This window comes from Sander lucioperca, chromosome 4 (genome assembly GCF_008315115.2).
Source record: "Sander lucioperca isolate FBNREF2018 chromosome 4, SLUC_FBN_1.2, whole genome shotgun sequence".
Taxonomy (NCBI): Eukaryota; Metazoa; Chordata; class Actinopteri; order Perciformes; family Percidae; genus Sander; species Sander lucioperca.
Window position 1 is genome coordinate 5,246,966 of NC_050176.1, and position 242,780 is coordinate 5,489,745.

General features: G+C 40.1%; 4 protein-coding genes and 2 long non-coding RNA genes across 24 annotated transcripts; 1 reads left to right on the top strand and 5 right to left on the bottom strand.

The window, feature by feature from the left end:
* Nucleotides 1-4,590: 4,590 nt before the first annotated feature.
* LOC116039680 (potassium voltage-gated channel subfamily KQT member 5-like) lies at nucleotides 4,591-186,079 on the top strand. 17 transcript variants are annotated; one of them, XM_036000728.1, is made up of 17 exons: nucleotides 4,591-5,385; nucleotides 135,545-135,635; nucleotides 137,344-137,400; nucleotides 138,190-138,316; nucleotides 144,470-144,645; nucleotides 150,080-150,205; nucleotides 155,114-155,224; nucleotides 156,393-156,488; nucleotides 158,435-158,523; nucleotides 162,039-162,065; nucleotides 164,731-164,787; nucleotides 167,187-167,410; nucleotides 173,837-173,948; nucleotides 176,351-176,482; nucleotides 178,184-178,291; nucleotides 179,987-180,113; nucleotides 183,208-186,079. In XM_036000728.1, exons 1-17 carry the CDS (start codon nucleotides 5,042-5,044, stop codon nucleotides 184,480-184,482), a joined length of 3,279 nt encoding a protein of 1,092 aa, XP_035856621.1. In that variant the 5' UTR covers nucleotides 4,591-5,041; the 3' UTR covers nucleotides 184,483-186,079. The 17 variants fall into 17 exon arrangements, with proteins under 17 accessions (XP_035856621.1, XP_035856619.1, XP_035856625.1 ...); XM_036000726.1 differs by lacking the exon at nucleotides 158,435-158,523 and adding an exon at nucleotides 158,773-158,867 and having other exon boundaries at nucleotides 4,592-5,385; XM_036000727.1 differs by lacking the exon at nucleotides 158,435-158,523 and adding an exon at nucleotides 158,773-158,867 and having other exon boundaries at nucleotides 4,593-5,385; nucleotides 173,840-173,948; nucleotides 183,208-186,078.
* Nucleotides 39,645-55,327, bottom strand: LOC116039694. The gene is made up of 3 exons (XR_004102486.2): nucleotides 55,088-55,327; nucleotides 47,495-47,498; nucleotides 39,645-39,672 (listed from the first exon to the last, which is right to left on the bottom strand). It is a non-coding gene; the product is annotated as an uncharacterized LOC116039694 (long non-coding RNA).
* Nucleotides 90,151-111,937, bottom strand: LOC118494941. Its single transcript, XR_004897150.1, has 5 exons — nucleotides 111,927-111,937; nucleotides 98,912-98,922; nucleotides 93,433-93,438; nucleotides 90,529-90,731; nucleotides 90,151-90,495 (listed from the first exon to the last, which is right to left on the bottom strand). It is a non-coding gene; the product is annotated as an uncharacterized LOC118494941 (long non-coding RNA).
* A 1,224-nt stretch (nucleotides 186,080-187,303) lies between the features above and the next one.
* On the bottom strand, nucleotides 187,304-209,939 carry LOC116039682 (NACHT, LRR and PYD domains-containing protein 12-like). Of its 2 annotated transcripts, XR_004897148.1 has the most exons (10): nucleotides 209,759-209,939; nucleotides 206,649-208,275; nucleotides 202,589-202,933; nucleotides 201,569-201,736; nucleotides 201,324-201,494; nucleotides 200,940-201,155; nucleotides 199,858-200,031; nucleotides 197,646-197,819; nucleotides 196,936-197,125; nucleotides 187,304-187,314 (listed from the first exon to the last, which is right to left on the bottom strand). XR_004897148.1 is itself a non-coding variant. In XM_031284648.2 (9 exons), exons 2-9 carry the CDS (start codon nucleotides 208,256-208,258, stop codon nucleotides 197,110-197,112), a joined length of 2,874 nt encoding a protein of 957 aa, XP_031140508.1. In that variant the 5' UTR covers nucleotides 208,259-208,275; nucleotides 209,759-209,939; the 3' UTR covers nucleotides 196,695-197,109. The 2 variants fall into 2 exon arrangements, 1 of the variants encoding a protein (XP_031140508.1); XM_031284648.2 differs by lacking the exon at nucleotides 187,304-187,314 and having other exon boundaries at nucleotides 196,695-197,125.
* A 10,631-nt stretch (nucleotides 209,940-220,570) lies between these two features.
* Nucleotides 220,571-225,870, bottom strand: LOC116039689 (CD209 antigen-like protein A). 2 transcript variants are annotated; one of them, XM_031284659.2, is made up of 6 exons: nucleotides 225,450-225,867; nucleotides 223,959-224,042; nucleotides 222,975-223,058; nucleotides 221,949-222,091; nucleotides 221,685-221,785; nucleotides 220,573-220,963 (listed from the first exon to the last, which is right to left on the bottom strand). In XM_031284659.2, the coding sequence occupies exons 1-6, from the start codon at nucleotides 225,559-225,561 to the stop codon at nucleotides 220,816-220,818; spliced, it is 672 nt and encodes a 223-aa protein (XP_031140519.1). In that variant the 5' UTR covers nucleotides 225,562-225,867; the 3' UTR covers nucleotides 220,573-220,815. The 2 variants fall into 2 exon arrangements, with proteins under 2 accessions (XP_031140520.1, XP_031140519.1); XM_031284660.2 differs by lacking the exon at nucleotides 221,685-221,785 and having other exon boundaries at nucleotides 220,571-220,963; nucleotides 225,450-225,870.
* Nucleotides 225,871-234,828: 8,958 nt separating this feature from the next.
* On the bottom strand, nucleotides 234,829-239,645 carry LOC116039688 (CD209 antigen-like protein C). Its single transcript, XM_031284658.2, has 6 exons — nucleotides 239,443-239,645; nucleotides 238,412-238,513; nucleotides 238,092-238,319; nucleotides 236,796-236,938; nucleotides 236,012-236,112; nucleotides 234,829-235,616 (listed from the first exon to the last, which is right to left on the bottom strand). Exons 1-6 carry the CDS (start codon nucleotides 239,576-239,578, stop codon nucleotides 235,472-235,474), a joined length of 855 nt encoding a protein of 284 aa, XP_031140518.1. The 5' UTR covers nucleotides 239,579-239,645; the 3' UTR covers nucleotides 234,829-235,471.
* Between the last annotated feature and the right edge of the window lie 3,135 nt (nucleotides 239,646-242,780).

Consider the following 242,780-nt stretch of genomic DNA (forward strand, 5'->3'; position numbering starts at 1 on the left):
CCCTTAATTTACAAAAAGAATCCCAACTCACGGTCCACTTATGACAGCTGATCGAACTTCCTCCGCTGATTGAAAGAACTAAAAGTAAGTGAACATTAAGTCAAGAATAAACTTTCATGCTTGACTCCAAGACTTTAATATACATTTCCCCCATATTTAGCTGGGCATATTTGGTATCTTTGGAAACGTTGGGATCTCCACCAAAATGTAAAGTCAAGTTCTCTGAGTGAAGAGACTATCTCTCCGCCGTTACATATTCCATAGGTACGGGGATGATCCCCCTGAGGTCAGGTACGTGGATACTTCTTTAAGACACACCCGCTTGCCTGGCCACGCCCTATAAAGCACCTGTGCTGGCGTGGAATCTCTGATAGTTTGATCGGAACTGTCTCCGAGAAGCCCACAGCTGGAGAGATAGTCTCTTCACTCAGAGATCCAAGGTTACAACGTAACCGAGCGTTCTCTGCATTTGGACACTTTGGCTGCACAGCACCACTTGACTACAAGCAGTCTTTTATAAAGTACTTGAAAGCAATACTTGAGTAAAAGTACAAGTATCTTGGGCGCCTGGGTAGCTCACCTGGTATAACGTGCCTATATACAGAGGCTCAGTCCTCGCCGCAGCGGCCGCGGGTTCAGTTCCAACCTGCGGCCCTTTGCTGCATGTCATTCCCCCTCTCTCTCCCCTTTCATGCCTTAAACTGTCCTGTCACATAGAGGCCTAACATACCAAAAATAAATAAATAGGTATCTTACCAGAAAATGACTTTGGTAGAAGTTGAAGTCACCTTTTAGAATATTACTTGAGTAAAAGTCTTAAAGTATCTGATATTTACTATACTTAAGTATCAAAAGTAATTTTATGATATTAAAGTAGTACAGTACCGGAGTATTTGTACTTCGTTACATTACAACACTGACTACAAGTCAGGCTCTCCTCAGGGCTGTATTCCGTCCCCATTGCTGTACATTCTTCATACCAATGACTGTAGAAGCCAGCATGGGGGCAGGCACATCCTGACATTTGCTGATGATACAGTCATTATCAGTCTGCTCCGGTAAGATGAATCTGAGCATTGGGCCAGATGAGTTTGTCTAATAGTGTGATAAGGGCCTTTCTCCAATGAAATGCCACAAAGACCAGAGACACGGTCATTGATTTAAAAGCACTTTTCCTCTTCGGTCCCCCTACAGGTTGGAAGCGGAATTGTCCATTACCGTTATCATTCGAACTACAAATCCACTACCCGATCTGGCAAACTTGCATAGTGCGGTTATAGCCGATAGAGGGCCGCAAAGCGAATGCAGAAGTGCCGTTCACCCTGTTACAAGTTGATGAACCACTGAAATTGAATGAATGAATGAATTTTGGAAACATTATTTTAAGATACAAAAGAATCTTTGGTGTTGCTTTAAGGAAATCATCCTCCATCATTCCTCGAGGCAGAAGGTCCAGGGTTTGACCTGTGACGGTTTCCTGTGCGTCTTCCCCCTCTCTCTTTCATATCTGAGCTGTCCTATCCATTAAAGGCAGAAATGCCCTAAAAAATAATCTTAAAAAAACAAATAAAAATTGTTTCCCATCTGGGACAATAAAGTGACTGAACTGAACTAATTTAATAAAACAGAGCAAAGGGTGCAGTGTTTGAGAATCTGAGAATGCAGAGGAGGAAATGAATAGCCAAAACAGGCAAATACAATGCTAGCAGTTTCTGGTAGAGTACATTAAAGTACTTCTCAGACTTGTATTTGATTAATGTATCTGCTAAACACTTTTTTGTTAGTGTAGGAATAATTCTGACACCATGGATCACCAATATCTTATATGCACCCTCCATCAAACTGTGTTCACTTCAGTGCCCAGAAGGTATCCCTGCCTGTGACCAGGTCGTATCATATACTTCAGGATCAAACGGCAAGAAACAGACAGAAACCACTGAGAGCAAAAGAGAGGATCTGCATCAAAAACCATGTGCACAAAGGCTGTCTGGCGCTGCAGCCACCAGTAGATGGCATAGTTTGTTGGAAGACAGAGGGAGTCGCTCAGCAACTGCTCTGAGATAGATAGATAAGATAGATAGATAGATAGATAGATAGATAGATAGATAGATAGATAGATAGATAGATAGATAGATAGATAGATAGATAGATAGATAGATAGAGTAGGCTATCAAACTATAAGAAAAAGATGTCTTACTTTCTTTGTTGTTCAATATAGGGGCGGTCGCCAAGACTTGAGAGAATCATTTTAGAGTAAAAAATGTTCACAATTTGAAAGTATATGTGTGTGTGTGTGTGTGTGTGTGTGTGTGTGTGTGTAAATTACACCCTAGTGCACATGGCAATATACACGGACAAACACATCAACACATAGCTGCTCCCCCCACGACCCGATACCAGATAAGCGGACGAAGATGGACAGGTATATAGATAGACACATACAAGCACATTTACAACAATGACACCGGATCTATACAAAGTCAACGAGATGGCTTCGTTCAGCAGTGCAATGGCAGAAGGGACTAAAGTTTGTGTGTTTGTCTGCACACTTTCAGCTTCTATTTCATATGAGCATACACACTTCCATGCTCTCTGCTACCCACACACTGAGTAGAGGAGACCGGGGATAGTTGTAAGATTTTTGACATTTCTGTCTGTATCTTGGAGCTCTTTTAAGCCAGTGGGTTCAAAATGTGATACAAACTAATTGCACGTGTCTGCAATTAAATGGTGTAGCTGTTATCTCTACAACCCAAACAGAAAATGCATGGTTTACTCTCAAACACAAGGAGGAAAATGTTACAATTGACCCCATAGTCCGGGGTCAGTTGTACCATGTCCTGGGGTGAAATGTAACATTATGATATACAATGGGGTGAAATGTAACATCATGAAACTAGGATTATGACAAAAAACTTGATATTGAAACTTTTATTCAACATTTAAATGACTTTTTAACAGTATATTTGTGTGTGTATGTGTTGAGAGGCACGCCTCAGTCTGTCTTTCTTTTCCAAGACTGAAAATTAAAAGAAAAAAACATAAATACAACCAACATTTTTCTTGGGGTAGGTTGTAACATGTTGTAACCCAGACTCTTAATTCACAGCGAACAGCTAAAACATTAGCACTAACAACCTGCATGAAAGATATCCATATAGACACACAATAAACATAATTTAAGTTACTTGAGTTTAACTACAAAGCTGGCATTGCTAGCCCCAAAAATAAATGAAGTTAAAAAAAAAATACTTTCCTACCTAAAAATGATTTTTTTCTTTCAAAAATGTGCAGTGTCTGTCGCAGGGTGCTGCTTCTTCACATGTGTAATACGGACTAAATAAAGCATGTTTAGAGTGAATCAGGTGATTCTAAACTTGTTCCTGATTGGAGAAATTGGACGTGTTACAACTGACCCGTGTTACAACTATCTTCCACTATCTGTGGAGTCAAGTTCTTCACACATGTGGTCAGCGCTTTGATGCATCCAGTCAGGTTTATGATGACAAATCTTTACATGAACACTGTGACGAATAACAACAAGTCTGGAACTGAGTGTGTACCTTACTGTGCGTTAGACTGTGAAGGGGAAGTCCATGCGGAGGCAGAACTGGCATCACATTTTTTCAAACTACTTTCACTTTAGGCTGTAATGGCACAAAGGAAGCAGTACTTTTAGTTTGTTCAACTTCTTGACCCCCGGTTCACTTGGAACTGCATCATTTATAATATTATCACAGCGGCAACATAAGACATCAGAAGGCAGGATTAAACCAGAGATATCGTACATGCATACATTATTATACATATTTTATTTTGTCATATATACTATGTATACCTACGTAGGTTGTACATTTTATTCTACACTTGTATATACATGTAGGCCTACATTATTTTCTTTCCTTTAAGTATACTATTTTTTCACTAGGTGTTCTGGCATTTAGATCTTTTGTTATCTTATTTTATTTTATCTTTTTATTATTTCTAGTATATTTCTTGTGTTTTCTGTATGTGTGTATGTCCCTGTAACTTGCTACAGTAACAGAATAATTTCCCAGTTTGGGATTACAGTAATAAAGTCCATCTATCTATCTATCTATCTATCTATCTATCTATCTATCTATCTATCTGTCTGTCTGTCTGTCTGTCTGTCTATGCTGCTTTCAAGGACAGCAGGTGACAGACCAGTCCTGAAAGATTGACCGCAAGCTTTTGTTGTGCAAATAAACATAAGCACGTTTGCTGAAACCACATTTACCGAACACATTACTGCATTTAAAAAAAAAAAAAAGCTTAATTTGGTTTCAGCATAATATTTTCTGCAGATGTGCAGTGAGCCGTCCTCGGTGTGGTTACTTTTCCAGCCGACCAAGTGGAAAACTCACCAGAGTGATGTTACCTGATAGGCTTTTCAAAAACGTGGTGTAATTTGGAACTTTTTCGGGAAATTACATTAAACAAGGGGCGACGGTTGCTCATTTGCATTTCTCCCGCCTTACCTTGCCGCACCGCCACCTAATAAAACAACTCCTGGAGGAAAATGTATTGTTCAGGATCAAATTAAACTGTTTCACTGTGACGAAATAAAGTCGCTCGCGGACACGGCCAGGAGCACAGATGCGCATCTGCCGTGCACGCGCAGCGTGTGTCGAAGCAACAGGCGGTAGCAAAGCGTGCTGGGAAGAAAATTGAATACCAAAAATATCTTCCCCCCCTAGCTCCACCGGACACATACTGTATATATCTTTGTTATTTTGTCACGTTGGACAGCAGCGTGCACGGGACAGGCGCGTGGATACCTTTACGCGTGGCGGCGGTGGCGTAAATGGCTCGCGAAGAGGTTGATGCAAGAGGAAAGAGGGGCGGTCAAAGTGTGACGGTAAACAGTGTGCCTGGCTCTGGCAACGGTTCCGCTCACAGCGCCTGTTAGACTGCGTCTCGCGCGTGTAGTATTTTGTTCGTCCAGGGCACGTTGCTCCCAGCACACGACGCGCATGCTTGAAAAGACTTCGGCGCACTTGATGCCTGCTTTGGTGATGCCATGCCCCGGAACCACAGCGGAGACGAAAGCGGCACCGGGCTCTGGATGAGGACGTCGCCGGGGCACCGTAGCGAAGGCTACGGCTTGAAAGATGTGGAGTCCGGACGGAGGATGATGAACAACGCGGGAGACGGTTTGCTGTCAGCCTCCACCGCAGCAGGTGCTGCCGGAGGCTCCGAGAGCCTGAGAGGGAAGCAGGGAGCCCGGCTAAGCCTGCTGGGGAAGCCGCTCATATACAGCGCGCACAGCGGCCGGAGAAACGTGCGCTACCGGCGCCTCCAAAACTACCTGTACAACGTGCTGGAGAGACCGAGAACCTGGGCGTTCATCTACCACGCGTTTGTGTAAGTTTATTTTTCATCATTTGCATGTAGCTCGAAGCTCTCTGCACACCTGTTGATGCCGTTCCAGAACACGTTTCACACACAAACACTCAAAAAGGACACAAACACACGATGCGATGCTTGGATTTTATTTTATAGGCTACTTGTTTTCAACCCATCACTTTGCCACTCTATTTTTCGTGATGACTGTGCAGGAGTCTTTGTTTAAGGTTAAACATGATAAACTCTGGGAGTTACAGTTGCAGTTTCACTACGAATATGTAGGCTACTAGTAACCATCCAAGACTGGTGGTTTTTCATTGACTTCTGCATTCATGAGGCCCTCAGTGGTGAGGTAGTTTTCACAGCTTCAACTGTTAAAAACAAAAACTCAGGGTCTGTTTGATCCTAAAGGTCAAGAATCAGGAACATCTTTAGCTTTCCTCCTGCTCTTCATCATTCTTGGCTTGCCAACCAGCTGCAGTCGATTTCCCGCGTGTGACTTGTTATTGTGGCATCATGACAATCTCTGAGAGGAAGGAAGTTGAGACACATGCGGACTCTAGAGCACCATCTTTTTTTGGTGTGTGGGTGGGGTGGTGTGTGTGTGTGTGTGTGTGTGTGTGTGTGTGTGTGTGTGTGTGTGTGTGCGTGTGTGTGTGTGTGTGTGTGTGTGTGTGTGTGTGTGTGTGTGTGCGCGTGTGCGCACCAGGAGGAGTGGTCATAAAAAGAGGAGGGGTGGTGATGAGCTGTTTGAGCTTTTGCACTTAAACCAAGCAACTCTGATGACTGATTATTTTGAAAGTATCCTTAGGGCAGCTTGTATATCAAATGGTTCACAGGACAACACGAATAGTTTGTGCCTGATACGTGTCATCTGTTTGTTGATGTTTAGTGAAGACGCTTTTGAAATTGGATTTTCGTTTTGTAAAAATTACTGTAATTACCACTGTTTGAAAACATGATGCTTTTCAGGGGCAGTTTCAGACTATAGGCCCAGTCAGTGGCACAGCCAAATGAATAGTGAAATAGTAAGTGCTAGAAGCTTGGTGATGTAAACACACTACTCCCAGTGCTACCCGGTGAACTACCATAGCCTGCAAGCTAATGACTAAACACACTGCTAAGCACATGCTAGTGCTCTTCTAAGCTTTTTTTGTATTTCCCCGTGCGCTGTTTACTCCCTCTGGCATTCAATTCTTAGGATTGTACATCTTTTTATTTAAAGGTATTTAAAGGGTACCTTCGGTTGTTCAAACTGAACCCTATTTTCCTATGTTTTTGTGTCTAATTGACTGAATTTTTTAAATTGGTCCAGTATTAAGCAAGCAAAACAAGCTGCAATCTAAAGTTAATGGGCAATTGTGCATCTTTAATTTACAGCCACTTAAAGAGCTGTTATGCCACTGACATGCTCAGATTATTATTCTAAGTGTCTGACAACATTATGGAAAGGATCGCTACAGAGGAAGAAACAGCCCTGAAATCACTATTGCCAAACCCACCAGACTCCTTTGAAATAAACAGTAATTTCATCATCGTACCTCATTCAAAGTTGACAGAAACAAAATATTAAACTTTTAAACTATTAAAAGCCGTCTTGGTTCGTCTTTCCACTGTTCCAGCAATCACCACTCTGGTTTGATTGAAATAACGCTTTAATCCACCCATTTAAATGTGGAAATATGCTGGCTCTATACACGCTAAAAGTACTGTTGATTTCAATGGAGTCTGGTGATTTTGGCGATTTCGGAGCTGTTTCATGTTAAACAAAAAAGGATCTTACTCTTTAACAAAAAGGTCTATCTCTGTAGGGATCCTTTCCATAATGTTGTCAGACACTTAGAATAATAATCTCAGTCTGTCAGTAGCAAAAACAGCCCTTTTAGTGGATGGAAACTGACGATGCACATTTGCCCTACAGGATTACATTGCAGCCCGGTTCGCGGCTGCCGGTTACAGCGTTCTCGCTCAATACTGGACCAATTTCAAAGATTTTTGTCCACATTAGTCACTTAGACACCAATGCATGGGAACATAGCAGCCAGGTTGAAAAATACAGAAATTACACATTAAAGCTAATAGCTAAGGGGACACTAAGTGTATTCACTTTATTCAAAAGAAGTATCTGTGCCATTGACTGTCTAACTTTCTTTAAATCATGTCTCTTTAATGGAGCAGTTAACAGACAAGGGTTAGTGTTACATAAAAGTGGATGGCAGAACACAGCTAAGCTACGACAGCATCCTCCGTCAGACTCTCTGGCTCCCTGTTACCTCAAAGGTCAGCACTGTAAAGATAGTTTTTTGGTCAGTGGTGCTAATCTGAGTGTCAAAGTTGAATTCCACACAGAGGAATGGACAGATGTACTTCACCGCTGCTAGTGAATGCACTGATTGCAATGATTTCCAATTGCTTTCACAACAAAATGTTGCACTTTTTAAGTGCTGCACTGTGTGGAATGTGTGACCGGGCCTTAGCTGGGCATCTGGACATCCTAAATTCGATTATTTGCTTCAACTGAATTAGAGGAGCTGGGATTTCTGGCCAATCGGGGTCCAGCATTTGCCCAGGAGGAGTTTGTTTTACATCCAAGATTCCCATCTGACAAACATCCCTTTATCTTAACTGCTGTGCATCATGGGCAACATTTTCTTATCTAGAGTTGTAGTAGCCTACATTTGGAATCACAATTATTGTAAATAAGGCTATCTGTATACAATTGAGTTGCATTTTAAACTGGGCATAATGGATGAAAAGAAATTAATATTATTTATGCATCATGTTTTAATGTTAAACATCCATCTGGAAGGCACAGTGACTCCTTAAGCTTAACTGTATGGCTACCATAGTTACCTAAGCTTATCTTCAATGTGTAAATCATTTTATTCCACCAATAGGCCAATTTATCTTTTGGTATTGAAATTTTGCATTCATATTAATGTGTATTTTCAGACTTATTTTAATTTTTGAAATAATATTTTTTTACACAATTTTGGCCCCCTTGCGCTTACTCTGAGGACCCCTTGTTGAAGTTCTCTGCTTTAAATGAACTTTTTACACAATGTCCAACTGCTGTTAAAGATAATGTATAGTCTCTCCTTTCTATCTGTCGTGTCATAATTCCTAACAGAGGAGGATTACATTTGTTGTGGTGTTAAAGTGTTTCAGACATCAATTCAGCCCCCGTCTTTTATGAGGCCTGTCCACACTTGGTGGTCAAAGAGGTTTTGTAATGATGTCAATGACCACCATGGGGGTCATCCAGTTCAATGATGACTTTCCTTATCCTGTTTTAGTAGGGCCGTAACTTACTGAGAGACACCATTGGATTTCCACTTTGGTCTACACTTTTGCTAAAAGGTTAAGTTAAAAATGCAAATTTACACATCTTATGAAAGTGTTGACTCACACGCACAAGTGTCCTTGGACTTGCACTTTTATCTTCGCATGAGTGCCCATGAACGTTTTCTTTCATCCCTGTGGCATTGAGCTGGAACTGGACTAATGGAGGTTCTAAACTCCTACTCAGGCCTTTGCTCTCTCTCTCTCTCTACTGTGATGAATGCCGCTGTGATGGTCAGTGGCCTTGAAAGTTGCACTGGTCTGTTGATATGACAGTTGTTGCAGCTGAGAGCCTCGCTGTCACGTTTTTTTTAGCTACAGAATAAGATGAGATCCATGTCCAGCTGATTATAAAGCAAGTTGTGGTTCACATTTAGCGCTGTGGAAAACCTCTGAAGCATATGTATCAATGTTTTTTATTAGTTTTTTTTTTACCATCCGTGTCTGTGTGTGCAAAAAAAATCGATTCACATTCGAATCGCGATTCAAGCTCTACCAATTCAAAATCGATTCGTAGAATTCCAAAAATCGATTCATATATATATATATATATATATATATATATATATATATATATATATATATTTTTTTTTTATTGTATGTCTATTGCAATCACATGGGAAAAGTAACTACATTTACATACTGTGAATGGTTTTTTGAATTGAGAATCGTTTTTGAATCGAAAATCGATTTTTGAATCGAATCGTGACATTTTCTGAATCGTGCACCTGCTATTATCCACTCAACATATGTTCCTCTGATCTTAAGTATAAGTCAAAATAATTCATAATTTCAGCTTTTTTAACAAAAAAAAAAATAGTTATAATTTCATATACATAAGGTCTATGAGGGTTTTTTGGACCATGAATTCCAAGAACAGTGTAAAACTAGTTGTAATAAGTTTGTAATAGTGTGTAGTTATAGTGGTATATAGTCTTCTGGTGGCAGTAAAAATAAAAAGGCAGCAAAAATGGCAAACAATTCTTTTAAAAAAGCAACAAAAACATCTAAAAAGGGGTCAAAAAAATTTTCATTTTCAATTTTGACTTGGGAGACAAGTGTATAGTCGACTGGAAGACAACACAACAGTTATACCAGATTTTTGTAAATGTAGTGCTCAATAATTACCAAAGGAAGTGACAAACTGAAATTTACTGAAGTTCATAAAAGTGACCATACCCAACTGGGCCTGTCTTATCCCTTTAGGGCCCAGGTTTGCTTTGTGCCCCCTCCACCTCTTCACATTTGAACCACTCGTGTTCAACCCAGTAACACAGGTGGTTAAAATAAGTTTAAACAGACTACGGGCCCCCAGGGAAGGGTGCTGCCTTGTTTTCCCAACAGACTGCATCCCCCAACCCAATGATAGCAGACACTAGAATATCCCTGAGGCCATTAGCAAATTTGCATCATCTCGGTTAAGGACTGGGTGTTCTTCTCTCCTGCTGTGCTGCTTTATGATGAAAATGATTTTAACATAAAACCAGAGCCAACTGTATCTTAAATTATCTTCTCAGTGTGTGAGCAGGATATTTGCAATCATGAGTGGTAGGCTGACATTTGGTAAGATAAACGTAATGCAGTGCAATTAAAAGCATAGTAGCTCTGTGAATTCTGAAAATAAAACATCATATTCTTTGAAATATTATGTAAGCATGGATTCGTTGTTACACAACCAAGGTTTTAGCACATTGTCTCGTCTGCTGCTCTACTAACTGTTTTTGTACCTCAACATTTACATTAGAACCAAGATGTGTTTGCTTTCCACGGGCCACCTGAAAACCACTAGCTTAGAAATCTAGACGCACCCTAGTGGCAGCAAATTTAATTTGCAGCCAGGGGGGTCTAGGCACTCTCTGTTGACTTGCGAGCTGGAAAAACCAAACCCTGGTCAGGCCAATCACATCGTGTATAGAGTCGGTGGGCGGGTTTATGGCTGCTGGGAACAGCGGTTTTCTGGAAGACTTGGAGTTAAGCTTTTCTTTGAGAAAAGAACAAAGAACGGCACTGAAATCATTCTTAAAAAAGGAAGATGTGTTCGGAGTACGGATACGGCAAAAGTTTAATCTATCAACTAGCTCTGCTAAATTCTTCGTTGCTCTGCCTGGTTGTAGTGCTATCCTATTGCGTGCAGAGGGAATTTGAAAGACAACCGTTTATCCCGCCCCTCGGATTGAGCCCTGTCAATGGTGAATTCCCAGACCCAATATCTTAATCACCAGGGAGCAGGAGAACAAGGATTACAATGAAGGGGTTGTCACATAGTAAAAAAGAAACCTGCATGTTTCTTTGCTGTATAGTTTAGTCTGTAGAATACAAGGAAGAATCAGACCCAAAAAAGGCAGCAAAAAGTAACTTAGCCATCAATCATTTATTGTGAACCTAAATTAATATGCGGGCCGGATCAAAATCTGCGAGGGGCCGGATTTGGCCCGCGGGCCTTGAGTTTGACACATGTGCTTTATGTGGTTAAAATGCACTATGGTCATTTGTTTGTCTTGCGTTTGTCTGTGTGTGTGCACGTGCCATGAGGATCAGTGGGATTGACACTGATATTGTTCTGCCTGAACAGCTGAATGAATTTGGATTAGTCGCACAAGTTCAATTTCACTATCCACTGCTTTTGGGAGGCAATAAAAAAAAAAAAAAAAAAAAAAAAGTCCTTTCCTTATCAGCCTCGTCTGAGCCGACACATTAGGAGCAGGTCAGAGGAGCAAATAGGCTCAGGATCCTGCCCTCGCAGCATCCAGTTATCCTCTGTTTGACATGCCCACACAGCAGATTACATTGGCTTTGATGCTCAAAGTGATATTTCACCTTCAATTTGTTCCGCTCTCTAACACACATGCCTCCAGGTGACATTGTGTGTGTTACATTGTAACACGAAGAACTAACAACTAGAGCTGTAACAATTCCAAAAGTTGCTGTGCAATTAATTGTCTCAGAAATAATTGCAATTGGCAATATAATTGTCTCTTTCTTGTCATATTAAAAAAAAATATTTATTTATTACTTTTTAAAAACAAATTCAAGTTTTGAATGAATCCCAGGATACATCTTTTGGTTCTATCACTGTCATGTGACCCAGATAATGTAATAACACAGGTACACAGCCTATGAAGTAAACCTGGGCCCTTTATTATCATAAAACTTTTCTAACTGTATCCCCCCCTTGTCAGTTTTGTTATGAACGTGTCAAGTGCCAACAACTATCATAGCTTTAGCGCAACAGTCCGCCCAATAATCACTTATATAATTACAATTTGGTAGCCTGACGTCGTCATACTCAGATTCTAGTCAGAATATGAGTCTGATACTGCTCCATTGGGCTGTGATTATGGGGCGTGTTTCAACTGAACCAGGAAAGAAAATACCTCTGCGCTCAATTGGATAGACCTACAATCAATCAGAGCAACGGAGACAGACGTCACAGAAGCTGCAAGTCAAAGGCAGGCTTCGACAGAGCAAAGGCAGAGGCGGCAGTTTCCTTGTCGTGCGGACGGGTGTGGCAGTGTGTATACATACTTGATCGCAGTTCTCTGTTCCTCTTTTAAAATGAATGCGCTGTCGATATCTTCTATAACAGACACGATGGCAGCCATCTTTGTTGTAAACAAATTCAACCCAAGCGCTCTTTGGTGACGTGGTTGATTACTTTACTGTACCGTATAAAGCCCGCCCTGACAATTTGATTGGTCCAAACAGCTCTGGTTCAAGCATAGTTGCTCCACAACGGAATAAGTCCAGACCGAACTTCCCGACCTCAAATGTTGTGGGCGGGGCTAAGTTCGACTGGCATACAGGCTAACAATTTGGCATATCTAAACAAAATCAACAATTACCATCAACAGTCATAACTCTTAGGAACTTACTTAGGAGCTAATGTTAGCAATTAATTGCGGTTAAACAAAGAAACCGCGATTACGTTAAAAAAAAATTGACAATTAGAGAATTATGTTATAATTGTTACAAGCCTACTAACCCCACCAGGGTGGACTTTGTCATGTGTGTTAGCTGTAAACTTATTTATACATTTTCAAAATAAAAGCCAGTGGTGAAGTCACTCGGATACTCTGACAAAAGGCGATGTATTTAAGAAGAAGAACTATTTATTAATCCCATTTGGGATTGAGATACTGCCGCCCCATTTGACACTGTAACTTTAATACTGGGTACTGCTAGCTAGGGCTGCAACTAACTTTTAATTATTTGCTTTGTCGATTAATCTGTCAGTTTTCTTGATTAATCGATTATTGGTTTGGTCTATAAAATGTCAGAAAATGGTGAAAAATGTGGATCAGTGTTTCCCAAAGCCCAAGACGACGTCCTCAAATGTCTCGCTTTGTCCACAACTCAAAGATATTCACTTTACAGAGGAGTGAAGAAAGTAGAAAATATTCACATTTAAGAAGCTGGGGGTCGGTGAGATGACTCATAACAGTTATATATATATATATATATATATATATATATATATATATATATATATATATATATATATATATATAATAGTTGGCGATTCATTTAATAGTTGACTACTAATTGGTTAATCTTTGCAGCTGTACTGCTGGCTAACTAAAGGCAAATATCTGGCTCACATGTGCCCTGTGACTCCTCTGCTGTTGCTTTTTCCTGTATACTGTATGGCTTTAGCATACATGTATATTTTTATCCTTTCCCCGTGTGTGACAGCAGCAGTAGCACTGAGCCAGTCTTTGTGCTGAGTTGAGTTGCGTCTGCGGTCCCAGTCTGCCCTCCTTCCTGCACACACACACACACACACACACACACACGCACACACACACACACACACACACACACACACACACACACACACACACACACACACACACACACAGTGCTGCCATTCATCTCACCTCTGGATTAACAAGCTCTTATCCTTGCAAGTTTGTTCGGGGGGCAGGAAAAGTGTGGGGGGAAAAGGATACAGTGTTCCTCCACCTCAGGTTTCGGAACTGGCACGCCGGCGGGGGGGGTCACATGCACTCGCGTGACGTGAACTCGCTGCTCTCACTTGTTAAATAACTATCAGTCGCTTTATTGTGAGGAATACTTGGATTTATAGGCTGCAGTAAAGGATGCTGGCTCATCCTAAAAGCTGTGTTTGGTTTGCATTGTTGGGTATTTGAAGCCAACAGACACAATAAAATGTTTTAGTAGACATCTGAGCGACTAACCAGACGCTGCTTGGAACCCCAGCACCATTATGTCTTATATTTTATAAGCTGTCGTTTTATAGTCATTGAGATTCTGCTACTTGTAAACCCGGTCTTCAGTATCTCTTTGAGAGGCTTATGTCCTCTGGTGCGGAATAAGTCTCAGTACTGAACTCAGAAAGCCTTCTGTGTAGATGCTGGCGTACATATACGCATAGGCGTAATTTACAGCCCCACCAATAATCAAAACTGGCCAGTGCAATCCCCCCAAATATCTTATCCTAATGATCAATACAAAATATGAACTGTTTAAAAAACATCCAGAAACACGTGTGATGTTTTGAAAATGCAGTTTTAAACAATACAGGAGAATAATTAATTAATACTAATAATATTTACATAAATAAAGACGTTTGCACCATAAATTGATGCAGAAAAGGCACACATTGTTGCAGAAAAATTCACCAGAATGCAGGAAATGAAGTGTTTGATATGCTCCAAAGTTCCTAGGTGGGGGGGCCCCAAGACCCACTGGTTAGAATTTGTTCCCCCAATGATGAAACAAGCTGCCTCGCAAGATAAGTGGAGATCTTAACCCCACCATTGTTGAACCCAAAGTTACGCCCTTGCCTATACATGGCTATTTCTAATTCATCTAGTGCAGAGCATGTGAGCCGAGTGTGAGTGACTGAATCTGGATTTTGGATGCAGGGCAGAGCAGATTTTTTTGAAAAGTTGGCCCTTATCTCCCGCATCATCGCTTGCTTTCCAATTCCCCTCCGGTAGACTACTGCTCACACTAGGGATGGGCGATATGGCCTAAAATCCATATTGCGATATACATTGCAGCCTCTTGCGATAACGATATATATCGCGATATATAAATTATAATAGAACCATTTCATACCAGGTTACATAGACCCATTTTTTTTTTTAAAGAGAAAGAAACATAGTATGTAGTTTTGAGAACATTTATTGTTCAAAACTGTTATTATACAACATAATGTTGCAGATAAATAAAATTCAAGTACACTAGTTGCAGAGACTTTGACAAAGAAAAAGCTTAAAGTATTGGGTGTCTTCTCTTTAGTGCAAACCATTCTAAAAGGCACTACACTTAGTTAGTTTAAGTCATTGGTTCTTAAATGCCACCCAAGATGCAGAGAACAGGAAAAACTGGTGTCTGTTTAGTTAAGGAACCGACACTGTACTGAAAATACTTTCAGTAGGCTATTAGGCAAAGATGCACAGATACTTTAAATAAAAACATATTTCAAACAAAGTTTCTTACCTGCAGCCTAATGTAACGCATTTGAGCACACACACATGCACGCACGTAGGCACGCACGTAGGCACGCACGCACACACGCACGCACGCACGGCCGTATGTTCAGCAGGGAAGTACGATGTCTGCACACACTGGCTGCCAAGATTCCAATCGTCCGTTATATAGTAAATTGTAAGGGTGGAACGGTACACTGAAGTCACGGTTCGGTTCATACCTCGGTTCAGACATCACGGTTTGGTTCGGTTCGGTACAATGGAGGGAAAAGCATAACGTGGCGAATTGTGGCGTTAGCTTCACACGCTAACAGCGGAGCTAGCAGCAAACAGCGAAGCTAACGGCGGAGCTAACAGCTAACGGCGGAGCTAACAGCGGAGCTAACAGCGGAGCAAACAGCGGAGCAAACAGCGAAGCAAATGGGCCTGGAAGCCATTTGTGGTCGAGGCAAGAAGGGATACAGCTACAGTACATCCGTGTTTGGTTGTATATGGAAGGGACTAGTTTGCTTCGTGTGGACTCACTCATTGACATATAGCCTATATAAGGACTCACTGGACCGACTCGACATGTAGGCGGAGCTTGGGAGCTTCAGAGCTAAGGTGGGGCTACAGATAAGGTGTCCCTAAGAAACGTGTATGTAACAGTAGTTCCACATTACATTAATTCATTTGCACGCAAGTTTTATTTATTTTTATACCGTGTATTCTCCGTGTAAATTCATGTACCGAACCGAGATGCCCGTACCGTTTCGGTTCAATACGAATACATGTACCGTTCCACCCCTAGTAAATTGTCAGGCTGGTGAAAGGCTCCATGGTACGGCTCGACCACAGGTCCGTTGTAGCTGCTTAAATCCAAACCAAGTCCAAATAATGGATGTTGCACCGGTCTTTTTCACCAGCTCCTTGTTTCGCTTTCAGCCATGTTTACTCAAGATGACAATGACGCGTTGCAGCCAGGTTGCAGCCGGTTGCAGCTTGTGGCTCTAAACTTCGCGGGTAGATTGCGTCATCAACGTGAATTATCGCGATAGTGCAATATAATTACAATCTCTATCGTCGTATATCCAATTTTGTGTCGTTTATATTGCATATCGTGTCTATCGCCCACCCTAGCTCACACTATGAGTTTGAAGCATGGCCGAGCCCGTCTCTGTGCAGGCAGTATGTGCAGATGCCGTCCGGCGGACTTTTCACTGCCAGAGCTCTGCCGTTCATCTAATAAATACAACGCAGCGTTTTTTTTTGGGTTTTTTTTGGAGCGGAGCAGTGAGCGATTTTGGGTGGAGCGGGGTGAAATCTAGGGATGGGGGGGATCGTTAATTTTGATTGATATTGATACCATTTTCGATACTTTTCTATCATTTGGTAGAAAGACGAGACGACAAATTCTTAATCTTAATAGAACTATTATTGCTTTTATTGCAAAAACTGAGTCTCTGACTGTTTGATTTCTTCTGTCTCTGTCGCTGTTGTTTTAAGGAGCTGATTTAAGCGGCTCACTGAGCGGTGCTCTCCGTAGCCAGTCCGACTATGTTTTGAATGATTTGCGGTGGGGAGGCTAGTCTTTACCTATGGTTTTTACACACACACTGTGCTCGTAAATCATTTTTCCAGATCGCGCACGTATACATTTTTTTTATTATTAATTTAAGATTTTTTTGGGGCATTTTAGGCCTTTATTTGTGACGGGACAGCTTAGACGTGATAAGGGAGAGAGAGGGGGAATGACATGCAGAAAAGTGCCGCAGGTCGGAATCGAACCCACGGCCGTTGGGACTGAGCCTCTGTATATGGGTGTGCGCTCTACCAGGTGAGCTACCCAGGCACCTACGTATCTATTTTTAGACATGACGTTCTATGATCCACTAGTCTCGATAGCAGTATCGATAAGCTCAGACTTTTTTGATTTTCGGGTTTTGAGAAATTTGGAACCGGGTCTTTAATAGAACCGGGTCTCGGGACCCATCGCTAGTTAAATCAAAGTTAAGCGTGGATTGATATTGAGTTGAGCGGTCTGGGTTTCATGTGTTTCATAAATTAGCGCCCCTAGTGGTGGCAGGAAATACGACCCACAGGAGCGTTTTCTGTCCCCATATCTAATGTAATGGTTGCAGTTTTAAACACGTCGTTAACGTTGTATAACAGTTGCAGTTTGGTTATGTTTAGGCACCAAAACTACTACTACTCAGTTTAGAAAAACGTCAGGGTTTGGGTTCAAATCAGACGTTACTTCACTTTGGTTACGCACCGTGAAGTTAACAAAAAACCTCGCCCTTTACTTTTCTTTTCAAATGGGACACAAATCCCGGTCTCCTGGGTGAAAGTCCTCTGTTTGTTTGACCCATCCACCACCCCAACCAACCTCCTTATGCAGAGCTTGGCTCTCCTATACTTTGGCTGTGTCTCAAACTGCCTACTTTCACACTTCAAACACTTAGTTTTAAGTATATAGTGTAGATAACGCAAAAAAGTCAGTGCACTGAAAGTACCCGGATGAGCCCCTAAAAACGGTCAAAAAGTTCAGTGTGGAACGATGGACACTACGCGCACTAAACGGGCGCCATCTTGACTACAAAGCGGAAAAGGGAGGGACCAGGGACGTCGACCGGCAGCTGATTGGACGAACGTGTCACGTGGGTCTGGCTTCTCCCGGATTTCACAACAGCGCATAATGGCGGCTCGTTCGGAATACGATCTTGTATTTTTCAAAAATAGTTCACTGAAACGTGTTTCTGAAAACATTTTAAGCAAGAAATAGGCCATACAGTTGCTGAATCTGTCTGTTTTTTTGATCGACAAAGGTCCGTTTAATAGATTTTTGTCAGATTTTGAGAGGCGGCGAGCCGAGCCGACCGCTCATCACTTCCGGTAAGTGTTTTAACATAAGTGTTCCTTTTGGGACAATACTAACCATCAAAAGTGGGCACTATGGCAGTTAGTTGACATTGCACATTAGCAGTGTACTGATGGAAGTATGCGGAATGAGACACAGCCTTTGTCACCTTACTTACTGCTTTGCTCCCATCATAGTTACTTCGGCCACTAGAGGGCGCCGCCTCTATAGACGTAAACATGAGTCGTAATTGCTGCTTGAACAAACAACCTATGGGAGTGATTTTTTTTCACGGGAACACAGTCTCAAAGGAACACCTTCGTGAGCAAGGAGTGTGATAAGCGCTCAGCTCCCATGCTCTGACTGAGCGTATATGTTCTTAACATAAGACATAAGAGGCTTTATTGTCATTGCAGCACTGTCTGACAGTATTACAACGAAATGACGTTGGTGTTCCCTGAGTATTAAAAAAACACAACAATCACAACAAACAAATAATTTACATTTTTAAAAAGGCAGTAAAAAAAGAGCAAGAGGTGAAATATCCCAGCAGTAGATGATAGAGAGTGCACATAACAAATAACAGATTAGGCATTGCACATTCCTGATAAGTTAGCAGCCTCACTAATGAATAGATACATAGATAGATAAATAAATAAATAACAATAATAACCTGTGTGAGACATGAAGGGAATTTTGCGTCAGCACATAGACATGGCCCTCTGTCACCTTTCGAGAGTGTTACTCAATGGAAAGAGAAGCTTCTTATAAACAGAGAGCGTTTACTTCAATGTCAAAGAGAAGCCGGCTGGTTTGATCCGCGCACTGAAGACATAAAGCAGAGGTGTGATGTCTTTGTACAGATGGTGGTGCTTGACACTGTCAGTGAAAGGGTGAGGAGCAGAAGTTGTCTTGAGATGGTTGTGGCCGTTGCATGCGCTTTTGTGGTGTGAATTGTGTCTGTGAGAGGCCAGACAGGCAGCTGGATGAGAAGAGGTGAATAGTCTGATTCACACGTGGAAGGACAGAATGTGTGTGTTTAGTGTAAATGGTAGCGTATGCATTAAATAGTGCTTATGTGATGCTAGCGCTGTAACATCTCCAAATGTTGCTGTACAATTAATTGTCTCAGAAATAATTGTGATTAACAATATAATTGTCTCTTTCAGTCAAATAAAAAAAATAAAAAAATAATTTGCAAACAAATTAAAGTTGTGAATGAATCCCAGCATACACCTTTTGGTTATGTCATGTGACCCAGATAATGTAATAACACAAAAACATAGCCTATAAAGTAGACCACGCCTCTTTATTATCATAAAACATATTTTCTAACGGTTCCCCCTCCCTTGTCATTTTTGTAGCTATGCATGTGTATAGGGTCAATTGCCAGCAGCTAGCAACTGAAATAATAATAAATATATATATTCCGACCAATAATCACTTATATAATAACAATTTGGCATATCTAAACAAAATCTACAATTACCAGTCATACGGCTTAAGACCTTAGTTAATGTTAACAATTATTGCGGTTAAACAAAAAAACTCGTTATGTAATACAGTAGACATTTAGACAATTATGTAATAATTATTACAGACCTATGTGGTGCTTTATGATGTCATTATGTGTTTGGACATGTCTTAGGGCGCTTTCACACCTATAGTTTGGTAGACTTGGTGTGATTCGGGGGCGAAGTTATAACATTGTTGCATTTTTCATTTGGTTTGGTGTGTGTTCACACTGCACTTTGTCAAGTGCACCAAACACTGTAAACACAGGTCACACGGACGAAACGGTTGCTGTCTAGAGGGAAACTCGCCGACACGTCTAATCTCAGAAATAATGGAGCGACACCAAATTTATTTAAACGTCTTGGGTTTTCTGGTTTTGCTTCAGTGGTTTTTAGGGGTGGGGGGGGCGGAATCGATGCAGCATAGTGTCGCGATATTTTCCGTGGCAATACTGTATCGATGCATAGACGCCAAGTATCAATCTTTTATTATATAAATTGCACATGAGAATTTAACCTTTTGGCACTAGAATAATAACATCAATTGCTTTTTTCAGTCCACTAGATGGAAAATTGAAGTGAGATGAACAAAACATAGACATTTTCTTTTTTTTAAAGACAAAACAGATGTTGACAAAGTTTTGCAATACTATCGTACCGTGACATAAGTATCGTGATGATATCGTATCGTGGGGCCTCTGGTGATTCCCACCCCTAGTGTTTTTAGTATTTTAGAAGAACCCGACGAAACGCTCCAGGGTTCGGTTAAAACGGACCAAACTGCTCAGGTGGGAAAGCAACTGTAAAGAATTGTGGTTTTGCGCATTTTATCCCTTTTAACTGTCTCTTTATGTATATTTTACATTACCGATTTAGAAATTTCCAAAGCACAGCATAACTTTAAAGATTAGGGTTCCTGCTTTTCATTTGGTTACGATAAGAAACTGTTGTCATGTTTGAATGTAGCTGCAGGCATTCACTGCTTGGTTCAAGGATGCTCCCACATCTAGAGTCCAGAGTCAGCTGCCAAACAGCAAGTACTGTAGATACAATAACTTCACTTTGACAAATGGGCAAATACATGTTTCCCACGACACATTACTTATCGCAGGCAAGTACTGATATTACTTGAATTAGGGCTGCACGATATGAGGAAAATATGGGATATGCCATAACTTTGTTGAATATCGCATTAACTATATTACGTGCGATAAATAAACAGATTTCCAACATTATTTTATTGAACAAATTTAACATTGAATTGAACATACAGTAACAGGCACCAATAAGAAGAATGACAGTGACATTTTAAAGTGCAGTTTTCGACTGATACTCTTTCGCAGTAGTATATGTCGCAGCCTTTCGCGATGTGTTCATTACGCAAGTTGATATCGTGATAACGATAAAAGAAGGATTTATTGTGCAGCCCTAGCTTGAATGTGCTGAGTTTTAGTATTGGTCATCTTTGCAGTACTCAACATTATGGTTAGTGAAGTATGTGCAATATCTGGTAGGGCATTGGTGCAATATTTTAGATTTGACAAGGAATGTGATATATATATATATATATATATATATATATATATCTATCTATCTATCTATCTATATATATATATATATATATTCAGGCACCGTTTTAAAAGTATTATATCATGTTGATAAGAGCATTAAAATCACATGCACGTTTTGTATCCGTGTGTACAGTATATGTTAAATCCCTGTGCCTGTTTGAATGGGACCAGAGGACAGTCCCAGCTGATGGGGATGGCCCGCTGTAGGTCTCATGTTCCATTCCTTTTTAGTTTACTCCGAGGGAGTTCCCCTGGCTCTGCTCTCAGAGACAGTCTTTCTGTAAACACAAAGACAAGGCCTTGAAACAGGGCACACCTGTACACATGCTTTGTGGCTAGTGTGCTTCAGCTCAAAAGAAACATTATTTACCCAAACAGCACCTGTTTGTAGAGCTGCAAAGATGAATCGATTTAATTGATTAGTTGTCAACTATTAAATTAATCGGCAACTATTTTGATAATCAGTTTATCTGTTTGAGTAATCTTTCATGAAAAAAGTGAAACTTCTCTGATTCCAGCTCGTTAAATGTGAATGTGTTCTAGTTTGAATTAATCGATACAAAAAACAATAGACTGCAGTGAAAATAATTGTTCGTTGCAGCCCTACCTGTTTGCCTCCTTTGACAGGCTGCCATGCTTAAACACCTCCCACAGCGAGCAGGCAAAGAGTTTATTCACTTCACTATCACTATTCACCAGCAAAACGAGACTCTTTTTCACCGCTTTTACCTTTTTCCTCCAAATCTTGAATGCCCCGATACCTACCAGATCGTTTAGACTTACATTTGTCTCCAACCAGTAGGCATCATGACTGCTTGGCTTCGCACCATCTAACACAGTCATTCCTCCTGGCCGCAGCTGGGAACTGAACCTGCAGTGGTAGGTGAGGGTTTTTTTTTTCCACTTTGCTGCCCTTTGAGTCTCACTACCTGATGAGAAGGTTTCATGGCCGATTGTATCAGCCAGTCATTTCACAGGTTGCAGTCTGTGTGAGCGAGCCACCCTCACTGTGAGAAAAGCACCCTTTTCTCATCTGCTCATACCTTTTCTCTAGAGAGAGAGAGAGAGAGAGAGAGAGAGAGGCTGCTCGAAATAAATATATATATATATATATATTACCATTACCATCCAGTGTTTTTCCTGTCTCAGATTGGGCTTTTGGGGGGCGACTATTAGGGCTGGGACGGTATGGATTTTTTCTTACCGCGGTTGAAAAGAAAGAAATTCCCGCGGTAGAGCGGTATACCGCAACCCCCTTACCAGAGTAGGGTCAGTTAGAGCGAGAATGGCAGGGTGCCTTAAGTGAGTGATGTCAGTGCTCGTGTGGTCACGCAAGGAGAGCGAGCGGTAACGGAGAGTAGCGTATGAGTGCCGCTGTGAGGAAAAGAGAGAGGAAAAATAGATAGCAAAGTTGATGTAAAGTGAGTTAAAAGTGAACAATAAAAAAACAAGCTAGCGCTTCTCAAAACACGGTGGCTTTATCTATTGTCAATACTACCGGTAAAGTGAATGGAGTTACTCTCGAAAAAACATCGGCTTAAACCTTCCAACATGTTGCAGCCTGTCTAGCAGCTGAGCAGACAGAGAGCAGAGAGGACGACTCGGCGGTTCGCTAACTTGTTGCTCTCTCTACCAATATAAGCCGCTATGTTTTAGGCTACCAAACATGCATGCAGGCTGACATTCAACCATGCCGTTTTATCGGGATAAAGCTATAAACAGAAGGAAACTCTGTTAGCTGCTAGGCTAATGTGCAATGGCAAACACTGCAGCTGTAACGTTAATGTGTACCTCAGCTGAGAACGGAGAAATGCCATTTCTCCGATACAAGACATTACACAGGTACTCTCGCATATATAGAGGCATAATAATCAACACAAATGGAATGTTACTATGTGTCATGGAAAATTGCGCTCCCCGAAAGGTCGGATTTGTTCCATCTTTTGATAAGTTTTGTTTAGAAAACCTTGAATCCATGTAAGACACAATGTCATCAGACACAATCCATGTCATTAGAATCAATGAATCCATGTCATTAGACACAACGTGCACACACATGTGCAGGCAAATGTTTTTTTGCGGTGATGACGGTGACGAGCTCAGACCCGCGGTAGGCGTCACGTGACCGCGGTATTGCGGTAATGCGGTAACCGTCCCAGCCCTAGCGACTATGCACGACAGTAAGCAGGATCGGTCCGCGTACAGTAAAGGCAATGAGTCTGTGTTACCTTATTTGACAGAAATCTACTGTATGCATTTTCCTGTTATTCCTGACAGTTTCATAAACTGTGTATTATGCTTGAGTACATAAAACCCCGATTAACAAAAGTGGTTAAACAAATAATATTAAAATTTTAGATAAATCACCAGGAGAGTCCGGTACAGCCCGACCATAGACGATAAAACTGAGATTAGCTCTCATATTGAAGTTTATGTTCTGCTTGTTTTACGGTTGTTTGGCAAAATTCTCCTGGTTTTACAGGCTGCATTACAGTCAAGTGATGTCATTTTCTGAACTTACCAGACTGTTCTATTATTTTCCTTTACCCACTTAATCATGAAATCTACATTATTGAAGATTATCTAAAATCTAATTGTGAAGATATTTACAATTGTCAACCCTACAATATCGTCGCAATATCGAGGTATTTGGTCAAGAATATGGTGATATCTGATTTCTTTCTGCCCAGCCCTACCTCTCCCTCTCTCTGTCCCCTCTTCTTCACCTATTTTTATTGCAGTTTAGGTCGCTCCTCAGTTCCTTCGTCTAAGCTTTCATCACAAATGTGCTGGCAGATGCTTGCCTTGAGGGGAGCGAAACAGAGGGAGGCAGGCCGCCTGACTAATTTGGAGATGTGAGTGTAATAGTTCATGTGATATGGAGTGTTACGCAGGCAGATTGAGGCCTAATAACTGGGTTTATCTGACGACTGCTGAGGTGCTCACGCCCACACACAGCCAGCCAGCCTCCTAAAATGTTTTTATGTAAGCAGCACCAGCAAGCCCTCAAAGCTTAACAGAAATCCCAAAGCGAAAAGGGAAATGTTGAGCGCTTTTCTTGTTGCCATAGCAATTGATGCTGCCACCTTGAGCGAGCTCAAGACTGGGGAAAAGACATCTTGGGTGGGTTTCAATCAAACCAAAATAAATCCGAGCGAGGTGCTCCTGCCTGCACGTACGCTTCTGTCATCCACTGGCGGTGTCGGCCCTACTGGCCACGCCGTCGCTGCTGTGCCACCATGGCCGGCAGTTAGTCATGGCTGATACAAGCCATTCCCTAGCCACTGCTAACACACTATATTTAGGCATGCAGCAACCCATTGAGTGTTCATGGGTCTGTGTCTCTGTCTGTGGGACGCTGTTGGATGCAGGATGTGACTTGTTTTCATTTTTGTTACTTATATAATAACATAACATGCTCCGGGCACTTTTGCTTGCTTGGCACGAGCCCGGTAACGCTGAAGCGTGGTTGGTGACAGGCTAAAGGCCGTCTGACCTCTCTGTCTTACCCACAGGGGCAACACTGCAGCTGGGTAGCTGCCTGATGACCCCAACGCAATATGGACTATAGTGCAATATCCACATCGCAAACCATTCAGAATGAAGTATTGTGGTGCTGCAGAGACGTACCAGCCTACAAATCCTATCTTACAGACTAAATAATTAAAAACGTTGTGTGATACAGATCCTCTTATCCTTATTTTTAATATTTGTAATATTTTTCAATGAAAATGAGAATAATGATACAAACATGATCATTCCCTTCAATATCGTGAATTATATCGCAATATCAGTCAAAATAATCACAATTAGATATTTTCCTCATATCCTTCAGCCCTAGTGTCTATGCACTTTTACTTGTGTCTACTGTATATGCTACTTGTGTTATGTTTTTCTCATGCCATCAACCTGCCAGCTGTCATGATCTGGAATAGTGGTTGTGTCATTTTACTCGTCAATGCTTATGTGTTCTCGTTTTATCATATTTCTCGTTATGTGCTGTATTGTTGTAACTTATCTAATGTTTTAGGCCATCAACCTGCTAGGGACTGCAGATGAAAATTAGCCTGCATGGCTAAATCTGGCACATTTACATGTTGGACTCGTGCTCATGTTTATTAATGTGCGTGGTCCCTTTTTAAATATAGAAATCTAAAAAAGAACAAGTATTCAGAGCCTTTACTTAAGTAAAAGTACTAACACCACACTGTAAAAATACTGTTACAAGTAAAAGTCCTGCATGGAAAATGTTATACTTAAGTAAAAGTATTTGAGTATCATCAGGAAAATGTACTTAAAGTGTTAAAAGTAAAAGTACTCAACGCAGAAAAATCCTCCCATTTTACAAACTGGAAATGATCCAAACTGTTCTGTCACTCAACTCAGTGTTTAATGGTCTAATCATTTCAACTGAACTTATAGGCTGTTATATTGTTGGGTAGTTTAGTTTATAATTAAATACGTATTTTATAAACTGCATGTGTTTTGTGTACAAAAATCTTAATGTGTAAAGTAACTAGTAACTAAAGCTGTCAGATGAATGTAGTGGAGTAAAAAGTAGAATATTTCTCCCTGAAATGTAGCGGAGTAGTAGAAAGTGGCACGAAAAGAAAAGACTCAAGTAAAGTACAAGTACCTCAACATTTGTACTTAAGTACAGTACTTGAGTAAATGTACTTAGTTACATTCCACCACTGACAGGCACGCAGACGGATTCAAGCGAAAACCGACGTAAAGACAGTTGCACCGTGTTCTGGTTTCTGTCTCTCGTGATGCTGTCACTGCTTCCTCTTTCCTGTTGCGTCACAGCAGTTCTTCTAGAAATCTGTAGTTGTTGCACACTAGGAAGTTTAACTGCAAATGGCCGTTAGAGTTGGCTTCTCCTCTGTGTGGCAACACAATTGCCTCTTTGTATGTGTGCTTACTGTTTTTAATACATAAATTGACAAGATTACATTTCATTGGAATTGTATTTTATATGATTTCAAGGAACATATAAATTGATTGATTGATTGATTGATTGATCATGTGGGCTCACAAGTGCATTCTGTAACCCCGAGAGTACAGCTGTAACAATTCCAAATTCTGCTGTACAATTATTTGTCTCACAAATAATTGCGTTTAGCGACATAATTGTCTCTTTTGGTCAAATTTAAAAAAATGTATTTTAGTATTTTATTATTTAAACAAATAAAGTTTTGAATGAATCCCAGGATACATCTTTTGGGTATATCACTGTCATGTGACCCAGATAATGTCACACAACAAGTACACAGCATAGGAAGTAAACCACGCCTCTTTATTATCATAAAACATTGATTTCTTTTCTTAAATAAACATAAAATTGCAAATTACCATCAACAGTCATACCCCTTAAGACCTAAGCTAATGTTAGCAATTAATTGCGGTTAAACAAAGAAACTGATTACTTGTATTGCGATTAGACAATTATTAAATTATTGTTACAGGCCTACCCGAGTTTGCACTACCTGTTATGGCATAAAAAACAACAACTATTTAGGATTGTGCATTGAGAACCGGTTCCTACTTGGAATCGTTATACTGTACAAATTCAATTCCAATTCTAATGGAATCATTTCTGTATTGGAATTGTTTGGAAAATTTAGTTTTGAATCCGATCAGCGGTTCCAAATTGAACATGCGCAAGTTTTGCTTTCCGTAGCGTCCAGGCGCTTGTTGTGTTGCAGCCATGGAGCACAGTAAGCGGCGCTCTGAAGTGTGGCTAAAAAACAGCCCGGTAAAACTGTAAACCACCGTTGAATCAAAATATAATTTTACTCTCATCTGTGAAATAAGCATGTGACTCGTTTCAACTCCACCCCTCAAAGAATTGGAATCGAGAATCGATAAGAACCGGAATCGAAAGGAAGAATCAGAATCAGAATTGTTCAAATCAAAACGATGCCCAACCCTACCACTATTTGCCTCCTATCCCCCCTTCTGCAGATGCACTACAGCTCTGTGGTGTTTATTTCCTTCTCCTCTCTTTCCTCTTGCACCTGTATGTCTTCATATTGAAGTTCAGACATAGTCATTTTAGACAAGTCATTTTTTTTATATCAGCCCTATCCCCCATTAGTGAGCCCGAACACAACCCCCTCTGTTTGAAAAAAATAAAAATAAAAAGCTCAGTGTGGGAACCTCTACGAAGGGCATTCTCATTCAACTCCCAACCTAATGGCCAGCGTGGAGGCCAAACACAATACAGAATTGGTTTGTCAAATCAACAGGTAATAAAGAGTAGTGATAGACTGATTTTCCGGCCTGGCTGATTATTGAGCTGTTTTTGGCAGTTTGCAGATTATCTGAATCAACATTTTATTTGCCTGATAACTGATACAGTTAATGAATTAAAAAGTGTTCTACTTTGGCTCTGCTACAGCTCTGTCTGTCCCTCTGCTTCAGTTTCACTCACCACTGAGTCTGACTTAATGTCCCGCCCACAACACTATCTGACTCTCTTTTACTGTGTGTTATGTTGAAAGTTTCTGTATGTATTAAATAATCGCTTAAAGCATTTAAACAAAGTTTTGTGTTGTAGTTTTTAACATTCTAAAATCTTTCTCTCTTTCATTTTCACTGTATAAGCATATTGGTTCCAAATATCGGTTATCAGTTACAGGTTAGTATCAGGTTGTCAATAACTACTAATAATCGGTATTGGCCTTGACAATATCGGTTGATCCTTAATGCACAGTACTCAGGTCTCAAGCTGCCTTGTCAAAATGACCAAACGTCTCTTGCAGTATAATTATTTAAGTGTTTCCCACAGATTAAAAAGCAATTTGTGGTGGTGGTGGGGGGGGGGCACAGCACAGCACAGCAACACGATCCACACCAGCCCAACGCAAGTAGCGCGTTGGAACTGACTGCCAAGCTAACTTATGCTACAGCTGGCCAAATTGAGAAAAGGAAGTAACTTTGCTAAAAGGCTTAGTAAAGTTAGATTATTTTACCTGTGGTCTCTTGTGTTACCTATGTTTGTATTGAAATAAGAGTCTGCTGTGGCTCGCCGTACGGGTTGACCAGTGGGTTGGCCGCACACCAGGCCGCCGGATGGTGTTGCTAAGAACTTGCAATGTATAACTATTAACTATAATCAGACTGGCCCTTGTGGCCTCGAAACACTACCGGCCCACCGGGAAAAGTCCTGACTCTCCCGATTGTCACTCTGCTACTGATTTCGCCAGCCGTCTTCTCTGCACCAAATAGGTCATGCTTCCACGCTTCCAGGGATGGTCTTGTTTTTATGGAGACAGACGCGGTGTGCACGGAGGGGAGGGTGTGTGTGTGTGTGTGCGTGTGTGTGTGCGTGTGTGTGTGCGCGTGTGTGTGTGCGTGCGTGACGCGTGAGTGACAGAGGGAAAGAAAAAAATAACGTAACGCAATGTGTGGCGGCCGGTGTTGATTCTGACACAAATTAGTCTACTGTATGTGTGGGAAACGCTGTATTTTATTTTCATTTTGTGATATGCCTAAGCCTAGATTCTCATAAGTTGGTGTTTTATGACTGCAAGTCACAAGTGTCAGGGGTCAGCTCTTTTCTGAGTCTGAATTCTGTGAGAGGGAGCCATATTTTCTGCTTGGCTAAAAAACTGTTTCCCATAACTGTGCCCCTGTCCTCCAGGCATACTGAACCAGTGAGAGTCCCCAGAACTATTTTCAAGGCGTATTGTCCCATTGCTCGGCCTGGAAAATGGTCAGCTGGGTTACAGGACTGAGGTTAAAGTGCTGAGGTACAGAGTGGTTTTAACCATTACATTGCTCAGTTAGCACTTTCTTGTAGCTCCCTAGTCAGAACACATTAGTGGTGAGTTTGGCCCTGAGGTCACCTCAGGCAAAGTCCTTATGTCATCTAGATAGAGTGTGTGTGTGTGTGTGTGTGTGTGTGTGTGTGTGTGTGTGTGTGTGTGTGTGTTTGTTTGAGAAGGGGGGTTGGGGGATGGAGGAAGAGATCACACACATGCTGCTGACATGAAGAGGTCTTCATGCCCCTCCACTTTTTTTTTTTTTTTTTTTCAGGCCTCTGGCAGTGTGTGTGTATGTGTGCAACGTGTTTCCTTCAGCAGTGTTATGTCAGCTCCTACAGCTGCAGCAATTCTGCCTGTCGTAATGCTATTGCAAGTACGTTGCAACAAAAAAAAGAACTACTCTGCGCTCTGTACACTTTCCTGCTGCTCCTCCCTAGTGGTATCAATCTAACTCTTGGCCAGAGGGCATTTAAGTGTATTTCTGAAACTGTCAAACTATTCTTTAAATGTACAACACAGTGGAAATGTACACATACTGCTCTGGGGTTTAATAAGGGAAATGAAAATGGCCTTCACCCAGGTTTGCCTCATGACTGAACTTGTTGAAATGCCTCTAATGATTTGCACATTTGTTAAATGCATCATACATCCCCAAGACAGATTATCCCCTGTTTATTGTACCTCATGAGTAAAATGATACTTGTTATTCTCACCTGTTCATCACAGTGTAGCCTCGCTCTGAAACGCTGCTGTGTTTACTCTGGCCTTCTCTCTTCATGAGCTCTGACAGGAGCTACAGACAATGGAGGTTTGATCTCAGACCGCTGTGTGCATTTGTGTACTACAGTAGGGACAGTTGCTGATTTGAAGGCTGTAAAGAAGTGAATGAATATGTGTATGTGACAGAGAGAGTGCAGTAGCAGCCAGTGGTTCTATGGGGGGGGGGACGAAGGGTGGACAGTGTATAATATTAAGCCTCGACCCCCCTCTGGCCCCCCTAACTGTGGCAAATATTTTCATAAATTTTTAAGCCAAAAAAGAAGTTTTTGTTTATATTTAATGGACAACAGTTATTATTTTAAGACTTCCCAAATTTTGGTTATAGTTCTGATCCACTGATTTTGATTGACAGCTAGGCCACTGATTGGCAAATCGGGCACACAATAGTAATTGTGGGTGTGGTATAATTAATAAAGGGAAGTTGGAAAGACGAGTGGAAAGTTTTGGGCGTCCTAGCTTAAGTTGAGACCACACACAGTTTTTTAACCATCTAGTTGTTCCGTTTCATCTTTTTTGATATAATTTAAAGCTTTAGTGCGTAACTTTTTTATATAAATGAACGTCCAATGAACATTCAAGCAAATTGCAAAATGAGTTGCTACAAAGCTAATTAAGACTATTAGCTCCACACATCTCTCTGTATTTCTCAGTATGGCTATGTTCAGAAGATTGTGTCGTCCGGTGACTTTCGCGCACAGAAATTTGAGTGAAGATAATGACCTCTTCTGAAGAGTCCATGTTTTTTTAAACCTCCGTGTCCTTCTTGGCTACAAGTAACTGTGTGGAGGAGGGGTGGCTGTGGTATGCGATCATGGAAGGCTTGTATCATGTGGACTCGACGATTAGAATTCCTCATGGGGGAGATAGAAACTATGCACCATAGCTTTAAGAAACCATCAGTATGATTTATTTTCCCTGATTCACACATGCTACATTAGCCTACAACGTTTTGGCAGGATCATAAAGATTTATTTTCGAATGCATGGTGCTGGATCCACAACAGAGCAACAATGCGTTAAAACCACTCTTCTATTGCTGGGGCAGTGGCTATAATTTGGAAACGGAATAGCCACTACACCCACCTTTATCCCCAAAGATGGGATATTATTCATGTGCAGTGATAAATGAAATGTAGGTTAACACTGAATGAGTATTCTTGTTTATTATTATATGTGTATCGTTAGTCTTTTGTAGAACCAAACCTATAACGGGTTGGTGTTATGTAACTCTTGTGTTTAATGTGTTAATTTGGTACCCCTAAAAATTGCATGTGGCCCCAGCCTGGCCCCTACATTTGAAATGGTCTGGAGCAATGCTAATCTCTCAGAGTGTGTAGCGTGTAGGGCTGGACGATTAATTGAAGACTAGTCTATATCCACGACGTTTCTCTTCCGGGATTGCTCTGTTGCCAACAAATTTTGCCCGATTTCACTCATTTAGGCCGGATGTCCGTTTCCTTGGACTTCCTTTGTGTTGGCATTTTAAACTCCGGTGGATTTCTGAGGACTATGGTTAACTGCTCCTCAGATCTCTGCAGGGTAAATCCAAATTATGCAGAAAAGACGTCTTTATTTCAAGCAATGTGTGCTTTGATTTCAATTGTTCCCAAAGTTTCAGTAAATAACCATAAACAGTTCAGTGTTTTTCCTTCAATTATTTTCACAAATAACAAAGATTAGATAGGCACTCTTTCATTTGAAAAAAATATCCTATCTTTAATAGTTGAGCATAGTTACAGTTCAAACCTTGTCAGTAAACAAAAAAAACCCAAAACAAAATAATTTTTCATTAATCGAGGTAAAATGTTCAATTGATTGTGATTTTGATTTTAGGGTTACATCATCCAGGCCTAGTAGTGTGTTTCTTCTGTGTCATTCTCAATCAGCGTCTCATAGACTGTAAGGAAGGATGGGGCCACAGGGGCCAACATTATATACAGTACAATATCTCCACTGTGCTGTACTTAACTCTAAAATGCCAGGGGGGCGAGGGAGAGGGGGGTTGGATTTTGGGAATCAAGCTGAGCAGGAACACAGAACAGCTGCTTGTTGGAATAACAGAGTTGCTGAAATGATTGCACCACATGGGTCATATTACTGCAGCCCGGGCTTTTAATAGGCTAGCTTGACTGCAGAGACAACAGATTAGTATGGAGTACAGTAGCCTGATCACATATCATAGATGAAAGCGTTTTGAAAGGTGTGTTGACAGAAGAATATATCGCCCTTAGTGTGTTCTTTTGTAAAGGTGCATTGTAAGCTGAGAGGCTTTCGACGAAGCACTTTTCCAGACATGTTTTTTTCCTCTAAGATATTTCCTAGTTTAGAAGTATGTGCTGTACTTTGATGTATATTGATAGTTCATTGATGAAATCCTCTGGGTTTCAGCTCTCTGTTGGAATCTCCATCAGACTGGCTTGTCACAGCGATTGAGTCATGCTCCTGCTCCACTGGAGCTCCGTTGTACATATGGCTACTGAGGTTTTTGGAAAAATATTTGTCAAAGTAATTTATATTTTAGCCTGGCTGCGGCAGTGAGGATTGTGAAGTAGAATTATTGCTCTTGGCAGTTTGCAGGGAGATGGAAAACCACAGGTCGTTATTGGTTTTATAGGGGAATTAAATGTATTTTAATAAGAGATTTTATTCATAACTTATATTTAGATCTAATCCTCAAACTATAAGTGCGTATTTGCTCTCTACAGCTCCCTTTCGGTGGCTCGGCGAGGCTTTATCTGTTTTTTTCTTCTTTGCGGAAAATTTAATTTAAAGACACAGCCAGTTGTTAAGCACACACTCAGCTCTAACCAATTTCCTGTTGTGATTAAGCAGAAGTGTACTATGTAAATACCCCTAAACCACAGGCATTTCCATTTATGAAGTAAATCATAAGTAACTGTTAGAGATCTGCCTGTCTAAATAGAGCATTTTTCTGCACTCTTATTGTACTTCTCTCTATCTTTGCCACCTGTCTACTATTCCATTGTGTTTGGTGTTGCTTCCTGTGTGTGTGTGTGTGTGTGTGTGTGTGTGTGTGTGCGCGTGTGTGTGTGTGTGTTGAATATTCCTCTGATAGTTTGACTGGTGGTGCATTACCACCTGTGACAGCCAAGTGGCAAACAAAATCCCTTTTACTTTTATTTGGTGGACTGCAGATGGGATGCAGAGACTGAGCTAGGACAACCGTGGCCGCGACTTATTTATCTCGTTCCCAGTCATTAATAACGCGTGGCCATGAGTTATTTATCTCTTTCCTGCGCATTAATAACACGTGGCCACGACTTATGTATCTCATTCCCACGCATTAATAACACGTGGCCACGACTTAGTTATCTCTTTCCCCTGCCTTAATAACGCATGGCCATGACTTAACGATTCCTCGAATAACTCGAATAATTCGATTACAAAAAATCCTCGAAGCAAAATTCTTTGCCTCAAAGCTTCGTTAAATCAATGTAATTAAGGTTGTACGGCTCACTGTGTTTCCGCACGGAGGATAATTACTAGCGCACACAACAGGTTGACGCTTCTGTGGACACAAGACGTTTATATACTGTCTATGCACAAGACTGACGGCCCAGATTACAAATGAACGAAGACGAAAATAGCGAGGGTCTAAGAGAAGAGACAGGCGAGAGAAAACTACAGAAAGTTTTGGATCATTTAAAGCTGCAAACATGCTACTACATCATCTCTGTAGAAAACATCCAGTGTAATCATCCATTCCATGGAGCGAACCCGACACAAGGTAATAAACGTCTGCTGCTCTTCTCCACCGCTGTTTTACACAACTAGCCTACAGCATGCTACTCTGCAAATAGCCATGTTTTACCAACAAGCTAAAACGAGAGCTGTCGGTTTGTAGTCTAACTGTTTATTAGTTTGCAACTAATCTTTGGAAACTTAGCTGCTGCCGGAGACAAACCGGCTCCTCCCCCCAGCATGGCCACTTAATATGCACGTGAATGACGTCATCATGCCGGTGATGTCTGCATTCTTTATTCTTTCTCCTCACTGTGTATTAGCCTTCTGAAAATGTGTCCCCCAGAACAGTGTAGTTGAATGGACCTGCTGTAAGCTTTGTACCGTCACATTTACCCTCTGGTTAGTGAACAGCTCTTTTGCATATCCAGTGCAAAGAGCCAGAGGCAAGAAGGGGAAGGGGGTGAAAAATATTAACATTTGGGCCACCAAAAATGTACTTGGAATTTGGCAATAAAAAATGTTGCTTTTTCAAAAAAACCTGTCTTTTGTATATATACAAATGACAGGTTTCCTTTTTTTTAGTACACAGCAATAATAAATATTTACTATTGCTGTTTACTAAGTATCTCTTATCCGATTACTCGATTAATCGATGGGATAATCGGTAGTATAGTCGATTACTAAAATAATTGATAGCTGCAGCCCTAGTTATCTCATTCCCGCTCATTAATAACATGTGGCCACAAGTTATTTATCTCGTTCCCCTGCCTTAATAACGCTAATAATCCAGGGGCACAATAATATATTTTTTTTATCTGTGATCCTTCAGGGGCTCCGTAGATGCCAAGGTTTTCAAAGATACCAAATATGTCAGGCTGAATTTTTGGACACTTGGAATATTTCCACTTGATGGAATTTTACCGCCATAACAAATGAAAGAATCTTGAATATTACACCCAGTGTTAACATCATAATTACGATTAAGATCAGGACCAAAATGTTCCGAGTATAAATCTATTACTGTCAGACTGTGTGGATAGATTATTTTTCTAACTTTAAAGTTACCTATGGGGATGTTAAAGGGTTGAGTTTAGTTTCCTCAAAGGTCTCTCTAGAAAAGCTAGACATGTCTTTTTCAATGTATTGTCCTAACGTTCCTGACATTTAAAGGATCTCTGTGCTGTCATCAGCAAAGACGCTGTGGGGCTTCTCCATGACACCTTTGCACGCAACCATTGGGAATTTTTTAACATCACCCAAAGTAAGGTTGTTAATTTTCAGTCTTTCACTTTTCAGAAATCAGCTTGTTGACCCTTTGTTGTAACTTTTTAACAAACAGTGGTGTGTGTGTGTTCGTCGGGCAACAAATATGGTCAGCATGCCCTTTATGTAACATCATGTGCTGTCAGATGTGAAGTGTCAGAGGTAAAGTCTTTACTGAACCAAAACATAGCATCTTCACACGTCTATTCTGGTTGTAGAATGGCCGTTTGCCCTTTGAAAAACACCCATTGAGCCAAATGAAACCTTCACACAGTGGAAAATAAAAAGAAAGCTCCCTCCCAGCTGGCATGTATTAAAATCCCACATCGTCCTAGTTCTTTCTTTCGAGATCTATTTTTGTTGTTTTTGTTTCTAATTGAGTCAATTTTTTTCCTGGCCTTGTTTTGACGTGGGATTACAGAGGACTTGCAGGGTAAGGTTGTTTTGACCAGTTCTGTTCCTTTTTTAACTTGGCTTAACTTGTTGTTTTGCCTCCTACATTCATGCTTGGAGCCAGTGTCTTGTGTTAGTGTGAATTTAATGTTTTCTTTACAATAGTGAATACACACTGAATGGTTTCTACCCAGCTGTTAAGAATTAATGGTTATCATATCACATTTACAAGTATTTATATACTCTATCCAATTTGGCATAGACATGATATTGATTTTCTGTTGGCACTATGCATGTATGCCTGCATTGACTCATGTTCCAACTTTGGAACCACATAGCTTCCCTCATTACTGGATACTGTTAGGTATACTAATAAAATGCCTGATAAAAGCAAATGTGAAAGTGATTACAGCTTCCAAAAAAACCCCACAGTAGTCAGCCTGGAGATGGTTTACAAATAGTACTTTTATTTTGTTGCTTGCAAGATTAAGGCACACATTTGATAGAGAGATTGTGGCATTATGTTTGTTTGATTATTTACCAGACCATTTTGTTTAACATATAATAAATAATAAATAAAAAAATATATATATATAACTGTTCTTTAAATGATTGTCCAACTAATGTTCCTATTGTTATTTGAAAGCTAATCTAAACGCAGTATTGGTAGTAGTGGCTGTTTTTCTTAATCCTCTATGATGGTAAACTGAAAGTCTCTCAGGGTTTGGACTGTTGGTCTGACGAAACAAACTATTTGAGGTTGTCACTTTGGGCTCTGATGGGTGCTTTTCACTATTTTCTGATATTTGTTAGGCCACAATTTAAATTGATTGAATAAAAAAAAAAATGTTTGTGGCAGCCCTGTGTAGTTGTATATTTGCAGGTTATTTCACTGACAGTCAATTAATGGAATGAAGTGAAATATTTCATTTTTTAAAAGATCTAAGCAGTTTCTAGCCTTAGCAAACAGTAAACCATACCGTCTCGGTCACAATGAATATATTCTTTCAACCTGAGAGACTCTGTAATCCTGTATCTTGGCGTCTGTCTGGCTACTCATGAATAGAAGAATATAATGACTTTTGAACAGATTGCACTGCTTATGCATATATTGTCACTCATGTTCTCTGTCTCGTTCTCTCTCTCTGTGCACCTGGATAAACGTTAATGCATGCCAAGCAGCTTCCACGTCAACTATCTGCTGCTTCATCCTGAAAGGCCCCTGATCCTTGGCCTTATGCTTCGTCTGCTTGGACCACCAACCTGTCTGCCTTCCCTCCAGGGCTTCCGGCCAGCGACCTTTACTTTGTACACTAAACTGAACATGCTTGGGCCATTCAATGCAAGGTTCAGCCTTTCTATCATCAGATCAAGCTCAGAATCCCCACAGAACTGTAGAGAAAGAGCTGAGATCAAACATTTGACCAGTGCATTACATTTTACATTACATGTCATTTAGCTGACGCTTTTATCCAAAGCGACTTACAAATGCTATATATCAGAGGTCGCACACCTCTGGAGCAACTAGGGGTTAAGTGTCTTGCTCAGGGACACATTGCTCAGGGATTGATGTATCGCAGTGGGAATCGAACCCAGATCTCCCACACCAAAGGCATGTGTGATATCCACTGCGCCATCACCACCTCGTGCAGTGCACGATCAAAACAAAACAACGATACAGTGGTTCCCAACCTTTTTTTTTGTCACAGCCATATCAGATAAGTACCCCTTCACCACCCTGTCATGTTCAATTGATTTTACACTGGAAAGAAACGGCACAGACCAGCATGGAAAACATGCTGGTGAAGCTGGTCTACCAGCATGGTATCATTAATTATTCTGGTCAACAGGCTATTAAAGCTGGATTACCATTTAAGTGCATTGCTTTGTACTTACTTATGCAGCCAGTACTAAATGGCCATTGTAGTTGCAGAAGAACAGAAATACAAGATAACTGCAGGAGAAATTAGGTTAGAGATGTCAAAGTGTAGTAAGTAGATGTAGAAAGTAAATTAATTTATTGTAAATACTTTGTCTGAGATACAACACATATAATTATCTCCATACAAATGCATTTACATACATCATTATTCACATAATTCAAATTATTATCCACCTTGCTAACTGACATGTAATATGAGCCTCTATCTTTTCTGGCCTTTCTGGCAATATGGCTTGTCACAGTCAGCAGCAGTACAACACATTATATTATATAACAGTACATATAAGTTTCCTAAAATTATCTGCTGTGAAAAAGTTGCATAAGTTGCAGTAACATTTATTTTGGGAAACAGTTTATCATTGTCAGTTACAACATCAGTAGCAGCTCTTAAGGCCCCTTTACACTGAGTGCATTTAGCTAACTATTTATTCATGACTTTTAGCTAACTCTTTCAACTGTTTAATTCACGAGTTTTAGCTACTGTAACTATTTCAACTGTTTTTTCATGATCATGGTAACTAACTCTTTCAACTGTTTATTCATGACTTTTAGCTAACTATTTCAACTGGTTATTCATGACTTTTAGCTAACTATTTCAACTGGTTATTCATTATTTCAACTGTTTTTATATCACTTTTAGCTAACTCTTAACTGTTAATTCATGACTTTTAGCTAAATATTTTAACTGTTTATTCATGACTTTTAGCTAACAACTGTTAGTTAATTGACCTGCTGACTTCTCTGCTAGCTTGCTAACTTCATGCACTCTCAGACTCAACACGTAGTGTTCAGGTGTAACAGTAGACTCAATATATATTGATACATTTTTTAATCAAATTGTAATTTAAATAGTTTTAATTATTTCTTTCTTTTTGCTTTGTTTTTCACCCCTGGTTGGGAATCACTGCACTAATGGATCTAGTCAGGTCAGGCAGTTAGACTCCGTTTTCTATCCATGACTGGGCTATCGGCAGAACAACTTTCACTCCAGTGAACAGCTGCTGTTTGCCCCTTTTAATCACAGGCAGCTGAACACCCACCAGACCACTAATGAATAAAATTGCATCATATCATGCCCTCCCCCACTGTAACTTAATGATGCTCTGTGCTCTATCACACACTTACTGTATCCTTTTTAACTGGGCCCACCCACTGTTCTTACAGGCGTTTACAAGGATTGAAGCACCGTATCTTTGTGGGCAAGTGTCTAGAAGACTTGTCTGTCATGGGCGATTCGAGCTGTAAAACTACCACAGAGAGCTGTTAAATGCACTGTTTTACACACTGTTTTCCTCTTACATGTATTACATGCCTCCAGACTTGCTTTCTCTACAGTTAACTAATTTGCTGTTGTAAACTTTTACATTGTTATTGTGTCTGCTGTTTCTTCAGAACTCAGAGGTTTGGTTAGAAAATGGGAGAGAAAACGTGTCTGAGTGTTTGTATTGTAATGCTGGTTCCTTCGTTAGAGCACACATGTGAAGCAGGACTCAATACAATGGAACCCATCAGAGAGAAAATGCTTTGTCTATCATGGTGCTGTAAACAATGTAAAGTTACATGCATATTGGTTTATCTCTAATTAAGCTGGGACACAGAGGACTAGTTACAAACAGCCCTCATATGTGATCACGCAGGCAGCAGTTTTTCAGATTTTCTCTTGGAGAAGGCACGTTCTCAATTTGAGAGCAACATTGACAGGAAATACTAGCTAAGGAACAATCATAATGACTATAAAGTGAGAAATGTGAGAAATTTAATGAAGCAGATCTTCAGTCTTTAACACTACAGAACAACAGTCCTGGTGTGGTCATTAATAATAGGGGGTAAATAAAAATGTTTTCACTCTGTTGTTAGAACACACTACACACAGGCCTGAAATACACACACATGCTCAGGTCCTATACATGCACAAATGGAAAGATGTCAGAGACTGCTGGAAAGGCGCCCCGAGCAGTTGGGCGTTCGGTGCCTTGCTCAAGAGCACCTTGGCAGTGCCCAGGAGGTGAACTGGCACCTCTCCAGCTACCAGTCCACACTCCGTACTTTAGTCCGTACGGCAACTTGACAAGCGACCCTCCAGTTCCCAACCCAACTCCCCACGGACTGAGCCATTGCCAACCCCCAAATTTTTATTTAATATTTTTAATATATGAAAAATATTAAAGGCAGGAATCCGTGAGGAGCTCGGAGTAGAGCTGCTGCTCCTTCGCGTCGAAAGGAGCCAGTTGAGGTGGTTCGGGCATGTGGTAAGGATGCCCCCTGGGCGCCTCCCTAGGGAGGTGTTCCAGGCACGTCCAGCTGGGAGGAGGCCTTGGGGAAGACCCAGGACTAGGTGGAGGGATTATATCTCCAACCTGGCCTGGGAACGCCTCGGGATCCCCCAGTCGGAGCTGGTTAATGTGGCTCGGGAAAGGGAAGTTTGGGGTCCCCTGCTGGAGCTGCTCCCCCCGCGACCCGTTACCGGATAAGCGGAAGAAGATGGATGGATGGAATATATGAAAAATAAATATTAATTTTACATACCAGTCACAAATCACACAAACTAGAATGCAGAAATATCAAAAAGGTCAAATCTCAACACCTGACTATGGCTCTGCACTCTAAACATACTTAAAAGCCCTATGGTAACATATGAATATGTTTATTTAACTCATAAATAAAACCTCAACCCCTCAATTTATTCATAGACAAACTGAAACCTATAGTACACTGTACATTTACTGCCTCTTGACAACTTTATTGCTATTTCCCTCTCTGCTCCCATCACCAACACCTGCTACAGTACCATCTGCTCTGAGCGCATCCACGTCTCTCTCTCTCTCTCTCTCTCTCTCTCTCTCTCTCTCTCTCTCTCTCTCTCTCTCTCTCTCTCTCTCTCTCTCTCTCTCTCTCTCTCTCTCAATTTCAATTTCAATTTCAATTTCAATTTCATGTTGCTTTACTGGCATGACAAAAAATACATCTGTGTTGCCAAAGCATAAAAACAAACAAACAATAACAAGGAGGAAATACATCAGATATAATAATACAAGTAAACAGGATAATTATGATATAAATACAGATACTAAACAAATTATATGCATGTCCCTCAAAGGGTACGTTGAAACAATAATATATATATTAGGGATGTCAAAATAACGCGTTCATTTCGATTAATTAATCTGAGAAAAAATAACGCGTTAAAAAAAATAACGCAGATTAATCCATTCCATATTGGCGTTTGACCCGGAGCTAGTTCTAGCCACCATTTGACTGTAAAATGAAGGAGGGAGACGCCTGGATCATTAATTGGAACATTTACTTGTAAAAATCTGATGCCACTGATATGTCTGCGCTTCTCTCTGATGCTCTGAAACAGACATTACAGGTAACACAAACACCGCTGCACATGACGCTAGTTAACACTATACTCGACAGCAGCTAATGTTAGCCTACCGCTAGCTAGTAGCTGGATTAAACACGGTTAAAATGCTGACAGCTAACGCTAAACGGTGTAAAGTTTGACTGTGTTTTACTGTAGAGGATTCAACACCAGGATGTAACAATCATTGACATATGGTAACAATCTGCAGCTAATGTCGGAAAAACAACACAGACGGTGCGTTCAATGAAACTGGTAAACTACAGCCTCGTGGTGCATTTTAAGTTATTGTAAATGTCCTTTTCCCATCTGTTGGTTGTTTTTGTCGTTCAACAGCAATTTACTAGTGAAATAAGTTATTGTTATTGTTATAATATTATATATATTATTATTAAATCACTTAATTTTGACCATTTGGCCTTAGCAATAAACAAGCCGGTCTTTAATGTCACCGACTGTTGTTTAGTACCCTTTTTTTTTTTCTTTTCTTTTTTTACTTTCTTAAAAAGTATCGGTTCAGGCACCGTTAATTATGTATGCGATTAATTTCGATTAATTAATCACAGAGTATGTAATTAATTAGATTATAATATATATTTTATTTATTTATTTTAATCGATTGACAGCCCTAATATATATATATATAAAAATCTAATAAATAAAAGAATAGAGAAATAAAAATGATAATATATATAATTCTCTATTTCTTTTGCCTTGTATTGTGGCAGGAGAAGACATATTTAGCTGCTAGCCATGCCGTGCTTTTATCTTCCCCTAATAAAAAAGGAAGCTTTTTGTCCTCAGTGTAGGTAGTGAAGCCTCGTATATGTTTTTCAAGTTTTTGGAAATATTTGGTTCTTAAGTCTTCATATTTGGGACATGTACATAGGAAATGTAATTCTGTTTTGATATCCTGGTGGCAGTGTGTACAGACTTGTTCCTCTCTTGGTCTCCACACTTTTAAATGTCGACCTCTTTCAATTTTCTCATTTTTTTAACTCATGGTCACTGACTCTGTATTTTGTTAAAATTCATATTTCTTTTGGATTTTTTTGTTTTGAGATATTCGGCCAATTGGATATCTCTGTTCAGGGATTGATAACAGAGGAGTTTGTGTTGTATTTTATTTTCATTTTGCCATTGTTCTGTATACTCGTCTTTTAATTTAGTTTCAGATCTTTTGATTGAAGACTGAGGATTGTGTCTGTGGCGGCTCTGAGGCTCAGTGTACCTGTCTCTCTCTCTCTCTCTCTCTCTCTCGATGTTGGTATCATGAAATGTGAGACCTGGGGCTGCAGATTGTTCCAACATCGCTGCTAGTTCATTGATGTAAATGTTATACAGTGTTGGCCTCAGACTACATCCCTGTCACACTCCACGCCCTGTTTGACGAATTCTGTTCTTTTGGAGCCAATTTTTACTGCACATTTATTTTCCATGTACAGTGATTTAATAGTGTCATAGACTTTACCCCCTATACCGCTTTCAATAAGTTTATAAAAAAGCCCATCATGCCAAGTCAAATGCTTTTTTAAAGTCTATAAAACATGCAAATATTTTCCCATTTTTAATTCTGGTGTACTTTTTAATAAGGGTGTGCAGAGTGTAAATGTGGTCTGACGTACGATATTTCAGTAAAAGCCAATTTGATTTTTACTTAAGACATTGTGCTTGGTAAGGAAGGACAGTATTCTGGCATTAATAATACTGCAGAAAACCTTCCCTGGACTACTGTTCACACAAATGCCTCTGTAATTGTTAGGGTCCAATCTGTCGCCATTTTTGAAAATAGGGGTGATGAGTCCATGGTTCCAGATCTCAGGGAAATAACCAGACTCCAAAACAAGGTTGAACAGCTTGTGGAGGGTTGCCTGCAGTGTAGGGCTACTGTGCTTTAGCATCTCAGGGCAGATGCTGTACACTCCACAAGTCTTTCCAGCCTTTAGAGCCTGCAGTTGGCTCTGTATTTGTATTAGTGTTATTTCTGTATCTAGGGGGTTTTGATAGTTTTTCACTTTTTCTTCTAACTGGTGAAGATTTTCAACTACTGAGTGTTGTTGGGGGGTGATTGCACTATAATCAATATTGTTATACAAAAATTAAAGTGATTTTTTTTCTAGATCAAAACATTTTGTATTGTTAATTTATCTTTAGTTTGTCTTGGACTGAATTTATTCCACAAATTCCAGAAGAAGTTTTGGTCAATGACTTCTTCTATTTTGTTAAGTTCTTCAGATCTGTAAAGCTCTTTTTTCTTATTGATTAGTATTTTGTAGTATTTTAGTGCCTGATGGTATTGGACCCGTATTTGACTCATGGGGTTCTCTGTATTTTGGGTAGATGGTTAGTCTTAGTTGTTTTCTAGCATAAACACATTCATTATCATACCATTTTTCTTTTGAAGGTTTGTGTTTTGTTATTTTGTGATTATAGTTAATTATTTTGAGATTTGATTTTGTAGCTAATTCATCAAATATATTGTTTAAATGCTGTGTAGCCATTTACAACCCCCCTATCCCCCTGTAAATAATCAAAATTGGCCAGTGCAACGCCCCCACGAAACCTATTATAATTTCCTTTAAATAAATAAACACATTTGCACCATAACTTAATGCAGAAAAGGCATAAATTGTTGCAGAACATTTCACCAAATTGCAGGAAAAGAAGTGTTTGACATGTTCAGAATTTCAATTTTGCTCAAAAGTGGAGATCTCAACCCCCCAATGTTAAACCCAAAGTTACGCCCTTGCTTCATCTACATTTTCCTGATGATACTTACATATTTTTACTTAAGTAACATTTTCTATGCAGGACTTTTACTTGTAACAGAGTATTTTGTACCAGTGTGGTATTAGTACTTTTACTTAAGTAAAGGATCTGAATACTTAAGTCCAAACCACGATTTTTTATTTTTTTTTTATCTTAATAAGTCGTTTTGGTGCATAAACTTAACTGTCTTTGCCCCACGACTAGGGTTGGGTATCGTTTGGGTTTTTTCTGATACCGGTGCTAAAACTATACTTTTAAAGCGGTGCCGGTGCCTAAACGGTGCCTGAACGGTGCCTGAACGGTGCCTGAACCGATACTTAAAAAAAATAGGGTAATAGGGATTAGGGTATTTTACAATAACTTTGAATGCATCACGAGGCTTACTAGTTTCAAGTGAGTCTGTGTTGTTTTTCCGACAACGGCAGCTGCACACTGCTTAATGTCCTGCTGTTGGAATCCTTTACAGTGAAATACAGTCACACTTTACACTGTTTAGCTGTCAGCATTTTAACCGTGTTTAATCCAGCTGCTAGCTAACGGTAGGCTAACGTTACCTGCTGTCAAGTGAAGTGTTAACTAGCGTCAGGTGCAGCGATGCTCCTGTTGCCTCTAATGTCTGTTTCAGAGCATCAGAGAGCAGTGCAGAAGGCATTTATGAGGCACCGAAATCTGCATTGCAATTCGGTCCGGTAGATACCCGTCGCACCGGGTATCGGTACCCAACCCTACCCACGACGCTCACTTTTTGTCGGCTAAACTCAACTAGCAACGGCCTCTGAAACAACGGTCCCCTCACGGTGCTCTGTAGCTAGCTTCCAGTGACCTTTTGTAGGCAAAATGTAACAGTAAAGGCCGCTAAACTTAACTGTCATCACCTACTTTGAATGTAAAGATAGGAACTTGTGTAATGTTGTAAATCTTTTCATTTTATTAGGTAAGTTCCATATTCACAAAGCTAAATTGTCTAAATCGATGCAATGTTTTAAATTATCCTTAATTGGAATTGATATGCTGTACTTTGAGTCTTTTTAAATTGACAACTAAGAATGGCATTTCAATAACTAATATCTACTCAGAACTATTTAATTAAGAACACTTGCTATCACCCGTTTTAGTGAAGTTTGTAAGTCTGTCACCTTTTCATTGATTTATTTTTTGTTTAAATTATTATTTATTTGATTTTTATATATCATATGTATTTGTATATGTACAATGTATGTTTACAAACTGAGATGACTGACTGTTTGTAAATTGAATTCTAAAAAAAAATTATAATCATAGGATATCATAGATAGATGACTTTATTACAGTAATCCCCAGCGGGGAAATTAAGATGTCATTGCAGCCAGGTACCTTTTAAAAATGGTCACAATACAATACTATTAATACAGTACAATACAATATGATAGAGTCACAATACAATACAATACAACACAAATGCACTTTTAGAGGGATACAAATACAAATAGAGTGGGAATAGATAAGGTGCAGAGAGTACATAATATCATATGAATTGTTGTGCATAAGTTTTCGTAAGATACCATGCGAAACCGTTCATGAGAATGCGTTGCATTGCATGAAAATGCGTCCACATACTGAACCAGGATCATACATGTATTGGAGCATTATTGCCCTGAGTAAACCTCACAGGAAGAACTTCCTCTCTAGCTCCATACGAATCCTGCCATGGATTGTTCGTGTTGTCAGACATTTCCCGCTTACTATAGAACTAACCCTTATCTTTACCTTCTGCAATATAAAGACGGACAGTCGGACACAATAGACCTCTTTGTCGCAATGCAGACAGGAATGCTGACATTTTCTCAGTTCGCTGTGTAATACGAAAACGCTGGAAGTAGAAAAAAACAAGAGGCAAGCAAAAAGTGTACATGTTCTTATCATATCCTTAGTATAGAATGAAGGAGTGGATCATTATGAGAGAGTGATTTATGGGATTTGAATGTGAAAGGCAGCTGCCTGTGTTGGCACTTGGCAGGCCACTTAGCCTTCATCTCTTCTCCCACACATTCACTGTCACGCTTTAAATCTGACCCCATCAGCTGTTTCACACCCTGTACTGCATTAACACACACACACACACACACACACACACACACACACACACACACACACACACACAAAAATATATCAATACATGAACACAAATACTTACCCAATGACCTCTCAAGCCTACACCCACCAGGCACACAAACACTTACAGCCCACACATCATCCAATCCATATGCACATCCATCTATCCATTCATCCATCTGTTCACACACACTACACAACCTATATGCATCCACTCTGCGTGTGCGTGTGTTTGTGTGTGTGTGTGTGTGTGTGTGTGTGTGTGTGTGTCACCCGGTCAGCTCTCATATGACTGACAGTGGCGTTCTACATATTGGGCCTTTGAACTAATTTTATAAATATCCATATGACGGATGATGACCTGGGAGTCCAGGTACCTAACTAACTCATCCCCCATAATCCCCCTGTCCTTGAAGATTGAGAGGTGTGGGATTTCAGCAGCGATAAACAAGGTTGAATTCATGTTTTCACTTGCTTTTTAGAGCTTTTTACAGCCTGACGAATCTGAAGTGTGACAGAGGAGCATAAAAACAAACAGCGTTCTCTTCACCTTTCTGTTGATTTAGAAACAGAAATGTTCAGTAAACAATTGAAATTGGGCATGTTATTCCAGGTCCTAAATTGGAAGGTGCGAAACCATTCTGTGCATCAACATTTTATAATGTTTTTATTGATTTCACAGGAAAGGTTACAATAAACATGAAGGGCTTACTTTTTTACATTTTCACCCCAACCCCAGGTCCCACATAGAGTTTGCAAGTATAACAGTGGGAATTATTTGTACAATCACATACTATGTCTGTACACATAATTGCAATAAGATGGTTTATCAGTGTTTTAAACCCCCAACGTCTCCTTCCAGGCAGCGCTGCCTGGAAGGCACTAGGATTTGGCAATGGTTATGGTTATGCTTATGGTTATGGTTATGGTTATGGTTAGGGTTAGGTGCCTTGAAGTCAACGGTCGCAGCGCTGCCTGGAAGGAGACGTTGGGGGCTTAAAACACCATCGAGCAATAAGATGAATATGTAGGCCACATGTACGCACATATGTAACGGGTACACATACAGAAGAAACAATAAATAAAATATAAGTAAATTAATAAAAATTAAACGGGGAGAAAAAACTAAAACAAAAAACAAGGAAAATGAAACTAGGAATCCCATTCTTGTCGTTTAAGCGCAGCGGCAGTGGTACACCAACAAGGAGTGCAAATTGGTGGCACTACAGATCATATATCATTTGAAATTATTTAAACCTTGTGTTGTCCTCAGGTCAAATTTGACCCGTTTTTCAAAGTTTCTATATAAAAAAATAAGGGTTTCTTTCAACTAAATTGCCCAAAAATAACATGGCTAGTTCCATACACGAAACAGCCTGTAATGCATCAACATACGTTCCTCTGATCTTTTTAGCTATTATAATTCATAATTTCTGGGTTTTTTAACAAAAAAATGAGGCAATAATATGGTAATTTAATAATTTAATATGAATTAGGTTTATTGACCATGAATTCCAAAAAGAAGTGTAACACTAGTGGTGAAGTTGGCCAAGAAGATGTAACACAGAATTGGGTGATAATTTATACTTTATAAAACTGGCAAAACAGACCGGGTCAATTTTGACATTGGCTGATGGGAGGACAACACAATGGTTAAAAGATTAGGTGTTAAGGTAAAGGCAGATGCAACATTTTGACTGATTTCATTAGGTTTCCTTATGAAAATAATGCACTAGGGAGCTTCTTGAAATGATTTGGGACTTGAACTGGAGGCTGCTGGACAGGATGGCAAACCGAAGCATCCCTTCTGTCATTGTGCTATTTTAATACCTCGGCTGCCTAGTTTCTAGTTATGCCTCCTCTATGTAATCCTCCGGTGGTGGGATAATATACTGTATTTCTCTCCTTTTTGATGCGCGGAGCACATATTTACATTTTTTTTTTACGACGTAATCATTTCATAAGCAGGCTGAATATAACAAACCACAGCTCTCAATAGTGAATACACAAAAGCTGAATTTGTCAGAGAAGTCTTTGTGTTGCAGACTTATGGTGCATCTCGCAGGCTTCATGCAGAGAGAGAGAGAGAAAGAAAGAAAGAGAAATGCAAAGAGATAGAGAGACACATATACAACCTTAATTAGAAGCCTAATTACATAGGGGAATGGGATGCTAGGGGAGAAAAGAGGAAGGGATGGAGGAGGTGAAGAGGAGGTGGTGGTGGTGGTGGGGGGGGATTCATGCTTCAGAATCTCACACACACACACACACACACACACACACACACACACACACACACACACACACACACACACACACACACACACACCTCGTCATGTGCACCATGTGACCTGCCAGGGGACCAAAACACAGCAGCTGCACAGGCTTTTCAACGCTTGAGTCAACCCCTCAAGAACGGTGAAGGCCGTCTCAAAAATCTTATTTCTGTCCCGAGGAGCGAGCATCGAGGAGGGATCATTGAGGAGCTATAGGCGAGGATACGCGAGAGCAGCCTTCCCGGAAGCCGTGCAGTTGTAGGAGTTTCTAACTTCACCTAAACAGCCGGCGTATTCATGTGACGCTTCAGAGGAAAGGACGTCTCATCACTCTAAAACACAATTTGCTCGTTGCCTCTCTCCTCCCGTGCCTCCTCGGTGGGAGGGACTAAGACGCGAGGAAGGAAGGCAAGTGGAGGACTTGAGGAGGCAATTTAAGGGTTATGAGATGCAGCCTGTGTTCTTTCTGCCATGGATTCTGTACCTGTTAGGCAAACAATCCTATCACGTTAGTGCTGCGCAATCAATCAAGTTTTTTTTTAACCGTGATTACGATTTCCGCTCCTAGTGATCACATAAACAATGTGATTGAGAGAAACGATCATTTTGCACGTTACATTTTGCAAGTAAACTCTTATTTTGTCTTGTGATCTGATGGGGATTTCAAAAAGTTCAAACGGGAAAAGTACTGAGGGAAATGTCACAGTCCAAGGTATTTTCACTTTTTTTTATTTTTTTATTTCAATAAATAAACATCTTTCCAAAAGTCAATGAGTAACCATGTTAAATAATCGAGAATTCAATATTGAGCAAAAATAATAAAGTAATTAGGATTTTTTCCATAGTTGAGCAGCGCTAACGATTGTTCTGTGGTTCGTATCTATCATCTACTTTCTTGACCTGTGTGTTGATTCTGGAAGCAGTGGCAAGATCTCGGGGAGAACAAAGCGACACGAAGCAGAGTTCAGTTCACAGTGTTCTAAAGGTTTAATGAGACACACAAGGATACATACATTTTCTAACAATCGCGCCATTCACTTGGATGACGTGAGAGTAGATGGGTAAGAAAGAGGTTGTGTAAATATCTAGCGTTAGCAAAAGAAAATAGTAATACATTATATAAATATATCTTTTCATCCATCCACACGACGTTCACTACACGTTCAAATGAGGCCACGCCCTTTTAGGAGACAGGAAGTGTGTACCGTTTCATACCATTGGCGCTGCTTGAAATCCTCTTTAGTGTAGAGGATCTTTGATTAAAGCTGTCACTGCTGCAGGTTTCCAGCCCCCCCATATCCATCCCTTCCCTCTCTCTTACTCTCCTCTTAATTGCACAGTCAAGCTATTTTCCCAAAGCAGTCATCTCTTAATTATTAACATTAGGTTAATGGAAGCCTCGGGTCTCGAGCCTCAAAAGGCTGACATATCATCATCGTTCCCCTATCTGTCAGCGGTAGCTCCGAACATGTCGCAGCTGTGAACATGCTGACGTGTCTGCAGCTGAAACATTGCTGAGGACACTACAGTAGGGCTGATATAACTGCCCCATACAGTACCTGAGGGGGGAGATTAGATGGAGGGATTGCAATTCGTAACTGCTTCCAGCATATGCTAGCTGCCAATGCGGTCAATAAGTAAGATGACCTTCTTCATAGGTCTGTAACAGTTATTACATAATTGTCTAATCTTTTACATAATCACAGTTTCTTTGTTTAACCGCAATGAATTGCTAACATTAACTAACTATTAACTTAAGGCTTTTGACTGGTAATTGTTGATTTTGTTTTAGATATGCCAAATTGTAATTATAGAAGTTATTATTCGTCAGACTATATATTTTTATTATTTCAATTGTTAGTTGTTGGCACTTGACCCTAAACACGTTCATAGCAACAAAAATGACGAGGGGGGGATACAGTTAGAAAAGATGTTTTATGATAATACAAAGGTGTTGTTTACTTCATAGGCTGTGTACCTGTGTTATTACATTATCTGGGTCACATGACAGTGATATAAACAAAAGATGTATCCTGGAATTCATTTACAACTTTAATTTGTTTTAAAAAGTAATAAATAAATATATATTTTTTTTTTTTTGACTGAAAGAGACTTTATAATGAAATGACTCCAAACAAAAGTTGCAGTGATTGTGAATACAACAACTTGAACAGCAATAAATGGACAGCTTAAGAAATGATTACAAAAATATGAGTGCAATTCCCAAATTCAAATTCCAAACTAAAAACCTTGAATTTATATCAAACTGTCAATCAGTTTGTAATTTGGGTGCAACACAGTTCGTAGCACATTGAGTGAAATTATAGCCGGTGCTATACTCAATCTTTATCCAATTTTGAGCCAATAACATGTGATTATTTGTGTGTTTTGTGTCTCATTTGTTTAGTTTTTTTTTACCGGAATATGATAAAGATGCACTTAAGGTATTTAATACACTGAAACACACATACACTGACAAATAACAAACCCACACACGCGCCTATAGAAACCGCTGCCTCTCTCCTCTGGCTTACAACATGCCAAGGAATGCCAAGTTACCTCTGTATAGAAGCACAACAATGGAGGATTATTTTGTTTTCCGGAAATGTGTTTCCATTTGTGTCTAACGAGGTGTTGAATGATCGCCCCCTCCCTGTCTTTGTGTGCCGCTGCGACTGACAGCCAGAGCTATACGGCTGCTTGGCTGAAAGCTTCAGTCTCTGTTGCAGCGCACACACGAGGCTCTAAAATAGGAAGTGCATTTAGCAGTAGAAGTAGAAGTACTATTTTTTCCCCAACACTTTTGAACACTGTTATCCCTTGGCTAGAACTGCTCAGGCAGACTTACTGGTGAATCAGGATTACATTGCATTATTTCTTTGCACCTGTAGGAGACATGTTAAGCTTTTAACATTTCAAACACTTGAGCCTTATTTGCATGGGACCAGTATTACCAGGGGACTCATGTGATTTAGAAATTACCACGTCGGTGATTTAGAAATATGGTTGGTAATTTACGGGAGAATTTGTACTTGACAAATTATAGACGTGGCAGATTTGCAAAGGATTTAAACCCTATTCGCACAGAATTAGTATCATCTGGGGGCATCATGTATTTAGAAATAACCCCCCCCCCCCACACACACACACACACACACACATTTAAGTTTTGTGTGGCACATTCGCACGGGATAAGTGAAGCCCGCTTTTAGGGCGTTTTCACACCTACCTCATTTGGTCCGGACTTTCGGACTTTTCATTTTGATCCGAACCAAAATTACAGGTGTGAAACCACCCCCGGACCACGGTCCGGATCAAAAGACCAAATTTTGGTCCGATAAAAAGAGTTGGTCTCGGTCTGGACCAAACTGAACCATGGTCCGGTTCGTTTATAGTGTGAAAGCATTTTTTGGATGGTTCGGACTTTCGGACCAAATTCAAGAAGCTCCGGCAGGCTCTCCTTGTGTTACAAGACCGGGGAAGCTCCTTTAAGGAATAGCTCGGTGCTTAGTGTGTAGGCTACATGAGAGAGTGTGTGACGGTGAATGTGCTCAGAGCAGACAGCTGTCTTCTATCAGAGCAGAGAATACATCAGCAGTTTATTTGTTAAGTGGTAGTAAATGTACAGTGTAGGTTTCTGTTTGTCTCTGAGTAAATGCTCCAGAAAGAAAGTTCCCGTGTCTTGCTTCTCAACATCATAACAAAACAAAAAGAGCCGCGGCAGTAGGGGAGAGCAGCAGTCAGTTGAAAAAACTCCGACACAGAGAGAGGATACGAGAGGACGGGGAAGTCCGTCTACAAACCAATCAATTATAAGTATCTGGAGACGCAGCTCACATATGTGATGACGGCAGAACGTAGTTTTGTCACGTATAGATCTTTAGTGCGCTTGCATAACTGCAGTGTGAAACCAAAACTTACCAGATCAAATGTATACATTGTAACAAAAACCTGAATGAACCTTGGTCCGGACCTTGGTTCGATCTTTCAGATGTGAAAACACCCTTACTCAAATTTACTGACTTATCTGTACCACAAGAGTTGGGTACCCGGAGGTGCGAGGAGGACGGCCAGAGTGAGGCCACCACACCGCACCGCACTTGGGTCAGGGTTCCGTATCTTTTTGGGCCAGGACCGGTCGAGGTTACCAGAGGCGCGGCGGCGGCACCCACACAGCATCACCGTCAGCCCTCGGACGAAGCCGCTGGCAGCGAGTGGACTCGGGGACGGAGGTTCCGGTCGGGCAGTGGTCCAGACTACGTTGGCCATGAAAGGCGGGCGTCGGCAGCACCCCGCGATGCCATATGCATCATCACAAGAGGGATAAAAAGGCGCACAGGAAACATAAACCTTGAAAACATGTTGATTCGCACTGGACTAATATTATCACAGGACCTCGTGTTCAGTGAAATATGGGTCATTTGCGGGGGAATTTTTACTTTATAAATTACAGACATGGCCGATTCACACGGGATTAAGATCACAGACAACCTCCGTAATTATTACAAATTACTAGAGGGCCCCAGGTAATAGAAGTCCCATGCGAATAGGTTTACACTGCAAAATGATTCATTATTATTAAGTCATTAAGTCTCACTCAGTCTACACTGCTGTTTGCTTAAAAGTGCTCTTTAATTTTTTTGCAGTGAATTTCATGCACTGGTGCATTTCAGATCTGTCATGGGGGATTAGACTGTGTTGAGCATTATCGTCCTCAGTAAATCTGGGAAAATGATTCCCACAGAGGAACTCAAACCAGTCAGCCACTAAGAGCCAGCCAGGACAGTTTAACTGTCTTCATAATCTTCATTATCGTTTGGTTCAGTCTGTTTGTTAGTTAGCAGGATAGTTATGGGCCAAGGAAGAACTCATAAGGTTTTGGTAAAGATAGTGCCACTGCTATTTATAAATCTATTTACTTTTGGCTCATAAAGATTCATTAAGAGAACTGCATATCATGTTCCGAGATGGTGCCAATTTATTCTAATAAAAGTTGCTCTCCCAGTGCATACACATACTCCAAAAAAGTTTATCTCTTCCTGGTTGTCTTCCATGTGCTGCTCACTGCTTACGCAGATTAAGTCCCACTGGCTTGCAACATTCCCTTTATACTTAGATAGCTTTTCTACGCTCCGTAAAAGTTATATAAGTAATATAAAATCATTATGGTTTAAAAATTCACAGCACAAAGAGTAATTGGCACACGGAGGATTAAAAAAACATGATGGACCCTTCAGAAAAGGTAATTATCTTCACTCAAGTTTCTGTGCGCGAAAGTCGCCGAACGACACAATCTTCTGAACATAGCCATACTGAGAAATACAGAGTTGTGTGGAGCTGATAGTCTTAATTAGCTTTGTAGCAACTCATTTGGCAATGGCTTGAATGGAACGGACGTTCATTAATATCAAAAAGTTACGCACTAAAGCTTTAAACATCTACAAATATTTCGTATTATCAAAATAACAAATTGCTTTGTGCTTTCCCCTGGCTGAGATCGATGCCATGCTCATTGTTGTTACTGCCTTACCGGTAAAGTGTTCTCAGGACAAATGACTGTGCCGATAGACGGGATTAGTGTTTGATATTACATCTAAACACCAGGGATAAAAGCAGCGACGCCTCTAGTTTCCTGCAGTATGATGTCACTGTCTGCCATGAATGGGCTGTCACCCTTCGGAAATACGATGTCATCCCAAACAACCACACATAAATGCATGTAAGGACACAGGTGGCAGAGCTAGTTTAGAGCCCCGGTTCCACGTTTACGTAATTCAAGTCTGGGTGGCTGTACATATTGATACCTGGACCTCACTGCAGGACATATGGAAATTATAAATGCTTGAAATGTGCTTTGGAGGCATTAAAGTCTCAGAACGACAGCTGTGATACACTGGGAAGCAACCGATTTTGACCAATAGCAAAAACGGACATGGAGGCATGAACGACATGCAACTAACAGCGCAAATAATTCAGCCCTCATGCTGCGATTTTTCTTTTCATCCTCATCACAAGTGTTCTCATCTCTCTCCGCTCCTTCCACCGCTCAGTAATTAGTAGTGTTCAGGAGGATGAGGGAGCAAAATGGAAGGTGTCGGTGAACGTGTGGCCGAGAGCAAAATAAATGCATTGTGTGTAGGCTACCACTCAGCAACATCTGGATTAGCTTCTAAATACAATTATTAACCTGATGAGCATAATATGAGCACTTTAAGTGCAGCCTCTGCACCCTTTCATCCTGCTTGATTAGACCAGAGAGAAGCACCATTGAATGCTCAAGGATAGATGCTGCTATCTGTCACACAACATCTGAAGTGCTAAAAAGACTATTTTACTCCTCCTGGTGTGCTGTTAGACCCCAGGTTGGATGGGTTTTCTGCCTTTCTATCCTGGCTTTACTAATAGCCTAACTGCTAAGCATACAACAGCTTAGACCGCATAACAGAAGAAAATTCACTGAACGTTCAAGTATCAAGCCGTAGCCAAAGAGGTGATTAGCTTAGCCTAGCAAAAAGAGTGGAGCAGGGAGAAACAGCTGTCCAACATTCAAATGTATGACCCATACACAAACAGAAATGTAAAAACAACAATTTGTGGTTTTAGGGGGAGTTATGTACTATTTCTTGGCATATTTCTTTTACTTAGCTTGGCTAGGCTAACTGTTTTCCCCTGCTTCACGTTATTATGCTGCAGTATTGCAAGCTAGGCTAACCACGTCCCAACCTCAGCTTCTTACTTAAAGGGATATTTCACCGCTGGAAAGCTGAATATATCTTTAAATTGGGTCACTTATGTTGTATAAATGTGAAAAAAAATTAAATTGGTGCCTTCTAGGCCGAGAAACGCCAGGAAATGTGTTTTTGGCTCATGTGGATGAAAGACACCAAATCCCAGAATGCACTTGCTTCGCTACTCTGAGTCCACTCCCAAGCCACGCCTACCGTTTACAGACAGACAGTAGGGATGGGCGATACCACACTTTTAGGATTCGATACGATACTGATACTTTTTCTTGCATTTTCATCGATACCGATACCGTTAATTTCTTATTGGCAATTTTTGTCAGTAAAAATATTATTACATTTAAGACAAATCACAAGACAAATACAGACCATTTATACAAAATGTATTATGGTCAATACATAATAAAATTAAAATTAAAATAAATAACATAAATATGAATGAAATAAATTAAATATGAACAAAAACATACATTTTCAGGCCCTTGGCTATGTCGCTGTCGGCTGTGTCGCACGTTGACGCTCATTCGCTCGTCTCCTGTCATGTGACATGGGCCAGCTCAATACGCCGCCAGGTACAGGGGTGTCCCGGCACATACTAATTTAAGGAAGTAATCTAAATCAGCTGAAGGTGATGCATACACCCCCAATTATTATTTTTTTAGTTTATATCGATATTTTTTTGAGGAAATCAATGCCAAATGAGTAGCGTGAGTATATCGATCTATCGATACCACAGGATCGATACGCCCATCCCTAACAGACAGACAGTGAGAGGGTCAACTCAATTCAACTGTTTTATTGTCATTTCAACCATATACACGAAACAACGTTTCACCGTGGCTCAAGTGGTTACACAATTCAAATATATAAAAACATTATATAAAAACGACATACGAAACACATTATATGCTCCATAAAGTTGAGCTAACACATACTAGCGTTAGCGCTTGGTAGGCTGTAAACAGAGTATAAACACAGCCGTAAATTTGCGTGGAATGTAGAATGGTCTCATCTAACAGTCACAAACTCCACCAGCGGTTAGCAGTTAGTTGGATACAAGCACCCCATTTCTGCAACAGTCCGTGTTAAAAAAGCCTGCCTCCACTAGCTAGTCTTACCCGGTGACAGAGCAGCACTGTTGTTCAGCCATGTTTCCACAACAACAAAAACACAGCAGTCTCTGAACTCGCGTTGGGAGTTTCGTTGAAGTTGGATGTAGTCCAGTTTGTTGTCCAAAGAGACACTTGCAAGCAGGATTGATGGGACAGGTGGCCGGCTAGCGTTAGCTTTCCACCTAGCTCGTACTCCTGCGTATGAGCTAGGAGTATGAGCTAGGGACATCCTCCGCGTTTCACCGCTGAGGATACCCCCTTACCGGTTAGCGGCATCGAGCAACACCGCAGGCTGATGTGCTGGTCTCCGTGTATTCCGGCTAGCGGCACCGCAGGTTGAGGTGCTGGTCTCCGTAGCAGGTGAAGCCTGGCACAGGTGGCTGGCTAGTGTTAGCTTTCCACCTAGCTCCAACTCCCACCCTCGTCACGCTTTCCGCACACCGCTGAGGATGTCCCCTTACTGGCTAGCAATGTATCCTGGTGGTACATGTGTGCGGTAGTTTGAATGCACATAATTGTTGTTCTAAAATTTCCTTCGGGATGAATAAATCTGTTTCTGCTGAGAAGCTAAGCGATGATTCAAAATGGCTGACACTCGTTTTTACCTCTGCAAACTCCGGAAAAAGCCGACAGTCCAACCCCCTATGGGCTATGCAGAAGTACTGGCTGTAGTCCATTGCCTCTGGAAAAATTTCTACCGATGACGTAAAACGACGATTTTTGCGTCATCGGTAGAAATTTTTCCAGACCCACAATACAGAGATCTCACCTCTCAGGGGGACATGAGGGAGGGAAGCACGGTCATTCAAAAATACTACCGTGTTTCTGCTGATACAAAGCTTAAAGCTAAATCGGTGAAGTATCCCTTTAATGCACAGATATTAGAGTGGATCCATTTTCTCATCTTAATCTCGTAAAGAAGGCAAATAACCATATTTGCCAAAATGTTGAGTGAAGTGAACTACTGCTTATGTCAGGTATTGTGGGCACATGCTGCCAATGTGCTTGTCAGACAAATTCAGTAAATAAGTAGGCTATATTGTACGATAGTGGTATAGGCTACTATAATATTATGTAGATAAGATTTATTAGCTTTTTTCAATAAATGTTATGTACAGTATATATTTGTATATGTATTAGTTGTACAGTACATATCAATGGAAAAGTAAAACTACTGCTCTGTAACAATAATGCAAACTTTTGTGATGGCAGTGAAGCAGAAATCTTCATGTAGTGTTAATTATACATTATGTAGGGTACTCATTGTCAGGCTTTTTGGTTATTAGCAGGTTTACAATTTTTGTGCCTATACTAAGGCAATAAAATAAAAACACGGAGGCCATGTAGTCTCAACCAAGTTAGTGATTGTATTGGAATACACTGTTAAAGTAACCCTCCCAATTGTGTGCTCATTGTGTGCAATAATAAGGTGGTCAGTATATATATAAGGTTAATAAAGAAAGCTGTGTGTGTGTGTGTGTGTGTGTGTGTGTGTGTGTGTGTGTGTGTGTGTGTTTGTGTGGGGGTGGGTGTGTGGAGCATGCCTGTGGAGATGTCCTTATAAAGTGTCCTCACTGGTACACTGCTGCCTTGTGGGGCCAAACTAATTGGAGCATAGTTCAGCAAATGGAAAGAAAGAGCAGAGAAGCAGAGGGAGGAAACGAGAGATGGAGCTGAGCAGGACAAATAGATGATATGACAGCAGTGGAAAATGAAGGAGCAAAGTGTGTATCACAATACACTGTATATGGCCTCAAGACAGAGAAAAAAGAAGCATGAGTAAGAGAGAGGGTGTGTGTTTGATAGAGTGTACAGAAGTATAAATACAAATGAAAGTAGTGTCTTCACACCAACCAGGGAGCTTTTTAACCCAATTTGAGTTCTTAGAGTAGAAGAGTGAGCATCATAGATAAATAAACCAATCATAATCATCTTGGGCGGCGCTAAGCTCTGGACGGAGCAACGATGCCGCTGCAAAATAGTCTCGGGAAGGAACTTGTTTTGGTGGAACATGTGTACGTTCAAAGGTTGAATTTCCAGCGGCAACTGAGCAATCGTCGCTATAGACTACTCTTCAGGTTTCAACAACCCTGCACTTCATCATGTGCACGTCTTGAAAGCACACAGTTTAGATACTCTCAGCAAGATTTACTCAAGTCAATCAATCTGCAAAGTGCGAGCACCAACAAAGACTCTATGCTTGTTTAACAGACCCCTTTGACTGTTTCCAACATTCATCCCACATGGATAAACCTTGGTAACCCTGGCTGCTGGGCTTCTGTTTACACTATCGCTACACTAGTGCTGTAAATCCACATTTAGTCACGCTGCTTGTAGAGGCTGAGCTCTGGTCCTTCTGGACACATTTGAGGATTAAATCATTAGTTGTAATAATGAGCAATGATGGTGAAAGGGATTCAGGTTAGGGTGCAGTTTGTGTTGACTGGTTTAAGGAAAGCTCTGTTCATTCCTAAAGTAGCATTCAGTCAAAATCACTCCCTATTTATTATATAGTGCACTATATTTCCTGTCCTGCATTTTAATGTAAATTTGTGTGTAAATGTATCCACTATGTAATGCTCTCAAATATTCCACAATGGAACAAAAAAGTAGTGCCCATGGCATTTACACCACTTTCTGATAACAATCCCACAATGCAATGCGGCCCATACAATTACCATTGTACATATTAGGGCTGGGTTAAAATAATCAATTTCCAATTAAAATGTTTTTTTTTCTTTGAGTGATCTGATAGCCATTTATAAAATCCTGAAATCATTTTTTTATTATGTAAATTATGTTAGTATAATGTTAGTCCTGTTAATTTAAAAAAGACATGCTTCTTGCCTATGTAATTGACAGCATACGTTCTTTTTTTTAAGAAATTCTCTTTTTCTTTTCTTTTCGTTTTTGCATTTTAGGCCTTTATGTGATAGCACAGCTTAGACATGAAAGGGGAGAGAGAGGGGGAATGACATGCAGAAAAGGGCCGCAGGTTGGAATCAAACCTGCGGCTGCTGCGTCGAGGACTTAAACATTAAGTACACTAGCCGTTCCCAACCTGGCGCGCGCAAATGTGACGTCATGGGAGCGTACAACCGTAAGTATTTATACTCGCGCATGGTGGTCGCGACACTAGTTGCAGTCTTCTCCTGAACAGAGGTGGCACTAATGAGCAAAGGCTACAGACTTTGCTATTTCTACTAGAAGAAGAAGAAAAAGGTAAACAACGGCTGAACTGGCAGCAGCATTGACGTCAATGCTTCGATTCGATTCGATGGCCTACTTCATCGGATCAAGCCTTTCATTCACCATAAAAGAAGTCATCTTCACCCAGTAAGTTCACAAGAGAGACTTGCAGTCACTGTGAGAGTCCTGGCATCAGGTTGCCCAGGAGCTCGTTCATGCTTCCTGTTTCCACTTTGTCGCGCGCCGTTGAAAAAAATAGAGTGGGTCGCGCACTCTAAATCCTGGCGCGCCAGCGAGATCAACGTCATTTTGACGTCACACTTGCGGGCGCAAGCTCGGCTGCGGCTACTGTAAAACGGCTTTTAGCCTCTGTATATGGGGCACACACTCTAACAGGTGAGCTACCCAGGCGCCCCGCAGCATAAGTCCTCTTAGAATCTCTTTTATATCCAAGCAAAATTGGTATCTGAAATTTCCCGAATCAATTTGATATTGAATCAGAAATGCAAGCCAGCCCTAGTACATATCTATACCTGTCAGTGATGAGGCAAAAGGGTGATGATTAATAGGTGTCTGAAAACTCAATTTGCTGCTCACTATTGAGTGTTTGTTATAGCGGGAGTTGTGGCTGAATGAGTGAGGATAGTTACATGTGTTCTGATAGAAAATTCTACACTGAGTATTTCTTTATGTGAAAGTGGTTCGGGACCATTTGAGGAGTCATGTGGTAGTCTGCAGCTGCCTGGATGTGATGGTAACACCTCGAGAGTGTAATTCACAGTTAATAAAAAGGCTTGTTTAGAGTTGGCTTAATTGAGTAATTATTTTTCCATTGTTGACTTCTGTTGCTGACGACTTGTTATTATCTACACAGCCTGTAGTGGATCTATTAGATGGTGAGGCTGGAAACACTTTGCACGCACACAGCAGCGTCCTATGACGCATGCCATTTGACGTCAGGCTGATTTATGGTCCTGCGGAAGCTCCCCGCAGAGCTTTCGCCGTTGCCCAAGTAAGTGGCCTGAAGTTTTTATTTGTGCGTTGGTGTGTGTGTCGATCTCTTTGAGACAGGGGTGTCAAACTCAGTTTCACTAAGGGCCACACTGGGAATTAAGAATCACATTAAGGGCCAGACATGTTTAGTTTATAGACATGCTTTATTTAATCGAAAAAGTCAAACATCTTTTTTTAAGATTATTTTTTGTGGCTTTTCCCTTTATTTTTTAAAGTGGCTAGACATGAAAGGGGGAGAGAGATGGGGGATGACACGCAGCAAAGGGCAGCAGGTCGGATTCGAACCCCGCGCCGCTGCAGGACTCAGCCAACATGGGGCGAACGCTCTTACTGGGTGAGCTAGAGGTCACCCCAAAAGTCAAACATCTTTTACTGTATTATCGCATGTCTCATATAGTCTTCTCACTTACAGCTTGGTCGACATAAAGCCCTCAAAAAGTAACCTAGCCATCAAAGAAGAATGCGACAAAACAGGTCGAAAAAAGTGGCAAAAACATAGGAAAAAGTGGCAAAAACGTTGAAAAAAGCACCAAAATCGCCAGCAAAAGTGACAAAAACGTCACAAAAAAGCGACAAAACACTGAAAAAGCGACAAAACTTAAGTGGGCCAAAATTCATTATGAACCTAACTTGATATGCAGGCCGGATCAAAATCTGTGAGGGGACCTGTGTCAAACACGTGTCAAACTCAAGGCCCGCAGACACGTGTGCTTTAAGAGAATAGCAGTGTGCGTGTGGTAGAGCGAGTGAGAGAGTGACGGTGATTAGCTTCAGAGCGAGTAGCGACTCTAGAGTCATAATGAGAGAAACAAAGTGTCTCCCCTGTGCTTTCTGACCACGGTTGGAAATCTGTAGCAGGAAAAGTTAACCCTCTCCTTGATTTCATGTTGTTAAATTGGCCTAGGCATCTCTGTAAGTCCAACTTTCCTTTGTACGTTTGAAAAAAAATAAGCTCTGCACCCTAACCCAGTAAGACCAAACGCTCACCTGTCTGTCCAAACCTTTGAAATATGATTACACTTGGTCGTGCACCACCCACTGTACTACAGAAAGGGCCTTGTGTTCAGAGCAGCTGCGCTTTGTCAGTGATATCTCAATGTTGTTTGGGAAAGAATCTAATTAAAATAAGTAAAAGAACATTTTCTTTCCAGGGTTTTCTTTGATGTGAGGAACACAGGCCAGCGATAATGGTGCTTACAGTGTGTGTGTGTGTGTGTGTGTGTGTGTGTGTGTGTGTGTGTGTGTGTGTGTGTTCTTGCTCAACTACATTTGTGGGGTCCAAAAACCGGGAATACAGTATACTTGTGGGGTCCGACCAGCTTTGTGGGGCCAAAATGCTGGACCCCACAAGTTTAAAGGGCTGTTTGAGAATTAGGTTATGGTAAGTGTGAGGGTTAAGGTTAGGCATTTAGTTGCGATGGTTAAGGTTAGGGTAAGGGGCAATGCATTATGTCAATGACGGGTCCCCACAAAGATAGTAAAACACACTGTGTGTGTGTGTGTGTGTGTGTGTTTAAGAGCAGCCAGGAGAAAATCTGAAAGTGGAGGCAGCTCAGTGAACACTACTACTTTCTACTGCATATCAAGATCAGGTTTTTGTAAGAAATAGTTGAGCAGAAATACCATTAAGAAATGTTTGACTTAAACCTGGAGCTTCATTAAAATACACAAATTGAAAGTCGTGCTGCCGTTTTGTGGAAAATACCTTCGTCTCTCGAGGATTTTTACATGGATGTTCGCTCACAGTTGACATGTGTACGTAATTCACATTTGGATAAAATTACACAATGCTTTTAACCAATTATGTGAAAACTTCAAGAAATATCACATTTTCTGGTCATACAAATGTTTATGTAAAAATAAATAGAACAAGAAAACCAAGTTTTGTTTTTTAAGAATTTTAATGTTAGAAAATCTGTGTAGTTTGGTCTATATTGATTAGGGATGTAAGAAAAAAATCGATACACCTGAGTATCGCGATATTTTATTTTGCAATACTGTATTGATTTTCGAAAACGCAATATCGATTTTTTTGTTTACGTGCAAAAATATTCATGTAAAACAGTGGTTCATGTTTATGTTGTGTTTAAACCCCCTACCGCTAGATGGCTATGCTGAGACACACCACTAGTGTCCTTGCCTTACAGTGCCTAGCAGTGCCTGACTTTTTGCTAGTAGTCGAGTCATTTTAAGCCAAAATGGGGGTAAACCTAGGCCAAATTGCAACAGAAGCAAACTCAACTGATTTTGTATCCTCAATATGTCCTGAGTAAGGAAAAAAAGCCCCGAAGAATCCCATTAGGGGAACGTTTCGAAAAAGCCCCAAATATAGTCTATTCATACGCCTATTCATTATTTTTCTCATGTGAATAGGGTAAACATTTTAACCTTTAGATATCACCATGAAAATGACTGAGTTGATTACTTACATCAAGACAAACAAAAAATGTATTACAAGTTTTTTTTAAATTGTTTGTTAACATGGGCAAACGGTGCACAATCTAATTACATATGTACTAATTTGCATATACCACAACAGATCTAAACATTGGGTATAGCCAGGTGAAAATGTCTTGTTGAATCTTGTTGACATATAACAGTAAAAGACTTAATGTTCAGGTCTGAATGGAACCCATTTAGGCTACCCATGAGCATTAATACATAGAGGGAGGAAGAAGTACTTTAAACCAGTTTTTATAATTTATTATTGCAGAGATGGGGTTTGGGGCTGGGTCTGTGGGACTGTTTCTGGGGGATGAGTCTGAGGGAAGAACAGGAGACAAGGGTGAGGAGAATGCAGAAGACAAAAGTGGCCTACCTTTTTTCATAAAATGACTGGACTATAGAAGCTAACAGTAGGTATGGCTGAACTTTGGCCTACTTTAGCATATTAAAATTTGCTCAGTAAGTACATGTTAACCACAATCCCAAACTGGCAGGTTGATTTTCTGTGTACTTAATTGTTTACCTAAAGTAAACTTCTTTGACTTTTATGCACATCATGTCTTTTTTTAAATATTAGTTTTTCTAAAATTATACTTTAATAAAAATCAATATATTGCCTTATGCACAGTATCGAAATATATTGCAATATATTGAATTGTGACCCATGTATCGTGATACGTATCGTATCGCCAGATTCTTGCCAATACACAGCCCTAATATTGATAAATATGCTGTGGTGCCTTATAAATGGTCACCTGCTGGTGGTATTTCTGGCACCAAAAATGCATTTTTGGTTGTCCCACTTTCCAAACCATGGAATTGAATGCTATCACATACAAACATATAGTCTGCTGAGGCCAGAATTACACTGACTACGTTTACATGCACATCATTCCGACTAAGCTGTTTACATGGCTAATAAAAATGAACATTCCACTAATATTCCCGTTTACATTCAGCTGTGCTAAATAGGATATTTTCAAAGTTTTCCAACGGGGGCCGACCGTGCAAACACAGCCTCCCTCTTTCATTCCTTTAACAAACCTTCTTGAAAAGGTCTGCGTTGCGATGTTTGTGCATATCCAAAATACATTTCATAATGTTTAAAAGTAAGTGTGTTTATCCTTCCGACCAGATATGTGCTCTTTTCATTTGGCCATGCATCTCTACCGCAGCCCTGCAAACTGTTGGCTGGTTGGTTTGTGTCTAGTCTCGCATTGCCAGACCTTCCTCCACAGCGCTGTGAAAGAAGGTCTGGCTATAGTCCACACAGCATTCTGTGATGGGAGAAAAACGTGCTCTGGTTTATTGGCCTTTCTTTAAACCATTCACAATCGTCTTGGACGGCGCTAAGCACCGGACGGAGCCACGGTGCCTCTGCAAAATAGCCTCGGGAAGGAACTTGTTTTGGTGGAACATCTGTACGTTCAAAAGTTGTTTTAGTCGTGCAACAGAATAGACCGTAATCCGCAAACAGGCAAGAGGACGTAAACTGCCGCAAACTATTGCAAACCGCAGTAAAACCCCAAATAAGACGCATATTCCGAATGCGATGTATACATGTCCAAAGAATGCCTCTAAAACCTGAATATTACCGGCATTTCCCACATGTCTTAATCGGAAAATGCTGAATTTTCAAAATATGCCTTTTATATTTCTATTTACATGACCTGTATCGAATTGATGATCGAAAATTGTCAAACTGTGTCTGCCTCCTACACGTTGCCCTGCTCTGCTTTTGATTTATGTCTCTGTGGGTGTTGGTGGATGACGTCATCACTCTGCAGCCAGTACTGAACATAACAGCAGCATTGTGCCAGGTTGGCTCTTGTTCCTTCATGCTACATGCACAGTAGCAATGTTCAGTATAATTCACTATCTCCAGGGCATCGCTTCATCTCAGCAAATTAGCTTTCCCATTGGCTGCGATGCCTCTGTACGCATCTTCTCTGCGAGCTGCCTCAGAGCCTACTCTTCCTTCTTCTTCTGCAGCTCTCAGGAGTGAGCTTTGCCTCAGCTGAACCGCCGCTGGCGCAGCTCACAGAGAGCGCTTCAACCCTGTACTGTACACTTACTGCATTCCTTTGTCTTCGAATACACTGATTTGAGCTCTCCTTCAGGTTCACCTTCACTTTTGTCTTCTACTCCCACTGTAACTTAACTGGAGCTGCAGAAGAAAATAAGCAATATGCGATAACGTTGTTGAATATCACAATGAATGCGAGAAACAGATATTAAAGTGTACTCAGGCCCGGATTATCCATAAGGGCACTTGGGCCAGTGCCCAGGGGCACCAACCATTCACAACCAGTGGGGGGGCACCACATGACACAAGCTTTAACAATATTTTCTGTAAATTGTTATATTATTCACTTGAAATTGTTGAAAGACCATACATTACTTGTTTATGAACACTAATTTCACAATAATAAAATATCAATAGTAATAGTAAATCAATACTACATGACCACTATCACTCCCCCTCCCCAATCTGTCAGAGTTGAGTTGGTCCACAGGTACGCGCAAATGTATCATTTGGGGAATTGTGGGGGGGGGAGGGTAAAATATTAACTGTTATAAACAATGATAAGTGGTTGGCTTTCTTGATTCAATGTAATTGGCAAGCAAAGAAAAACATTTTTCACACAAGCCCCCCCACCTCTGGGTGAGACTTGGTTGCGCCCAACCCTTGTTCCGTGTTCTTCGAGCACACAGCACGACCGGTGCGCTTCTTGAGTTTATTCAGTATGCAGAGAAGTGTAAAAGACCGGTCCGCAGTCTGCGGTTCATTTCCTAGAACTCGTATTTCTTTAAGAGGACTTTGTGCAATAAATCCATATTCTTAGATCTAATATTGATAGTCTTTTGTCCATATCTTATTCATTTTAGGTCATTTTATTGTCGTTAGCTGTGATGCTAAAGCAGTTTTAGCTTTCCCATGATGCTTTTGAAAGTTTTTGAGCAATCAGAGGAGTTGCTTTCAGGGCCCGTGAAATAAAGTCGGAAAAATACATATTGACCGACCCATAATGCTGCAATATATATAGTATTGATTTTGGCTTTTTGAATTGATAGACATTTTGAATTGAGACATTTAAATATAGTGCTCACTGCTCATATGCCTACATGTATGTAGTTGGATAAGTTAGTAAATTACATTTGAGAAATCCCCTTGATTATGTCTGATATTTTTGGCAGGGGGAAATCAAGTGTTGGTTTCTCTTTGCATAATGAAAATGCTTTTTTTTTGTTTGTTTTTTTGGCTTGTCTGCTGGGATGATATACTGATGTGAATTTATTTTGACATTTTGAATTGAGTGCTGTGCTTTTTGAATTCGACATTTAGCATGTAGCTCATTGAATCCATACTCACTTTCAATATCTCAGCCTGGCCTCACGATTCGATTATGATGATCCTGTCAACTATTCAAATCGATTCCATATCCCGATGCATCACGATGCGTCACCTCCTCAGTATTATTATATTCCTTCATATTTAACTACACTTTTAACATCTAGTAGATCTGAACACAATCTAAGATCAATAGATACATACTGTATGATGTTCCACAAACTAAAAGTTTTCAGTTACAGTGCTCTATCTTCATGGAATGAGTTGCAAAATCAGCTAAAATTGCAGGTTTTTATTTCACATACTGAATTCAAGAGGTTACCTACATCAAATATACCAACATGTTTGCGCTTGTTTTTAAAATGTGATTTTCTGTTTTTCATTTCTTAGTTCTTATTGCTGTCCATCCCTGTTTGTTGTATGTTAAAGTGTATTTTTTTTTCTTCTTGGCCAGGGCTCACTTGTAAAAGAGATTTTAATCTCAATGTGATTTTTTTTCCCCTGGTAAAATAAAGGTTAAATAAAATAAAATATATTGCTATGGTTTTCATCAACAAATTCAAGCAGTCAGATATACAATATATGAACTCCTATTTTTATTGTTTCTGCTCTTAAAAAAGACACTTCCTGTAATGGAGTCTGAACACAGCAGGCAAAAGGCAAAAACAACAAAAGCAGCAACCAGAAAATCAACAAGCATAGACTATGATCGATTATGGTCTGTCATTGCATCGATGCAGAATCGTCCAGGTCCGCATCATGATGCATCGATGCAATGATTCTTTTCAACACTCCTACCTCAAACACCCCTAACACATCTTCACAACCGGTCAGTACTCCGGAAATCCACTATACCCACTTCACCAATCCTTTCAGTTACTGCCATCAGGTCGACGCTACAGAGTCCCATTTGCCAGGAAAAACATATATAAAAAATCCTCCCTCGCCACTGCCATCACCACCATGAACAGCCATACATAGACAACACCAAACGGCTCCATTCAGGCTTCTTCTTGCACTGTTTTTGCATTTTGCACGTTTGCACGGTGTTTTTACACTGTTTCTATACATATCTTTATGTTCTTATATGTATTTTATGTCATTTGAGCCTGCCCTGTCTGAGACAAATTTCTGTCACTCGTGACAGACAATAAAGTTCTTCTTGTCTTATCTTATCTTGTCTTTCTTTACCTCCATATCTCTTTTCTTCTTCGTCTTCTATCTCTGTGGCTGACTTGCACTCAGTCTTGCTCCTCAGTCACAGTGTAGGCGTACTGTACAGCTGATAATAAATGCATCAGACCCTTTTTCTTTGGCCGGAGTGCAGTGAGTCACCAAAGGGCTGCGAGCGAGATACATATGTGTGTGAGAGCTCTGTGTGAAGTGATGTCTGCAGGGGTGCGAGGGCCGAGAAGAGACCTCTAAGTGACTGGCATGTACAGACTTTGATGCAAATGTACACTCTCTAATTAACCAAACAGAGCAGCCACCCATTATATGTAATAAATCATAAATGTTCCAGGGTGCACCGGTGCAGGAAGCGACTGTTGTTGCCTTTTTTTAATGGCATCTCATTCTGAAACACAGCATATCTGGATGCTGGTGAGTCACAAACACATCACCACTCACATCTCTGTGTGTGCTGCTCTCTGTGCATGTGAATGTCATGGTTGCAATGTGTGAAGTTTCCAGATGAGAAAAACCCACATTTGTCATGATAGTTTCAGCCTCGAGCCTCTTGAAGCCACATGTACACATTCTGCAATAGATCTGTGGCTAAACATGTGTGTGTTAAGTCAGGTACATGCAAATTAATCTGGTTGCTGGTCACCGTGTGGCTTGACAGCTGATGTAGCAAGGTTCACGAAATGTGACGGACATACAATGAACTTTTGGCATTATTTAAACTAGAGATCGACGGATACTGGTTTTTTAAGACCGATACCGATTATTACTAGTTAATGATAATCGATATTTGGAACCGATATGCAATTAACTGTGAAAATTAAAAATAAATCTGTAAGTCAAAATTAAGATTTTAGAATGTTACAAACCTTAACACAAAACTTTGTTTAAATGCTTTAAGCAATTATTTAATAAATTAGAAATTTTCAACATAATACCCAGTAAAAGATAGTCAGACAGTGTTGTGGGCGGGACATTAAGTCAGACTCAGTGGTGAGTGAAACTGAAGCAGAGGGACAGACAGAGCTGTACCGGAGCCAAAGTAGAACACTTTTTAATTCATTAACTTTATCAGTTATCAGGCAAATAAAAACGCCAATACAGATAATCTGCAAACTGCCAAAAAAACGGCCGATAATCGGTCTATCCCTAACTTAAACTATCCTACTACTATAGTCATTTGACTAATATCTAATCATATTTGGCTTTAATGAAATGAACCAACGCAGTCTAATGAACGGGTTGGTATCATATCGTACAAAAACTTATGCACACCCATTTGTAAGATATCCTACAAAATTAGGCGACCGCCGGCTGTGCGCCTGACGACCGGTCACATGACAGTAGGGCTGTCCTCGACTAAAGAAATTCTTAGTCGACCAACACTTATATGATTTTGTCGATTAATCGATTAGTTGATGTAATCGACAGAGCTGTGCTCTTTGAGAGGTGGTTAAGACTAGAAAAGCACAATATAAATGTAGTTAATTAACCATCTGTAAAACTGAGTTTCTCCACAATTAATCCTGCAAAAGCACCACTTTAAATCTTGTGCTTACCAGAAATGTGCTCATAAGTTTCTTGGAAATGCATGAATAAGCATGAATAAGCATAAAAAATGACTCATCAACTAAAGAAATCTTAGTCGACTAAGACCAAAACGACCGATTAGTCGACTAATCGACTAAGAGGTGGCAGTTTAGTGGTCCTTACAGTTAAATTTTGCCGAGAAAAGGTTACTGGAAGCTAGCTACAGAGCACTGTCGGTAGTTTCAGCGGACGTTACAGTTAAGTTAGTCGACAAAAAGTGAGCACCATGCGGCGACGACAGTTAAGACTTAAATTAAGATTAGAAAAAAAAGATCGTGGTTTGGATTAAAACACTCCCAGGACACGAACACACTATTTCCTGGGTGAAAGTCTTGTGTTTGCCCCAGGACGCAAACCTCATCTTCCCCGCTTTGTGTTTTATGATCCAGTCATCCACCCCGCCCTGAGCATTCTTATAAAGCAGCAGTCAAGCGATGTACCAAGGGGGATGCGTGTGATTTCCCCCATTCTGGTCTACATATCCCTGCCTCTGCTGAATTATTTTTATCCCCGGTGGGGACAAAATGTATCTCCCCCCCCCTCAAAGTGATTAATGATACTTCACCAACAGACCATAGGCTATTATATACCTATAATAGAAGTATTTTAAAAGTAAAGCGCTGTAACGTGAACAGTCTGTAGTGCCATATAACCATATAATCCGAGCAGCAGTTGCTGGTTGTATTTAGCCGCTACAGAGCTCTGGGACGCCGGCTACCAGCGGCAGTTGTTTAGCCACAAATAGGTGACTGTGAGCCGGCTACAGGCACCGCCAGATGATGCTCCTTTCAGGGGCCATGGTAGTGGAATTTAGCCAGAAAAAGTGAACGTCATGCGGCGATGACAGTTAAGTGTAGGCACCAAAACGACTGGTTAAGTTTAGGAAAAAGATTGTGGTTTGGATAAAAACACTCACGAGCGTTTCCTGGGTGAAAGTATTTCGTTTTTGCCGCGAAATGAACTCCGCTCTCCCGCTTGAAAGCGCTGTGTTTTATGTTGACGCCACATTGCGCTATTTCATTCTGATATTATTTTCCATTGGATATTGAAGTTCATAAATAAGTGTTTTGGCATCCCTGACTGAGTGGCACTATATCCATGGTATTGAAAGGGGGATATAATTCATGCATGTTTTGTTTTGTTGTACATGATCAAAAAACATCCCCCCCCCCCCTGCTTTTTTCACAAATCGCATCCTGGATATGTGTATGACGGGTTCATGACAACAACCTGAATGAACACACCACTTGTTGCCCTGTCACTGTCTTAGCTTTGATTCTCCAAAACATGGCAGCTCCTGATTTCTCCTGATCTATCCACTGGACAGGGTTTTATGAATTAACAGGGGGGTGCAATGTGGCAGGCTGTAATTCCCACAGAAGTATACAGGAATAGGCTTAATTTTCTACATTTAATATAAACAATTTTTTTTTTTAAGTAGTTATCTTCTGAATTACCAGAAAACATGCTGTATCGTGATATATATCGTTATCGAGATGATTTTGGCCATATTATCGAGATGATTTTGGCCATATTGCCGAGCCATAGTACTCTTTAAAAAACATTCTAAACAGTGAATGCATTTCCCTTGATTTTTAAACCACAGATCTGTTAGATCTCACATTTCCCACATCAGGAAAACATGAAAAATCCAACACGATCATATCTTAGTAATATCACTGTCATACTCCTTTCTGATGCCAGTGCTGCTCCCTCACAAAGATAACTCATTTGTTACTTTAGAGAACCAGAACACACATTTAAAAAGGCTTTAAAAAGGCCCAGATACTTTTGCTCTATTCAACTTCCCCTTTGCTTTTTTGTCCTCAAGTTTTTTTTTTCTTCATAAAGTTCAGACTTCAGCAGTTGTGTAAAGCTCTGTCATGCCGAGCAGAATTCAGAAAGTCTTACTCAGCAGACATATTGGATTTTGCCAAAGGCTTAAAATGTCAACAGGCTGACTTTTTTTTTTTTTTCTCTAAGCGGGCAGGGTCGGGATCACACTTTAATTTCAGCAAGTCACTCAGTCTAGTGCATAACATGGTTTCAACCAGGCTTTAGGGAGAATCCCACATGCTTCTGTAGTTTTCCAATAATCTCCCCAACACAAATTGAACATCTCATTTGAATATTCATGACTGGGGAAATGGAGAGGCCTTTAGTCTCACCAGCATCTTGGTGCAATATATCAAGTTAAATACTCCGGAGAAGCGCCTCGTTGCAAGAACATTATTTGTTTTCTGCTGGTTTATATCCGACAGAGTTTTAGAGCTTAGGTTCCGAGGCATTGTAAACATTTAGATTAATTTCAGATGGAGCAGGAAGCAAACTGAGTTGTGAATTCATATTTTTACTTTCTCTTTCATAAGGATTTAAAATGCCGTATCCCATTGGCCACCAACATTCACTTACAGATATATGCTGAGAACCACAACACACACAAATGCACACATTCTTTAGAAGACGAGATGTCTTGGGTTGATCCATTGTTGCTCTTCCAGCATCACTTTGTGAGAACAGGACGTGGAAACATCCAGCAGACTCTGTGTGTTGTGAGCTTAAAACAATTATAAGATTTGCTTTAAAATTAGGAGATTATAAACGATTCACTATCTGCCAGCCTGTTTTGGTGGAACGTGTACGTTCAAAGGTTGTTTTAGTCGTGCAACAGAAAACTCAGATTGGACAGATAGTTTAGCTAGCTGTCTGGATTTACCCTGCAGAGATCTGAGGAGCAGTTAACCATAGTCCTCAGAAATCCATTGGAGTTTAAAATTACAACACAAAGAAAGCCCAAGGTAACGGATATCCGGCTTAAATGAGGGACATCCGAGGTGTCACTGTGAGATGGTCGTTGCAGTTAGGTTTAGCTGACAAAAGGTGACTGTCCTGTGGTGATGGCAGTTAAGTTTAGGCACCAAAACGACTAGTTAAGATTAGAAAAAAGTTAAATTTAGGCACCAAAAAGACTAGTTAAATTTAAAAAAAAAAAAAACAGTCCCCTTAAGTACAACTGCCTGGACATGAACACCCATTTTCCTGGATGAAAGTAATTGTGTTTTCCCCTTAACTTCTTAAGGTTCATGAACTCTGTTTCCCTGCTTGAAAGCCCTGTGTTTTAGGTCTTATACAGCGGCATACAGTGATAAATACTTGGAATACATACAATTACTTTTCGTAGCTATATGTACAAATGGACACAAGACATTGTTACTTTTTACAGCAGCGGCTATCATTATCAGCCGTGACATGCTCACGCCGATGTTACACGAGACATTTATGAAGTCTTTCTGCAGACTGCAGACAACACATGCAGTAGTTCCATCAATACTAGTTTCGACAGTTTAATAAAAACAACCTCTTTATCTGCACAGTGAAGTGCACCAGATCACAGCACGTCCTTTCAAAAGATGGGCTATTTGAGTGACGAAATGAATGTCACACGTGGAATCCAATATGTGGAAAGAGTCGCGCACCTCATGCAACTCCTGTTCACCGCTGATAACAAATACAGTCAGACAGTGTGGCACAGGGGGGGAAAAAGAAAGCCTTGCATCTGTTAATATGAAGAATATGTAATGGGTTTGACCTTTAGGAGTTGAAATCAGCAGCCTTAAGAAACCACTCCACCACCAATACTGAGAGAGTTTATTAACAATATAAGGGTGGAGCGATTGCACAGAGACAGCGTTACTTATTTCTCAGGGGCATAATTAAGGAGTATTTTTGAATAATTGCCCCTTATCAAAGAGGTGTCTGCAGTTGTATTGCAGTGAAAAGCAACCAGAAGACTGGGAACAAACAGGCGCCAGAGGAAATTAGTTCAGCCTCTCCACTGGATGTTTTCCCAACATGAGCAGGTAGCTGGCTGTCTTGACTCAATTCGCAGGTTTGGTCCATTTTCCGGAAGCAATGGGCCGAGTCCAAGCTATTACAGTTTTTTTTCGATTGCTAAACGACAGTGGGCACAACTGAAGGCACAGGTGCAAAACTCTAACTACAGCCTGCACTACCAACAGTCACCTGAGCTAAACAGTTCACATCACCTGCAAAACTCATTCCAAGCAACACAACTCTTAACACACGTCTCAAAACAGGATCAGTGCAGCCAAACACTATGAAAAATCCTCACTGAGATAACACACACTGTCACGCAGAACACACCGAGAGGAAAAACACTAGCATCAAACACCAATACAGACATTACAAACTTTTCATCTTTACAGTCTGAGTGACGTCACACTACTCAATATTTTTTTAAAGAAAAGATATAGATTTTATAATATACTAATTTTACGTAAGGTAAACAAGAAGGAATGAAAATCAGCAATTTGCTTCAATATAGTATTTTGTCTCTAGTAATTTATGGAATTACTGGGAAAAAACTAAAGGTACATAACAGTAACAAAGAATAGTGTGACTAATACTGCCTCTCTCCAGCATCATGCGGCAAGTTTTCCTGATCACATTGGATGTTTGCATCATCTCTAAATACAAATGAATGTGGCGTTTCCATTGCTTTCACCTCCATTACTTTCTGAAAAACCAGTAAGAACGCAGTTTTACTATCGTAAAGATATAGTGTTTTTCACTTCTTTTTTTTTTATAGCTGTGTATAACCTCAGACATCTTACCTGGACATGTTGCTATCTTTGCTCTTTTACCTGTTTCTCTCAAACGGTACAGTGTATAATTGTTTCATTCTTATTTGGTGTTTGTATACAAAAAAAAAGGCTTTCTGAGCTTTCTCTGTATAAATACCGTATATGTTCACTAACTAGTCTAAAACAAGGCAAGGCAAGGCAGCTTTATTTGTATAGCACATTTCAGCAACAGGGCAATTCAAAGTGCTTTACATAAAACATTAAAGAGCAGTTAGAAAACGATTAAAAAAACCAAAACAAATTAAAACAACAAGTGCAGGTAAAAATGATTTAAAAAAAAAAAAAAAAAAAAAAACTTCTCCGAACACAGGTCCTTTTGGCTCCGGTTGCTTGGTGTTTTCGTTACCCATTACAAGATTGCTACTTTTCACTATGATGTAGCCGTCGCTACAAAGCTTAATTTAAGTTAAGTTCACAGATGTTGTCTTTCTTATCGACCTAGTTCACAGACTAAGTCTGACCAGTTCACAGACGTGGTCCTTGTATGGATAATCTATTGTCACACCCGTGTTTTTTGAGAGGTAATAATCTATGTCACACCTGCGTTGGAGAAATTCTCAGAAATATGTCCGTTATCTGTTCAAAAATACCACTAGATAAAGACAAGAATAAAATTGACAGTGCAGTATAAGAAATTAAAGAACTGAGAGATAAAATACACGAATAAAAGTTACAGTGCAGTATAAGCAGTTATACAGTGTCATCAATGCAACTTCAGTATAACAAATGAACAGTTATTTAAAGAAAGAAAGGCAGCATCAAAAAGACACCTGCTTAGGCTTTCAGCTAAAATTGCAATCAGCAGTGTTTGATAGGCACCAGACTGAAGTGTGTCAGCATTTGAAGTTGAAGTGCTGTAAATCCACAGTGTTGTGCAGGTTGTGGTTAAAGTCATGGGATAAGTGTGTAGAGTTTTGAAAACTGTTTCAAGCAATGGAAACAGAACTAGAGTTTGGTCCACATGAACTGCTGCTGTGCAGACTGTAGTTAGAGAATGACAACCTCAGCCAGTCAGTCAGTAGGGCATAGTGAACACAGTGGTGCCTGCCTGTAACAGAGGAAGTCTAATGTTAACCCATACGGTGACAGCTTTCACCTCGCCGTTATATATGCTGTCTGCGTGGAGTTTTGAAAAGTGTAAACACACTTGCAACCGCTTTACCGGCATTGCCGTGACTCACTGTGACTTTAACAAAGTCAACGTTGTTTCGCTCCGTCGGCACCACAGCTCTGTGTGTGTGTGTGTGTGTGTGTGTGTGTGTGTGTGTGTGTGTGTGTGTGTGTGTGTGGCGGCAGTCGGAGCTCCACTCTCTGTCAAGATGCAGAGATGTCAGATATGCTCGCGCTTATGCGCTCTCGGGTACCGAAATTCGGCACCGTGTGATTTCAAGTGAATCCGTCCTCGGTAGTACCGACGTGCCGATAGTTAAGGCGGCAGGCGTGTGTTGCTAAGGCGGCCGCCTAAGCTGCAAAGTGCTGCGGGAAACCCTGCTTGAACTAATCATTTTTACAGCTCATTAAGATTTTGCTAATAATGTAATTTATGGAAGAAAAAAAAGGCAAATGTTTCAACATGAAAAATAGCACTCCTCCACAGTTTCAAACTCTGCAACGCATTCCCATGAACAGGTTCGTACAGTATGATATTGTACGAAAACGTATGCACAACAATTCGTAGTATATCTTACAAAATTACAGTGACGTCTACTAACCCCCCACTGGATGTTTTCCCAACATGAGCAGGTAGCTGGCTGTCTGACTCAATTCACAGGTTTGGTCAATTTTCCAGAAGCAATGGGCTGAGTCCAAGGTATTAAATATGGTGCCTGCTTTTACTCGAAACTGGTAAACAGTTGTGTTTAGCTAAAGTGTGTTCAGCTGTATTTTTCATAGTGTATTTTTCATAGTAATTTTTCTCTCTCGCTCTCTCTCTTCCCCCTCTTCTCTCTTTCTCTGTTATGCTGTGAGGCCCAGTAGTCACAGCCAGCTGTTCCACTTCAGAGACAATTAAAACAAGCTGTTCTCTGCTACTGCTGCTGCTGTTATTATTTCAGTACCATATCTGTTTTAACTCCAAGCACCCAACCAAAACAGCCCAGTGATCCACAGTCTGGACTAGCTAATCAATTTCAATTTCAATTTCAATTTTATTTATAGTATCAAATCATAACAAGAGTTATCTCGAGACACTTTACAGATAGAGTAGGTCTAGACCACACTCTATAATTTATAAAGCCCCAACAATTCAAGTCAATCACTGATATCAATTCTCCTCTTAAGACTACATTAACCCAGCTGCACTTTTAACCTGACTCAAACTAATCCCATTCTTCCTTTGTAGTTCTTCATCTCCATCTGCTTTGTTTTCTTTTTTTTATTCCCCCAGATTATTTCTGCTCAGTCATAGCAATTTTTTGTCCTTTGCTTTTTCGAAAAGGCAGCTTTGGCGCAGCCCAGGTGGTCCGACACCATGCAACCCCAGAGGGTCACTGACAGTGTGACACAAGCAAACACTGAATCATGAGCTTAAGTGTAACACTAAAGACAAACTGCAAAATTGGAAATGGGGCTTTGCTGTCAAAGCATTATTCTCTTAAATCATGATAGATTTACCTTAAGGTCACTGTGACTATTAATAGTCAGGGTTATTAATAGACTCATATTTGTATATTTGATGAAAGGGTAACTTTGGTATTTTTCAACCTGGATCCTATTTTCCCATGTTTTTGTGTCAACGTGACTGATGGGATTTTTTTTTTTTTTAATTGGTCCAGTATTAAGCAAGAAAAAAGCTGCAATGTAAGGCAATTGCGCACCTTAATTTCCATCCACTAAAAGTGCTGTTTTTGCCACTGACACTGGTTTGGTTGTTATTCTAAGTGTCTGACGACATTATGGAAAGGATCCCTACAGAGATAGACCTTTTTGTTAAAGAGTAAGATCCTTTTTGTTTAACACGAAACTCAAAATCGCCATCGCCAAACCCACCAAACTCATTCAAAATCAACAGAAACAAAATAAAAGCCGTCTTGGTTCAACTTTCCACTGTTCCAACAATCACTGTTCTTAAAAAAGTCTATCTCTGAAGGGATCCTTTCCACAAACAGCAACAACTATAGGATTCGCGGCTGCCGGTACAGCATTCTCAATCAATACTGGACCAATTTCAATGTTTTTTTATTCACATTAGTCACGAATGCATGGGTAAATAGGGTCCAGGTTGAAAAATACCAAAATAACCCTTTCAGATTGGTCATTGTCCAATTGCAAGTTCTGTATCATAACAGACAAATTATGCCTACCATACACTAGAAGACTTTAAACAGACTTTGAAAAGACTAAAGTCTGACACCATCTCACATCTAAAGACTATCATCTCAATCTAACGTTAAAGACTGTCATAATATGTCAAGACTGGGGATCTTGCAGGCCCACACATTGCATGACTACAACTAGATTAGTTTTGATAGATTAGATTTTCTATACTGCCGTACATGCAGATGAATGGTGGCACTACACGAAGGTCCACGTTTATCCGCCGGTAAAACTCCCGTTGAATTATATGATTCAGAAGGGTTAAAAATTGGCAAATTTTCCTCTTTAGCGGAGCCATACTAACCATTAACAACACTAGCTCTAGCCATTTGCTTTCCTTCTGTTTGGTGCTGGAGGGAGCGCGCCCATTGGTTGTTGACAATGTTCACATGATTTAACTTCACTACCAAGACTTTAAACTCGTTTGTTTTTGTCGGAACATCAAGACGGTAAAGAGACTGAGTTTTAGGACCACCTTACACCAAACGATTGAGACGACGGGAGTGCGCCCCAACTCTAGCAAGACTAGGGTTGGGTATCGCTTGGGTTTTTTACGATACCGGTGCTAAAACCGATACTTTTGAAAAGATTAAAAAAAAAATTTATATATTTAAAAAAGAAAAAAGGAGCACAAAAACACAGTCGCCGACATTTAAGAACGGCTTGTTTATTGCTAAGGCCATATGGTCAAAATTTAATTATTTATTAATAATGTAATAACAATAATTTATAACAATAACTTATTTCACCAGTAAATTACTGGTAAACGACAAAAACAACCACTAGATGGAAAAAGGGTATTTTACAATAACTTTGAATGCACCACGAGGCTGGCGAGGCGAGTTTCAAGTGAACACGCCGTCTGTGTTGTTTTTCCGACAACGGCAGCTGCAGACTACGTCTCTGTGTTGGAATTCTCTACAGTGAAATACAGTCACACCGCGTTAGCTGCATTTTAACCGTTCTCTTAATACATCCATGGTTTAATACATCCGTTACCTGCTACCAAGTGTATTATGCTAACTAGCGTCACATGCAGCGATGTTTTCGGTTCCCTCTAACGTCCATTTCGGAGCATCAGAGGGCAGCGCTGGCATTTCAGTGGCACCGAAATGAGGCACCGAAACCCGCGTTACTATTCGGTTCGGTAGATACCGGTTGTTAAGGCACCAGTGCCGTATTAGCACCGGATGTCGGTACCCAACCCTAAGCAAGACGCCATGATTTCATTCCCATATTGGAAATTAGTCTGCGACAGTGGAATCGCTTGAAAAGTCGTTTGGTGTCAGGTCGGCATTAGTGACCATTGCGGTGAAGTGCAGTATTGTAGTATTTCACATCGGCTAACAGTGCGGTACACGGAGTATAACCTGGTAAACTGTCAGCTCTAATCTCACCTGGAAGCCACAGTGTCGTCCTGCTCTCATCACTGGGATCTTTCTCACTTATGCATGTATTTCTTCTTCTCACTGTATGTTCTCTCCAATATCTACTAAGAGCCTTTTGACAGAGTGGGGAAATGGATATGAAAATAGTATGTCAAGTTGATGGAGAATGTGGAGGAGAAGTGAAACATAAATGGCAGGGAGTTCAGCGGGGGAGGAGAGAGGGCTGGAAACGTACCTTCAATCAGATATCAAAATTCACCCTGGTGTTTGAAAATGTAAAAGTTTTCATATCAGTCCTTTAACCAAATCTGAATCACAGAGTGATCTTTTCAGTTACAAACCCCCACATGTGTCCAGAGGACTGTTGACCTTGTCCGTGTTGATCCTCCTTTAACGCCTCTCTGCTGGTTGTAAATTTGTAATGCTCTGTGGTTTGATTTTGGGTGCTTTTGTTGTTTTCCACTATAAAAATTAAAAACAGCAGCAGATTTTTTTCTTTTGCGTGTCTCTCTCTGTCTCTCATTTTCTGCTCAGCCAGAGTTTTGGGCTAATGGAAATGCTGTGGAACCAAAAAAAGTCACATTAAACTGCATCTGATGCCAAATATAATGCGCAGATGCTATTGTAAAACGTGTTGCTGCTGCTCTGTGTGGTGTGATCCAGAATAATGTCACTACTGTAATACAGAAAAAAATACAGAAAAATACCTTTAAAAACTGGCCTTGACACTTTTGAATGGATTCTTGGTTATATAAATCCAATATAATGCGTGGTTAACTATTCACAAAAAAAAATTCAGCTTTTTCTATCTGGATGTCAGAGTTCTGTTTGTGGTGGTAATGAGGCCATAATGAGCTGAATTTGGTATTTGGGTGGTGTTTCCAGATGCTTTGGAGTTTTGGGAGTTTTGAGTACTAGGTGTGGAAACATGTGTGTTCTGACCTGGCATCTGTCTCCCTCCTTACCAAAATCCAAAACATAACTATTCATGGAGACAGCCACGCTGGCTCCTGGTGGATGGCAACTTTTACTCACTTTTTTCCATCACAAGTCAGACATTTGTGTGTTGTTTGCTCCACTTGGCTGTCATTTTAGGTTGTCTCTTTAAATAACTCAACCAAACACCTTTCATTGAAGGAATGTACGACAGACTCAGAGCCTGAGGTTCCACAATGAATTGCTTTTCTGGCATTTACTGTATTTGCTATGTTTTCATCCACTCGGGAAAAACCTAAAGTCTGATCTGAGGAGGCAAGCTGCTGCGTGCGCGCGCACACACACACACACACACACACACACACACACACACACACACACACACACACACACGTCTTGATGTGAATGTCACCTTGTGTGTTTGTGTGTGTCTGCAATTCAAACGAATATAAGATCTCCACTGTCAGTGTGTTCTTGGAGCGCACACACACACACACACACACACACACACACACACACACACACACACACACACACACACACAGGTCTTGGAGTGAATGGCACCTTGTGTGTTTGTGTGTGTGTGTGTGTGTGTCTGCATGTCGAACAAATATCCCTTACTGTGTTCTTGGAGCACTCACACAGATACACAGCATATAGATAAGAAAAGTGACATTCAGCGTCCATGCAGTATAGTCGTGCTGCCAGACCAAAGCTCCAGGAAGAATGCAGTTTTTTCAGTCGACTCAACAGTATGAAACATCAACCTATAACTCTTCAGTGGCTTTCAAAAACACTTACAGTAAGACATGGGCGGGTTAGATGGGCTTAGTAGTTGTTGCAGTTAGGGTTGGATTCCAATGCTAATGATTTTTTTTCTGAGGCTAAAAAATCAGATAGCTAACAAATGTGTTAGCCTCAGAACAAAAACACAAATGGTTATCCCTCCTAGGGTTGGGTACCAAACTCAATCTGTTGCCAGAAGTAGAAATGGCATTTTAGAAATGTTCATAATAAATAACAAAATGTTCTAAGTAGATATAATAGGGTTGGACTGGTTTTACATCTGAAAATTAATTATTTGTTATTAAAAAGAGTAAAGTACAAAAAAAAAGGTCCCGAATTCACGGTTCAAATGTGAATGGCACATAACCCTAATAATCCCTCCTTACTCCTCCCCTCATTAGCAAAAAGCCACGTACGAAACATTCAGGTAGCAGGTTTCTCATATTTAGCTAGATTTGTTATATCAGCTTTAGCTAATTAACCTGTCGAAAGGCCAAAATGAGCTTAGCTTTTGCCTGATTCATGTGCTCTATGCATTGCGGCTTTTCCCGGTGCTTAGCACCGCCCATGACGATTGTGATTGGCTTAAAGAAATGCCAATAAACCAGAGCATGTTTTTCTCCCATCCCGGAATGCTGTGTGGACTAACCAGACCCTCCTCCGCAGCGCCGTGGGGGAAGGTCTGGCAATGCGAGATTACAGAACAAATTACTTTCTAAAATGACTCTACAATCAGGTGAGTTCAACAAGACCAGGAGTGGTGAGTCTTCTATAGGGAAATGATCTTGCTGATTTCGTCACACCAATTTCAGTAGAATCTTCCGCTTTAACTTTAATAGGCATCAATAATTTACGGTTATCGAAGCCTCTGGATAGAATGTTATGCTGGAGTCAGATGATTTGAAAATGACACTGAACCTCAACCTTAGTTGCGGATAGATTGTGTAAAACCTTTTAGCAATTACACATTTTCAGAGAAGGAATGCAAAACAGAAATAATCCTGAAATAGAGGAGACAGAGACGCAGTCTGCATCTCAGGAAATCACAGGAAAATGCACAGCGATATTCCATATGGATTTCATGTGTCAGACTGTTTCAAATAACCTGTGTGTGTGTGTGTGTGTGTGTGTGTGTGTGTGTGTGTGTGTGTGTGTTCGATCCTGACTCTGTGGTGGAGGGGAAATGAGGGCTTTGCTTTCCTACGTTGACCATAGTGAGAAACTGTCAGCCAGCCAAACAGACAGAGAGACAAACAGCTAGACTGGATGAAAGACAGGCAGGAAGAGAAATTGAGTGGACGGCCAGGGAAGACAGTGAGAATCTGTAGTAAGATAGACAGACAGGCAGGCAGGCAGACAGGCAGACATACAGACAGACAGACAGGCCGGCAGACGACCAAGTGGAAACACGCCGGTGGTCTCAGCCAGTGCCGCCAAATGACCATGTAACTCAGACGGAAAATAAGGAGGGGGAGGAAAAAGAGAAACATTGCCACAGTCGTTCACAAACTCTTGCACCCCCTCGCTCTCTCTTGGCCTCTGTCTCAGTTACCTCTCCTTTACCTTCTCCTCTGCTTTTTCAGCTTTTTGTTTCATATTCCCTCCACTCGTGATCTGAGCTACTTTTGTCTCACTTCCCTCTTGTCTCTCCTTATGACCTGCATGGTCTTAACCGCCACCCTTCCACCACTCTCTCACATTTACTGCACTTTATCCTCTCAGTCCTTCTCTCTCTTTCTCTCTCTCTCTCTCTCTCTCTCTCTCTCTCTCTCTCTCTCTCTTTAGTCTGAGTCTTTTCCTCTCTTCCCCCTCCCACCTGTCTGGACCAGGCAGACAGAGTCAGCTTCGCAGCCAGTGAGGCGTGATTGTGCGATAATGAGGCCCGGCGAACAGGAGAGGGAGAGCTGAGCTGGCTACGGCCACAGTCCATATATTCTTATAACCAATGGCACACAGGGCTGGGATGAAGCCTTGCCACCCTGCCAGGTTATTATTGGCCTCTGTAATGCCTTCTCATTAGCAGTAATATTAGTGTAGCTAATAGAATGATGATGGACCTCAGACACGGTTCCTATTTTGCTGTTGTGAATACAGCTGACGTCTCCAGTTCGGTTGTTGCTTGGTTGGCTGATATGTTCTTATACGACCAAATCATTGGTCTGAGGTAGGGCTGAACGATTTAAGGAAAAAATGTAATTGTGATTTTTCTGTCAGATATTGTGACTACAATTCAAATAAGTTCAATATTTGCTGTGTAACATGTCATGTAACATTATAACATGAGATACCATCAAAACGGCTCTATACAGTATCTTAATGCAAGGAACATAGATATGAATTTTCAGCAATAAGTGATATGGAACATTATTCCAGCATTCATCTTAATAAATAGAGTTAAACCAAAGGTTACACCAAACATTCAACTAAATATTGCACATTCGATTTTTCACGGCCTTCACGAATAGTTCATTGAATTCTTTCAAATCGCGATTTTGATTTGAAAACAATTGTTCAGCCCTAGTGGGAGCATTGCTGGTGTTACTTTCATAAGGCCGCCTGTCCACCAAAGCAACCCGTTCTTACTCCCAACCCCATCAAATACTGACAATTGGTCAGTGGCCACCAGCGCTAGATACTGACGCAAAAGGCACCCTTTAGCGTCTGTATGGACGATTTTTCCCCCCCATCAACCAATCCATTGGTCGGAGAGTATGAAGAATTTTAGCCGACCAAGATTTTCTTAGGTTGAATACAGCCCTAGTTGTGACACTGTAAGCACTTACCTAATTACCTGTACAACACTGCACCCGGCATTGCTCACCGACTGACTGAGTCAAGATGACGATAATGAAATACAACCAATAGTGTTGCAGATGCACTTGCGAGCCGTGCAAATATCAAATAAAGACATCAGAGCTGACTGACACAAAATAACCCTTCCCAACTGTAATTTTAAGCCGAGGCAAAGCTATTATTAGTGTTTTATTGGCCGTGGTGTGTGCATGAATTTCGTAGCAGTTTGGACTTTGCGGCTGAATATGTCAAGTGCTGATTTTTGAATTGCCGTGCTGCACCCAGCCTTCCTTCCACTGTGCCCGGCATGACTGCACACTTGTTTAGGTGGTAAATTGAATAATGTGTGTGTGCCTGTGTGCACGTGTCTGTGTGTGTTTAGTCAGTTGGGTAGCTGTTAAAAACTAGATGTGGCCTCACACACACACACACACACACATATGCGGACACACACACACACACACACACACACACACACACACACACACACACACACACACACACACACACACACACACAAATTTCCCGCCAAATGGAGTGGTTTGGATGACCTGCAAATCACGCCATAACTTCTCCCTTGTGGAAAAAGAGTGCTGCTCTTGCTGGCAGACACTAGCGTACTCTCTCTTTCTCTCACACTCATGCCGGGACGGAAATTCTTCAACTTCCAGTCTGCCCTGCACACTTTGTGCTTGCAGCTCAGGCCTGCTCCCTTTTACTGCCCCTGGAAACACAGTGAGCCTCCTCAGTGGCCCCAGTCGTCTGGCCAAAGCATCCTCTCTTCCTACACAGTAGCCGTTCTGTGACATTTCACTTCCAAATTTTTTCTTTTTTTTCCCCAACTGGAGGTTATCACTCCAACTTCAACTCCTGTGTATTGCAAATCATATTGTTTGTTTAGTCTTTTATCTAAAAAAAAAGGGGCGAGCAGGAGCATGATGAGGTTACTTAGGAACAGACAGACATGCAGAGCCAAAAAGCCAGACGATATGCAATGATGTGCAGAAAGACAGGCTAAGAGGAAGACACCCAGACAGAAACTCAGAGGTCCAGGAACACACCCTTGGGGGACACCTGGCAGGAAGCGGGTGGGTCCGGGCTGCTATTAGGTTGTAGTCTAATGACTCCTCAGTGTGGAACCTGTTTGGCCACTCCTGGTAACTGGGGCCCCACAGGGAAATTGGCCTCATTTCCTTGGCTCCTTCCTCTACCCCTCCTCTTCCATCATAGACACCAGGGTGTGATGCTGTGATGCTATTTACAGTCCTGCCTTAAGCCGGAAACAGGGCAGTGGCCAGATTGATTTGCAACTAAATGGACTTAAAATGAATAATGAGGACATTACTGTCCGTGTCATTTGTTTAAAAATTAGAACTGGCTAATGCTATCTCATCTAACTATACACCATGTGGGACCTTTTAATCCTGCAGTGTACACAGCATTAGGGCTGGGCGACATGGAACAAAATCAGATATCACAATATTTTTGACCAAATACCTCTATGACGATATTGTGACGATATTTTACGGTGCTTTAACAAAATATTTTCTAAATTAGATTAGAGAAGTGGTTAAAGGCAAATAATAGAACAGCTAGAACAGTCTGGTAAGTTAAAAAAAATGACATCCCTTTACTGTAATGCAGCCTTTAAAACCAGGCAAAGACAACACTTACCAAATAACGATATTACGATATCCAAAGTCTAAGACGCTATCTAGTCTCATATCATGATATCGATATAATATCCATATATTGCCCAGCCTTACCTAGCATCATGTCAGGGGCTCATCATTATGTGCATGTAGTTAAACCAGCATGGGGAAAATTGCATTATTAATCTATCATCATCTACAAACTACCTAGATTTAATTAGTTTGAAAATCCAACTCCTTTTTAATTTTCTTTTCTAAGCAAAGATACTGGCTACACACACTGGTGCCACTGGCTGCACAGATGGTGTCAAATTGGAGAAATCTCCTTACAGTATGTTCCCAAAAACTCTGCATGCTGGAACATTCTGCTTGCCAGAACAGATAGAAAAGAGACGAGCCATCAGCCCTGTGGGATGACTTAGTGCTCCTCAGTGTTTGAAGCTGTTGAAAATGGACAGACATGGCAGATGGATATCTGCCCCCTGAGTCCCCATGTAGTGTTTCCTCCCTGCTCATGACTCACCAACCATTTACCGGTCTGGCTTGGATTAGACACAAAGTATAACAGTTTCTTTTTTTCGTGTCGCTGTTTTAAGGATGCAACTAACAGTTTTTTTTCTTGATTAATCGATTAGTTATTTGATCTATAAAGTGTCAGAAAAATGTGGATCAGTCCTCAAATATCTTGTTTTGTCCACAATTCAAAGATATTCAGTTTACTGTCACAGAGGAGAGAAGAAACTAGAAAATATTCACATTTAAGAAGCTGGAATCGGAGTATTTAAAAAAAAAAAAAAAAAAAACGTCTTCATAAAAAATGACAAACCGATTAATCAATTATCAAATAGTTGCCGATTAATTTAATAATGGACAACTAATCGATTAATCTTTGCAGCTCTACGCTGTTTATTCGGCTTTCAGTAAATAAACAGCATTTTTCTCTAAACGTGTTTACATAGGCTATTGACTGAACGAGTCGTTGCCAACAAAGCATGGCCGATAGTGATGGATTGGATCAACAAGATGATCTTATGCATATTTGAATTTATACTTCATATTTATTGAAAGGAGCATTTTATTTTCACATGGGTCCTGTTGATTACATGAGTTGAGATGCTTTGCCATGTAAAGATACTGCAGTATATCTGACATGGCTTTACACAGTCTATCAATAACTCATTGACAAGACATTGAATTGATTGATCTGAAGGCTTCTGAGGATCAAGTCAGGTTGTGTTGGGTCATGAATGTTTTAGGGTGGTGCTTCAAAATGTGCTCCATCTGAATTTAGTTGTGCACCTTAAAAGTATTTGTCATTGTAATTGTAAAGAAATAGGATTTGCATGACCCTGCTTTTATACCAAGAGCAAGGTTTTCTTTTCAATGATGATTGCAGCAGTAGTTTTCTAAACTGCAGCGTAAACCATGTAGTGCACACTGCCCTTGTGTTCCAACAGGTATGGTGCTACGGTATGGTAACTATATTACCCACCAAATATGCTGACCTGCTCTGTGTCCAATGGCATTCTGGCATCGACAGGAGGCAAAGGATAGGATGGTGCTGATTTCACTGTAGAGCAGAATGGGGGAGAATAACTGGCGCTATGTAGCTCTACTCTTTGATCCTCCTGGGCTTAGGTTAAACATCTGAAGCATTGTGATTGTTTTATTTCAGATGTGTAGAAATTTGATTAGCTGCTTTGTTGAATGGGTTGGTCATAATGCTTTTCATCCTATGCTCTCCCTTGATCAAACTACATCGATTTACGCCTTTGGCGTGAAAGACAGTTAGTGAAACATCAATTGAAGACGCATGCCAGAGCTTTTCATCAGGACATAAGGACATCAGGACATCTTTCAGTAGAATAAAACAAGGAAGTAAGTTCTGAGTCTCTGCTTTTTTGATCATACAATACTGAAACACAGTAGAACAAATGGAGCAACAGAGCAATAATGAAGCTAAATAACTAAAGCTTTGATTTCAGTTCATCATTAAACGTTTAGATTTAAAAGTTTAGGTAGAAAAAAAAGTTAAATAAGTTAATTTCCCTTCTACCGCCTAACGCCATTTTAATTTAGCATCTGATTTTTCCAAGGCGTTTTTTGAGAGTGGAGTGTAGAATGAATCAACATCCCTTTAAGGGTGTCCTTGATGCAATCCCTAGTTTTGATCAGTAACCATCATTCCCTGTAGATGCTCCTTCTCTCTGCTTCTTCTTTCTCTCTCTGGTGATAAGAGCTCAAGGCCTTGGTTCACATGCTTTGACTTTCCTCTCCTTAACAGCTTTAAAGACAGTCCATGTATACCTTCGGAGACTTAATTAAACAGAAAGGCCGGCCGGGTGAACTAACATATGACCTGATACATATTCAGCAGAGATACCAGGCTATTGTGCCTCAGGCAATTCCATGCGTTGCATCAGTAGCTGAGAAAGATTTACAGATATTGACCCATCTTGAAACCTTCAGTAGAACCAGAGGGAACATAATGAATGCAGTACAGATTTTACTATTTTAGTTTACTGTCTCAGTCTTATATGTTTCACGTTACAGACCAAGCAATGGGCTTCTTTTCTTTATCTTATCTAATGTTGTCGAGGAGCTAAATGCAAATGTACCATGTTCTCTGAATCAGCTGGGGGACTTTCTACTGTAGTCAAGACATTGACCATGAATATACTGCAATATCTAGAGTAGCAGCTAACGCCTCCAGTGTTTGGGTGCCTGAACATACTGTTAATTTCCATATTTGTACAAGAATATGCAGTCCAATCCCTACTCACAGATATGCACAATATTATTGTGAAGGATATGATGAACGAGTGTCTCAGAACCTGCGTGACATTATATATGTCTATATTGCATTTTTTCAGGTTGTACATCACACAGCGTTACAAAGGAAGATATGAGCTCTTTTGCCTTCAACTGTGCAGCACCGATTGTTTGACAATGCATCTTCTGTTATGTAATTACAATGTCATTATTATGTGATTTTCTGCGGGAGACTCACATTGGACTCATGAAGAGATTATAAGAACATGTTGCCTTCCATTAGTACAAAGGTGGGGGTATTTGACTGTTTGAAGGCACTCATCCAGCAGTATAAAATTCCTATTGTATAGTATGCAGTCCCTCCAGGATTTCGCAGCCTTTTTTTGAGATTGTTGCAGCCCAAAATACCAGATTTTGCGGGAGCTTTTGTAAAAAATTGCGATAAAAGTTGCGATGTCTTTTGTTTGTAAGTTGCAAAAAAAATTGCGTTTTTTTTTTTTTTTTTTTTTTGTATAGTTTTTTAAAAAATAAAAAGGAAACTTGTTTCGGGGAGAATAAAACTACTCTGGGCTGAGTTTTCTTACCAAAAAGGCTCAGGATGCTGCAAATGTTGGTATAATATGAAAATGGCTGGTGGATTTAAGACAAAAAAGAATAATTTATTGAATGAATCAAATTTGAACATATGTGTCAGTGGCTTGTTGATCTTTACATTGTTAGTTAATTTCCTAACCTGGCCTGGGACACACATTCATATGGTTTGATAAAGTACTTATTGGACTTTAATTTATCGTTGCACTTACAATAACGAGCGAAGCTGTCCTCAATTTAGGTCATCCTGTACGTCTCATCTCCGGTTTTTCCTGCATCCACCGTATGTGATTGTGTGTGTGCACGTCAGTGGCGGGGGGGAACTGTATGAGCAGCAGCCCCGCCCGTTGCAGAGAGCCGACAGGATTGAAACAGCAGCTGCTGACTTTAGAGTGAACAAAACGTTACAGCGTACATTGATGTTAAAATGTATACAGGCAGGGAGGTCTGAAATGTTTTGTGCGGTCTTTCGCTGTACGTTTTGTTGGTAAATGTGAGATGTTCGAGTCTCGTCTTCATATCAGAAACCAGCTCTCTCTCACTCCCGCTTGGTCAGTGGCACTAAAAGTCACATTATACTGACGTAAAGCCTGGCACATGGGACTGCTGGGATTGGTTGAAGTCGCAGGAAACTCCAGTTATTGGTCAAATTTGCGGAAAAGTTGCGGTGATTGGTCAAAATTGCAAGTCGCACCAAAGTCACGGTGATTGGTTGAGTTCGCATGAATTGGCGCGATTGCGACATCGCGAAATCCTCGAAGGACTGAGTATGGTAGGTTGCCAACGGCCTGATTTCGCATTATTCCGCAAAAATTATGAACGTCAAAGGTTTGGTGATACACTGGAAGAAATCTGAGCAGTGTGTATTGTGACTGTTAGTTTCATTCAACATTTGAACTAGTGTTCAAACAGGGGAAAATAAATATTTTATCTGTATTAATCTGTAAGAATTCATAGATTTACAGTGCAATGAGCTTTTCCTTGTACTCTAGTGTTGGATGTTTCTAAAATCACTGATCTGTGCAGGGCCCTGTTGCCTTCAGCTACACGGCTATTTTGGTTATCTTTGCAAAATATAACGCAAAATGAAAAACTAGCGAGCTGTGCTAAACGGATAATCATGACACCAAAACATCTGAGAAGTAAGGTAAGAAAGCAATTTGGATTCAACACCATAGAGGTGAAAATTGTGGATAAAGGTAGGCTGTTAGCTGACTTTGTACAGTGTACCTGCCTTAGCGTTGCGTTAGCTTGTCAGGTTAGCTTGTCACTGAAGTGAGGCAGCAGTGGTGGCGCAAAATTGCGAAATAACACAACCACGTCAATTCTATGACATAGTTTAGGATTAGGCCATGTTGCCTGTAATTAATTTTAAAAAAATTACATAGTTCTAAGCCGGTTAAACTGTATATTTTGAAAAAGTATCTAAAGAAGAGAGAGCTACTCTGTGTCCGACTGCTTTGGCAACAGTCACAGATCAAGTAAAACCTACTCTATAGACTGTGCTTCCCATTAGAATCTCCCAGAAAGATGCTCTGTGCAAAAACTCCAATTCTAATTGTAATTCAAACTTTACTGTCCCATTAGGGACATTTGGTTTGGAGACACTTCAAAATAAAAGTGTACAATAAAGCACACAATAAAAAGACAAGCAAAACCAGTTAACAGAGTAAAAGCACTTAAGAAAAAAGGAGAAAATAAATTGCCACAACCTAACCCATGCAGGCAAACAGCATTTAAATGAGTTGATAAAAGAGGCATGGAGTAAAACAGTGAAAAGCTCAGTATGGTGCAATGAAAGTTCCATGTTGGTGAAACGTACAAACCATTTTTTGGTCTGAGATGCTTATCATTCACTCGCAGAGATGTGGACTTGAGACTTGGTGACTTGGACTCGAGTCAACTCCAGTCACTGTTTTGATGACTTGAGACTTGACAAAAAAATAAATGACTTCAGACTTGACTTGGGGCATAATGATTTGGATGACTTGTGTGTATTCATAAGTTTGAATGTTAGCTGTTAAATATAAATTAATATCATTTACTGTTGTCACGTTTCTGTCTAACTTTCAAGTATGTTAAGCAGCGGCAGCAGCACAAACTGTGAATCGTTAATGGACGACTCAAAAATCTCCCCGGTATGTGATTGTCATGATTGGATGACTTGCTGTCAGTCAAACTCCTCGCTATGGCAACACAAAGACCCCTGATGAAGCGGAATGACTGCGTCTGTGCCACGAGTCATCACTTTTGGATTTAAAATTTCACGCAAGGAAAATGCAAGACCTACTCATCAAAAAAGTGACTTGATTTGACTAAAGGACTTTAGACTTACTTGGGAATTGAGCAAAGATGACTCCAGTGTTGGTGCTGAGACGAAGAATTCTATTGTGTGTTAAGAATGAGGATCGGCTGTTTCGTAACTCTTAAAGGGATATTTCACCAATGGAAAGATGAATATGTATTTAAATTGGGTCATTTATGTAGCAGAAATGTGATTTTTTTTTAGAAATTGGTGCCTTCTAGACCGAGAAAAGCCAGAAAATGTGTTTTTGGCTCATGTGGATGAAAGACAACAACTCCCAGAATGCACTTGCTTCGCTTCCCTACAAGGCCACTCCCAAGCCAGGCCTACCGGTCACAGAGTGCAGTCAAGTCAAGTGGGTTTTATTGTCATTTCAACCATATACACTCACTGTATATAGTAAAACGAAACGTTTCACCAAGGCTCAAGTTGTGTTACACATTTAAAATATATAAAAACAACATTTTATAAAAACATTATACAAAAACGACATACGAGACAGGCTACATTTAGTGCACACACTATATATAAAGTGCAATTACTACTTAAAGTAGAGCATTTAAGACAGACAAGGGACAGGACAGACAACAAGACAACAAAAGACAGGGCATAGGTAGACTTGTAACAGAGCACTGATTGTTGTAAGTTAGGTTCACCGTGAGGTGAAGGTAGAATATAAGAACTTTCTTGAAATTTGTATAATAATAATTTGTGTACAATAAATAGTCCATAGGGATCTGTGCTTTGGAGCTCACTGATAGCTCCGTAAAGTTCAGCTAACGCATTGGTAGCATTAGCGCTTGGTGGGATGTAAACACAGAGTATAAACACAGCCGTGGAATGTAGAATGGTCGCCATTTAACAGTCACAAACTCCACCAGCGGTGAGCAGTAGTTGGATACAAGCACCACATTTCAGCACCAGTCCGTGTTAGCAAATACAGCCCATCTCCACGAGTCTTACCCGACAGAGCAGCATCTGTATCTGCTCGGAAGGCTAGCAGGCCTGGTAGCTGGATATCGGAGTCCGGTACACTGTTGTTCAGCCATGTTTCCACAAAAACAAAAACACAGCAGTCTCTGAACTCACGTTGGGAGTTTTGTGGAAGTTGGATGTAGTCCAGTCTGTTGTCTAATTAGCGGACACTTTGGGACAGGTGGCCGGCTATGGATGGGACAGGTGGCCGGCTAGCGTTAGCTTTCCACCTAGCTCAAACTCCTGTCCTTGTTCCGCGTTTCCGCTTTCTCGCACATCGCTTTCAATGTCCCCTTCCCCGGCTAGCGGAATCGAGCGACACCGCAGGCTGAGGTGCTGGTTCCGTAGCAGGCAAAAGCTCACGTAGTGTGTAGAGTATTCCGTCTGTAATAAAGTTTCCTGCATATTCTCTGATCTGTACCAATGTATCCCGGTGGTACACATGTGCAGTAGATTGAATGCACATAATTGGAAGGTTGCTGCAGTAGAGAGCGAGCCTGTTAGCTTAGCTTCAAGATGGCTGACACTGTTTGGACATTCTGGGAGTGAGGTCCCACCCCCTATGGGTGGGTTGAAAACATGCGGACCTAGCTGCTACTACTGGCTGTAGTCCATAGCCTCTGGACAACAATGCCTCCGTCATCAGAGGGTTTTTTCCAGGCACACGATACAGAGAAGTCTTGGCTCCGGGGAACATGAGGGAGGGAAGCACGGTCATTCAAAAATACTACCGGGTTTCTACTGATACAAAGCTTAATGCTAATCGGTGAAGTATCCCTTTAATTAACTCTAACAAACATGGCGTGTTGCTATATGGGTGTGTGTGTGTGTGTGTGTGTGTGTGTGTGTGTGTGTGTGTGTGTCTGTGTGTGTGTGCGTGTGTGTGTGTGTGTGTTTGTGTGTGTGTGTGTGTGTGTGTGTGTGTGTGTGTGCGTGCGTGTGTGTGTGTGTGTGTGAGGACGGACTAGTACTTATGTGTTTCCATTTTGTCATGTACACTCACGCTCTGCTGCTGTTCTGCTGTTAGGTTTATCCTGGGCATCAGGAATCAGTGAGGAGTGCTAATCGGCTAGTCTAAACATTGGGGCTGTGATTAGCCGTCCACTAGCCCCACGCTAGCCACAGCTCCACATCTGTGCCATGATAGGATTTGCAGGATAGGCCAGAGCCAGCGGGCGCTCATAACTGGCTCCATTCGATGAGATTTAATGAGCTTTGCTCTCATAGACAGGGGGATTATTGGGTTATAAAGGCCAGTGGACCTAGTGGACCCAGCGGACTTGTATCACCGCAGCATTGTTTCGGTGGCTAATATGCTAATCCCAATTAACAGCAGTGTGCAGCAGGGGACGTCACATACCACAAGTCCACATGAGTCACACAGGAGAGAGCGTGTTGAAATATGAAAGGACGAGGACAGCAACCTTTCCGCAGGCTCTGCTGGTCCTGTAGTCTCACTTTTCCTAAATTACAAACACTTTGCTTAACAACACTCACAACACATTCACAGACACACAAAAAATACATATTGGCTTTTTTTGTGTTTTACAAAAAGACAAGACAGACAATAAGTCACATCACAGTCTCACCACACATATTTCTGCATAAATAATCTTCTTATGTAGAGGGAAACTGTTTATACTGTGGCAACCAGTATAGGAAAGTAAATAAATATGTAGGGGCAACTTTTGCCTACAGTGTCTAAAAAGTCGGGGCATTTACAAAATTTGGGGGGCACAAAATAGTAATTATCGCATAAAGTTGCTTTTTAATGTGAAATAAGCCCAGATAAAGATGCATAGAGTAATCACCACCTTAATGAGTAAATACAAAGCATATTCTTGCTATTATCAGTGCATTTATATCTAACGGTGCCTCTTGTGTGAGTGGGTGTGTTACAGACAGAAATGGAAATTAAATCAATTAAAAATAAAATGATGCCTTAATGTACAGTAGGATTGATATTGGCCTTAATTGGTTGCTATTCACAAAATTTTGGGGGCAATGTTCTGCCTCTTAATCATGTTTTTAGGGGCATTCTGAGATTTCTTGGGGCATTGTTGGCCTTTGACACCTCAACACTGGCGGCAACTACATTTATTTAATCCATACGCCCCTCCTTGAAGGAGGAAAATCCTACATAAGCACCTTTTTTTAAATATTTACTTTAAAAAGTTGGTTTCACAGTGTTCTCTCTGTCCGACCACAAACTCTGGCTGAACTGGGACATTCCAAAAAACGTTTGAAACCCTGCTTCAGATTTGTGAACCATATTCCTTGTTTGCTAAAATAGAAACAAGCCTACACACAAATTGGACACCAAGCTCAGTTTGTATTTTTGGCTTAGGCGGTAGCAAGGCTCAAAGAAGACACATGATTTGATCAGGATTTGGTTGGACTGGAGGCCAATACAGTAGAGACTCACAGGATGTTTTATTTTTCTTTCTTTTTAATATGCAGCTGAGGACATAATGATAATAGTATAATAGCATTAAAACCTTATTTTACTTACAGCCATTACAAAACACTTACATTTATAAATGCCCATTTTAAATTAAATTAAATGAATTAAATTACATTTAGGGCATAATATCAAAGCATTCAGAATCAATTGAGTACATTTTCATTTCATTTGAATGTTTCCTGTGGAGCACTTTGGATAAACTGGCTCTAGAATAAAAACTAATTTGATTTCTTTTGTTCAGAAATGGACAGCTTACTTAGCTTAAGTGTGCTCCATCATGGACAGCATGATTTATAGCTTCACTTAATAATCTTAAATTTTTATTTTTTTGTGATCCCCAGTGGGGATGTTTGTTTGTTAGAAATCACTACACACAGGTGTGAAATACACACACACATGCTCAGGACCTATTCATGCACAAAGGGAGAGATGTCAGAGTGAGTGGGCTGCCAGTGCTGGACCAGCGCCCTGAGCGATTGGGGGGGGAGGGGGGGGGGTGGGGGTGGTACGGTGCCTTGCCTTGCTCAGTATTAGCTCTAACTGCTTCAGTTTTGAGCACAGTGTGATGTGTGTTTATACCTACGACTAATTCATGTGCTGGCCTGTATGTGTGAATATCTGTGTGTTCTTTTGTGTCACACATGTGGGCATGCTATTGATTTTTATACTTTAATTTCTTTGCATCTCCATTTGCATGTCATTTTCCCTCCTGCGACTCAATGCTTCCTGCCTTTGGGCAACTGTATCAGTAATGTGCCAAAAAGAAATGAGTTAGGGGATGGGGAGGGACTTTATAAACCAAAGCTATCACATCAAGTGATGAATAAACTAATGAACAAGGTGATATATAAGCTATTATCTGGAGGTAATGACCGGCTACACTTGAGGATTGGCTCTGCATTCCAGGCACAATCAGCCGTGAAAAAGGAACACAATGGACGCATACACACAATGGGATCTGAATTAGAGATGGTCCAATACCATGTTTTGCTTCACGATAGCAATTCCGATACCTGAACTCATTTATCGGCCGATACCGAGTACCGATCCGATACCAGTGTGTCATATATTTTATTATGTTTTTACAGCTGTATACTACTATCCAGGGGTGTAGCCGTAATTTCCGAAGTGAGGGGGGCAGATTGTTCAGGAGAAGAATTTTTGTTGAAAGATCCTCTCCTATTTGTCTCTGCAAATCACAGATTCCAAGTAGCTTACATTTCATTTATGATTGATAGAAACACAGTACTTCCGTACTGTTTTACTGCCACATCTTGCCCAATGGGAGACCTGCTGACATTTTAACTTGCCACATGGACGCAGTGTTGCTAGATTTAGCAACTTTTCAGACCCCCTTAGCAACTATTTTTTCACAAAAGCGACTAGCGACAAATCTGGCCACTTTCTGTAGAAAAGACGCCAGTATTGTCCGGCGAGCACGCGGGGTATTTCTCTCTTGTGGCCGCCAAAACAGTCACCTCTTTCTTCTGTTCTGTGAATAAGGAGCATTTGCTTTGGGCATATAGTGCTTTCCATTTGTACTCGGAACTCGGATTTTCCGAGGTCAAAGTCAGAAACACACCCCCCTGACCTCGGATTTCCGAGCTCGGAACTCGGGCAACCACAGAGTACCTCAAGCTCAAAATCCAACATGGCTGGTCCGTGCATCAACAGTTGTGAAAGCTGTAGTAACATACACTTATAAGCACTTTTGTCTTATTTGTGTCTCACTAAATCAGTCGTACACACAGCGCTGTCCATATTCTATCTGTGGACATGTTGTTACGCTGTTTGTATGCACAAAAAACAGCGTAATGCGTTGTTACAAACTGGCATTGCTACCCATGGCTAACCTGGCTAGAGCTAATGAAAACAATAAACGTCTGACTTGTAAATGGAACGCATTCAACTTGGGTGTGACGTCATTCCCAGCTTCGGCTTCCGAGTTCCAAGGTAAATGGAACGCACTATCAGTGTGATGTCTGCGCTGACGAGAAAGTTCATCAGCTTTTCAGTGTTAGTCCAATTGATCCGGTTTGTACGGGATCAGAAGAAAAGGGATTGCTTCTGTCCACTTATTGAAATGACAGCTTTCTCTTTTACATGCACTTCAAAGTTGATCCACTTATCTTTACAGTGCACAGCTACTGATGCAGCAGGGGTGGCATGTTAGCGGGAGGGCCCTTAAAAAACAGAAAGAAAAACCACCTCAAAGGATTGCAGATTAGAAAAAGGGGAAGAGAATTGAATTGCTTTATTCAATCCAGCTCACCAATTTTGTACAATAAATAAGAAAAACCAAATAAGCCGCAATGTGGTGCACACGCTGTACATCATAGAGACTGAGTGTTTAAGAACTAAAACAAAACCAAAGGGTATTCTGGGGACAGATTAAAGAGGCATTTTTTTGAAATTATAGTTCTGTTTCTTTTTTTTTTTTTTTTTTTTTGAAAAGTGAGGGGATGCAGAAATTTCCATCAATACATGGCTCTTGGTAATATGCAGAGTAATGAAGACCTTTCCATGTCGTAAAAAGCCTCTCATTTCAAACCACTTCACTTGGAAGGCACACTCAGCAAATCCCCTTCTTTATGTCTTTTTGATGTCAAGAGGAAAAACAAAAGGAGGCTGTGGAGAATGGTAGCAGGAGAAAACATATGGCTAAACCCTCATTCTGCCAATCACAGCAACATGAAGAAAAAAAAAAACACAGACACCAGGCTGCAGCCTGATTTATTTCCCCTCCTTTATCCCAATTCCAGGAATTTTATGAATGGAAAATGTCAGGGGATAGGTTTTTTTTTCCCCCAAAGCCACTATATGGTCTGTCTCATGAGCTTACCATGCTGTTTTCTGGTGAGTTCACGCTGTCTGGAACGGCGATGTGGAGCGCCAACCCCCCCCCCACAAACACACACACACACACATCCACTCTACATCACGCCGTTTGACTTTTTAGCTTGACAACCTTGTCCGTAACCAGCGAGTTCAAAAATCTCCGAAATCGAGACAGCAACAATGAGAAATGTGTGGGTTGGTGGGCTGTGTTTAAAGACAACAATATTTTAAATGAATGATACAAGGCAGCGATGCCTGGAAAATCCATGAGTGAAGTAATAGCTAATGAAAGAAGTGGAATAGATCTTTTTTTCATCTGGTGGTCTGAACAAGCCCTCTGGCTGATTCTTCTTTAAAACATCTGCTGGTTGGAGTGTTAAAGGTTCAGCTTAAGGTTCTTCATTTAATCCTCCTGTTATCCTCGGGTCAAATCAGACCCTGTTTTCAAAGCTTCTACATCAGAAATCTTTGATTTCTTTCAAGCAAATTTCCCAAAGATAACACGGACATTTTCATACAACACTCTTCGCAAGTAAAATGAATGATCAGTTCACTACTTTCATAGAATTTTGATGTTTAATTACATTTTTAATAGTATTTGAAAAAACAATGAAATGGTTTCAAAACAGTATCCTGACTAAACATTGACAGCCTGTGATTAATCTTAACTATTTGTCGAAATAATTCATTATTTCAGCTTTTTTTAAACACAAAAATGAGGCATCATTTCACATACATGACGTTTATTGACCAATGGACAACAAGTTGCATGGACGACGGGAACACAACACTAAGGTTAGGATAACGTTCGACTGCAGAGCTTTTTTTTCCCAAAGTGCCTTTTGTTCTGACTAAAAAAGTCAGAACAGTACACATAGAGGAGTCTTTCCCTGATGAATGACAGCAAGAATTGTCTTACAGTAGAAAGCACTTTGGCCAATCAGGCTGATCTGCTGTCATGCCAACTCTTTATTTCTAGACACTTTGTCAGGAATAAAAACGCTGGTACAGTACCTCTGCAACCGTGTGCTATTAGGAAACGGCCAGCTTCTGTTTCATACAGTCATTATGACGGACCTTTGTTAAAGATTTAAAGCCCCTACTCTGAAAAACCCCTTTGGCACAGAGGCCCTTTTCAAAAAGACACTTTTGTGTCACTTTGCAGAATAAAATAGTTTAATGTTTGCTAGCATTTCAGCTGTGGCTGAATTATTAAACATGTTTGCTCTCAAAGGGCACAATCTGTCACCCCTGTCTGACCTGTTTCGATTCGTCGTAATGTCCCTTTTTATCCTCTGCTCTACTCAGTGCTGAGATTTTCTACAGTTTCTACAGTTGGCATAAAACGCTCCCACTCCCTCTGATAACGACTGTATATATCTTTTTTCACAAGCTCTTTTCTTGTTTTTCTGCGGGGTTAATGTAATGCAATGTAAATCTAAAATATTTATAGTTCAACAAACACAAAAGTTAATATTAATTAATTATATTAATTATATAATTAAATACACTTTGTCTTACTTTTATTTGGTAGATTATCATGTTCTAAGTTTTGGAAACAGTTACAGTTCCCATAATGCTTTGGGGGATGTCAAAAGAAAGTATAACGTTGTATGCAGTGGGCTACTTTGAGCCCTTTTTTTCTAATCTATATCTGTTTAGATTTTGGCAAATTAGCACCATTAAAAGTATGCCGAATTACCTTTTAGTGGTTCCTGTTTTCAGTGGAGCCATGGCTGTACAGACAACTGTCACTGGATTACTTTAATACTGAAGATAAACATAAAAACGTGATGAGTCCTGGATTTTTTTTTCTTATGATTTCTAAGCGGATTAATCGGCTTTTATTTGTGATGGACAGAGTCAAACAGGCAGGATAGTGATAGCCTCGGAAAGTGTAAGTCCCACTGAATATAAAGATATGTGTAACATGTCTGGAATTTATCGGGCAAGGCGACTTTGGCCTTTAGTGTTGTCGATTTCTTGAGGGCACAAAGTCCAAATGCAAGGGCAGCAAGGCCATCAAATAAAACAATCATTTTAAGTGCATGCATGCAATTAATTTAATTTAAGAGTAACGTTATGTTTGTTAACATTAATGTTACAAACATTTGGCTATAATAGATTTATAATAGGATTTGGTCTCCTGGTTGGCCGGTACTAGATTTTTGTTGGACTGTCAATATTAAATACCTCGGTTTTCAAGCAGTTCATACCAGGCTCGAAATTGAACGCATTACTGGTTATGTGCGCAGCGTTTCACTTGATATTGCCCAATAAGAATTTAGAATCTCAAGAAAAGACACTTGTGTCTACAAATTGTATTGACAGGATAAAAGGCAGAGAAGAAAATGGCAAAATCAGCTGGGGCCGTGTGGGCGGGGCATCAAGGCCACTGCGGCCATAGGGCAGATGATTTTTTAAAGCATGGCGGCCAGGGCCGTCATGGCCCCCATGAAATTCCTGCCCTGTTGTTGTCAGATTTGACTGAGTTAGACTCCAAGAGAAAAACCTTTCAAAAATGAATAATTTGGAGGCCACCCTGCATTGACTCTGATGACCCCCTGTTGAAGATCCCTGCGCTAAGGGTTTTTTAAGTGCCTTACCTCCTGTGTGTGTGGATAAGCGGGACAAACTACAATTAACTGCTACTCTGCTAGCGCTGCAGAGCTGCAGACAGCGCCAAGGGATTAGCAAAACTCCTGGAAATGAGCCAGAGAAAACTGAGACAGAAAGTGGCGGAGAAAAGGCCGAAAAAAGACAGAGACAGAGTGATGCTGAGAAAAGCAGAGGGCGGACTGAAAACGGCAGATAGAGGAGGACTGATGAAGCGGAGACAAAAAGAGGAGAGGAGACATCCTGCTGTCAGCGAGCAGTGTAATCAGGACCAGATGTCTTTCTGCGCTCTCTTGACTAGAGACGAGTTTTCACAGCGATTCATTTCCACAGCCCGAGATTGTTGAGGCGATTTCACCCTCACTTGTCTTCGTCGTTTGTTTCGGGTCATTTTAATGTCTCATGTTGAGTTTGTGTGGATGCAAGTCAGAGTTCTGTGTGTCTAATGCACATGTGCCAAACTCAAGGCCCGCGGGCCAAAGCTGGCCCCTTGCAGATTTAGATCTGTATCAATTTAGGTTCACAATATATTTTGGCCCGCCTTGTTGTGCATCCAACCAAAAACAGGGGAAAGTGTTAAACTGCAATTACCTGACAATCAAAGCAGAATATGGCAGATTTGACGACTTTGAGACTCAGAAATTCCCACAGAAGCAGGGAGTTTTCATATTCAGGCTGTGAAACAGGTTGTTGTTAAAAAAAAAAATTTGAATTTGATTAATTCTGTGATGGCTAAGGAACTTTTTTGCTGACTTTTGTAGGGCTTTATGTCGACAAAAATGTCCGAAAAAGGGACGAAAACTTTTGAGAAAGACACAAAAAAGTCGGAAAAAACCAACAAAAATGGCAAAAAAAAGCTTCAGAGAGAGAGAAAGAGAGACTCAGAGCAGATAGCTGTCAGCAAGCCTGTACGGAGATATGAATAACCTGATTTCTCTGTGTGCCATGTAATCATCGTATCCCGAATAGGATCAAAACGGGATAAGCCTCATAACCGCAATATTCATGTCCACAGGGCTTTAAATTGACACCCGCCAAATGCTGGTTGTAATTAACTTTGGCGGGTAACATTGTAAAGTCATTAGCCGAAATGGCCGGTAATGAAAGCAGCAAACAACAATGCGTCGGCCGGCTGAAGATATGTTTTCAGGCTGGTCTGTTTTCCGCCACGCAATTTGGGCGGTTTTGTGCGTGTTTGACTTGGAAAACATAATCTTTATCTGGCTCGTCGTTCTAATCCTACATTTCCAATGAACAGTGTGTGGTGACGTCTCGTACAACCATTGGCTACGTGCCTAGCATGCAGTAACGATAAAATGAAGCAGTAAAGTTATTTGAATGTGTTGAAATTAGTACAAATTTGGCTAGAGGAAGATCTGATTGGCTGGTAACTTTAAAAATGTACTTAGCCATGTTGGCTGGTGATTTAAAAAAGGTTAATTTAAAGCCCTGCATGTCCATGTTAACACACATGATTCAAACAACATGCTCAATACATTGTGTTGTACACAGACATTTCAAAATAATACATTTTAAAGCTGTAATTGCAATAGCGCAATACCGCGAAACCGTGATATTTTTACTGAAGGTTATCATACCGTCAGAATCTCATACCAGCCCATGCCTTGTCGGATGACACCGATATATCATATATAGATATAGCAAATCACTGAGAGCATAATGGATTAGGCAATGGTTATGGTTCTGGTTAGGGTTAAGGTTAGGGTTAGGTGCCTTGAAGTCAACGGTCGCAGCGCTGCCTGGATGGAGACGTTGGGGGCTTAAAACATCATTGAGCAATAATGGACGTCATAGAGAACATTGCATCATAAATCACACAGCTGAGTCCACACTTCTGCGCAGAAGACACGAGCTGTCGAGCGCTGTATCATTTCCTCCTTGTCAACAATCTCAACAGGAGAGGAGCGATCACACTCTCACACATCCAAACTGCCTGGTCAGGGAATTACCATGATGCCTTTGTCTGCAGTCTCTCGTACACTGCAGCATGCCGTTTGTCCATTTTTTTTTAATGATGCCATCGCATCAGTTCTCAAACAAGGAGATTTGACAGCAGCAAGTGAAGGCTACAGCCATTGTATAGCCACTGTGTGGGGTGTTAGGTTAGCGGGACTCTACCCCGATGATCACGTGTGGGCTTTTTTTTTATCCCCATAATCTGCCTCTTCTGTTGTCAGCTCTCAAACTATTTCTGACCTGAAAGTAATGCATAACCCATTTTTGGAAGGAAATCTTTGTATATCTGAGTCTAAATGCGAGTGTCTCTTTGGATTGGAAATCACTCTAGCTCCATACTCAACGCACAGTTCATCTCAGTAGTCTTTTTCAATATGTTTGTGCATTTAGATAACAAAGAGGACAGAATATCTTCAAAGCAACACCGCTGGTCCCAGACATGCTTCTATTAGTGTTAAACAGGAAAGTTAACTCGGAAAGTGCCCGAATCTATCCGTCTGATACAGTAGTTGAGAGTAATGCTGGCAACCTCTCACTCTCCAGCCTCCAGTGTGTTTTCAGCCCGGTAATTTGATAATGAGATTGTGAGGCAATGGCTTCCAGATGTGAACTCTCTTACACTTACGTACTGTAGTGTGTAGTAGCTGAGCTGCCACAGGCCCGAGCCAAGCAGCCACTGGTTGGATACAGGTGCTTTATCACCTGCTGCAGGATGAAAGCAGAGAGCATACTGTCAAAATCAGAAAAATACCGTGCAATGTTCGTCAAGTGGCATAGATATAATTAGCTCTTCCGAAACAGACTCAAGGTAACAGGTAAACTGGGATAGAAATAAAAAGTGATTTTGAACATGTAATAATCTTGACCTCGCAGCAAGCTAGATATGTTTGTGTTGGCACTCTGGTGATGTGAAAATATCCAACCTTGACATGTGTAGTGGGCTGGCTGTATGGATGTGAACACCAATCACACAAACATATCATTTTTCCATGCAATGTGAAATGACATAAGGTTTGTCGCACGCACACACACACACACACACACACACACACACACACACACACACACACACACACACACACATGATAGCGGAGTTACCTTTCTAATAGATGCATTAGGCGTGACAGAAGGGAGCCGATCTCTTCTGGCCGGAGACCTTTCACATCAGTCGGAGCACCATTTGTTCTGTCAGCTCCATTATCATTGATGCCGGCTTTGCACGAACACACAACTTTATTGTTCTGCGTTTGCTCATAGCAATTGTTGCTTATTGTTTTATTCACTGACAGATCCATTTTATTAATACCTGAAACCTCTGAAAGTGAAACTGAAGACAAGAAAGTGCCTCTATGCAGCTTTTGTGGCACCTGTTTGCATAACTGGCCACCTAGACGTGGGGAAGAAAAGGCGTATTATTCGCATTGTTCTTCTGCAAATATGTCTCTGAGTGAGCATTGTTGTCAAATGTCTGCTTTGAGGGCTGTTTGGCTTTGAAACTGGGAGACTGGCTGAATGGCTGTCTGAGTCCTAATATAAGGTCAATGATGCAGGAGATGGGAACGAGAGTGTCATTGTCACCGGGACAAAAGAAACAACTGTAGGCCATTCTGTATCACCGCTTGTCATTATCAAATGTACAGTAGCATTACCAAGCATTCAGCTGAGCAGCATTGGTCATGACGCAGTTTCTTCACTGGCTGCCATTGTTGGTTTCCTCTTTGTTGCTGCTCGAAATGTCTCTCTGCCGGGCTGCCATCTCCAAAACACAGCCTGCAAAATAGTCATCAAGACTCTGTGTCCTCTTTGTACTTTTTAGCCTTCTTTGATCCTGATTGATTCAATCAAAAACTACTCTGAGGACATTTTGTTCGCAAAAATGAGAGAAAAGAAAACATATAAGACAATCTTCAACTTATTTAGGACAGAGAAACAACAAGAACAAACTGTAAAGATGCTTCCTAGGGATGTTAATGATTAACATTTTTAAAAACGTTAACCGACAATAAGAATGTTCAAAAAGTAATTAAAAAAAAAAATTGGCTATACAATATATTTTTTAACTGCTAGGTATCTAGTTGTGCTTTAAGCTGCTCTTTTTTTCTGCTGAGTTGGTGGCTCTCTGCTGGACGGGGCTAACAGCGGAGAGCTATGTGACACGTGCCACTATATCGATTAGAACTTAAGGCTTAATTCGGCCGTCCTTAACACAGAGTATGGCAGGCGGACACACAGTTGATAACCTCTCAGGTGGATGCTGTGGAGACAGGCTCGCACAGTTGCAGACTTGTGTCGGTCGCATGGTTCCAGGAAAGTGAAAGTGACAATGCATGCAACATCGTGGCTGCACGACCGGTACAAGTCAGCAGCTGTCTGCAGACGCTGAGCGCCGAAAGGATGTCAGAGCTTCCTTAGTCTTGCATTGGAGGAGGAGGGTCTGGCTAGTCCACACAGCATTCCGGGATGAGAGAAAAACATGCTCTGGTTTATTGGCATTTCTTTAAACCAATCACAATCGTCATAGGGGTTGCTAAGCGCCGGACGGAGCAATGGTGCCTCTGCAAAATAGCCTCAGGAAGGAACTTATTTTGGTGGAACGTGTAGGTTCAAAAGTTGTTTTAGTCGTGCAACTGAAGACTCAGATTGGACAGATAGTCTAGCTAGCTGTCTGGATTTACCCTGCAGAGATCTGAGGAGCAGTTAACCATAGTCCTCAGAAATCCACCAGAGTTTAGAATGCCAAGAAAAAGAAAGAGGAAGGTAACGGACATCTGGCCGAAAATGAGGGACAACTGGCTATTAGTCCAAAAAAAAAATTAGTCCCAAAAACTAAATCAAATTTAGCATCTCTAATGGTTCTTTACTCACACGTTCTTGGGAAATTAATTTTCTATGAAATCCTGTTCTTTACATGTGCCGATTAGATTATCACCTTAGGTTGTAAACCATCATCCTTTCAAAATGATTACCTATCCTATCAAGTGGCATCAAAATGGCAGCATCAGCTTTCTGGTTGTTGCTTTCTGTGAAATTGTGTTCATGTAAGCCAGTTAATCTGGACTGATGTATCCCTCCCATCACCGTCATTTACAGTCAACACTGATGTGGTTGCAAGGAGCAGTTTACTTAACATTTGTCATGTCTATTGAAGGAATATTACATTTTATGCTTTTATTACAGTTGATAGCAGTAGAAATGAAGGGGAGGAAAATGCCACCAAGATTAGTCTTAACCCTGCATCCTGAAATATGACCATTTAAGAGTTGTCATTTCTTTAAGTCCACTTACAACAACTTGTACATCTTTCAGGGGACAGATGTACATCTGCATCTGTATCTGGCTTTGGCACAGAAAAATGATGCCACAATTCTATATTACAGTTTTCAACCCAGTTGATCACTTATGGGAGACAAACGTCTCTGCCAAATGAAAATGAAGTGTTAAATGTAAATGTAATATATTTTGGAGCGTCTTGTTAGACAGCGTTCTTCACACCATCATCATCGAAACACTGAATGACAGAACATCTTCAGAAAGAATGATGTTCATGCTTCCAGTAGAGTTTAGATAATGATAGTTGAAAAAAACGTGGCCTTTCTCAATAATGGTAAATCTGTGCAGAGCTTGTGAAGATCCTCTAAAGCCAGCAGTGTCTTCTCTGTCACTGAAGGGCTCGCTGCCCTTTTCGAACTAAGCTGTAGACTAGATTTCCTGTACTGTATAAGGACAGGTACAACAGAACAAGCAAAATCCTGGCAGCCACTAATGAAAACCATAAATCTCAAACTTCAAACTTCTCTGACTTAAATCTCTTTGTTTCTATGCTTAATCAGTGCCAGAAATGGGCCGGTACTCACTGGCACTGAGTACCAGCTCTTCAAAATTTTTGTCCACGTGAGTACCGTTACTTCTTATTGCATACCTCCACTTCCTGTGGTGAGGTACGCAGCACGCACCCTTAAACACCTGCGTGACTGTGTCTCACATAGCAGCTTAACGCTGAAAAAACAGCGCTGAAAATGTCCTTGTAAACACGGATGATTGTATTGGATAAACATATTATTGTAACCCTGGTCTCTGGAGGCTACCTGTGTCGGGCGGCGACACTCAGGCTAGGCAATATATTGATATTATATCGACATTGATATTTGAGGCTAGATATCGTCTTACTTTTTGGATATCGTAATATTCGGGATATAAGTGATGTCGTTTCCTGGTTTTAAAGGCTGCATAGTCTCGCATTGCCAGACCTTCCTCCACAGCGCTGCGGAATAAGGTCTGGCTAGTCCACACAGCATTCTGGGATGGGAGAAAACCGTGCTCTGGTTTATTGGCATTTCTTAAACCAATCACAATCGTCTTGGGCGGTGCTAAGCGCCCGATAGAGCAACGGTGCCGCTGCAAAATAGCCTCGGGAAGGAACTTGTTTTGGTGGAACATGTGTACGTTCAAAGGTTAGTTAGGTTTAGCTAGCTAGCTGTCTGGATTTACCCTGCAGAGATCTAAGCAGCAGTTAACCATAGTCCTAACCATAGTTCATAGTGGATAACCAAATCCACCGGAGTTTAGAATGCCAACACAAAGGAAGCAGAAAGTAACGGACATCCGGCGGAATTTCCAGCGGCACCGGATGAATCCCGGAAGTGGTATAGACTAAAGGCTGCATAACAGTAAAACAATGTAATTTTCTGAATTTACCAGACTTACTAGCTCTTATATTATTTGCCTTGACCCACTTAGTCATTGTGTCCGCATTATTGTTGATTATTTATCAAAAACTCTCATTGGGTTAATATTTTGTGAAAGCACTAATAGTCAACCCTACAATATCGCAACAATATCGACATCAGTGTATTTGGTAAAAAATATTGTGATATTTGATTTTCTCCACATCGCCCAGCCCTAGGTGGCATGCACAGGAGCACAGCAGGGGGTCAGTGCGCACAACACTCAAAGGTGTTTTAAGCCCCGTTAACTGACAATAACAATGTTGACCAATTAATACAATTAGGGCTGCACAATTTACCGCTTTTGTATCGTCATCGCGATATCAACTGGCGCAATAAACACATTGCGAAAGGTTGCGAGAGATACTCAGAGATTATCTGTGTTAGTTGAAAAAAAATATCAGTAGAAAGCTACAGTTTAAAATGTTACTGCCATTCTTTGTTAGTGGTTAGTGTTAGGTTCAATTTGTTCAATAAAATAATGTTGGTTAATGATTTCCTTTCATTTGTTTTAAATTCAACAAAAAATGCAGCAGAAAGGCAGAACTGAGTACACTTTAATATCTACCGTATTTAATATCTATCTTATTTACCGTTATTGAGATATTCAACCAAGGTTTTGCATTTTTCATTAGTTTTTATTTTTATTTTGTTTTGACTTTTTGTTTTCAAATTCAGTTTAGTTTTAATTAGTTCTTAAAGCGGGTTTGCTAGTTTAGTTTTTATTTTTTGAAAATGCTTAGTTTTAGTTTAGTCTTTTTTTGTAATATGGGTTATTTGTCGGGGGATTCAAAAAGGTCAGAAAAAGTATTGTGTAATAATAACTCAACAAAAACATCATACAATTTTAGAAATATGTAGGCTATTCACAATGTATTCAACAATAACACCAGTACATAAAATGTAGCCTACATATGGTCATGAATATGTAAACAGTCTACACAAGACGCCGCATTAAGTGCAAAAGTGACGTGTTCCAGGAAAAATAGCCAACAGACTAAAGAAGACAGACATGAACAGATGTTTTGAACTTTGGTTTGAGTAAAGTGGCGAACTTTTAGAAGTCAATCGAGTCACACAGTTTGTAGACATTCCAGTATCAATCCACATATTAACCCACACTTCCTCCCGCTTTTGGTGTTCCTGCGTATTTACTAACCAGCAGCTATCGAGTCGCTGGTGAAAGCCCTCCTACAGTGTTCTCTGTCCTGCTGTTGTCTCTGTCATGCTGCCTGGCCCTGTATCCATACATCCATGCCGGTAACGTTACCGGGGTTAGCTTCTGTTTCGGGGGAAGGGGGCTTTGCTTTCTCCTTTACCTTGTTAAGGTAAGCTAGGTTAGCCTCCTAGCTTGTGTGCGCTTCTCAAATTTACTTTCATATTCGTGGGATTTTTTTCCCTGTAATAAATTGTCCACATATTTTACCACCTTCCACTGCAAGGCACTTGCTTTTATCTGACACAGTCATAATCAAATAGGTGCCGCTTTCTTCCGACTTTCGGTACCGCTATGATGCCAGGCGAGGGGCATGGACTATGTTGTGTTCAATTTGACGTGGAATGTCGGGATTTCTGGGTTCCCTGTCGGAAACTATACATGTCTACGGGAAATGTCATCGTCGGAAAGATATAACGTTATTTGCTCTATGAAAGACATCGACAAAGACGAAAACTAAGGACATTTACTCGAAAATTTTATTTTATTTTAGTTAGTTTTGCAAACAGACATTACAGCCTCGTTTTTATTTTTATTTCAGTTAACGGCAATATTTTTTCCCACCTAGTTTTCGTTATTTCGTTCGTTTTCGTTAACGATTATAACCTTGTATTCAACAGCCTTATCGCATATTTTTCCTCAAATCCTGGAGCCCTAAATACTATCAGTTAAACAGTTAAAAACAATATTATTAAAAAATCAAATAAAAAAGTAATTAAAAAATGTGTTTTGCATTGTAAAAGAAAAAAAGGCTATACAATGAATCTTTTAACTAGAAGCTTGAGTTGGTGGCTCTCTGCTGGACGCCGCTCACAGCGGAGAGCTATGTAACACGTGCCACTATATGGATGAGGACTGGTTGGTTAAATCAGCCGTTGTAGACACAGAGACAGAGACAGAGTATGGCAGTCAGACACACAGCAGACAACCTCTCAGGTGGATGCGGTGGAGACGAGCTCGGACATACGCTCCCCGGACAGGAGACTAATTATGTCTGTGTCTTAAGAGGTTGCATGCAGCAGCGGAAGTATTCAGATCCTTTACTTAAAAGTAGTAATACTACTCTGTTAAAAATACTCTGCTACAAGTAAAAGTCCTGCATTGAAAATGTTACTTAAATGTCTCATGGCATGAAAATTTCACTTTATGAGGTTTTTTAACATTAGTATGCGTTCCTCCTATCCTGCCTATGGTCCCCCAGTGGCTAGAAATGGTGATAGGTGTAAACCGAGCCCTGGGTATCCTGCTCTGCCTTTGAGAAAATGAAAGCTCAGATGGGCCGATCTGGAATCTTCCCCTTATGACATCATATGGGGAAAGGTTACCTCCCCTTTCTCTGCTTTGCCCGCTGCCCGAAGAATTTGGCCCGCCCATGAGGAAATAGAGCTGCAACCGTGGCCGCAAGCTGGTCAAGGCCACACCCCCACCCTCCACCTTGCCCCCCCCCTCTCCTCCTCAATAGCATTTAAAGCTACAGACACAGAAATGGCACATCCTAAGGAAAGCTCATTGTGGGACTGGCTCTAGTGGCTGTAATTCTGCACCAAGGCTGAATTTCGGGAAAGAGACTTCAGATACAGTATTAGGGGACCACTAAGGCCTATATAAAAGCATCCAAAAAGCAGCATGTCATAGGACCTTTAAGTAAAAGTATGTAGGTATCATCAGGAAAATGCACTTAAAGTATTAAAAGTAAAAGTACTCAATGCCGATAAATCCTCACATTTTAGAAACTGGAAATTAAAAAAGGGTTAAAAGTATCAACAAAAGCTTCAAAAGCGTCAGATATGCGTTAAAGGCGTCAAAAACAAATTCTGTGTTTAATGAGCTAATTAATTCAGCTGGACTTGTGGGCCTTTATATTGTTGGGTAGTTTAATTTATAATAAAACAACAGATTTAAACTACATGTGTTTTGTGTGCAAAAATCGTAATTCTCTCTGAAATGTAGCGGAGTAGAAGTAGAAAGTGGCAAAAAAAAGAAAAAGACTCATGTAAAGTACCTCAACATTTGTACTTAAGTACCGTACTTGAGTAAATATACGTAGTTACATTCCACCACTGGTTGCATGTTTTCATACAAAAATGAGCTTTACACACAACCTTATCACAGCTGATTATTCCGTCACTGTAGTGTTAGAGTCCACATTTGATGTAGTCTAGATTTGGATGGTCATTTACATTTAAAAGGGTTGTGAATCTAGTTCTTAAAGTAAATTCTAGCACAACACAGTCAACTTTAATCCAATAAAAAAAAAAAAAACAGTGAGTGCCACAGTGAGCAAAAACATTAATGTCACGCCCTGAATGTAGCCTGTGTAATGAAATGGATGCAAATGCATTAGAAGTGATATATTACGTATAAATATATCCAGGACACATGCGATTATCATGTTATGCAACTGTGCTTACAGTAGTGTCATTGCTTGAACATCCTTTGTGAATGTGAATGTAAATGTGAACGTGATATGGTTTGAGTCAAAATTCTCTGATTCCAGCTTCTCAAATGTGAATATTTCTCTAGTTTCTTCTCTCCTCTGTGACAGTAAACTGAATATCTTTGAGTTGTGGACAAAACAAGAGGAGGACGCCCTCTTGGGCTTTGGGAAACACTGGTCCACATTTTTCACCATTTTCTGACATTTTAGAGACCAAACAACTAATCCAATCAAAATAATCAACAGATTAATCTGCCAAAAAATTATCGTTAGCTGCAGCCCTTGTTTGTTTCACACCTGCATTTGTCTTTCCCCACTGTGCTTTTGTGGCTCCTGGTTTCTGCTGCAGTCTTATTTTCAGTATTTATGGACATTTTATGAACACATCAGTTTTACAAGAGAATTTGCAATGCTAGCCACAGCAGCTGCCAAAGCTGCTAACATCCACACCACTCATTATTCATTCTTAATTCAGATTTTTGCCATTTAAAAATAAATCAGCTGAGACCTAACGTCTGCCAAAATGTGTTTGAAAAACGGTTTATTTGGTTGCATCAGCTGTACTCAAATCATACATGAGTACTGTGTGTGTGTGTGTGTGTGTGTGTGTGTCTGTGTGTGTGTGTGTGTGTGTGTGTGTGTGTGTGTGTGTGTGTGTGTGTGTGTGTACATGCATCATGTGTGTGTACGTGTGCGTGCGTGCGTGCGTGCATGTGTGTGTACATCTCTGTGTGTGTGTGTGTGTGTGTGTGTGTGTGTGTGTGTGTGTGTGAGGGAGAAACGCTTTGCTTGGCTTTCGGGGCTCAATAAATTCCCACTGACGTGAAACATCCAGCCAGAGCTCGCCCGATTGTGATGCGATTAGTTAATTGGGTGAAGATGTGGAAAGTGAATTATGTGTGTATCTCATGCTACGCCACTAATGGACGGAAAATACCTCCATCTCCGACCTCATCCTCCCCACACCCTTTAACCAGAAAAACTTCTCATAATTTCCAACTTGTGCCTTCTAAAGTTGAATAGATTTAGCATCTCAGATTTATATCATTTTTCCATTTGGCTTCCTCTGGCTGTCTCTCATCATGACCATGGCTTGAGCCCGGTTGTAATTTACTGTGAGGTTGTTATCGTTACTGTAACAAAAACAGCCAACCGGCTCCTGTATTTATGTATTTTATCTTCCTGACCCTGTGAATGCCCCTTGTCTGAAAAAAAAAAAAAAAAAAAATGCGCCTGGTTATTTAAAACCGATCCTACACCCGAACCATTCTTGCCGTGTAACCATTTTTCCTGTCACTGTTTCCTTTGTCAATATTGCAATGCCTTTAAATGTTGCTTATTGTTGACACTGTTTATTAGTTTCCTTTTATATGTACAAACATCAACATTGAACTGCACCCCCCATCCCACCCCGTTTTCCAGCGCTTTTCAAACTCCGGACCAAGGTCCGCATCCGGACAAAACTGCAAATAAATCCTGACCCAGTACATACTTTGTGTTATAAAAAATGTCTATTGATCATTTAATTGTTAGTGATGTTGAATATACGCAAAAACAAATCAACAAAAATGTTGAAAAAGGCAAAAAAAAACAAAAAAAAAAAAAAACGACAAAAACGTTGAAAACAAAAAAGTTGATAAAAATGTTGGAAAAGATTTTTAAAAAATGGTACAAAACACTAGTACCCAAATTGGTCCAAAAGTTGAGCAGGAAAACAGAGAACTCAACTTGAACGTATGTTGCTTAAAAGTTAAAAGTGAGTTGATTTAATGTTATTTTGTTATTGCCAATCATTTCGGACCTCTGACCTGGAATAAAAATCAGATGCAGACCTTTGAGTGATATGTTTGAGAACGCCTGCCGTAGACACTTCACAATATCACAGTAATACAATAATGTGAAAGTAACAAAACAAGAACACATGACATAGCACACAAAAAAAGAACGGTACCAAAATCAATACACATAGTACATGAACAATAACAACTCAAATAAATAATAGTGAAAATTGAATGAATGTTGTTAGGTAGTACTCCCAATGCAATTCATGTCTCTAGGGTGATTATATATTAAATCTTGGCCTTATGTTAAAGGGGAACTATGCAGCTTCGGAGTCATTGGAATGGTTATATGAATTTTTTTGGGTTGAATGGTGGTCGTCTCGCTTCCCCCTAGTGCCTGTGAGTGGAAAAACCACCCTTTCAACTTTTGGCCAGCCAGGAAGTATCGCGTGATATCAAGCAAAGGGCCGCAGGTCAGAACTGAACCACGGCCACTGCAGCGAGGACTGAGCCTCTGTACATGGGGCACACACTCTACCAGGTGAGCTAACCAGGCACCCCTCAGTTCTGCATTTCTGCTGCTTTTAGTATTCTGCTAAAATACAACAAAGAGATTATTGAATTTAAAACAAATGAAAGGGCATCATTACCAAATTTCTTTTATTGAACAAATTGAAAACTGAATTAAATACAAAAGGCACCACTAGAAAAAGAATTCTATTAACACAAAAAATCTCTGAGTGTCTTTTCGCGATATGTCGCAGCCTTTCGCGAAATGTATGTTGCGGCAGTTGGTATCACAATGACGATTAAAAAATTTATTAGCGAAGAAAATACGAATTAGCAGAGCCAATAGTCTTCTTTTAGCAATGGCTGCCCTCCGCCTTTATATGGCAGACTTTCCTACTCCGAAAAACGCTCCCAGATGTCATTTGCTCAAGCAGCAATTATTTACGTCTCTAATGGCGGCCCCCTCTAGTGGTCGTAGTAATTATGAATTTTCATGTAGGTGTGTTGGTTGGGTTTTGGAAACACAGGACTTTCACCCGGGAGAGCAGAGTTCGAGTCCCGTTTGAAAATGAACTTAAAGGCTGAGTTTTTTGTTTTTTGTTTTTTAACAAAGTGTCACTTGTCACGTGCGTAACCTTCAGGAAGTGAAGTAACGTCTGATTTGAACCCAAACCGCGACATTTTAGGCCTTTATTTGACAGGACAGCTTAAGACAGGAAAGGAGAGAGGGAGAGAGAGAGAGAGAGAGAGAGAGAGAGAGAGAGAGAGAGCCGCAGGTCGGAATTGAACTCGCGGCCGCTGCAGAAAGGACTGAGCAGAAAATGTCTCCCGAGCTGCGTCGGGCGCCTCTCCTCCCAGCGAGCTGCCTGCGACACAGTTTAAGGCCCCACTGATGCGTATCGTCACCATGACAACGGACAACATTCGCCATTTTGTTGTGCACCGATCAAATGACCACGGCAAAGAGTTCAATGGCCTTTCTATCCATTTGATTTCTATGCTGTCACCACTTCACTGCAGCCTCACTTCTCTTTGTCTTCTCTTTGCCTATTCATCCTCGTCAGACTGCTGTTTGTCGCACTTGCTTTTGTTCGACCGCATTCATCTTCACGAACCGAGAGCAACGGCACGGACCAGGCACTGGGGCTCATCTCGCCCATATTGCAACTTAATAATGTAAATCCCCAGCCTGATGATATAGCTTTCTGTTGAATATGCTTTAGAAAGCCGCTGTGTAAGTGTCTTTCTTCTTTTGCAGTAAATTGTAATGAAAGAGCCTACGCATAACGTTTACAAGGACGCACACACAATGTAATGAAATAATGATAGAACTACAGTACGGTCTATAGGAAAATTACTCCAAGTCCCTTGTTGGGAGGTTTGTTCAGTAATTGTGTTTTATCATCTCTGCATGCAGCTAAATATAATAAGAAAAGGAAATAAATGTTCGCAGTGAGGTGAGTGGAAATGTGCTGATTTGTACTTTCCAACCATCCGCCTAACAAACACTGCATGTCGGTGTGATACAAGTGTTTGGATGACTCAGTTTTTGTGTGTGTGTGTCTGTGTGTGTGTGTGTGTGTGTGTGTGTGTGTGTGTGTATGCTTCTTGTTTGTTGAAGTAGTGTGAATTGTCATTTGAGGAAACAAAAGGTAGCTGATGGTGCTGTTGTTGACAGAAAGACAAATGTGAGGCGACAGATGAAGCTGTGTGGTTTTGTCTTCTGTCAGCTGCAGTGGAGGTTGTGTGTTTTGCAGCCGCAGCGCTTTTTCTACTGATTCTTTCTTGTGTATTGACACCAGAGACGCTCACAAGTCCCTGAGTTAGAGTCCACATATTTTGCATTCAGCGCTTTTTGTGTTTGGGCCTTGTTCTATGAAGTTTTTAAAGCCAAAGTAGTCTATATCGACGATGTTTCACTTCCGGGATTGCTCCGTTGCGCTGGAAATTCCACCAGATGTCCCTTCTTTTTTGGCCAGATGTCTGTTACCTTCTACTAACTTTGTGTTGGCATTCTAAACTCCGGTGGATTTCTGAGGACTATGGTTAACTGCTCCTCAGATCTCTGGAGGGTAAATCCAGACAGCTAGCTAGACTATCTGTCCAATCTGAGTTTTCTGTTGCACGATTAAAACAACTTTTGAACGTACACGTTCCACCAAAACAAGTTCCTTCCTGAGACTATTTTGCAGCGGCACTGTTGCTCCGTGCGGAGCTTAGCACCGCCCAAGACAATTGTGATTGGTTTAAAGAAATGCTAATAAACCAGAGCACGTTTTACTCCCATCCAGGAATGCTGTGTGGACTAGTCAGACCCTCCTCCGCAGCGCCGTGGAGGAAGGTCTGGCAATGCGAGACTTAAGCCAAAGCTTCTGATGAATGGCACAGCAGCTGCAGGTGCGGTTGACATGTTTGTTGTCCTCTCTAGCAGCAGATACATTACGTATTAGGGGAGACCGGGGTTGGTTTAATACTCTTGTGTTAATTGCTTATCATTAAAACATCTTTCAATAGTCATTCCTACAATAAATGAAAGCTTTAGTATCGGAAAAGCCTCCGATACTGCCTAAAATGCTGGTATTGGTATTGGCTAGTGCACCGATCCGATACCATGTAATTTAGCCTTGAAGAAAATCTGCTTTAAAGTAATTTATTCATGTTATTTTTTTAGGAGTGAGTATGGTGCGTCTCATGCAGACGCTAAAGGGTGCTTTGTGCATCGGTATCTGACACTGAGAGCCACTGACCAAGCGTCAGTATGTTGGCGAGTTGGGAGTGAGCATGGGTTGCAACAACTGTTGAATGGATTGCCATGAAAGGCCAACATTCCATTGTTTATTTCAATCATTCTTCAAATCGGTACATTCCAGCTACTGTACCTTGACTTTTGTCTGCACAATGTGTTTGGTGTCTGTGTGCTACGGGCGTCAAGTGACAGGTGCTTAATGACATGACACTACAGTACGTGAAGCCATAAACACACCGCATGCTGAAGCGCTGCGAAGCGCTGCGAAGCGGAGCTGTTTTCATTTGGCACCCATGTTATTCAATCTGTCCGGCCACACCGGCTGCGATCAGGTGCAGAGCGGCCATGCCGGCCCTCGCGCTGCAGCGATCATTTGGGCGTCTCCTCTATTTCGTCCGCGAGCTAATGTGTCAAGCCAAGCAGGTAATCACATACAGGAAGACCCACAGTACAGCTGGATACTTTACAAAATAAACCAAATTTCAAAATAAAACACCCAGGTTTATGGTCATTTTGTCGGTCTTGACTTCTCAGCTGTGTCAAATATGATCTACTTAGTTTTGATAAAACACTCAAATGTGTCTTTGTTACATAAAATCATATACAGTGCTACTGTTCCCCCTCTGAAAAAGTGTGTAACACTCTGCTCCGAAATAACAGTGCGAACTACTCGAAGCGTTACAACGGGGGAGTGTAGCATCCCACAACGTAAAACCCAATTTGGGAGTTCCTCCTTCTCATGTGTGGCCATGAGGCAGTGGAATGCCCTTCCCACGGAACATATTTTATGTAAAAATTCTCACACCTTCTCATGCCTAACAAAGAGTTGGTTGTTGAGTAAACAAGTTTGCACACACCTATAAGATACTGTATTTATGTGTGTGTGTGTGTGTGTGTGTGTGTGTGTGTGTGTGTGTGTGTGAGTATGAGTGTGTGTGTGTGTGTGTGTGTGTGTGTGTGTGTGTGTGTGTGTGTCCTTGTATGAATGAGTGTCTAGAATTGCATGTACTCCAATGTGCCTAAGCTGCTGCTGAATTGTTTGAGTGTGTGTGCTGGGAGGGGGGAGAGAGAGAGTGAGTGGGTTGATGGCACCCCTGTTTTTTGCTAAACTGCCTGTTTTTAATTACTATGGACACCATGTCATTTATAATCCTGTGAAATTTATATTTAAAATTGTTAATTGTTTTTTTTAATTTGTCATACCTGCCCAGGAACTACAGGTGGAAATTAGCAATTGTTGCTATAACCTGGCCCAAGACATATTCTCTTGTTTTAACAAGTTTAATGTTTATTTGTGCATTGTCCATGTTTCAAATAAATCAATTTACAATTTCCAAAAACAGCGAGACACTTTTGGAATCCTTTTACTTCCTTTTACTTTTTTTTTCTTCCCAAAACAGAGGTTTTACATATTCTTGTATCTTTACTTACAGGAATCTTTTTTGGACACAGATGCTCCACCAAACACTTTGCCCAACCGCTATTTCAGTATAAAAAGTAAAAGTGCTGAGATTGTAAATACTACAAATGTGAATGGAGCAGACTCTCGGTTTTGCTTCTTGTTTCAAGTCTACACGCTCGCTGGGGTCTGCAGAGCAGACAGACCGGGCTGGTAGCAGTTTTTTCACACCAACTGGATCAGGGATCATACAGCTGCTTCTGTGAGACTGTCGGAAAAATCGGATGTGACAATTTCACACGATCTCGGATGAGATTATGACTGGGTGAGGTGGTTGATGCTGGAGCGATGGTTTTATTCTCACTCACTTGGAGGAAAAAAACAAACACTGAATCCAGATTATGAGAATGCTTTTAAGTCATGTGGTAAAAGTAACAAAAAAAGCTATTTTCGGACATAGCAATTCATCCATGGCTGGAAAAATGTAAGAGGAAAACTTCTTTTATACATACACATGACAGGCAGATACTGTAGGATATAAGCTGATTGATGATCGTTCATGTTATAAAAGAATCTCGGTGCTTTATGGCAGCAGCCATTAGAGATGCTGACACTCAGTCATTTCCGTTGTTATATCAGATATCTGCTGAGAATCATTAAGGCCTCATCACATAGTCCTCCTTGTTGTCCTCTGTATATTTCTTTATGATATCTTATCAGTGTTGGAGTTATGGCTCCTCTGTAAAGTCTAGGACTGTAGTGCTCCCCTGCAGGCCATTTGTCATGTCATTCATCACAGCACTATCACATTTCCGATGATTGTACTCCCAGTCTACCACTAAAGAACTGAATGGAATTTAAGTGGTAGTTTTTCCCCAGTACAGGTTTAAACAGCTAATGTGTGTGTGTGTGTGTGTGTGTGTGTGTGTGTGTGTGTGTGTGTGTGTGTGTGTGTGTGTGTGTGGCCGGATGTCCCTCACCCTCCGCTTTCTTTGTGTTGGCATTCTACCAAGCAATTCGGAAAACATCCTCCGAGCTAGAACCGACAATCAAATTATACTTATCTTTTTTTTTGATTAAAATTCTCATCACACACTCGACAGCGATTTTAATTCCAGAGCTCGCCTCCCTACGCCTCCCTACGCCTCCCTACGTTCCACCAAAACAAGTTCCTGCCCGAGTCTATTTTGCAGAGGCACCGTACCTGCGTCCGGTGGGTATTTTTTTTTTTTTAGTGCCTGCCCTTTTTCCAACAGTTTCCAATGACGGTTTCTCAGATGGTTCTGTGTAACAAACCATCTGGCTACAGTATAGAAGGTAAGGTTGAAGAAAGATTACGGTAGTAAATCTGTTTTATCGGATTTTGAAATTGAAAAGCCACTGAATTTCTAGCACTGAATATTTATGCATTGAAAATATGTATCGGAATTTTTTGCCTTTATTTTTCAATGTACACAAAAATCGACGTTAAAAAAATTAAAAATTTCAGAATCAAAAATTCAACGTTAAAAATGTCAACTAATATTTTTTGAACTTGCTCAAATTCAATAGGCCAAATTCAGCTGCAAAATAAAAATTCAGTGTTAACATCCGGGAACCAAAGGAAAAGCAATCGATTCTAGATTCTAGATCAGAATGGTGGCTTTCCATTGAAACTTTTTACAATTTCTGTCTGCCCTACGTAAAGGGCACACTATTTCCTGGATTGGCACTGGATGGATTGCATTTATATAGAGTTTTTTTTCATCCAAAGCGCTTTACACTTTGCCTTATTCACCCATTTACACACTGCTGACATCAAGCTACCTGCAAGCTGCTGGCCTCATGAAAAATTTGGATTAAGTTTCTTGCTCAAAGACACTTTGACGTGTGAACAGGGGGAGCCGAGCATTACATCAAACATCCACAACACATGCTATTAATCCACACGACAGGAAAAACTCAATTATTTAAATCTGCATGCATGATTTGTTGGAAAAGCTGTAAACACAAAACTGACATATTCTCACTTTATTAAGCAGATATTGTGAAGCAGACAGGGAGCAATATTCACATTTGTTTAGAGTCCCCCTGAGGGAAATTGACAACTTATGGTCCGCTTATGTGCACATATATTGTGCACAGTCAATCTATGAACATAATTTTTTTCAGGACAAACTGGGCTATTAGAATAGTTGTGCTGCGGAGCCCCTAAAGGGACATGGGAATTTTTTTTCCTTTTTCTGGTGCGCACGAGAAATCCATTTGGGTAGCAGTCAGAATGGCTGCCGAGGAGGAGGTATTCTTCTTCCTGAAAACGCAACGAAATGTACCTGATAGTGTCATCAACAAACTTTAAGATGATAAGGCAACTGTTAGCTGATGTCATGCTGTGAATGTGAAATACTAACTTTAGCCACATAATGCTAGCAGTACTTTGTTAGCATCATTTAGCTAGCCTTAGATTGGTTTCTTTGTGAGCACGAGATAGTTTTGCCTGCGCACCAGAAAGTATCTTGTGCGCATGAGAAACTTTCTGATGAAAAAATAAATCCTGTCCCCTTAGGATCTCTGTAGTATTCAATGTCAATGTAAAAAAAAAAAAAAAAAAACGGTCCCAGCACAGTTAAGGAGATTGTTTTAAGTTCACTGATGTAGTGCTTTAGAGAGAGATTCTTTGTGACAGACAAAACTAATTACATTCAAAAGCCATCAGTTACCGCCTGAAGAAAATAAGCAAAAACAGAGAAGATTTAAAAGTCAAAGATTGCCTGTTGATTGAAAAGCTGTCGTCCCAGCGTGTATCTGTGTTGGATTAATAATCCAGCTCTGGCACAGCAGTGCAGCCCATTTTAATGTTCTCAGCCATCAGCGTTACCCTTCGTTATCTCCCCCATTTAGCCTGCATGGAGATGGATGCTAGCCGTCAGCCCATCGACTGGCCCACTCGCGCACTCTTGATGAATGGGTCCTGGCTATTTTGAGGTCACAGGGGTTTGCCTGAACGGATATCACAGTGAAGACATTTGCTGCATATAGCACATGGCTCCGCTGGTCTCCTCCAAACTCAAATGAAAGTAATGTGTATGAGCAGAGAGGGGTTTGATGTAGTTTAAAAGCTCTAATGTTTGAAGCACAGGTTCAATTTGCAACAAGTCCTCCAAACCAGAGATCTTCAACAGGGGGTCCGCGACCCCTAAGGGGTCCTCAGAGTTACTGCATGGGAGGCCGCCTGATTATTGTTTGATCTTTTTTTTTTTTTTTTTTTTTTAAAAATTAAAACGTGTCTGTAAATTAACATGAATCTAACACATTATTAGCAAAGCCTTTTTTGCTAAAAAAACAAAACATTTAATGTACACAATATTGATGATAGGCTTACTATAGGTAAGATATTTAAAACTTGATGTATAAATAATATGTGAATATCAATTTTTATCCATCCGGCCCAGTTTAATATGCAATATTAAATATACAATGTATATAGTTGGGGGTCCCTGCTCAGGTCTCTCCTTTAGCTAAGGGGTCCTTGGCCTAAAAAACTTTAAAGACCCCTGCTCCAAACCACAATACGAGTTGTTTGTTCCCTATAATACGACCCACAGGAGCAGTTCATAAAATAGCGCCCTTAGCGGTGGCGGAAGTGCGTTACTTCACTTCTGGTTACGCATGTGACGCTGAACGTGACGTTCTTAAAGTTTTAAAGGAAACTCGCCACGGTCACAGTTTGGTTATGTTTGGGCACCAAAACGACCAACCAAAAAGGTTGTGGTTTGGGTTAAAATCAGACGTTACTTCACTACCTGAAGGCTATGCAAGTGACGCTGAACGTGATGTTCGCTAAGTTAAAAAAAAATCGCAGTTTACTTATATTTTCAGACCCGACTCGAACCCAGCTCTCCCCTGTGAAAGTCCTGTGTTTGTTTCCTTATGTGGAAATTTGGCGCTCTTGTACTTTGTTACCTCGTTTCCTGTCTTGCTCCCGTCATAATTACTACGACCACTAGAGCGCACCGCCACTAGGACCGTAAATATAGATCTTAATTGCTGCTTGTGCAAACGACGTCTGGGAGCGTTTTTCGGGGGAGGACGGTCTCTCAATGTGTCTTGACGTTGGCTTTTTTTTTTTAGTGCCTAGCAGTTCTGTTGAAACTCTTTTCTGCCTTTGACATTCTTTTGTCCGGCTGCAGCCGTCCTGAATGAATCGAAGCCTCTAACTTGGATTTTTTTCTCCCCGTGCTGATTCATCTTCCACACGTACAGTAGGCGTATTTATCTATGAATCTGACCTTTGAGTAGGTGGCTGTGCACACCACAGGGGAGCGTGGGCCTGCTGGTTCCAGTGGCTGTTGGCCAGAACACCATCTGGACAGGTGATGCTTTTATGCAAGACATAAAGGTATTAGTTTTCCAAACTGGGTAGGGGTTAGTCCAGGACTCCGCTTCAGCTTCAGACTAATGTATTTGTCATAGTTCTTTGTGTACTTACATAGACTATATATTTTTATTATTTCAATTGTTAGTTGTTGGTACTTGACCCTATACATGTTCATAGCAACACAAATGTCAAGGGGGGGGGGTACAGTAAGAAAAGATGTTTTATGATAATAAAGAGGCGTGTTTTTAACCAAAAGATGTACCCTGGGATTTTAGTTTGTTTGAAAAAGTAATGCATTAATAAATCTTTTTTTAAATTTGACTGAGACACAATATATTGTTCATCGCAATTATTTCTGAGACAATTGATTGTACAGTAACAATTTGGAATTGATACAGCTCTGTTTTCCACCAGCCACTTGCAGTCCAACAGCAAAAGACAACAATCATACTGACGTACGCAGGAATACATAAACCAGATATATATAACCAAATAAAAAACATTTAAAAACAGAGCTTCCCTCCTCTTCCATGTTACGGAAGAGCTCTTATTACGGCGTGACAATGAGAGCTCTGTGTGTCCCTGCCACTCCCCGACCTCGCTGAGTCCATGTCTGGGTGCCTCATTATCCCCTCACCTGGCACCATTTATACTTGTTTGTCTAGAAGGAGAGTGGAGGTAGAAGTGGGGCGGAGCCCGAAGGTCCAAGTATTGACCCGTCACTGGCTGAGAAAGTAGGCTATTTTCTCTGCTGTTGATCGATGGAGAGAGTCGTTGAAAAGTGGCACGCCACCAGACTAAGCACATCACAGCCACGCAGATGAGTACGTACGAGGAAGTCACTGTGAACACTTTCAACTGTGGAGTATAGGATCAATAGGCTTGCAGATGGCACATATCGATCCCTTTGGATAATATCCTTTCCAATAGCAGGGATAATGGGAGCAGTGTTTGAGAAATAGTCAAATTAAAGTAGTGAGGATGAATCGTCATGTCAGTCTGGTCCTAAAGGGCTCTTTTTGCTTGGTGGCACATCAGTCTTAATTGGCAGGGGGGGTTTCTTGATTGTGATTTTTCTGAAGCTGGGTAATAAAAGAAAGAAAGAATGTAACAGTAAGCACATATTCATACATAGTGAGACACTGACTACTTTTACATGCACATATTCCGTTTTTTGCCCTTATTACGATAACGACAACATTCCGACTAAGCTGTTGACATGGCTAATGAAAATTAACATTCCACTTATATTCCCGTTTACATGCACCCGTGCTAACTAGGACTTTTTCCACCGGTGGCGGACTTGTTGCACCGTGCAAACACAGCCTCCCTCTTTCATTCCTTCAACCAGCTTCTTGAAAACGTCAGCATTGCGATGTTTGTGCATATCCAAAAACCTGTTGATATCCAAGTCTGTGTTTCACCTTCTGACCAGATATTTTGGCTTTTCTTTTGGGCGTGCATCTCTACCGCAGCCCTGCAAACTGTTGGCTGGTTGGTGTGTGTACAACAACCATAGCAACGCACAGAGCTGACCGTAAGCTGTAAACAGGCAAGAGGCCGTAAACTGTTGCAAACTGTCACAAATTGCGGTAAAACTGATTGAAACCCTGATTGAGATGTATATTCTGAATGCGCTGTATACATGTCCAGAAAATGCTTCTAAAAGCTGAATAATACTGGAATATCCCACGTCTTAATCGGAAAATGCTGAATTTGGAAAAATGCCTTATTTGGAATATCGAAATATGGTGTTTACATGGACCATATTGAATACAGAATGTTGTCATATTCAGTATAATAGTAGAACATTAGTGTGCATGTGAACATACTCAATGAGACAATGTGATAACAGCACTGACACTGGCTTGGTCCCACACAAAAACCACTGTGGCTCTCTACATGAGCGCTTTCACAAGATAATTACATCGTTTTTAGCATGTTGCCAAACACTAGGGCTGGGTATCGCTCAAACATTTTCGGTACCGATACCAATACCGTGACTTTGATATCGGTTCCTAAACGATACTTTTTTCAATACCAATTTTATAAAACAAAAATAAATTACAACATTACACATTACGGCACAAATCTTTTTATTTATTATTCAGCTCCTACTACGTGAGCCCCGTCTCTGTGGTAACGTAGAGTTTTTCCTGTGTGTCTCTATGACGGGCAACGTTAGACAGCCAATCACAAACATTATTAGATCTTGGTAGAAGCATGCTGCATGCTTATTGGCTCACTGACTCTGATGAGATTTACTTGGGTGTTGAGTGACGAGGCATTCTGTGATACTCAATACTTTAGAGGCAATTTGGTCAGTGCCTAAAAAGTATTGAATTCAGTACCCAGCCCTACCAAACACTGTTCCAAGATGCTGCCCAACAAGTCACCTAACATCTCTGTTTCAGGCCAGCACATGACTGTACATGAAACACTCACTGTGATTTGGAATGGCCAAGGTACCAGATGGGAATCTGTGTGGTAGGAGGCGGTCTGTGACTGTGAAATGTGTTCTGTCTGCCCCAGATGTGAAGTGTGTCTGTGCAAAAACAGGTGGCTCTTTTAAAGTGGGTGTAAACAACCCCACATCAGTCACGTGTTGAAGGCAAATGTTCAAACCGTCACAGCCAACATTACGATATAGTGATCCAACAATCAGTCAAATTAATTCAATTTTCTCTGTTTTATTTTTTATTTTTGAAGATGTCAGCTTAGGCTCTGGGAACTTGTATTAGGCCTTTTCTTTACATTTTCTTTTTTTTTTTTTTTTTTTTTTTTACAAACGCTAATTTCCTTAAACGCACAATGGTATATAGAGTGAAAACATGGAATTCATACTGTTATTGACTATATTAAACCATGTTTAAAAAGCAAATAAAAACACCTTGGAACATTAGATTTTATTTATTTTGAGTTTTTTCTGGCTACTATGTTAAGAGAGTCATCAGTGTAAGCTTAGATTCATAGAAGTTTTATTATTATGGTGGGTCCCATAACAAACTAAACTCAATTAAACATTTCGTTACATTGTATAGACACAAGTAGGCCTATTAGAAAAAATACTGAAAATGATTATTGATTGCAGTTTGAGAAAATTATTTCATTGAGTGTTTCTCCAACATATATTGCAATTAAAGTTACAACTGTTATCTATGAATGAAAGTCCAGGTTCTTTTACTATACAACATTTTGAATGAGATCACTTACCAAGCATTATCACAAATGTATCCTGATGAATAGAGTCAAGTCAAGTAGTTCAGTTGTCAACTATCAAATGAATCGCCAGCTACTAGGATAATTGATTAATCGGTTTAACTCATTTGTTTATGAAAAGAGTAAAAATTCGCTGATTCCAGCTTCTTAAAGCTTTAGTGTGTAACTTTTTGATATTAATGAATGACCGTCACATTCAAGCCATTGCCAAATGAGATGCTACAAAGCTAATTAAGACTATCAGCTCCACACAACTCTCTCTGTATTTCTCAGTATGGCTATGTTCAGAAGATTGTGTCGTCCGGTGACTTTTGCGTGCAGAAAATTGAGTGACTCATTGCAGTTTTTGCTGAATTTTCATTATGGTCACTTTGCTGCTGTGTTCCAATGACGGACGAGTGTGAAATAGCTGTGCGCTGTGGGTGGTCTCTGTGGCTTTATCTCCTCATAGGGCCTTCACATTTTGTTTTTGTGGTAGCACATCAATCCGCAGCACAGAGGATTATGTTTGTGTCCTCACACAGGCTTGTCTTGTTTTCCTCTTGTGTTTCTTTTTTGGGATTTGAGTTGTGATATCTCTGCCCAGCTGTTTAGCTGACTCTCTCTCCAGCGCTGCTTTGGGGGGATGGAGGGGGGGAGCATAACAAGATGATGCACTCCGTCCATCTGCTTTTTGTACTAATTATCTCTTTGGGGGCTCAGTAGGAAATGAGGTAAAATGACTGAGTAATTGGTTATACAATATAACACCAACTAGGGCAACATTTAGGCTTTTAAAGACCCCCCTCCAATGAAAATCAAGTTTTTAACCTTGCCAACATGTCCATATGGTGTTTTTTATAGTACAGGACAAAATAAGCATTCAAAGTCATGGCTGAGCATTTCTGCCTTGGAACTGCAGTGTACCAATGACAGTCTCAAAAATATGGATTCAGACATTCAGGGTTTCATACGTCACATACCAAAGGAACCAATCCCATCAATTTGTTGGCTGGGGCTTTTCGTATCATGAGCATAAAGGCCTTTTTTTGTTGATTGTTGATTGTTGATTGTCGCGCCTCGTAATTAATTTTCAATGAGAGGCGAGCAGGCAGTGGGTTGCGGGCAATCTGACAGGCGACGTGAGAAGCGGGCGCAATCACGCCAAAATGTCTATAAACGATCTGACAGAAAACAGTAATTGTGAAATATAAAGTCTACGTGTGCTTTATGGGGGGTTTAGGAACACAACAGGACATCACACAAATGGGCCGTTTCATTGACACTCCCCCCCTGCCGCACCTCCCTGCGGCAAATCGCTGGATCCCTTTTTTTGGGGAGGTGAATGCCCCATAATGCTACAGTAAAACGAGAAGTATCAGAGGAGAAAGCAGGTGTAGTCTGTATTTTGGAAGCTAAGTTTCCCTACAAAACAATGGCATCGACGTGTGAACATACTGTAACACCGTAGCAGTTCATGCTTATTTGTTTCACACACACAATACATGTGACTGTGATTGATGTGATGGGATTGTTTGCTACAATAGCCCCTATTCTAAATGTGAAACATAACCTATAATGACAACTGTTTTTTACTGTTAGCTATCCTGGGAAGGCTCTCGCCTCTGGAAACACAAAGTGACAGATGCAATGCAGAGAGTTAAGACGAGGAGTCAGCATAAGGTTTCGATGGTTAATTAAATCAAAACGGCTACAACAAAAAGTGTCCTGAAGCAAGCAGGTGGAAAACTGGCAAAAGGAAACCCCCCCCCCCTCCAAAAAAAAACAATAGGAACAAAACAACACAGGGAATGACTCGGAACGGCACAGGAAAAGACACACGTAACGATAACGATCAGGACAACATACAAAAGCTGTGTTCTAAACCGTTCCCTCATTCACTCACTCACTATTCCCTATGTAGTGTTTATTGAATAGAGAACTATAGAGGGAACGACTGAACGAGATTTTGGACACTCACTGAAAATGTCGTTGCGTCAGTAGATGCGCCGGTTATTTGTGTGACAGAGGCGGGCTCGCCCAGCATCATGTAAACAAACCGAAACAAAAATACTTCTAATACGCCCCTGAAACAAACAGAGCACTCAGGAGAATAGTAAAAGGTTGTATATATGTTGCATATTACATTTCCACTGCTAAGAAACGAAAGCCCGCTCCATTTTTCCTTTTCAGTTTTCGCAGGTGCTTCTGCTTCTTCTCCAATGGGAAAACACTACTGCATTGCATTGTGGGATACGGGAGTAAAATGTAGGGTACATCGTATGTATACTCAAATTAGCAGTGCATTGTGGGTATTTTATAGATGACTAAATAGTTAATGTAATTACCCTGGAGAATTCGAGCTAAATGGTGGACACTATATATAGTGCACTATTTCCGTTATAGGGAACGGTTTCGAACACAGCTAAAGAAAGCACAGAAACTAAATACACGAGGTAATGAGGGTAGTAACGAGAGACAGTTGACATGAGGACTGATGAACAGGTGGAACACATCAGGGCAGGACAGACAATCACGGGGAAACGGGAAAACACACAAGGCAGGAAGTAAACCGAGACATGACATGGGAGAAACAGACTCTACAAAGTAAAACAGGAAACTGAAGCATGAACATGTACACAAAGATGGAACTGGGAAAACAAAACAGAGAACACAGAAAGAACACGGGTAAAACATAGCCATGAACAAATAACAGGTAAACAGTAACACAGGTAATCAATTCACAAAATAAAACAGGAAAAACCTAAAATTAGCGCTGCAGAGAGAAGGAAATTGATTTGATCTCAGCCAAACTCTCCCTGTAGTCTTTCCCTCATCCAGTGATGTCCGAACATGTCAGTGGAGGAGAACTTGGAGCATTGACTGAGAGCATTGGTGAGTTTCATGGTTGTAATGGAAATAGCAAACCCTGTGCTTAGTTACAAACCACAAAAAATAAAATGAAATGACGTAAAAAGGAAGCTCTCTGTCTACAAAGTAGAAGATGAGCAAAAAAAAAAATCTTGGCAGTCGACAAGATGCCTGTCATGTGTTGACTTTCCTATTTTTCCAAAAATGTCAAACCTTTCATTGTGGTGGAGAGAACTTCCTTTCCTTAACCCAGAAATAAACAAAACGGCAGCCCCACCGCAAAACAGGACGTCATCAAAAATATGTATTATTCAAGTTATAGTGTTTGTAATTCTTAACTTAGCAGTAACCGTTTGGAAATCCTTCTGCTATGCTGGATGCACATGAATGCGTTATTTCCACAGTAGTGTGTGTTGCCTGTGTTATCGAAACGGTGCCATTCTTCCAAACACCGTACAAAAGCTAAAAGCCTCACACAGCAACAAAGGCGCCCACATGACTCCTCCTAAACACCTCACTGTATCAATGGAGAGATGTCGTGAAAATCCGCGCTCCCGCTCCCTCTTTGAGCCAACTTTGCAAGTTCATTTACACTCTGTCTAATCTCCCCAAACACATTCTGATTATTCTCCTCTCTCTTTCAATACCTCTTGCAGACTCAGATGCATAACATCAGCGTATTGGGGAAGGAGAAACACAACCCCCCCCTACCCCCCCCAAAACCAGTTGACAAAATACAGAGTACATCCCTGGCTCAACCTTTCACAGAGCTAGGTGAATTATGGATCTAGCGTCTTGGGTCTCATGGCAGTGAGCTTTACGGGTCCCACTCTTTTCCCCCGGCTCACTGTCAGCACTTTGGCTTATAACAGCTGATGCACAGAACACATGCGCACACATGCTGTCTTGCAGATTTAGAGTGTTTGTGCTTACGTGTGTGACTGTGCTAAAGGAGTGTAAAGAGAGGAAATGTAATTGCACTATTTAAACACAAGTGATAACAATCTGACAGCTTATGACACGTCTCTTAAATCTCCTCTACCATGTAAGCCTCTGAAATGCGCTGGGTACACTGAGAGGGTCTGTCGCTGTTGGAAAAAGGCCAAAACTTTTTGTCAGGCCGAATGTAAAGAACGCTTTGAGAGATGAAATGCATGGCATGGAGGAATGCAAGTACATGACCTCACAGAGAAGGCTATGTCTCTGAGTCACAGTCGCCATGAAAGGAGGCAGACAGACTGCTGTGTGTCATTATGTTGATGACGTTTTTATGGATGATGTTGAATTCTTTGGACCTACAGTAGTGATAACGGCTGATGACCACGACACATGATCTTCAAGATAATTGAGTTTGAATACTTTGTATTTTTGAGCTAATCGACCAGCATTTGAAAGCATTTTAACATTATTAGGACACTTATAAGACCTTATAAGATCCTTATAAACATAAATACGCCCATAGAGTGTTAATTAAAGCACAATTAACATTATTGCTTATAAGACACTTGCAGGCTCTTATTAGAAACATGTTAATGGCTTATATACCTGTAATTGACATTATGAAGTAAAATGAATGTTAATAAAACATCTTATTGTTTATTACAGGTATATAAACCATTAACACATTTCTAATAAAAGGCCATAGTGCCCTATAACCAATAATAAATGTTACTTGTGAGTTAATTAACAGTTATATGGACTTATTTGTGTTTAAAACCATATATAAGGTATTAAATGTGTTTTACTGTTAATTACTGCTTATTACGCACCTTAAAATAAAGTGTTACCCATTTGAAAAGTCTAAGGTCCTCAGACTTGAAACCTAAAGCTAAAAATGAAAATCAGAAATCATTAAACTCTCATAACAACATAAATGTTATTTAAATGATGTTCAACAATCTAATAATCAGTGGTGGAAGGTATGGTAAAAGTATTCAGATCCTTTACGTAAGTAAAAGTACTAATACCACACTGTAAAAATACTCTATTACAAGTAAAAGTCCTGCATTGAAAATATTACTTGAGTAAAAGTATGTGTCATCAGGAAAATGCACTTAAAGTATTAAAAGTAAAAGTACTCAATGCAGAAAAACCCTTACATTTTAGAAACTAGAAACGATCCAAACTGTTCTGTCACTCAACTAGTGTTTAATCGACTAATCATTTCATCTGTATTTGTAGGTCGTTATGGTTTTGGGTAGTTTCATTGATAATAAAATGTCGTATTTTATAAACTACATGTGTTTTGTTTGCAAAAATCTTAATGTGTAAAGTAACTAGTAACTAAAGCTGTCAGATTAATGTAGTGGAGTTAAAAGTACACTTGATATTTCTCTCTGAGACTTAGACTTCCACTGAAATGTAGCAGAGTAGAAGTAGAAAGTGGCATGAAAAGAGAAGAGTCAAGTAAAGTACAAGTACCTCAAATTTGTACGTAAGTACAGTACTTGAGTAAATGTACTTAGTAATATTCCACCGCTGCTAGTAATACAATCTATACAGAACCTGGACAAGTAAACAATAGCAGACGCACTCTGCAAATGTACTAACAGCAACGACAGACGTCCAAAAGGCTGACAGACACAACTACTTTTATGACCCCGAACAATCCTTTTATGAGGTTTTAGGTTTCACTTTATATTTCTTGTCTCCTCATAAAGTTACTAAGTATAACGCAGAGCTGACATTAACGTGACACACACTTCCCCTGTTCCCCCGGCTCAGCTTTCTTTAAGAAGTAAAGTGAAAAAACGGTCAGTTTTGATTATGTCTTCAGCCAGCTATGGCACTTGAGAATGGTATCTTTTGGTGAAGCGTACGAGTACACTGAACCCCTTCACCAGGCGATGAACTCTGACCCATATCTAATGACATGGTCTACGACAGGGGTTCCCAAACTGTGGGGCACACCTCCTAGAGGGGGCCCGGAGTTTTAAAAAGCTGCATGGTGGCCCAGTGGTTAGCACTGTGGCCTTACAGCAAGAAGGTAGCAGGTTCTAACCCTGATCGTCCTGGGCCTTTCTGTGTGGAGTTTGCATGTTCTCCCCGTGTCTGCGTGGGTTTCCCCCACCACTAAAAACATGTTCCCCTCCCTCTCTACCAAGCGGATGTGTTGGTGAGCATCTGGCGTCTTAAGACTGCATCGTTTTGCACTCTCCAAAATAGTCTCGGGAAGGAACCTGTTGTGGTGGAATATTTGCACCCCGTAAAAGAAGAGAGTAAATGCCCTAAACATATTCTTTGTAAATCTTTACAATCATTCTCCGAAAGAACCAAGCAGACCTGCCCTGTTGCACGATCCAAATTTTCTTCAAAACTTGCAATTTTTAGTGTGTAGCTTGCTAGCTCCATGTTTGTTGTTTCCTGAAGCAAAGGGATTTTGAGAACGGTGACACACAGCGAGCGAAAGGAAGGAGAGAGACATCCGGCGATTGAGCCACATAAGTGCCCTTTAATTGATTAATTGGAAAAAAAACTAATTGACAGATTGATTGACCGTGAGAATAATCGTTAGTTGCAGCCCTAGTGTTCACGCCGGAAAATAATTAAACTAAGTCCATTATAGCATAAAGTCCATTAATTTCTGGTATACTAACTGGCAGGGATAGTATAATGTGGTTTGGAGAGACGCAGCTCAGTTTAAATGGCAGTGTTATAAGAAAGGAAGCTTCCTTTCAAAGACATAGACAATTTAATATCTGCTTTCATATCAACCCAAATAAAATACCATGATGGAGTACAGTGAAAGCAAAACTTTATGATGGCTCAACAACCAGCAGAGAACTTGGTTTCAGGACCATGGATAGCATCAGAGAACATAGATCTACAGGTCATGTGAGCGACAGCGTCTTCTGTAACACCTGGCCAATCAGATCTTATCATCACAGCATCATCTGTCTATTACTGCTCTGTGACCCAAATAACCCTTTGAACTCTACAATAGAAATGCTCCGCCAGTGCCTACATTGGTATTTTTGCTTATTGTGATGTCATTTTTTTTTTTTTTTTTTAAGATTTTTTTGGGGGGGGCTTTATTACACAGGACAGCTGGACATGTGAAAGGGGAGAGAGAGGGGGAATGACATACAGCAAAGAGCTGCAGGTCGGAATTGAATCTGCAGCCGCTGCGGAAAGGACTGAGCCTTTGTACATGGGGCGCACGTTCTACCAGGTGAGCTACCCAGGCGCCCTGTGATGTCATTTCTCGTAGCATCTTCAAATGCTTCATATCCCCAAAATCAGTTCAACCTAAGCTAAAAGGTTATATTAGTCGATAAATTAAATTATTATATTAAATTAATAAAACTATAAAATTGTGTCATGAATAAAAAAAATACAACCATTTGAGATGTTTTTTTTTAAATAAAAGTGTACTAAATAAAACACACAAAACATATTGATCCAAAAGATTTGTAAATGTAGAAACATGAATAAAATATTTGTTAACACTCCATAACTTGTTTGAACTATGTGTACTTTTTTGAAATATGCTCATGTTTATGAGCAGAGTGTTAAGACGTTTTGATAGTTTCACCTGCAGTAGAATGGTGTCACGCGGTTTTGCACCGGACGTCACGTAATGTGATAGTGTGATCACGAGTATACAATGTAATGATGCTAAAGACAGAAGCCTTAGCTTTTTGCTGCAAAAAGGAATGAATTCTATAGCTATTACGGTTTTTTATTTTAGATCGATTTAAACCGGATCATGTATACAATCTCCAGTGGTTGCCAGACGGGAAGTCCATTCTCTAAAGCCCAGTTCAGACCAAAGATTTGCGACGAAACAGTTTTAGAACGTTGCAGGGAAAAGTTGCAGCGGTCTGAAGCTCAAGCTTCAGCTCGACTCAAACCAGCTGATGGTGTCGCTGCGACTCAGCCTGTCGAGTCGCAGAGGCTGGTTTTAGAACGTAAGAGACGTCACCTGTTTCAACAGCTAATAGATAATTCAGCTATAAACTATAGAAATGAAATGATCCATTTTATTTTAATGTTACAAACAGCTGGTAGAAATTGTAGCGTTTTAGACGGAGCTTCAACGACTGCCCGAAAGCACGGTAACGTTATATGGTGGAGAGAGGTAGAGAGTGACTGAATCAGAGAAATAAAACCTGTTTTTGCTGATTCATCACTAGAAATTCAGCTGTAGCAAGCATCTCACTATCACTAACGGTATCCACATTCATATATAGATGTAACAAATGATATATCCAGCTACAAAAAAGCCTAAAAGTCGGAAGTTAGGACAGAAGTGCAAAGAGTGGTTGCTATGGAGATTAGGGTTGGGCGGTCTCCAAATTTTGATACCGTCAAACCTCCTCCCTATTTTACCGCAGTATACGGTATTACCGTGACTAATTAAAAATTATGACGTAAGGCTCAGACGGCGTCACCAAACTGTTGGCTTGTGCACCGTTCAGAAACTGAATACCAAACACTAATACTGAAACAATAATAACATAACAACTTACAAAAAAAACACTTTCTCCTCCACACTGTCACCACACATAATTACATAAATTATATTTAATATTTAATCCTTGTCTCCTATATAAGTGCATTGCATTTTTTTTAATGACGGTATTGAAACTGATACCGTTGCTATTTTTAAGACCGTATACCGGTATACCGTATTACCGCCCAACCCTAATGGAGATGATACACCGTCTCGTCTCGTCTCATTGGTGTGAACTGGCAGGTTTCAGAACGCTGCAGACCAGCTCGTTGCAAGAAGTTGCAAGTTTCAACTCGTCTCGTCGCGACTCTTTGGTCTGAACTGGGCTTAAGGATTAACACACAACTAAGAGTCAACAGAACCCCCTTTTTGATGACTGTCAGAATAATAGTCCCTTAAACTGTGCACTTTGTCAGTCTGGTCTAGAGTTTGCATTGCAGGGTTTCCCCCAGTAAAGGTTGTTTAGCCCAGTGATCTTTTTTTGACGAGGCCCCGGCTGGGACCAGTCATAGATTGATGGCAGCATTAATGTAGAGCCCAATAGTTTCTGTGATAACAGAATCCAGGATGGAATCGTGAAATTGAGAATTTAAAAAAAGCTATAAAACAGATTACATAGGGCCCTACATTAAGTCAGTGCTGAAAGCGAACTGGAGTTTTGAAAATATGACTACGTTTAAGTTTTCAACAGAGCTGTCCCACTGTAACTGTAGCTTAAAAAATGTCTTAAAAATACATTATCCAGTAATAAAACCAGTGGCTTAGGCCTGGTGGGGGGCATTTTAGGCCTGGTGGCCACCAGGCTTGCAATAGGGGGAACCCTGCGTTGATTTTCTCTTGATTTTTGTCTTGTTGGTTCATTGTAGAAATAAAAAAACACAAGTCAAATTCATACCTTACACAGACACTGTTTGTATCCACCAATCAAATTCTACATACGCTGTTGCAGTGTGTGTTACTTGAATTAGTCAAACACTACAACCCATTTTCCAAACAAATCAATTAAATTATGCAAATCAGAGCAGCACTTACCACTGGTTCAGTGGGGCTGGGTCTTTCTGTTCATATGTGAGCAGGGGTGGCTGGTGAATTTTAAAAAGGTGAGTGGGTGGAAGGGATGTTGCTTTTGCGAGGGTGTTCATGGTGTGTGTGTGTGTGTGTGTGTGTGTGTGTGTGTGTGTGTGTGTGTGTGTGTGTGTGTGGTGTAAGCCAGCTTAATTTTCAGCCACGGCTGTTTGAAAGGTTAAGCGCGATCACTCTGCTGGAAGTGCGGCGCGACACTCCAGATGAATTCTGACGCCTATGAGCGTAGGGCATTATGACACACAGGGACCAAGGCCGGTTGAGAACTCTAGTTTGTGGGATTAATTAGTGAACTTCGTTGAGAGCTTAATGAAGCTATCAGGGTGCTTTTCAGTCATTCTCTACCCGCTTTTAAAGTAAATATATTCAAAATGGGAACACGAGTTTGGCTATGGATGAAGGGATTTGATTGTCACTCTGTAATTTTCGGTCTGACAACGTTGTAAGTGTGAGAGGCGTAGGTGGGCCCGTGACAAGGAGCTTGCTTTTCAGATGACAGCACCACAATGCTTGTCACTAGATGTTTTCCTCCAATCAAAATCACATTATTCAAATCTTTGGAAATGTCAACAGAGCAAACTTTTGATACTTAATGCATTAATTTCCCTCCGAACGTCTATCAGCTCTCTGAGCCATGAGACAGAGCAAGAAGAGAACGTATGGGTCAAAAAAATAATGACATCACCAGGATGCAATTTGTTAAAAAAAGCAGAGATGTTTTTTGATCATGCACAACAAAACAAAACATGCAAGAATTAAACCCCCCTTTCAATACCATGGATATAGGGCCAGCCATGCCAAAACACGTATTTATGCACATCAATACTCAATGGAAAATCTCAAAATGAAATAGCACAAAGTAGTGTCAACATAAAACACAGCGCTTTCAAGTCGGAGAGCGGAATTCACTTCGCAACAAAAACAAAATACTTTCAGCCAGGAAACAATCATTCTTTCCTCGGGAGTGTTTAAATCCAAACCATGATCTTTTTCCTAAACTTAACCAGTCGTTTTGATGCATAAACTTAACTGTCAGCGCCACATGACGCTAACTTTTTCTGGCTAAACTCCATGCGCCTACATGGCCCCTGAAAGGAGCATCATCTGGCGGTGCCTGTAGCCGGCTCACAGTCACCTATTGGCGGCTAAACAACTGCTGCTGGTAGCCGACGTCCCGGAGCTCTGTAGCGGCTAAATACAACCAGCAACTGCTGGTCTGATTTAATTGTTCTATGTCACTATAGACTGTTCACGTTACAGCCCTACTTAGTTTAAAATACTTCTATTTTAGGTATATAATATATGGTCTATTGGTGAAGTAGCATTGATCACTTTGAGGGGGGGGGGGTACATTTTGTTCCCACCAGGGATAAAAATAATTTAGCAGAGGCAGGGATATGTAGACCAGAAAGGGGAAATCCCACGTATTCTGCCTGAAAATTCGCACCCTGGACAGCAACCTTCCTAGAGGCTGTGGAAAGTTTGACCTCCATTTTTGGCTCTCTGAATGCCAAAGAGGGCCTGACTGGGGTCAGAACAGCACAGTCCTATACAATGGGACACAGACCCACTCTGCACACCCACCATTTTCACACAGATGCCTTTCAAACACTAGAATCCCAGATTTTAAAGCTGAAAGACTTCCTTTGGTGAACATAGTGGAGCATTTAGCACCTAAAGAGCGAGATACTTAAACAGTGATGAGGCGATTTCATCTGACTTCTTTTGAGGTAAATAGATAAAATGTTTTCCAATTAGCCTTTATTCATTTCCTAAGCAACAATTTTGGAAATTCAAGGTTTTCGCCCGGCAGCGATGGTATGTAAAAAATACATACCGTGAAATAAATGATCTTGTAAAGTTTTCAGTTAATTTAATGGTGTAAAACTAAAGTGTAACTTATTCCCTTTCTAATGGAATGTAATTTTAACCATTTACTTTAGCTTTGTCTTTGTAAGAGTCAAAAGGAAAAAGGAAGCCAATCACGGTGAAAGGCTGTGCGCTACCCATGGCCATACTCGGACTCCCCTATCTCCCCGCACTGCTGTTTTTTTTCCCAGGGTGTTAAATATATTAACAAGTTTCCCAAATGAACATTAATGTTGTCAACACACCAATAACGTACTTCTGTTCTTCACAATAAAATGGCCTGCTTGTACAAGTCCAAATGATGCAGTTAAAGCTTCTTGATTTCCACTTTATACAAAGGTATACCGCCACCTGAGAGTCGCCCAAGCCTTCCTACTGCTTTCTCTGATCAGTCACTTTTACATACTAATTAGACATGTAAATGTCTATGTACATATATGAAAATTCGCATGGAGATGCTTAGATGTGTGTAAATTACTTCTATTTGCACTTTTGGGGGAGATCGACCAGGAAAAGCAATGTGAAAAGACCGAAAACTGCGTCAGAGCGGATGTGTCCGGATATGACCGATAGCCGTGAATGGTGTCCGAAACAAGGACACAGTTAACGTTACTAAAACGTGTTTTTTTCAGTGAAATTCTTGGGGGCACCACATAGTGCATACATCTACACTCAGAATTCACACAGTCCCGGGGCGGCCTCTAGCTCAGATAGCTGTTGGATCTCTGTGATGAACTGAAAATGTACAGACAAAGTTCTAATACATGACTGGTTGAGGTACCACCCAGACAGCTCATTATTTTTAATTAGCTCCACCTTTCCTGTCCCTTTACCACTGGCTTTGCACATAATGTTGTTGGTCTTTCGGTGACACACACCAGCCTATTGCAACACCATTTGCCTGAGAGGGAAATTCCCCCTTACTTTTTGAAATCACAAATTTAGGCGCATAAAGGTAAGAGCTTAGCGAAAGGTCTGCAGTTTGAATTATTAACGTGTAACTATACAGACATGAAGCAGGACATGACTGAGAAATATCAATGTGTGCTCTACTAAAGCCTCTCCATGAAAAGTACACACACAGCATGTCAACCGGTCTTTCTCCAGCAGGCTTAAGAGGAGATCTGAGATGATAGAACACAGATGTGCTCTTACTGTTTAGCATCAAGAGCCACCGTAACTCTAAACCCCAGGTTCCTATTTCAGACAACGACGTGTTTTTGGAAGATCTATGTGATGGAAAAAAAACATGTTATGGTTATGAAAATGGAAGGCTACGGTTTCCTGGCGGAGGGAGCGACAGTCAGAGTGTGGAAATGGTCAGATGTTGCTTGTTTTCCAATAGCCGCAGTTTCACTGCTTGTTATTTGCAAATTGTGTTACACAAACAAGCATGATTAACTTGATATCTCAGGAAATTGAATAATAGGCGGCCTCGTGGTTCACTGCGGAGAGGAAATAAGTTCTGTGATTGTGCTGCCAGGTTATTGGTGTTCTGCTCGGCCCTTCAGTGCCAGATTGGGTTCAAGAGTTTGTCACAGAGGAAAATACAGCCGACAATTCCACTTTCGTGGACATTTCTATGATCCACAGCACATTTGTGACCAGTGGAAATGATGTTTTGGAATTTGAGATTTGATCTGCCGATTAGCGTGGTGGTTTCAGAGGTCAGACCATTGATGTCATCTTGTTTGATTCCAATCGTATGTTGTATTTATGATTCTCTTTTGTTTTTCTGTTGTTCTGTTTAGGTTCATCTTGGTCTTCAGCTGCCTGGTCCTCTCTGTGTTCTCAACCATCCCGGATCATCAGGTCTTCTCCTCCTACTGCCTCCTCATTCTGGTACGAAACTTGACAACCATCAGCCACAAGCAGTCTTGTATAAAGTACTTGAAAGCAATACTTGAGTAAAAGTACAAGTATCTTACCAGAAAATGACTTTGGTAGAAATTAAAGTCACCTTTTAGAGCATTACTTGAGTAAAAAGTACAGAAATGTACTGTAATTCAGAATCAAAAGTAATTTTACGATATTAAATGTACTTAACTATTAGAAGTAAAAAAAAAAAACTTTTTTGATGAACTTTATTGTGGCTTCCTCATAGTGAAGCATAATATTCAGGGTTACCACACCTTCTTAAACATCAAATTCAAAGTCTGACATCAATAAAGAGAAAAACAGAAACAGAATTTGAATTTTTTGTTCACTCCAACATAAGAAAACATTTCCTGCAAGTAACGAGTAACGAAGAAGCTTAGGGGAAATGTAGAGGAGTAGAAGTATACATTATATTTATGATATATAGTGGAGTAAAAGTGAACATTTCCAGAAATATAAATAACTAAGTAAAGTACAGATACGTGAAAATTCTACTTAAGTACAGTAACAAAGTATTTGTACTTTGTTACATTACAGCACTGGCCACAAGGCATATTCTATCAACAAGTTCATGCTGTTTTCCTTTGTCATAAATTTTCCCCGTAGTTCTTATTTCCATACCTTTTCCCTTATTCCCTTACCCCCCTCAAACTAGAGCCTCGCCAATAAATGGGCTTGGCCGATATATCAGTAGCAAGAAATTGCAGTTCAGAAATCTATCTATCCATCTATCCATCCATCCATCCATCCATCCACAGTGGTGGAAAGTAACTAAGCAGGCTACATTTACTCAAATACTGTCTTAAGTACCATTTTTAATGGTTCAATTTTAGGGGACTTGCTTTACTTGAGTACTTCCATTGTATGATACACTTCTGCAAATAGAAATATTGTACTTTTTACTCTTTTAACTGCATTTATCTAATTACAAAACATTGTTGTCAAGTGTGCTTAAACCTTACATTTTTCATACAGTGTGCAGTTAACTGTTCAATTGTATTTTCAATAAAAAATATATTTGGTCTAACTGCTGTTTCTAAGCCTTCTCAACACTGCCATGAATAACATTGTGTTGGGTAAATACTAAATGTTTTACTTTTTGGGCCTAAAGTTAGTAAAATTTATCTGAAATGACTGAAATCAGCATGTAAATACCCACCATTTGTACGTTTCAATGGTAGACTAGACATGACATTTAATGAGATTTACTGTAATTAACACTAAAACTACAACAAACAAACAAACAAACAAACTATACAACAAAAAAAATCCCAAAATATACATGTTGACCAGAATGTATCTATTTTTTAAAGAGTTAACTGAAGGAGCCTGCACTACATTTTCTGGAAGCTCGTTCTATGCTTTTACTGCACAAAGTGTGAAGGTTTTTTTTCTCTCTTTTCAGAGCAACACTTTAGTGGGAATCATTTTATGAGTTCCCTTTTAAATCATACCTATTATTCCAAAAGTGGATGACTGGCCCGGCTATGATATCATATGTTCTGTGAACAAGCTTATCGACCTCAATTATGTCTCCTCTGTGTCTGCTGTATGCAAGTTGGTAATTGTAAACATTTTAACCTCACCTTATATGACCTCTCTTTCAGACCAAGAATTAGTTCAGTAGCTCTTCTGAACTTTCTTAATTGTTTTATATATTTTAATTTATAAGGACACCAGACTGAACTTGCAAATTCAAGATGAGATCTCACCAAGGATTTTTATAATGGTAAAAATATTTCCTTGCATACATTGAAAAAAAATGCCAGCATAGAGTTTGTTTTTATAATTCTTTTCTGAAATGTGCATGTGAAATTCAAGTGAACTATCAACCACTACACCTATATCCTTTTCCACTTCCACTTGCTAAATCACCAAATCTCCAACTGTATAATTAACTATTATCATTCGAATTCACAGTGTGTGAATGTTTACATTTATCTGGATTTCATTTTAGTAACCATCGGTCATACTAATTACTCATGCTACGGAGACCATCTTGAAGATGAGATATGTCAGTGTCCTTGTTAATTATCCTTAATATGGAAACTTTACGGAAACTTTACGTAAAGGAGTTACTAGTGGCAACAAGAGCAAAAATGCTTTTAAAAAAAACTCTTAGTATGACTCAACATATTTTTCAAAAGCCTATAACTGAAAGGGGAGGTCACTTTTTTAGGCGAGCTTTTACTGCACATGATTGCACCTGCTGCTACAATTTCAATTGAAAATTGCACTGCACTAATTGCATCACTGTTTTTATCTAATGGGAGCTGAATCAATGTGTGCACATTAACAGACGCATCAGATAAAATACTTTGTCAACCTGGCGTTCATTTTAACGAGAACAACATTGCGTTAATGATATGTATAAAAATACATGATAATGTAGGCCTATTTGTAATCCACACTGACAAGTAATGACTAACATATAATGCCTGGAAAATAACATTAGTATCTCCTTTAACCGTTACGAACACACTGCCAAAACAGCTATTGCTTCTGTCTTTTTGAACAGGAGTTTGTGATGATTGTGGTGTTTGGGATGGAGTACATCATCCGTATCTGGTCGGCGGGATGCTGCTGTCGCTACAGAGGATGGCAGGGACGACTTCGCTTTGCCAGGAAGCCTTTCTGCGTCATAGGTGAGTTATGATAAGGAGCACACCCTTTTGTTGAGTCTCTTTTGTGGAAACAGACACAGATAATTCCCCACCCCCCTAAAAAGCTAGCTTTTCCAGCAGGAGTACCATTTCCTCTCCTTTATTGTTTCACCTTTCGGTTGCCTTCCACTAGCCCTCTAGTGGACCTCAGTTGTGCTTTCTGTTAATGCCGTCTGATGATAGACATAAGCAGGGTTCCACAGCACGCTATTGGCCATAGTTTGCTCATGCCATTTACAGTTGTGGTCAGAGCTCATAAGAACAGAGAGCATTTACGTAATGAGGTTGCATTAGCCGACTTTTTATTCTTTCCACTGTTTAGACATGGATCTCTCGGCTCATTCTTGGAAATTAGGGTGCTCGAGGGAGGGAGGGAGGGAGGGAGAGCAGGGCATAGAGTTTATGCAGGGTGCCGTGTGCTCCCATCGTCACACTTTGTAGCGGGTGCTGTAGTTTGCCAGCGCTGTGCGAATAGGAGCATAACCAAAGGGCGAAAATAAAGTAATTGATAGAAAGGCTGGGAGAATGTGAAAGAGAGCATGAACAAATGAGAGAGATAATGGGATAACGTGAGAAAATGAAAGAGAAAATGACTTGAACTCAGAAGGCAATGGAGGAGATGCAGGTACACAGGACACTTTACAGATAGAGTAGGTCTAGACCACACTAGACCCCCCCCAAAAGCAAGCATTTGGTGCAACAGTGGCGAGGAAAAATGTCCTTATGATAATATAATAATAACTTTTATTTATATAGTGCCTTTCAAGAAACCCAAGAACATGTGTTTGTGGCTTTGACAGATACAAAAAATAAATTGTTTTTACAATTAACACTCAAAATGATGCAGTATTACCAATCACACACATTTGGTGTCTGAACTATACTGTTTTTATACAAACTTTTAAACGGGAGTATATGTTGTGTTAAAATCAAAAAAAGAATCATCTCAACGTAAAATTCTGATACAAAAACTATATAAATTCCTTCTTTTTTCTTAATTTTGTTTCTTGTTATAGGCAGCAAATGTACACGCATACATGTAGAATTTGCCCCTGGCCTTTCATATATTTGTTCATGACTTAAAGGCGAATGAACAGACGCAAACACAAGTTTAATTTTCTGTGTGTTTTCTTGGCTCTGGATTACTTTCTTACATCTAAGAAAACAACCCTGATGATTGTGTTTCAGCTTGGGCTTGGAGAATACACTATTTATTTTTTTAAGATTATTTTTTGGGCTTTTATTGACTGGACAGTTTAAATACAGGAAAGGGGAGAGAGAGGGGGGGGCGACATGCAACAACGGGCCGAGAGTAGGATTCGATCCAGCGGCCACTGCCAAGGACTCAGCCTACATGGGGCACATACTCTACTGGGTGAGCTAGAGGTCACCCCAGAATACACATTTTTATTGACAAACCTAGACGTTGGCATTTACCTGGCATGGAAGTTCTAATGCAATCACCCTAGATCTCGCACCCTGTTCATTTCAATGAAGAACGGAGCAAGACATGTTCGTATGAGGGGCCAGCACTTTGTCAGCGCTGTGGAGATAGGTCTGGCTACAGTGCCTCTCTATTCTGGGATAGGGGGAAACACTCTTTGGCTTGTTTGTATTTCTCTGCGCTAAGCCCCAAAAGCAGAAGGGAAGGGACATGCGCTGGGTGCTTTATCCCAGCACTGTACATCTTTTGAGCCAGAATATGAGCGCATTGACACTGATAGGGGTTCATAACAGTAAAGTGTTTGATAAAAGGCTGTATCAGTCTACATTTACATTGCTACGTTTTGGTTTAAAAAAGAATATCCTTTGCTATGTTTACACCTCGCATTTCCCCTGCTGTGGCGTTTCAGAGCCCCTAAACCGGAGACATTTGAAAACACTTTTTGGTTTGGAATCTGCGGGGTTGTGTTGCAGTCTCAACGGCCACAAACGGAGACCTTTGGCAACACCGACACTGACGCCAACGTTTTCACCACCTGATTGGGTGGTGCAACTAATGTTACTACTAAAATGTTGATGAGAAATGCGGTTTGGGCGTGTTTAAATGCAGATTAGTTCTTCTACTGGATCTAAAAACACTTGTTTTGCATGAAGATCGCTTTTGGCTCCAAACTCTGCTTAAAAACCAAAATGTAGCAATGTAAATGTAGCCTCATTTACAACTGTGGAATGCTGTAAGCCTGCTAGCCATGTTAGCTCCAGCAGTTTGCCACTACAACCCTACCCACCCTGTCTCCGGTCCTGCTTGTTTTTTTGCTACACCATTCTAAAACAATTTGCTCAGAAAAATACCATCTGACTGCAACTTCAAGAGCTACCTGACACCCTTTTTTAGCTTGAACATGCCCCCCTCGCAAATTTTAAAAATGAATTCAGAACCCTGACACATGCCTCAATTTCACCTCAGAATGCGATCGAAACACGAGGATTTAATGGAGGTTTGTTGGCCACATACGTCCTTCTGTCAATCACTTTCCTCACATTTTTCTCTCTACACCTTCAAAGGTAGTGAACCGAAGACTTTCATCTCCAGAGAGTCATTCATTTATTTTTCATGGTGTTGCTGCTGACTTTTCCCCCTTTTCCCTCTTCACACTATGGGTCAACTGGTTCATGGTTTATAAGAGAAGCCATTAGACACACTTTGGTCAGCATTTTCTCTCAAAAAACGGGTTCGTCAGAAGGACAGGAGATGAAGAGATGGTTCTAATATGAGGGAAAACCTCCTGCACAGAGGGAACTAGATAACACTACTCAAGAGTACAGTTTCACATGGCGCGTCATTGAAATGGAAGATCTGTTTGTGAGAGGAGCAAAGGGCTGTTATTTCTTGAGTCATAGGAGCTTGTTACTTTAGTTGTCTGTGTCATTTGTGGGTTTGGTTTTATTCATTTGATCAGTGTGGTTTCTGTGAGGACTTCCTCTGATCAGAGTCAGCCTGCAGGCTGTTCTCATGAACCATTTGTTCTAGCTACGGAAAGTAATGCACTGTATAAGAACGCTCTGGTCGGATGCGTGTGTCATAAAACACGGCTTTTATGAGGGGGAGTGGAGTTCGTGTCCCACGATAAACATAAGACTTTCACCCAGGAAACAGGTGTTTGTGTCCCGGGATTACTACTTAAAGGTATCGTAAGTGATGTTAATCCAATACACTTTTTGTCAAATTCAGTGAATATCTCCTCAAGGTCTATTTTCAGTGTGCGCTGAAAAAAATCCGGTGTTAATCCACCGCCCCAGCTGTATAAATGGAAAACAAACAGAAAGGAGCGCACGAGCCATAAAACACTATTCCAGCCAATCGGCATGGCGGCGACAGTTGATGGTGGGGGGGGGCAGCATGGGAATATGCCGGCCGGCCAGTAGTTATCTGATCGTAAATCTGGGGGGTGGAGCTTCTGAAGGGGGGGTTGTGTTTGTTTGGCAGTTGAGTTCAAACATTAACAATCTTTGCGCAGAATCACTTACTGCACCTTTCTGAAACCTGAAACCTGTAGAGCAGGGGTCTTCAACGTTTTTTATGCCAGGGACCCCTAAGCTGAAAGAGGGACCGAGTAGGGAACCCCTTCTGCATACAGTATACTGTATACAATTGGGCCGAATGGATGAAAATGAATGGAAATGTATACATTTCATACATCATGTTTTAAAGTGCTCATATTATGCTTTTTGGCTTTTTCCTTTATTGTGTTACATATGTTTTTTTTGTGATTGTTGCAGGCAAAAATCCTTGATTATGCGGCATGTTTTCTTAAAAGAACTTAAGAACTTGCAAAAATTGCGGGAACTTGCAAAAACGAAAGTGCGGCGTATTTGAAAAAATGCGGCCCCGTATAAATATGCGGACTTTGGCTGATTATGCATTGAATTATGCAATCGCATAATCGCGTTTTTCTGGAGGGACTGGTTTATAGGTTTACAAAGTGAAAAAGCCCAAAGTCCACCCCAAAGGGACTTACAATCTCCAACAGAAAACACTGTTCACAAACTGCTGTAGTCCAGCCTTTACTTCTGTGACGAACGTGCGTCACTTTGTAACACGTTATAATGCTCGCCTAGCTGCTATCGTGGCACGCCCTCATACTCTGCAACTGACAAGCTAGTAGTACGTACTGCGCATGTGCGACGCCCAACAAAGATTGTACAGAAGTAAGATGCCTCACTCTGTAGCTAAAACAGAGAGCTCAACACACAGGGTGAAAAGAGGAGCTGCAGCAATGTGCAGTACATCAAATATATGGTGTTTTCTGAAAATTAAACCACATAAACCTATTCTGGTAGAACCTCTAAATACAATTATGAACCTGAAAGTGAGCATAATATGAGCACTTTAATGTTAAACATACATGTGGAAAGCACAGAGAAAGCACAGTGAATCCTTAAGCTTAACTCTATGGCTACCATAGTGGCTACCTTACCTAGTAAGCATATATTCAATGTGTAAATTAAATGTTGTTTTCACAAATAGGCCAATTTATCTTTGCTTTTAATATTTTTAATTGAAATTAATGTAGATTTTCAGACATATTTAAAAAAAAAAATTAAAACTTTCAAAAAAAGATTTTTTTAAACATAATTTGGTGGCCCCCGCTGCACTAACTTTGAGGACCCCCTAGGTGTCATAGACCCCCTGTTGAAGATCTCTGCCGTAGAGGTTATAATCTCAGTGACATGCAGTGCAGTTCGATCTTCAAAGAACGGCGCTATAGCCTATCACTGTAAAACTTTTCACTGTAAATTTACAGTAATATACTGGCAGCAGCTTCGCCAGTAAGCTACTGTTCATTTACAGTAAGCATACTGTTTTAAAATGTACGTTTTTTTTCTGTAAATAGACATACAGTTTCTTACTGTATTATTTGAATTTACAGTAATGTACTGGCTGCAGTGTAATTCCTGCCTTTTCCTTTATTATAGTAAATACATGTAATCTGTAACATTCACAGAGAGTGCTATAATATTATTTTCTCCCAGAATGCATGATCCTGCATAACATTAACATTAAAACAGTAAGATACTGTGAGGATTGAGCTGTGAATTTACATCAAAGATTTCTTCCCCACTGTCCTGTTTGTGTCCATACAAATATCGATGTGGTTGCCGGGCGACTTATCCGAACATATAAGTGCATATAGGAAGAGTACACAATACATTGTTGTACTGTTGATGCCCATGGCGGATTATGTCAGCTCCAGGAATATGGCAGCTTTGTTGGGATAATTTACCACAGTGAGGGGTGAGAGGGAGGTGACCACAGTGAGTTGCTGTTATTGCAGCAACATGATAGACATCAAGCCAGTCCCACATATTCTGACCTCCAGGCTTGGATGAGCCATCCTGCCTGTCTGTTTAATGGGCCAGTTTCACATTGAGATCAATATTAGTATGATATACTTGCCTTTAGGTTGGACTTTTAAGCTATCGGGGGGAACACTTCTCTGCTCCTATGACAAGTCTTTTCGATTTATTTTTCTTCTCATGTGCGTAAGCGTGTGCATTGTATTTATAGAACTTTATCCCGGGGGGGAATCACTGTTGTTTCCCAGTAGTTGGGTGATACAAATGTTGCATTTGCATCACAGAGTCTTAAACCAATAATTTGAGTCCACGCTCAAATGTAATGAGCTCAGCTGGCCTGAATTACATGAGTGTTCATCGACAATGCAAGACATATAATGAAAATAAAAGATATAAACACAAAGATGACAAAAAGTTTTAAAATGCAAAATGCCGGATAAAAGCATAGGTATACAAAATAACACAGCAGAAGACATGTCCTAAAATATTATTTCCATTCAGTAAAATATACTAGGACATTTATAAAACTAAAATGTATGATGCCTGGATAGCTCACCTGGTAGAGCATGTGCCACATGTACAGAGGCTCAGTCCTCACCACAGCGGCTGTAGATTCAATTTCCCTTTCCCTTTGCTGCATGTCATTCCCCCTCTCTCTCTCTCCAGTTTCATGTCAAAGCTTTCCCATCAAATAAAGGCCTTCAATGCAAAAAAAAAAAAATCTTAAAAAAAAACGTAAATGTATGAACATGATGCCAGATAACACTGTATTTGGATTCCAGGGTTGAGTCATAACGAGTTGTCTCCTGTGTGTATTTCCTCTGTGCCCTCCAGACATCATAGTGCTAATTGCATCAGTGGCGGTGGTGTCGGCGGGGAGCCAGAGCAACATCTTTGCCACCTCTGTGCTGCGGAGCCTGCGCTTCCTGCAGATCCTACGCATGGTGCGAATGGACCGAAGAGGAGGCACCTGGAAGCTGCTGGGCTCTGTGGTCTATGCACACAGCAAGGTGGGCTGCTGCAGATCAATGGCCCATACACACTAGTTGTTGTTGTCGTTAGCTCTAGGACAAGATCCCTGGGAGCTGACAAGGATTCTTGCTGAAAATTGCTGCAACATAGCATCATGACTTTGTAAGCTCCAGTGTGAAATTGCTACACCACCGAGTTGCCACATACTGCTGTACTGCGGTGGAATGTAACTAAGTACATTTCTGCCCTACAAAGGCAAAAAGACCTTAACTCGCTAGAGTGTGGAACTTAGAAAAATGACTTTAAAGTTTTTTAGTTGTCCAGCCAAATTAATTATAGGTAGGACACTGGAAATCTGGCAATGAGATGTTTTAGTAATGAAATGTATCTACATAAAAAATCCTGAGCTCAAACTTGACTTTTTGACGTTTGACCTCTATTTTGAAGTTACTGTACTCTGCCTTTGTATTGTCTGCAAAAAGTGAGAAGTCACGCCAAGGCAAAAGGCAGTAACTTCCACATTATCAATATTTGGTTGCTGATCACCATTTACAATATCATTATATTAACACCTGTATAAAATCTAGTAATCATGGCATATATTTTTGATGATTTACAATTACTTATATAGCCATCTACTTATTGCTATCCTGTACCCTAACTCAATTTGAGCGTTCCAAAACAAAGTCAAAAGCGATAACTAGTGTTACGGTGTTCTGCCTTAGTTTCTCCTGGGCTTTTGGAAGTTACTAGCCTGACGTCGTCATACTCAGATTCTAGTCAGAATATGAGTCTGATACTGCTCCATTGGGCTGTGATTATGGGGCGTGTTTCAACCCAACCAGGAAAGAAAATACCTCTGCACTCAATTGGATAGACCTACAATCAATCAGAGCAACGGAGACAGACGTCACAGAAGCTGCAAGTTCACACTGCGGCCGCATTGTGAAGCCTGTCCCCCCGGTTACAGTTACTTGGAGGCAGCTCGCAGCACTGGCCGCGGTGGTGGCCTAGCTGTCATTCACCGACAGGACCTGGAGTTGTCCACCATCTCGCTGCCTGCAACATCTTCATGTGAATGTCTTGCATTTAAATGTAAGCCCCCCTTTCCCATGACTGTTCTCGTTATCTACCGCCCCCCTAAACCCAACTCTGCTTTTATCCCAGAAATGTCTGATCTCCTCACAACACTCTGTACTACCTCTGCCAATACCATAATCCTGGGAGATATGAATATTCATGTCGACACCCCATCATGTCATCCCGCTGCCGATTTCCTTCAGCTGCTAGACTCCCTCAACTTACAACAACATGTTGACGTCCCCACAGATTCCAAGGGACACACACTTTTTTTTCCCCACGATTTGGTTATCTCTAACTCCGCCCCCATCAGCAACCTACAGGTTTATGATCTTGTTGTTTCAGATCATAAGGTCGTGTCAATGGAGCTCCCCTTTCCTTCCCCCCACACCAAACCAAAGCGACAGATCCATTTCAGAAAGCTGAAAAACATCAATGCGGATGCCCTGGCCCTGGACCTTCAACTTCTCTCCTCCGGCTATACCGACTTCCATTCTGTTGCTGACTCTGTGGATTTCTACAACCAGTCCCTGAGCAGTCTTCTGGAGCTCCACGCCCCCTTAACATCCAGGTCAGTCTCATTCTCGCGCTCAGCCCCCTGGTACACTTGCGAGCTATTAAAGATGAAGGCAGCTGGGCGTGTCCTTGAGCAGCGGCTCAAGGCCTCTGGACTGAATGTTCACAAACAGGCATACAGGGAACACAGGAGGGCATATGCAGAAGCTCTGAGGGATGCACAGTCCAAGTTTTATTCCACCATCATCAACAACAGTCCCGGTAACTCCAAACAACTTTTTTCAACAATAAACCACCTTCTCAAACCCCCTTCACTCTCCCGCTCTGAGGCCACCAATGAGAAGTGCAACATGCACATCACTTTTTTCAAACAAAAAGTTAATAACATCCGCTCACACCTCTCTGCAAATGCTGTCCTCCCCCTAGCAACTGCCAACCCACCATTTGAGATTGGCCAGTCCCTCTGCTTTTTCTCCGATGCCACACAGGAAGAAGTGGAGAACATCATCAGAAAAATTAAGCCATCCACCTGTGCCTTGGACCCTTTCCCTTCAGCCCTGCTGAAGGCCAACATCTCGGCTGTCTCGCCTTTCATCACCAGGATCATAAATCAGTCCCTCATGGTCGGCCATGTCCCATCTGCGTTAAAAACTGCTGTCATCAGACCTCTACTGAAAAAACCCACTCTGTATCCAGAAGTTCTCTCCAACTACAGGCCCATTTCCAATCTTCCATTCCTATCAAAGGTCCTGGAAAAAACAGTTGCAGTACAACTTCATGATCACCTCAAACACAATAACCTGTTTGAAAAGTTTCAGTATGGTTTTCGCCCAGGCCATAGCACAGAAACAGCATTGGTCAGGGTTACCAACGACCTCCTGGTTCCCCATCTCTACTCATCCTCCTGGACCTAACAGCTGCATTTGATACAGTAGACCACAACATCCTCCTCCACCGCTTGCAAAACACCATTGGACTCTCAGAAAATGTTCACAACTGGTTCATTTCATACCTGCTGGCAGAACCGAGCAAGTCGCCCTGGGCAAAGCCAAATCACACATCCACAATGTCACCTGCGGTGTCTCTCAGGGCTCTGTGCTGGGCCCCACCCTTTTCTCCATCTACATGCTCCCCCTTGGCAAAGTAATTAGCAGACATGGTATATCATTCCACTGTTATGCTGATGACACACAGCTTTACCTCAGGACAACCCCCACTTTCTCTGCTCCCCTGCCAACATCCACACTGACTACCTGCCTGGAGGAGATAGAGGCGTGGATGAAGCTCAACTTTCTTCAGCTAAATAGTTCCAAAACAGAAGCCATCTTAGTTGGCACACCACATCAGCTCCACCTTTCCACCATCAACAGTATCACTTTCTCTGGCCAAAACATCTCCCTTTCCACATCTGTCACCAACTTGGGTGTTAAAATGGACCCTGAACTCACCTTTGACACCCACATCAAACACCTCTGTAAGACATCATTCTACCACCTTAAGAACATTGCCAAACTGCGTCCAACACTCACCCTGGCAGATGCAGAGAAGCTTGTCCATGCCTTTGTCTCCTCCAGGCTGGACTACTGTAATGCACTCCTCATTGGGATCTCTGGCAAAAGCATCCAGAGGTTACAATACATCCAGAACAGTGCTGCCAGGATCCTGATGAGGGTGCGCAAGCACGATCACATCACCCCCATCCTGAAATCTCTTCACTGGCTCCCTATCCCACTCAGAATAGAATATAAGGTCTCCCTCCTCACCCACCAGTGCCTTCATGGACATGCCCCCCTTTACCTACAGGAACTCCTCACCCGCCAGACCTCCTCACGCACCCTCCGGTCTGCATCCACAAACACCCTCCAAGCCCCCTGAACCAAGCTCTGCAGCATGGGTGATAGGGCCTTTTCATCTGCTGCTCCGAGGCTGTGGAACACCCTCCCTGAAAACCTAAGGGCCCCACAATCTACAGATGTTTTTAAACGAAACCTCAAAACATATCTTTTCAAGAAAGCTTTTTACTAAATGGATTTTATAGGTTTTCCTCTTAACTATTTTTAATAACCTTGATATTTATATTTTTTATTAAATTGCATTATTTATGCTCTGTAGCACTTTGAGATTGCTGAAATGTAAAGTGCAATACAAATAAAATGTATTATTATTATTATTAAGTCAAAGGTAGGCTTCGACAGAGCAAAGGCAGAGGCGGCAGTTTTCGTGTCGTCCGGACGGGTGTGGCAATGTGTATGCATACGTGATCGCAGTACTCTGTTCCTCTTTTAAAATGAATGCGCTGTCGATATCTTGTATAACAGACGCGATGGCGGAATCTACACATCTCAATTCTCCAGCGGCAGCCATCTTTGTTGTAAGCAAATTCAACCCAAGCACTCTTTGGTGACGTGGTTGATTACGTTACTGTTGATCATCTGTCCATCATCGTATAAAGCCCGCCCTGACAATTTGATTGGTCCAAACAGCTCTGGTTCAAGCATAGTTGCTCCACAACGGATCAAGTCCAGACCGAACTTCCCGACCTCAAATGTTGTGGGCAGGGCTAAGTTCGACTGGCATCCAGGCTAGGAAGTTACTGTTAACACAACCCTTTATTTTCTCGAAACAACAACAAAATTGACTCAAGATACTCATCCACATGATGAAGGATGTCTTAAGTGTCCCAAAAATATCATTAGCTCGAAAGTTACTGCCTTTTGCCTTTGCAGGGCAGATTTACTCAAGTACTATTATTAAGTACAAATTTGAAGTACTCGTGTCACACGGTAGTGTGAGGTCCTGTTTTACCAGCAAAAAAAGTGTACTTTTACTGAAGTAAAGAATCTAAATACTTCTTCAACTACTGCTGCTGTAGATATTGGTTGTAGTAAGTTTACATGCAGAGTACTAATTTAAATCAAAGATGAGAACATGAGTATTGTCATGAAATTAGAGTAAGCATAACCAGTTCAAAGTGTAATTACCAAATGTTATATGATTTAATATAGAAAGGTAATAAAAAGTGTTTTGGAATTTGAAGTATTAGACTCAGTGGTGGTATTGAAAGATTTAGAGCTTTTACTCTCTGGCCTACTCTTTTTTTTTGCCATTTCTTGCCTTTCTTTCCTTAACTCACTCTCCTCTCATTGTCCTCCGCCTCGATCAACCCACACAGATCCATCAACTTCTTTTCACTGCTTAGATCAGTATTACCACGCAGAAGCCAGGACAGGTCATTGTCACTGACATAGTTCTTCTTTGCTTGTAGCAAAGCTGCACATTCAAACTGAATAGCCAACATCACATTGAAAGGGCCACATAATGTAAGACTGTGATGCAGCGATGTGTTTTGTAAGTTTTTTTTGTGCCACTGTAGATGATTTATGGAAGTTTCTGGCCATTGCTTCTAGTGAAAAAAATTACCCAAAAACAACCAATTATGCAGCCGGTTGTTTTGACATATCTTTCTCTCACATTTTTTCCTGTCCTCCAATCAATGTCGGTGAACGGAATTTAATTTGTGGGGTACATACAGTTTTCAAAAGGGGGCCTTCCTTCCATTGATTATTATTGTTCATAAATAAGTGTTTTGGCATTGCTGGCGGAGTGGCACTATACCCCGCTTTCTGCACAAATCACACCCTGCCTGTGTGTTACAAAATAATCTGCAATCACTGATGCACAGATAATACAATAAAGGGTCATAACCTGTATGTTTATCACCTGGTCATTGTATTAAGTAGAATGTTTTGTCCTCAAAGATCATAGAAAAGTCGATTTAGGTCGATCAGCTGTTCATATGCCAAAGTGATGGTACTTTAACAATATTCTCTTTTTTCCATGATTACTCTGAAAATCTGTTTTGACCTCTGTCTGCAGGAGCTGGTAACCGCCTGGTACATCGGCTTCTTGGTTCTCATCTTCTCTTCGTTCCTCGTCTACCTCGTGGAGACCAAGTCCAACGATGAGTTTGCTACCTACGCTGATGCGTTGTGGTGGGGCACGGTGAGTCTGGAGGAAGATCTGTAGCTCTGCTTGCCAGGATTCATTAAGAACTCCTAATGGAAAGTAGGGCTGCACGACATGAGGAAAATATACAATACGTGATCATGTTTTAAATATCGCGATAATGATATTACTTGCGATAAATAAACATATTAAAGTGTTCTCAGTTCTGCTGCTTTCAGTACAACAAAGCTTGTTGAATTTAAAGGTCCAGTGTGTAACTTGTTTAGTTGTTCATTATCAAAATCAGTGTTGCCCGTTCACAAACTTGTCCTTTTTCATGAATATTTACCACCATCAATTCCAAGTATTCCTATTGGCTTGACATTTTATATTTGCATTCGAATGAACTGGGGTAGACGCTCCATATTCATGCGCCATCTTGAAATACATTAGCCGGTAAGCGACATACAGGACATACTGCTCCGCCTTTCGTGTTTTCGCTGTCACATGATAAACTCACAGGTGCTGCTAGTGCTGCTAATGGGTATTGTCGCTTGCCGGCCCCGGCAAGTTTGAAGAAGGAAACATGGAGGACCACACGTATTCAAAATCCAAATTTCAGGAACAGGAGTCTTCTTCTTCGCCCAGGAAAAGAAAAATATATTGAAAAGAGCAAGAGACCGGCTTTTTGAAGCGTGAAGGCTACCGTAGCTGTAATACGTACTTTGAACTGCGTGGTGCGAGAGAGTTGATTGCGATATATGATCTCAACGCTAGATGGGAGAAATTCCTACACATTGGACCTTTAAAACAAATGAAAGGAAATAATTTCCAACATTCTTTTGTTGAACAAATTGAACATATAATTGAATATAAAATCCACCACTAAAAAAAGAATGACATTTACATTATAAAGTGCAGTTTTCTACCGATATTTTCTTTCAATTAACACAAAAAATCGCGGAGTGTCTTTTGCGACTTGTCGCAGCCTTTCGCAATGCGTTTATTGCGCCAGTTGATATCGCGATGACGATTAAAAAAACGATATGTTGTGCATCCCTAATGGTAATGAATATTTTAGTAACTGCCTGACACGTTTTCATTCCACCTCCAATATATGTAGCTATCTGTTAGATGTCTTGAATTGATTTCTTTTCACAGCCACAGTATGGTTTCCTGGGCAACAGGAGATCTCAAAGTTACTCGTAACAACTCAGCACTGTTACCTCTTCACAGAAATTGGTCCTGCATTGGACAATATTTTTCTCCTGTTCGGTCTGTCATTGCCTCTGAGCATTGACAGCTCCTCCATAAACATTAGCCCTGCATGGCTCCATTAAACACCATTTTCATACTGCCTCCAAAAATCATAATAATACCAAATGGCTGCAGCCGCCTTTGTCATGCAAGGCAATCAGAGTCTGAATGAAAGATAATCCAGACTGATCAGTCTGCCAAAACAGCTAGATAGATGGATATATGTGTAGATAGATAGACAGATAAAGAGTACTGAAGGCAAGCAAGGAGTTTTGCAAGCAGTACCTCCTGCTGAACATGTGAATAGCTCTTTTCAAATGTGCTAAGGACCATCACTGCATATCATTATCAGAATTATCTCTGTTTCTTCCTTTATTATAACATAATTCGCTGGCTCCTTCTTTTATCAAGACATTGTAATCTTCTCTTTGGTTCAATGCAGTCAGTCAAAGGTGTAAGGTGTTAAAATGGCCTCTCATTGTGTCTTCGCAGATCATCCGTATAGATTCAAGTAGGTCTTCACACATGAAGAAAGATAAGAACCCACATACTGTGCTTAAAAAACCTTGTTTTTTAGGCAGAATAAACATTTGAGCCACAGGCTTTCATAATTTTTCTTAGAAACAAGGCCATACAGACTCACTCCTATAAAGCCTCCACACAGGTCCGATCTCTTACACTGCACTGCCTGAAGGCATTATTTTAAAGTATGCCTCTATGTGGCACTCAAGCAGTATGCAAAAGGAAAAACATGCAAATATAATACAGTTATGCACACCAAAAGACAAAAATAATGAAGGCAAATACTGAACATATGAGGTTAGTTAGACTAATCCTAAATCATTTGTGTAATTAAAAAAAACCTGACACATCAAGTTCAACATTTTCATTCAAGTCTGCCACAGGTGAATCCAAATGAACCCTCTTAATGTTAAGTTAATGTTAAATTAAATAAATGTTTCAGAAACCTCTGCCAGCAGCTCAATTCAATTTTGTTTTCGCTGCACAAAAAAGTAAAAACACTTTCTGATAAGGTGCCCTTATAAGGGTTAATAGGTTATGGCTTTCCAATGTTAATAATAAATAATTTGCTAAAACTTTATAGATACTTTGTCATTAATGACAACTTTTTGTGAAAAAATCCTTCAAATACATGTGTCTGAGTAAATGTTAATAGATTGTTAAACTAAATTCATTAGGGAGCTAAAGAGAAGGATAAAGCAAGTGTCCTGCTGCACGGGGAGAAACACAGTCACGTCTAGGGAATGGCAGGCTTGGACCCAAATGTGCAGAGTGTGGAGGAGAGGAGGCAGCAGGTAGATTTTAAAGGTTTAATAAACAAAACAGCTTACAAACAAAAGGTGTCCTAAAGCAGGCAGGAAGAAACTAGCAACCGAGATCCAAACAAAAAACTAACAACCTGGAGACACTGATAACTAAGAGACGCACAAACCACAAAGAAGCAACTCGTGGGAGGAAATGCTGAGAATGACGCAGGGAGTAAAGACAGTGATTACGTTTGCATGCACATAATATTCCGGTTTTTGCCCTTATTCCAAAAAAGACGATATTCCGACTAAACTGTTTACATCGCTAATGACAGTGAATATTCCACTAATATTCCCGTGTACGTGCAGCCATGCAAAAAGTTTACCAGCAGTGGTGGACTTGTTGGAGCGTGCGGACACAGCGCCCCTCTTTCATTCCTTCATCCAGCTTCTTGAAAAGGTCGGCCTAGCAATGTTTGTGCATATCCAAAAACCTGTTGGTATCCATGGTATCATGTTTAAAAGTAGCTGTGTTTCTCCTTCTTATCGGGTCTGCAGCCTTGCAAACTGTTGGTTGGTTTGTGTACAGCAACCACAGCAACACACAGAGCTGACCATAACCCGTAAACAGGCAAAAGGCCGTAAACTGGGCGTAAAAACCCCGATTAAGACACGTATTCTGAATGCGCTGTATACATGTCCAAATAATGCCTCTAACACCTGAATAATACCGGCATATCCCATATGTCTTAATCTGAAATTGCTATATTCGGAAAAAGGCCTTATTCGGAATATCCAACCGGAATATGCAGTTTACATGACCTGTATCAAATTCGGAATATTGTCATATTCTGAATAATAGTGGAATATTATGTGCATGTAAACGTAGTCACTCACAAGAGACAAAGAAAGAACAGAGACTAAATACACAAGGTAACGAGGGTAGGAACGAGGGACAGGTGACATAAGGGCTGAAGAACAGGTGGAACACATCAGGGCAGGGCAGACAATAGCTGTGTTCGAAACATTTCCCTCATTCACTCTAAAGGTCTGATCGGGCCGAATTTTTCCGTCCGAACCCGGCCCGAGCCCGACAGAGCCGTGACCGAACCCGGCCCGAGCCCGACAGGCATTAAGATATTTATGTCCGAGCCTGGCCCGAGCCCGACACAGTTAAAATCTCGTTTTTTTTTCTCATACTAATGACACATGTACGTTTGTTTGTGTGGAAAGCCCGCTTTTATTAAGCAACTGTAGGAAGGCATTCGGAAATGTCAACAGACGAGCACATCAGCGCACACGGGGCAACAAGCAGACGTTAATAATCTGTCTAATTTAAAATGTTCAATGTGTTAACCTTTCCTGATTGCTTCGATTCCGACCGTGATCAGAAAATCAGGGGAGACTCGTTACCTCCAGGGCCGACGTTATATAACGTCGGGGTTAAAATCCCGTTTCTGGTGAGCAGATGAATGAACTTGGCTTTCAGTCTGGGGTTTATCTCGGACACCGCACACACTGTGTACAAAACTTAAACTTATTCCCCCAACTCTGCTCCGGTCGCATCTACACGTCTGCTTCCTCTTTCTCTATCTCTCTTCTGCCCACTTTACACACGAAATGAGCTCTCTTAAAGGAGCCGCAGCACAATTTTACAACAAATGCCTTATCACGCTGATGTGACCGAGCCCGACCCGAACCCGACCATAATTTCTAAATATCTGTCCGAACCCGGCCCGTCGGGTACCATCGGGACCTGTCGGACTCGGGTCGGGTATCCATGCCTTAATTCACTCACACACTATTCCCTATAGTGTTTATTAAATAGTGAACTATATAAGGAACGTCCAAACGAGATTTCGGACACTCACTGAAAACACGTTGCGTGACTTGCGTCAGGAGATGTGCCTATTATTTGTGCGACGGAGGCGGGCGCGCCCAGCATCATGTAAACAAACAACAACAAACAAAATACATCTAATAAAATAACACAACCATGAAACAAACAGGGAAACAACAAAAACAGGGAATGAATAAACACAAGAAAACAGTAAAAACTACAACTGAAAACCCCAACCGTGACAAACACAAGCAAAGGGTATTTTTCACAGCCTGAACACCCAAAAGCAGTTCTTATTAATGGCTTTTAACTGATGTGTACAACACTGATAAACAATGTATTAAATGTGAATTAGTTTCAGTTTATAAAGGGTGTCTAATTAGAAAACGCTTCCAAAAGCAACATATCTTTCAAGAAACAACCTCCTTCAGCTGTTTAATGGTAGCTTGTTTTTATCAAAGAAATAGTTTCTGAGCTTGCATTATATTGGTGTCATATCTATTTTGTTTTTCCAGATGATTTTCTTTCATCTGTATACATTGCCGGAGCCTCATTATGGGCATCATTCAGAACCTGATAATAAGTCATTTGTTTTCATAGATCACCCTGACAACCATTGGTTATGGGGACAAGACGCCAAAGACGTGGACGGGACGGATGCTGTCCGCAGGGTTTGCCCTCTTGGGCATCTCCTTCTTTGCCTTGCCAGCTGTAAGTCAGTATTCTTATATTGAATCCGTTCTTTTAATCTTTGAAGATTACCTGAATGGAATATTTACTTTAAAGCTATCGTGCACAGCCATTTTTGTATTAATGGACATCCGTTACATTTAAGCCAGTTGATACAAAGCTAATTAAGCCTATGAGCTAAACAAAACTCTCTGTTTTTTCTTAGTATGGCTATGTTGACTGGTGCCGGCAGGATTCTATTTCAAAGTACGCACAAAAACCGCCCGCCCTCTGAAACGGTTTACTGCGCCGGAAATCAGCTGTTCTTATAATTTTTAATGTTTATGAGAGTGTGCTCCTAGCGTACTTTTATCATATCATAATGACCAGATCATGAAAACATTTTACTAAAGCATTTTGTAAGAGAAAGAGAGAGGTGGATGCGCTCAGAGCAGACAGCTGTCATCAGCTGAGTCATAAAAATGAACATTCTGATTAATAGTGGATGGGTTGTTGGTGAAATATTGTAATGATCCAATTATTACTGTGAACACAGCAGAGAGCAGAACAGAGCTGCTGTCAGCTGCTGCTGCTGTGCGCATTCACGCATAATTATCATTAGATGCGTTGCGTGTCTCACAGAAAAAAATACAGGATAAGGGCTGCCAGCGCCACTGGCTATGTTTACTAAATGGTGTGAAGATAATTACCTCTTCTTAAGAGTCCGTCATGTTTTTTTAATCCATGGTCCTTGGCTACTAGCAACTGCGTTCACGGAAGGCTTGTATTATGTCGATGCTCCGACAGTTTTGTTGGCATTACTTATTATTCCTGATGGGGGAGAGAGGAACTACGCACTATAGCTTTAAGGAAATAAAATGTTATTGATGGAAATTCAGATAAGTATACATTTACTTTTCCTTACCTCCTTAGACGGCTTTTGGAGGCTGTCCTCCCGCCAAAAAACCCTGCCATAGGTTGTTTATTTGTTCATATATAGACATATATAGCTTCATATCATACATATATATATACACATATGTACAAACATACTGTTTCCCAATTGACCCTGCAGACACAATGGACGTTCTCATACCTGTTGTAGTTTCTCTGTTGTAGTTTCTCTGTTATTTCTGTTGTAATTTCTCAGCAGCGCAATTATACTTGAGTACACATGCATCCAGTATTTCATCCTATTAATATCATACAGGGTATTTTGGGCTCAGGCTTTGCCCTGAAGGTCCAGGAGCAGCACAGACAGAAGCACTTTGAGAAAAGGAGAAACCCAGCCGCCTACCTCATCCAGGTAAAGCAGACAGCCTGCTGTCTTACTGTTTCTCTGACACACATCAATTGTTTTTTGGGTTGGAAATAAAAAAAAAAACTGTTATAATTGTTGCTGTTATTCAAAACAATACACCACAGCAACTAAGTAAACTGAATGACTGCACATTATAAAATGTGTTTAAATGATTTTACCATTCTCCAGTTTCCCTCTTACCTCCGTGGACTCTCTGAAACCCTGAAACTACCCAATAAAAAGCACATAGCATGTAGCTTCACTCTGTCCGGCCCTGTGCCCCTTCATCCTCACTTTGCAGTAAACTCTCTAATCTCTGGGACTCTAGACTCTCCTGTGTTTAAACCCATAGACTGTAAAAATAATGGATGAAGCTTCTGGGACTGAAAAGTGAAGTAAAGTACCTTAACTCCACTGGTTGCAAAAAAGAAGTCTGTTTCTATAGAAGTCTATGAGAAAATGGCTTCTTGCTTAATTATTTACCTCAGTCAACATTTTCATAATGGGTTTATGGTCTTAATCGCTAGTTTCAAGTCTTCTTCAATACGGCACGATGTTCATTTAGTAAATTTTGGTCCCATTTATTTTAAAAATTGACAATAAAGCAGGGGATGCTTTAGGGGCGTGGCTACACGCTGACCTGTCAATCAGGACAGAGGCTTAGCAATGCTAACCATGACACTGTGTTTTAATCAGGACAGATGGTGCATTCTATTTGTACTCGGGAGTCGGAATTTTCGAGTTATAAGTCAGAAACAAGCCCTCTGAAGTCGGATTTCCGAGTTGGGAAGTCGGAGCACCTCACAGTACCCCGAGCAAGCCGACCTCAAAATCCAACATGGCTGCATCAACAGTAGTGAAAGCTGTAGTAATATACAATTTATATCTGTCTTATTTGTGTATCATTACATCAGTTTTAAACACAGTTCTGTCCAAAGTTCTATCTGTGGATATTTGCGACGCTGTTTGTATGCATAAAAAACAGCATAATACGTTGTCATCAACTGGTATTGCTAACAATGGCTAATCTGGATAGAGCAAACTCCACAGTGAAATCCGACTTGTTTTAATGGAACGCGGTTAACTCGGGTATGACGTTATTCCCAGCTCTGGCTTCAAAGGCAAATGAAATGCACTAAGAGGCATAGCAATGCTAACCATGGCACTGTGGACATTAAAATAGCCGTAAACTTGTTTTTGGGTGTTGTCCATGTTTTTGTCTTAAACTTTGACCCTCTCACTGTGTGTTTTCACTTCATTAAAGTTGATTGGAACATTTGATCGCCTAAAAATGTCTTGTTTAGCATTATGCAAACCAAACTAGCTAGCTATGGCTAGCTGATAACTTATGGGAAAGTTTGTCGATCTTCTGTAGTGCTGTACATGCAGATGAATGGTGGCAATACCTGGAGGTCAGCGCTTACCCGTCGGTAAATCTGCACTGGATGACTCACTTCAGAAGGGTTGAAAATCAGCAACTTTCCCTCTTTAGCGTTTACCACAGCGCCATTGCAACCATAAACAACACTGGCTTGGTCGCGTCATCCTCCCCAGCTCCACCCTCTCGTCAAAAATCGCTACTAAACGCTAATCGTCACGGGTGCTACGTCCACCATTTTTACAGTCTATAGTTTAAGCCCAGAAACACCATTTGGGCAAACCCATTCTTGCCATCCCCCTCTTGTCTGCTTCACACATTTCCTTCTCTTCCAGCCTGATCTTCACACACACCTTTTGTTTGACCCTGACTTTTATCGGCGCTGACCTCACGTTGTCCTCCTCATATATTTTTCTGTACACTTCCTTCTCGTTCTTTGCTCTCTCACCCTCCTTCCTCCCACATGCTTCTCCATTTCTCCCCACCCCAATTCCCCCCCCCCCCTCCTTTCCTGACTTCCACCTCCTCTTGTCTATTCCTTCTCTTCACCCTGTCCGTCCCAATGTTGTACCAGGCTGCGTGGCGTTATTACTCCACCGACAGCACCAAGCCCTACCTGGACGCCACTTGGCGGCACTATGAGAGCCTCCTGCCTTCCCACAGGCATGTATCCATGCCTGACCTCCGCCCAGCCACAGACGTGACATACCTGTTGTTTGGTTTTCACTAATCAGCTATTTCATTTTTTTTCTTTTCTATTCTCCTCATCCTCTTCTTCCTCTTCCTTCTGACTCCCTCCTCTGCCTTGTTTTTGTTGTATTTACTTCTTTTTTTTATCCTTCCCATTTATCTTTTTTTTTTTTTTTTTTCTTTGTACCTTTTTCTTCCTGGTTTTGTGTATTCTGCATGCAGTGTGTTTGGCGTAGTTATGCGGCTGATGAGAACTCGGTTTCCATTGCTACCTGGAAGCCTCACTTGAAGGCGTTGCATACCTGCAGCCCTACAAAGTAGGTACAACTATGGCAGCTGGTGTCTGTATTTGGTGTCTGTGCCACTCAAGCCATTCATTCTGTATAGCTGTGGATATATCTTTTTAAAATGATTCAGATTTTCACTTTTTTTGTGCTCAGTCTTATTGCTTAACATATCCGTGTTGCTCTCTCTATTGAACATATATATGCATTGATTTTAAATTTTATTTTTCTCATGAGAAATTGGTTCACATCCATCAAAAAGACTGATCCTTTCCAGGCTCCATTACTGGTTGAATATAGCTTGCGTGAATTAATAGAACGCCGACTTCTAGGAAATCTCTTAACAACCTTTAATTTTTTGTTGCTATTATATAAATGACATTTTGTCCCTTCACCGAACTCGCACTAAGTCAGGCTCTCTGTATTTAACTAAAGTCATTTGAGTGCTCAATGGGCCAGTGACTTTCACTGATGTTACTTTGAGGGTCTGAGGCAGCAATTTCAGCATTATCTCAGTATCTATTTATGATGGCAATTGTGGCCTCAATGAGCCAATTAAGCTTTTTTGAATTTGCAGCACTTCAGTCTCTTTAAATTGGGTGGCCACTAAGCACTAATGCCCTGACTAATCTAGAGGTACAGTGCATATACGTAAGTCTGTCAGTGACTTTGGTAGCTGACTTATCTAAAATACGTGCATACACACAGACACAGTATATATCAATATAGACGGGTCTTCAACTTACAAGTCGAGTATGTGCATGCAGCATGGGGGTAGACAACATATTGCCACGATGTCATGATAGCGTAAGGTTATTTACACTATTTAGCGATACAGCAACTTGCTGGAAAACAGTGAAATTATGTTTCTGGTTTCTCTCATCCTCACATTTCCAAAACTTATTGATTCACATCTGTCAGCTCTAGCTAGCTAACATGTCACACATGGGCTCTGGGTTGTTTGAATTTCTTTAAACCATTCACAATGGTTTTGGGCAGCGCTAAGCTCCAGTCGCAGTGACGGTGGCTCTGCAGAATAGTCTCTGGGAGGAACTTGTTCTGGTGGAACATTTGCACGTAGGGAGGCCAGCTCTGGAAAGGCTAATTCCCCACAAAAGAAAACGCCACATACAATTTTAAATTAAGTTAACTGTTCACACTACAGTAACGTGAACTATTTAAATTAGCTGGATACATGGTTAAACCTCATTTGCTCTTACCATTGTACTTCGTCCTCAGCAATTCCGCCAATCGGTCCCAAAACGTTGCCATTTGCAGGAGGGCTTTCCATCTATCATTGCCAATGAATGTTTCTGGTGATCTGTTTACAATGGATTACTTTATCTTGCCCGGCGTTAGCTACAGCTACCCCCCATGACTGCAGGGTTTTTACCTGGTCCTTCATTATCGCGAGAGGACACAACCAAAACCATAGCATTTTTCAGGCCAAGTCTCTGTGTTTAATGTTACCCTCGCTAGCTTAATGCAGACGATAGGCCATGCTTTGAAAATAACTTTCCATAACCGTTGGGCAAACATGCTAGCCTGTCCCTGTTAGATAGATAACGTTAAATTCTATAAACATATTCTTTGTTAATCTTTACAATAAGTTAACCACAAGTTAAGAGCACATAACATTGCTTATTCTGGATATTATATTAGTAATGTCTGCATGTATGAGATATGTATACCATGCATTAGATGTCTTTCGATGTCCTTCGTGGGATATTGAACATTTTCCAACCATTATTTTTTGTAATTTTAACAGTTCAGGGCATTTAGCATGGAATTCAGTTTTTTTTCTAAACCCATCTATGGAGCCTGGAAATATTGTGAAACCATCTGCAAGGCATATAGTATGTAGTTATAGAGTCATATTGAACTGTACAAAAGACATACTCTGATTACAAAGACACTGCTTTAAGTGATTAAGTGAACAGATCTTCAGTCACTCAGTCACTATAATCTCTTGTTGCAAATGCTTCCTTAGTTTGCCTGGATAGTCTGCATTGACATGCATGTATAGTGAGCCTGCTGTTTGTTAAGGTCTATTTCCCTGGAATGCTTCTGCAACAGTCGCTGACAAAGCCCTTAATTCAGTAATCTTTCTATCATGCTGATTTAGTGGACCACAGCAATGTGTTTGCAGGTTTTAGCTCCTTAACTGCAAATCATGTACACCTAAACATTTTTTTGAATGCAGGCTATACCATTTTCTTCCCTTTAACCTACATCTCTATGTATCCATTGATTTCCATCAATTTCTGTACAAAATAAAAAATAAATTACAACTCTTGTAACTGAAAAGCAGCAGACTCTTGAAACTTGCTTGAGTCCTGTAATCCATTGCCATGAACATCAAGTTAGTTATACTGTAACAATATCCCTCGGCTGGTGGGCACAGATGTGTTTAATGTCAAGTTTTTCTTCAAAAGGCAGAATTTCCAATTTGTACTGTACTTCATGTGATCGCAGTTTTTATCTTGTTTAAAATAACTACTATCTTCTGCCAACCACAAGCCAATGACGACAACAGTACTGGGCAAATAGCCAATCAAATTGCAGCAGGGCAACAGGCAATCAGCCCCACTTAGCATCACATTTGTGCCATTTACTTTAATTGCCAAAGGCTTTGGGCATGCGTATCGTTGTTTTCCAACACTTGGGGCACGTAACATTGTGTTGAGTGTGGGGTTATCCCCACATAGCTGCCTCTTAAATCAAGCGCATTCAAATCACTATTTTAAATGTATCATATACAGCCACTGATCTTAAATTGTAGAATAAGGAAACCAATGATGTTTCATGTCATGCATTTATGCAGATTGTTTTTAAACACATTTTCAGCTTTGCCCCACTTGTAAGTAACTAAGTGACTCTACTTAAAACGAGTATGCTAATACCAAACCAATTCGGACTAGATGTTCTTTGTTACATTACTTTATCAAGTTTCAAGAGTCTGCATATAGATGTTTATATTGTATGAAAATATATGGAAGCCAATGGGAAAATGCTTTCAAATGTCTGATACACAGCAGTGTGGTTTGCAACATGCTTAGCTGTAATGTAAAGTCTTTGTGATTTGTAATAAATGGGCTGCAACATGCAAAAGCATTGTTATGGTCCTTAAAGCACAATTGACACTGAATTATTATGAAAAGATGCTTTCTAATATATATATTTTTGCTTTCTTCTCAACTCCAGAAAGGAGCAGGGAGAGTCGACCACAAGGTTTGTAACTGCTGTTTCACTGAACATTCCAGGTCTTCCATTATGTTCCATAGGGCTGGGTATCAAACTTAAATACTTTTTCTGGGACTGACTGAGTAAAAAAAAGTTCTTAAAATTTTTGGATAGTTCCTTGGTTATTATTATTATTATTTTTTTTCAATTTTTATTTGAGCAAAGGTCTTGTGTGGCTGCTTGTGTTTAAGAACACTTAACATTTAGAAGTTTGGTTTCTTTTGTAAAACGAAAGAAAGGATTTTGTAGAAAAACATGTTTAAGTAATTTAAACCTGCCTCTACTGTATTGGGTTTTGTGGCCTCTAGGGGGCAGTGCAATATTCTGTAAACACAACATAACACTTTATAAAGTTGGAGCAAATGTGTTAGCAAACAGTTTATTTGTTCTCTATTTTCTTCAGTGCACCGCTGTTAATATCTCAGCCAGAAACTGAACGTGAAACTAGTTCCACTGTCATCATTTCCTTGCCCTACTTTCAGATAGTTCTATTTTAAAGATGATTTTCCTTTTTTCATAGTGTTTACTCCTTTCTGTTATTTGAGTTTTAACTTAACCACAAACACACACACTTTGTGTATTAAGTCGGCTGTGGCAGCAACATCAACAGTGTATTGAGGAAATAAATCAGCTGACTGACAAAAGCGGAGGACTTACCAGCTGACTGTGCACGCCGATTCATTTTGAAACAACTCAACCGAAGTTATCACTCACTCCGACCAATGGTGCAACTTTATCACTCACTCACACAGCAACAGACTCAGCGACAGTTTTGCTTTTGCGTTTTGCTGATTAAAGTCCAGCTCTGTGTCATGGCAGTGTGGGCATCGTGTGCACATGAACAGTGTTTTAGATTCCCTTCACAGAGGTTCGTTAAAATCCGCTGGATCTCGGCAGACCTCGGCTGCTCCAAGCGCCGTGTACTGGCGCCACGGAGGGAAGCCAAACACTGTTCATCTGCACACACTGCCCACACAAAGATGGCACAGAGCTGGATTAAAAAGTAGTTCCTTAAAGTATCCCTTTAATAAAAATACTGAAAAGTGCAACTTTAAAATAAGGACTCAAAAAAAACACAATTTTGCTATCTGTACAAAAACTATAAGGTATCGTATCGCCACTAGTTTAAAAAAAATGTTTTAACGATATCAAGCCCTATATGGAGGACAATCATCAGTACAAAGCATAATACACCTAAATACTCCTTTTGCTCCACTTCTGTGTGAACTACACTGTCACAGAGAGAGTAAAGTCTGCGGGGATGAAATGTAGACCTTCTAATAGCCACTTTTACACTAGCACTCTGTACGCACTCTGACTCATTGTTTTATGTTAACGTTTTGTGCTCTCATCTATGTTTCTTTTTTATCACTGGTTCTTCTCTCCAAAAAACACATACAGTACATGCACATGCTGAGGGTCTCAAATACAAGCAACCATACACATACTCGCATGCCCACACATTTTTTCCCCTATTTTTTAACCATCCTTTTGCCTCAGCTACCTACTATGCTCTTATTAGAAAGTATGCTTTGTTGGAGCCTGTCTTCATGTTACCAAATTTTCTAATGATATCCTGACAGTAGTCTTTTAGCTAATGCATTTTTAGAATCACAAGGGGAGGACAGCATGCAGGGCAGTGAGGGCTGAGTGATGTAATATGTTGTGTTTATGAAACACTAAGCAAATGTTTGTCTGTAAACCACCTGAGCAACCAGTTGTACTGTTTTTCCCTTGAGCCACGTGTCATATATGAACTATACCACATTGCAGAGGAAGCAAAAGATTGTGAAAAATCAATTAAATAAATAACCAATTCATAGGGAATCAGCATTGCCTGCAGACACAGGTAAGAGCAGAATCCATCCCACGCAATCTTTAGCATGTCTTAAGAATGAGGCAGGAGAGCTCCAGCCTCCACCTTTTGTTTTTTTCTTTGCAAACTCCTGACTCTATTTACATCTACACTGCTGAGCCGGAGAGGAAATGAAAAGCCACATTGTACAGTCCAACTGGAGCTGCCTTACTTTTTTTATTAACTAGATTAAATGTATTAATCTTCCAAGTAATATATCACATAAGTGCAGTAATAAAACACAGCTATAGGACAAAAAAAATGAATGAAAAAAAACAACCAACTTCTGCATCTTTATGCCCTCCGTGAACCCACAAGTGTCTGTCTAAGGTTACTGGCCTCACACTGGTGACTCAGGCACTTGTTGCCATGGCCCAGCTGAATTCACATAGTTAAATGGGGGGACATGAAGTGCGTGAGTCACCAAATTGAAGCCTTTTTCAAATGGTGCTGTAGATGTTCATTTTCCCCTACTAAGTTCAATTGCCTCCGTTCTGCCGCTTGGAAATGTCAGTGGTCGACAAATGAAAGCGGCAACAGACACTCTGCTTTATTACTTTGTACTTCGTAGCCTTCAAACATTTAGTCTAACTAAGGATCATTGCATTTACAGGTTGACTTACTGTAATGCAGCATGAAAAAAGGAAGTAGTAGAACGAATGGTTAAATTAAAAAAGGGCAAGGGGAATAAAGGTGCGCTCTGTTTCACCTCACAAAACATTCAGAGATAAATACTTTCTCTCTGGTCCTGCATCATGTAACACATCACCATATGTTTATCTCCCCTTGGTGCTTTAGTAAAATTATTAGTAATAAACAGAAGCTACTGAGGAGGCGTACCACTCGGAAACATAGGTACACAGCGTTTCTGCTCCTCTGTTACATGACGTTTTTATTTGGGAATGCTGACTAATTCTTGGTGCATGGGTATCTGTAGGAGGCTGTGCGGCCTCAGAGAGGACAGAGTAACTAAATATTGCAGGGAGACATCCGTCGCCTTACAGTAACACACTATCTGCCTTTGTTTGATCTTTGCCTGAGCAATGTGCTACTCCTGCCTGTTGTGATTTTGGTTTTAACTACATTCTCTCTGTCAATAGTTGTACCAGGTTTCATTGTCAGTAGCAGTATCCTGTGAACTAATGAACATCTGCAAGCTTTTTCTTGACTACGGAGGGATCAAAATAATTATACGTCATAGACCACCATCATTTTTTTTTTCACGCAGCTCCTGGTGTTACACCTCAACTACATATCACACTGTGCTCCCCGTATCTCAGATACAAACTTTAAACTCTATGGTACTCCGGTTCTGGCCACTCAAACACATCATGTTCCTCTATATACATAATCAAAGATAAGTCTGGTGATGTTTTATTTGTTCTTGTCAACAAACCAATGAGAAGACCGAAACCAGCAATGTATTGATCCTAACTAGGATTGCTGTGTAGCCAATGCCTGATATATCTTCTTCCTCTGTGTCATAGAGCTCCATTGTTGTTTATCTGTTGTTAATCTTTTAAAACGCATCAGTGAGCCACACAGTTGCACTGGCTGACATGTTCCATTACCATGAAGTTTTTCCTCTAGGTTGACTGCCTTAGCCTGTTACTCCCATTTTTTCCTTACAAGCAAGTCTACTTTATGGTTTTAACCAAATATTCTCTTGCCCAGCTCAGTAAAAAACACCAAATCCATCAGCACGCTACCGTGTTATTCACTACAGAGCCTGTTTGTAACTGTTTGTAACTCCACAGTGCTGTGGAGGAAGGTCTGGCTAGTCCACACAGCATTCCGGGATGGGAGAGAAACGTGCTGTGGTTTATTGGCATGTCTTTAAACCAATCACAATCATCCTGAGCGGCGCTAAGCGCCGGGCGGAGCCCCGGTGCCTCTGCAAAATAGCCTCGGGAAGGAACTTGTTTTGGTGAAACATGTACGTTAAAAGGTTGTTTTATTCGTGCAACAGAAAACTCAGATTGGACAGATAGTCTAGCTAGCTGTCTGGATTTACCCTGCAGAGATCTGAGGAGCAGTTAACCATAGTCCTCATAAATCCACCGGAGTTTAAAATTACAACACAAAGAAAGTGTAAGGTAATGGACATCTGGCCAAAAAGAAGGACATCCGGCAGAATTCCCGGCAGCAACGGAGCAATCCCAGAAGTTGAACGTCGTGGATATAGACATGTTTAATTTGACTCAATCAAAAGCTGTCCTGCTGATGTAAATTGTCACAAGAGCACCAAATGTGTATTAACTCACAGCTGAAAGTAGTCCCCTACAAAATCACCTTTATTCCTGTTTAAGAATTGTTTGACAAAACGTAGTGCCGAGTTGGTTTAGGAAATGACTGAGTCTCTCTGTTATAAAAGATTTACTTCTTTAGTAGGAACCAATGAGCTGGTGCCACAGAAAGGTTGAAGACCGACTAACGCATTTTTGGTTTTGATCCATTCATTCGATTTGCTGACAATAACAAAACTATATATGTTATGTCAAACTACTCACGTTCAATCCAAAATACAGTACCACTTTTAAATGAGCCATGCCTGATGCTTGTGCACCGCCTTTGCATGCAGTCATTATATATAGCCGCACAATCAGAGAATCAGCCACTCCCTTGCTTTCTTTACACTTCACCGTCCTGTTCCTTCCCTTACCACAAGTAATTTTTATCTATTTTCTTCCATAACCTCACTCTTTCATGACACTTTACATGGAACATATGTGCAAATAATACTATAGCTTTGAATGGGGATTTGTTGTAGGGTATGGTATGCAACATATATAATATAAGCATAAATGAAAGTGTAACAACATGTAACCATTTAATATGATTATGTGACACTGAGAGTCAGTGTCAGTGGGGTCCAATTTAAAAAATGTGAACGCATCAAGGTACAAACTACACCACGCAGTCGAAGAATGATACCCAACCTGAGCTTGCGTTTTGTGTAAAGCACCTGCTGCAATGCTGCGATGCATGCTAGTCTCCATCTTGTCTTGCAGCCCCTCACCCTCATATTAGTAGATACAGTTCTGAATGGAGACATATGAAGAGATTGCGTAGAAACAGATTCATGCCAAAAGTCTTGGATCATTTATAGTTTTGCCCTAAACCTTACATCATTAACTTGTCTTTATCATTTATCATTGTCATTCCACCTCTTCATAACATCGTTCCCTTCTTACTCTTCTCCCCACTCCAACTCCCCCCCTCTTTTCCATCTTCATCCTCATTTCACTCCACAGTCAGAAGTTGAGCTTCAAGGACCGGGTGAGGATGGCAAGCCCTCGAGGTCAGAGCATCAAGAACAGGCAGACGTCTTCGGTGAACGACCGGCGCTCTCCGGTGGCTGATGCCGGGACAGAGGGCACCAGCCCTGCCAAGGTGCAGAAGAGCTGGAGCTTCAACGACCGCACACGCTTCAGACCCTCACTCCGCCTAAAGAGCCAATCGCGCTCCACCACTGATGGTGAGTGACTATGTCGCGTTATTATGGATCCCACTTGGTTTCTTGGCAAGACCCGCCCTATTAAAAAGCCCGATTGGTTGAGGTTAGGCATTGACCTCGAGTAGTCAAAGGTGCAGTAAGAGATGTTGCGCAAAGACTGTTGATATTTGAACTCAACTGCAAACTAATACAACCCCCCCCCCTTCAGAAGCTCCGCCCCCCAGATTCATGGACAGTTAACTACTGGCCAGCACATTCACATGCTGCCTTACACCCTCCTCGCCCCCTACCATCAACTGGCGCCACCTGTTGTTGATTGGCTGGAATAGTGTTATGTGGCTCGTGCACTCCTTTCTGTTTGTTTTCCATTTACACGCCAGGGCTGTGTATTAACTATGGATTTTCTTTCAGCGCACACAGAAAATAGAGAGCTAGGTGACCGTGAGGAGATATTCGCTGAATTTGACAGAAACTGTATTGGATTAACATCACTTACTATATCTTTAAGGTTAGGACAGCCTTCCGACCAATCGCGAGTCAATCACAGCTGTCAATCATGACGTTTCACCCCCTTTTTATAGCAGCAAATAAATAATAAAAACCAAACTGATCAGAAAGAAATTTGACACTTGAACACTGAAACACTTGAACAAACTTCAGTGTGATAAGAACTACCTAAAATAACAAAAATCATTTTTGGGAAAAATGTATTTGACATGTACTTTTACTATTTATGACCTATACTGCAGCCAGCCACCAGGGGGCGATCCAGATGTTTTGGCTTCACTTTTGGGAGCTGTCATGTTGTCCATCTTTTTATTCAGTCAAACGTCTAAAATAAATTGCTATTTTTTAACCTTTGGACAGAGCCAAGTTTAGTTTGAATTTAAGGTTTCGTGCTCTCCAAATATATAAAAAATATTAGAAAAAACTTCCATGGTGCTTCCTGATGAAGGAACAGAAAGCTATTTTTTTTTTGCCAAAGCAGGTTATATTTACCGAACTTCCATTTGCGAATTAATGTATGTGGACCTCCAGCGTCTATGATCAGAACTGTGTCCATAGCTAAGGTTTGCTATTCAGAAATAACAGACCAAAAAAGCTGTGTAGTAAGCGTGTATCTTCATATTTAACTAAAAAAAATGAGTAATATCTTCTCATCGAACTCTAAGCAAGAAAGCAAATTAAATGTCAAACTATTCCTTTAAGTCCAAGCATGACATAACTGAACAGCCCAGTTTCACTTCATGTATGGTGGAGTATTGGCCGACCATCCAACCCCCCAGAACTGGTTTTGCCCACAATTTCACTCAGCTGATTGGAGGAATGCTTATGGTTGTTTGCGTTTCCTTCCTTTGGCCTAGCAGTGTCAGCCTGGCAAGCCCTCCTGGGTAGTGGCCAGTTTGTGTTTGTGGTGGGTGGACTGATGAATTGATGGAAGGTGGGGGTGTCACATGGGGTGTCAAATCCAGCCAGCTGGCTGAGGCGTACTGGTGGAGAGGAATCAATAACAAAGCTAGCCAAAACCAATTTGCTTGGCTGGTTAGCCCCGCTCCGTATGATCATTCACTGTCACTGACATGTTGGCTAACTGAGATGTTAGAAGTTGGGAAACATTTAATTTTCATTATAGGTGAAATAAGAAGTAAACTGTAGTTTAATAATCTATGTTTTGTTTGATGGAGCACATCACAAATTAGGTGACACACTATCCCAGTCCCACATTATCTTCTTAATAACCACAGCTTTGACTCATTGTAACACACACACACACACACACACACACACACTTCAGCACATGCAGATCTATCAAGAGACACTAATCTTGAGGCCTTTTACAGCATTTGGTTAAACTCTACAGTCCAGCTCTTATGGGGAAAAAATCGATACAGTATTAGCCAATACTGTATTGATACACGGACACCAAGTATCGATCTTTTATTATATAAATTGAGAATTTTAACTTTTATGACAGTGTTGGTCAGTTTGTCTGCTTGACAATCCCATTTGCAGCAATCAAACTGAAGTGAGATGAACAAACGAAATGTATGTTTTTACTTTGTAGATAAAACAAATGTTTGGGGACATCATTTGAAAAAAGGTACATTGCAGTGTATTGCAGAATATCGCAATACGTTCAAAATCGCAATAATATTGTATCGTGACATAAGTATTGTGATATTATCGTATCGTAGGACCTCTGGTGATCCCCAACCCTGGCTCTGATTCTGTAACCCTTTGCTGACCCACTCAGGGTGTCGTAACATAGGAGGCCCATAAACAGAGCTGCAGTGTCACAAAGTTGTCACATTGTTAGTAATATATCTGCAGATCAATCAGATGTCTGTTCTTTACTACTAGTCAGCGATTCCGGACAGCAGCTCAAACACAGTTTCTCTTTCAGTCTATAAGTCTTTTACAGTGTTGGGCAAGTTACTTTTAAAAAGTAATTAGTTACAGTTACTAGTTACTTCTTCCAAAAAGTAATTAAATTAGTTATTCAGTTACAAATTATGAAAGTAACTAGTTACTTCAGAAAGTAACTATTGCGTTACTTTCAAGTACATTTTTAAATGCTCAAATGTGACCCCACTTCCACCTACCCCTCTTTAACGGAACTTAAAATACATGTGCATGTTCAATTATTTATGATAAATCTGAATATTATAATGAAATGGACACTTAATACAATACATTATTATCAGAAACAATGTACACAAATCTAAATTGTAATGTTGCTGTGGGACAACGTGAGACCAGCCTCCAATCAAATGCCATGTATGTTTATAAAGTGGATCGATACAAATAACACAACACCTCAACAGACCACAACTGGGCAAAAAAAAAATTATGCTTGTTAAGCACTATACCAAAAATAAATAACAAATATATACACTCTTTGTAGTGCAAATAACGTAAGTGGCCTGATGTTTATACTTGTGCGTTGGTGTGTGCGTCGAGCCAGCATGTGTTTGTGTGTGTGTGTGTGTGTGTGTGTGTGTGTGTGTGTGTGTGTGTGTGTGGAGTAGGTGTTAGAGCCAAGGGGGTAAGCTTCGCTTCAGAGCGCGAACCTCCTATGGTGCCATTTTGATGCTACAAAGCGATCACCCGACGTTAGCATTCCATTGACTGCCATTCATTTTGACGCCACTTTGACAGCGAATAACTTTATAATAACTTTACATCTGAAGAGTTTAAAGACTCTATTTGTCCATTGTTTATTTCTAAAGAAACACGACAATATATAAAAGCCTCCATTACCTTGTACCTCACGTAGTACAGGCTCCTTAGCAGACGTTTTTGTAAAAATAGGCTAACGATCATGTCATAACCACGCGATTTACTGTCTCATAGTAGAGGAATTACCGTATAGTACAGGAGAAGCGCGCAGGCAGTTTGGACTTACATTAGCTGTTTAAGTTGAATTACTAATGTTAACTAGCATTTTAGTTAGCAATAATTAGCCTGTGTCTATGTTATCTCCTTACATATACCTACGCTCTCCGTCTCTGCAAGATTGGGAATGATTGAGATTTCTCTTGGCACAGCTACCAGAAGACTTACAACTTTCAGACAGGTTGCTCACGTCACATTTACGTCATCTCTCTCAGTTGGAGACTGCGCAGTAACGCTCAGCCATCACCGGAAAAGTGCTTCTAACGGCCTTCACTGGTCTCCATCCAGAGCAACGGGATCTGTTGGTCCATTCTTATATACAGTCTATGGTTAGAGAGAGGGAGAAGTGAGAGAGTGACGGCGATTAGCTTTGGAGCGAGTAGCGACTCTAGAGTCATAGTGAGAGAAACAAAGTGTCTCCCCTGTTCTTTCTGACCACGGTGGAAAATCTATAGCAGGAAAAGTTAACCCTCTCCTTGATTTCATAACGCCATATCTGTCTCTCTCTCGTTGACTCGTTGATTGCTTGTGTTGTTCTTGTGTGTCCGACTATGCGTGCTTTCGAACACCCGCCCAACTCTACCTCTGATTGGCTTACCATGACATTTTACTCAACCTCAGCCAATCGTCAGCATTTATGTGCTTGCGTCGTGCACTGCCCACTAACCAAGGAAAAGCAGTTAAAAAAAAAGTCTTCTCTGAGCTAGGGATGGGCGATACCACACTTTTAGGATTCGATACGATACCGATACTTTTTCTTGCATTTTCATCGATACCGATACCGTTAATTTCTTATTGCCAATTTTTGTCAGTAAAAATATTATTACATTTAAGACAAATCACAAGACAAATACAGACCATTTATACAAAATGTATTATGGTCAATACATAATAAAATGAAAAGTAAAATAAATAACATAAATATGAATGAAATAAATTAAATATGAACAAAAACATACACATTTTCAGGCCCTTGGCTGTGTCGCTGTCGGCTGTGTCGCACGTTGACGCTCATTCGCTCGTCTCCTGTCACGTGACATGGGCCAGCTCAATATGCTGTCAGGTACAGGGGTGTCCCGGCACATAGTCATTTAAGTAAGTAATCTAAAACAGCTGAAAGTAATGCATACACCCCCAATTATTATTTTTTTGTTTATATCGATATCTTTTTAAGGAAATCGATGCCAAATGAGTAGCGTGAGTATATCGATCTATCGATACCACAGGATCGATACGCCCATCCCTACTCTGAGCCTCTCGGCTCAGACTCAGAGATAGTTGGTCTGATGAAAAAAACAGCTTCAAATATACTAACGCGCCACATTTTTTGGCAGTAACGGTAACGGCATTATTAAGATGGGAAGAGTAATCAATTAGATTACTCGTTACTGAAAAAAGTAACGCCGTTATTTATAACGCCGTTGTTTATAACGCCGTTATTCCCATCATTGGTCTTTTACTCTTATTCAATCAGCATGTTTGCATGCATTGTTGTAACGTGATTGTTCCCTAGTATCACAATAATCAGACTTTGATGAAGTGCATTTGACTTCTGAGGAGACTTACTGCTAGACTGCTAGAATCTAAGATAAGTACTTACTTTAAAAGGCTTCTCTGCTTCACTGTCACTGGATCTGCTGCCTTAGATTAAGTTGACTGCTTTTGTTTTGCTGTTTTCGCTCATTCTGCTGCTTTCGTTGCTTTGCCTCTTGTCTTTGCTGTTTCTGCTGTGTGTTTTGCTGGATTTGCTGCATTTTCTTACCCAGAATTGTGGTACAAACTAGGGTTAGATTGGATTAGATAGATTAGATAGACTTTTATTAATCCCAAATTGGGAAATTCCAGTGCTACAGCATCAAAATATCAGACACACAGCACATGTACAGAACATACAATCAATAATAAATAGTATAGAATACAAGTACAACTATTAAAAAATAAAGATAAAAAAATACTAAGGAAAGAATGTACAAACGTATATACAAGTTGGAAATAAAAATGTACAACTACTTAAATAGTATTTATAAGATAAGATAAGATTAACAACACTCACTAACACTCAGTGATGAAGTGTTAAAAAGTTGTATTGCCCGTGATAGGAATGATTTTTTTGTAGTGGTCATTGTGACACCGAAGCTGTCGGAGCCTCCTAGACTCTGTGCTAGGGTTGCTCTGTTCTAGTGTTGCTCTGTGCTAGGGTTGCTTTGTCACTGATTTGCTTGAAACTGCAACTGCCTATAGTGTGAAGTGTGCGGTTGGTGATCCGTGGTTAACGACTTTCCTATGCAGAGCCATCACCACCAGGGGCTTTGTCAACTGATTAGCAAGGGTGGGGCCTAAACACCTGTAGACAGTAATTTATGCCAGCTCCAATCAGGCCAGTGTTAAAGTGCCCTGATTTTCAGGTTACCATACCAAGCAATCATGGCAAAAGTTAGAACAGATTCCATAAAGGACTTATAAAATAAAGACATCATCATCTACTTTGAAAGTATTTCTATTGAATGTCCTAAGGAAGTACAAACACTTCACAATTGGCATCAAACTTCATGTTTTTATCAATCACTGTTCCCAGATACTTATTATATACTCTGCAATTGAAAGAATCATTGGAAGAATAAAAAATGCCCCTGGTGTACAGCCATGCAGGAAAGACTGATAAAATGAGATGCTTTTTTCGGAGCTGTGTGGGAGGAATATGATCACTGACTGCATGTCAGTTGGGGTTTTCAGACAGTAGTCATACTAATGCATCACATGTAAATGCACAGTCTGAGTCCCTGCCTCACAGTAAACTGTTTTTTTTTTTTTTTGCATTCAAGTAAAATGTCATTGGTGACATAAGGTAGTCTGTCAGAGGTTTTTGCCTAAAAGATAGTTTTTCCTCACCACTGTTGCACTAAATGCTTGCTCTTGGGGGAATTGTTGGGTCTTTGTAAATTATAGTGTGTAAAGTGTCTTGAGATAACTCTTGTTATGATTTGATACTATCAATAAAATTGAATGATGAATTTATCAATGAAGAAACAAATAGAACATGTTTCTCCCCAGCAGCAGACTCCAATATGGCGGGGGAGGATGGCTTCGATGAGAAAGGCTGTCACTGCGAGATCATGGTAGAGGACTTGGTGCCTTCAGTCAAGGCTGTCATTAGAGCTGTCAGGTGAGTCAAAGCCTCCTTCATTCCAAATAATACTGTATTAGGGGTGGAACGGTACATGTATTCGTATTGAACCAAAACGGTACGGGCGTCTCGGTTTGGTACATGAATTTACACGGAGAATACACGGTATAAAAATAAATAAAACTTGCGTGCAAATTAATTAATGTAATGTGGAACTACTATTACATACGCGTTTCTTATGCTGCTAGCTCCGCTGTTAGCGTGTGAAGCTAACGGCACAATTCGCCAACTGCTCTGTGTAACCGACGCTGCTCTTTTAACACCCCTGCTCTGTGCATTCCCATATGAGAGAAGCGCTTGTCTCCCATATCACACTACTAGCTGATTTGTCTTATTTTGTTTATAAGTTCCAGATTTGTCTTGCATGCAAACAAACGCTGATTGCAACCCCCTGCCTTCTTGGGGCTCTCCTGATTGAACGTGCTCCGGGGATTAAAGTGACCGGACAATTATATATTTTCTGGTTAGTGCGAGCATTAACACTGCGAAGCTATGTAAAGAGATAGAGCATGTATTTTGGCCTAGTCTCGCATTGCCAGCCTTATCTCCACAGGGCTGCAGAGTAACATCTGACTACACCACAGATACATTCTGGGATGGAGAAAAAAATGCTTTGGGTTGTTTGCATTCCTTTAAACCAATCACAATTGTCTTGGGTGGCGCTAAGCTCCGGACGCAGTGACAAAATAGTCTCAGGAAGGGACTTGTTTTGGTGTAACATTTGCACCCTGCAAAAGAAAATGCCACACACAATATTAAATGAAGTTAACTGTTTGCACAATACAGCAACATGAGCTATTTAAATTAGCTGGATACATGGTTAAACGTCATTTGCTCCTATCAGTGTATTGCCATGTGCAATCCCACCAATCGGTCCCAAAACGTCCCTGTTAGAGAGTAAATGCCATAAACATATTCTTTGTAAATCTTTACAATCATTCCCCGAAAGAACCAAGCAGGCCTGCACTGTTGCACGATCCCAATTTTCATCAAAACATGCCATTTTCAGCGTGTAGTTTGCTAGCTCGGAGATTCTGGTTGTTGTTTCCCGTAGCAAAGGGATTTTGATGCAGCACAAAGAGAGCAGAAGGTGAAGGACATCCGGCATTCTCTATCGTATCTCTCCACGTTACATACAGTATTCCATATGTACGGGGGATGATCCCCCTGAGGTCAGGTACGTGGATACTTCTTTAAGACACACCAGCTTGCCCGGCCGCGCCCTATGCTATTTTCTATAAAGCACCTGTGCTGGCGTGGAATCACTGATTGTTTGATCTCCACCTGAACTCCTCAGGTGGAGATCATTGTACAGAAAATCCACATCCATCTAATATATAGAGATTTCTTTGGGATGGTTCATTATTGTTACAATATAAAGTGTTGTACTTCTTTTCAGCTCCATGTGTAGTAAACGGATGTTATGTATTTATGCCTTATTTCATGAGAAGAATGTGATTGGTGCAGACCCACAGCCACTTCCTATTAAAATGGTTTCAGTGTCTATTTGCCTGATGAAGGTCTAGTACCGAAACGTTGCCATTCAATTGATCTTAGCAAGTTACACTGCCATTTTCCTGAATTTTTTTTTCCAAAGTTGGAACAATTTTGCTTATGTTACATCAAGCAACAAATCTGATAATTGGTAGGCTGTTTGATTACTCTATCAATCCACACCCACACAGTCCTGATGAAGCTCATTTGAGAGTTAAAGTCCTACTGTAATAGATAATACCTAATGTATTTATAACATTGATTGTTTCTTAATTAATTCTGAAGATTTTATGTTTTGGAGAAATTCAAAATTGAAGCCAGGCTCAGTTGTATTGCTGTCTGTGCTTGCCGATCCTTTCCTCTCTCCTCAGAAATTCATACATTCGGTCAAATACTCTTTTGAGTGATAGTTTTACATGCACACCGCTAAAATAGGCAGCCACAACCTCACTGGATGTTTTACAATGTAGTGATTGTTCAGGTGTTCTGACTGTTTGCATTGTTGTGAAGAAACGCACACAAAAAAACAAGGAAAACAAATGTCCAGCTTGATGTGTTTTCATTAGCTGGAGTATGTGAAATAGCTCAGCTTCATACATACACACATACATACATACATACGTGCGTGCAGCCTCTTTTTTCTAATGTTAAATAGTTATATGTAGTATGTGGTATTTGTTTCTGTATTTATTGTTTGTTTATTTTATATTAATGTTAAATATGTTTATGTATGAACCAACAACCAAGGCAAATTCCTCGTAAGGGCTACTTACTTGGCAATAAATCCTTTTCCGATTCTAATTCTGATTCTGATTCAGGGAGAAAAGCTCACTGTATAAGAGCTCCCCCTGGTGGATGATATATGAACTTCTCTGCTGTTTGTGCAGGATAATGAAGTTCCATGTAGCCAAAAAGAAGTTTAAGGAGACCCTGCGTCCTTATGATGTCAAGGATGTGATCGAACAGTACTCTGCCGGTCACCTGGACATGCTGTGTCGCATCAAGAGCCTGCAGACCAGGTAGGAATGACCACAGGCCACACACACTGCATGACAACAGAGTACCCCCAAGGATTCTTCAAGTTCATTTTAAGACTTTTCAAGACATTTTTAATACCACCTAGGATGAATTTTAAAGCCAACTTCATGGTCGTATCAGTGTGGATTCTAAGCCAGAGAAAAGTAAAAGTATTTACCATGTAACGTTACCTGAATTTGATTAAACATTTTTGTGAATTGTGTTTGTACTCTGATAACATAAAATGAATACAAAAAATGTCACATTTAGAGCTTGTATACTATGAAACCAAAAATACAAAATAAAGTGAATTAAAAAAAAATTGTGGGGGTTGAAAAAAAAAACCACAAAATATTTCTTTATGACGTTACGGCATTTATTTAATCCTATAATAGGACAAGTAAAAAATGTAAGACGATATTGTAAACGATATTTAATACTAATAATAATCAAAACGAAACTCAAATACTTTTAAGGCCTTATTTTTAGAATATTAAATGTGAGACTTTTTAAAGGTGCCCTGCCACACAAAACCGTTTTCACTTGTATTTTTTGAAACATGTTAGGTGCATATGTGTTTGTGTTATGTCGTGAATGTGAAAATGAACTGCTACCTCCTCTGTCAGCTCTAGCCACTGAAAAGAAATAAGCGGAGAAATCAGGCCAATTACAAAAGCTGGTCAGTCTGACGTGGTATTGCCTGAGCTCATTACTATTGATGAGTTTGCCCAGTTGCGCTGGGTAAAGGATGCTGATAGCCAGGCTCTCATTGGCTAGCCTTTAGCCAATCAGAGTCAAGCAGCTTAGTTCGTTGAATATTAATGACAACTGGCACAAATCGAGCTGAGTCTTCCTGCAGGTTTTCTATACCACGCTAGAATGGCTTGAAACAAGGTAACCAAGGCATTTTTTTCCACAAAAAATATTATAAAGTCCATGGTAGAACTTCCACAAAGTAATGAAATACGTGTGGCAGGGCACCTTTAAATATTTTTAAGACTAGAGATGTATGCCCACACTCAGGGCTTTAAATTACCACCTGCCAACCCGCCAAATGTGGGTAAAAATTACCTTTGGCGGGTAACATTGTAAATCTAGTAGCCAGTTTGGCTGGTTGATAAGGAAGCAAACAACTCTGTGTCTGTTTGAATCGGCCGGCTGCAGAAACGATGCAATAAGTCAGAAATGTGGGCGTTTTTTGTGTTTGGCTTGGAAACATAATATTTATCTGGCAACACTGCTTGTAGGACTAATCCTACATTTCCCATGAACACTATGTTGTGACGTGGGCTACGTGCCTAGCGTGTGGTATCGATTACGAGAAGATGAACAGAATGGTGCAAAACAAACCAGAGGAGCTGAAATCAAAGTAAAGTTAATTAGGAAAAAAAACAAAACCAAACATGGCTAGTGAAAAATCTGATTGGCTAGTAATTTGAAAAATGTACTAACCATGTTGGCTGGTGATTCAAAACGTGAATTTAAAGCCCTGCCCACACTGTAACTGATATGTCTGTATCTTGGTGTGTATGTGCGTGCATGTGTGTATATGTGCACCTGCACTCATACCTTATACATGCATGGGTATATGTGTGTGCATATGCGGGTGTCTGTGTTTGTTCTTTGCATTTTTGTGATTTTGTCTGTGCGTTTTTATACATGTGTACCTCTACGTGTGTGTGTTCCCTTTACTTTCCTCACAGGCTGGACATGATAGTAGGCCCACAGCCCCTGAGCAGCCGGGCCAAGACCTTTTCCTCCCCCTCCCTGCCTGTCTATTACAGCCAGGGCAGAAAGAACTCCACCCAGGGGTCAGAATAACACCCCCATCCTTCACATGTCCTATGGGTTCAGTTTGCTTGTCATTCATTCAATTCAGGAGGTGGTATGCTCATGTATTTGCTCCATAGGGCAAATATGAGAAAATGGCTCAATATGGTGGAAAATAGTAAAAACTACAAATTTGATGCCAGGGCTCTAGATTGATTGCCTGATATAATATAATTTATGATTTCTTGCTGTAATGGCCGTGGGATCAAAACATTTGGTTTTAGTGGGTTATATTGGGGACATCTGGGTCTGAGTGTGTAAATGTACTTTGAATACACAGTTTATTTTTGACTTAAATATAGGAACTGATGTTGAACTTCCAAAATTTGAGGAAAAATTCACACTCTTACCCAAAATCATACCATATGCATTAATGGTCCATTTGACCATTTGGTTTTCCTTTCACAAACGGGTATTAAAAAACAAAAAATAAGTTGTTGCTTGATTTTCATTTGAAAAAACAAAATTTAAAATTGAAATACAAGGCGTTTTTTCCTTTTCATGGTCAAAAGCGATGACCAAAATAAAAAATAAATAAAAAAAAGTGTTAGTGTTAACTCGTTTTTTGTTTTTTAATACTCGTTTATGAAAAGAAAATCAAATGACCAAAGAAATAAAAATGAAAAAGACAAAAATATCCCTAGTGAGGCTCAAGGGTTAAAAAATAGAAAAACGGAAATATCTGGATTATAAAACAAAGTTCAACTTTCCTCTTTGAATTGATTGACCTGGAAGTGCACTGCTCTTTTCTCACAAAGTTTCCTGTCTTTTCCTGTCCTGAATATGAAGTCATCCACTAACAAAACTCAAGAAAAATGCAATATATTGAGTTTGGTTCTGTTCAAATTTGCACTACATTTGGATAGAAACCTCATTAGTGTTGGCTAATCACAAAAAAAACATGATTTCTTGGAATTTCAAATGTTTTGCTCAATTAATACACTTTTTGTGACATTGCATGTGTCTGGTATGACCACATCAAGTGGCAAACCACAAATGTATAAAGACACACATTCAAGAAAGACACACTTTTAGATGGGAGTCTAGGTTGGTTTTGGAAGATCTTGTCAAAGCTTTAATAGTTTATTTCTCCAAAATGTTGGTGGCATTATAATTGCATGACATTGCCTTGGCTTCTATCTCTGCCCTGTGTTGAATTGAACCCTGTTCATTAACAAAGGAAACTGTATTAACCAGATTCTGCTGAACCTCACTGGATTGAGCAGGAATAGTGTTATGTAAGAGCTGAATGAGACAAAGACACTGAATGTGTGCTGTAAAACTAAAGGAATACAAGACTATTCAGTATCAACCTCTTAACTGTTTAATACACAAGAAACACATTCAGGAAACATGTTTGATAATGTTTTCTCATCCAGTGAGGAAGTCTAACCTCTCATTTGCCTGTATTTGTTGGAAAAGAAGCTGTGCTTGGGGTAATCTATAATTCTGTTGCAGTTTCAACCTTCCTTCCTCTCTGTGGGCTGACTCGCGGATTTCCACTTTCTTCACTTTCTTCTGTCATTAATGTCTTATTGTCTTTGCATGTGCTTGTCTGTGTGTGTGTGTGTGTGTGTGTGTGTGTGTGTGTGTGTGTGTGTGTGTGTGTGTGTGTGTGTGTGTGTGTGTGTGTGTGTGCGTGCGTGCGTGCGTGCGTGTTTGTGTGTGTGTTCCAGAGTGGACCAGATCCTTGGGAAAGGCCAGATTCCTCTGGATAAGAAGATTCGGGAGAAGCTGCTGTCTGATGGAGATATTTTAGAGGACATGAGCATGCTGGGTCGAGTCTGTAAGGTGGAGCGGCAGGTCCGTTTTCTGCTCCTTGTTTTATTTTCTAATTGTGTGTTAAATAACCAGCAACCAGTATGCATTTACTCTACACGCTTCTGGCACAGAGCCATTCTTCTTATTGATGTGCAGTGGCCTGTAACTGGTTTTCATGAATAGAAATAAGCAAGTTAGTTACACCAGAGGCATATGGATAATTCCACATTGTGAATAAAATATAGTTCTACTGATACATTCACATTTCCTTCTTAACAAACGTTTGAAACAAGCAAACAATGGACACGTTGTACCAGTGTACACTAGTGTCCGTACTTAGGTAAACAAAACAAAATGAATCCACATTAGCATCCCCACTGTGTGTGAAGCACCCCCACTTTGGGAACCACTGAACTGGCGCTTAACCACTGCTAGTACCAACTCTGCTTGACTCGGCCGCGGTGCCCCGTCCTCCATTTTCCATTGCAGATTAATGGTGCGTTCATGCCACATGGGAATATCAGGGACCGCCCCCGTGATTACGTTGTTTTTCCGACTGTCAGCGTTCACATGGTCGGGATGCGTGTTCTTTTTCTTCTGTTATATTGGCGTTTGACATAACAACTTGTTGCATGACTGCCACCAACTGTTAGCCGTAGCCTAGAGCATCAGGTGTGTGTGAAAACATGGAGGCCACAATAACAAAAGAATTGCTGCTGTTTTCTTATGCGAGCATACAAACAGCACATCGTCAGGTGTTTGTGTTATCTGCAGGACAACGAACGGGAAAGGACACGGATAAGTGTGTTTTTTATACATAGGCCTATTTATGAATAATTTGAAACATGTTATGTCTGTGTATGTTTCTTGGCAGAGACGTTTGTCCACAATAAACAGTTTATTGTCATTGAAATATTTTCAGTGAACCAAAGTCGCCTACATCAAACGTCAGTTGTCAACAACACGTCACCAACTGGGAAACTCGGTTAGCAAAATCTAGCCCCAGTTTCCCACCTCTGATTCCCACATGAAGTGACGTGAATGATGACGTTTTCACTGGGAAAAATGTTTTTCCGATGCCCACGAACGCATGGTTAGTAGCGTGAGGCGAGCGTGGCTGGTGGTCATATCGGCGCCGCAGGAAACTGCCGCAACCTAACACGACACACAGAACAGAACATCGAAGGTGTGTTGTTGTTTTCGTCATGTGGCTGTTGCCACAGCAAGAAGACAAATTTTGTTTCAAAAGAAGCTGGAGGCAGCAAAAAAAAACACAGCTGGCTAAACTATTTAAAAATGGCAGATTTGTTCAGGTCCGTCGCTAGCAATGATGACGCAGTGATTAGTGACGATTCTCTCCGACCAATCAGTAGTCTGCAGGTTTTCACGTCACCTTTTGGTATCGCCTCAGCTCGCTTGGAACCTTGACGGAGTTGATACTAAAAAAAAGTACCTGTTAGCTACTACCAGGTACTTTTTTTCAAAATGGAAAAACAAAAAAGGCTAGGAGAGTCGAGGCGAGTCGAGCAGGTACCATGTAATGGAAAAACGCCATGACTTTCACATTATCTGCAAGTAATACTGTGAAATAGTTCAGTGTTACAGCAACAAATGTGGTAACATCACAGTTGCAACAATGCTACAGCTGTTTGTGAAGTAATAGTAGTATGTAACTCCGCCTAAAACCTAAAATGTCCCTTTTTTGTGCGTAAAACCAAGTGCAACTATGAATTACTATAACTATACCAATGTCTCTTTAAGGAGAGACTGTTGCAATGTGCGCCATGATCCCATATTGAAAATATATTGCGTGCAACCCCACCTCTTATGCTACCAGAATAATTAGAAAATGTGATAATCATATACAAAACCGTATGCTTTTTTTTTAGTACATTACAACTTTTGTTTAACTGCTTTGGGCACTTTGTCCCAGCCCACAACAGTTTATCTCTTAACATCTGTTGTACTATAAGAGCTTAAAAAAAAAGAAAGAAATGATATAACAGTATAATTATGCACAGAACAATGGTACCTCTAGCAAAGTTGATATGCATTATTCAAAAATAAATAAGAGTTGCACCTTTGCTATCACCCTCCAAGACATGCCACAGTCCTTTCCCCTTCTGGGCTTCACCACTTGTTTGAATTTTAGGTATCCTGTCCCGCATTTCCCCTCTGTAAAAGCTCCCCTATGTCTCCTTTTCTTTAATAAATTGGTTAGATGGCTTACAGAGTTTCTCATACACCCCCAGTTAGTTTTTTTAATATACTGTATATGTCAATCTCTTCATGGACATTCATTGTAGAGCTGGGCAATACGGAGAAAATCAAATATCACAATATTTTTGACCAAATACATTGATGTCAATATTGCCGCGATATTGTAGGGTTCACTATTGGTGCTTTCACAACAAATTTACATAATGAGATTTTAGATAAATAATTATCAATAATGTGGATATAATGACTATGTCGGTAAAGGCAAATAATAGAAAAACTAGAACAGTCTGCTGAGTTCAGAAAATGACATCACTTTACTGTAATGCAGCCTTTAAAGCCTCTGAACCCCCAGACAGGTGATTTCAGTTATTCTGGGTGATTAGACTCTTTTCAGGTTGAAGGTGGGCCAGAGCTTTGATGGGAACTTATTAGGTCACAAATTCTTTCTACTAATAAGGATGACAAAAGCTGTCATTTGTCCTGCCCTAACAGGTGCAACAACACTAACAGTGGACTCAGGAAGATGTCAATCACTCTAAGTCTAACCACACCCACACAGTCCTGGAAAAGGTCCAATCAGCCACATTAACTATAAACACCTGTGTGGTTGTTCAGGGCCTTTAAAACCAGGACAAGACAACACTCATGTCATATTTTCTTCTTAACAAATGTTTGAAATAAGCAAACAATGGACACATTGTACCAGTGTACCACTGAACGATATCCAAAAATTAAGACGATATCTAGTCTCATATATCAATGTCGATATTATATCAATATATTGCCTAATACATTGTCCTAATACATTGCGCCATATTCTTGATCCAAGGACCAATTGTAGGTGCCTCCGTTTTCTAACCTCATGCTTCCTTATCTCTGCACTCCTCCCTCCCATCCTCCCTTTCTGTCCTCCCAGGTCCAGTCGATCGAGTCGAAGCTCGACTCCCTGCTCGACATCTATCGTCAGGTTTTGCGCAAAGGCTCGTCTTCGGCCCTCACGCTCTCCTCTCTGCCCCTGTTCGAATTGGAGCAAACCTCTGACTACCATTCCTCCATCTTTAACAAGGACCTGTCCAGCTCCACCCAGGTCAGCAGCGGTGGAGCACTTCCCCTCGGCAGCAACTCTCACCCCTCCCAGGGAGGACTCCATCTCATCCTGGCGCCGCCCAATGAGCTCAACCTCAATCTCAACGCCTCCTCTTCCACCGGCCTCACATCTTCCTCTTTCAGCCCGTCTCCATTGCCTCACCACCACCACTACCGTCCTCATTATCATCCCCACCCCCACCACCACCACCACACCCAGGCTCAGGCCACCACACCTGAAAGTGGCACTGAAGAGGCTGTGGGGAGCTCTCCACCCATCCTCACCCCAAACAGTATCAGCGGGGGTGAAGGAGGAGTTGGAGATGGAGGGTTTCCTCTTCTGGCGAGGCTTCCGCCACCACCCCCTCCGAGCCGGAGTGGGGGCCCGAGCAACTTGCCACGAGCCACTTCCGCAGAAGTGTCCCCTGACATGGAGGACTTTTGTGGAGGTTTGGGGATGCAGTTGGAGGGCAGCAGTGTTGGGGAGGACTTTGGCCTTGGGTTGGGGCTGGGCAGACTGGGGCAGAAGCTACAGGGCAGCGCCAACGCCAACGGCAGGCTGAATACAAAGGATGAGGGCTCCTGGAGGAGACAAATGAGCCTGGAGCTGCAGCCCCTGGTGCCACCTGCCCCGGGCTGCTGCTCTGTCCCCAGCCAAATGGACCGAGGCTTGGGCAAGTCCATGTCGGTGCAGGACCTGATGCAGGCAGCCCCAGGGACTGTCCAGGATGCCCAGCACGGCCACGGCCTCTCATCTCCGAGCCCCAGTACAAGCAGTGACTCGCCCATTGGCTTCCACAGCTGTAGCCAAGACCCTGGGGGAGGAAGGGGGGGTGGTGGTGGTGGTATAGGCAGGAGTGTTGGAGATGGATGGGGTGAGGAGGACCTCTTTATCAGCGATAGGGACCTGGAGGCGCAGGGGTTTGAATTCCTATCACTGGGGCCCGCTGAAGGCCACACCTACTCCTCGGAGCTGCTGAGGACAGAGAGCAGTGTTGGGGCAGGCGCCCGCAGCTCTAACCGCAGCCTGGCCAGTGCTCACACAGCCTCGCCCTCCGCTGACAACAACGAATTGCTGAACATGCCGCACGTGCGGCTAAAATAAACTTGCCTATCTGTTCAGAAGGCATGCAAATCTCACCTCACAGAGTTTTTAGCCTTTTTGGAGGGGAGTGGGAGTTTGGGAATATAACTGTGGGAACTTTTTTTTTGTTTATTTTTATGTTGATCCATTTGATAAGAATCACAGTATTTTCATACAGGATGATCACATACAGTATGGCATATCATTGCATGAGTTACTCTTAGTTTTATGGTGTAATTGACAAATCTGAGATAAAAGATGAAGATGTGCACAATGGGAGCACAACCCCCCAAACCTGAGACTTTGCTATTAAACTAAGCCAACTAAACTTGGTCCTGAAAGACGGTTGGTTGATACTGTACAGTATGTGACCTTAAGACAGAGCATGAGCATTGCATGTTTTCTGTCAAGAGTACTGATATTAGCAAGAAATAGTTTACACTTAAAGTAAGAAGGCATGGACAACAAACACTTTCTTTCCATATTGAAGTGAATGTTACCTTACCTCTGCCAAACGTTCAATTTCAATTTTATGTCCATAACATTGTCTGTTTTAGAAAACCAGATAACCTCCTTAAGATTATATCCTTAAATTATATGAATTACTATCCTTAACCAATGACTTTGGTTGCCCACAATCTTTTCAAAAATCCTCCACACCTGGGCCATAACAGTGTACATGCTAGTTTTAGTTTGAAAACTACAGGTCTTGAATTGTTAGCATTTTTTCTGACCATTTCCAAATGAGGGCAATACAGTTTTAGAAGATTTTTTAAATGTATTATTTCTACAGTTTTAGCAATCCATTGGTTTGCAATAATGTCCAAACAGTAAATCAATTAGCAGACTCCTGAGACATGCTTGAGTTATGTAATATATTACAGTGAACATCAGGCCATTTTTGTCAATTTTACATGATGTGGTTATACAGTTTAAAATCACTGTAAAATAAATTACTTGAATGACTTGAAACAAGCGAGTTTGAAAAGTCTGCTAACTGATTTGCACCATACTACAGGCAAAATACTTTCTATTTCTATTACTATTTCTGAAACACAGCATGTTAAGTCCAAACAAAAACTAAAACATGCAGAACACAGCACTGGTGATGTCATTTCATTTATTTTTTCTTATTTTAGTTAAACTCTGAATTGATGTGTATCTTAATCTGGAACTCTTTGACAACCATAACTTGTTACTGAGCAGTACCGCAGGAAAGACCAAACAGGAAAGAAATGTCAGTGTTCTAACTGCCAAATATTTGGATGCTTATTAACGATGTCACTTCTGCCAACAGCCAACTGTAGAATGAGGTTGAAAGCACATACACGCATGTACACACACCTGTATACGCACACAGGCAACTGTGACTCTACATGTCCATTATGCTGGGGAGGGTCTAAGGTACAATCCAGTCTAGATGAGAGGAACAAGGAGCAGAAGTTGCTTGTTCTCATACCAATTTTGCCCCGGCTGGTTGGTTTTCCAGCCAATAGTCTAAATCTACGACGTTCCACTTCTAGGATTGCTCTGGTGCTGCCGGAACTTCCGTTCAAATGTCACTCTTTTCGGCCGGATGTCCGTTACCTTCCTCTTTCCTTGTGTTGTAATTTTAAACTCTGGTGGATTTCTGAGGACTATGGTTAACTGCTACTCAGACCTCTGCAGGGTAAATCCAGACAGCTAGCTAGACTATCTGTCCAATCTGAGTTTTCTGTTGCACGACTAAAACAACCTTTGAACGTACACACGTTCCACTAAAACAAGTTCATTCCCAAGTCTATTTTGCAGAGGCACAGTCCGGCGCTTAGCACTGTCCAAGACAATTGTGATTGGTTTAAAGAAATGCCAATAAACCAGAGCACATTTTTCTCCCATCCCGGAATGCTGTGTGGCAAAGTAAGACTATCCTGCCGATGACAGCCATGAATTGAAACACATTATGAATGTCATTTCTTGGTTTAAAACAAGTTTGACGTTTTGTCAGAATATGTGTTTTGAGCGAAGCACTTTTGGTTTGAAATCTTTTGCCACCCAGTTTTCTTTTTTACCTTAAAGGGAAGATATCTTATAGCTTTTTTTTCATACAGTGTAATGTGGGATTATGTTTGCTTCCTTGAAGTGGACCCACTGCAGAATGTATTCCTGTTGCATGGTACAGAATCAGGTAAATAATTATAGTGCCACAAGCTGCAGGTAAATACTACCCATAAAGCATCCAAAGCCTCAGTGGAATAATCACCCTTAGCTAGCAGTACCTCAATATAGACCCATATCAAAGACCCAAATATATTTTCAAAGGAGGCTTGGGGTCAGTTTGCTTTCAGGATGTGGATTTTACTTTCTTTCAGATATTTAAATATATTTTGCATGAAGAGGTTGTCATATCCAAACCTATCTATAACTGAGAATGATTGCCACAACATTAAGATAAATCCCTATGTACGGTTCAGCCTGATTGCATCAGAAGTCAGAAGACCTCAACATGTGCAGTACATACAGTATATTGGTGCCTTGCTTTTGTGGTACATCTCCATATCTACAATTTCCTGAAAAGTGCATTATGTCCCTCCGAACAGAAATGGTCGTCTTAATTTTCTCTCCTTGTAAATGTTCTGACATTTTACGTGTTTTTATCCAGAGATCCTTTTGCCACTGGGCATAAAAAACGGGCCTTTGACATGTCAGCATTCTGTCTCGTGTCTTTTAATTTATTTAAATTATGTGCACATATTTACACACTCTAGTAATAGTCTCAGTTAGATTTATGAAGCCTGTAATGTAATGAAAATGCAAGTGAACTTTTATTCTCATTCATCAATAAAGGAAATTCTATAAAGTTTGATTTTTGCTCTCGTCGTCATTCACTGAACCTGCGAGGTTAGTCAGCGGTTCGGGTTCAGACTTAGCAATGATACCAGGAACCATGACATTCTGTTTAAACATCTTTATCTATCTTATTAAAGTATACTATACTAAAATTTCTTTTATGACTTTTTTTGATATGCCATTCTATGACTTTTTTCAACACACTATACTATGACTTTATCACTTTTTTTCGACATACTATACTATGACTTTTTTAATCACTTTTTCGACATACTATACTATGACTTTTATCACTTTTTTGATACGCCATTCTTTGACTTTTTTCGACATATACTATGATTTGTATCACTTTTTTAGACATACTATACTAAGACTCTTTTTTTAATCACTTTTTTCGACATGCTATACTATGACGTTTTTATCACCTTTTCAACATACTATAGACTTTTTTATCACTTTTCAACATACTATAAAATGATTTTTTATTACTTTTTATACTATGACTTTTCGACATTCTGCACTTTCACTTTTTTATCACTTTTTTCGACATCTCATACTATGACTTTTTTGGACATGTTATGCTATGACGCTTTTGTCACTTTTTTCGATATGACTTTTTTTATCACATTTTTCAACATTTTTTCAACATGCTATACTATGAATTTTTCATGAACTTTTTCGACATATATACTAAGACTTTTTTATCACTTTTTCGACATACTATACCAAGACTTTTTTTTAATCACTTTTTTCGACATCCATACTATGACTTTTTATCAATTATTTTGACATACTATACTATGACATTTTTCAACCTACTATACTTTTACTTTTTTAATCACTTTTTTCAACATGCTATACTATGACTTTTAAAAAAATGTTTTGAAATACTATACTATGACTGTTTTTCAACATACTATACTATGACTTTTTTAACACTTTTTTCGACATACTATACTATGACTTTTTTAATCACTTTTTCGACATACTATACTATGACTTTTATCACTTTTTTGATACGCCATTCTTTGACTTTTTTCGACATATACTATGATTTGTATCACTTTTTTAGACATACTATACTAAGACTCTTTTTTTAATCACTTTTTTCGACATGCTATACTATGACGTTTTTATCACCTTTTCAACATACTATAGACTTTTTTATCACTTTTTTCAACATACTATACTAAGACTCTTTTTTTAATCACTTTTTTCAACATGCTATACTATGACGTTTTTATCACCTTTTCAACATACTATAGACTTTTTTATCTGATATGATCTACATCTATATGATATTACTTTTTATACTATGACTTTTTTCGACATGCTATACTTTCACTTTTTTATCACTTTTTTCGAAATCGCATACTATGACTTTTTATCAATTTTTTTGACACACTATACTAAGACTTTTTTATCACTTTTTTCGACATGCATACTATGACTTTTATCACTTTTTTGACATACTATACTATGACTTTTTTCAACATACTATACTATGACTTTTTTTAACACTTTTTAAAAAATGCTATACTATGACTTTTTATCGTTTTTTAGACATACTGTACTATAACTTTTTTATCACTTTTTCAACATACTATACTATGACTTCTTTTATAATTTTTTTATATGCCATTCTATGACTTTTTATCACTTTTTTCGACATATATACTATGACTTTTTTATCACTTTTTCGACATACTATACCAAGACTTTTTTTTAATCACTTTTTTCGACATCCATACTATGACTTTTTATCAATTATTTTGACATACTATACTATGACATTTTTCAACATACTATACTTTTACTTTTTTAATCACTTTTTTCAACATGCTATACTATGACTTTTAAAAAAAATGTTTTGACATACTATACTATGACTGCTTTTCAACATACTATACTATGACTTTTTTAACACTTTTTTCGACATGCTATATTATGACTTTTTTATTAAATTTTTTTACATCTCTACTATGACTTTTTTATCACTTTTTTGACATGTTATACTATGACTTTTTTTGACACACTATATTATGACTTTTTATCAATTATTTTGACATACTATACCATGACATTTTTCAATATACTATACTTTGACTTTTTTTGATCACTTTTTTGACATATTATATATGACTATTTTCGACATACTATGACTCTTATCACTTTTTTCGACATGCTATACTATAATGTTTTTATCACCTTTTCAACATACTATACTATGACTTTTTTATCACTTTTTTCAACATACTATAAAATGATTTTTTATTACTTTTTATACTATGACTTTTTTCGACATTCTGCACTTTCACTTTTTTATCACTTTTTTCGACATCTCATACTATGACTTTTTTGGACATGTTATGTCACTTTTTTCATTATGACTTTTTTTATCACATTTTTCGACATTTTTTCAACATGCTATACTATGAATTTTTCATGAACTTTTTCGACATACTATACCAAGACTTTTTTTTAATCACTTTTTTCGACATCCATACTATGACTTTTTAACAATTATTTTGACATACTATACTATGACATTTTTTAACATACATACTTTGATTTTTTTATCACTTTTTTCAACATGCTATACTATGACTTTTAAAAAAATGTTTTGACATACTATACTATGACTGTTTTTCAACATACTATACTATGACTTTTTTAACACTTCTTTCGACATACTATAATATGACTTTTTTCGACATGCTATATTATGATTTTTTATCACTTTTTACTACATGTTGTATTATGGCTTTTTTATTAAATTTTTCGACATCTCTACTATGACTTTTTCGACATACTATACTATGACTTCTTTTTATCACTTTTTTCGACATGTTATACTATGACTTTTTTCGACATACTATACTATGACTTTTTATCACTTTTATCGACATACTATAATATGAATTCTTTATTACTTTTTATACTATGAATTTTTTCGACATGCTGTACTTTCACTTTTTTATACTATACTATGATTTTTTTATGATTTTTTTCGACATGCTATACTGACTATTTTTGACAGACTATACTATGACTTTTTTATCACTTTTTCGACATACTATACTATGACTTCTTTTTATCAATTTTTGATATGCTATTCTATGACTTTTTTCGACATGCTACACTGACTTTTATATCACTTTTTATATGATATTTTATAATTCTTTTCTACATACTATACTATGACTTTTTTAATCACTTTTCCAACATGCTACAATAAGACGTTTTTATCACTTTTTTTTGACATACTATACTTTGACTTTTTCTTCACTTTTTGACATACATTTGACATTTGAGTTTTTCAACATGGCATAATTTGACATTTTTCTAATTTTTTTCAACATACTATAGTATGACTTTTTTTTTACCACTTTTTTTTTTACATACTATACAATGACTTTTTCAACATGCTATAATATGACTTTTTTTCTAATTGTTTTCAACATACTATACTATGATTTTTTAATCACTTTTTCAACATAATATACTATGTCTTTTTTATCACTTTTTTCGACATACTATAATATTAATTTTTTATTACTTTTTATACTATGACTTTTTTCGACATGCTGTACTTTCACTTTTTTATCACTTTTTTGACATCTCATACTATGACTTTTTATCAATGTTTTTGACATACTATACTATGAATTTTTTATGATTTTTTTCGTAATGCTATAATATGACTTTTTTTTTTATCACTTTTCGATATATGATCGATCTTTTTTCACTTTTTTAACTTTTTTGACATACTATAGTATGACTTTTTTATCACTTTTTCAACATACTATACTATGACTTCTTTTATCACTTTCTTCGAAATACTATAATATTAAATCATTATTACTTTTAATACTATGATTTTTTTCGACATGCTGCACTTTCACTTTTTTATCACTTTTTTTGACATCTCATACTATGACTTTTTATCAAAGTTTTTGACATACTATGCTATGAAATTTTTTATCAGTTTTTTCGACATGCTATACTCAGACTTTTTTATCACTTTTTTAGATATGACTTTTTTTAATCACTTTTTTGCGACATGCTATACTATGACTATCTTCAACATACTATACTATGACTTTTTTGACATGCTATATTATGACTTTTTCATCACTTTTTTATATGAGTTTTTATAAATGTTTTCTACATACTATACAATGACTTTTTTTAATCACTTTTTCAACATACTATACTATGACTTTTTCAACATGGTATAATATGACTTTTTTCTAATTTTTTTCAACATACTATACTATGACTTTTTTTTTATCACTTTTTCAACATACTATACTATGACTTCTTTTATCACTTTTTCAACATACTATAATATTAATTTTTTATTACTTTTTATACTATGACTTTTTTTGACTTACTATACTATAACTTTGTTATAACTTTTTTCGACATGCAATACTATGACTTTTTTTATACCTTTTTTCAATGACCTTTTTTATTACTTTTTTCGACAAACTACAATTACTTTTTTATCACTTTTTTGATATGACTTTTTATAATTTTTTTCTAAATACTATACAATGACTTTTTATCACTTTTTTAACATGCTATACTATGACTTTTTTTTATCACTTTTTTGACATACTATACGATGACTTTTTCAACATGGTATAATATGACTTTTTTCTAATTGTTTTCAACATACTATACTATGACTTTTTTATCACTTTTTTGATATGACTTTTTATAAATTTTTTCTACATACTATACAATGACATTTTATCACTTTTTTGACATACTATACTATGACGTCTTTATCACATTTTTCAACATACTATACTATGACTTTTTTATCACTTTTTTCGATGACTTTTTTATCACTTTTTTCAGCATACTACAATGACCTTTTTTATCACTTTTTTGATATGACTTTTTATAAATTTTTTCTACATACTATACAACGACATTTTATCACTTTTTTGACATACTATACTATGACTTTTTCAACATGGTATAATATGACTTTTTTCTAATTTTTTTCAACATACTGTACTATGACTTTTTTTTTATCACTTTTTCAACATACTATACTATGACTTCTTTTATCACTTTTTCAACATGCTATACTATGACTTTTTTTATCACTTTTTTGACATGGTATAATATGACTTTTTTCTTATTTTTTTCGACATGCAATACTATGACTTTTTTATCAGTTTTTCGACATGCTACACTAACTTTTTTATCACTTTTTTATATGACTTTTTATAATTCTTTAGTACATACTATACAATTACTTTTTTATCACTTTTTTGACATACTATACTGACTTTTTTCTAATTTTTTTCAACATACTATACTATGACTTTTTTAATCACTTTTTCAACATGCTACTTTTTTCGACATACTATACTTTTACTTTTTCTTCACTTTTTGACATACTATACAATGATGTTTTCAACATGGTATAATTTGACATTTTTCTAATTTTTTTCAACATACTATAGTATGACTTTTTTTTACATACTATACAATGACTTTTTCAACATGCTATAATATGACTTTTTTCTAATTGTTTTCAATATACTTTCACTTTTTTATCACTTTTTTTGACATCTCATACTATGACTTTTTATGACTTTTTTGACATACTATACTATGACATGGTATAATATGACTTTTTTTCTAATTTTTTTCGACATGCAATACTATGACTTTTTTTAGATGACTTTTTTATAACTTTTTTGACATACCATACGATTACTTTTTCAACATGGTATAATATGACTTTTTTCTAATTGTTTTCAACATACTGTACTTTGACTTCTTTTTATCACTTTTTCAACACACTAAAACTGACTTCTTTTATCACTTTTTTCGACATACTATACTATGACTTTTTTATCACTTTTTTCGACATACTATAATATTAATTTTGTCTGGATACAGTACTTTAGTTGGTTTGTTTATGTATGCTGTTACAGTTATTATCATGTAGCTAACACTAGCCTACATTGTTGGTTTTTCATGTTGCTGTAATTTGCTAGCGTTCTAATGCTGTATTAGCATCTATATCAGTCATATCAGTAATCTTTGTATTTTAGAGAAGACTGTACTTTGGTTTATTTTTTAATTGTGTCTGGATATGGTACTTTAGTTGGTTTGTTTATGTATGCTGTTACAGCCTGCGTTGTTGGCTTTTCATGTTGCTATAATTCTAAAGCTGTATTAGCATCTATATCAGTCTTAATCAGTAATGTTTGTATTTTAGAGAATACTGCACTGTGGCTCATTTTGTAATTAGGCCATGTACTGTATATTGCATTCATGTTACACATAACCCATGATTTACCCCGGAAATGTTTCCTATATATAATAAAATATCAGCTATAGACACTAACCAGCGCCATTATTACATCTACCTTTTTGTATTGGTGCCGTTGTGGAAAATGTGCTACCATGCCTACAGAAGCTGAGAATATTTGCTGCTTGGAGACACCTCAGGTAGCATTGTCACCACTAAATTGTAAACTACTTTGTCTATTCACGTGACAACTAATTGTGCTTAAAAATGACACTTACCATTTATAATTATAATTAGGTTACTAGAAGATTACGGGAGGTCAAAGAACAGCTCACATGTATGGTTGACCATCCTGGATTTGAGCCTGTCTGCTTGAATGTCTACGCTCTGCAGAATATAGGCCAAATATACAGAGCTGACTATGGCCCTCTACAATTGAGAGGACACCACCAGTAAGTTGTGCTTTGTTACAGAAGTTAAAATAAAAAATAAAGTCTTGTCTTGAGTCTTGACTCAACAAATTGTGTGCTTAATTTTCATCCAATAGTGTAGACAGTGTCCAGATTTATTTACATCAGAGGAAAAGAAATTATTTTTACAAAACAGGCATTGAAGATGATCCATAGTAACATAGGAATATTTACATAACAATGACACAAACCAAAATAAAAAATCTATGCAAAACTAAATAACAGGATCAATTGTTCAGTCGCTACAGGCATCTCTCCTATCGTTCCTTTGTGAGCTGGTGCTGGGGCCTCCTGGGACGCAGAATCCGGGTCGTTATTCCAGCTCAGAGTTTCCTGATGAGGAAGGCCACTACGTAGGGTTTAAACTTCCCCCCGTTTGAACCTTGACACAAAGCTGGCAATGACCTCCTCCTTGTCTGGCTTCTCATACTGCACTGATAGGTCCTCTGGGACAGGGATGGCCAACAGCGCAGTGGTGTATGGCGTAGAGTTGACAAAGACTTCCTCAAAAATTAGGTCCATCATGTCAGCAACATAACCTGTATCATAAAACAAAAGCACAAACATATTTCTGTTTTTAATTGTTGGTTTTGTTTTTACTGTGTTTGTGTATTTAATTGTCTTTTCATTAAGAGAAATAAATGTTAGAATTCGAAAATATGTTTTTTTAATTGAATTGAACCCTTACCAAAGGTCGGCTCTGTCTTTTGTGGTTTAGCTCTGCACTCTCCCTTCCTAGCCTTTGGAAAGTAGATTTTGAAGAGAGGTTCACCTTCCTGTGTTTTTTTTTGATGAAAGATGCACCACTGTGAGCGCCCCCTATATGGAACTCTGGTGGAACTGCAACCAGTTCAGAAGCTGGAAGTAACGAACTTCTTCCCTTATTAGAAATTCTTTGGTTTGGAACTATGCGAGACTGAAGTAGGCGGCAAAATCGTACAATGGAGTCCAATGGGAGTGTCGCCACTCTGTCTTTCTCTATCACTCTGGTACTGTCCAATCTGGCACAGAGGAAGATTAGCAATTTGATAATCTCTCATTGTCAGACCTTCCTCCACAGCGCTGCCCGTGCACGCTGTGTCCGAGTCCAGCCCGGCCCGACACATTAACTGGAATTATGAGCCCGAGCCCGATTTCAACCCGACACTTTTTTAATACGTGGGCCGTTATAACTGACGTTCTCAACTACAATTCAGAGTTGTTTGAACTCAACGCATTTCTCTGTGAGGGCTTGCTTCGCCCTCATGCTTGGAGAAGTAACAAAAGAGGACATTGAAGGCTGACTATCATCTTTTCTGCCACGGCGAGCCTGCTTCATGTGTCTGTTCATCATCCAAGTCCCCGTTTTATTTGCGGTCATAGGCGAGCAGCGTGCCGCATTTAGCCTAATGCACCCGACAGAGCCGACAGTATGTTGTCACTGCCCACGACTTGTTTAAAATGGTTCCATACCTCCGACTTTCCCCCAAACTTGCTCAAAGGTAATTCTCCCGTTTTTCTTTTTTTCTTTACATCCTCAAGCTCCATGTTTCACTTAAGCTACACCATACAGCCCAGCAGCCCCATGATGTGTGCGAGAGGAGACTCCGCGCATGACACGTGTTGCATTTTGTAACTGTAGTCCAACTTGTGTAACTTTTTGGACACATTTGTTACTTTGGCCTAAATATAGCCTATATAGATAATATTTCTGATTATGGCATAGCTTTCTCCCCACCCAATTAGGCTAATAAAGTAATGATTAAAAAAAACACAAATGCTTGATCAAGGGCCCGGCCCGGCCCGGCCCGAGGATAGTGGCGGAAAATAACGGCTCGGGCCCGGGCAGAGAATCGAAACTCTAGTCCTGATGGACCTCAGCCTCCTGCGAGAGAGGAGTGACTCAAAGAGTTTGTGGCCGGGTTGGGAGGGATCAGCCACAGTCTTTCCAGCACGCTTCAGAGTCCTGGAAGTATATTTTACAATTCTAAAATTACTGCTAATTCCACAGAGCCTGGTGGCTTTAGCAAACGCAATATCGCAGATATTTTTATGTTTTAAAAAAAGGATCTTACTCTTTAACAGAAATGGCGACCTCCTTAGAATTAATTTCCATAATGTTCTCAGACACTTTGAATATTAATCTGAGCCTGTCAGTAGCAAAACAAGCACTTTTGTGAAGGTAAATACAAGCTGGACATTTGCCCCATTAACTTACATTGTAGCTTGTCTCGCCGCTGCCGACTGCAGCGATCTTGCCTAATACTGGACCAATGTCAAAGATTGTTGTTCCCATCAGTCACTTAGACACAAAAACATAGGAAAATAGGGCCCAGGTTGAATAATCGTTTTTTACCCATAAAAATGCGCCAAAATAATTACAAACGTCCCAGAAATCACCAGCCCTTTGCAACATGCCTGTTCCTGGATGCTGTCAAAGTGCATGTTAGTTGTTATTGTGTTGCATTGAGAAGTGACCCATATCCTACCTTTGCTTCAGTGGCCCTTCACTGGTTCACTGCGATGACACAGCTGATCCTGCCTGCTGTGCTGTACTGACAGAGATGCAGCCATGGTACCTACTACAATGTCAACAGTGTCAAACGCATACTGAAATTACAAAGTTTGGCCACTAGATGGGAGTGCTAATATAACATAGAAATGAACCAGCATTGAACAAATACAAGGGAGTTTATTTTGTGGTTACAGAGATTACATCTTATTTCAAGTCGTGCATCAGACTCTAGCACTAATTCTGTAGGCACATGTTTTATGAGCAGATAATTATCATACACTTCCTTCACTTTTCTCTGATTACCTTTCTTTCAAGTGTTGTGTACTGTAACCCAAGATAAACACATAACACATAGCATTATAAGGCAATCACAAAAATATCTTGAATTGCTGACAGACTTAATACATTTTGGGTATATCACATCATTTCTAAAAATATTCAGAGTAGATAAATAATTTGTAGCTACAATATGCACTGAAATGCAAGGCCAATGAGTCGGTGTATAAGTATGGTCTAACAAATGTGAGCCCGTGAGGAGCTTGTGTCCTTGTGTCTGTTTTCTGTCTGTCTTCTCAATCTGTTGAGACACTGAAAAAACAAACAAACAGGGCACATGAATACTTCTGGGATTAAGTCTGACAAGTGAGTAAAGCCGCCTACACACAAACCGCGGTAAAACCACTCTGCGCTGGCTGTGCCGTTGTTTTCCAATGGGGAGAGCGGGGAAGACAACTCGGAGGAAGCGCTACCCTAGGCGTTGTGCACCGCTCAGAATTGCTGCGCTCAAAGTTCAAATTACTTTTAGTGTTGCCGCTGACCTTTCAAGGCGCAATCAATTCCAGAAGCAACGACGACGTATACCTGCGCTGTGTCCTACCTCACGGTTTACCGCGGATCATGTGTAGCCGGCTTCACACTTCATTTGCACTCAGAACGGTACTAGTTATTTAAGACTTGATGGGAAAAATTAACATATATAAAGAATACATATATATTAAACATGTTACTGCTTTATAATGAAATAAATAAAGGAAAGATGATGCAGAAGTGAGAAAGGAAGGCCCACAGTGAACACGGTTTTTTTTACATCAACATTAGCAGTACTCACTCTATTGTATGTAAGGCATATTTCTTGTTCTTTGTTAGTCCCATAAGCACTCTGATTCCTGAGTCTTCCAGATTGTTGCCCATCAGATGCAGCTCTGCCAGATGTTGGGGGTTTGACTTTAGGGCATTGGTCAGGAACTGAATGCTCGTCGAGCTCAGGCAACAGGTCCTCAGTCTGGAAGGAAAACAAGTACTTGAGATTAGACCAGAAACCAGCTCCTTGTATGTACCGCTACAGCATGTACACAACTGGAGATATCCTAACAAATATAACTAAACTAAATTTGCAATCAATGTATCATGTGGCTTTTGTAGAAATAACTAGTATTCAATTAATGGAACAATAAGCATCAGAACATTGGCTATAATTTCCGTGCCTCCCAAACACAGACTCTTCCATAGCGCTGGGATTTAAACCTCAACGCTTTAGAACTGGGCTCTCCATGCATTCTAAAGTGTCCATGCAGAGTGTGTGTCGGGCGCGAGAGAGAGAGAGAGAGATAGAGATAGAGATAGAGAGAGAGAGAGAGAGAGAGAGAGAGAGAGAGAGCAGGTGTTACCTCTAACGTTCTAACGCTGGGTTTTACTGGCAGCTTTTTACAATTGCAACTCTGCTACCTCTCTGCAAAAGTTAACTCAGAGTTAACTTTGGCAAACGGGCAGGGGGATCTTCTATGCTAATTTAGAGGTCCAAACCAGACTCATCTTCAAAGCCAGATGTATTATAAGACCAACCAGGTCAGACTTCATCTACTGGGGGCTGCTCTGCACCGATATCGCGAGACAATTTCACATCAAAATCAAAAATCACATTTTGATCTTGTCACACCTCTAGTTGCCACACAGCGTAATGCAGGAATCCATACATTAAGGGTGGATAACCCATGTCTCCAACATCCCACTACCATGCTTGGATAACAGAGTGTTTGTTTGTGTGAAGGCGCATATTATTAGAACTGTTCAACCGATCAGCGTCACTCTTTGTGATATTTGTAGTGTTCAATGCTGGAGACCAAAGGAAGAGTCCTGTTGTTTCAAATTATTATATTAAAAAATTTAATTCCGTTTATAATATTAAATAAATACTCTGAAGCTTTTGTTTTGACCGGTAATCTTTTTTTTCACTGGACCTGAAATATAACAAAACAAGAAGACAGAGAAGAAAAATAAAAGAGAAAAGAGTTTTACATAAACGTTTGCATCATGCACAAAGTGCAAATCATCACTGTCGGAAAGTCGTGCCGGAGGAGACTGGCTCGCGGTAGCAGATGAAGTATATTGCAGATTCACCGCTAGGCCTAGCTAGCTAACGTTAGCTCAGCGTTCGTCTTTTGTAGATGCTGGATCGCACGTGATACCCGTGTGAACATGAGCATACTGCCCATGCGTCAACACTTGGGCTTCCCGTTTACATTGCAGCTGAAGACCGTAACAGAGTATAGCTGCACTTTCTAGTGTTAGAAATCACCAATTAGGCTTCTAAACCAAAAACTACACAATCGAACATATTCCAACAGGAATGTGATTCGAAATTGGGAAGAAACTATTACCAACATCGGCAACCGACAGTTTACGTTAACTATAAACACTGCAGTAACGTCCGTTGTATGGGGCTGAAGCCCAAGTGTTGACGCGTCTCTGGAGCAAATCAGTCAGATGCCAGGAAAGCACACAAAGCATCTCGCACCGTGCTACTAAAAAGCTAAGCACTTCGCCTCAGAATGGGCAAGTGTCTAAAGGTCTAGCCAGAGAGGCAGACAAGGCGGAAGGAAAGGTGCTGAGGGTATGTGAATGGAAACATCCAACATGCTGACGCATATATGACGCCATCAACTGGAAATAACCGACCGGAGCTCAAATTCCTATTCCGCTGCTTTCAAGCACCTTTAGACACAAAAGCAGAACGGAGCAAATGGCATTTACATTGGCATTATATTACATAACATTATCTTATCATATATAACATAAGTATTATATTATATCCATAAGTTGGCATTGAATTTTATTCTAAGTATTAAAAAGGTCTTAAAAAGTCTTTAATTTAACTGGGAGAACACTGGGGGTTCCCTGAAAAAGTAACTCCTACTTTGAATAGCAGCACTTATTGCATAGCTATGAGTTAGCTGGACCCATGTTTTGACTGACAATAAATGAGTGAATTTGTATTCATTGGTATTTCTTAGGAGCAGATGAACAAATGAAGAAAGACTTACAACAATTTCTCAAGTTTACTTTGAGGGCTTCTGAGTCCCACACAGAGTTTCTTCACTCCCTTATCTTGCAGGTTGTTGCCAGACAGGTCCAGCTCTCTGATAACACAGCCCTGTGATGCAAATACTGATGCAAGCTCTGCACAACAGTCATCAGTCAGGCTGCAGTGACTCAAGCTGAAATGGAACAAAAATCACGTTATAGCATGTTGTTCTTCTAAAGCTGCAGTTCAGACCAAATATTTGCAAAGAGACGAGACCGGTTTTAGAACGTTGCAGGGAAAAGTTTCAGCGGTCTGAACTGTCAAGTCGCCAGTGGCTGGTTTTAGAACGTAAAGCCCAGCCCAGACCAAAGATTTGCAACGAGACAAGTTGAAACTTGCAACTACATGCAATGCACCGGTCTGCAGCGTTCTGAAACCTTCCAATTCACACCAACGCGACATGAGGCTTTTTGTAGCTGGATATATCATTTGTTGCGTCTAAATATGAATGTGGATACCACTAGTGATACTAAGTAGTGCTTGCTACAGTTGCATTTCTAGTGATGAATCGGCAAAAACACATTTCATTTCTCTGATTCACGGCTTTGTCCTAGGCACTCCCTCTCTTGAGTCATTCTCTAGTTCGCTCGACCATACGTGCTTGCGGGCCCCTCCGTAAACAGTTTGTAACAGAAATAAAATGGATAATTTTATTGTAACTGACTTTACAAGATGACTTCGCTATTGACTGTAGGAACAGGTGACATCCCATTCGTTCTAAAACGAAAACGCAGCAACACCATCAGCTGGTTTGAGTCGAGCTGAGACAGTTCAGTTCAGACCGCTGAAACTTTTCTCTGTGACGTTCTAAAACGGTTTCGTCTCGTCGCAAATCTTTGGTCTGAACTGGTCTACCTGTTTTAACAGCCAAACGCAAAGTAAGATGGTCAAGTCAAAACTGTCAACTGATTGAGATGGCAAAGGTCTGCAAGTCGTTGCACTGGACCTGAAATAAGTTTTGACTTGTCTCGAATCTTTGTTCTGAACTGGGCTTAACATAACATTTGTTTAATGAAGAATAACGTTTGGAAAATGATTTACTTGAGAGTTTTCAGATTGAGGTACGGATTCTTCAGTCCAGCTGAAATGGCTTTGATTCCCTCGTCTCCCAGGCAGTTCATGCTAAGGTCAAGCTCTTTCAGCTCCACTGCCTGCAATTCTCTTTTGGCCATCAGCACCCCGTAGAGCTGGGAGACGCCACACAGGACCTTTGCCAAGTTATAGCAACCCGTACCAGTGATTCCACATCTTGAAACACTGACAGGAAATAAGAAGAAATGTATTTAATCAATGGTTTAGGATTTCAGCTGAACACTGTGGAAAAAAATGTACTTGCTGAGGTTAGTAGTGAAAAATGAAATGATTCTATCACAAGTCTACTGAATGAAATAATCAAAAGAGAAAAAAAAAGTTAGGCATCCTTACTTGAGTTTTTCCAGACTACACCATGCATACATGCCTTCACAGATAAGCGCGAAACCTTCATCTTTCAAGTCGTTGTTGCTCAAATTGAGTTCTACCAGAGTGCTGGTTTCAACTTTCAGAGCTTCCCCGATACTTCTACAGCTTAACACAGTGAGGCCACAGTGATACATCCTGCCAAAGAGATACAAAATGTTTGTGTTACTGATATCTATTTATTGAATGCATTTATATGAAGTCATACTCACTCTAGCTTTGTTAGCTGCGATATATCACATTTTTGAAAGAGCTCAATGGCCCCCTCGTCTCCGACCATGTTGATGCTCAGATCCAACACTTTCAGGTGGCCAGTGTTCTTCTGCAGAGCCGAGGCCAGACAAGAGCAGCCCTTTTGCTCAATGTTGCACTGTGATAGTCTATGAAAAAATGACATAGCAACAGAACAGAAATGCTAAATGTCACAACTGAAAAAGGAAAAGCTACCTGTCTATAATCAACACATTTAGTTTGAGTTGCATTGTTATTTCAATGTTAAAATTTGAGCCGACTTTGTTTATTGCCCAATACTGTGATTCTTTTGATATAAACTTCTTCTTTCAGCCGTTACAAATGGTCATATCTGTGTAATTTCATGTTCATATAAACATGCAACGCTGTCAAAATAAGGAACATTCTTAATTTTCAATGTTTTTATAACAAATTCATATTAAAGAGCCCCTATTTAGCTTTTTGGGATTTTTCCAGTCTTTTAGTGTTTTAGATTTTTTTTTGTGTATGTATATAATCAACATTGAGCCCAGCCCTGTATGAAATATATGTATAAAAGCACAAAAAAAGCTAAAGGAGCTTTCTCTCCCACCGACAGCACTTTTTCTTAACTGCCTGAAACGCCTCATCCACCTTCCTGTTAAAATTCCTCAAAAAGTGATGTCACCAATTGAAAATGTCAGCCCAGTTTTTCATATGTGCTGCCCATTTGTGCTGCATGAGCAAGCACAGTCCGCCCAGTGGCTTGTTTGATTTGGTTGGCCAATCACAACAGAGTGGGCCAGCTAACCAATCAGAGCAGACTGGGCTTTTCAGGAACAAGGCCAAGACTGTTTAAGGAGCTGCAGCAATGGGCAGTATGAGTACAATAATATGTTTTTTAACATCAAAGCATGTAAACCTATTGTAGTAGACCCCAAGAGTATGATGCTGAAAATGAGTATAATAGGGGATTTTAAGAAAAGGGAGAGGACATGTTAGATATATTTCCCAACACTTACTTTAGTGTTTCTAACTGGCATTTAGGAGATCTCAAACCATTGGCAAGATGTCTCAGTCCGTCGTCTCCTATTTCATTCATGCTGAGATCCAACTCTTGCAGTTTCAGGGACTGTCTCAGGGCAGGGGACAGGTATTCACAGGCCAGCCAGGTCACTCCACAGCCTTGCAACCTGATTGTTTTCAGTCTGCAGTTTTGATCACTCAGCCCCTCTACAAGTTTCCTGACTCCATCGTCACTGATGCTGTTGTATCCCAGGTCCAGCTCTCTCAGGTATGACTCTCTTGTGCTCAGGACTGCTGCTAAGGCTGGACAACACATATCGGACAGGTTGGAGAACCGCAGCCTGCAAGGAGATGGGACTTAAAAAACTTTGGGAGAAAACCAGCCTTATCCTTTAATAACAATACCCAACACAAATTATAGCATATAACAGCAACTTTGTTTTCACCTCTCTATTACTGACTTGTTCCTGGACAACACTGCACTCCTTAAGAATATGAACACTGCAAATATTTATTTTGTATTGGCACTGTCTTCTATCATATATAGGATATAACAATGACTATAAAGTTAACATGCGGATTTTCAGTTTTAAAGGTGTTTACGAATGTTTGGATCCATACTAAGTGATATCAGTCGGATTCGTAACACTTTTTATACTTTGGCGCCCAATTTTAGGTCTGTGCAGGACAATCAAAACACATTTTCTCAGTTACTAGTAATGGTACCTAGCAATACAAATAGTTTTGGTTTTAATTTAGGAAGATTTGAGATGGCCACCTCCCAAATAAAAAATAAAATCTTTTTTTGTGATTTGGGTAGCGTGACCCATCAAATAGGGCTGCAACGAACAACTTTTTTGATAATCGATTAATCTGCCGGTTATTACTTTGATTAATTAATAATCTATTTGGTGGGATGCACTACCAACAAGGTAAAGAACCCATTACTAAGTTTTTGTAAGCTGCCGAACCGAAAGACTTATGAGCTTTTAGGAAGACAAAAGTGGATACAGGCAATAAGACGTAAAGCATCAGCAGGAAGAATTGGAAAACTACGGGGTCCTGACTAGGGTTGCAAAGGGCCGGAAATTTTCCGGGAAATTTTCGGAAACTTTCCATGGAAAGTTTAGCTGGGGAATTTTGGAAAGATTCCAATTTGGAAACTTTCATGGGAATTAACTGGAATAAATGGGAATAAACGGGAATTAATGGGAATAAACTGGATATTTTTAATATTGCTTTCCAAGGAAATTTAGCTGGGGAATTTTGGAAACATTCCAATTTGAAAACTTTCATGGGAATTAATGGAAATTATGGGAATTTGGATGGGATGTAGTCCTTGGGCTCAAATGCAGCACTGTCTTCAATCAGCTTCAATCTGCTGTAGAATGTTGGATTCTAGAAATGATCTGTGCAGTGGGTGTGGCCACAATAGCCCTGCAGTAGGCTAAGTAGTAGCCCAAACCATTGACCTTTAGCTTAACATATGAAGGTAGCTAGCATGCTGCCTTTGATTTACTATGGTTATGGTTATATGCGTGCTAAGCTAACCATCAGCGCTGTCTATTGTTTCCAGCCTATCAAGAACAAGTGGGCTATACAATTAACACACATAGGTTAATAGCAATGGGTTATGTATTCCCCCCCGCCCCAAAAAAAACTCCCGTATTTTATGTTATGTTAATATTTTATGCTGATTACTGCGTGCGTGCATGTCATTGACGAATATAGGGAGGACATTCAACTGAAGTTGCATTAATTCAGGTTGTTTTAACCAAGATTATGCCTCAAGATGTTTTTTTTCCAACTACATTTAAGTTCCCTGTTATAGACTAACAGTATTATAACAAGCAATATTACAAATATTCAGTTTATTCTCATTAATTCCTGTTAATTCCCATGGAAAGTTTTCAACTTTGAAAATTACCAGAATTTTGCAACCCTAGTCTTGACACATTAGCCTGGATGCCAGCCGAACTTAGCCCCGCCCACAACATTCAAGGTCGGGAAGTTCACATTCTGACTAGAATCTGAGTATGACCATGTCAGGCTACTGACACATGCAACTTGTGTTACAGTGGAATAATGGAGTATTATGTTTGCAAGTGCCTTAGCTTGCTAACACATAGCTAACATAAGCTTACTAATTACCTTTTTTTTGGGCCTGTGTGTAATGTGTAATAACAACATGGGTTCACCTTCTAACAGCTAACTTGTCCTCTCTGGTAGACATCAGATATGTTCAAGTCTTTTTTTGGAAGTTCAAGTAAAGTCTCAAGTCTTTTGCCACGAGTCCAAGTCAAGTCTCAAGTCTCTGGCCATCTGATCTGCCCCTAACACTGTATTGTTAAATCTTATGAATTCAAAGCATGTCCTGTAGCTACCATCCATACAGTACAGTATCAAAATCAGTTGTAGGATAACTTTATGGGGTCTACTTAACACATCCCTCTAGTCCCTCTAGACTTGGTGAAATATTAATCTAAGTCAGTCACATCATATGGATACAACTATAAAGATACAATTTGCTTGTTCCCAGCATTAGCACAACACTTTGCGATGGTTATCTTGTTACCTGTGACGATATATGCTAAATGTAACGTCTCTTTCACTCAAAGAAATGTCTAATGTTGAAGTGGAAATCAAGAGAATAGTGGCAGCGCCACACCAGTTACAGAACAACATGCATCTCAGTGTCAGTCCAAATTATGCACAATAAGCAGTTTGAACTCTGATGTAATGCCATTTATTTATTTTCTAAGTGTTAGTACGCTCAGTGAAACTGAGTCCAGCGCGAGGGAGATCTGACTCAGAGGAGGAGAGGTTAGTGAGGCCAGCGTCTCCACAGCAGGTGACAGTGCGCAGAGATCCGCTGCGCCACGCATGGATGAAATAATGAAATAGTAAATAGGACTACAATAACAGAAATACGTGCAGAATTAAGACAGTCAAGAAGGCCCAGTGTTTGGTGGACCGGGTACACCTTGTTCACTTAATAGCCTACAAATCATCCACGGGATCAATTACGCATCACATGAGTTTGCCCACCCGACACAGCGTTTGTTCCTGGGGAGATGGATCCATGCGTCCCACCTCCTGTGCGCCATGGATGTCTGAGCCAACTACTAACTATAAAGATACAACTAGCCTGTAGCACAACACTTTGCGATGGTTAGCTTGTTACCTGTGACGACATATGCTAAATTTAACGTCTCTTTCACATTGCAAAGTGACTGATCTATCTGGGTGCGTTTTGAGATGCCTGATGAAGTTCGACGTTGATCCAGCATCATTTATCTTGGTGCCACACACCTTGCATGTAGCTGTTCGCTTACTGCCACTGTTTACGAAGTTATTGAAAGCAAAACTAATGACAAAAGGCACAACTCCAGGAGGACTTGGTGTCGCCATCTGCAATGCATTTTTTTTATATGTGAGTGCGCGCACATAAGGCATTACGCATGCGTTACGTTGCACATTAAGGCAAAGGGCAGGGGACATGCAGCTCGTCATACGTTTTCCCAACGTATATGCGCCAATAAAAGAAAATAGTAATACATGAATAAATTTAGATTTAAAAAGCAATAATTGCATGAAAACAGGTTGTTGACGAGTCTCGAAGCTCGAGTTCGAGTAAAGTCTGAAGTCTTTTGGGTCGAGTCCGAGTCAAGTCTGAAGTCAGCTGTTTGTGCGACTTCAGTGCGACTCGAGTCCCCATCTCTGGTAGACATAGCTTGCAGACCGTTTTTGTTGCATATAGTGGCGCTGATTGTTTACCCCTCCGGTGGGCTTGGCTTTCAGAATATGACCTGATGATTGCGTTCTGTCTCTATAATGTGTATGATGCCGTGCACCATAACAAAGACCAAACTAATCAATGATGAAATTTGTTGGAAACAATTTTTGTATGTACATATTATCAACATAATTCTGCTGGAACAGAAAACCAACAAAACAGAAAAGGTATTAACTTAGATTTCCTAAGTTAATACCTTTTCTGTTTTGTTGGTATGTATATGAATGATAAGAGGCTGAATCCAATGAGTACGAACTTACATGGCTTTCCTGGATTTCAAAATAGCTGGCAGGTGCCTGAGGAGACTCTCATCAGATCTCTTGGAAACTTGCATCTCAAAACATTCTCTCATCCCTTCAAAATTGCTGGTCCTTTGCCTTACAAATTCCCAATGCATTGGGTAGAAATCACGGATTGGAGAGGACCCAAACTTCAGAAAGAACTTGACTTCTTTCAGTAAAGCCTGGTTGTCGTACTCCCTCAGACAGTGGAACAAACCCACAGCTGTGTAAGACAAAATGTTCTCCAGGATCTTCTTCTTGGTGTAGTCAAACAGTGGATCGGTGGGCTCCAACGTGCCACGCTCCTTAATGAGGCCAAAGAGGAAGCGAAGGAAGACATCGGATTTTCCCTCATCACTCTGCAGCGCCTGGTCCACCAGATACCGACAACGAACAGACTGGAGAGAACCTGCTTCAATCTTGTCCAATTCAGCAGACGCAGCCAAGAACTCCTGAATGCTTAAGTGACCAAAGCGAAACACTGTGGTGTTATGCAGCCCCTTCTCTTCTCTCAACACAAGTGGACACTCTTTGGAGAAAGTTGACGCCTCCTCAACACTTATGTCATTCTCTGAAAGATCATGCTCATATATAACATTACCCTCTCCCATCCGAGGCAGTGCCAGCCTTTTCAGCTTGGCAACAATGTCCGAGTATGATGCTTTGACCAGATTTGTGTAAATCTGGGTTAAATTCAGGGGATTGATTTTCAACCCATCATCTGATTTAAGATGACTCTTCAACACACTTGCCATGATGGTGCAGATTGGAGGTATCTCACAAAGGAAGTCCAGGCTCCTTGATATTTTCACATGGTCGATGGCTTTGTTGGACAGATCATCGTCACCGATAACTGTCCTGAAGTGCTGCTCCTTCTGTTCATCACTGAACCCTTGAACTTCGGTCTCTTTAAGCAAAAAGCATTCAGGGATCTGGGTTGACGCTGCAAGTCGGGTCGTTATCCATATATGAGCGCTGGGAAGTAAATTCCCCCTGATCAGATTGGTCACTAGAGTATCCACTGTGGATACTTCAGAAACATCCCTCACAGTTGGACAGCTGAAGTTTAGCGGGAGATGATACTCATCCAGTCCGTCAAGCACAAACCACACTTTGTTTTCATTTAGGCTGGAAACATCGAGCTTGTTCAATTCAGGGTAAAACGTCTGGAGAAGTTCAATTAGGCTCATTTCGAGTTTAAGCAAGTTCAACTCCCAGAACGTGAGAGGAAACAGAAGCTGGATGTTGTAGTACCCTTTCCCCTCGGCCCACTCAAGAGCACAACTCTGCACTGTTGTGGTTTTTCCAACTCCAGACACTCCCAAAGTGATGACTGTTCTCTGGCTGCTGTGATGTTTGCAGTCGCATGATAAAACATCTGCGAGCGGGACAGTTTTAAAAAAAGGCCAAGTATGACAGTCAGATTTGTCAACATATCTAAACTCATGCTGGTACAAATCAGATGTGTCGTCATTCTTGAGCTCCCGATAGCAAAGTCTTGAAGGAAGTAATGACTTTTCAGAGTATGCGCTGTTCAGTTTCAGATATTTGTTCTTCAGTGTAGTTTTCAGGGCATTTTGGAGATCCATCACAGAGGCAGTAGATCCTGAAAAAGATGGGAAGATGATGAGTGTAATAAATATATTATAATATGTAATAAATAAATTGCATGGGATTAGCATAACGTTGGCATGTAAAGGGAAGACTAGTGGGTACTCATAGAACCCATTTTCATTAAAATATCTTGAGGTGACAGGTCAAGGGAATCCTTTGAAAATGGCCATGCCGCTTTTTCCGTAGCCAAAATTCAATTGAATTTCAATTGAATTCAAACAACTTTATTTATCCCTAAAGGGCAATAAAATTTTGCAGTTAACCAGTCACATAAAAAACAGACAAGAAGAAACACCATCGCAATCATTCAATCAACCAGCATGTCAGTAGCAGCAGGTCAACGAATGGGAAACCCAGGCAAGAGCAGCAAAGCACACACAGGTTGCAGAAATTAAGCTAAATTAAATAAATACACAACCATAATCCAACATAAGTAAAGTAATAAATACATAAATCAAAGCATTATGCTTCACCAGAATTCCAAGCTATGAATGTTACAAAATGTAGCTTATGTAACATTAAAACATTTGGGCCGACAAGCCATTATAACGTTGTTGCTATCAATGAATTCCTCAACTAGTCTTGTTTAATGTGATACCAATATCTTCACTCTAGCTTTAAAAGTGAGTCTGCTGCAGCCTCCGAAAGACAGTAAGCCACCCACCCCCCTGGCTACACAATACAGCAACAGTTGTCTTGGTTGCAAGAATCGTATTTTGTTATCAAGTGAGGCAGTTAAAGTGAGTCTGCAGCAAAAAGACAGGGTTTAGAGAGCAATTCTCAACTAAGTAAACGGAAGTACATAACCCTTGTGTTAAAAACACAAAACTTTGTGGTAGACACAAAGCAGAAACAGTACACTGTATACACAGGATTTCCTGTCGTGTATTGTCAGTTTCTAGCTAGACCTATAGCCTTGTTATCTGTAGGTTATAATGTATGAAAATCACACATAGCAAATTCAAAATAATGACAACAATGTTTTTAAGTTTTTCTTACGCTAACGTTACATCATTTCATATTGTGACGCCTGCGCAAGTCACAGTTTTTTTGCTGCTATTTGTATAGCCAAATCTTGAAGAAATGGCCACAGCAGACTTTATTTAGCTAGCTAGAATTCTGTTTGACAACATTTAATAATAACCATTTTATTTTAAATCGCAACAATGTATTATGTTCAGCGATAATAATAAAAAATAAGATGAACATGATGCTCTAATAAACTTACAAATAGATAGTATCATGTAGTGATACGTTACGGCCTTTTTTGATAACTGTTTGTAGCTAATTTAGCTAGGACTCAACTTGCTTAGAGTAGCTAGACTTTAAAGTTCAAACAGTTTAGCTAGTTAACACCGATAACGTTAGCTAGCTAGTTGAGTGTTAACGTTAGTGTTGTAACGTTAACGTTAGCTGCTGATGGCGTTACGATATATTTATTAATCTCCGTGTAACGTTAACATAACGCTACTTACCAAGACAAACGAGTACATCACATAACCCCTCCTGTAACGTTGAAGAAACAACAGACGAGACAGTCGCGTTACAGTAATGTGTGAAAAAGAAGAAGAAGAATCCGTATAAATTGGGGCTAAAGCCTTCTCATATACAGTCTATGGCTAAAACTCCAAAGTCCTGAAACTTTTTTCTCGAGTCTTTTTTGGCAAAGAATTTCTAATATGGGAAGAAGTTCCACTCTCTCGTTACTTCCGGCTTCTGAACTGGTTGCAGTTCCACCAGAGTTCCATATAGGGGGCGCTCACAGGCCAGTGCAGAATGAATGGGACTCTATGGAGCTATATCCCTCAAAATCCACTTTTCTCAGGATATAATTTTTTGTCTAGTAATTTGAATGTTGCATTTGAAAGGAGAGGCTAAGAAAATACACACTGCTGGGTGTTAGATTTTTTTAAAGTGGCTTTTTTGTTCTAAAAAGCCTTTTAAAATGTCAATGACGTCATACACATATACGGCCAGAGATTCTGCTTTACGGTAAGCTCTGAGTCGCTTCCTTTTTTCTCTCGAGGCATCGACAACACAGCTGACAGGTTAGACTCTCCCTGTCAATACACGTGCTAGAAAGAGGTTTGCTAATGTTTTAAAGACCACGCCGAAATATTCACTCTGGCATTCTGGTTCTGCTTCGGATGCCGTCAAGCGGGATCTCCGATCGTAATCTGTCCTTCACTGACCAATCAGCATTCATTAGCAGAATGCTAGCGTGTTAAGGGCAACAACGACTCAACCTGTAACAAATCGAAAGGGCATAAGTACTCGTTCATTCAACTTTCGACCTATAATCCATGTTGAACTTGCAAAAACTACAATCAAATCTGAGATTTCTCAACAACAATCAGGCGAAAGAGACAAATTTAGCCGTCTAGCTCCATAGGGTCCCATTCATTTTGCACTGGACCGTGATCACCCCGAGTGGAACTCTGGTGGAACTGCAACCAAAGTAGGTACAATGGGGCTTAATAGGGAGTGGAACGGCTTTCCGTAGACGGGCTTTGTTTTTGGTCAAGATGAGCAAGAGGGGGAAATTGGAGGAGCATCTCGCTGCAGTCTGCGGGAAGCGGGGCTTGACATCAAGCCCCGCCCACATCCAAGTCAGTCATTTTTTTTTTACCTACGTCGTCTCCCCATACAGTCTATGGCTCGAACGGACCAAGACGGTAGCAAACCTCATATCCTCTTGTTTCACATTAGATGACAGAAACTGATGTAAGCTAAACACAAACGACATTTCATGCAACAACAGTGAACTGTAATTGGGTCCGTGTACTTTTTCGTTCATTTGATTTCCGACTTTGAAACGAAAAGAGTGGTTCGGAAATAACGTAAGACTGCTCCGGTGAAAGCCTTGTTTTCATGAGCTTCTGGGGCTAGCTGCTAGCTAGCTCGGAAGCTACATCTGATGGAAGGCAGGTTGCTAATTAGCCAATGCTAAAAAGTATGGAAGTATCCTACTAGTTTCCCCTGCTTTCTATCAATATTCCTCAGTATTTGTCTTTTGGTGTAGTTTGCTAACATGCTCGTAGACATGTAAATGAGCTGTTTGCGTGCTAGTTAAGTCAACGGTCAACACCTTTTATATTGTAACGTGAAAGCTCAGGCTGCGTTAGCTTCAGCTAAACCACAGCAGCAACTTGCACTGCTCCGTTAAAATGCAACTCGGATATAACGGTAATCATGTAGCGATTTTACTGTATCTAGACATCTGTATGTGTGTTCGACCTTTTGAAATACTTAGATTAGGTGTGTTACTGTGCAGGTAATATCCGAGGAGCGTTTTGCATGATTGTGAGTTCTCCTGAACCAGACTGAGAGACCATTTAAAGACTCAGGAACCCTTTGCAGGTGTTTTGGATTAATTAGCTGATTAGAGTGGGACACTTTGAGCCTAAAATATTGAACCTTTTCACAATATTCAAATTTTCTGAGGGTTTTCATAAACTGTAAGCCATAGTCATCAAAATGATAACAAATACAGGCTTGAAATATCTCGCTTTGCATGTAATAAGTCTATATAATTAGTTTTACCTTTTAAGTTGAATTACTGAAATAAATGAACTTTTGCACAATTTTCTAATTTTTCGAGTTTCACCTGTATGCTTCTGGTTCACCTGTTAATTGTTAAAGCAAAATCGCCCCTTTGTACATTTGGTTGTGACTGAATTCTTGCTGTTAATATGAAAGTCCATAACGAAACAACACACCATTCTACTTTTGAGGGCTAAATTAAATGAAATATGGCTCGTTTTCCGTTTGACCACATTGTCATCAATATTAACAAGGTTTAAAATGACCCATTTTTCAAATTTGGATATCATTTCAAAATCAGAAATCAGTAGTAACTACATGAAAACTTCACTGTTGCATGAAATATCGTTTGTTTAGCCTAAATCATCAGTTTCTATCTAACGTGAATCAAGAGGCTCTATCAGCTTCGCTACCAGGCTGTCTTTTTTTTTTTTTTTTTTGTCTTCAAAAAACTTTATTATTCAAGTACAGATCCATAAACACATTGAAAACATTAAATGCATACATACATACACGAAAAAGGGGCGCATTAAATTTACATTAAAGAGGTTGTAAGGCATTGTAAATGTTCAGAGTCCGGATGGCTTTCTTATTTGTCAGTCCTTTTTTAAGGTTTTAAAATATAATTTCATGTCATTTTTAAATTGGTGACTAGCCTATTCGGTTTTCTTTCAGATCATTTACATTTATAGATAAAAAATTTTCAAATAAAATTAAAAGATTCAAAATAAAAAACATGTCATTTATCCAAATAATTTTCTTCATAGTAAAAAAATTCTACCAGGCTGTCTTGGTCATGGATGTATTAAGAGAACGGTCTTGGTCCGTTAGAGCGTATGGGGAATGACGTAAGCAAAAAAAAAAAAGAAAAAAAAAGACTGACTTGGATGTGGGCGGGGCTTGATGTCAAGCCCCGCCTTCCCGCAGACTGCAGCGAGATGTACTTGGGAAATTGATCCGCTGCCTGTATTGAGAATGAGGAGGTGTCGTCACTACACAGCGCCCCGCCCCCAGAGATCCCCCAAGGGGGTAAGCCTTTCCTCGGACCGCGAACCTCCTATGGCGCCATTTTAATGCTACAAAGCGATCACCCCCCCCACCCCCCCGTTAGCATTCCATTGACTGCCATTCATTTTGGCGCCACTTTGACAGCGAATAACTTTACGTCTGAAGCGTTTAAAGACTCTATTTATCCATTGTTTATTTCTAAAGAAACACGACAATGTATAAAAGGCTCCATTACCTTGTACTTCACGTTATGGCTCCGTAGCAGACGTTTTTATAAAAATAGGCTAACGATTGTGTCATAACCACGCGACTTACTGTCTCATAGTAGAGGAATTACCGTATAGTACAGGAGAAGCGCGCAGGCAGTTTGGACTTACATTAGCTGTTTAAGTTTAATTACTAATGTTAACTAGCATTTTAGTTAGCAATAATTAGCCTGTGCCTATGTTATCTCCTTACATATACCTACGCTCTCCGTCTCTGCTAGATTGGGAATGATTGAGATTTCTCTTGGCACAGCTACCAGAAGACTTACAACTTTCAGACAGGTTGCTCACGTCACATTTACGTCGTCTCTCTCAGTTGGAGGCTGCGCAGTAACCCTAGCCATCACCAGAAAAGTGCTTCTAACGGCCTTCACTGGTCTCCGTCCAGAGCAACGGGATCTGTTGGTCCATTCTTATATACAGTCTATGGCTCAGACACCTAGCCAAATCGTGACGTATGTCCTCATTCTCAATACGAGAACGCGACTGTCTTTATAATCTATCTTTTTAATAAACGGTCTGTACACTTACAAAGTTCTCAATGCTTCGGTTAACATTTAGGCACCCTCATTATGCTACCGTTGAAGTGTGGATAGTGGATAATAGAGATTTGTTTTTACTTTCCCTGTGCCCCGAATACTAGCGTTGTAAGCTAATCAGCCGTCCGCGTTAGCTTGAAAACATGTCCCAGAGAGCGACAGAGTGGGTACACATCTGTTATTTAACCCCTAGGTTCGTTTTGCGCCGGAATTGTCTTTATTTTACGTTCAAATATATGCATTATGAACAAAGAACCATCATTATTTCCAAGCAATGCTGTGCAGTCTAAACTTTTAGGATACCGGGTATCGGATTTGCACAACGCTTCGGCGTACGGTGTTTCCCTCGCTCGAAAGCTTGACAGACCTCCCGCACCTAGTTACGGTTGCTAAGCCACGATTGGCCTGTGGCGGTTTTCAGGCGTGGCTTAGTGAAGGGTCAATTCCTTCTAGTCAATTTTCCAGTCTATGGGAAATTCACGTTTCTGAACTGTCCCAGGAAAGGATACTGCTACGGCCGGAAGTTACGCAAATCCCTTGTGTTGTCTTCCCCTCAACCATGAACTTCTTGTCCTTCTGGGGTCAAAATTGAAAATGTTTTCGGGCCTTTTTCTATGCTTTAGGCACTTTTTTAACATGTTTTTGTCACTTTTTTCAACGCTTTTTTAATACATAGTCAATACACCTAATTTATTTGACATTATACCTAATTTTTGAGTTAAAAAAAGCAATAATTATGATTTTTCTTTTTAATAGTTCAGATGATGTTGAGAGGATCACAGACTGGTATCAGTCAGTAAGTTGTAAGTTTAGTCAGGATACTGTTTTGAACATTTTTTTCAAATACTATAAAATTGTATTAAACACCCAAAACTCAATGAAAGTTAGTATTTCCTTTTCCTGGGAAGAATGTTGTGGTTCCATACGTCAAATGTACATCCATGCATCCATGTTATTATTTAATAATAAGCAATTTGGTTGAATATTTCTGATATAAAAAACTTTGAAAACTGGTCGAATTTGACTCGAGGACACAAGGGATAATATAATAATATCATTTTGATAATTTCACCCAGGAAACGCGTGTTCGTTCCTCAGGAGTGTTTTAATCCAAACCACGATCTTTTTCCTAAACTTAACTAGTCGTTCTGGTGCCTAACTTAACTGGCTGTATTCCTTCTAGCCACAGCCACAACCATAGACTGTAAATATGAATGTAAATATTTACAGTCTATGGCCACAACGCGAAATTTTCTTGCAGGGTGGTAGGGGAACAACCCGCCCTACTCTCCCTCTGAATGGCTAGTACTCGTTGCCTGCTCTGGTTGGGTTGGTTAGGTTTAGGCAAGAGGAGTGGGATTGGTTATGGTTAGAGTAAGAATGTCAGGGCGAGCCAATCAGGGATGAGTTCCCTAATGAATATTCATGAGTCACAACCGTCTTCCCAGGTACTTCCGCTTCTTTGAGGTTGGTAAACAATGGTTTGGTCCATTACCGCCACCAACTGGTATGGAGTGTGGAACACAAAATCTAGTATTTAGCCTAAAATATAAAAAAAAAAAAAAATAACATAATAATAAATAAAATAAATAACCAAAATAATATATTCTCAATCCCATTCTCAACATTAATTTGTCTCAGATACATAAAAAAAATACTCATTTATTGATTTCTTTTGTAGACCATCTATTAGATCAGTGATTCCAAACCAGGGGTAGACTGTGTATCCAGGGTGTACTTCTGCTGCTGCCAGGGAGTACATGAAAATATTGTGCAGCTCTACCAATTTATGAAAATTTAAATTGTAATTTGATTAAAAGAATATATGAGCTGTAACACATGAACACTAGATGTTGCAGTTATGTAAGAGTGCTTCGAAAACAGTTAGCAAGCCAGCACATACGTTTAAACAGGTAGGCTAGTTACCTAAAATAGGCCTTCTTCAATTTTATTTTATTTATAGTGTCAAATCTTCCTGATTCATACAGGCAGAAATTAAAACTTTTTAAACTTGTTGTGAGGACATCTAAGAAGTGGACCAGTGAAGCTGTTGTGGCTCTTCAGGCATGTGAGGACTGTACAGACTGGGATGTTTTCAGAATTGCTAACAACAGTCTGGATGAGTAAACAGAGGCTGTGACACACATCAGCTTCTGGGAGGACAGCCGTGTAGTAGAGCCGTAGAAGTATTCAGATCCTTCACTTAAGTAAAAGTACTAATACTACACTGTAAAAATACTCTTTTCATTTCATTTTCATTTTCTTATCATTGTTAAAGCGCTGACACACCAACCTGATTATCGGCCATCGGACAGTCTGGCGAGGTCGGTGACTCGAGTCTGTTCGGTGTGTTTTGTGCCGTCGTCAGCCGGAGGAGCCGTCGGCCATCATTTGGGCCGATTTGACTTGTTGAATCGGAAGGCGTGCAGTCAGACTCAAATGACCAATCTGATTGGTAGAGTGCTAACCCGGAAACGAGGAGCGGGATGAGCGTGACTAGAGTCTCTCAAAATCTGATGAAAATCTTTCAAACTGACCTTTGTCGATCTGAAATGAAGACAGATTCAGCAACTGCATGGCCTATTTCTCACTTAAAATGTTTTCAGAAACACGTTTCGGTGAACTATTTTAGTAAAACATGAGATTGTATTCTGAACAAGCCGCCATAACAGTCTGGCTTTAAATTTCCAGAGAAACCAGACCCACGTGACACGTTCGTCCAATCAGCTGCCGGTTTTCATTTTTGGGCGACAATACAGATTAGCACCGCCTGCTGTTATGGAGACGTATTACGTCTCGTCGCTTTGGTGTGTTCCGAGGCACTTTTTTGACCAACACGGGGAGACTGATCAGTCCAACTGCCTTTTCTGCCAAGGGTCGGCCATCTGGTTGGTGTGTCGGGCTTAAGCGCCTTGTTCTGTCTCACCTAATACCACTCACCGACCCACTCCTGGACCCCCTGTAGTTCGCCTATAGAGCCAACTGGTCTGTAGACTACGCAGTCACTGGCACCTTTTTTGGTCCAATTCAGGCACTAAGCATAACTTCCTAAAGAGACACAGCCTCAGTCATAGTTGCATCGTACCCTTAGTAATGAGAAATTTTCTGGCACCTCCTACAGAACGGGGTCACAACCAACTTGGGTTTGGATTGTCAAGTCATTTGATGGCATGTTGAACCGCCTTAAAATACTTTGGGGACATTATGTTGAGTAGTTCTGACCCATGAAAACACAAACTTCCTCTCTGATCTACACATAATGAGTTGATGACGAGGCCTTTTAGAATACCAATTTTCAGGTACTGAAAAACAATTTGATGTTTAAAGGAGCAAAAGTCACCGATTTAAATGCAACCATCCAAAAGTATGAAACCTGTGTTTTGTTTTGTACGAGTTTGCATACTTTATATTCAAACATACATATTCATAATTTCTTCATGCACTCTGGTTAATAATAGTCCCTTCTGTTTGGCTGTCTCATATTTTTAATTGAGTGTGGATCAACACATGGTCATATACATTTTCTGACATTTCTGTTTGCCTTTTTCTCTTGCTGGGATTACCTGATGGTCCCTCTGACATAGATATGTAATTCTTCAGCCTTCATGTTCAGCTGTACTGGCCATGCAGTTTGGTACTGTGGTGCCCGAAGCCATTAGACTCTGCAGAATGTGCTTTTGAAATGCATCGATCTGAACAGAGGAACAGAGGCAGTTGCTTTCTATTTACGCATATGATTCTCACATCGTCAAGAAACTGAGGGCTGGTGGTGTGAAAAATGTTAAATGTATAATTAGGTGACCACTTTTACCTATTTGGTCTACAGTGGTGGAATGTAACTAAATACATTTACTACTGTGAGTACTGTATGTAAGTACAAATTTGAGGTACTTGTACTTTACTTGAGTCTTTTCTTTTCATGCCACTTTCTACTTCGACTTTACTACATTTCAGGGAGAAATATTGTACTTTTTACTCCACTACATTAATCTGACAGCTTTAGTGACTTTAAAAGTTAAGATTTGGGCACACAAAATACACGTAGTTTATAAAATACAATGTTTTATTATAAATTAAAATACCCAAAAATGTAATGGCCTACAAGTCCAGCTGAAATGATTAGAGGATTAAACACTTGGTTGAATAACAGAACAGTTTTGATCTTTTAAAAGTTTTTAAAACGTGAGGACTTTTCTGCATTGAGTATTTTAACTTTTAATACTTTAAGTACATTTTCCTAATGATACAGAATGTAACATTTTCGATGCAGAACTTGCAGAGTATTTTTTACAGTGGTATTAGTACTTTTACTTAAGTAAAGGATCTGAATACTTCTTACTGTTGGCCTATACTCTGTAAGCTACAGCTGCATGATGGTGATTTCCATTATGGTTAGTGCTGTAGCAAAATCTCTTGAATGTTAAACTTAAAAACTGTCTGTCTTCTGTAGACTGAAGATAAATATGGTCAGAAGCTGTTACACAAGTTAATAAAGTGAACTTATTTGAGGTAAAGGTCCATGACAGTTGTCAATGCATTTTTATTTGAATAAAAAACTCAGTATTTAATACTGTTTTCCAATACCAAACTCCTGCAGATGTACCGTCCCACATCTTAATCTTAATCCATAATTTATTCATTTGAGTCACTTCTTAAGCACGAGTAAAATAATATAACAATCCATTTATTGTGCCAGAGGCTAGATTAGATTTTATTGGGATTCATCTTCTCCCCTGACATTATGCCAAGCAATCATCTCACTCATATTAAAAGTCAAAGGGTTCATTATTAGATGTGGACAGTAAAAAATTTTGGTAAATGAATTAGTCATCCATTATTTAATCATCAGAGCATCAACACTTTCATCATACATCTAGCTCAATTTATTATCCCCATACATAGAGCTTAGTCATCCCATACATTGCTTTCACTTTTCAGTAACATTGTACAAATAGTCATCATAATTATTTAGTAATATACAGCATTTAGCAGCACCTCCAAAAAATAAGGTATGCATGAACTGTAATTAAAGGGGCCCTGTGGAGTTCTTGTAAGCAAACAAAAGTTATGTTTATATTTCGGCACTAAGAGTATCATTAGGTCTAACAAATGTGTTGAGTACATTTTCTTCCTTATATAACACTTGCAAAGCAAATTTTTCTCAAGAGTTTGAACCCTGCAATGTTTGCATTCATGTTTTACTAGCAACCACCTGTTGTCGCATTGCAGTGTTTTTTATCTGTGCATGTGTGTCCTTGTGCATGTTCACTAATAAACATAAACGAGGGAGCCAGTCATTTAAAAACGCCTCCGTAGCCCTATAGAAGGCAAAAACTCCACAGGTACCTTTAAGTCATTACATCATTCTAGTCTTGCATAGCCAGACCATCCTCCACAGCGCTGCGGAGGATGGTCTGGCTAGTCCACACAGCATTCCGGGATGGGAGAAAGACGTGCTCTGGTTTATTGGCACGTCTTTAAACCAATCACAATCGTCTTGGGGTGGCGCTAAGCTCCGAACGGAGCATCGGCGCCTCTGTTTAGCCGCTAATAGGTGACTGTGAGCCGGCTACAGACACCGCCAGATGACAATCCTTTAAGGGGCCACGGTAGTTGAGTTTAGCCAGAAGAAGTGAGTCTCCTGCGGCAATGATAATTACATTTAGGCACCAAATTATGGTTAAAACACTCTCGAGAAACGAACAAGCATATCCTGGGTTAAGGTATTTTGTTGTCGCCGCGAAGTGAACTCCGATCTCCGGCTTGAAAGCACTGTGTTTTGTTGACACCATGTTCTGCTATTTCATTTTGGATTTTTTTTCCATTGAATATTGAAGTTCATAAACTATATGTGGCACTATATCCATGGTATTGAAAGGGGGGGTTTAATTCTTGCATGTTTTGTTTTGTTGTACATGATCAAAAAAACATCCCCCCCTCTCAGGGCTGTTCTCGGGTAAAAAATCAGCCATGGACTTTTGAGACCCAGACCAGCTCTCCACAATCAGCCGGACACCATCCATCCTTGCACTCCCCTTCAACACATGTACATACTGACCCCCCTCCCCAATACTGCCACTTAGCCTAGTGGTAAGTAAGATAGTATGATAGTGTACTAACTGACGCATGGCAAGATGGCTAAAGGTTGAGGATGGAGCATGGGTGTCAAGATGTCTTGTATAGTAAACAAGTGATAAGTCTGTGAGTTAAGCTAAAGCTGCATTTTGTACACAGTATGCAACTTGTGTCAGTGGAATGTGGATAAATCAGAAAGCTATAGTATTATGTTTGCATAACTAACATTAGCTTACTAACAGCTAACTTGTCCTCTCTGGTAGACAAAAGGTGCTAAAATAATAATTTGCCATGCTTAAATCTTGTGTTTTTAGCTAGCTAAAGGCACTTTGTGGAGTTGTTTTTCCCACCGGTGGGGGCTGGACTTAAATGCGCTCTGTCTCTATGGTAGAATGGAGGTCGGCCATAGAAGAATGTGATTGGCCATTGTTCAGATAAGTTACAAACCAGTGGGCCAATCATGTGATCTCTCTCCTTTCTGTGAGCCGGTCAGCCAAAGACCAACAACAAAAAAGCTTTCGACCAGCATGCAGCACATGCAGCCCACATAAATAGACCAGCCCACCAGGAAATCTCCGGTACTCCCTCTGGCCAATCCGTGCCTGCCCTCTGCTTTTTTTTACAAATCGCACCCTGGCGATGACGATAAAAAAACAATATATTGTGCAGCCCTAGTACAGATGTACAGATTTTAACCCCAACTACGTTCTTTTTCTAAACTTGACTATAGTTATGGTGCCTAAACCTAACCAAACTGTGATGCGTCACAATGTTTTGGGGGCTTTTCCCTTTATTCGATAGTGACAGTGGATAGACAGGAAAGGGGGAGAGAAAGAGAGGGGATGACACGCAGCAGAGGGCCACAGGTTGGATTCAAACCCAGACCGATGCAAAGGACTCAGCCTACATGGGGCGCACACTCTTACCGGGTGAGCTAGAGGCCACCCCATGTGTCACAATATTAACGACAAGTTTCAAACTGCGAGTGTTGCATTTAAAAGGGTAGGAATAAATGACCTATATTGTTGTGTGATGTGTGAATTTGTGCATCCAAATTAAGCATGAATTGAATTTCAGTTTTTCAGGGTTTTATATGGTGTGTTATAAAGCTATCTTCTTCTCACAGATCCAGAAGTTTTGATCAGTACATGGTATATCATTCCAGCTGTTCTCCATATCAAGGAACCTTATTTCTACACAGTCTTCCTCTCTGCCTTCAAAACCATTTGGCTCCCCAGGGGCCCAGTAGCTGAAACCAAAAAACCATACAAGTTGCATGTGATGGACAGGTTTAAGTAGTAAAATTAAAATGTTCCCTGTGATTCATTATAGATTGATTTATTCATCTAAAAGAACAATCAAAAAGAGGCTTTAAAGGTCCCATATTATGCTCATTTTCAGGTTCATACTTGTATTTTGTCGAAAAGAAGGACATCCAGCGGAATCTCCGGCGGCAACAGAGCAATCCCGGAAGTGGAACGTCATGGATATAGACTAGGTTGCTACTACAACATGTTTACATAATTTAACGTTCAAAAAAACACATATACAGTACCTGTATTCACCCTCTGTCTAAAACGCTTTGTTTTAGCGCCTGTCACTTTAATCCCTCCTCCTGAAAAAGCCCAGTCTGCTTTGATTGGTCAGCATTTCCGGGTCTTCCGCATCTACACTCACGGAGTCTCTGCACCATCATTGCAGCCGGGGAATGACGGGCACTGTAGCGGCAATTTCTATCAATATCTTTGGAATACTCTATGTGACATCACAACTATACGGAAGTCCTGACGCCTCGTTTAAAGGCACAGTTTTGTAGATTGAGCGTTTTGATACTTTCACAGTATTTATACAGCACCTTGACCTGCTTTACAATCCAAAAAGACATGAAAACCTCACTCTATACAATATAGGACCTTTAAGGCCTTTAGTTAGTTCAGCATTTATGTATTGTGAAAATAATATGTGTGAACCTTTGGGTCAGCGGAGTGTCATCCACCCATTTCCATGTCCCGTTGGTTACTTTGGGGATCAGTCCAATCCATGAGACCTTATTGAATTGTCTTGTGAAATCCTTGTTTGCAGAGAAAAACAGTAATCACTAATCAATGGAAATGGAACTGATTTGAATTCACCCCACACTAGGTGAACTCACATTCATTACATGTTTCACTGTTTTTTTTGTCTCTCTCAACAATACCGCTCATATAAACTCATTCACACATTAAGACACACACCTGCTCTTGTTTGCTGTTGATAATCACCAGGTCTGCTTCTTTCTGCAGACAGTCAGCTCTGCCCGCTTGCCAGGATGTCCGATTAGTAGAAAAGTAATAGAAACTGCTACGGAAATACACCCATCCTTTTTGGGAAAAGCGATCTGTTATGGATAGTCACAAATGGGAGCTTAATATCTCAGAAATTAACATATGTGATTACAATGAATTGACCAGTTTTTAAACGTGATTTTGAATTGATTCATTCAAATTGAATGCAAATGATGCATTCAATTTGGCACAAAATGCACTATAAGCTTCATCAAAGTAAAAAAGAACTGGATTGAAAAGGTCAGTGAATTTGAAGGTCCCATAATATACTAATTTTAGGTTCATACATGTTTACATACCTTAATATAAAAAAAACATTATTTTTCTCATACTGTCTGAATATACCTGTATTCCCCCTCTGTCTGAAACGTTCCCCCCTGAAAAAATCCATTCTGCTGTGATTGGTCAGCAGTTCCTTGCACCGCCATTTCAGCCAGGGAATGACTGTAACGGCACTGTAGCGGCACATTTTTACCTAATTAAAGTATAGTTGTGACATCAGCATGGAAGTCTGTGAGTTGTTGGGCATTGGGAAGGGGGTGGGTGGATCGATGGGAAAATGGGGAGGGGAAATGTTTTTGAAAAACAGTCAATTGTACAGACTTTAAACTTGTTCCTATGCTGTTGTTGCACCAATAAAAACTATTTATAAAAAAAAGAACACTAAAGAAGTCCTGACGGCTCGTTTAAAGGCGCAGTTTCTGAATATGGGCTGTGTGCATTTCTCTGTGGATTGAGCATTTATAATAATAATAATAATAATAATAAAAAGTCACCAAAGTTCACTAATGTATCTGCTTAATACACATATTACTCCTGTACAATCAAATACAACTGTTCTACTCTAAAGTCTACTTTTATGACGCCTGTGTTCCATTTTTAAACTGTCATAGAGGTGCTCATTATTGGTATGATGAGTTTCATCCTCATACTTACCAAAGGTAATGAGTTCTCTCCTCAGATCACCAGTCAGGTTTGTGCAACAGTGCGCTATGTCCGGTGTCTTACTGTAAAAGCTGTCTGAAAGAGCAGAAACACTTCATTGAAAAATCATATGTCAAGAATTACATCACATTTTGTCCACGTGCACTTGTAGCAATTTGGTGTTTAACACATGGGCAGGAGGAGATTGGAGAACCAACCGGTGAAGCAAGTCTGTATAGTATGTCATTTAATGTTTACTGGACTATAAGCATGTATACAGATGGAAAATTGTGACTTGGGCAAAGTAACGGGAAAGTCCCGTCACTTTCTTACTTTATCTGAAAGTAATAAGTTTGCTTTCTGGCGTAATTATGCCATGCGATCGTTCCTGATTTTAAACTTTCCCAAACTTGTGTAACTGAGTATTACTGAGGCGTTGCTATGTTATCATTCATCAAGTGATCTAAACACTGATGAATTTAAATTTTAATAAATAGAAACCTGTCAGAGAGAAAGTGTCATATCTTGTATTATTCAACCAGATTTTCTTAAAATGTTAAAAGATAAAAGATTAAGCACATTTTAAAAAAAAGTCTAGGGAAACACAGAGCAAAAGTAGAGACCCTGAAATACGATTGTTCCCCCCTCCCCATCCATTGGATCAGAGTACTGTCACATGGCTGCCTGTTCTGCCAATATTCCCAGCCCTTGTCACATGACCAATAATTGTTTCCATGACGACTATCCAAAATTCTGATACCATGGAACCAGCACTGGAATTGTTTTTTTTCTTTTTAAAGTGGCAGACTGAGCTTATAGAAATGTGTATTGTATTTGGATATACTATTTGTTTGAAATATAAACAAGTTAAATTAAAAATGACTCTTTTATTTAGAATTACATTTTGTTGATCTATCCTTTCCAATTTGTCCTTCATTTCTAAGCAGATTTTCTTTGCCCCTCTGTCTGAACAGACAGAGTTGAAAAAATACTCACAGAGACGCAGCGAAACGTTGAGAGCAGCTTGTAGGATACACAGCAGTCCAAAGCTCACAGCAACCACTCTGTACAGTTTTCCACCTGTGTGCAAAAATCAGACAGAAACATGCACATAAAATAAGTTATCGGGATAACTTTGCTCTGTTGGCATTTTCGGAGGACTGTATGTGGGTCAGTGACCTGTATCTGGGTTTATGAAATTTGAGGATGTGTGCAGACCAACTCCGGAAAGCATTATTTATAGTCAAAGTGAACCATGTCATTTAAACAGAATAAAACAAGAAATGTGAATGACCTTCAGTGTAAATTACTTAATACACTGACTTCACATAAAAGCAGATCAATAATATTTTCACATGTGAACTAACAAATTGTAAAAAGGAAAGGTGATCGAGTCTCAATTTATAAATACCTGGGTTTTTTCCTAGAAGACAAGCTATCTTTTTAAAGCTATAGTGCGTAGTTTCTGTCGCCCCCATGAGGAATTCTAAGTTATGACAACAAAACTGTTGGCGCATCCACATGATACAAGCCTTCTGTGATCGCTCACCACCCCCACCCCTCCTCCACGCAGTTGCTAGTAGCCAAGGAGGACACGGAGGATTAAAAAAACATGATGGACTCTTCAGAAGAGGTCATTATCTTCACTTGGGTTTCTGCGCGTGAAAGTCGCCGGATGACATTAGTTTCTGAACATAGCCATATGGAGAAATATAGAGAGAGTTGTGTGGAGCTGATAGCCTTAATTAGCTTTGTAGCAACTCATTTGGCAATGGCTTGAATGTAGAGCTGGACGATACTGAAAAAATTGTGACCAAATACATCGTTGTCTATATTATGGCGATATTGTAGGGTTGACTATTGGTGCCTTCACAAAATATTAACACAATGAGAGTTTTGATAAATAATCACCAATAATGTAGATACAATGACTAAGTGGGTAAAGGCAAACAATAAAAAGCTAAAACAGTCTGGTAAGTTCAGAAAATTACATCACTTGTTGTAATACAGCCTTTAAAACCAGGAAAAGACAACGATATTACAATATCCATAATTTAAGACGATATCTAGTCTCATATATCGATGTCTATATAATATCAATATATTGCCCAGACCTACTTGAATGTAACGGACGTTAATTAATATCAAAAAGTTATGCACTAAAGCTTTAACATCATATTGAGTGTCTTAGAAAAAAACTCGGTTGAGGTTAGGTTTCTTTTATCAAAAGGAACACACTAATCAAGCAGCGTTTTTAAGGCTGTTGCTTGTTCTTTTATGTAAAACTCTTTGAGCAACCTTGTAAAAAAGATTCTACATCTCAGTCTGATTATTCCTGGTAAAATAAAGGTTAAACAAACAAACAAATATGGAGAAATGTATTCTTCCGTGGCTTTTTTTACACTTCTTCTTGAAACTCTAAAATATACATTTGAAATTAAAATGTGTATCCATATTGCTTTTATGGTAAAAGTTAAAATGTCTCACCAGACCCTGCAGCAGTCGCTCCCCCGTCTTGGCCAACACTCCTGGCCGATGGTTCGGGTAGATTTACATAGTCAGTTATCTCTGATTGCTCTCGATGGACAAACCTCGCCATGTTTTACCAACTGACTGAACAGTGACAATTGTGATAGTGAGTCCCCAGTTTTTCTCAGAAGGACACTGATGTGTAATCCACTTCTTCTTTTTGTCTCTTTGCCAACAAAGCAACACGTTTCTTCTTCTTCCTCTTCCTCATTTTCCTCTGACTGAGACAACTTCATTTTGAAATATTCTCTAGTCTTTCCCATTTGAAACAAGTGATTTTTTACAATTCTTATTCTTGTTATGAATTATGAATGAACATCTACAGATTAACTGAGCAGAACAATCCTTTCATCCTTTGTTTCTTCAATGTTTGATTTTTTATTTATTTATCTCAAACAAACTGTATGTTGTAAAAGTAAAAAGAAAAAAATGATTATTTAGCTGTTTGAAAAGCTATGAAAAGATAAGCCACTGTAATTTGTATGATTTCCAAGTTGTTGTTTTTTGCCGGGCACAGCTGGCCGTGTGGTTTGGCGATAACATACAGGACTGTCAAGCCAGAGAGCGAAGTTCGCTTCCTAGGGAAAACTAAAGTCTTTCACCCAGGAAATGCATGTTACTTGGGAGTGTTTTAATACAAACCACAATCTTTTTCCTAAACTTAAATTGTCATTTCGGTGCCTAAAACTTAACCTTCAATAAAAGAAATCGAATAGATATGCCTATATAGCGTAGGTCAAACATATCAGTTCCTATATTCAGTTCTCCTCCTTTCTGTATTAGTCAAGTACTGTTTTCTTTAATCCATTTTTGAACTATATAATAGTATGGCTCTGTTTGATTTCACTGTTCAGTCCATTCCACAAGGTCACCCCACAAACTGAAATACACATGCTTTTAAGAGTAGTCGCACAAGAGGTTGTTTAAACATAAATGTACCTCTTAGATGATCCCCTGTCTCTTTCCTTAAACCATGTTTGTATGTTATCTGGTCAATTTGACAATGTCCAAAAATTCCAATTATTGTGAATTCAAAAGGAGATGATTGGTGTTCTCGTGATACCTCACGTGATTTATTATCCAGATTGCTCTTTTTTTGCAATGTGAACATCTTTTGTAAGGTGCTCTTGTAGGTATTTCCCCAAATTTCCACACAATAGAACATATATGACAAAATATGCATGCAGTGTATGTCATAGTGAGTATGTAGCGATTTTGGGTTCAAGATGTATCTAGTTTTACTGAACATTCCAATGCTCCTGGCCATCTTAATGCACAGATACAAATATGTGTGTCTTTCAGCACAGCTTGTGGTCAAGTACGACACTCAGAAACTTGTTTTCATAGACTCTTTTTTTTCATTATGGATTACTACATCTGTTTTTATTGTGCAATTTCCAAAAGACATAATTTTAGTTTTGTTCAAGTTTTAAGATAACTTATTCGAATCAAACCATTTTAATTTGTTCATTTTCAAGATGTGCTGTAAGTCATCCCCGTAACAAAAAATATTTGTGTCATCTGCAAAAACAATACATTTTAGTAAATTTGATACTTTACAAATGCCATTAAAGTGCCCATATTATGAAAAAAACACTTTTTCTGGGATTTGGGGTGTTATTTTGTGTCTCTGGTGCTTCCACACACATACAAACTTTGAAAAAAATCCATCCATGCTGTTTAGAGTGAGATACAGTTTCTGAATGTGTCCTGCCTTCAGTCTCCGGGTGAGCTGTTCAAAATCGGCACGGCTTGTGACGTCACAAGCCGAAACGAGCAGGCTAACCGCAACCATTAGCTCGTAGCGTTAGCATGCTAACGCTATGGCTAATGCTAGCATGCTAACGCTAGCATGCTACCTCGTTCTCAATAGCAAAGCACTGCTACAACACACACAAGTTCACCATAATCTACAAAAGAACTACTTACATGTGCGCCCTCATTTAGAAGTCTCCCAGCTTACAAGTACCAGCAACAAGCTCCTGCCTTGTAACTGACCGAAGTTGTAGAAACAGCCTTTCTTTTACTGTCTATGGAGCTAGCTAGCTGACATGATCTACATCTGAGCTACTAGGCATGTGCAGTGCAATCAAAGATAGTACAGAAGAAGAAGAAGAAGAAAAGAGGTCTCACTCTGTAGCTAAAACAGAGACCAGCTGAAAAGAGGAGCTGCAGCAGTGAGAGAGAGCACTGCAGTACAACACAAATATGGTGTTTTTTGAAAATTAAACCATGTAAACCTATTCTGGTACAACCTTAAAATACAATTATGAACCTGAAAATGAGCATAATATGGCTGCTTTAAGGTAGAGAATAAACAGTTTTGGGCCCAATACTGACCCCTGAGGGATGCCACAGGAAATACTACACAACTATAGGCTACATATGCAAATTTTGCTGCATTACTCTCTAATTGTAATACTGCGAATTATTACAGTGTATTTAAATAGGAATTTTTTATCTGGCACAGTGTGAAGCCTAAACCCTCCATTATTCAAATGATCATCAATAGATTATACAAGAGAAATTAAAGGACAAATAAAATGACGGATGTAACATTACATTAGTCATTAAATAAAAACACAGCAACATGTGGCTTTGTTCAGAATAGTGAACTGCAGAGGGGCTGCTTATGTAACATGTAATGTAATGTTGCTTAACATATCAACAACAGTCACAACAATATATGCTATGTTGAAATGCAAAATGTCATCACTCTTGAGGTGATGACTCCAAATGTCCAGTAAGCTGGGACCAGTTTCTTAATACAAAGCAGAAGTGTGCTACAACAAAGTAAAATGTCTTTTTCAAATAGTTACTTTATGATGGTTATCAGTTATGCTTAAACTGTTGCCAAAACTCTTTTTGCCAGGTATTTTATCTCTTACACCAGTGCTTTTCCTCCCCTCCATCTGTCTCCTGCAAGGGTCACACATTATAACCAAGACAAGGAGAAAGAATAAGAAGATTTTAAACCTAATCTTCCACAAGAACATCACACACCAAACAAACCAAACTTTGATCTACCTATCTATCTATCCCGACAAAAGTCTCGCATTGCCAGACCTTCCTCCACAGCGTTGCACAGGAGGGTCTGGCGTGTCCACACAGCATTCCGGGATGGTAGAAAAACGTGCTCTGGTTTATTGGCATTTCTTTAAACCAATCACAATCGTCTTTGCCGGTGCTAAGCGCCAGACAGAGCCAAAGCGCCTCTGCAAAATAGCCTCGGGAAGGAACTTGTTTTGGTGGAACGTGTACGTTCAAAAGTTGTTTTAGTCGTGAAACAGAAAACTCAGATTGGACAGATAGTCTAGCTAGCTGTCTGGATTTACCCTGCAGAGATCTGAGGAGCAGTTAACCATAGTCCTCAGAAATCCACCGGACTTTAGAATAACAACACAAAGAAAAAGGAAGGTAACAGACATCCCGCCAAAAAGAGGGACATCTGGTGGAATTTCCGGTGGCACCTGAACAATCCCAGAAGTGGAAGGTCGTGGATATAGACTATCTCGACAAAGACAGTATATTCACTCTGGGTACAGGAACATAGGCCTATAGTTCCAACAACAGTTTAACAGTTGAGCATATGGCAGTTTCATCTAAGCTGACATTTACTCAGTCCTACTTCTGCAGATGGGACCAGATGTAGAAATAGCACATAAACAGGAAAGCCATGCTTACACCATTTCCTACACATTATATATCATAACAACATGCACACCTCTTGCATGCTTACAGTTATGCAGTGTGCAAACACAGCTTTCTAGAGTGAGCTATGAAAATGAGGCAAAAATAAAAAAAATACATGATGTGTGATGTGTTATCAGAATTCAAGAAGTCAGAATTCTGATTTTATTATCAGAATTCTGAGTTTAAAGTCAAAATTCTGACTTTAATCTAACAATTCTGACTTTAAACTCAGAACTCAACAACATTTTTTTTAAACATCTGGCCCCAATCCTCTTTCGTAGACTTGCATGTTTACTGTTCAATATTTTATCAAACCCACGATCTTTGCCCAACCTTAACCAAGTGTTTTTATTGTATCATTTACATGATAACACACAATGCTCAGGAAGTCTTGTGATGTACATAAATTGTTACATAATAGTAACAGCAATCATGTGTCTTGCCCCATTGGACCCATTGTAGCGGTCAACAATTAATTTGGGAGTAACAACTGACAGAGATGATGGCCTTCAAAAAATAAGACCCAAGTTGTTATAAAATGTAACTATCCATTTAGAGAACCAAGGAGATGCAATCAATATGTTGTAATAGCTGTAGGTCTACAGCTATTACGACATATTGATGTCGTTTGTGAACAGAGACGCCAATAACGTTACATCCACTTTACAAGCCCCACAGCATACAAACCTTGGATGTGGAGGCGGCTCTGCCGGGCACAGTCCTGTGGGTCTGATACACGTTCATTACTAGCTACCGCTAATGTTAGCTAGACCTGGCAGCTTGGGAACAGAGACGCAAACAACGTTACATCTGCGTTACAGCTTTTACAGGCTGTACAGCATAGTATGCCACAGGAAATACTACACAACTATAGGCTACATATGCACATCTTGCTGCATTACTTTCTAATTTTAATACTGCGAATGATTACAGTGTATTTAAATAGAAATTTCATCTGGCACAGTGTGAAGCTTAAACCCTCCATCATTCAAATGATCACCAATAGATTACACAAGAGAAATTAAAGGACAAATAAAATGACTGATGTAACATTACATTAGTCATTAAATAAAAACACAGCAACATGTGACTTTGTTCAGAATAGTGAACTGCAGAGGGGCTGCTTATGTAATGATATCAGCCCTTTTGAGCCATTTAGACACGGAACAATATATCAACATATCAACAACAGTCACAACAATATATGCTATGTTGAAATGCAAAATGTCATCACTCTTGAGGTGATGACTCCAAAAGTGTGCCACAGCAAAGTAAAATGTCTTTTTCAAATAGTTACTTTAGATGATGGTTATCAGTTATGCTTAAACTGTTGCCAAAACTCTTTTTGCCAGGTATTTTATCTCTTACACCAGTGCTTTTCCTCCCCTCCATCTGTCTCCTGCAAGGGTCACACATTATAACCAAGACAAGGAGAAAGAAGAAGAAGATTTTAAACCTAATCTTCCACAAGAACATCACACACCAAACAAACCAAACTTTGATCTACCTATCTATCTATCTCGACAAAGTCTCGCAATGCCAGACCTTCCTCCACAGTGCTGCACAGGAGGGTCTGGGTAGTCCAGACAGCATTCCAGGATGGGAGAAAAACGTGCTCTGGTTTATTGACATTTCTTTAAACCAATCACAATCATCTTTGCCGGTGCTAAGCGCCGGACGGAGCCAAAGCGCCTCTGCAAAATAGCCTCGGGAAGGAACTTGTTTTGGTGGAACATGTGCACGTTCAAAAGTTGTTTTAGTCGTGCAACAGAAAACTCAGATTGGACAGATAGTCTAACTAGCTGTCTGGATTTACCCTGCAGAGATCTGAGGAGCAGTTAACCATAGTCCTCAGAAATCCACCGGATCTTATTATGCATCAGCGCTCAGATGCATAATAAACATGATAATCCACAGCCATTGTTACCATAATTACAGCTACAGGAACTCAGGAGAACCATCATATGAGCCTGCATAGCAGTGCGATGTGTTTTTATTTTTTATTTAAAAAATATGATGGTTTGAACAAGGACCATCCAAGAGTTCGGACTGGTAAGCTGATGCATCCCCTCCCCCCAAAAGTAGGTTGTCAGAAGTTGCAATTACACCACTGGCCGCAAAGCCCATGGTTGCTTCAAGACATGATGCTGTTCCTGGGGGCTTGGGCAGGAACCTCCTGCTAGAATTACGGTGCGTTTTGAGCGATATTATGAGGCGGTGTGAGAATCTCGTACAGTAAACAGGGAACATCACTGCCTTTATCATTGATACGAGAACTTCAAAACACTGCAAGGGTAAAAAAAATGAAACACAAGCACTGAACTGCCGGGAGTTTGTGTAATAGCTGAATGTTTCCTGCAAACAACAAAGCACTTGCTATGTCACGCTCGTCTCTTTTCTTTCTCTCCTGTGAAATAAAGCTGCTTTCAAGTGTGGTCGGAAACTTCGTCAACTAGTAATAATAATATAAAAGTCTACTTGTGCTTTGGAACTGCGCTTCCCAGCGTTCTCCGAGGGAATGCGATCCCGTCGCTGGAATAACTTGACTTCATCCATTAGTGACACCGGCGCAGGTCCAGCGTTGGAGGGAGAAGCGGGGCTGCTGATTTCACGCCGGACTCCAAGATTTCGATCCTGGAATGTATGCCAGCGAGCAGTGACTGGATGCCAGACAAGGAGGACAGGACGAGGCCGTCCCCCAAACCCGCGGAGCAAGAAAAGCAGTTTAAATAGAGCGCGCTATTTGGAAATCCAATCAAAAAAGGGAATCAGCTGAGCCATCAGCTGGTGTGCTGGCTTAGGAACTGTCAGCTATGAGCTGAGATAAGAGCCGAGCTTGATTCCGTGACCTGCCAGAACTTACGCTATGCTTCATGTGTAGTGTAGCAAGACCTTAAGGCCGTTTTATGGTTCTGCGGAGGCTCCACGCAGAGCTTTCGCCGTAGCCTACGTAAGTGGCCTGATGTTTATACTTGTGCGCTGGTGTGTGCGTCGAGCCGGCATGTGTGTGTGTGTGTGGGGAGTGTGTTAGAGCGAGGGAGAAGTGAGAGAGTGATGGCGATTAGTTTCGGAGCGAGTACCGACTCTAGAGTCATAGTGAGAGAAACAAAGTGTCTCCCCTGTCTGCGGGGGTACGCCGTCGATTCTACGCAGAAGCATAAAAACTTTTTCACAGCACTGTGGAGATAAGGCTGACAATGCGAGACTAATTTTCTTATTCAAAGAGACCTGATCTGACAGTGAATGCGTATCGTATTTCACTTTATTTCTTTGTTGTTTTTTTTGTCTTCAATTTAGGCATTTTAAATATCCAATGTGAAATTACCTAAGGATAATTAGACCCAATTCAAAATCCAATTATAGAGAGAACACTTGGGAGGGGAAAAAAGGGGGATTTGTGTCTAAAGGTGACACACAGACACGAGGCAGTACGTCAGTCCTGACATGTTAGGAGAAATATATGTATATAATTAATTAACATGAATCCAAACACCCTAGTTTATTGTCTCCCGGGTTGTCATACTGTTACACAAAGTGCTGTCAGTCCAGAAATTCAACATGAATATTCAAACGGCATCTGTCTGACCTCCATCACTATACTGTCATTTAGATTTTGGCTGTGTGACCAACCGGATCACGGCGGTCCCAACAATGTAGAGGACTGTGTGGAGCTGCATCACTGCGGACATACAGGCTATGGCCTGAACCCAGTGCAGCCCGGCTGGAATGACGCCCCCCTGTGGAGCCCCGCGGCGCTGACTGTGTGAGAAAGATCCATGTTCAAGAGCAAGAGCATAATGTCATGTGTTTGTACATGTAAATGACTTTATATGCTTTTGCATGGAGCAAAATGAAGAAATTCATATTTGAAACAATTCTGAATAAAAACTGATTGCCACAACAATACAATATATAATGAAAAAAAACTGGAATATGGAAAAATGAAATAAGCAAATCTCAGTGAGAATAAAAGACAACAATGAATTGAATGAATCGAGAACAACGTTCTGTAATTTCTGAAAGCTGGTGATACTGCAGTATGTGATAGGCTTTGTTGCATACTTTGTGTTACTTGGTGGTATTTTGTGGTACACTCTGTGCTAAATTTGATGTATTACTGTTTGGTAGATGATTGTCTTCACTAGCTTTTAGTTTGTTATTGGTAATATATAAATCATAGAGAAATAATAGTCAGTTTAGAATAAAGTAAGTCCCCACTTATACCCTATGAAGACCCAGGGGCAGAGCGTGAAGGGGGCCACGGGGCACCAGGCCCCCGTTGAAACATGATTAGCCCCTCCCCTCCCCTGGGTCTTCCCCTGACAATTGTGATTTCCATTGGGTCAGAGTACTGTCACTTGGTTGCCTGTTCCGCAAATCTTCCCAGCCCTTGTCACAAGACCAATTAATGTTTCCATGATAACTATCCAAAATTCTGATACCATTAGCCTGGTTGACACCAGACCCTTCTCAGTTGTAACTGAGAGTGGGTCTGGGCAAGCTTCATTCGCAGCCCATTTCCAAAGGGGCGTCACCAACGGACGCCGCTCAAATGCCTCTGGGCGCAATTGGATAGTCCTTCAACCAATCAGACCAACGATCCGGGTGATGTAGCAACTACAGCGGCATCAACGGGTTGCTGCGCTTCGGTGGCCGTTATGTTGAATGTAAACAAAAAGCTGCTTGCCGTCGCTGCGCTATCGTCATCGTGTAAAGCCCGCCTCAACCACTGTGATTGGTGCATCGATTTGGAAAAATTGGAAATGGGCTTGAATGGGCTCTTGGCCAGACTGACTTGCAGAGCAAATCTCAAATTTGCTGGAAGTTCGTCAGGGTTTTCCCAGGCTATGATACCATGGAACCAGCAATGGAATTTTTATTTTTAAAGTGGCAGGCTGAGCCTTATAGAAAATGTGTATTGAATTCGGATATACAATTTGTTTAAAATGAAAACAAGAGAAACTAATAATGAATGTGAGGTTTTATTTAGCGGAATTACATTGTGTTGTTCTATCCTATCCAATATTTCCTATATTTCTAAGCAGATTCCAGTTCTTCAGCCCCGAAGGCCCAGAATGTTTGAATAAGGTGATGTTGAAATATGGAAAAGGTCATGAGGCCTCTGGCTATTATTCTATGCTTATGCAGAACCTGGGTGATGGAGCCGGGACAGCCCACAAAAAGACATGGGAAAGGGATCTGAGTATTACACAGTGAGATAAGGAGTGGTACAGAATCTGTAGGAATTTTAAAAATATTTCACGCGATGTGAGGGTGTGCCTCATTTAGTTCAAGATTATATATCGCTTTTATTGGACTCCCTCCAGAATGTTTAGAATTGGTCTGAAAGACACACCAAATTGTTGGAAATGTAAGACAGAGGACGGCCAATTACTTTATGTCCTATGGTCCTGTGATAATGTCCAGGAACTTTGGACACATGATAACCTATGTCTGATTGCAGGGACCCAGGTTCCATTCAGCCCAAGATTATTTGTTCTCGGGGATGGGTCATTCCTTAGCGGGATGGATAAGCACATGAGAAGCTGGGTCCAGACAATGATAGCCAGACTCTTATTTTAAGAGGATGGAAGAATGAAGGGGTGCTGTCAATCCAGGAGTAGGCTTGTGAGATGGCTAGGGTGGAGGCGTTTGAAAAAATGTCATAGAAACGGTTTGCCAGATTGGATGTCTAACCTAGAAAATGGGGAAAGTACCTGAGCTCTCTGGAGGGCTGCTGTTGTATGGTCTTCAATATTGTAGTTACTATGTCATCTTTTCTTGATTTTTTTGGATTGTTGGTGATGACGAGGGGGGGAATATGTTCATGTTGCGAATTGTATATTGTGTATGTTGTTACAAAATGTTAATCACAAAAAAGAAATCTAATAATTAATTTTTTATTACATTTTTGTTGCTTTGATAAGAGGACACATCTGTTGTTTTGCACAGATTATATCAATACAGGAATATTTTTCAGTCATTTATCTGCAGCTCAATAAATCCTGAGAAAATGATATTGTAAACTTAAAATCGGGAATTGTATTGGTTTGTGAGTTGAGTGTATTATCCCTATTCATCAGTCATCAAATTCAACATTCATAGCAGTGAACTAAGCCAGACATTTATGTCCATGTATGTTAATGTTACACTTTTCCTGTACAGTTAGGGTTAGGGTTATATGATAGCTTGCATAGCTTATGTTAGGCTGTCTTGGCAGTTTTAGCTGAGAAATGCAGAGTATCTACCTGTTTTTATATTATTGTCTTGTAGGATTGGATGCTGAATTATAGAAGCGATGTCATCTCACAAATCCAGAATTTTTCAGAGTTACACAGGTCATCATTCCAGCTGTTAAATAAATGGTTGGATATTTCTGCACAGTCTTCGTCTCTCAACATATGCCCATTTGGTTCAGAAAGAATCCAGTAGCTGAAAACAAAAACAAAAAATTAACTTTTTTTTTAATTAAGCATTTTATAGACAGCAAATTAAATTTCAACCCAACATCGACTCAAAATGTTTCCTTCAATTAAAAAAATAAAAATGTAAGGTGTAATCATGTGCGTGATTTGAGTAAGAGAAGCTATACGTCTTATGGGCTGTATCAGTAAAATATCCATTTCAATTTTATGATTAACTCTTGAGATGCATCGTCTCATTTTCAAGGGGATCCTAAAATGTTGTAATGGTTAGAGAGGTTGAGAAGTGAACACAATATTTAACTGTTTTTAATTGTTAAACTACCATAATTATGGAAGGAAGCTGAAAAAGTGAGTGAATTGGAAAGTGCACCATGACAACAGAAAAGTTAATAATGTGTGAACCTTTGGCTCAGCAGAGTCCCATCCACCCATTTCCATCTCCCCTCTGTCTCTCTATCAGTCAGTCCAATCCATCGGGGCTTTGGGAACCGTTTCATGAATTCCTTATTGACACGTAGGAGAAACAGAGAAAAAGACATCAACATAACTATAGTGTATATCAACTTACACTTCCGGGATTGCTCCGGTGCCGCCGGAAATTCTGCCGGATGTCCATCACCTTCCGCTTTCTTTGTGTTGGCATTCTAAACTCCGTTGGATTTCTGAGGACTATGGTTAACTGCTCCTCAGATCTCTGCAGGGTAAATCCAGACAGCTAGCTAGACTATCTGTCCAACCTGAGTTTTCTGTTGCACGACTAAAACAACTTTTGAACGTCCACCAAAACAAGATCCTTTCCGAGGCTATTTTGCAGAGGCACTCTTATTGTGTCCGGGGCTTAGCGCCGCCCATGACGATTGTGATTGGTTTAAAGAAATGCCAATAAACCAGAGCGTTTTTCTCCCATCCCGGAATGTTGTGTGGACTAGCCAGACCTTCCTGTGCAGCGCTGTGGAGGAAGGTCTGGCAATGCAGGACAACATAACATAACATCATTCGTTTTTTTTTTTAGTTTTTTTTTTTATCTTTCTCTCACTACATCTCTTAAACACAGATTCACACACAATCTCGCTCTCATGCACCACACACACACACACACACACACACACACACACACACACACACACACACACACACACACACACACACACACACACACACACACACACACACACACACAGGTTACCTGTTCTTCTCTGCTGTTGATAATCACCAGGTCTGCACCTTTTTGCACACAGTCATCTCTGCTTTCTTGCCAGGATTTCTTGGTAGAAGAAACGTGATAGAAACTACCGCTGAAATACACCCATCCTTGTTTGTTATACTGATCTGTTTCAAAATAGAAGAAAATCTTGGTTGGTTTGGATTGAAATGTTCTATAGAGTGTAGCAGACAGGTTATAAGTGTGTTACAGCAGACTCTACAATAAAGTTGCCTCGGCCGCTAAATACTACAATACCCATGAGCCTCGACGGCTAAATGCTACAGTACCCATGATCCACAGCCACTGCTGCCATGGAGAAGAAGCCAGTCAGAGGGACAAATCAAAACAAATTCAAAAGGCTTTGTTGTTGAATTTGTGAAAACTCAGCACCAAAGTTGCTGAATTAAAAACCTTACCTTGAATCCAAAATGGAAATAATTAAGCTGCACTTTCAGTTTTCTCTACACGGAAATCTTTAGCTTTTATCTGCTGTTAGCGGCACACACCACTGAATTTATAAGCTCTGTGATTGGATTCTTTCTGTCTTTAATTTGATTTTACACATCAAAGTCTGTTGACAGGTCTTGGTGAGTAGCCAATTGCATATGAAAATAGGTGTATACTTTTTTTTTCTCGCTCCAGATGGAGCTGCATGAAATTTGATAAATTGCCTCATGTGACGTCACTTGAGTCAGAGTCGGTTGGTTCTGAAGACTACAAGTTTGAAAGTGAAAGAATCTGAGGGGTGTGAAGTTAGAAAGAAGTAAACTCTCTCTGTAGCTCAAACATAGACTGTATTTAAAGATGGACAGAACGACACGTATCCACTTCTTCCGGCTGTACAAAAGTGAAACCAAAATATCCCGGATACGGGCGCTGCCAACTTGTAATTTTGGAGCCAGAGTCTGTGCGGTGGAGCTGTAGTATCTAAGTCCTGGCCATAGACACGCCTGACCAATCATGAGATAAAATACAAACTTAGCAGAAAAATGAAAACTTGAACAAACGTGATAATAACTACCTGAAATGACAGAAACCATCTTTGGGAACAATGTATTTGACATGTACTTTGATTTTTCAGTTAGGCCTATGTCCCATCCGCTAACATGGAAGGGCCAGGGTTTATGACCTACACTACGGCCAGCAAACAGTGGGAGATACAGATGTTTTGGCTTCACTTATATCTGCCATTGAGCTTAACTGTGCTAGCATAACACACCTGAAACACTGACTGAACTGTTAGGCCTGCTAGATTAAAAAACAAATAATAATAGTTACCTTGAAGCTTTTTACGGAGATCAATTATCTCTTTGGCTATGTCTTCAACTCTTTTTTGGAACTGGTCTCTTTCTTGATTCAGGTTGTTGTAACTGGTCTGTAACTGGTCTCTTCCTTTAGTCAGGTTGGTGTAACTGGTCTGTAACTGGTCTCTTTCTTGAGTCAGGTTGGTGAAACTGTTGTGTAACAGGACCATCTTCATTTCCCATTCAGAGTTGCCTTTGATGACTGTGTGAAACATAATCAATCAAATAAAGAAACACTATCAACCTGCACCACCTGCTTAATGTGTTTAATCAACACGCTAACATAGTACTCACGTAGGCAAACCAGAGTTACGAGTCCAGTCAGAAGGAGAAGACACAACACACCCAGACACACTGCAGCAGCTCTGCAGGAACTCTTCTTCACATCTTCAGCAACTGAACGGACAAGTCAGTATTTGTCATATGTTCGTTCCGCAATTCCCATTACTTTGCCATTCCCATATCAGCCTCAGGTGTACTTTGTGTTTAATGCTAAATAGCAAGTGTTGGCATGCTACTACATTAGACTATGAAGTATGGAAAGCATTATACCTTAGCAACTCACACTGTTATGTAATTTTAAGCATATTTGCATGCTGACTATAGCATTTAGCACAAAGCACTGCTACACAGAGTTTTCACAGTAGACATTTTATGTCACAGCCATGGGCATAATTTAACAGTTAGGGGAGACACACATAATTGTACTTGTATATAGGATATGTGTAGTTGTAGAACTCAAGTAAGTAGGCTGGCAAGGCTATTTTGTTCACTTTAAACATCTGAAGTGATTATTTCTCAAATACAGATGATGCTGAACTGAGAACTGAACCCCCTAGCAAGCAAGCTAGCCAAACAGCTAGCCAGCTGGCCGGCCACTTAATTAGTAAAATTGAACAACTTCATTTTTTCATTTACACACTCATGTCACAGCGTAGAAAAGCACTGCACTCTCGCCAGATGAGTGACTTTGTTCGGCTCATTTTCTGTATGATTACAGAATTCAAAATTAGCACCATTTACCAACCAAATGCTGGTAAAATATGTAAGTGGCTGGTAGATTTGCTTCACTCACCAGCCCAAAAAAACATGGTAATCTATTGAGTGGCTGGTAAAAAATTAACATTTACTAGCCATTTGGCTGGTGGATGAAAATGTTAATTTTGAACCCTAACCCTGCAGCAAACCAGACTCTTCTTCTCCACTCTCTTGACCCTCCACATTATTGTTCTATGATGTTTGTTTTAGAAAATGTGATCTTTTCTGTATTTGTGTATAAAGAATGTCCACAAATTCATCATCCTATTATTGCATGTGTTCCTTACCTGAGAGTGCAGGTCTAGTTCTGTTTGGCTTCAGACTTTCATAAATATTTTCCGAACTTTTTGCCAAACTCTTCCTTTTGCCAGAATAACCAAATGGTCCCTCTTCATTGACATAGATATCCATCTGTTGATCCATGATGTTCAGCTGTATTGTCTGTAGAGTTTGGTCCTCAATGTCCCAATGTCTTGAGAGTGAGTGTGCCAAAAGTGATGACAAATGACAAATTATTGCTCTGAACTGTACTCAGACGAAGTAACACAAATAGTAACACAGATGGCAACATATTCACGCATGTGATTCTCTGCTTAACAGGAAACTGAGGGCTTGTGGGATGAATTATTTTAGGTGACCACTTTTACCTGTTTGGCCTTGCAGCTGCATGATGGTGATTCCCATTCAGTTTTGAGATATGTTGCAAAATATCTTAAACCATCACTGCTAAGAATGGATGGATGGATGGATGATAGATAGATAGATAGATAGATAGATAGATAGAAGGAATTCTTCCTTTCCACTCTCACACCTATATGCTTGATCTTATGGGAATTGTTGGGTCTTTGTAAATTATAGAGTGTGGTCTAGACCTACTCTATCTGTAAAGTGTCCTGAGATAAATTATGTTATGATTTGACACTATAAATAAAATTAAAGGTGCACTATGAGTTCCTGCATGGTCACTTCTGTTGACGTTCCAAGTAAATTTCAAACAAAACAGAGCAAGCTCGCCCCTCCTCCCATGTTTCCGTAACTGTCATGACTAACTGACTATGGCCCTATTTACACGTACATGGTTATTTTGAAAAACTGAGACAATTCCCTTCGTTTGTGCCGTTCGTTTACACGCAAACGGAGAATTCGCCTCTGAAAACGAGTCTTTCTAAAACCTCCGGCCAGAGTGGAGATTTTGGAAAACTTTGTTTGCACGTTTGCATGTAAACTGAGACAAACGGAGGTTTAGGCAGCCGAGGAAGTGAGAAAGAGAAGAGAGAGGAAGTGATTTGTTGCTGTTGTTGCTATTTTCGGGATTCTGATTGGCTAACGTGGGCTTGAGCTTCTCGTTACACTGCCACCTACAGGTTTGGCATGCTCTTGACGGCATTGACGGTATATATACACGGGTACATGTATACAAACACTTTTCTGAAAACTGACAGCTGTGCATGATGTTATTTCTGAAAACGGAGCGGTTGAAATGTCCGTTTATGAACATAGTCGGCCATGTGTAAACATAGCGTAACTGTCACTAACCGCCACCCCCTCCCCCAACCATCTTGTCGGTGATTGGCTGGAGTAGTTTGTTGTATTTTGGTGCCTATCATGTCCCTCTAGTGTTTGTTTTTACGTTTGCGACCCCTGTGCTGTCTCCCGAGACCGGGCTTTTTCACAGTCTATTCAGGGGGCAGGCAGCTAGCGGATCAAGGAGAGATGCCTACGATTTGAGACAAAAATGAAATTGCGGTGAAACCATGCAGGAACTCATAGTGCCCCTTTAAACTGAAAATTGAAGTTTAGTCTTTGTTCTTTTATTTTCATTTATATGGATTTACTATTTTATTTTAAAAAAATAAATGATGTTTTCTTTTTCTGTGTTTTTTTTAACTGAAACTAAAAATGACAATTAATTAGTTGTATTTGAAATAGTTTTTTGAAAATGTTTTTCTATAAAACCTGGGGAACCTTGGAAAGCCTTTTAGGCTTTTGGCCTCCCTTGCATTTTATGTTATTAATATTGCTCTGTTAATGTTCTTTTTTATGTGCTATTAGATAAAAGATAGATAGATCGATAGATTCCACACTTTAAGGAAGTTGAGCAAGTTGTCTTGTAAAAATGTATGACCACATGCAGTTTCTGTTCTGATTTACTGAAAGACAGAAAAAAGACACTATCCCTATCAGTGTAGATGGTGTATTATCCAACGATAGATACTGATTTTTCACTACCACAATTTTAAGTAGTTGGACATACAGTAAATAATAGTTGAACAAGGGTGAGATGAAAAAAAAGAAAAGATTATTAGTCTTATTTATATTTATTTAATTAATCTCATTGTGCTACACAATGACAATAAAGTGTTTGAACTTGAACTTTGAACTTGAGATAAATCATGAGGTGTTATGGTGGCTTAGTGCTTTGCATTGTCACCTCATGAAATAATGCTGCGTCATGGCCCAGTGATTTCCTCTATTTTCTTCCCTTTAATAAAACCCATGTGACTACGTGACCTCCTGTTACTTCCCTGTTCACTAGGGCTATGGTTAAACAAATGCTAAAATAGTGTGGGACTGGTCCGAGCAGAACAGAGTGCACCTGAGTTGGAATAAGTGAAGTGAGAAAACAGCATGTCTGAGGATGTATATGCCAAGCCAGCCCTCACCAAGAAAGTTAGGTTTCAGACAGGTGTGAAGGTGGACAGAAACTCAGACGCATGTGATGACATCGATAATGTGAGTGTGGCCGGGGTGGTGCCAAGCACATGCGGCGTGGCACTGCTCTTTGCCACATTTGGCGTTGTAGGCAGGATACAAGTTGGGAGCAGTGCTGGTACCAAAGGATCATAGACCTCCACAAGTTGTGTAGAAGTTATTGGCAGAAGAAAATGAAGGTGTCATGGACTGCCACCATTTAAGTAGGCGGGGAGGGGTCACACAGCAGAGTTTGTGTTTGGTTATAGTTTTGTGCAAGTATGTTTTAGTTTGCTGTGATTTATTTATTCCTAATTTGTCATCTGTTTTGCATGCTAATTTATTTGCTGTGCTTTAAAGGTGCAATATGTAATACTGACAGCTAGTGTTTTAAAATAGTTACTGCAGTACAAATTCAAAATACTGGAGAGAGTCGTCTCCCCCGCCCCCTCCTCCCCAGACTCGAAGTTCACAGAGGTTGCCAGGAGCATCCACAACAATGTTGCTAGACGCTTGTCTCACAGACATTATGGAAAGGATTTCTAAGGAGGTCGACCTTTCTGTTAAAGAGTAAGATCCTTTTTTTAAAACATAAAAACATTGAAATTGCGTTCGCTAAACCCACCACACTCCATGTAAGTAAACTGTAATTACAGCATCGTAAAATACACTTCATTCAAAGTCGACAGAAACAAAATAAAACTATGAAAAGCCATTTTGGGTCGTCTTTCCACTTTTCCAAGCATCAGAAAAGTGGGAAGAAGTTAGTTACAGAAGCTCCGCCCTTCAGATTCACGGACAGATAACTACTGGCCGGCACATTCACATGCTGCCTCCCCCACAATACAATACAACAAGGATCTTCAACAAGGGGTCCGGGACCCCTAGGGGGTCCTCAGAGTCAATGCAGGGGGGCCTCCAAATTATTGTTAAT

Bases quoted from the DNA above. Each gene is read 5' to 3' on its own strand.
- LOC116039680 (XM_036000726.1), top strand. From the start codon at position 5,042: ATGCCCCGGAACCACAGCGGAGACGAAAGCGGCACCGGGCTCTGGATG. The intron at 138,317-144,469 runs GTGAGTTATGAT...TGTGCCCTCCAG, and splicing joins GAAGCCTTTCTGCGTCATAG to ACATCATAGTGCTAATTGCA. The intron at 158,868-162,038 runs GTAGGTACAACT...TCTCAACTCCAG, and splicing joins CATACCTGCAGCCCTACAAA to AAAGGAGCAGGGAGAGTCGA.
- LOC116039682 (XM_031284648.2), bottom strand. From the start codon at position 208,258: ATGGATCTCCAAAATGCCCTGAAAACTACACTGAAGAACAAATATCTG. The intron at 201,737-202,588 runs GTAAGTGTTGGG...ATTTTTTCATAG, and splicing joins TGCCAGTTAGAAACACTAAA to ACTATCACAGTGCAACATTG. The intron at 200,032-200,939 runs GTAAATCATTTT...GTTCCATTTCAG, and splicing joins CTCAATCTGAAAACTCTCAA to CTTGAGTCACTGCAGCCTGA.
- LOC116039689 (XM_031284659.2), bottom strand. From the start codon at position 225,561: ATGGCGAGGTTTGTCCATCGAGAGCAATCAGAGATAACTGACTATGTA. The intron at 222,092-222,974 runs GTAAGTATGAGG...TATCCATAACAG, and splicing joins GAGAGAACTCATTACCTTTG to ATCGCTTTTCCCAAAAAGGA. The intron at 220,964-221,684 runs GTTCACACATAT...TTTTGGTTTCAG, and splicing joins GACACTCCGCTGACCCAAAG to CTACTGGGCCCCTGGGGAGC.
- LOC116039688 (XM_031284658.2), bottom strand. From the start codon at position 239,578: ATGGATCAACAGATGGATATCTATGTCAATGAAGAGGGACCATTTGGT. The intron at 238,320-238,411 runs GTGAGTACTATG...TGTTTCACACAG, and splicing joins CGTAACTCTGGTTTGCCTAC to TCATCAAAGGCAACTCTGAA. The intron at 236,113-236,795 runs GTAACCTGTGTG...CGTGTCAATAAG, and splicing joins TCAACAGCAGAGAAGAACAG to GAATTCATGAAACGGTTCCC.